The sequence below is a fragment of the Styela clava genome, chromosome 15 (genome assembly GCF_964204865.1).
Source record: "Styela clava chromosome 15, kaStyClav1.hap1.2, whole genome shotgun sequence".
Classification (NCBI taxonomy): Eukaryota; Metazoa; Chordata; class Ascidiacea; order Stolidobranchia; family Styelidae; genus Styela; species Styela clava.
This window is the reverse complement of record NC_135264.1, coordinates 13,288,678-13,517,047: the sequence shown is the minus strand read 5'-3', so window position 1 is coordinate 13,517,047 and position 228,370 is coordinate 13,288,678. Positions and strand designations below refer to the sequence as shown.

The 228,370-nt window shown below is 35.2% G+C and overlaps 17 protein-coding genes, 12 long non-coding RNA genes and 1 pseudogene across 45 annotated transcripts; 14 read left to right on the top strand and 16 right to left on the bottom strand.

The window, feature by feature from the left end:
* Window positions 1-957: 957 nt before the first annotated feature.
* On the top strand, window positions 958-2,497 carry LOC144432381 (uncharacterized). Its single transcript, XR_013480567.1, has 3 exons — window positions 958-1,060; window positions 1,321-1,441; window positions 1,825-2,497. It is a non-coding gene; the product is annotated as an uncharacterized LOC144432381 (long non-coding RNA).
* Window positions 2,498-2,720: 223 nt separating this feature from the next.
* Window positions 2,721-12,561, bottom strand: LOC144411878 (uncharacterized). 4 transcript variants are annotated; one of them, XR_013468946.1, is made up of 4 exons: window positions 11,331-11,553; window positions 10,347-10,569; window positions 9,653-9,839; window positions 2,721-2,810 (listed from the first exon to the last, which is right to left on the bottom strand). It is a non-coding gene; the product is annotated as an uncharacterized LOC144411878 (long non-coding RNA). The 4 variants fall into 4 exon arrangements; XR_013468947.1 differs by lacking the exon at window positions 2,721-2,810 and adding an exon at window positions 11,739-12,561 and having other exon boundaries at window positions 9,480-9,839; window positions 11,326-11,401; XR_013468944.1 differs by lacking the exon at window positions 2,721-2,810 and adding an exon at window positions 11,739-12,561 and having other exon boundaries at window positions 9,480-9,839; window positions 10,456-10,569; window positions 11,331-11,401.
* Window positions 6,555-9,460, top strand: LOC120334192 (uncharacterized). 3 transcript variants are annotated; one of them, XR_013468950.1, is made up of 7 exons: window positions 6,555-6,598; window positions 6,742-6,849; window positions 7,240-7,347; window positions 7,632-7,688; window positions 7,777-7,849; window positions 7,932-8,004; window positions 8,150-9,460. It is a non-coding gene; the product is annotated as an uncharacterized LOC120334192 (long non-coding RNA). The 3 variants fall into 3 exon arrangements; XR_013468949.1 differs by having other exon boundaries at window positions 7,632-7,692; XR_013468948.1 differs by lacking the exon at window positions 7,777-7,849 and having other exon boundaries at window positions 7,632-7,692.
* A 2,908-nt stretch (window positions 12,562-15,469) lies between the features above and the next one.
* On the top strand, window positions 15,470-19,163 carry LOC120334304 (uncharacterized). 2 transcript variants are annotated; one of them, XR_013480607.1, is made up of 6 exons: window positions 15,470-15,688; window positions 16,630-16,699; window positions 16,786-16,855; window positions 17,276-17,401; window positions 17,892-17,944; window positions 18,673-19,163. It is a non-coding gene; the product is annotated as an uncharacterized LOC120334304 (long non-coding RNA). The 2 variants fall into 2 exon arrangements; XR_013480606.1 differs by having other exon boundaries at window positions 15,470-16,206.
* A 1,289-nt stretch (window positions 19,164-20,452) lies between these two features.
* On the bottom strand, window positions 20,453-25,387 carry LOC120334666 (uncharacterized). 4 transcript variants are annotated; one of them, XR_013480625.1, is made up of 5 exons: window positions 23,428-25,387; window positions 23,075-23,140; window positions 22,566-22,636; window positions 22,013-22,090; window positions 20,453-21,002 (listed from the first exon to the last, which is right to left on the bottom strand). It is a non-coding gene; the product is annotated as an uncharacterized LOC120334666 (long non-coding RNA). The 4 variants fall into 4 exon arrangements; XR_013480626.1 differs by lacking the exons at window positions 20,453-21,002; window positions 22,013-22,090 and having other exon boundaries at window positions 22,150-22,636; window positions 23,428-23,522; window positions 24,700-25,387; XR_013480624.1 differs by lacking the exons at window positions 20,453-21,002; window positions 22,013-22,090 and having other exon boundaries at window positions 22,158-22,636; window positions 23,428-24,921; window positions 25,060-25,387.
* Window positions 25,388-27,508: 2,121 nt separating this feature from the next.
* On the bottom strand, window positions 27,509-30,912 carry LOC120334102 (arginine--tRNA ligase, cytoplasmic-like). Its single transcript, XM_039401554.2, has one exon. The coding sequence runs from the start codon at window positions 30,840-30,842 to the stop codon at window positions 28,833-28,835; it is 2,010 nt and encodes a 669-aa protein (XP_039257488.2). The 5' UTR covers window positions 30,843-30,912; the 3' UTR covers window positions 27,509-28,832.
* Window positions 30,913-36,363: 5,451 nt separating this feature from the next.
* On the top strand, window positions 36,364-40,263 carry LOC120334348 (dehydrogenase/reductase SDR family member 1-like). The gene is made up of 8 exons (XM_039401837.2): window positions 36,364-36,626; window positions 36,940-37,089; window positions 37,574-37,653; window positions 38,715-38,847; window positions 38,914-39,045; window positions 39,565-39,634; window positions 39,776-39,862; window positions 40,023-40,263. The coding sequence occupies exons 1-8, from the start codon at window positions 36,429-36,431 to the stop codon at window positions 40,160-40,162; spliced, it is 990 nt and encodes a 329-aa protein (XP_039257771.2). The 5' UTR covers window positions 36,364-36,428; the 3' UTR covers window positions 40,163-40,263.
* Window positions 40,264-41,557: 1,294 nt separating this feature from the next.
* Window positions 41,558-44,588, bottom strand: LOC120333620 (uncharacterized). Its single transcript, XR_013480545.1, has 3 exons — window positions 44,436-44,588; window positions 44,052-44,114; window positions 41,558-42,325 (listed from the first exon to the last, which is right to left on the bottom strand). It is a non-coding gene; the product is annotated as an uncharacterized LOC120333620 (long non-coding RNA).
* A 10,549-nt stretch (window positions 44,589-55,137) lies between these two features.
* On the bottom strand, window positions 55,138-56,812 carry LOC120334701 (uncharacterized). Its single transcript, XR_005568544.2, has 3 exons — window positions 56,318-56,812; window positions 55,956-56,018; window positions 55,138-55,254 (listed from the first exon to the last, which is right to left on the bottom strand). It is a non-coding gene; the product is annotated as an uncharacterized LOC120334701 (long non-coding RNA).
* A 9,122-nt stretch (window positions 56,813-65,934) lies between these two features.
* LOC144432469 (uncharacterized) lies at window positions 65,935-72,174 on the bottom strand. The gene is made up of 4 exons (XR_013480710.1): window positions 72,121-72,174; window positions 66,933-67,049; window positions 66,553-66,621; window positions 65,935-66,027 (listed from the first exon to the last, which is right to left on the bottom strand). It is a non-coding gene; the product is annotated as an uncharacterized LOC144432469 (long non-coding RNA).
* A 752-nt stretch (window positions 72,175-72,926) lies between these two features.
* Window positions 72,927-78,673, top strand: LOC120334009 (selenocysteine lyase-like). Its single transcript, XM_039401449.2, has 8 exons — window positions 72,927-72,946; window positions 73,778-73,928; window positions 74,502-74,768; window positions 75,410-75,537; window positions 76,397-76,546; window positions 76,867-77,097; window positions 77,549-77,645; window positions 77,767-78,673. Exons 2-8 carry the CDS (start codon window positions 73,790-73,792, stop codon window positions 77,994-77,996), a joined length of 1,242 nt encoding a protein of 413 aa, XP_039257383.2. The 5' UTR covers window positions 72,927-72,946; window positions 73,778-73,789; the 3' UTR covers window positions 77,997-78,673.
* A 6,602-nt stretch (window positions 78,674-85,275) lies between these two features.
* LOC120333666 (protein yippee-like 2) lies at window positions 85,276-98,228 on the bottom strand. The gene is made up of 4 exons (XM_039400999.2): window positions 97,941-98,228; window positions 96,678-96,721; window positions 95,039-95,147; window positions 85,276-88,823 (listed from the first exon to the last, which is right to left on the bottom strand). The coding sequence occupies exons 1-4, from the start codon at window positions 98,043-98,045 to the stop codon at window positions 88,734-88,736; spliced, it is 348 nt and encodes a 115-aa protein (XP_039256933.1). The 5' UTR covers window positions 98,046-98,228; the 3' UTR covers window positions 85,276-88,733.
* A 2,956-nt stretch (window positions 98,229-101,184) lies between these two features.
* Window positions 101,185-118,614, bottom strand: LOC120334504 (uncharacterized). 8 transcript variants are annotated; one of them, XM_078109564.1, is made up of 28 exons: window positions 118,491-118,614; window positions 117,726-117,851; window positions 117,116-117,394; window positions 116,664-116,780; window positions 116,453-116,519; window positions 115,891-115,977; window positions 115,153-115,287; window positions 115,002-115,073; window positions 114,609-114,745; window positions 114,462-114,540; window positions 111,749-111,913; window positions 111,603-111,671; window positions 111,305-111,439; window positions 111,155-111,226; window positions 110,718-110,855; window positions 110,568-110,645; window positions 109,857-109,934; window positions 107,081-107,158; window positions 106,451-106,597; window positions 106,274-106,375; window positions 104,593-104,667; window positions 104,321-104,407; window positions 104,150-104,221; window positions 103,549-103,626; window positions 103,134-103,184; window positions 102,858-102,971; window positions 102,603-102,737; window positions 101,185-102,274 (listed from the first exon to the last, which is right to left on the bottom strand). In XM_078109564.1, exons 1-28 carry the CDS (start codon window positions 118,545-118,547, stop codon window positions 102,168-102,170), a joined length of 2,937 nt encoding a protein of 978 aa, XP_077965690.1. In that variant the 5' UTR covers window positions 118,548-118,614; the 3' UTR covers window positions 101,185-102,167. The 8 variants fall into 8 exon arrangements, with proteins under 8 accessions (XP_077965690.1, XP_077965695.1, XP_077965696.1 ...); XM_078109563.1 differs by lacking the exons at window positions 106,274-106,375; window positions 106,451-106,597 and adding exons at window positions 105,147-105,248; window positions 105,325-105,477 and having other exon boundaries at window positions 101,189-102,274; XM_078109565.1 differs by lacking the exons at window positions 106,274-106,375; window positions 106,451-106,597; window positions 109,857-109,934 and adding exons at window positions 105,147-105,248; window positions 105,325-105,477 and having other exon boundaries at window positions 101,189-102,274.
* Window positions 118,615-118,769: 155 nt separating this feature from the next.
* Window positions 118,770-131,614, bottom strand: LOC144411841 (uncharacterized). Its single transcript, XM_078109460.1, has 30 exons — window positions 131,448-131,614; window positions 129,656-129,802; window positions 129,300-129,422; window positions 128,670-128,795; window positions 128,089-128,253; window positions 127,776-127,928; window positions 127,206-127,352; window positions 126,968-127,093; window positions 126,705-126,851; window positions 125,938-126,087; window positions 125,613-125,759; window positions 124,975-125,100; window positions 124,523-124,648; window positions 124,285-124,434; window positions 123,961-124,107; window positions 123,326-123,451; window positions 122,863-122,988; window positions 122,400-122,525; window positions 122,162-122,311; window positions 121,837-121,983; window positions 121,541-121,666; window positions 121,279-121,425; window positions 121,014-121,163; window positions 120,690-120,836; window positions 120,394-120,519; window positions 120,156-120,305; window positions 119,832-119,978; window positions 119,336-119,467; window positions 119,070-119,216; window positions 118,770-118,964 (listed from the first exon to the last, which is right to left on the bottom strand). The coding sequence occupies exons 1-30, from the start codon at window positions 131,553-131,555 to the stop codon at window positions 118,770-118,772; spliced, it is 4,230 nt and encodes a 1,409-aa protein (XP_077965586.1). The 5' UTR covers window positions 131,556-131,614.
* A 1,698-nt stretch (window positions 131,615-133,312) lies between these two features.
* Window positions 133,313-135,190, bottom strand: LOC120334506 (all-trans-retinol 13,14-reductase pseudogene; annotated as a pseudogene).
* Window positions 135,191-142,170: 6,980 nt separating this feature from the next.
* LOC120334317 (uncharacterized) lies at window positions 142,171-143,514 on the top strand. The gene is made up of 4 exons (XR_005568457.2): window positions 142,171-142,293; window positions 142,692-142,759; window positions 142,880-142,969; window positions 143,380-143,514. It is a non-coding gene; the product is annotated as an uncharacterized LOC120334317 (long non-coding RNA).
* An 801-nt stretch (window positions 143,515-144,315) lies between these two features.
* On the top strand, window positions 144,316-146,085 carry LOC120334295 (uncharacterized). The gene is made up of 4 exons (XR_005568452.2): window positions 144,316-144,455; window positions 144,717-144,797; window positions 145,293-145,382; window positions 145,908-146,085. It is a non-coding gene; the product is annotated as an uncharacterized LOC120334295 (long non-coding RNA).
* A 1,637-nt stretch (window positions 146,086-147,722) lies between these two features.
* LOC120334507 (peptidase inhibitor R3HDML-like) lies at window positions 147,723-157,157 on the bottom strand. Its single transcript, XM_039402015.2, has 9 exons — window positions 156,725-157,157; window positions 153,927-154,047; window positions 152,612-152,710; window positions 152,268-152,426; window positions 151,057-151,175; window positions 150,529-150,620; window positions 149,658-149,702; window positions 149,186-149,315; window positions 147,723-148,054 (listed from the first exon to the last, which is right to left on the bottom strand). Exons 1-9 carry the CDS (start codon window positions 157,003-157,005, stop codon window positions 147,964-147,966), a joined length of 1,137 nt encoding a protein of 378 aa, XP_039257949.2. The 5' UTR covers window positions 157,006-157,157; the 3' UTR covers window positions 147,723-147,963.
* Window positions 157,158-159,724: 2,567 nt separating this feature from the next.
* On the top strand, window positions 159,725-165,047 carry LOC120334294 (inositol monophosphatase 3-like). Its single transcript, XM_039401771.2, has 7 exons — window positions 159,725-159,882; window positions 160,644-160,822; window positions 161,225-161,371; window positions 162,164-162,329; window positions 162,735-162,830; window positions 163,108-163,272; window positions 163,605-165,047. The coding sequence occupies exons 1-7, from the start codon at window positions 159,792-159,794 to the stop codon at window positions 163,841-163,843; spliced, it is 1,083 nt and encodes a 360-aa protein (XP_039257705.2). The 5' UTR covers window positions 159,725-159,791; the 3' UTR covers window positions 163,844-165,047.
* Window positions 165,048-166,473: 1,426 nt separating this feature from the next.
* Window positions 166,474-167,188, bottom strand: LOC120334296 (uncharacterized). The gene is made up of 2 exons (XR_013480572.1): window positions 167,098-167,188; window positions 166,474-166,702 (listed from the first exon to the last, which is right to left on the bottom strand). It is a non-coding gene; the product is annotated as an uncharacterized LOC120334296 (long non-coding RNA).
* Window positions 167,189-179,930: 12,742 nt separating this feature from the next.
* Window positions 179,931-181,983, bottom strand: LOC144432378 (uncharacterized). Its single transcript, XR_013480564.1, has 3 exons — window positions 181,925-181,983; window positions 180,394-180,452; window positions 179,931-180,171 (listed from the first exon to the last, which is right to left on the bottom strand). It is a non-coding gene; the product is annotated as an uncharacterized LOC144432378 (long non-coding RNA).
* Window positions 181,984-187,305: 5,322 nt separating this feature from the next.
* On the top strand, window positions 187,306-189,797 carry LOC120334221 (uncharacterized). The gene is made up of 3 exons (XM_039401687.2): window positions 187,306-187,471; window positions 187,779-187,937; window positions 189,008-189,797. The coding sequence occupies exons 1-3, from the start codon at window positions 187,359-187,361 to the stop codon at window positions 189,183-189,185; spliced, it is 450 nt and encodes a 149-aa protein (XP_039257621.2). The 5' UTR covers window positions 187,306-187,358; the 3' UTR covers window positions 189,186-189,797.
* Window positions 189,798-192,761: 2,964 nt separating this feature from the next.
* Window positions 192,762-195,971, top strand: LOC120334223 (uncharacterized). The gene is made up of 3 exons (XM_039401688.2): window positions 192,762-193,345; window positions 194,029-194,170; window positions 194,469-195,971. The coding sequence occupies exons 1-3, from the start codon at window positions 193,055-193,057 to the stop codon at window positions 194,864-194,866; spliced, it is 831 nt and encodes a 276-aa protein (XP_039257622.2). The 5' UTR covers window positions 192,762-193,054; the 3' UTR covers window positions 194,867-195,971.
* Window positions 195,972-196,303: 332 nt separating this feature from the next.
* LOC120334106 (xaa-Pro aminopeptidase 1-like) lies at window positions 196,304-202,746 on the top strand. Its single transcript, XM_039401559.2, has 17 exons — window positions 196,304-196,504; window positions 196,655-196,797; window positions 197,112-197,228; window positions 197,296-197,464; window positions 197,540-197,632; window positions 197,939-198,096; window positions 198,317-198,398; window positions 198,621-198,764; window positions 199,220-199,353; window positions 199,430-199,516; window positions 199,930-200,117; window positions 200,183-200,315; window positions 200,499-200,673; window positions 200,767-200,835; window positions 201,561-201,637; window positions 201,923-202,021; window positions 202,498-202,746. Exons 1-17 carry the CDS (start codon window positions 196,471-196,473, stop codon window positions 202,699-202,701), a joined length of 2,106 nt encoding a protein of 701 aa, XP_039257493.2. The 5' UTR covers window positions 196,304-196,470; the 3' UTR covers window positions 202,702-202,746.
* Window positions 202,747-203,817: 1,071 nt separating this feature from the next.
* Window positions 203,818-204,697, top strand: LOC144432399 (myosin light chain 3, skeletal muscle isoform-like). Its single transcript, XM_078120477.1, has 2 exons — window positions 203,818-204,221; window positions 204,420-204,697. Exons 1-2 carry the CDS (start codon window positions 203,873-203,875, stop codon window positions 204,539-204,541), a joined length of 471 nt encoding a protein of 156 aa, XP_077976603.1. The 5' UTR covers window positions 203,818-203,872; the 3' UTR covers window positions 204,542-204,697.
* Window positions 204,698-206,499: 1,802 nt separating this feature from the next.
* Window positions 206,500-207,407, bottom strand: LOC120333867 (myosin light chain 3, skeletal muscle isoform-like). The gene is made up of 2 exons (XM_039401240.2): window positions 207,018-207,407; window positions 206,500-206,699 (listed from the first exon to the last, which is right to left on the bottom strand). Exons 1-2 carry the CDS (start codon window positions 207,364-207,366, stop codon window positions 206,578-206,580), a joined length of 471 nt encoding a protein of 156 aa, XP_039257174.2. The 5' UTR covers window positions 207,367-207,407; the 3' UTR covers window positions 206,500-206,577.
* A 1,347-nt stretch (window positions 207,408-208,754) lies between these two features.
* LOC144411749 (myosin light chain 3, skeletal muscle isoform-like) lies at window positions 208,755-209,712 on the top strand. Its single transcript, XM_078120509.1, has 2 exons — window positions 208,755-209,143; window positions 209,518-209,712. Exons 1-2 carry the CDS (start codon window positions 208,795-208,797, stop codon window positions 209,637-209,639), a joined length of 471 nt encoding a protein of 156 aa, XP_077976635.1. The 5' UTR covers window positions 208,755-208,794; the 3' UTR covers window positions 209,640-209,712.
* Window positions 209,713-209,865: 153 nt separating this feature from the next.
* Window positions 209,866-211,713, bottom strand: LOC144432407 (pyridine nucleotide-disulfide oxidoreductase domain-containing protein 2-like). Its single transcript, XM_078120510.1, has 4 exons — window positions 211,563-211,713; window positions 210,842-210,948; window positions 210,342-210,462; window positions 209,866-210,038 (listed from the first exon to the last, which is right to left on the bottom strand). Exons 1-4 carry the CDS (start codon window positions 211,711-211,713, stop codon window positions 209,947-209,949), a joined length of 471 nt encoding a protein of 156 aa, XP_077976636.1. The 3' UTR covers window positions 209,866-209,946.
* Window positions 211,714-213,167: 1,454 nt separating this feature from the next.
* Window positions 213,168-214,120, top strand: LOC120333868 (myosin light chain 3, skeletal muscle isoform-like). Its single transcript, XM_039401241.2, has 2 exons — window positions 213,168-213,560; window positions 213,929-214,120. Exons 1-2 carry the CDS (start codon window positions 213,212-213,214, stop codon window positions 214,048-214,050), a joined length of 471 nt encoding a protein of 156 aa, XP_039257175.2. The 5' UTR covers window positions 213,168-213,211; the 3' UTR covers window positions 214,051-214,120.
* A 142-nt stretch (window positions 214,121-214,262) lies between these two features.
* On the bottom strand, window positions 214,263-221,849 carry LOC120333866 (pyridine nucleotide-disulfide oxidoreductase domain-containing protein 2-like). Its single transcript, XM_039401239.2, has 14 exons — window positions 221,571-221,849; window positions 220,203-220,306; window positions 219,585-219,752; window positions 219,335-219,490; window positions 219,137-219,269; window positions 218,496-218,554; window positions 218,303-218,400; window positions 217,669-217,810; window positions 217,198-217,408; window positions 216,654-216,810; window positions 215,922-216,076; window positions 215,213-215,319; window positions 214,707-214,827; window positions 214,263-214,431 (listed from the first exon to the last, which is right to left on the bottom strand). Exons 1-14 carry the CDS (start codon window positions 221,626-221,628, stop codon window positions 214,340-214,342), a joined length of 1,761 nt encoding a protein of 586 aa, XP_039257173.2. The 5' UTR covers window positions 221,629-221,849; the 3' UTR covers window positions 214,263-214,339.
* Window positions 221,850-228,370: the final 6,521 nt, after the last annotated feature.

The following is a 228,370-nucleotide window of genomic DNA, read 5'->3' as shown; positions in this document are numbered from 1 at the left end:
CGAAAAGTGCACATACCACTCCCCATGTTTCTATGTATAGAGATTGCACTCTGAACATTACGAAAAGTGCACATACCACTCCCCATGTTTCTATGTATAGAGATTGCACTCTGAACATTACGAAAAGTGCACATACCACTCCCCATGTTTCTATGTATAGAGATTGAACTCTGAACTCTACGAAAAGTGAACATACCCCTCCCCATGTTTCTATGTATAGAGATTGAACTCTGAAGTCTATTAAAAGTGCACATACCCCTCCCCATGTTTCTATGTATAGAGATTGAACTCTGAACATTACGAAAAGTGCACATACCACTCCCCATGTTTCTATGTATAGAGATTGAACTCTGAACATTACGAAAAGTGAACATACCACTCCTCATGTTTCTATGTATAGAGATTGAACTCTGAACTCTACGAAAAGTGAACATACCACTCCCCATGTTTCTATGTATAGAGATTGAACTCTGAACTCTACGAAAAGTGAACATACCCCTCCCCATGTTTCTATGTATGGAGATTGAACTCTGACCTCTATTAAAAGTGCACATACCACTCCCCATGTTTCTATGTATAGAGATTGAACTCTGAACTCTGCGAAAAGTGCACATAACCCTGCCCATGTTTCTATGTATAGAGATTGAACTCTGAACTCTACGAAAAGTGCACATACTCTGCCCATGTTTCTATGTATAGAGATTGAACTCTGAACTCTACGAAAAGTGCACATACTCTGCCCATGTTTCTATGTATAGAGATTGTACTCTGAACTCTACGAAAAGTGCACATACTCTGCCCATGTTTCTATGTATAGAGATTGAACTCTGAATTCCTCAAAAAACTTTATGATAATATTTAATGTCAAAACACACAATTCTTAATATTCTACTAAAGAAACAGCCAGATTGCAGATAATAAATTTGCAAGCGACTGGTACGGGTGGGGAAAGTGTTTCTCTGGCTTCGCAGCATCAACCTTCGTCCCGATCAGACGCTGAATACCACAACTTGTCCATCGCCATGAAGACTGGGTGACCAATGCGATTACGAATGGAAAGGTGATATACCGTGTATTATTTCAAAAAATATTAAACGAAGTGTTTACGCGAACTATATTTGAGAGCCCGTAACTATAGTGCTTGTGACCTATATAATATATAAGGAACTATTGGTACGTTGCCAGCTCTATAATATAAATATGCTTCTGTTACTTTGATTGATCAAATGCGATGATTTATCAACTCATTTTATTGTTTCAGAATAATATATATAAAGCATGATTAATAATGGAAGTAATGTGCTCTTAAATGTTTCACAGGAGCCAAAAAGATTTACAATTTCGTACGACGAGTCGCAGAACTGCTTTGCAATTCCCGCTATGCACGTTCACGTTATTCATAGACTGACTGGATGTTCCAACGACCTCAAATACGTCATCGGTAATTATTGAAACCATGCATTGCTTACTGTTTTTGCTGATATTGTTTGATAAAAAAATCGATTAACAAAGTGGGGTATTCCCGTAGTGTGTGTACAAAGTTAGGGTTAGGCCATAATTTTATTCCGACTTTCCTTATTTTAGTTCTATTACGAGTTCGGGGACTGACTGTGTTAGCCGAGTGAAAATAACCCCTGCCCTTGGATTTCGGTCCCTTTACACAACTTCATGTAAAGTAGGCGAATATGATTAGTTACCTCCATATTGGTACACACACTTCTGGGGCGACGCAAAGTGTACCAAAAGCCGAGATAAATATTTTTTATTACATATGCAATGCTTTCAAACAAAATCATAAAATGATTGTTCTATTGGTATTTACAGGTAAAAAAAAATTTCATAATATTCGAGTTTCCGAAAGACAGGCCTCGACATCAATCAACTAAGGTGAGATACAAAATAACTACCCGTATCTAATAAACTTCGTAGAGTGGTTCACGTAATCGTTGGTTGGTTAGGGCTTCGACCACCATCAAGTCCATGCATCTGAAAACAAATAACTGGCTAACTAATCCGACATAGACTGGTAACTGGACGAGAGGCCGTGGTTCGCCGTGTGATTGAGCCGTCTAATCAACTTTCCTCTCCCCGAGATAACTATATAAATACAAATCCCAATACGCATCCAAAATACGCATGTAATATTAAATATGAGTCGCTTCAGTTCATATTTGGCCTTTTCCATGGCCTTATTTTAGAGTTTTTCTGCGCGGTGCCAAATTTTTTTCATACAGCAGTTGCCAGATTGACTTGGGTTTTCACCCTAATTCCGTATATCATACCCAGTGTGCTCATGTTTTTTTTTTAATTTTTGATCTGTGGGCATATAGGTCAAATTCCGTGGGTGCTAGTTATTTTGTCCTGTAGCATAGCTGATATGACCGCGTTGGTTTAGGTTTAGGCGAATGCAGTCGAATGCTCCAGCGAGCTCTGTAGTTTGGATTCCGATATGGGTCTCATTATTGGCTTCCCTGTTCTCGGGTGAAGTAAGAAAATCTTACAAAAATATATTAGCAAAGCTGTATTACAAAATACATAAATTAATTTGCAAACTTGAATTTTCTCCGAAAATGGTTTACGGTTCTTTGGCATCTGGCATCTTTGCACCCTAACAAAAAATATTTAATTATTCCATTATTGATAATTACAGTAATAATTGAGTGCTTAAATGTTTTACAGGAGCCGAAAAACATTCACATATTAGAACGACGACTTTTGTTCTCACGTTTTTTTTTTCATCTCAGGCCAACTGAACTTTTAATTTCGTTGTGTGTTCGTTGTACTAACACTCCTTCGCTTAGATTTTTTCCCTGAAAAGCAAATATAAGTTTACGAATATTATGCTATACTTAGTGTTCTCATGTTTTTATCCCAGACCAACTGAACGATTTCGATTGTTGTTTATGTTTGTGGTACGAACACTTCATGTAGAATCAGAGCCATCGGGCGAAAAGCAAAGGGCGCGAAGATGGAAGATGGGACTCTACGCTTCGCTAGAGGATTCTTCACTTGTGTGGTACTACAAATTTCGTCTGTCGATTTATTAGTTAGTCAGCAAGGAATGACTAGACAGGGTTTGACAGACGAATCTAGACTAGATGTTTCGATGGCTCTTATTAGGAATGGTTACCGAAGAACAACTCAGTCCGGCGGGTAATAGGAATTTAAGAATTCAAATGATTTTTATGATGATCTGCTCTTTATGGGCGTGTACATGATTTATACATTAATCAGTATAAATTGCTGATTGGACTTTTATTTAACATCATTCTAATGTATCGATCCACTCAGTAATAATTTCGTGGACGATTTTTTAATATTATTATTTGAAATAGGGAAACCTAACCATATTTTCTTTCAATAATGCCGAAACCTTTCGATAAGTATCATAACAATGTGATATATTTGAAATTAAACAAAATTTGCTCCTTTGACCGACTGAATTAAATAAAGAAGGGTTTCGGTTAGGCTTAACACTGCACTGATTTATGTGTTGTTAGTTAGATAGGGCGTTAGATTTTGTTTTTTATTTCTGGGATTAAGCTTCAAAGTCTCCTAAATTAAATCGGTCACATGGAGCACATATTTGGATGAGACTTGAACTTTTTTCCTTGTTAGGCCATAGTACAGGGTCTCACAAATTGTGAGACGAAGCAGACGAAAGACATCGGAAGGTACAATAGATCCTCTCGGGCGCAATAAATGGCAAAAACTTAAAATTCTTCAAATCATTTGTTTGAATTATTCCGATATTCGGATTTATTGGAAAACCATTGGCCACTATTGCACTTAAAGAGGTGAAGTCTTGGTTTAATATTGAACGGGTTTTCTAACCCAGATTCAATATTGCCAAGCCCAGTAGCACTAAGCTTCTGGTAAGGTAGTTAGGCTAGGACAAATAGTAGTTGATGACTTAAGCATTGGGGCACAAACAGTTGTAATATGCAGTTAAACCCATAAAACACGAGACAACAATGATCTAAAACTGAAATTTTCCTTATTACGATTAGGTCAACTGTTCGCCAATGCAAAGTTGTCTTCTATTCTTCGTAAATGTTGCCTCTAGGTATCTGGCAACTTAGGGTTTTTAGGCCGGTCAGCTTTCAGTTTATATATAGCGCTTCGATCTAGAGAGCCTAAACCCCTGGTGCTTGCACCATTTAGCCAGGATTCACTCAACGTAGCAGAGTGAAATCGCCCGCGCACATGATAAATACAGATTGGGTTAAAAAAGCTGACCTTAGGCAGGTTAGAATATGTAGGGAACGCTTCGTTCATTGCAATATTAGATCAGGTCGGCGTAAATAGACTTTGTCAAACTAGGGTTAAAAATCGTTCGCTGGGATGTTGAGATGGGTGGTTGGGACGGCCGGATAGATAGTTTTTAGTTAGGGATAGATAGGTATAAGGGTGAGAAGTGATTATCACTCGCACTGTTGTCCTCTCTTGTGACTTCAAGCTGGGTTTGATAATTTACTTTATCACGGTGATAGGCGAGCATTAGGAGAATGAATGATGCAACAGTTCCCAGGCATCTTTTCTGGGGATTAAAACTCTTTCTCTTCCAATCTAGTTCTAGGTTATATTTTTACACTTGTGCATATTTTCTTTTTCGTGGTTAATTGTCTTGGCGACAAAACCATGTTCATACACTGTGATATTCGACTTGGTGTTTCATCATATTTACATGCTTCTTATTGTCGTGCAATAAAATGCAAAACATCTTATGTCCAGTGCCATGCAAACAACTGTACACACTTTATTTATTGCATTTTTTTGTTTTGTTTTCTGTGTCATATTTTAGTGTTCCACTTTCCAGGAAATTAGCTTCTGTATAAACTATCATTTCGTCAACTAATACTGTTTTCATATTTTCAGATATCATCGTAAGAAGATGAACACTAGTTATTTTCAATCATTTCCCGAGACTTTTAACTTAATTCTGATGATCCAGCTTAATTTGTGAACTTTAATTGACTCGAAAGTTTCTAATAATATAAAACGTTTGGTTTGAATTTAACCACAAATACATTTGAGCAGCTAAGAGCATTCAGCATTTGAAGTTTTCAGTTATGCGTAATAGCCACCGTTCAAATTTAATAATTTTCTTATATTATATTCCGCCACCGTGTCCCATGTTTCTATACCAGGTTAGGGTTAGGCCATAATTTTATTCCAATTTTTCTTATTTTAGTTCTATCACGAGTTCGGGGACTAGCCAAGTGAAGTATAACTTTAAGCCATTTTTTACTATATATATATTCTAACTATTTTACGGGGACAACATTGTTCCAGCCAGCTCGATGTTGCAATTCCAAGAATTTCGGCGCGCGGTGGAAGAAAGAATGCACAAGAAAGCTTCCTTAATGGTTCAACAATCGCTGACGGAAGCATGATGCCGACAAAACGGATGTTGAACAGGAAGGTTAAGGAAGGATTGTTGTATGCTGTGTTAGTGACGGTGAACGATTCTAATCGTGGAGGATGAATAAACGCGATGGTGTAAGTGTTCGTTTCTACATTTAAACGTAATTTATATATTTCAGGGGCTTTTCTATATGTTGCATTTATGTGGAGAGTTGAAAACATGACATTGCAAGTTGAAACTGGACATCGTAGTTGTAAGGCTCTCTAAAATGCGTGGGATGATTTGTTGAGACTGATCTCCAATTATGCCGCAATAAACTACAGCATAAACTACGACTTTACTCGATTCTTTTTACAGATTCTACGTTAAGTTGATATTGTTGATGGATCTGATGTGTAATTTGTTGAACTTGGCAGCATAGCTTTTAAAATAAGAGGATTTTTATAAGCTAACAGAAACATGGACTAGTTCACCTCGTTTTAAAGCCTATATTTGCCTTTATTTACAGTTTTAACCATGTTTATTTTATTGCCTATCTCTATGTTCTTTTTGTCTTGAAGTCGGCGTTTTAACATTTTTCGCAGGCTGCATTTAACATTTTTTTGCTTGCTGCATCTATTTTCTTTGCTTGCTTTATCTAATCATTTTTTGCTGGCTGCATCTAATCATTTTTTTGCAGGCCATTTTATATGGGTCTAACCATTTTTAACATTTTTTGCAGGCTAGATCTAACCGCTTTTTTGCAAGCTGGGACTAACCACTTTTTTTGCAGGGTCTGCATCGAACCCTTTTTGCAATTGCTAGGTTTAACCATCTAACCATTTTACTTTTTTTTTGAAGGCCGCGTCTAACCATTTATTCTTGCAGGGACTAGGTCTAACCATTTTTGTTGACTGATGATTTTTCAATAGTTGAACATTTCTTTTTGAGTTGAATTGACGGTATATGATGAAACCGTTGATATATATATATATAGACAATAAAGGGATCGTTGACTTCGTTGGCCAAAACCCTAACCTGGTACACACACTACGGGAATACCTGAAACTGTGCTTGAATTGTTGATGAACACGACCATCATTGCTTGCCTTTTGTCCTTATTCAGAGTTGACATTTGCGTGACTGGGGTAAAATTATAGGCGTTGAAACTTTTAATTCATCTGTATGAAATGTTGATGGAGCCCAAGACTGGTTGCATAAGAGTGTAGAATACATCGAGTGTTTGAAAAGGTGATCTAATAAGGTAATTTTGACATGTTGTAGTCTCTGCGGTTTAAATCCAAACGCGGAAGTAATTTATAACCATTGAAGTAAATATTTTGTCTGCATACTTCGAATTGAAATAACTTTTGTCATTATTTTTCTTTGTGTAGATTTGCACTATGAAGGAATTTTTGACAACATTATGGGATGAGTGATTTCGATCATATCAAAATATAAATTATTGATAAAAGGGAACACTCCTTCACGGGAACACAATGGTAAGTAAATATTTAATACTTTAGTTAGACAACTTAACCAAGGCACATATGAAGTGAATCGGAAACTTTTTGTCTTAAATTCTTGAAGTCCTGTTAATGTATTATATCGATTAGAGCAGAGATGGGCAATTACTTTTCCTAGTGGGCCATTCATAGATATTAGACTTGGTCACTGGGCCGGAAGCTCAAAACTCAATATGAAAACTATGAATAAAAACAGTTTATTTACAGAGTTTTACGGGTTTTTGACAAGGTGAACTAATAGGTTGATTTTGACATGGTGTAGTCTCTGCAGTTTAATTTTAAATGCGGAAGTAATTTATAACCCCGGAAGTAAATATTTTGACTGCATACTTGGAATGGAAATGATTTTTTTATTTCTTTTCATAGATTTGCACTACGGAGGAATGATCAACAACGTAACTGGATGAGTGATTTCGATCATATCGAAATGTAAATTATTGATAAAGTAGAACACTATTTCATGGGAACACATTGGTAAGCAAATTTTTAATACCTTTTAGAAAACATAACCATGGCCCTTGTTCGCCTATTTTCCATCAAGTTGCATAAAGGGACTGAAACCTATGGGCAGAGGGATATTCACTTGGCTAACACAGATAGTCCCCGAACTTGTAATAGAACTAAAATGAGGAAAATCGGAATAAAATTATGGCAAGTCCTGTTAATATAATACATTTATATCGATTAGAGTACTTTAGTAGCTGTAAGCATTCGCCATAGGTAGTTCGTTAAAACTAAATTTTTCTTTTCCACTTTAGAGGGAAGAGGACTATGTGAAACTGGGGTTGACAAATTATCGTTTAGCAAAGACTAAAGTAGGTTAAATATTTAAATATATCCTTGATTAATTAAATAGTTCGTAACACATAGCTATGTTGAAACTGAATTTTTCTTATTCAACAGGGATAATAGAAGCGTTGTGAAACTGGGGTTGAGATCGAATCTACAAATTATCATCTAGCAAAGACTTCAGCAGGTAAAATATTTAAAACATTCATCTTGATTTACTAGTTCGTAACGCAATGCTATGTCGAAACTGAATTTTTCTTATTTAACAGGAATGACGGAAGCGTTGTAGACCTGGACATGACATCAGATCTTCGAATTATCGTTCAGCAAGGACCAAAGCAGGTGAAATATTTGAAACATTCGTCTTGTTTTTCTAGTTTGCAACACAAAGTATTAAAAATGAGTTGTTTTAATATTTATACAAACTATTTTCGGAAACTCAGGAAAAAATTAAGACACTTGTCACTTCTAAAATCTTATTCTGCAGGTCGATTGATTTGTAAATGGTCGTCACAATCTAGAGGCGATTCTTCACTACAGCACTAATTCCGATCTCCATCAAAGAACGTGGAACTAATGACTTGAAAACACTGATCGGAACTATTACCACAGTCGAACTCTGACACTATGAAACTCTGAAATGTGTGATCAGACCGATTCTGAGACCTTTGGGTCAGACTATCAAGACGTAATAACTCTGAAAATTGATATACGCAGACAATAATGCCGGTGCAATAAACTCGGTGAATTTAGACCAGGGGTGGTCCTGGTTTTTGGACCAGGGACCAAGTGTGACGTAAAAGTTACATTTTATGAACAATATTTACAATGTTACAAAAGCAAAAGTGGAAAACAATAAGCCTCGTGCCGAAACTAAATTTAGCCGCAACCTCAACAAATTTCTTGAGCTATTTTTTACGCTTTAATTTACCTTTACGCGTTTGAATAAGTTACGCTTTTACGTTTTAATTTGGTTGTGGAAGTATCAGGAGGGCCAGGTTATATTGCCCAACGGGCCGGATTTGGCCCGCGGGTTATAGTTTGCCTGTGTCTGATTTAAACCCTTAACAGTGATTCCACGAGTGTTAGGCCATGTTAAAATGCTTGAATGTGCATAACCGTAAAAAAAATACCAAAAAAGGAGATAAATCGTGATAAATAATGTGTGAACGTTAAAACGCTTTATTATCGGCTAAGGCCTGAAATGTATTAAAGCGAACATTTTTTTCTGAGACTCTATGATAGCATTTTTATTATATGAAATTTAATTCGTGTCATTTTTTAATTTTATTTCCAAACAAAATTATTCGTCTATTCTCTTTTTAAAATTGCTGTGGGATTGGGGTGGGATTTATACACAGAGCTGGATTCAATTCATTGAAATATCCAGCTCCGCGTATGGTTTACAGCAATTTTATTTGTGTATTAATTTGTGTTAACATTCGAAATAAAAAAGTGCAAAAACGACTGCTATATAATCTATATATAGTAATGTAATTTCTTCACTTCACTCTTGCAGCCGTACACTCCGATTTCTTGAAAAAATGTTAAACACTTTTGCATTACCGAACTTTTATATTTATTTTGTGCTGCTCTGTTTTTAGAAGATTCATGTTTTTATGCCCCAAGGGCTTCGTAACTTCTAATGGACGTAACAATTTAAGTAAGTCGATATATTTGTTGTCGCTGTCATTGGTTTTAAAAAATACTGGAACGAACCTGATTATGGGAATATTCTTAACGAAATTTCACGTTTTTGACGAACTGTGTAAGCTTCCTTGATTACCTTATTGATTTCAAATATATATTTTAAAAAGTATAAAAATATCCTTACTCACTTGCAGAGAAAATCAAAACAATTATATTACCAAAACGTCCTTGAGAATAACCGAGGAGATGTTAAACGCACATGGAAAACTATTAACGACATTATTAAGATCAAGTCCAGAGATGATATTTCCATCTTAGAATTAAAACTTGAAAATGGTACCTCAGTGTCAGATCCTGTCTTGGTGGCCAGTGAATTCAATAAATTCTTCTCAACAGTTGGTGAGAGACTTGCAAGAAAAATCTCTCAGAGCTCTAATACAATCACAGATTTCTTGGGTGTTCCCCTAGGAAACTCTTTCTATCTTGAGTCGACGTCAACCACAGAGATTCTTCAAATAATCTCGAATCTGAAAAAGGGTAAAGCAGTTGGTCCTGATGGTATTCCATCTCACTTCTTAAAAATAGTCGCAGACATCATATCCCCAGCGCTAAGCCATTTTTTCAACTCTTCATTTAGATTAGGTATTTTTCCCTCCTCACTTAAGATAGCTAGAGTGATCCCTATATTTAAAAATGGCAAAAGAAATGATCCATCTAATTACCGACCAATTTCCATTCTACCAGCAATCGGCATTATTCTAGAAAAATTATTGTATAAAAGAATGATTAATTTTTGTTCAAAATTTAACTTGATCGACAAGTGCCAATTTGGATTTCAGACCAAACACTCTACCAACCATGCTATTCTAGATTTAATTTCGTCCATTTATGACAAACTTGACAAGGGGGAATTTGTTTGTTGTACTTTTCTAGATTTAAAAAAAGCCTTTGATACTGTCGATCATCATATTCTTTCTCATAAACTAAGACATTATGGCTTTCGAGGTGTTTCAGGCAACTTATTAACTGATTACCTGTCTTGTCGGTACCAATATGTAGAGGTCAATTCTCATAAATCTCCAATGTTGCCCATCCAGTATGGAATTCCACAGGGTAGTGTATTAGGACCTCTTGGTTTCTTACTTTTTATAAACGATTTATCAAACAGCTCTAATTTCCTGACAAAATTGTTTGCCGATGATGCCTGCCTTCTCGATAGTGCGAAGGATTTGATCACACTCCAAGCCAAAGTGAACACTGGAATTAATAAAGTATATGAGTGGATGATATGCAATAAACTCACTGTAAATGTGGAAAAATCCAAAGTCATGTTATTCAGCCCTAAAAGCCGGACTAGAAATTCAAGTCTTTCAATTAAAATTAATGGTATTCCATTAGAAATCGTCCAGTCTTATAGATATCTTGGGCTTCATATTGACCATCAACTCAAATGGAACAGCCACATCACTGAAATGTACAAGAAACTCTCCAGATCAGTAGGGATTCTGGGAAAACTCAAGTATTATGTGCCGAGCCCAACTCTGCGGACTATTTACTTTGCTCTTTTTCAATCACATATCCAATACGCCTTAGCTGCATGGGGCTCCGCTACTCAAACTAGCTTGCGTAAATTAGAGATTTTACAAAATAGGGCTGTTAAAATTCTCTCCGGAGCACCAGTTCGTTCAAACATAAACACCCTATATCATAAAGCCAGGGTGCTAAAATTGTCTGACATCTATAAATTAGAAATTTCTAAGATTATGCACCAGTTCCACAACAACCAATTGCCTGCAGCTTTCGCTGATTATTTCACTGTTCTCAGTAATGTGCATGAGCATAACACACGCTCTTCGACAAAATCGAATTTTTTTGTTCCCAGATTTTCGCTAAGCAAGTCCCAAAACTCCTTGAAGTATAAGGGTGTTGTAATTTGGAATAGTATTCCCCAAATCTTACGTGACTCTTCTTATGAAACTTTCAAAACAAAATATAAAAAATTCTTGCTGTCACCTTACCAGTCTGCTGTGATTGCATCCAAATGATGTGGCCTCAGCACTCTTTCCCGCTTGCTCCGCTAGGCCTATACCTGTAATAATAATACTTTTTTTTTTTTTTTTCAATTTTTTCATGTCCTCATCTTATTGCATTCTTGCCAGTGATTTGAATTATGTAAAGTGTGCCATGCTAATTGCATGACCTGTATTTGTTCGTAACCTGCACAATATGGTAAACTACTTTTCTTATGTTTGAGATGGTTCATGAAGTTTTGTACGAATTTAACCACATTGAAATTCTAAGCCCATCTGCTCAAGATCTTGGTTAAGTAGCATAACATTGTGACTTGTTTTCTCTTGCAGTCAGTAAAGCCTAAATTGTTTATCTGATTGTCATTATACTCTTATATAACATTGTAAAAGTATTACCTGATAAATAATATTTTTTTATGTACTTTTAAACTTTGCTTCATTGGTTCACTCAACTATTAGACTACGGTACTTGACTCTTCTTAGTTTTGCTGTTTCATGTCTTGTAGTCTATCTAGTTTCCCACTGTGAATGTTGATACTAGGTTACATTCGTTTTGAATGACTGTTATGGAATATCTTTCACATTTTGATATTTCATGTCTTCCCTGATTTTATATTTCCTGTAACGTTATGTGAAGCCCTGACTCCAGCTGCCAATCACTAGATCCCATTAACAGGTATCTCAATTCCTTTCTAGCATAAAGGTATGGTTTATTCGTTGGTGATCCTGTTGTCGCCCTCAGCAAACCATGGGTTCCACTGTAACCAATAACCATGCGCCATCAGAATTTGACATTTATTGCCCATTGTTAGCTAATGGGCTTCACAATAGTATTGTTGTGATACAATCCACTAACGCCATCTCCATGGCTACCGAATCAGTGGTGTTCGGAGTTGTCTTTTCTTTTGTTGAAGCCTAAGTGACTATTATAGTCACTTTGGTTGAAGCGAGCGATTGCTGGTTACAGCAGATCGTCTCGAGATATTTTATGTATTTTTTTCCTCAAGTTATTTAAACTTAGTTCGTTTTTTTGTTTTTGTTTTTTATATTATAGTGTTAGACTTATTTTATAGGTGCCGCTGCTCGATAACCAGTATTGGTTTCTCGCGTCTCCTTCACCCTGAAATATGGCCAATTTATAATTTAATTTATTGCAATTTGTATGTTTGTGCCTATTTTAAGTATGGTGAGAAATAAACTACTGATTACTGATTACTGATTACTGAATTCTGTTATTAAAATTGCTGTGGGATCGGGGTGGGCTTTTTACACAGAGCGGGATGCTATGAAGTCTGAAATTAGCTTAATTCATCAAAATGTCCTGCTCCAGTTCAGTGTAAGGTTTACAGCAATTTTATTTCTGTAATAATTTGTATCAAACATCCGAAATATGAAGGTTTAAAATATCGGTTCAAAGACTCAATATAGTAATATAACTTCTTCAGTTTTCATCTGTACAACCTGATTTTTTGAAAGTTTGGTCATCTTCACATTACCGAACGTTTATATTTATTTTGTGTTTTTAAATTCTGTTAGCGCAGATGCTAACGTAAATGTTCTTAGAAATAAACTTTTTGTGGATGCAATATTCTTTTTTTGGCGAATTGTACAAGTTTGCTTGGGTACCCTTTTCATTTTAAATTGGTTTGACATCGAAATTACGATATCAAATAATAACTATGCAAGACCCCGGATCTTCTGTTTTGAGTAAAACCGTTCTGCGAGTCTGTATGGGTTGATTATTCTCTTTATTCATGTTAATTGCTGTAGGATTGGGGTGGGCTTTTTATAGAGCATCTGAATTTTGCCGATTTGATTATTTTTATTTTAAAATGCAGTTGTTTTTAACTTTTGATCTCTGTGTACCGACTATAAAACATTTATATCTGCTCCTTTATCTCGTGTTGTAATTTTTAATAAAACTACTGAAGATAAGATTATATTTTTGTCTAAAATTTGGGCTGGGCTCTTGAGACATTTTCGGACATTTTGCGCTTTATTTCCTACCTGGAACAAAGTATATAGTAGTGTGGAAGGAATGCTAGGAAGCAGTAATCGCCCTCCGAGCTATATATAATATGTGCAGTGTAATATGTATATAGTTTGGGTGCCAGGTTAGAGTTGCGACTGCCTGGAACTCTTAAAACAGTAGCACACGTATAATATAATTGCATTCGACTTGACCCGCATGACGACGCGATGGTTTTGGCTGTGTCCAACAGAAATATGTGGCAGGACTCTTAGGACATTCCTACGACATGATGAACATGAATTCCGATCGACAAATAAAATAATATGGCTTGCTTAGATTCAATGCAAATATGATTGACATATACAAGATGTATTACATTTAATATTAACGCTAGCATCTCAGCAAGGTGTAGGCATACGAAAATATGTGACTATTGAAAATTGAATTAACAACATTTTAAAACTTAATTTATTTTCGCACATGACATAATTATGACTATGAGTGCTCGTCACTTTTGTCACAACAAGAAAATTGTCCCTTCCGTTCTGTTATGTCCCGTTTGCGCTTGTCAGTCAGTCATTAGATTTTCGGTGATAAATATAGAAATGACATTAAACAGCACTGAAAATTGAAAGAGGTAAACTGCTTAGGCGGAATCAAGATACTCATTTTTACTTCAAAAGAGTCAGGCAACTTAATTGCTCGGACTGCTCAATAGAAGCAACATTTGTAGGAGAATTAACATTGCTGGGCTTGAACGACTAGGTCGTACAAACATTTAAGAAATTTTCAAGTTCACCCTTTTCCATTAAATAGTAAGCGAGATCCATGCATTTTAAAAATTTGCCTGAGACCATCATAATGCTCACCAATTCATCTATAGTAGTAAACATTTAAAAAATAATTAAATAAATGCAAACCATCGTAGTTACATGCTGTTCCTCAGGACAAATAATAATACACGCAAATACCCAAACAGATGAATATTAGTTGGCAGGTCAATAAGTAGAGTTTTTCACCATATATGATAATGAGATCAGTTAGTTGGGATTCGTCGCTTACTAAACGCCAGTAAAAGTTAGTGATAAACTCGACGTCGGACTCAAGACTTCACCCAATTCTCGGATGAGCTATGAGCTGTGACCCCGACTTAAATGGTTCGATGATTTATACACAACATTGAACTGCGCGGTATGGGTGAGATATCATGCTTTTTGAAACACTGATATACTTGGCGAAACACACGTCAGTGGCGTATGTGTACGGCGACATGAGGGTAGAGACTACCGGTGAAATTCCAAGGAGTTCGATGATGTTGTTATTCACGTGTAAATAATAATTTCAATACTGTATAAAGTGACCCAATATCAACAAGATATTAAATGGTGTTGGGTTAAAGGAAATATGGGGTGTCCATAAAGTCTTGGAATATTTTGAAATTGCAAAGGGAATTTATCAATTCGATCTATTGATTCTGCCCTCACACATGTATAAAATGAAGTAAAAATACTTGAACGATTATTGATTAGAAAACAACAAACCTGGTTAAGATATATTTTGAACTGACTTCATAACAAAATTGAAATTGCAATGAACACCCTGTATCGTTTCAATAGTTATGACTAACGCAAAAAATATTGTTGCGTTAAAGTATCATTTTTGTATATATATGTGTACCTACTCAATTACAAGGCTTTCTGGATCAAATCATTGAAGATATCACGTAGTTTGGACAACATGAAGTTCTATAGAGTGTGGACCAACAGACGTCGCATAAGATCAATTCCGAATAAAATTACCCAGAGCAGTAAAGCCCCGTAAAGGTCACTAATGCTCTATTATGAATCCAAAAACATTTTTCGTCGAGACTGGGCTTATAACAAAACACAAATAGAATAACAATAAACAAATAGTTGTCTTGATAAAGTTTCCATGGAATGTGGTTTAATCCGACAATCTTCTCAGTCACATCCCATATCTACGTTCTTTATTTCCAATAGTAAACAACAATCATTGATTACTGATCAGAGTGAGAATTAGATTACGTATCTTTGTTTCTTAATTAAAAGTGACAATTCCCTCTCCTTGTGTTTCTTTTTGATACTGCCTTTTTTTCTTCTCTTTTGACGTTTAAAAAATATTTGGCGCGCGTGCCACATTTCAGTTCAGGGTGTGGCAGCGTGAGGTCGTTTCTGCACTGGTGTGCTCCAGATATACGCACAGTTATTTAGCCAGCGAATGTCTGGATATAACAGTGTTTTACTTGTCAACAGTGTTTCTACAAGATTATTAATGTACTGTCGCCTAAAATGTAGCGCACATTCTGTTAGGAACAAAGCTGAAAATTATAAATTTATGAATAGTAATTTTATTAGTAAGTACGTAGAATTCAAAAACACAAAATGATTTTCTTTGGTCCCGAGTGTTTAAGTCATATTCAGAATTCTAGTTGTGATTTTGAGTGTTGTAAGATAATTATAGTTTCTGTAATCTTATATTTTCATGTTACGCAAATTTATTCAACGTGTGTTTTGTTTTCATTTTGCTTGAGCACCTCGTTTCTAATTGAGAGCAGAATACCGATCTGCAAAACTATTTACGTTTGTTAGGCCATTTTGCGCTTCCTGGAACCTAAATTCCTTGGCTGATTTTTCGGTGCTCACGAATTATTCGTACCAAGATGGCGCACAACCTGAACATAGAATGTGTACCAGGTTCGGGTTGTTCAGGTTGTGCGTCATCTTGGTACGAATACATCCGAAGCGCCGTTTTTCGACTGGGTTGTGCTTGTTCGATACGAAGATGCTGCTGTAAAAATAAAGTTTTGGTTCTCAAAGATAACAGAAGTGCTGGGAGGCTACATTTGCAAATGTTTTGATTCCAACGGGACCGGTATTTCCCCCACATTTTGCCGTATTTTTATAATCCCTTGACACAACTAATCTGTTCAATGCTTAAAATATTTAGCAGGATTTGCGATGGATGATCATTTTTGTCACGAACTTCGTGCTCACATTTATATATTTATATTCCTTTCAGCATTGTGTTCTAGTTTTTTTTTATTATATACCGCGTTTGCCTGTTTTTGCAACGTTATTCTTAATTGATCAAGTCTTGCTTTCTGGTCAAAGTGTTATTGTTTATAATTTTCCTACTAAGCTCAATAACTCTGTATCATCGTTCTTCGAGATTTTTAAATTACAGGCCCAAAAGGAAGAACCTATCGACAAATGGTATTGACACGGTTGATGGTGAAGTGACGACTGATGGATGTTTGATCATAAAGTCGTCTTATAATTTTTGATCTAATTACAGGGCTTTGCGATGAAGGAAGATATTGTTACTGCTAGTAGACTAGTGACGATTGGTCGATGTAAATGGAAAGGTAGGTTAGGTAGTTACAAAATCTAAAGTTTTTATCACAATTTGATTATAGAGCAAACGTCTTATAATTTTTTTTTCTGATTACAGGGCTTTGCGAAGGTAGAAGATATTGTTACTGCTGATGTTCGTATGACGATTGATCGGTGTAAGTGGACAGGTGGGAGTTGCGTATCTTTTCTATTTCATGGAAAATATACCCATTGGAAGAAATGACGTAAATTAACCTGAAGAATAATTACCTAAACTGTTAGATCGTGTTTGTACAATGTGTACTTTTTAAATAATGACAGCGCTTAACTAACAACAAAATTTGAAGTAAATTTCGCATTTTTCAATCATTGTTTAGCTTTAATTTGAACGATCGTGACCTTAATTTGTTCTACATAAACAAGCTTATGATTTTGTGATTATACCAATGTAATTGTGTAAAAATACAACATCAAATAATTCTTTCTACGAACTTATTACAGTTCTGTTAAAGTTTTACACCACCATATTGTTGCGTGTTACAATTGTAAACGCTGACAAACAATACTATACTGCTATTATATTTACACTAAATGCTTCTTTTATATAGAATGCATACGAATACAAGATGAGATTTTGAAGTAACAAGAGAGCAATGCACAACTATATGGAAACGCAATTTGCCCGTAGTTTCTCTGAAAATCATCATGTAAGAGTCTCGCGATATCTGCAGTTAGTGAGTTTTTTGGGTGTATCTATTCCACTGCGTGTTGGGTCGTGCCGAACCGACATTAACTACTAAAGATGGGCATTTTTGAATACTTCCCATTTCATCACTCAGTCAGTTCGTGCGGGGTTGTCACCCACAATAAGAATCAGTTTTATCAATAACTCACTAGTTACTTCGAAGAAAATAGTCAAAAGGGATGTGCGCCAAATTGGAGAACAACCTGATAATCCTAACCTGGTACACATACTATGTTCAGGTTGTGCGCCATCTTGGTGCACATAAGTCGGGAGCACCTGCTAAACTGGCATTAAATACTAAATCCGGGCATTTTTAGATACCCGATAACTTAATAATCGAATCTTGATTACTAAGAATATATTTAAATTCCTTATTTCAACGCCATGATTGTATGCGAACATACTGCAAACTATGGTAATAGGTCACCATTCTTGTAAAATATTTCTGCATTTTTTTAAACTCGTAGCTTATTGTTCAGATTTGCCCGGAACAGCGAATCAAGGAGAGATCAATCTTACAAGTCGGGATAAAGTAATTATTCAATGTCTTCTTATAAAGGCCTAAATGTAGTAAAATTATTCAATCAATATCTTTATCGATATATTTAATGTTCAATTTTAGCTGCAATTCTGGATTTCAAGTATATTCGCCAAGCTATAATTTGTTGGTACTCCTGAAGTATGCGTACCAAGATGGCGGACACCGGAACGTAGTATGTGTACCAGGTTGGGGTTAGGCCTTAATTTTATTCCAATTGTCCTTATTTTAGTTCTATTACGAGTTCGGGGACTAGCCAAGTGACTCCCGTAGTATTTGTGCCTGAAATTATGGCCCAACTCTAAACCTGGTACACATACTACGCTCCGGTGTCTGCCATCATGGTTCACATACTTCGGGAGTAACATATCTAAAATGCCAGTGGAGATATCACACGCTTTGGTCGGCTTGTATGACGGTTTGTATGAGAACGACAATATCGGTCAGAGACCGAAGACTTGAACACGCTTGTCCCATTTTTATTTAACTCACGACTGTCTGGTTTGGAGTCGAATGCTGTCAATTTTTGCTGTCCCAAGTGATCCTTCGTCAAAGTGTTATTCATTCCCAAGAATGTGGTGTTTTAGTCTCGTAATTGTTATTGCGGAATATGTTATCGGTGTCGCAATTTTAGTCAATAAGTTATAAATGTTAAAATCATTCTAAGCGGTCGTGTGAAATATTTTTTTAAATACATGTTGAGCCAGTTTTTTATATTTCAGGTACGTTCTGAAGTATTAGAAGAAATTCATCTCAAATCAAGCAGACGTAGAATAACAGTTTTTATCTTGATAGCGAGTGTTTTAGAATTGTACAATCTGTATTTTCATTTTTAATTGAATTGAGCAAACCAGTACCCATGGCCCACGTTGGTCTTCTGCCGTGGGGTGAATATCTGGATCGGCGAAGCAAGCGCTGATTTAACCCGGTTACAGAGTGATAGACTGCCATCTAAAAATACGAGTAACACTCTTTAATTGGGACCCGCAATTAGCATGCCTGATTTTTATTAATTGACTACTAATTGAACTGGGTATTTGAAACTTTCCAAATCCAAAGTAAATAAATCCAAATCTCTCTTTCTCTGTTTATGCCCCGTCACAAAGTTCGTTCTGTGCCGGTATCTTAGCAGATTGTGTTTAATTTAGGCAGTTGTGTTTAATTAAGGCAGTTTAATTCTTTTTATTTTTTATTAAAGAGTTTTTAATAAATATAACCCATGAGAAAATACTTTCATGCTGGCTCCGAGTCTGGGATTGGTTTGTCAGGGGTTTCGAATAGTTAAACTAGCGATCTATGTTGACAAAAATTCACAATTGAGATAATAAAGCAAAGATTTTCAGTCAGTTACGGATGTGTTCACCATGCGTATGACGTCACTAGTCGTATGACGTCACCCTAACGAGCAGCGGTATTTTGGGGCGCGCTGGCGCCGGATCCGGGCCCGGAACGACGCGTAATTTTTTTATCTTCGGTCGACCATCGGCCATAGATAAATCGAGTGTAATAAACGGAATTTATCTACGATCATGCTTGATCATACATGATTTGACTAAAACTTTCAAAATTCCTCTTTTTCCAAGGTCTGACCCTTCAATTTTCTCCATTTTCGTTTATTTTGGGATTTCCATCTTTTTACAAGTCGGAGCTTCCTTCATATTTTAGATATCTGCGTAATCCGATTAATGAAGACACGAAATTGATAGGGGACAGTAACTTCGCGGGATTCAAACTTTGGTCACCATGAACAAACTAAAGGTATATCAACCGCCTTAACCAACTCGGCCAAGGAGGAACGTGAGAGCAAGGCTCTAAGTTCTAGTATTTATCATCCATCTTGAATTTTTTTTTACAAGTCCTCTGAGATGATAAATAAATATTAGACCTTAGACCTATGTTTTCAAGTTCTGAATTGGCTTAGTTGGTAAAGGCGCTGGAGTAGACCATAAGTTTGTTTATGGTAACTAGAGTTTGAATCCCGCGAATGTAACATCCGCTTATGTCGTCACTGGAACGTTGCGCAAAGATCTATATAGCGAAGGAGAAACTCGAGCTGTAAGAATACAGAAATCCCAAAATAAAAGAAAATCGATGGGTCAGACCTCGGAAAATGGAGAATTTTGAAATTTTTACTCACATCATGTATGATCAAGCATGATCGTAGATAAATTTCGTTAATTATGCTCGATTTATCTATGGCCTATGGCCGGCAAGAGATAAAAATAATTCGCGTCGTTTCGGCCCGGATCCGGCGCCAGCGCGCCCCATAAAATCGCGGCTCATCGGCGTGACGTCATAACCTAGCGACGCCATACTGTAAAAAATGGAGACCCGTCAATATGACGTTTTTAATACCTACGCTCCTAAATGCCATTTCTTATTCGCCTCTAACAAAACCCAATTGCCGACAACCAATAAGCATAAACGAATATGGTTTCAATAAATAATTTTATTATATTCTTTAATTAAGCAAAAAGAATAAATACACAAATATATCGAAAGAGCTTTGGCTTACCTGGAACGCTTGTTAGCTTTCCAAACAAGCAGATTTCTAAGGGCGAATCTTCGAAATGAAGGACTAATAAAAAACCTAATCTGGAGAACTCACTCAAAAATTCACCGTTCATCGGACAGATTGTTTAAAAGAAAGTAACATCGAGATATTAAGCTTTTCTGCCATGATCAGACACGAAATGAAGAATCATATATAGGGCAAGAGGGCTACTGCCATGGGCGCCATTTGGACGAGGGCGCACAATGGGCGAAACCTCATTTTGACAAAACAACTTCTTTATAATAATAACGTACAAGTAAACCAAGGCAACAAACGGTAAAAATTTCAGTGAACCACCAAGAGGGCGCTTTTGCGCCATTTCACGCAGATAGGTCACTGCTGGGGCCAGCTTTGGTATCGGACAAGCTCTGGTATATGGATGGTTATAAAAAAATTTAAATACACGATTTATATAATCTAAATGGAACGACCATTTATTCCAATGTTCAACGGGTCTGGTTGCCGACTCTCCGTTAGACCTTCCAATCCAGAACGCAGCTGAAATATAAAAACAGATTCAACATGGTACAGGGCGATTATGGATTACATTTCACACTACCGATGAAAAACAGATTCTAAAAGATTTATACATCGACTTGCACAACTCAACTCAAAAATTCACGAGATTCGAAACTAAGCTTTTCAACTTGATACATCACGATAGCGATGCTCAAATATATAGACACGAAAGCCAAAACGAAATAGTACGAGTATGAAATTTGTCTCAGTCGACTATGCCAAAAGGTGGGCAATTTTTAATTTTGATAGTTTTAGTTAATAAAGAAAAGAGATTTCCATCACCGGAACAAGAAAAAGAATTTCGGTACTCCTGAAGTATGCGTATCAATATGTCGCACAACCTGATGCGCCATCTTGGTGCGCATACTTCAGGCGGTCCAGAATTTAAATATTAATCATATATAATCATATAAAAAAGGACAACAAAAAGAATGCCAAATAAAACCAAATGCCACAATGACTATGGAATATTATCTAAACATAAAAATACCAACAAAGTTTCAAAATAGAATACAGGATGACAGGATAGATATGGGATATTAGACATTTACCTAATTGAAGTCAGTCATGCAAAGTAAGAACATGAAATTCGAAATAAACCGCGAGATGCCACAATGATTATGACGTATTAATAACATGTTACAAAACGATTTGTATGTCCACTTCATGTCCAACAGTCTTTATCGTTATTTCTGTTAGTGTATTGAGGAAAAGTAGCAAATAATGAGGCAAAGAAGTGCGTTTTCGCAACTGGAATATTAGCTCACCAATATTACCAAAACTCTCTAAATGGAATAACTTAGGAACTCGTCATCAACTATTGGATTTTGAGATTTCGCCCAACACAGACAAATGTGCTTCAACACTTCCAAGTACACAAGACTGTGCCAAATGAATGAAACGACATTTCCGACTTCACAGCGGCAGGAGAAGACTATTTCATTACTCTAGTTGAAATTCTCTGTGTAATTACAAAAATATTAAAATACCTAATTCAAGATAGATTCAGATAGATTTGTGAGATCCGTTGTTGCTTCAATCAGCTTGTTCCGTAATCCGGACAGAACCTGAACGATTCAAAGAATAAAGTTTGATATCGGTTGAATAGGAATAGTAGCTGGTCGTGTAGAGATTTTTTGAAGAATATTATATGCTTGGGTAGCGAGTAGTTGATGAGCAATAAATCCTGCAGTCGAAAATTTACTTCAACCAACAAGAATAACAAGTTTACTTTAGAGCAGTGGTTCTCAAACAGGGCCGCTAATCAAAAATATTAAAATTTGTTAGATTTTATCTTGCCCGTTTTATTTTTGATATATATTTATTTCTTTATTTTGGATTATTACGTTTAAATAAAAAAATGCTTTCGTCTTACCATCTGTTATTTGTAGCTTTTTGTTAGCTATAGTTATTTTTGAAGTTGGGCACTAGACTTGACAAATTCTAAAAAGGGGGAGTGGATTAAAAAGTTTGTGAACCACTGATAGAATTTCGTTTGAAGACTATTATATGCTTGAGTAGGGAGTAATTACTGAAACACACTCATTTCGCTTCACAAATGAAAACTGTTTTTCTTTTCGCTTGAATGAATTCAATCCCCGATTTTTAAGTTTCTAAAATACAAAAAAGATCGTTATAATATCGTGGTGGACAACGGCGAAAAAGTTTTATATGGGAGACAGTAGTATGAACTAAGCGGCAGTATATTCCCCAAATAACAAAAGAGCGAAATCAAATATATGGACACGGACGCCAAAACGAAGTAGTCCGGTTATGAAATTTGCCATATACTCCACCAAGGTTTGCATTTACTAATTTTTGACACGTCATCGCGAAAAAATAAGCGAATCCCAAACTAGAAATATGATTTTTTATAACACGAAGGTATTAACAATAAAATGAACATGAACAAAAAAACAACAACATAATAGCATGACAGTCCATATGTACACATCGCGTCCAATAATCTTGAAACCAATAACAAGTAATTACCCCGTCTCTATCAGTCGTCACATGGGCTATATTTAATGACTGCGTTGATAAAAACTCACTTGTAGCTACCATGTCCAGTTACGCTGAAAATCCGTCTCCTATCCTTCTGTTGCACGTGAATATTACTGCAACAGAAAATTTCAGGATAATTTAGTTGAGGAAAACTTTCAATTGCTATAAGACCTAAAATCGGGTCTGGCCTCCTTCGCACGAAGCGTGAATTTAAAGACTTTTTTAATCTTACTTATTAGGTTTGTCAACAAAAATAATCCCAACGATTGATTGAAAACTTAAAAAGAGTATTGGTTTACAAAATATGAAAGTTGCAAAAGAATAAGATAACTTTAACCCGGATTTTAAATGCAAAGTCAAATCTAATACTGTACTTCATACTTTATAATGTCCACCTAACCTTGTTGCCTCCAGCAGATCCCGATGCCAACATTCCCAAACTTCGTGGTCCAATTCCAAACAGAGTCAATAATTTTAGGCCTAATATTAGTCTAACTGCATTAGTAAACATAACCGTAAAAACATAAAATCGCCTGCAAGTAAACGAAAATCATGCAAATGCAACCAGATCATTTGTTAATTGCCGTTAGAATATTGTGGAACAGCACAAACTGAGAATACATTGGAAATCTATTCAAAATATACATTCGAATGCATTTACAACAAATTTACGTTTCTCGACGCAAGAGCGAAGTAGTATGAAACCTCCATATCGTCACGCTAATAACCGAATTGCGTAAGTCATTTTTAGCAGTTTTGAGAAAAACGTAAAAACTTTCCAATAATATTGATATTCCATTGAGAGTCAATGATTTGCCATGGTTCAATTTTTTGATCGTAGCCGGATTTAAGGTAATTTGTATGACGCAGTTAAGTGACGTCATAATGGCGCACTGTGACTTAGGCAGAAATGTGTCTATGACTTGAGGACATACGCAATTTTGCAACTTTACTATATGCACCAGTCCTGAAAACTAAACATTCCAAAAACGAATGTAATTCTCAGTATCTACAGTGTCTAATTCCAAAAATAGCTAATCAGTTTCAATTACATTATTTTTTATGTTTAAAAATATATATTTCATCAATATAACACGTTCTGCACACCCACCGAAATAAGACTAAGATTAAATATAAAGAATAAAACAGCAATGCACCCAATATAAAAGCCAACCAAGGTGAATTGGACTCGGACAGTGAATATCACAAGTGCACGTCTTCCTATACTGTACTAAAAATTCAAATTAATTCGCGCTAAGCTAAAATCCGAGATGCAAAAACTCGAAAATACGTCGCCGAGGTTATTTTGCTTTTTGTGACGTCACAATAGTCCTGCGGTAACAATGATGATTCATTATGACGAAACAATTGTACAAATGTGCATGTCATACTAAATCTCCATTTTTATGGGTTTCGGAATTCTAAAAATAAAATCTGAGTTAACAGACAGGTGCGCAGCATTACATAAATACCTATTTTATAAAAAACTCAAAATCGCCAAAAATGACTTACGCAATTCGGTTATTAGCGTGACGATATGTAATCAGATTTATGTTAAGGGGAATATAAAAAGACAATACAATGACACTGACGGAATCCTAAAACTTGGTTTGGATAAAATTGTATACTATATTGTCATGCGGTTGTGCACTTTTAAATGTGAATAAATTACCTCTCTTCAACAAAACTTCCGTGAGTCTTCGATTCAGGAATTTGGCATCAATCATCGCTTCAATACTATGTTATGGCCTAACTGTATTGTTAATTAGTTTATCTTTAGCTATTCCTATTTGTCATGTATCTTTCGTTTTCGTTTCACCTCGACAGTTCCGATTGGTAGACAATTTGAATCAACAACTGTAGCTTAAACCTAGGTTCATCTGCATTGGTATAACTGTGAAAGATATGGAAAAAGAAAACGCTACTTGGGCCCACGTAAATTCTTGACATGACAAAAAGTTTAGATATAAACAAGGAACGAAAGAAGTGACCGTTGAAATAATTTGAAAAAAATTAAAGCAAATAATATCACCTGTACTATATCCGGAACATCCCAACACAACCGCATCTATGTTGAGCTTTTATTTCATTAATGATGTAGATCTTATTTATGAAATGGTCCAAACATCATTGCACAGGCATATCTTCCCAGGGGTCTTCGATCCAACACAAGTTTACTCTCATTATCAATCTAGTGCTATTATTATGGCTTAACTAAAATCCCTGAATTAATGCATATTTATTTAATCGCGCTTTACTTTCCGCTCAATCAGTTCCCGATGTCAACATTCGCAGCTTGTTCACATTCAGACAGTTTATATAAACACGATCTGAAATATATAATATAGATAAGATGCAATATATAGAGGCTGAATAAAAGCTTAACACAAGCTTAACACAGGGCAATTTCTATCCAAAGCATAAATTTGAATACAAAATTTCTTAATTGTTCTATCAATCAATCAATCAATTTTATTTTGATCACTCTATAGAAACAAAACAACAACAAACGGACAGACTAAATGCAGAGGAGCTGGAGGACGGGCATAATTTAATAAAAAAGTTAAGAACGTACAAGTACGTGCCCGTCCACCAAAACAGTCAAAAGAACACAATAAAACAAAAACACGATGTAATTCCGGCCGACGGGCTTTGATCATGTTGATATTACGCAATACGAATCCAACAGTTAATACCGAAACACACAACGCGTAGCATTCTCTAGTCTTTTCAAGTAGCCACGTCCGCACCCGACGATGGTAGGAATTCAACGATGAATATTTTCTTGTCGATCGCCTCCATTTGTTTACGCCGTCGTCTTTAATTCAATAATTACACATGAGGGAGAAGCATTTAGTACTATGCTATGGCCTAACTGATGGATAAAGTTCATCTCTAATAAGCATTGCATCTTCCGATTTGGATTTATCTCACCAACTTCAGATCTTGTAATCGCAATTCCACTTTGTGGACATTTAAAATTAATAATTGTAGGCCCAAGTTTATTGTAACTGCATTATTAAAGCTATAAAAGTATTAAAAATGTCTGTGAGGTAATACAAAGTTGGATTACAAGATGAACATAAACCACAGAACGCAAAAATAAAATCAGTGCTTACCTGACGGCGTCAAATTTGAAAAGACCGCCTGAGCGCAGACAAATTTTGACGTGGCAAGAAAAAAGTGTAGGTATAATAAAGAAACAAAGCGGGCGAAGGAGACCGCAAAATGAAGATGCTTTTTCATTGGTTATTAGAAATCACATGACCAGGCGACGCATTCTGATGATTTTTTTTTAAATGTTCACTTAATTTGTCACAGCCCGAGTCTGCATTTTTCGATATCCGGAATACACTCAATAAATTGACCGCTGAGTTGGAGTGACTGAAAGCCGAATCGAAATATCTATCAATCATTGTGATTTCAAACTACTCATTTTGATATGACTACAAATATTCGAATTCGAATGAAAATAATTTGTGTAATTACTTATAACGTCTTTCGTCGATGAACGCTTACTAACTTTCGCGTTTGTCTGACTGAACGCATAATTATGCAAGAAATGAAATAAAAACTATATACTTGAACAAAAGAATTGATAGAAAGGTAGTACCGACGTTATGTTGTCAACAGACGAAATAATCACACTGATCTCAACTCGATTGTAGATTAGAACTATTCCGTATTCTTCACAAATATTTAATAAAAATATATAATTTTGCCCGTCCCTAGCTTTTGTCCACAACAATGTATTATATCATACAAATTAACATTTTCCAACCAAGAGGCAGTGAAGTGAACCTTGACTCGATTTCATTTTCATCATATCCCTCTTCACCATTTCTATAAACCCAGTGATATCTTCTTTAAATGAAGCCATACGATTGGCTCAATCTATTGTTGAACAAAGAATACAATCCTGTTCCTAACTTTATGAACTGATGAACCATGGTCAAACCCAATGCCACAGATTAGACATTTACATTTTATTTTCTAATTCAAAAGATAGTTCATTAGCAAGCTGCATATCAAGCCTTCAAAAATGAATTATTCTATCTAGAGATATTCAGATTCAAGGCTGTGGTGTCGAAAGTCGTATTTCCAAAATTATAGAATCGGAGGAGAAATAGAAAATTCTAATTTTTTGGAGTTGGAATTAAGAGTTCTAAGGATGATAATTGAAGAAACTGGAAAAGCATGGTCGACAGTCGACTTTTAGAGACAATCGAACATACACCAAGTTTTTTTGTGGTTGACAATCATGATGGGTGTCAAAATTTACTGCTTTCTAAATGGCTCAAAAGTTTGGAATTTCAAGATGAGTGCCAACTGTCAACATTTTCTTCAACTAGTTAGTCATATTTTTTATCGACTCCTCACCACAGACCCAGTCAAAACAAACAGTAAATTTTTGTTATAAGTACTATTTTCATTCAATCTCAATCCATAATGTCAAAAAAACAACATATTAATACTAAGCTATTATAATCTGGCATTTAATTCGTTTGAAGAAAGAAAACTGGTTCGAAAAATACTGCACATTATAGTCTGTGGTTGGATATATTCAATATCCTGTATCTTTTTGAGTATATCCATCTTAAGACTATTTTAACCATCACTTTATACCTATAGAATAATAAACAAATTAGACGGGTTTGGCTGTTCTATGCTTTATACAAGGTGTCCGAAAAATTTGGCCCGATTTTTTAGATAACAATTGTGAGTTTAAAAAATTTTATAGTATGATAAATGAGAACTACAAGCAAAATAAGAGTACCGGTAATTGATAAACAAAGACCAAGGAATTTTAAATTGTTATTACTATAAAATCAGACAACATTTTTTGGACGCCCTGTATATAAAATTACGTTAGAAATCGAATTTAAATATTTTTCTAAACTGTGTCGATTATTGTGGTAGCCACAAAACATGATAACTCAGTTATGCATGTTTAAATTATTCAATTTTTTGCAAAATGAATCTCACCGATCCTAGATACACCAACTATACTACCACCTTAATTTTCAATTTACCGAAAGAATTCAAAAATCATGTTGGAACTGGTCCTTCTCTAAAAAGTTTAGTATTTTAGGATTGTGGTTTTTAAAAGTTAATATTGTTGTATATTTCAAGAAAAATGATGCCAAATTTTGAAAAGCCTATAAACCATGAATTTGATATGAAAATGTGAAGATTTATATAATAACAGTGAGTTGGACCATAATTTTACCAATAAAATTCCTATTAAATTCCTTGAAAAACACAATTGGAACTTGGGAAGTATTATTGAACATTTTTATAAGTTAGCACATTTTCACGCCAAACAAGGCCCAAATCAGTCCCATTTGGGAGGGACAAAAATATAAATATCATTGGTTTGAAACCGATATTGATCGCCAAATGTCATTGCCAAGAAACAATAAAATAAATTCATTTCAATAACTCAAAATATATGTACAGAAGAAATTTGGGGATTGCGCAAGATTTTTGGAACACGTGTATACATTGAAGAGATACGCAATGCCAAAATTTAAATTAAGCTTAGCATGGTCCACAGATAAAGTTAGTATGCGAATGGCAGATGCTTAATCCAACAATATTAATACACAATCTCTTTAGATCTAAACAGCAACAAATTTTGGCGAAAATACAAATTTTGCAAAGCAGATGAGCAGGAGCTACTTTGGTATGCAATCTCAGTGATTTTAGTTAGGAACTGAACTCCATAAGAATGTCTTTATGAGATCACATTAGGCGAGTGAAATAGAATACCAAAGTGGCAGCGATGAGAACACTGGAATTCAGTTACATCTTCTCAACTGGAGTCAAGCCCAATATATGAAAACATCTGTCCATTATTTCTGCAGTGGCTTCGCAGAGAAGCAAACGATTTTTGTTGATTTTAATGATTTCTCCTGTTTTTCTATCTTTCTCTATGCAATAGCATGAATCGTAAAATTCTGTGAAAGTTGTCGACAGCTCGTAGACGTAATCGCATAATGTGTGTGGTGCCAAATCTTCACTTACTCTCTGCAGAACTTCTGTGAATCTGCAGATGCATTTGGCAAGCTTGAATTCCTTCGGGTGATCCATATGCACTCCACCAGATTCTTTTGCTGTGGTTAACAAACTGTCTTTCGTCACATCAGCGTTCCTTCTGATTGATCTTATCCTTGTGTAAGCGTAAAGGAGATAAGCAGCAGTGTTGCCCCTGTCATCTAACATCTTGTCGAATGAAAACACGTAATCATTGACGTAATTGTGGCTCAAATCTGCATACTTGACGCAACCATAAGCGACCGCCTTTTCTGCTGCGAGAAGCTCTTCTTTAGAGAGTACAAGATGTCTTTCTTTGGCAACTAATTTATCTCTGGAACGTTTTAAACCTTCATCAAGCAGATCAATGAGTCGTACAGTTTCCCCAGAACGGGTTTTGAATTTTTTTCTATCTTCACCCAACACAACACCAAATCCAACATGTCGAACAACTTTTTCTTTCGGGTTATACCAACCAGCCATTTGTGCACCGGCGTAAATGGTTTGAAAATGTGTTCCTTGTCCAGAATCTGTGACATAAATAAGAATGTCACCTTTCTCATCGTTAATTCTTTGTCTGATTGCAGCCATGTCACTTGTGTCATAAGTGAACCCTCCATCAGATTTAACAATCGTTAAAGGAATTGAGCAGTTTGGTGGAAACATTAGCGTTCTGCCGTCTTCCACTTTCAAAAGACCTTTTTCGTTCAATTCTTTTACCACATCGAGCATCATATCCTGATAAAAAGATTCTCCTCGTTCCTTCAAATTTTGAATCTGCAGTCTGTCGTAAACTTTTTGAAACTCCTTCCTTGATTCGTCACAAATAAGATTCCAAGCTTGTATATAATCTTTTTCTTTTCCTTGTAATTTGACGACGGCTTTATACGCCCTTTTTTTAAACTCTTCATCTTCATCAAATCGTTTTTTCGACTCTTTATAAAAAGCTTGCAAGTCTCCAATAGGTGGCGACTCCGTTTTAAAATTCGGAAATTTGTCCGTCAAATGTGCAATTAACATTCCAAATTGCGTTCCCCAATCACCAACATGGTTCAGCCTCAAAACGTCATGTCCAAGAAATTCAAATAATCGACTGATACTGTCGCCAATGATTGTTGAACGTAGATGGCCAACATGCATTTCCTTCGCAATATTCGGAGATGAGTAATCAATAATAACTCTCTTCTGCTTTTGCAAAGGTGGAGGAGACGCTCCTACCAATACAACATTAGCAATTGCTTGCATCAAGAAATCTTCTTTAATGCGAATATTTATGAATCCAGGACCAGCAATATCGACAGATTTAATTAGATGATTTTCAGGAAGATTTTCGATAATTTTTGCCGCAATATCTCTTGGCGAAACCTTTTGTCCTTCAGCTTTTAATAAACCAACAATTCCCATTGCGCTATTGCATTGATAATCTCCAAACTTTTCATTCTGACTTGGAGTAATTGCTACAGGAGGATCAGATACATCAGGTACAGCTTTGAGAATTGCGATTTGGAACATAGCACCCAAACCAGCACTGATATTTGGCATACATTTATTGACATCACTGCGAGCTAATTCAGCATCCAAATTCATTTGAAGATGACCTTTTTGATATTGTAATTTTGTATTTGCTGTTGTTAATTCTTTTATTTTTTCACTATTGAGCTCATCGCCTTTGAAATCATAGGTTCCCTCCTCAAGTTGTTCCATTTCTTTCCTGAGAGAATCGACAACTTCTTCCTGAGATTTTATCACAGCCTCCATGTCGCCACAATTCTCAGCCATTACTAACGCTTTTGATAAGTATTATATATAGCTATACTACACCAAAATACTGAAATATTCAAATTATATTGAGACTCTTGTAAATGGATTTATGGCATTTTATTTTAAATAAGTATTTTTACAATGTTGGTGGTTACAGTCACATGACTGTCTGACTGTTATTACATCAATTGATAATTTTCCATTCCCAGTTAGGAATGATAACAAGTTTGTTACATCTTAAGAAATTAATACAGAGATTGTGTTTGCTATTCAGCTATTGGCCAGGACTTTTTAGGTGACTAGACGGTCTGCAGGAAGCTTTGATGGAGTAAAATTGAAAAAAACTATCATGCAATCAGAGGTATTTAAAATAAATTGAATATCTGAATTTGTTAGAAATCAATAGATGTTCCTCGGCCTTTGAACCAGGAAAAATTCGGGTCTCATGTAGTTTTGAGCCTAAAGTACTAGTGGGCGTAGCTTAACAATTTTTGCACAAGTCAATCCAGCAATCCTAGCCCCTACCTGACTGAACCATCCAAAAATTCCGACGTCACAAATACGTAATAAAGCTTGCTAAAGTATACATACAATCGCACGAAATGACATCTGCGCCGACAATAAAGAAATCACTAACGGCAGCGATCTCTCTCGTATCGGGATTGTTGCGACAAGAAAAATAGCTTGTTCCATTTCGGGTGATCGTCTATTCGTCTTGAATGACAGTTCGTACAGTTTGGCGGACCTTATTACGTCACTGTGACATAATTCTGTAATTTTTGGATGGCATAGTCAGATACGGTAGCGATTAGGATTGACATGTAGATACAAAACTACACTAACCCGTAAAATTCTCTCTTTACAGCTATACTTGAGCATGGCAAAATTTTGGATGCCAAAACCATCATTTTAATGGAAACAATCAATGATGGTTAATTTTAGCTTAAGTTTATCGCGAATTTTCCGGAACTAATTTTTGAATATCGCTGGCTAACTAAAGTTCCTCGAAAGACAACATGGCAATTAAAATATTTGATTTACAACTAATTTTAGAAAATACATTCGAAAACTCACAAAAAATAGGCAATGTTTACAGCCATCAGCTTAGATATCTTTCTGCACGCAAGTTATACAGTTATAAGTACAGTATAGGTTTATTTTGACTCCATAATCAATTGCGATTGTTACGTCATTGTTAAATCATTTATTATCGATACAGCAGTAGTACATTTTTAACCTAAGCTCATTCTGAACCTACCTAGTTCACTCGATAACATTCAATCAACGTAAGGAATACATCGAATCGGCGAGTAACGTTCATTGATGTTGACGATCTCTGTTCAGGAACAGCACTGGTGATATAGCACATGTTTTCATTTCAAAAGCATCGCTTGTAGCAGTAGAGACTCAAGATCGCGGAATTACGGAACTGTTATTCGATTACGCCTTGTTGCATCATCAAAAAAATATAATTCTTTATTTACCAAACTTCATGCTCGACAGGGACTGGTAATCGAACGAGAGGCCGTGGTTCGTCATATATGCCTGACCCCACAACACCCCAGGAATTCAAAAACATTATTATTACCGATATTAAAATTTTTATATTATGGAACCGTATGGGAAGTATGGTCAGGGGTATAGTAGACTCATTAAGAGGGCATTAGTCTTTAAATACCATTCAGCTTAATCCTTTTCTTGGTTTGTTAAATTTGTTAGCCACATCGGAGTAAAGCATCAATAGTAGGGCTGGGAATGATTAACCGCTTTAGATGGATAACGGTTACGATTTATTTTAACCATGCTTGCTAAAGTATACATACAATCGCACGAAATGACATCTGCGCCGACAATAAAGAAATCACTAACGGCAGCGATCTCTCTCGTATCGGGACTGTTGCGACAAGAAAAATAGCTTGTTCCATTTCGGGTGATCGTCTATTCGTCTTGAATGACAGTTCGTACAGTTTGGCGGACCTTATTACGTCACTGTGACATAATTCTGTAATTTTTGGATGGCATAGTCAGGTACGGTAGCGATTAGGATTGACATGTGCAAAAATCTTTATGCTACGCCCACTAGGTGCGAAGTAGGCTACTTTAGATACAAAACTACACTAACCCGTAAAATTCTCTCTATACAGCTATACTTGAGCATGGCAAAATTTTGGATGCCAAAACCATCATTTTAATGAAAACAATCAATGATGGTTAATTTTAGCTTAAGTTTATCGCGAATTTTCCGGAACTAATTTTTGAATATCGCTGGCTAACTAAAGTTCCTCGAAAGACAACATGGCAATTAAAATATTTGATTTACAACTAATTTTAGAAAATACATTCGAAAACTCACAAAAAATAGGCAATGTTTACAGCCATCAGCTTAAATATCTTTCTGCACGCAAGTTATCAGTTTTAAGTACAGTATAGGTTTATTTTGACTCCATAATCAGTTGCAATTGTTACGTCATTGTTGAATCCTTTATTATCGATACAGCAGTAGTACATTTTTAACTTAAGCTCATTCTGAACCTACCTAGTTCACTCGATAACATTCAATCAACGTAAGGCATAGGCTATGTCGAATCGGCGAGTAACGTTCATTGATGTTGACGATCTCTGTTCAGGAACAGCACTGGTGATATAGCACATGTTTTCATTTCAAAAGCATCGCTTGTAGCAGTAGAGACTCAAGATCGCGGGATTACGGAACTGTTATTCGATTACGCCTTGTTGCATCATCAAAAAAAATATATTTCTTTATTTACCTAACTTCATGCTCGACAGGGATTGGTAACCGAACGAGAGGCCGTGGTTCGTCATATCTGCCTGACCCCACAACACCCCAGGAATTCAAAAACATTATTATTACCAATATTATATTTTTATAATATGAAACCGTAGATGCCCATCATATGTATATGGGAAGTATGGTCTGGGGTATAGTCGACTCATTAAAAGGGCATTAGTCCTTAAATACCATTCAGGTTAATCCTTTTCTTGTTTTGGTAAATTTTTTAGCCCCATCGGAGTAAAGCATCAATAGTAGGGCTGGGAATGATTAACCGCTTTAGATGGTTAACGGTTACGATTTATTTTAACCGTTAACTGACATCTCAGGTTTAAATCATTTTCATAATGTACAATTTCTTCAAAAATGATTAGCCTACGTCATGGGTGGGCAACCTTTTTCGGCTCGCGTGCCCAAATCGGCTAAATTTAACGACAAAATTCTTCCGAGTGCCGACCAAAATTAAAAACAATGCTTTGTTACTTTTAAAGCAAAAATACACAATAATAAACCTCCTAAACATGTAAACTACAGACAGATTCACTATTCGGAAAAATATCAGACCGACAAATAGATTTGATTACTTTTCTTATTCTATATAAGTGAGACTTCTGCTACTGCATTACCGTTGATAGAGATTTACATTGAGAGAAAGTTACGAACTACTGGTTTCATCTTTCAGACTACTCCTGTTATGAGACTTAATAAAGTTCATAACTGAGAACAGAAAGTCACAAGCATATGTAGGTAAAAACATGCAGTTGCAAAATTTTTGAGACACGAAAAATTCTCGGGAATGGCTTCCCAATCACGCGATAGTTCGTTTTCTGCACTTCTCTCTTGTATTCCCTTCTATAATTGCTTATATTTCTTTCGAAATCAATTTATTTCAGTAAGTTAGCAAGTGACTCTAACCAACATGAGCTGTACAACTTCATAAATTAATCAGAAATGAAGAAAAATGGTGGCACAGACTATATATTACGTAACAATGAACCCCCAAAATGAATGCTGTGTTTCGTCACAATTCGTCTGAGAGAGCTGAGCTAACTCAGTTGTTACGTCATAATATATTTCTTTGTGGCCATATGTCATGAAAAGACAAAAAGAGTTTAAAATTTTAAATGAATAACAGATTGTTACCAAACGATAATGAATAAACAAACACCGAGCTTCATCAGATAAATCAGAGCCTCGAAACTTTTTATCTGAAAGAGAATGATCTCGTTTCTGAGGCCTCGCTCGCGTGCCGAATAAATGGGCTGGCCGAGGTCGAGAGGCCGTGGTTCGCCATATGCTTAAGATGTCTTATCGGCATTTCTCACCCCCGGGATAAATAGGTAAATCATATTCTATCCTATGATTGAACAGTTGAACAAATAACGGAAACAGAGTTCTTATACCTAGTAAGGGATGAATGAGAAGATCCGAAATACGCAAAGATAGGAATTCATCGGAAAAGATTGGAAACCACTGCACTAGTCCGAGGGGAGGCAGTGGGCATAAGACTTGATCTCGAGATTACAACCTGCTATGCTAACATAATTAAGATGTAACATAAAACCTCAAGCTAGCAACCGAATTTAGATTGATACATTATCTAACCATATTGAAGGACCAAACGATATGTTATAGACGTAGTTGAGAGTGCAATGTAATATGATAAATGAAATCAATACGACTTCAACTGATTTTTTTGTATTTATTTCCACGAATATCGGCTTCGCCCTCTTGCACGCGGTATTTCGAAATTACTGGTGATGGTATATATTTTTAGAAATAAAAGTACTAAACAGCTGAGTAAGCATTGGTCAGCAGAACATTCAATTTCCCGCCATGTTTTTACGATCGCACCTTACTGGTTCAGTCGTATACGTAAGTTTACCAAATATAATTTGAATCATTTAGATACCTAATACTCGAGATAAAAGTTAAAAAACGATTGCAATTGAATAGTTAAAATATTATACATTTAAGAATAGATGTCAGAAGTTGCTTAATTCAAGAGGATAACATCGACAAAATGCCGCGCTTCAATAAATAACGCACTTCTAGTATGATTGCAGCAATACGTTCTTAGTAGATGTGTAGTCAAGTGCAAGCAATACTTGAGTATGTTTCTATACTACACGACAGTAGGACCACTAAGATGGCAGAATCACTAACATTTAAAATCAATTCGACATCAGATTCAAATCCAGATTTGTTCATTCAATTATTAAATTTGGGAATGGAAGTTTGAATCATCTTGTAGGTAACGGAGATTAACAATGCACCCATGAGGCACAAATAGTGGTACTTCCGAGGTATGTGTACGAGTTCACGTGTACGAGTGTACACATACTTCTGAAGCGCCCAAATAATTGCCCAAAGATACGTTATATTATTCTTTTCCCGCATTCGGTAGTTACTGATATCGAGCTTGAATATATGTATATGACAAATGTTTACGAGAAAATATAATGTCATATTACTTTTAGCATTGTGCCGGCCCGAAGCTGATTTATTTAAATGTATTCGCTTTGGAAGCCCCGCATGGTATGGAATCATATCAAACATAACAAATGGCCTGAAATATATGTCATTTTCTGCTTGTGTGGTGGAACTGGAAATCAGTATAATGATGAACGGGAACATATCACAAAATATAAGTAGACTTTGAATGCAAAATCTGAAAATGCAAGTCAGTGTGTCGATAGGAACTGTGTCAATATGTACCAGTCGCACCAGAGTAAAGCAAATATTTGATCAACTTAAAGCCTTCGCCATAACGATAGAATCGATGTCATTTGGTTTATGGAATATTCAGTTTCATGTTTGAAAAATTAGTATTAACATTAAAAATGTATAGAAAACCTTCTGGAATAACTGATTTAAGGGGCAAAATATGTTTAGTAACCGGTGGCTCTCGGGGAATAGGAAAAGGCATTGCAATCCAGTTAGCATATCATGGTGCAACATGCTATGTTTCAGGACGAAATATGGAAACTTTGGAAAAACTCAATAAAGAGGTGAGCGATTCGAATGTTTTATTCGCATAATATATTTTTTCTTGGGGTGCCGAGGTTGGTTTTTTTTTACAAAATCCACGGAATTTTTTCATTTCCTAACCAAGAGGTAAATGTCTCTTCTTCTGTCATTTTGGTTCACCATCACTACCAAGAAATACAGCTATATATATGCAAATTTTAGAAGCTGTTAAGTGGAAATTAAGATTTTTTTAACTTTCCAATATATAATATTGAAGTAGCGTTGTCGAGCTTTCTAAATGTATGGTTTTCGAATAAAAGATATATCTATATATGACCTCATACCTTACTTCAGGTTGAGAGTATGGGAGGAAGTGGCAAGTGTATCCCAGTGCAATGCGATCATGAAAACGACTCAGAAGTAAAAAGTGTGTTCGAGAGAATTGATAGAGAAAACGATGGAAAACTCGATCTTCTCGTTAACAATGCTTATTCAGCAGTCAAGGTAGGCATGCGCTATTGAAGTCGTTTTTCAATTATTATATCCAATCTGTAATGAATAGGCTTCATCTCTTTTTATCTCTAAGCATTTTGGTCCAAGTCGTGCAGTAACTGTTTCTTGTGAACATAGCTTCGGTAACGAACGCTCTAATTTCAGTTGGAGGCTGAAAAATTATATTGAACTTTATATTTAGGGCCGGCTTTTAACATTAGGCAAAGCTTAAGCGCCTCGGCATTCAATTTCAAACTATTATTTCTCTATTATTGTACAAATATTTAGTATAAACTGTTCAAATAAGCACTTGTGAGGTGTTTGAAAATCAGCGAGGGCATTTTAATGCATTGATCTATAAACTTTGAGTGTGGATCTGAAGTCTATCCTCTGGTTTTGTGCGAAATGGGAGACATCCCCACTGGTGCCACGTTTCAAACCAATCCACGGATGTAGGCTACATTTGAGACATATTTGCAAATTTACTTTTTTGCAGTATATTTTTGAAAACCTTCAAAAGAAGTTTTGGGAACAATCACCCGACGCATGGGACAAAATCAATAATGTTGGACTCAGGTACAAATTTTCGAATCAATATTGACTCAGTTTCCGAGAAGCATTTAGAGATCAAAACTCGTTTCTGTACCACTGTGTTTGAAAGGGTAATGAGTACAGCCCCAAACATCAACTACTCGACCTAGTTTTCGAATTGTAATACTTTGAAACAGTTTCAAATTTTAAAGATTATATTCTACAGATTAAAGTTTGAAACAATTCAACCAATATCAAACGTAATTATTGTAAGATTTCTAGTAGTTTCAATTAGGACAGGGGTACACACAACACAGGACACGCGTGAAGTTCAACACGCGAAGGGTTTTGTACAAAGCAGTATCTTCCACAGCTTTTTATTTTTTTAGGAGGCGCAGGGGGGCGAGGGGTGCGGTGTTTCCAAATTTAGGCGGTGGTAGATATTTTGTTATTAGTGATAAAACTATTTGTGACTTATATAAATGTGGTATGTATTGACTGATCATCTTCAACGGCATATGAGCCATTTTCTGAATATTCAATACATTTTTATTTATGTTACAGATTTTTGGGTGGTGTAGGTAAATAATCACCGGTACAAAGTAATTATAGTATTTACAAAAATTCCTAATGCCCCACGTTTATGTCGAAATGAGAAAGTAGTTATCAGAAAGTAGCCGAGAATAAGAAATTAAGCTAGCCTACATTACTGAGCGTTTATGCCTGTTGTGCATTCTCAACCATGAAAATAAGCAAATCTTAGCTTCGGACTAGGTTAACAAATGAATATTTAGGTTCAGTGATGAACATCGCTATTTCTCATTTGAAGCCACCATTCCAAATTTGGTCGATCAAAAAAGTCATCAAAGCAGCGGTTTTTGGGAAATTAAATTGTTTCTGTAATTGTTGTTAGGAAATTATGCGTTTTACGGAAGTTCGTTTACATCACCAAGAATTATTCGGAAGTGTCGTTCCACGCGACAAGATTATTCTCAACACTTTATTTGAGTTGTGCACCCCTGAGTTCATGACTAAAGCCATTTTGGAATGTTCGTACTTGTAATCTGAATACATCAATTAAGCTGCTTTTTTTTTCACCGAAACAGGAATCATTATAGATGTGCGGTCTACGCATCGAAGATGATGATCGAAAAACGCCAAGGTTTGATCATCAATGTCTCATCCCCTGGAGGAATGCGATACTTCCTCTCTGTCCCGTATGGGGTGGGAAAATGTGCGGTAAGTATTCGATAATACTTGGAATATGAAGTATGAATTTGTGTTCATGAATTAAAACTTTTTCAGAAAGATAGGATGGCAAAAGATTGTGCCATTGAGCTGCGAAAATACAAAGTTGCTTTTATATCACTATGGCCGGGTCTCGTGAAAACCGAAGAATTAACTAGTATAAAAGAAGAGGGCCCGTTCTCCAGTAGAGTAAGTCTCTTTCTCTTTGTGTAATTTGCTACTTGCGTGATTTAAGCCAGAAATCTTTGCTATACAAATGGAAAATTTGATTGGAAAAAATAAAATTTCAAGACGCGTATCCATGACTTACCTATTCAGATTGTATGTAGAATTATTTTATTAATATAAAAGACGTCTAAAGGCGCTCCAGAAGTGTGTGTACCAATATGGAGGTAACTAATTTTGTTTTCCTATTTTACATAGAGTTGTGTAAAGGGACTGGAACCTATGGGCAGGGGGTATATTCACTTGGCTAACACAGACAGTCACCGAACTCGTAATAGAACTAAAATAAGGAAAATAGAAATAAAATTATGGGCTAACCCTAACCTGGTACATACTACGTGAGTACCTGTTTACATATATCGGCTATGCTGGCAATATATATTTGATGATAGATCTAGATTCTAGACAAATAGAGTTCAGTTTTGAATCATTGGATAAAATATTTCAAAATTCCTGTAAATATCTCTCTCTTATACTTTACAGTACGGGAGATTTTATGATTCCAGTGAATCCACGACGTATGTGGGAAAGACGGTTGCTGCACTATTGTCAGGTGAATCGAAAATACAAGCTATCTTCCATTCTACTTTGCATTGTCTGTATCCTCGTTTATGTTTCGCCACTTTTTATCACCCCGTTTTTGTCTTGTCCAATTTTTTACTTTTGTAAGTACTATTTGACATCAATATTTCAGAACCCCATGCAGAAGTCATGACGAGAAGCGGTAAAGTTGTTCTCACACGAGATGTTGGCACAAAGCACGGATTAACAGACGAGAGGGGTAAATGCTCAATTTCTAGATAAAAAAAAAACGGTTTTTATAGCCATTATCAACTGCAAAAGAAAACTGCCAACACATGGTTTTCAGGCGTAAGATATGCACTTTAGGAATCATCGAAGGCTCTTAAACATTGCTTCAACAGTTTTTTCTTTCCATTCAGGTATTGTTCCGAATAGTATGTTTCAGTTAAATCTCATGCTCTACCTATCCGGGTACAAGAAACTTGCAAATTTTATTCCGGATTTTGTTCAAATTCCGTCTTCAATTATCATGACGCTTCAAGCTTATAGGGATACATAAGTTTACTCGTGTTTACATCAATGTGTAATATATATTTGTTAATCGACGTACTTTTGAAAATTTATTAATTTCGTTGAAAGTGTTGAAAGTGTAATAAAATCGTTATTATGCAAACAAAAAAACTTGATTTTGTTCTCAACTAAAAGACCAATTGAGGGCGCAGTAATCATGTAAGTGGAAACAAGTACCCTTGTCAAAATGGGATATAAATTTCTTTTCTGCCATTTTTATCGCAGGGATATACATAATATGTATAGTTGTTGTATCGTAAACAAATATCATAACAGCGCTATTTTTATTTATTTGATATTAAAGACCCAGCTTGAAAAAGAAATTAAAAATCTACGAAGAGTAAAACTCGAGACATAACTTATTGAAAATTGAGTGTTTTCTTTACAAATGTAGTAAGAACTAGACGGTTCTCAATCGTAATGAAATAAATGAAAAAAAAAAGATTAGAAAACAATGATTTTGCAGTTATTATTCATACCACATCACTTTCTCGGAACGAACTTTCTCGATCAGCCTTTCTTAACCAGGGGTAAATTTCTTCATTCTTGGGGGTAAATTTCGTTTTTGTGAAAAAGATTTTGAACAAACAAAAACCACATCTATTTTCTTGTTTTGTGGCAAGAAATCAGTATCAGCCGAATCAGTATATTTCAACCGCAATTGAAAACCATCACATTTAAATAAGTCGAGTTCTTTGGTATTTGTACCATTAACAAACATATTACACTAGAATTTTTTGAAACAGAATGTCACGAAAAGAGAGAAAGTATCAGTACGCCTATTTAGATTTTGGGTTCACGTATCTTATTCGGGATGGTCATCATATGCCTCAGTGTGTTCTATGCATGAAAACCTTTTAAAACAGTACCACGAAATCTGCCCCACAAACAAAGCACCAAGCATAACAAGTTAAAATAGGTCTTTTTGGGTTCAGGTTGAGTTCAGGTTGTGCGCCATCTTAGTGCGCATACTTCAGGGGGTCCCTTTTTTGAGCTGACATTGTCAAAAAAGTCGAAAGCTGGACCAACCCGACACCCTTTGTCTGACTTAACAATACTGCTGTGGCCTACATGCATCTTTTGCCATTGCTTTATATGTGTCATAAGCTAATAAGGCACAACGATTGGCGAAACCATCCTGAAAGCTTTTTATGATCGAAATTCCCCTGCACTCATTCCCTCCAATATTCTGCCTCACTCTTTTTGCTCTCCTTCCCTCTCTTATTCACCCACTCCCCCACTCTTAACTCCTTTCGTCACTTTACCACCCCAACACTCTATCACTCTCCAGCACACTTTTTTCCTACCCCAAACACTCTTTTCCCACCAAACCCCACTCTCCTATTGTTGTAACAGTTTATTTATTGTAACCAAAACTATGGCTTTAAAAAAATAAAAACGCATCTTAACCTAAACACAAGAACATTCAACATAATTACATTGAGTCACTAAATATAGGCAAACTTAATCGGACCACCGTCTAAACTTGTAACTGCTAGTAACTAATGCAGTAAGGCGAATGCAGTCTGTTGTCGCTTGACGATAATCAGTGATCACAACACAAAGAACAATAATGTAATAATGACGGAATATAAACAAAGGATCACAAAGTGTAGCACACTGCAACATGAATAACTGAACTTAATTCTCATAAAAATTCTCCCCGTCTATATTTAAAAATCATAGCGTTTAGGTGGAACGCCAATGTTAGTTCGAGTTGAACGACGTGAGGCAATTCATTCATTATTGGCTTGGTCAGAGTTGCATGGACTTTCATTTTTGAATTCTTCATTTTGGTCAACGTTGCATCCATCATTTGATGGTGGCGTATTAATTACATTATCTTCGTCCATATTGAATTCGAGATTGTTTTGACACTCTCTATCGTGACTTGAAGGTATTTGGGAGTTTGGACAAGGGGACAAGCCTCTTAACGATACCGTACTCTCCCGCCATCAGGAAAACGAACTCGAGCATATGCGGGATCCACATTTTTCAGTTCCACTTCTTCAACTAAATCTTCATTTTTGTGTGAACGAACAAATTTCCGCAGAAAAGCATGTTTTGATTCGCACAACCAAGTAGGCAATTAATGGCCACTTCGAGAGCGATGTTGAAAGTTGAAAAATAGTTTATGCCGAACTGGAGCTCACTGGAGATGAGAAGATGGGGTAAGAGGAGAGGTAGAAGGAAGAAACCTTCTTCTAAAGCTAAAGCTCTTTGCCTGACGAATTTTTAATAAATGATCTTGATTGGCTGCACTGGGAGTAAATATTGTAATGTTGTTTGATGAAGGAGTAAAATATGCAAAAAAGGATTAACAACCACTGTTCTAGGTAAATTGTTTTCAATCAGAGAACAATAGGTTCATTCATTAGATCGTTTTGTGTTTAGAACAAAATCGAAAACACATCCGTTTGATTGACTAATACATAAACTTGTGGCGATGGTGTATATATAAGAATGACGAATAGACGTAGATGGTTGTAATGATTAGAAAATTGAACTTTTTATCATGATGTTCTTGCCATTAGAAATATATCAGAATTTTATAATCTCTTCAAATTTAGAACAAAATCGAAAACAAATCCGTTTGATTGACTAATACATAAACTTGTGGCGATGGTGTAAATATAAGAATGACGAATAAACGTAGATGGTTGTAATGATTAGAAAATTGAACTTTTTATCATGATGTTCTTGCCATTAGAAATATATCAGAATTTTATAATCTCTTCAAATTTAGAACAAAATCGAAAACACATCCGTTTGATTGACTAATACATAAACTTGTGGCGATGGTGTAAATATAAGAATGACGAATAAACGTAGATGGTTGTAATGATTAGAAAAGTGAACTTTTTATCATGATGTTCTTGCCATTAGAAATATATCAGAATTTTATAATCTATTCAAATTTAGAACAAAATAGAAAACACATCCGTTTGATTGACTAATACATAAACTTGTGGTGATGGTGTATATATAAAAATGTCGAATAAACGTAGATGGCTGTAATGATTAGAAAAACTTCTTTTCAAAATATCCCTGTAATTAAAAACACAATAGAATTTTACGATCTATTCAAGTACGACACTACAAACTGTCTTGTTACTTTAATAAAAGATATGATGTCTAATCTAGGTAAGGTATCTTTTATTTTATGATTTTTACAGTCATGCTAAATTGACAGCTTCAAGTCAAAACACATTTGATATTTTCGTGCTTTGAAGTTTAGTAGATGCATCACAAATGCCATGGCGAGGCATATTGTAGATGAAATCAGCCAATAAACAATAAATAAACACGCAGTGTGGTTAAAGCGGGGGTTTCCAACCGCTTCAGTACCGATTGAAGTTGCGTTTGTTTATTACGCAGTCATATTGCTGTTTGATAAGTGCGGTATTGATCTCCCGGGGACATTTTGGCGCCGAGTAATCACATTTTTCGCCTTTTCAGTCCCGATTCATCGCGAAAGCGCTCCGTCGAATCTCGCAAGATTCAGAAGCCTAAAAATCGGCACGCGTATTTTCCTGTTCTTTCCTGCTTAATATGATCATTCATATAAAAGGTTATAAATATTTCTTTCTTTAAACAAAAAAATAATTGAGAACAGTATGATTTCTCAGGGATTCGCTTTGATATTCAGTAAGATATGAACTTGTTGCCACCCCGCAGGTGGTCAGGAGACGCGCAACAAAAGCATGGCCATAGCATTTTGTAGTAGCTTGTAAGTTACCGGCCATCTAGCTGTTATAGCTTTACTTGGAAATTAGAAATTTCAGAACCCGCTTTCATCATTGCGAATTCCTGACTACAACCTTGACTGATGGTGTTTATAGAAATTGAGCCACTTGTTAATAATATTACAAATTTACCTTTAACACAATGCCCCGTTGATGTATCGCAGGTTAGGCCGGACCCACAGGTTCCTCCACATGCTGCATTAAATATAAATTTGAATTACATTAGAACTCAACCACAACAATAAGATAAATATCGGTAATGCAGAAAAAATAGTAATCTCTAAAGTCAGCTGATCTGTGATTAGTTGCTTTTTAATTTAAATAAGAGTATATCGTTTAGTAACTTCCTATAGTTTTATACAGATATGAATTTTGTTGATTTATTGAGTTTAGTTTATGAAGCCATTCTTTTGCATAGAAGTAATCTCCATGTTTTTATAAATTGCGTTGATGAAGAACTTCACAATTTTTGTCAAATAATTTAAGATTTTAGTAAATAAATAAAATTGAGCTAACGTATTTCTTGAATCCGTCCGTATGTAGCATGTCCGTATGTGGCACCAAGTAACATACACAATACAGCAACCAACAGCAGAATCGATGCAATAGATATCTTCATTGTGATTTAGAACCGTTCAGATATTTTATCTTAAAATTAGTTGAAACTAAAAATAAAAAACAGGATGGTAGTGTCGTTTCGAACTCTATGCATATCATCTCGCCCAGTTGATATCAAATTTGTATAGAAACAAGAGCGCGATGCTCAAATATATGAATAATACTTCTAATACTTCTGAGTTTTATTTTATGTCTACAAGAAGGGCGCGGTCTCCTAATCGTTAAAGTGTTAGAACTTCATGTATTAAAAACTCGCTATAGAAACAGACAGATTTATGAATACAAGAAATAAACTTGATGAATTGATGCCGAGATATGAAAAATGACATTGAAGTACTGATTTCGGTTCAGAAGATGCAATACGTTACTGTAATCAGTAATACAATGTCTAAGTAACCATGAAAATTACAGTGCGCGGGGTATCGCAATATTTCTTCCTATTCATCGAGCGTACTGATATTCCGTGCTCGATGTATCAAGAATTTATAGTCTCCTTCACTCGTTTGACTGGTTTCACTTGTTTTAAAACGAGAGAAATGTTGAAAAAACGATGATCAGTGATTCCCAACCTTTTTCGTTACATTCCTTCCTTCACCGTTTTTTGTTCCTCTCTCACTTTGCATAAAAACTACATCATTTATTCAATCTTTAATGTATCCTTATAGTATTATGCGCAAGATGCACTACCGTGTTTGTTCAACTTAAGTACAAGCAGTTGTACTACAGCAAATACTATTAAAAAATTCCTCCCTGTTTGCTTTACATAAAGAGAATTGAGATCAGTTATTGGAATCTTTTGTATCTTTTTATTCCTCCCTAACTGTACATAAAAAATATGTGTTTCTATTATATACATGATGATCAGACCAAGTGTAGACAAATGTTCATTGAAATATTGAAAAATTGGAGCATAAAATAATAACATATATTTGCGTAATAAAATGCAGTGCTTATTAAAGCGCTCAGAAAACATCTCATATAAAAACATGTACATGCCAAATCATTTATTCTATTCTCCTCGTTCTTGATAAAAACAACAAAATGCTTTGTTGGTTGACTGATCTCATAGTAATCCCTCTGCATTTGATCGACGCCTCGAACAAAATGAATTTTCTTTACAATGACAAAGTTGTCGGTAACTTGGCACCAGGCTCACAATACTGCTGTGCATCACCTGGAAAAGATCTCCATGGCCCATGCTTTTGTTGCGCGTCTCCTGACCACCTGCGGGATGGCAACAAGTTCATATCTTACTGAATATCAAAGCGAAGCCCTGGGAAATCATACTGTTCTTAACTATTTTTTTGTTTAAAGAAAGAAATATTTATAACCTTTTATATGAATGGTCATATTAAAGATACCTAACCGAGAATAAACTTTATAACTTTCATTGAAGTAGCAAGACAGTTTGTCCTAACACAACTCGTAATTGAATATATAAAATCTTATGTTTTCAATAACAATCAATCAATTCGTTTATTACTCCAGACCGCTGCGGTCCATATAAAAATAACACAAACAGCGACATCATGATAAGAAGTTGAATTTTCTAACCATTACCACCGTCTACATTTATTCGACATTCCTATGCATACACCATCACCGCAAGGTCATGTATTAGTCAAACACACGGATGTGTTTTAGATTTTGTTCTAAACACAAAACAATCCAATAAATAAACCTATTGTTCTCTATGTTTTCATCAATTTATACCCAATACAATAAGAAATTTACGTACACTCATATATCTCCCAAGTATTCGAGGTTCGATTCGAAAAAATATACGATTCGATTCTGAAATCATCAGATACTAAAAAATGCCTAGCCCTAGTCATATCATAACTTTTTTTTTACTTGTAGCTCTTTAACGGATGCTTTTAGCACTCGTGCGTTTGTCATTACAGTAGTATTTATAGTGTTCTATTTATTGGTAGATTTCGAATCCCATTAGGTTCAAACAATTCATGCTCAACAAAGCGTAAACACCATGGGAAATAATCTTATCAAGCAATCAAACTGAAAAGAACGGGTTATTTTCTTGTGAAAGGGAAATCAGTTTTGTGGTAGCACTGTGGCCTCCACCCACCCAATCCACCCACCTGCACCTTCTTTTCTACTTTTGTAAAGAAATCACTCAAATTTGAATATATATGTTATGTCTGTCTCGAGTTTTACTCTACGTAGATTTTTAATTTTATTTTTCAAGCTGGATCAGAGTCTTTGAAATAGGAGAAAATAGCGCTGTTATGATATCTGCTTACGATACAGCAACTATACATATGTTTCTCCTTGCGATAAAAATGCAGAAAAGGTATTTATATCCCATTTTGACTAGGGTACTTGTTTCCACTTACATGTTTACTGCACTCTCAATTGGTCCTTTAGTTGAGAACAAAATCAAGTTTTTCTGGCTGCGTAATATGTTTTTCTTTTATCACTTTCAGCGAAATTAAGAAATTTTTTGAAAATACGTCAATTAACAAATACTTATTACACTTTATTGTAAACATGGATAAACTAAATGACTTCCAATAAGCTTGAGGCATCATCATAATTGAAGACAGAACTTGAATAAAATCCGGAATGAAATTTGCAAGTTTCTTGAACCCGGATATGTTGAGCATGACATTCAACTGGAAAATACTATTCGGAACAATACCTGGATAAAAAGAAGATGTTAAAACAATATTTGAGAGGTCGATGATTAGATTAGAACCAGTCCAAAATTTTATCCCTAAATTGTATATCCCGTTCCTTCCAACCAAACATGTGTTGGCAGTTTTCTTTTGTAATGGCTACGAAGACCGTTTTGTTGTATATATTTGTTGTATATTTTTCTCTCTAATTACTGGACCAAACTACTTTTTTCATTCAATTTTTAATGTATCCTTAGGTAGTATTATGCGCAAGTTGCACTACTGTGTTTGTACAACTTAAGTACAAGCAATTGCACTGCAGTAAATAGTATTAAAAACTCTTCCCCGTCTGGGAAACCTTGTTTTACATAAAAAAAATTAGATTAGATATTGGAACCTTTCGATCTTTTTATTCCTTACTAAAAAATATGTGTTTCTATCATATGTTGAAGCTTTGGTAATCCATATTTAGTCAATATGTACCTGACAGTTGACAGTAAATTGACAGTTTTATTATCGAGTAAACACATTTGATATTTTCGTGTTTTGAAATTCAGTACTTGCGTCACAAATGATAGGCGAGACATATTGTAGATGAAATCAGTCAATAAACAACAAATAAACATGCAGTGTGGTTTAAAGAAATACTTCCTTCCCAGGGAGAAATTTCGTTCCTTCTGGAAAGAAGTACTGAGGCTTGACTGATATTGTTTCAGTTATTTAGCATTTTTCATACATATTCAAAATACTTAAAAGCTAGAGTGTGAGCTGCACGTTACACTAAATATGAATCCTTGGAGCTTCAACATATAATAGAAACACATATTTTTTATGTACAGTTAGGAAGAAATAAAAAGATCCAAAAGGTTCCAATATCTAATCTAAATTTTGAATTTCTTAATACTATTTGCTGCAGTGCAATTGCTTGTACTTGAGCTGTACAAACACGGTAGTGCAACTTGCGCGTAATACTAGCTAAGGATATATTTATTAAAGATTGACAAGGTTATTTATTTCACAGGGTGTTTTCACTTTGTTGAGCATGAATTGTTTGAACCTAATGGGATTCGAAATCTATCAATAAAAATTAGACTATGAATATACTACTGTAATGACAAACACACGAGTGCTAAAAGCATCCCGAAATGAGCCACGAGCCTTAAAAGGTTAGGACCCGGCTAGACGATGATTCAGAAGGCTTTTTTTAAAACGAAAAAAAAAAAATTAGTAAACAATGACTTTGTAGTTATTATCCACACCACATAGCTTTCTCGGAACGAACTTTCTAGATAAAAGGGTTTTAATCAGAAAACATGAGGATTATTTATTGGATTGTTTTGTGTTTAGAACAAAATCCAAAACACATCCGTGTGTTTGACTAATACATAAACTTGCGGCGATGGTGTATGTATAAGAATGTCGAATAAACGTAGATGGTTGTAATGATTACAGTTAATATTCACACCACATCGCTTTCTCGGAACAAACTTTCTAGATAAAATTGTTGTAATCAGAGAGTAATATGCTAATTTATTGGATTGTTTTGTGTTTAGAATAAAATCTGAAACACATCCGAATGTTTGACTAATACATAATTAGATCAGTAAACAAACAATGACTGACTTTTCGGACCAGACATTCCCCGCCACATTTCCTACCATAGGCATTAGGACCGCTCGAGTTATGATTGATATTGATTTTAAGTAACTAGGTAGTTGTATAATTATAACAATATACAAACACATTAAAATTTTTGTTTGAGGTTGACCTTTAAATTTGTGATATTGACTGCTGAGCTTATTCTGATAATGTCTACGTATATATATTGTATTCTTTCATTGTACTGATAGAAATGTGACAAATTAAACAATGTGTTTTGGAATTTTGAGAAATGCAGAAAATATTGCAATTCCTATTTTTCTCTAAAAATGCCACCTTCATCATGTACTTTGCGTTTCATTTATTCCCTGGAGTGTTTTTTTCAAGTATTCTTTTACTAGTTTGAGGTTTATTCATAATTAGGTCAAATTTGAAACAAAAAAAAATTTATTTATATCGATACTACTTTCAGTAAATTGTCGTTGTCTGTGTGAATAATCAATTTCACTTTAAAAAGTTTCAAAAAATGTATTACATTTAGATAAAAAAGAATATTACAATTATTGTTAGACGTTCCAGGGCCGCATTGGAAGTTCTCTGGGGCCACATGCGGCCCGCGACACCCCTGTTGTAGATGAAATCAGTCAATAAACATGCAGCATTGTAGTGTGGTTTAAAGCAGTGGTTCCCAACCGCTGGTCCGCGAGCTTTTGTACCGGATGAAGTTGCGTTTGTTCATCCTGCAATTTCTATTCTTCGCTTTGACATCCAGTAAGATATAAACTTGTTGCCACTCTGCAGGTGGTCACGAAACGCGCAACAAAAGTATGGACCATGTAGATCTTTTTTAGGTGATGCACAGCAGTATTGTGAGCCTGGTGCCAAGTTACTGACGACTTTGTAATTGAATTGTAAATCCATTTTGTTTGAGGCGTCGAGGGATAAATATGAAATCAATTAACCAACAAAGAATTTTGATGTTTTTTATCAAGAACTAGGAGAAGAGAATATATGCTTTGGCATGTACATGTTTTATATGAGATGTTTTCTGAGCGTTTTTTATGCATAATGGGCGCCCAGCACTGTTTGAACGGGACATTCTAATTGTTGCTTTGACGCGTCCCAAGTGCTGTATTAAATCTGTTCAATCCGTGAGTTGAGATGTTCTATCTGCAGTTCATGCACACATACTGATGTCAACTGACTAAATAGGAATCATGACAACTTTTCTCTCCGATATTATGATTTGATCAACGACTGGATTTGATGTAGAGCTGGGAAATCTGGACTGATCTTTGACTTCTGCAGCAATGAAAAAAGCAAGTGAGGCTTATCCCGCTGGATTATTTGAAGACACAAATCTATGGAAATTGGCAACAAAAATCAAAAAGTACCGTACTGGGATAGATTGGTCTACAACTACATATTGACTGTTTATGCAGAGCCATTATATAATGGCTCTTGTTCATGTACGAAGAAACATTTCACAAATTCAGGAATGCCATCATAGTCTGACCATGAAGTAGCAGCTGTGACAAAGCCCCTATGTGTTTTATTTACAGGACTAATTGGCATTAATCTGGACCGAAGCGTATATATCATACAAGCGAGGCAACGCTCCGACAATGGACGCCATCTTGTGTCTATTGTTCTCGGCCATCTAAAACGGCGTCTTATGTGAAGTTTGCACATAATTATTAAAATATACCTATTATTTTCACTAATATTTTAGGTAAAAAATTTTGAAGGTCGAGTTTTAAACATTTTACAGCGTCAAATTGGCTTAACACTATAAAATCTTCGAAAAAATGGTTCTATGTGTGTTTGTGGTCAAATTTAATGCATTAGATAGTTTTTATGCCTAATATCGTTATATATTTAGGTAGCATATAGCTTAAAGTTTAAAACCCACCCTTCGGCTTCATTCTAGCCCTTATAACAGCTGACTTATTCGATTCGGTATAACAACACGACGAAAATTTGCCATACTCCATTGTTTCTCGTTTCCCAAATATGGCACAAAATGGCGCCCATGAACTTGTTTAACATAGGCAAGTAGGTTGCCGGCCCTTGAGCTGGATCAACGACCCAAAACGGCAAGCTATGATATACAATCAACACTAGTTTATAGGGTCGTAAAGCCATTAAATTGGACAATTCCATACCATCGAGGCCGGAAATCTTATGTCTGTGTGTATATATAGCCCAGTTGCCATAGTATATAAACTTTGTGGACAGTTTAAGACGCCCGAAATTAATTTTTCGAGTCTACCATTTTTCTAAAAAGCGTTTTGGGCTACTATGTATGATACAGAAAGATGCTTTTTCACATTTCAAAAAGAGGCTTCCGTCCTATACCCCCTGGATAAGCCCCTGCTATTTGTCCAAACGCCATTTCGAGGCCATCGCAAATATCCATAGCCGAATGCAAATCACTTTTCCGCAACACAATTGGTTCATAAACTCTACCACAAGTTTATCATTGACTTTCAAATTTTTGTGTGTTTCCGTGTCCATTTAAAATCCAAGCACAGATTTCAAACTTTATTAGTTTTGTTGTTTTATTACAAACCTTTACCGATGATATATATTTCAGCAACAGAAACATTTACAAAACTTTTTATTTCTTTCCAGGAAGTCAGGGATAGGCAACCCATGAGTCAACAGAAAGAAAAATGACTTCGACAATAATTTGCTAAATATAAAGTAATAAAATATTCTGCAGCAATAACATTGGAGCATGTCAGCATCTTCATAGAACAGCATTAGAATATCCAAACATCCATACTGATACTTGTGCGTTTTTATAACTTTCGAACGTTATATATATATACGCACTTTGATTGACTTAGTATAAATTGTATGGGAAACAAAAACGGTCTGAAATTACCTTAATTTCATTCGTAGAACTCTAATACAGGGAGGAAACGCCAGACAAAAGTGATTCATAAGTTTATAAACACAAGCGCCATGCTGTATATGTGCCAATGTTTATAAATCCAAACATCCATGTTTTAGAAAAGGCTGGAATGATTTTGAGGCAGAATGCTTGGTTTGCAAATCAGGAATCTATATATCTGTCGTGCACAAAGGTAATGGTGATTTAAACACACATCTGCAATCGGAAATACATCGCAAAGCAGTAAGAGAGGCTGTTGGATCAACGAAAATGACAAATTATTTTGTTACAGCAGGAAGCAAATGCGAAGATGAAATCACTGCCGCAGAAGGCTGCGGCACTCTTGCATTCACGCTGTTAAGCATCATCATAGCTTTTTATCCATGGACTGTACATCTGTTTTACTTGAAAAGATTTCCCTGATTCTAATGTAGCGAAGTAATGTAATGTAAAGTTTTGAAGAAAAAGATACCGCGTATTTTGGCGTTGCAACAGATGGTAATCACAATGAACTGAAATTATTTCCTACAATTATTCAATATTTTGACTGAAGGAAAGGTGGTTTGCAATCAAAATTGATTGAGTTTACAAACAAGGCAAACGAGATTGCCGATACAATTGCCACTTAAGTAAAAGACGCCTTAGAAAAAATGTGTGGCATTTACAGAAGACAACTGTAAATGCCCCATTGAAGGGTATTAGATCTCCAGAAAAATATGCATGATCAGAAGAGTAAAGTTGTAGTGACTTGACTTACAAGCGTGTCTGTAATTTGTTTAGAGCATGTAATTGCTGTTCTTCCTTTTTGGCACAACCTAATTCTCATTATTATTTTCCACTCTGAAGTTGCGATTTATTTAGAGCTATATTTAGAGAGTGGTTACCCGCCTGGTGTGAGATTCTGCTTGTGACTGAAGACAATACTTTTCATTTCGGTAGCTGGCGCTTTAGAATGAGTATCGTATAGCGCAGGGGTCACCAACCTTTTCGAAGCCGAGGGCTACTTTTTGGGTACAAATTAAGCTGCGGGCTACCAGTTCAATGTACACTTCTCAAAAAGTCAGTTGCTGGACTAAGCTTCAATTATTGATATAATTACTGGCATTTAGTGAAGTATAGACACTAATAAACTTTCGGATTCTCCAGGAAATCAAACGCATATCACAACGTTGCAAATAAATTTCTATCAATAACACTTGTATTTCAAAACTGAGTGTTTTTAAATTGATTTTCAACACTCTGCACAAGTCTAAGATAAAATGGACTTAACAGTTGTTCTATCAAATGTTGCAGAGTATTATACTCCGACGTGTAACTTGACCCTGTAACTCTGAGCGAGCCTTGCAGATTTTCATCAGTGAGGCGTGTTCCATGTTTGTTCCTGGTAGAGTGAGTCGCGGCGCTGTGGGCCATCGTGTTAAGCGTTAGGTTCGCATCCCATGCGGGGATAGTTATGTGCGAAAGGATTGGTGGACTCCTCGCCGCCGTAGGGTGGTTCACTTAACCGCTGGTCGGCTAAGGCTTCCTTCGCCATCAAGTACAGGCTTCCGGAAACAAACAACTAACTAATCCCATACCCGACATGGTAACCGGCGAAAAGCCGTGGTTTGTCATATGGTTAAGCCGTCCTATCGGCTATCTTCTCCCCCGGGATAAATATGTAAATCTCCTCCTATCCTGAGTTTATGTCAAGAATGTTGATTCGAAAATATAGGTTGAAACAAACGATGGTCTCGTAAAATAGGATTGCACTATGATTTGAATCGCGAGCTTTTTCTGTCCGTACCGTGCTGAACAGCGGGTAGTTAGCGCGGAAGATTACGTGACAAGATGTGAAATATCCCTCCGCTTTGCCGTCGCTAAAATCGCCCCACTAATGAGACACACGAAGGCTGTTTTTATGGTGGTAAAAATATATCCACTTCCCATTCATCGTGAAAATGATGATTTTTCTTTGGAATCAATAATTGTATTATTACTGCTCCGCTAACCAACGGACAAGAAAAAGCGCGGGTTTGTGGAAAGTGATCTCAGTGTGATGTCATAATTGGAAGAGTGTTAATTGACCCGTCACATTACTGAGGTCAAATAGAAATAAGATTGATGGTTACAATAATTAATATAGTGTCATTTCTAGTTCCCATATAAGTGTGATTTATTCGAAAATTGCAGGACAAAATTTAATTGATGTAGCTTACTTATAATAGCCGTTATTAAGCTTAGTTTGGAACAGACCTGTGGGCGACTCATATGGTCTTCGCGGGCAACTTGATGCCCGCGGGCAACGCGTTGGTGATCCCTGGTATAGCGTTTGCAGGCTTAGCATTTCGGTAGCGCATACATATGGTCTCATGAAAATACGGAGCTCCTGAAGTATATGCACCAAGATGGCGCACAACCTGAACATATTATAGGTTGTGCGTCATCTTGGTGCACATACTTCGGGTGCGCCGAAAATACTCATGCACTGTCCGGAGTTTTGCTTTTTCAAATATGGTAACCATAGCTTAAACCTACCTAAAGACCGTCTTCTGTTAGTGAATATTATTCGGCTTTCCTTTTCTTATTGTAGGCTAGTATGACATGAAGTTAGACTCTTTTATGGGTGACTCTGCTCGATGACCATTTACTGGTTTACCATGGTACCTTCATACTGGTATACAGTTTTCTTCCATTTTACTGAATTCTGTTCGCTCATTTTGTATTTTCGTTATGTGAAAATAATCTACTGGCTCACTGACAAACATTTCGCTCCTATTGACATTTAGTTCATTATTCTCATGTACAACAACACCTATAATCTGTTTACCATCCCACCTGAATTATTTTGGAAGTATAATGGGCCATCATTATGAAACTCGCCCCAGGCAGCAGAAATGTTTGGCACGCCCCTGCATAGTGAGCACATAAAGTGACAATACGTATGTAAAGCAGGTTTTAATCGTCGTGTTCGGGGTATAAAATTGTCGGGTGAGCTTGGAAGCCTTGGATAGGAATAGGTGAGTAGCGTGGTGTAGGTTTTATATAGTTTTGTGACTGTGTGTTTAGATTGGTCATCACCGTCTCGGGTTCGGGGGGTTCTAAACAGGTGCTCGTCAACCGGGTGTATAGAGCACCCCAGGGCGTACCAAGTGTTATATGGTAATCACTAATATATATACTACATTATGCCATTTTTAAATGGATTTATAAAGCATGGCGCTCGTGTTTATAATCTTATGTACTACTTATGTCTGACGTTTCCTCTCTGTATTAGAATTCTACGAATGAAATTAAGGTAATCCCAGACCGTGTTTGTTTCCCATACATATTATACTAAATCAATCGAAGTACAAAAATCGCGTTTTACAAAAAAGGAGGACGCTTTCGTATATAACGTTCGAAATTTATACAAACGTACAAGTATCCGTATGGATGTTTGGATAATGTTGTTCTAATACCGTTCCCTGAAGATGCTGAAATGCTCCAAATACAAAACTTACAAAATGAATGAATGTTATTGCTGCAGAATATTTTATTAATTTGTATTTAGCAATTTATTGTCGAATTCATTTTTCTTTCTGTTAATTCATCCCCAATCACCCTGAAAAGAAAGAAAAAAGTTTTTGTGAATGTTTCTGTTGCTGTTATATCTGTAAAAGTTTAAAATCTGTGCTTGGTTTTTGAAAAGACACGAAAAAACACAAAAATTTGGATGACGATGATAAACTTGGTAGAGTTTATGAACCAATTGTGTTGCATAAAAGTGATGCTATGGATATTTGCAATGGCCTCGAAATGACGTTTGGACTGATAGCAGGGACGTAGCCAGGGGTAGAGGACGGAAGCCCCCTTTTGAAATGTGAAAAAGCATCTTTCTGTATCATACATGCAACTTTTAGTAGCTTAAAACGATTTTTAAACCCTCAGAGTTTTGATTCGAGACCATTGAATACCCACGTTTAACGGCCCTCTACCTGTTATGGCCTTACTTGGAAATTAGAAATTTTAAAACCACCATCATCATTGCAAATTCTTGGCTACAACCTTGACTGATGGTATTTATAGGTGACCGTACATTTGAACCCACGTACATTTGAACCCATGTGTATATCCGCGGGTTCAATCTATATGCGGGTGCTAAATCCCATGGGTTAGGGTTGGTATGGGTTCAACAAAAAAAAATTCCACATGTGCAATAGCATGCAGGTGCAATTGTCATGGGTTCAAATGTACGTGGGTTCAAATGTAACGGAACCGTATTTATAGAAATTCAGCCACTTTTTAATAATATTACAAATTTACCTCAAACGCATAGTCCCGTTAATAAATCGCAAATTCGATCGGGTTCACAGTCTTCTTCACATCCTGCATTATATATAAATTAGAATTGCATTAGAACTCAACCACAACAATGAGATAAATATCGGTAATGAAGAAAAATTAATAACCGATAATTTTAGCTGAGCTGTAATTAGTTGATTTTAAAATTTAAATAAGAGTATATCGTTTAATAACTTCCTATAGTTTTTTACAAATACAAATTTTGTTATCAAGTTTAGTTCATGAAGGCATCCTTCTGCATAGAAGTATAATCTCCATGTTAATATAAATCGATTTGATGTAGAACTTCACAATTTTTGTGAAATAATTTAATAAAAGGTAACCTATTGGTACGGTGATCCTTCCGTATGTGCCACCAAGTAACATACACAATACAGCAACCAACAGCAGAATCGATGCAAGAAATATCTTCATTGTGACTTAGAACTGATAAGATAGTTTATCTTAAAATTAGGTGAAAGAGGTGAGTTGATACATAATATAAATTTAGGAATAAAAAACAGGACGGTCGTTTATTAAGGAATCATGGTTTTGAACTATATGCATAACATCTCGCCCAGTTGTTATCAAATTTATATAGAAACAAGAGTGCGATGCTCAAATATATGGACACGGAGTAGCACGGAAATATAGCCTTCTATAAATAATATCCTTCTAACGAACTAACCATTGAAATTTCAAAGCAAAGTATCCAGTAGTTGAAGAAAAAAATAATAAGGAAACAACAAAATGACCCATATGTCCACTTCGTGTCTAATATAGTTCATTTACTAACTTTACTGTTAGCTGAATCTTGGAGCAGAAGAAAAAAAATTCAGACAGTTTCCAGAACCTCCGATTTGAGTTTTATTTTATTTCTACAAGAAGGGCGCGGTGTCTTAATTGTTAAAGTGTTAGAACCTCAAGTATTACTATAGAAACAGACAGATTTTTGAATACAAGAAATAAAATTGATAAATTCAAACACTCTACGTGAAAGAAAAGTTCTTGCTATTCATGCCGATATATAAAAATGACATTGCAGTACTAATTTCGGTTCAGAAAATGCAATAAATTACTGTAATCAGTAATACCGTGGAAACTACAGTGCGACGCAGTCTCACAATGTTTCTTTCAATCCACCGAGCAAACTGATATTCAGTGCTCGACGTATTAAGAATTTATAGTCTCCTTCACTCGTTTGACTGGTTTCACTTGTTTAAAAACGAGAGAAATGATGAAGAAGGGATGGTTACCAGTGATTCCCAAACTTTTTCGTTACATTTCTTTCTTCGCCTATTTTTATTCCAGTCCAGGGTTGCCATATTGGCTTTTCTAACGCCAAATTTGCCATTTTTGGCTTTTTTTAAAATGCGTTTGGCGTCAGAATTTCCGTTTGGCTTTTTGACGTTTTTTTGGCATTTTTCCAAGTCTATTCTAGTGTCTAATATTGAAATCATATGAAATACAATATTCAGTGTGTAACAACTGAACAATAGCCTATTATCTGTACTTATTAGCTATTTAGCATTAGGATTTTGTGGGGCATCGATTTCCTTGTTTGTTACATTAACTCTTAACCATACCAAATAAGAAATAATTGCAGTTTCTGCCGCTGCTCAGACAGATGTTCAAGCAGGGTTGTGAACATTGCCTCGTTTTTATAGTTTTGCGTGTTATTTGTCAGTTTTACGTTACGTTCCCAAAAAATAGTGGTATAACTTAATTTTCATAATGCCTGATATGGTTTATGTGAGCTTTAGTTTAATTCTGCAATTGCAGTAACGATGTGATTAACTACGCTAAAATTACTGAATTAGATATCAGTGGTCCACCTGTGAGCGGTAAGATAATTTTTCAATAAAATTGATGGTTTATTTATTGTTTATTGGTTGATTTCTCCTACAATATGCCCCGCCTAACATTCGTGACGCATGCACTAAACAAAACACGAAAATGTCAAATGTGATACGGCTTGAGATTTTACTTGTTAAAGAAACTGTCTGTTTACCACAACTGTAAATATTATAAAATTAAAAATACCTTACCAAGATTAAACTTCATAACTTTTATTGAAGTACTAAGACAGTTTGTACTAATACAAATACAACTCTAACTTGTATGGATTATAAGATTCTATTATGTTTTTAAATTTATTGACATCATAATAAGAATTTTCTAATCCTTACCACCATCTACATTCATTCGACATTCTTATAGATACACCATCACCACAAGTTTATGCATTAGTCAAACACACGGAAATGTTCTAGATTTTCTTCTAAACACAAAACGATCTAATAAATGAACGAACCTATTGTTATCTGCTTAAAACCATTTTTATCTAGAAAGTTCGTTTTCCGAGAAAGCGATGTGGATAATAACTGCAAAATCATTGTTTTCTAATGATTTTTATTTTTTTTTCAATTTAAATTAAAGCCTTTCAAATCATTGTCTAGTTCAGTGGATTCTAACCAAATTTCCCTTCGCCATTGCGCAGTGCCACCAGATCATTTGAGCAGTAAAATATCATTCCCGCTCACTTGCAACATTACGTTTTCATAGCGAAGGCTGTGACTCATATTTTTTAACGCCTATCTTAAATGCCTGTTCCATATTTCACATGTAATTTGCTTTCCCCTGTCCATTGTGATGTCACATACGTGTCTAATACGAACATTATGACGTCACACACGTGTCTGTTACGTCCAAGTACTTTTTTGAAATCATTTGGAACAGGCTATTTTTAAGGCTGAGCAGAGTCACAAATGATTTACAAACTATGTGAAACATTACAATAATATATTATTAGAATGCAAACAAAGTACACATTTAACTCCAATAGCTTCTTGAAATGCGACACCGGCCAGCGCTGGCATTGTAGAATCGGCTTAAAATAGTTCGTTCCAAATGATTCCAAGTCAAAGAACTTAGTAGTTAGCACATAAGTCAAAGGACGTAACAGACACGTGTGTGACATTACAATAAACAGGTTATTAACAGACACGTATGCGACATCACAATGAACATGGGCAAGCAAATTACATGTGATGGAACTGGCATTTAAGATAGGCGTTAAAAAATATGAGTCACAGCCTTCGCTACGAAAACGTAATGTTGCAAGTGCGCAAGAATGATATTCTACCGCGCAAATGGCCTGGTGGCACTGCGCAATGGCGCAGGGAAATTTGGTTAGAATCCACTGAACTAGACAATGATTTGGGGGGCTTTCATTTGAATTAAAAAAAATAAAAATCATTAGAAAACAATGATTTTACAGTTATTATGCACAGCACGTCGCTTTCTTGGAACAAAATGTCTGGATAAAATGGTTTTAACCAGAGAACAATATATTAGATTGTTTTGTGTTTAAACCAAAATCTAGAACACTTCTGTGTGTTTGACTAATGCATAAACTTGCGGCGATGGTGTATCTATAAGAATGTCGAATAAACGTAGATGGTTGTGATGATTAGAAAATTTAACTTCTTATCAAGATGTTTATGTAAATAAAAACATATTCGAATTTTACAATCTATTCAAGTATGAGTTCAAACTGTCTTGTTCATTTAATAAAAGATATGTTGTTTAATCTCGGCAAGGTATCTTTAATTTTATAATTGACAGTTTCTTTATCAAGTAAAATCTTAAGCCAAAACACATTTGACATTTTCGTGTTTTAAAGTTTAGTGCATGCGTCACAAATGCCATGGCGAAACATACTGAGGATGAAATCAGCCAATAAATAAACATGCAGTGTGGTTTAAACTTTAAAGCAATGCTTGAAGCTTCAACATATAGTGGAAACACGTAGTTTTTATGTACAGTTAGGAAGGAATAAAAAGATCCAAAAGGTTCCAATATCTAATCTAAATTTTCTTTGTGTAAAGCAAGGTTTTCCGAACGGGAACGAATTTTTTGATATTATTTGCTGCAGTGCAATTGCTTGTACTTAAGCTGTACAAATAGTGCATATTGCGCATAATACTAGCTAAGAGTACATTAAAGATTGAAAGTAACGAAAAGGGTTGGGAATCACTTATGTACCCATTGTTACTTCAACATCTCTCTCGTTTTAAAACAAGTGAAACCAGTCGAACGAGTGAAGGAGACTATAAATTCTTGATACATCGAGCACGGAATATCAGTTTGCTCGGTGGAAAGGAAGAAATATTGCGATACTGCGGCGCATTGTAATTTCCATGGTTACTTAGACATTGTATTACTGATTACAGTAACGTATTGCATTTTCTGATCCGAATTCAGTACTTCAATGTCATTTTTTATATATCGGCATAAATAGCAAAAAATTTTCCTTAACGTAGAGTGTTTGAATTTTTCAATTCATCAAATTTATTTCTTGTATTCATAAATCTGTCTGTTTCTTTATCAAGTTTTTAATACTTTAAGTTCTAACACTTTGACGATTAAAACACCGCGTCCTTCATTTGACATAAAATAAAACTCAAATTAGGAGTGTTAGAAACTGTCTGAATTTCATTTTCTTCTGCTCCAAGATTTAGCTAACAGTAAAGTTAGTAAATGAACTATATAAGACTTTATTGGACACGGAGTGGACATATGGGTCGTTTTGTTATCATGGTGTTACTTATCGATCTTGATCGGTAAGCAGGGTTACCATATCGTGCTTATTTCTAAGATTTGTGCTTATTTTCTAGCCCGCGTCTTATAAAGTAACGATGTGCTTATTTTTGAGTTGCGTGCTTATTTTGTCTTAAAAACATGGATGGCACGTTCATGTTTGCCTAAAAAGCTTCCGTGGAAACAAGGAATGCTGTTTATCATTATACGCAACTCGTATTCGCGTGACATATCGATTAATTACGTTCCCGCCGTCACCTCATGCCTCAGACTCGCTCACTCTCAGGCGCACTGTTTCTGTTAGCGGTAGGGTTTGCGGTATTTCCAGGCAAACTGTGACACAGTTACAATAGTTGATGTTAGTTTTTAAGGATACTGTTTTTAGGGATAAATGTTCGAAGCGACTTCTAATAAAAGAAAACTTAAGTGGATAAAAATTGGGAGAGCGGAAGAGACTCTTGGATGATTTCTTTCTCATTTTTATACGGTGTTTCTGCCGTTGTTAAGTACACCAAAAAATACCATTTTGACACCCGCGCTTATTTTTAGCTGTAGGTAGATGGTAACCCTGTCGGTAAGTGTGTTGATAGGTATTTGTCTGTCTGTTTGTCTGTTAGATACACGCGATATCTCACGGAAGCGAGGTTGAATCTGCTCCAAATTTTGCATGTGCACTCATCATATCTCGGACCAGAAGCCTATTGATTTTGGGTAAATTATGTAGTATAAGTGAGGTATTAATTAATTAGTGATGAAAAGATCTAGATTTTTGCAAAGCGAGAGAATGTGTATGATTAGTCCCAGATTTTTCAGGCAGGATCGCGCATGTGCTTAGTGTGTGTGCGATGCGCAAGTATCCATCAAAAAAGTTTTCACACTATTAGGTAAGAGCCAAAGTGACTATAATTATTATAGTCACTTTGGTCAGAGCGAAGGATACATGGCGCTATATCGATAAGCAGTGATCTCTGATCACTATCTCGTTGTTTCCTTATAGTTGTTTTTCTTTCGTAGTATCGAGTTGAAAAAAATCGCTTTTCCCTTTAACTACTGGATACTGCTTTGAAATTTCAATGGTTAATTCATTAGAAGGGTATATTTTTGTACTACTCCGTGTCCATATATTTGAGCATCGCGCTCTTGTTTCTATATAAATTTGATAACAACTGGACGAGATGTTATGCATAGAGTTCAAAACCATAATTCCTTAATAAACGACCGTCCTGTTTTTTTATTTTTAAATTAATATTATGTATCAACTTACCGCTTTCACCTAATTTTAAGATAAACTATCTGAACGGTTCTAAGTCACAATGAAGATATTTCTTGCATCGATTCTGCTGTTGGTTGCTGTATTGTGTATGTTACTTGGTGGCACATACGGACAGATGCAAGAAATACGTTAGTTCAATTTTATTTATTTACTAAAATCTTAAATTATTTGACAAAAATGGTGAAGTTCTACATCAACGCAATTTATAAAAACATGGAGATTACTTCTATGCAAAAGAATGGCTTCATGAACTAAACTCAATAAATCAACAAAATTTATATCTGTATAAAACTATAGGAAGTTACTAATCGATATACTCTTATTTAAATTAAAAATCAACTGATCACAGATCAGCTAAAACTATCGATTACTATTTTTTCTGCATTACGGATATTTATCTTATTGTTGTGACTTGGTTCTAATGCAATTCTAATTTATATTTAATGCAGCATGTGAAGAGGCCTGTGAATTTAACCAACATTGCGATACATCAACAGGGGATTGTGTTAAAGGTAAATTTGTAATATTATTACCAAGTGGCTCAATTTCTATAAACACCATCAGTCAGGGTTGTAGCGAGGAATTTGCAATGATGAAGGTGGTTCCGAAATTTCTAATTTCCAAGTAAAGCTATAACAGCTAGAGTCGGTAAACGTGGGGTTTCCAAGGGTCTCGAATCAAGACTTCGAGGATCTAAAATTCGTTTTAAGCTACTCAAAGTTGCTATGTATGATACAGAATATTGCTTTTTTACATTTCAAAAGTGGGCTTCCGTCCCTTACCCCCTGGCTACGCCCTGCTATCGGTCCAAACGCCGTTTCGAAGCCACCGCAAATATCCGTAGCCGAATGCACATCACTTCTATGCAACACAGTTGGTTCATAAACCCCACCACAAATTTATCATTGTCTTTCAAATTTTTGTGTTTTTCGGTGTTTTCTAAAAAGCCAAGCACAGATTTCAAACTTTATTACTTATTGATCTCGATCGGTAAGAATGTTGATAGATATTTGTCTGTTTGTTTGTCTGTTTCACTTTCGTATGTTACGCGATATCTCACGAGAGCGAGATATGTTCCAAATTTTGCATGTGCATTCATCATATCTCGGACCAGAATCGTATTGATTTTGGATGAAATATGTCGTATAATCAGCGAGTTATCAATTAATTAGTGATGGGACACGTGGTGTCGCTATGGAGTTAGAGCGAAGGAATCGAAACCGCAAGATCGATAAGTCGGCGGTTTCCGATCGCTATCTAGTTATTACTATTTTATTTCAAATTTTTACCGATATACCAGCAACAGAAACATTTATAAAAACTTTTTTTTTCTTTTCAGCGTCATTGGGGAAGCTTTTCTAGAAAGAAAAATAAATTCGACAATAATTTGCTAATTACGAATTAATAATATATTCTGCAGCAATAACATTCGATCATTTTGTAAGTTTTGGATTTGGAGCATGTCAGCATCTTCAGAGAACAGTATTAGAACAACATTATCCAAACATCCATACGGATACTTGTACGTCTGTATATAACTTTCGAACGTCATATATGAACGCGTCCTCCTTTTTTGGGAAAAGCGATTTTTGCACTTTGATTGATTTAGTATAATTTGTATGGGAAACAAACACGGTCTGGGATTACCTCCATTTCATTCGTAGAATTCTAATACAAAGAGGAAACGTCAGACATAAGTAGTACATAAGTTTATAAACACAAGCGCCATACTTTATATGTACCAATCTTTATAAATCCATTTAAAAGTGGCATACACTTGGTAACGGGCGAGTTTCATAATGATGGCCCACTATACTTGACTTCCAAAATAATTCAGGTGGGTAGAAAACAGATTATAGGCGTTGTTGTACATGAGTATGATAAACTGAAGGTCAATAAGAGTGAAATGTTTGTCAGTGAGCCAGTAGTTTATTTTCACATAACGAAAATACAAAATGTGCGAACAGAATTCAGTAAAATGGAAGAAAACTGTATATCAGTATGAAGGTACCATGGTAATCCAGTAAATGGTCATCGAGCAGCGTCACCCATAAAAGAGTCTAACATCGAGTCATACTACAATAGGAAAAGGAAAGCCGAATAATATTCACCAACAGAAGGCGGCCTTTAGGTAGGTTTAAGCGACCTGGGTATTATTGTATTATTACTATTTTTAAATCATCAATATAAGCAACAAACTCAATCTTATAACATGCTGACACTCCCCCGCCCGCCACATGTTATAGGATTTACATATTTATCCCAAGAAGAGGAAAGCCGATATGACGGCTTAACCGTATGGCGAACCACGGCCTCTCGCCCGATTACCATTCCATGTCGGCTAAGGGATTAGTTAGTAATTTGTTTTCGGAAACATGGACTTAATGGGGGAGGAAGTCGTAACTGACCAGCGGTTAGGTAATCCCTTTACGACATTCTGCTATCCGACATTCTTATACATACACCATCACCGCAAGTTTACGTATTAGTCAAACACACGGATGTGTTTTGGATTTTGTTCTAAACACAAAACAATCCAATAAGTAATTCTCATGTTTTCTGATTAAAACCCTTTTATCTAGAAAGTTCGTTCCAAGAAAGCGACGTGGTGTGAATAATAACCGCAAAATCCTTGTTTTCTTATCAGTTTTGTTTTTCATTTCAAGTAAAGCCTTCCAATTCATTGTCTAGTTCAGTGGGCCATAACTTAGGCTGGGCATTTCAAATTCAATATTTGAATCGAATAGTAATTATTAGAATCGATTCAGAGCCAAATTTCGAATCGCCGCCATTTTGTTTCTTTCTTTCCACCAATGGTCGAGGTGAATTTCTCAATTTCGCAACGGAAATCTGACATATAAATGAAGTATTGGAGAAAGCGTGGTTTTGATTGTGTGTGAACGCTGTATTCTGAATGATATATTCTATGTTTTCAGTAATTTATGTGTCTGGAAGACCCAATACAATGAGAAATTTACATATACTTAGATATCTCCCAAGTATTCAAGAATGGGGGCCAAAAATAATTATTCGATTCGATTCTGAAATCATCAGATATTTGAAAATGCCCAGCCCTAGTCATAACCTTTTTTGACTTGTGGCATTTCCGGATGCTTTTAGCACTCGTGTTTGTCATTACAGTAGTATTTATAATGTTATTTTTATTGGTTGATTTCAAATATCATTAGGTCCCAACGATTAATGCTCAAGAGAGTGAAAACACCGTGTGAAATACCCTTGTCAAGCAATCAAACTGAGAAGAACAAGGGAGTTTTCTTGCAAAAGAAAAATCAGTTTTGTGGCAGCATGGTGTCCTCCCCCCCCCCCCCCCCCACCCCACCCACTGCTCTGCTTCCCCTAGTAGGTACCGATTGGGAACCCTAGGTCTAGTTCTTTTCTACTTTTGTAAAAAAAAAACACTCAATTTTTAATATGTTATGTCGGCTTTCAACGTTGTTTCGATATCTCTGTCGTATATAAACGGGCGCGTTCCCGTGTCTGTCTGTGTGTGCGGGGTGTGTGTTTGGGGGGGGGGGGCTATCTAATTTTATGTATAACATCACCTATAATTTACCAAATTATTTTGGATGTCAAGTATAGTGGGCCATCATTATAAAATATTGATTGTCGGGTGAGCTTGGAAGCCTCGGATAGGAATACGTTGGTAGCGTGGAGTAGTTTTCATATAGTTTTGTGACTGTGAGTTTAGATTGGTCATCATCGTCTCGGGTTCGGGGGGTTCTAAACCAGTGCTCGTCAACCGGGTGTATAGAAAACCCCAGGGCGTACCAAGTGTTATATGTTAATCACTGATATATATACCACATCAGGCCATTTTAAATGGATTTATAAACATTGGCACATATATAGCATGGCGCTTGTGTTTAGACTTCTACGAATGAAATTAAGGTAATTCCAGATTCCGTTTTTGTTTTCCATACAATTTATACTAAATCAATCAAAGTGCGTTCATATATAACGTTCGAAAGTTATAAAAACGCACAAGTATCCGTATGGATGGATGTTTGGATATTCTAATGCTGTTCTATGAAGATGCTGACATGCTCCAAATACAAAACTTACGAATGCTGCAGAATATTTTATTACTTTATATTTAGCAAATGATTGTCGAATTCATTTTTCTTTCCGTTGACTCATGGGTTGCCTATCCCTGACTCCCTGGAAAGAAATAATAAGTTTTGTAAATGTTTCTGTTGCTGATATATATATCATCGGTAAAGGTTTGTAATAAAATAACAAAACTAATAAAGTTTGAAATCTGTGCTTGGATTTTAAATGGACACGGAAACACACAAAAATTTGAAAGACAATGATAAACTTGTGGTAGAGTTTATGAACCAATTGTGTTGTAGAAAAGTGATTTGCATTCGGCTATGGATATTTTCGATGGCCTCGAAATGGTGTTTGGACAAATAGCAGAGGATAAGGGACGGAAGCCTCCTTTTGAAATGTGAAAAAGCATCTTTCTGTATCATACATAGTAGCCCAAAACGCTTTCTAGACCTTCAAACTCTTGAGTCGAAACCCTTGAAAACCCGCGTTTTTAGTTTCTTTAGCTGATATGGCCTAACTTGAGAATAAGAATTTCAGATTCCCCTTTTATCTTTGAAAATTCCTGGCTACAACCCTGACTGATGGTGTTTATAGAAATTGAGCCACTTGGTAATAATATTACAAATTTACCTTCAACGCATAACCACGTTGATGGATTGCAATGATGGCCGAATACACATTGACCGTTTTCCCGACATGCTGCATTAAATATAAATTAGAATTACATTAGAACTCAACCACAACAATAAGATAAATATCGGTAATGCAGAAAAATTAGTAATCGATAGTTTTAGCTGATCTGATATCAGTTGATTTTTAATTTGAATAAGAGTATGTCGTTTAGTAACTTCCTATAGTTTTATACAGATTGAAATTTTGTTATCAAGTTTAGTTTATCATTTTGCATAGAAGTAATCTTCATGCTAATATAAATAGATTTGATGTAGAACTTTGCTGTAATTTTTGTCAAATAATTTAGGGTTTTGGTAAATAAATAAATTTAAACTAACGTATTCCATAGATCTTTCCGTATGTGGCACCAAGTAACACACAGATTACAGCAACCAACAGCAGAATCGATGCAAGAAATATCTTCATTGTGACTTAGAACTGTTCAGCTAGTTTATCTTAAATTTAGACGAAACAAGTAAGTTAATACATAATATAAATAAAAGAATATAAACAGGACGGTAATGTTTCTTATTAGAGAATTTTATGCACAACATCTCGCCCAGTTGATATCAAATTTACTTAGAAACAAGAGAACGATGCTCAAATATATGGGCACGGAGTAGTACGGAAATAAAAAATACCCTTTTTTGAATATAGTCTTCTATCGAAAAATACAGTCTGATCCAGTAGTAAAAAAGAAAAGCGATTTTTTTCAATACGATACGAAGAAGAAAAACAACATGATAACAAAACGACCCAAATATCCACTCCGTGTCCAATAAGTCTTATATAGTTCAGTTACTGACTTTACTGTTACCTAAATTCCGGAGCAGAAGGAAATGAAATTCAGACAGTTTCTAATACCTCCGATTTGAGTTTTATTTTATGTCAAAAGAAGGGCGCGGTGTCTTAATCGTTGAAGTGTTAGAACTCAAATTATTGAAAATTTGCCATAGAAACAGACAAATTTTATTTAATAAATTAAAAAAATTCTAAAACTCTACGTTATGAAATTTTTATTTTATTTATGTTGATATAAGAAAAATGACATTGAATTAAGATTTCGGTTAAAAAAAATCAATAACATACTGTAATCAGTAATACACTGTCTAAGTAACCATGGAAATTACAGTGCGACGCGGTATCGCAATATTTCTTCCTATCCACCGAGCAAACTAATATTCCGTGCTCGATGTATCAAGAATTTATAGTCTCCTTTACTCGTTTGAATGGTTTCACTGGTTTTCACATGGTTTTTAATAAAACGAGAGAAATGTTGAAGAAACGATGGTTACATAAGTGATTCCCAACCTTTTTCGTTACAATCCTCCCTTCGCCTATTTTTATTCTTCTCTCACTTTATTAAACTACTTTATTTATTCAATCTTTAATGTAAACTTAGTAGTGTTATGCGCAAGTTGCATTACCGCGTTTGTACAACTTAAGTACAAGCAGTTGTATTACATCAAATACTATGAAAAAGTTCCTCCACGTTTGGAAAAGCTTGCTTTACATAAAGAAAATTTGGTACTCCTGAAGTATGCGCACCAAGACGTCGCATAACCTGAACCCTAACCTGGTACACAACCTGTGTTCAGGTTGTGCGCCATCTTGGTGCGCATACTTCAGGAGGTCCGAAAATTTATATTAGATATTGACACCTTTTGAATCTTATCATGTACATAACTGTACATCAATCAATTAATTTTATTTCGGTCGCTCTGGTATAAAACAAAACAACAACAAACGAACAAACACAAAAGTGACAAAACGTAGAGGACCTGGAGGACGGGCATAACTTAAAGACAAAGTTAAAAACGTGAAAATACGCGTCCGTCCTCATAAAAAACAGTCAAATAACAAAAGTAAATAAAACAAAAATACACTATACAGAATCGGGCAATAACTTTAAATAAATCGAATTAATTACGCAAACACTGATCAGAGGAAAAACAAGACAACACTCTATAAAAAATAGAAAAATTGATAGATTTTTTGTTGGCACGGTTGTGATGTGGTGCAATATTAGTGGGAATAAAAAATGTTACATAAAAATTTTGTTGCAACTATATCGAGAAATATTGATGCATTGCCAAAAACACAAATACGACTAAATTTAAGATTACAAGGTTTAAAAAAACTTGATATAGCATGCGAGTGAGCTTCTATAGCAATGTCACACGAAAGAATATTGCAAAAATAATGTGTAATTGTGATAAGAATGTGTAACATCATGATAAGAAGTTGAATTTTCTAACCATTACCACCGTCTACATTTATTCGACATTCCTATACATACACCATCACCGCAAGTTAATGTATTAGTCAAACACACGGATGTGTTTTAGATTTTGTTCTAAACACAAAACAATTCAATAAATTAACTTATTGTTCTCTGATAAAAACCATTTTATCTAGAAAGTTCGTTGCGAGAAAGCGGTGTGGTGTGGATAATAACTGCAAAATCATTGTTCACTATTTTTTTTCGTTTTAATCAAAGTCTTCTGAATCATTGTCTAGCTGGGTCCTAACCTTTTAAGGCTCGTGGCTCATTTGCGGATGCTTTTAGCACTCGTGCGTTTGTCATTACAGTAGTATTCATAGTTTAATTTTTATTGGTAGATTTCGAATCCCATTAGGTTCAAACTCAATTCATGCTCAACTAAGTGAAAACACCCTGTGAAATAAATAACCATGTCGAGCAATCGAACTAAGAACAAAGGAGAGTTTTATAGACTATTATATGTTGAAGCTTCAAGGATTCATATTTAGTGTAACGCCACACGCTAGCTTTTAAGTATTTTGAATATGTATGAAATAATGCTAAATACCTGAAACAATATCAGTCAAGCCTCTGTACCTTCTTCCAAAAGGAACGAAATTTCTCCCTGGGAAGGAAGTATTTCTTTAAACCACACTGCATGTTTATTTATTGTTTATTGAATGATTTCATCTACAATATGTCTCGCCTATCATTTGTGACGCAAGTACTGAATTTCAAAACACGAAAATATCAAATGTGTTTACTCGATAAAGAAATTGTCAATTTACTTTCAACTGTCAGGCACAGCTTGACTAAATATGAATCCCTAAAGCATCAACATAATTATGATAGAAACACATATTTTTTATGCACAGTTAGGAGCAGTGGCGTAGCAAGACTCTCGTGGGCCCCCCCGCAAAAATATTTCGTGGAAATAATCCTAAAAACTCTCGGATATAAGCTAAAACAACGTTTTTTTTTTCGTCGAAAAGCATAACATGTCGTTATTAAAAGGCAATGGTAACCTAAAATTTGCCGTTTATATTGGTTACTTTAATTTTTTTTTATACGTGCTTCCCCTTCTGCCCATTTCCTGCGTTTCTGTGAGCCACTGAGAGGTTTTGCTTTCGACATCATTCTGACAACCTTCGTAATTTTGGCGGTGCGATCAAACCCAAAGACGCCGAAAATCGACGACTCCCTGGCATTGCTACGTAACAAAACGATTTGAGCAGAACTAACACCAACGTTATAAGATGTGCCTTACTGGTTTTTCAATTCAACTTTTGGTTTTGCGGCTTTAATTTCTAAATTCTAACCGCGTGGGCCCTTTTGCGCTGTGGGCCTCGCGACCGCGGGGGTTGCGGGGGTGGATGCTACGCCACTGGTTAGGAGGGAATAAAAAGATCCAAAAGGTTCCAATATTTAATCTAAATTTTCTTTATGTAAAACAAGGTTTACCAAACGGGGAGAATTTTTTAATAGTATTTACTGTAGTACAACTGCTTGTACTTAAGCTGTACAAACACGGTAGTGCAACTTGCGCATAATACTATAAGGATACATTAAAAATTGAATGAAAAAAGTCGTTTGGTCCAGTAATTAGAGAGAAAAATTCTAACAACAACAAGTATATACAACAAAACGGTCTTCGTAGCCATTACAAAAGAAAACTGCCAACACATGTTTGGTTGGAAGGAGCGGGATATGTGATTTAGGAATATAATTTTGGACGGATTCTAATCTAATCATCGACCTCAAAAATATTGCTTTTTAACACCTTCTTTTTATCCAGGTATTGTTCCGAATAGTATTTTCCAGTTGAATGTCATGCTCCACATATCCGGGTTCAAGAAACTTGCAAATTTCATTCCGGATTTTATTCGAGTTCCGTCTTCCATTATGATGATGTCTGAAGCTTGATGGAAGCCATAACTTTATCCATGTTTATAATAAAGTGTGATACGTATTTGTTAATTGACGTATTTTTGAAGGTTTATTATTTTCGCTGAAAGTGATAAAAGAAAAACATATTAGGCAGCCAGAAACACCTGATTTTGTTCTTAACTAAAGGACCAATTGAGGGTGCAGTAAACATATAAGTGGAAGCAAGTACCCTAGTCCAAATGGGATATAAATCCCTTTTCTGCATTTTTATCGCAAGGATATACAAAATATGTATAGTTGTTGTATCGTAAGCAAATATCATAACAGCGCTATTTTAATTTATTTGATATTATAGACTCTGATCCAGCTTGAAAAAGAAATTAAAAATCTACGAAGAGTAAAACTCGAGACAGACATAACACATTCAAATTTGAGTGATTTCTTTGCAAAAGTAGAAAAGAAGGTGTAGGTGGGTGGAGTGGGTGGGTGGAGGCCACAGTGCTACCACAAAACTGATTTCCCTTTCACAAGAAAATAACCCGTTCTTTTCAGTTTGATTGCTTGATAATATTATTTCCCATGGTGTTTTCACTTTGTTGAGCTTGAATTATTTGAACCTAATGGGAATCGAAATCTACCATTAAAAATAACATTATAAATACTGTAATAACAAACGCACGAGTGCTAAAAGCACCCGGAAAGGAGCCACAAGTCAAAAAAGGTTATGATATGACTAGGGCTAGGCAATAAAATAAAAATAATTAGTACCCAATGATTTTGCAGTTATTATCCACACCTCATCGCTTTCTCGGAACGAACTTTCTAGCTAAAATGGTTTTAATCAGAGAACAATAGGTTTATTTATTGGATTGTTTTGTGTTTAGAACAAAATCGAAAACACATCCGTGTGTTTGACTAATACATGATCTTGCGGGGATGGTGTATGCATAGGAATGTCGAATAAATGTAGATGGTTGTAATGGTTAGAAAATTCAACTTCTTATCATGATGTCGCTGTTTGTGTTATTTTTATATGGACCGCAGCGGTCTGGAGTAATAAACGAATTGATTTATTGTTATTGAAAACATATTAAGATCTTATCTATTCAATTACGAGTTGTATATTTGTATTAGTACAAACTGTCTTGCTACTTTAATGAAAGTTATGAAGTTTAATCTCGGTTAGGTATCTTTAAGTTTTACATTCGTGGTAAATTTCAAGTAAACACATTTGATATATTCGTGTTTTGAAGTTTAGTGCATGCGTCACAAATGATCGGCATATTGTAGATGAAAGCCATGCAGTGTGGTTTAATTAAGCGACCTGGGTGTTATTGTATTATTATTTAAATCATTAAACTAAGCAACAAACTCACCTTCACAACGTGCTGACGCCCCCGTGCCCCACATGGGAAGGAGCCCGTTTATAAACGGCAGAGTTATCGAAACAAGATAAGATAAGTTTATTTTGACTCCATAATCAGCATAAAAGACGATTACCGGTAAATGATTTATAAAAACAAAAAAATAAAAACCGATTATGAAATCAGTAGAGCAAACAAAACCTTGGTTAAGTTTTAAAACGTACAGTACAACAAAGTTGAAAGCGGCTCAACAGCGGAGAAACATTTACTCCAACTTGAATAAATTGGGGTCATTATTTTGGTTGAAGTAAAATATGATATATCGTTTCGATTGTATTGAAAACGTTGTGTGAAAATAGTGAATTCAAATTCCTATGTGATACAAGTTGTTAATGGTGTTAAAGACTAGGCTAGGGAATCACACCGCAAAAATAAGTACGAGTATGGAGCTTTTTCAATAAAACAAGAGAGCTACGCCCAAATATATGGACACGTCTGTTCGCAGTACAGTACGGTTTACCGTACCGTCAGATCACAGTCTACAAATATATTCACACCAAGCGAAGCAGTACAGTAGGACACAAAATGGCGTCCGCAGAACGTTTAATGACGTCATAGCAAACAAAAACAAATCTCACAGAGCTAACAGAAATATTTAAAATGAATAAAAGTAATAGCCTTCTACCACTTTAAATTTCAAAGCAATTGGTCCAGTATTCAAAACGAAAAGCGATTTCTTCAAAACGTGTCAAAGAACAAGGACATTAAGAACAACAACAACATAATATTGAAACGATCGCTATGTCCACTACGTGTCCAATAAGTTCATTGCGATCAGGTAAGGAACAAAACATTCGATAAAGGTAGTTCCTACCTAATAGCGTGCGGTGATCAAATTTTTTTGCTGTTGTCGTTCTGTAATTTTCATTTCATAAGTTTGATGGACCACCACTAATATCGTTTTAGTCAAAATGGCACACGAGCAGAAAAAGGTCGAAAACTCATGCACTGGGGTTATATGAGAAGGCCGCCAGATGGCACGTGGGGTATTCCCCGAATGATCAAGCTTATAAAATTTTAAGATATGTGTACAATAAATGCTGAAATGATGGTATTTATACGTGTATAACTCCTGTGATTAGTGATGATGTAACTGTGCCGATCAACTGTGTTTTATATATTAATAAGAAATATTGTTACTATACATTGCATACAAAAAATTTAAGATGTATGCACAATAATTGATTATCTTATATGATGAATTATGATTGTGTACCGTATTTTCTATGATTAGTGAATAATAATGTTGTAGATGTACTGATCAACTGTGTTTTATATATTAATAAATATATATAGAAAAAAAACAGGCTTATAAAATTCCGAAAATATTGAGCACGTCATACTGTCATATCCCAAGAAGAAATATAGAGAAATTGAGAATAAAATTGGGGTTTAGTGTAGTTTCTTACCACAAGTACTTCTAGTGGTCGTGGTGACGTAATTTTTTGATGGCGTAGTCAGGTGAGGGTTAGGATTGACATGTGAAAAAATTGTTATGCTACGCCCGCTAGAAGTACTTTAGGTACGAAATTACACCAGACCTAAAAATTGTTATATAGAAAAAAACTTGACATGATATGTATCGTTGATAGCTAGGATACATATTCAGACATAGGTAGCGATGAACGTCAAAAACAATATCAGTAACACAATTTACTTGGATTATAATGCAACTACTCCATTAGAAGATGAAGTATTAGAGACAATTACAGATGCACTGAAAAATACATGGGGGAATCCCAGCAGTTCATATCCTGAAGGTGAGAAAATATAGAAGTACTGAAGTATGGTTTTAAAATTTTGAATGGCCTTGCAGCCTTGCGTTTCAAAACAACAGTCAGGAGGCTGGAGTTTATATCTTTACATATATTCATGTGAGGGCTCATTTAGTTTTGTACCTACAGACCTAAAGTACTTTCAGTGGGCGTAGCATGACAACCCCCTGACTATGCCATACAAAAATTATGTCACTACGACGTCACAATCATGTCATAGAACTTGCCAAAGTATACCTACGATCGACCGAAATGGCAACTGCGCTGACGATGAAGAACTCAGTAACAACAGTGATCTCGCTCGTATCGCTGCGACGAGAAAACAAGAGAATATCTTGCTCGATTTCGGGTGATCGTCTTCGCGTCTTGGATGACAGTTCGAATGGCCTTATCACGTCACTGTGACATAGTCGTTCGTTTCGGATGGCGCAGGCAGGTGGGGGTTAGGAACGACATATTCAAAAATTGTTATGCTACGCCCACTAGAAGTACTTTAGGTACGAAACTACACGAGCCCCTAATTGTGTCTAAGCTTTCTTGTTGTTCCTAATCATGCAGGTGAAAAAGCAAAAGCCACGATTACAACAGCAAGAAAACAAGTTGCAAGATCAATCAATGCACAATCATCAGATATAGTTTTTACATCTGGAGGGACAGAAGCTAACAATTGGGTCATTGCTACAGCAATTGAACATTTTGAAAGAACTCAAGTGAAATCTCAACACCAAGGAGAACACAGGCTCAAACCTCACATCGTCACGACAACCATTGAACATGATGCTGTGACATTACCACTGATCAATCTAAAAGACAAAGGAGAAATAGGTATTCTGCAAAATGGGTTTCATCCAATTTTTATCGAGTTATTTTACATTCATCATGTATGTCAGCTGTTCCCAAAAGGTGCGCTGCAAAAATTAACAGAATTGTGTTAAACATAACTGACACAGACAAAAAATTTGGGAATCGCTGATGTATTTCATCTGCCTCGGTATTTGTTATTCATGAATTATTCTTATTTGAATAGCTTCACAATATTTACTCTATATAATCTATATAAAAAACCACTGATACTTAGCATATTTCTGATTTAACTTCTGAACTTGGCAATTGTTAACAAATTTAGAAGTACTATTTGGGATTTAATGTTGGTTTTGTCTAGTTTGTTTCATTGTAGATAATCATAGTTGGCTCATTCAATGCAAATTTTCAAAAATTTTTACTATATGAATCACCGCAAATCAGAAGGTTGGAGTTGTTTAGATGGGATCTCTGTTAATTCTATACAACGAGTAATGCTATATAATTCTCGTTTGTATTTTACTCGAGTTGTTATGCCATCATGTTAAATACATATATAAAACTGTGGAAGTGATAAATTGTTACATATATCTTTTTTTCTTTTTTTTAATCTTTCACTTTTATAATTTTATAATTATAAATTGAAATATTGTTATTTATTTCAGATGTTACGTTTGTGCCTGTTGATAAAGAATGTAGATGTGTAACAGTTGATGATATTGTTAATGCAATTCTTCCCAACACTTGCCTAGTGACTATTATGATGGCCAATAATGAAACTGGAGTCATTATGGTGGGTCCTAATATATATAAATATATAGGGTGTCCATAGTGTCTTAATTTTTTTTTAAATTGCAAAGGGAACTTATTGAAACCATATATTGTTTTGGTCCTCACAGATGTATTGAATGAAGTAAAAATACTTAAAAACATTTACTGAATAAAAAAACAACAATATTCAGAATTGACTTCATAATTGAAATTTGACTTTATGGACATCGCGTTCATTCTTGCTCTGCCAACTATGATCTTGGGAAGAAATCTTCATTTATGGGATGATTGGTTCAAATCGTATCTTAATATTTTTAAATTATTATTGGTCTACATTTATACACAAATTAATTTTCTCTCCCACTGCAGTTTCAATTATGATTTATAAAAATTGTTAGCCCATAATAATAATCTAAAATTTAGACGGCAAAAACTTCATTTAATCTGTCTACTTACACTTACATTATAAATATTGTAAAATGTTCTCTACATTAAACTCATTGGTCAAAAAGAGGGATGAAATTGCAGTATCAGTCAGCTTTTGGATGTATCCCTGTGCTGTGTTTTTTTTCTCAAGCGGCGCTTATCCATGCCTTTCATCCGAACAAGACACCATAGCAGCCATCTATTTCTAAGGATATGCTACTATTATTTGCAAGGACCAGAATCTTTCTAGTTTGGCATTGCTTAACCAATTTATCAACTCCAGGGTGAGGTGGAGTGCATGAGGTTTGAACTCGAGATGTGTAATATGCGATGCCAACACAGTAAAGTCTAACGCTTCAACCGCTAAGCCATCTTTTTTTCTATTTTTCAAATTTACTAACTAAACACATCTACTACCTATGAGTTATCAAGGACTATGTTTTTATAATTTCTAGCCAATCAAAGAAATAAGTGAAAAAATTTCAGCTATGGAGTCAGAATCATTGAGACCATTAATACATACAGACGCTGCGCAAGCTCTCGGAAAAATATTAGTCGACGTAGAAGACTTGGGTGTTGATTATTTAACACTGGTTGGACATAAGGTAGATTTAATTATATTGTTGTGTTGTGAATGTTTACAGATTTAACTAAACCCTGAAAACGAATGATTTATGTCTAAACAGTTCAAAGAAGATCTTATATGGCCGTGCTTGATGACGACAGCCACATTTATGGTCACATTATGGTATTTCTCATTTTGCTTTAGTAAGGAAGATAAGAAAATTAGTTGAAGGGCAATAACAGGCTCTATTCTAAATGCTTAATTTTGATTAATAATTAATTTAAATATGAAACTTTTAATTTTATTAAACATGATCTCAGCATCACAACATATATTGTAATGGGGATCATTTTTTTTTAGTTTTATGGGCCAAGAATTGGTGCTTTGTATGTACGTGGACTTGGTGAGGGTGGAGCCCCATTATACCCACTGTTTTTCGGTGGAGCTCAAGAAAGAAATTATCGCCCCGGCACAGAGAACACTCCAATGATTGCCGGACTTGGTAAAGCAGCCATGATAGCAAATGATGATCTGAAATCTATTTCTGAACACATGAGAGAAATCAGAGATTATTTGGAAAAACGATTATTGGTATATTGTTTTTTTTTAGTTATCAATATAACTGTTCTGTAGATTGTTAAAAGAATAACACCATGTCTGTAAATTGTGATGTTTGGACTAGAAATTACATTTTTGAATAAAGTGGAACTATTGATGTCTTGTACTTTATTATAGCTCCAAGGAGCATATCTTAACTATTACCTAACCTGAGATGGACCGGTAGCCAGATGAATACCATTGGTCTCCTGTATGATTATACCATGTTTTATCAGCTTCCCTCCCCCTTCCCCCAAGATAAATAAAAAAATCCTACCTTCATTTATTAAAGGGCAAATAATATCACAACTGTATTTGTGATGTTGCATACTCATCAGTATTTATCCGACCTTTTACATAATTTGTATCAGTATTTTTTATTCATAGGCGTAGCATGAATCATGTATTAAACATGTTTCATTTTATTATACAAACTTTTTTTCAGGCAGAGTTTGGTGATAGTAAAGTGAAATTGAATTGCTCTTTAGCACCAAGATTACCTAACACATCCAGTGTTTCATTTATAGGACAAAATATGGAAGGTAGGTGAAGTTCTTAACAAAGGCTGAAAAAGCATCCCATTATAAATTACCAATATATCAGTATGACACGAAGTGTATATATGGGCCGATACTATTCATTCTAATTGATTCTTTATTTCAGGATATAAAGTACTTCAAAATATCAAAGGATTCGTCTGCAGTACTGGTTCAGCGTGTCATTCAAATGAATGTAAACCGTCACAAGTACTTTTGAATTTCCATGTTCCATTTGATATTGCAACTAACACAATTAGGTTATCCACAGGACGTAGCACAACAAAGGAAGACATTGACGCTGTCGTGAAGGAGCTCAAAGATGTAATCTCAAGTTTATCTGAAATTGCAATATAGTCACAATTATAGATTATGACAATGCATTTCAGACATGCTGTCAGAAGCTATTGTGGTGGTCATGGCAGTTTATTGGACTTTTTGGTTTTGGACCATTTTTGGGTGGTTATCGTTGTTTTTTAAAAATTGCTTTTCTTCCAAATAATGGATGATTTGTTTAAATTTTTAGTACATAAAATGGAAAGAGTCGTCAGAAGGATATGATTTTTATTTTTTGTATAATTTCTCTGAAAATTATGGGCCCTATAGATTTTCTAATTGCTGCTTTGTATAATTAAGGGTGCACATTCATGGTGGATACAGTTCCTTTTGGCTTTCATTAAATTATTTTGCATTTGGCTGAAAATGTGCGTTCACTGTGGTGGCCATGTGTGTTTTATCATTGCTGTCTTGTCCGATTGGGTGTTCAGAAGATTTTCATGTGAATGCTGTAGTTGGGACAAACCTTTAAAGTTTGCATTTCATAGTAAATGGACCGTTTTGTTAAAAGTTCAAGAATTTTCATTACTTTTCAAATTCAAGTGAATGGTGCTTTAGAAATTTCGTGCAATGAATTTAAATGAATGCTCTTTGGTGAAAAGTTCATTCTTCCTATAACAGGAACAAAATCACAAGTTTTATTTTTATTAAGTGCAATATAGATTGTAATAAATATATATTACAATACCATAATAGAATTGTGTATAGCCATGCATTGGACGTGAATCTTCTACATACAGTTGTCGAGTCTGTGAATGTAACGTGATTAGGTTCTAGCAGACTTATGTTTAGTCAGTACCGGTATTGCTGTGAAAAGAAAGTTCTCATTTGAGTGAAATTAGGATTTTCACATTCATCCCAAGGAAGATGAAAGTTAATGAGGCTGTTTAATTATACTGTCCGGTTATCAGTTTGTTCGGTTTAGTCGTTTTTTGAGATACCTGGACTTGATGCCCAAGTGTTTTTGGACCACCTAGGTATCTACAAAACGCTGGATGCTGCTGCATAGAGCAAAGATAGCGGTTTATAGGCACTTTTCACAGCGATAATTTTATGGCCGTTTAGAGATTTCATTTTATAAATGCCTTTTTATATCAAAGCGCGTGAGAAACGATGTGCTGCAAAAGTATAATATGATGCTCGATTGGAACTTTTGAATGGCGCTGTATGCCGCATTCTCAACTAGACCTAATTAATAGACGAGTTGATCTGATGAGCGGCGGAATAGAACCAATTGTCAGCTATGACTTCAGCAAAGATAGTTCAACTAGTTTGCCAACGCGGCGCCCAATGCCATGTTGGAAAGAAAAAATGTAACTGTGGTGCGATTCAGGTTTGAGCGAATCCGTTCTTGTAAAGTCGTCATAATCATCGAGCCCGTTTTTATATTGTCGTCATAATTAGCGAGCCCGTTCTTGTAATGTCGTCATAATCAGCGAGTTCGTTCCTATAGGGTCGTCATACTAGCGAACTCGTTCTTGTAATGTCGTCATTATTAGCGAGCTCGTTCCTAAAATGTCGTCAACCAGTTCACTATATATCCTTCGGTACAGAAATTATATATTCATCTTCTTGAATCTAGTCAAAATGGAGTACGGAACTTATTTAGTAAATATATATATTATATTTCTGAATATTGTGAACAAATGTTGCCTTCTTCCTTTCACGCACGTTACAATGTGTGACGTTATTGAAAGACTCGTTGTGTGAAATTTGAATTTTCAGATCGATTAGATTTGACGCTAAAATGCAAATTTGCCAAAAATTAGATTTCGAAGAAAACAATTACTGCGCGATGATAAACGTATCATGCTTGAATATGTTATATACATCAAGTCAATGTAAGCCCATGCTTGGTTTTAAATAGCCTTTCAACCCCCAAAGCACGGTAATTTGCGAATGAGACGGCGCGACAAGTGAAAAAATTATATGGTTAAATTCGATTAAAACTGCATATAGACAATTTTAATAGCCTTCCATACGCCATTATGTCAATTAAAAATGTTTCTCCCAATTTAAACGAATAAGGTTTAGCCACAAAAAGGTACGCATGGTTTACCTTACCAAGATTATTAAATATTTCTACCAGGTCAAGTTCATATTTTCGACAGAGGTCACATTTTGATCGTAAAAATGGGTACTCCTGTAGTATGTGTACCAGGTTAGGGTTAGGCCATAATTTTATTGCGCTTTTCTCTATTTTAGTTTTATTACGAGTTCGGGGACGGTCTGTGTTAGCCAAGTGAATATCACTCAGCCCATAGGCCCAAATTGGAACACATACTTCTGGAGTGCCGGAAAATGTTTATGAATATATATTTTACCTTTTTTTTAATTGTACGTAATTTGTCACCTAAATGTGTCCCACTGACAAAATCAAGTATTTTGTGTCAAAATCTATCATTTCTGAAATTTGTTTCCAATGCGAACAAAAGCTGGCAATTTTAGGTTTTCGTAACTTTTAGAATAAATGATTCGAGTAAACTGAAAGCGTGAAAAGTCGAAAACTCATTATTTCCCGTTTAAAATAGGTGCAATTGACAAAATAGTTATATTCACTTGGCTAAAACAAACAGTCCCCGAACTCGTAATAGAACTAAAATAAGGAAAATCAGAATAAAATTATGGCTTAACTCAAACCTGGTACACATACCACGGGAGTACCCAAAGTTTTAATACAATGAAAATATTCTAACTCGAAAAAATGGCATCGGTGGAAAATAAACAGTCAAATCAGATCGTATTAAAATGTGAAAATCCACAGACAAAACCACATTAAACATTAAATGCAATTACTCGCGGCATGGAATTTCAAAGGCAATTCAACAAAAAATAGCTTTGCGTTTACCGACGAATGACGTGCGAAAATATCTGCCTAGTCATTGTTTATGATTACATTCAAAAGCGAATAGCAAATCTTTCCTGAAATAATGAGAAAAATTTGAGGTCATTGGACACATATTTAACTTTAATTTAAATATTTCTATAATATTAGCAACACCCGCCAATGCCCTGGTATTTCAGTTTCAAATCATTCCTGAAATAATGAGCAAAATTTAAGGTCATGGGACATGTACTGCACTTGATTTTAATCTCTTTATATAATATTAAAAAGTCACGGCCCGAGCTAATTCAGTTTTAATATTATATTGAATATGTGTTATCACGAAATCTTAGTCACAGACACTTATGCTGTGCCAACATGGAAATTTCACATAACGGTGCCAATGGTTATTTTCAGAATATTATTGTTCATGATGTCATCTCATTATGACGCAACATTGAAACAATAGGTTGAAGGAGCCGTGACCGGAACGGACGTTCACGACTTTGTATGAAAAATTAAAGCCAGGAATAGATGGCTAAATTTAGATTTAGTAGTAAATTTTGTAACACTTGAAGACGCCAAGAAACTTTCCCATTCGATATATTTTCACCGTGTTAAAATTTGACAACCTGTCACACAAACATACGGAAACTATCCTCCCATAATAGTTTGGTAGGTAGGTATACATGTGAATTTTGAAACATATATTGTACAAAAAAATCGCGTTTCCCCAAAAATAAGACAGTGTCTTATTTCCAAATTTTCTTTATTTGAAATAGGGCTTTTTTGGGGTATGTCTTTTATTTTCATTTATGAAAAACGAAATTACAAAGTAGGGAATTACGATATTTCATTTATACAAAACAGGAAAACGGATTTCCATTAACTTCTTGCTATCGACTAGGTTTTATTTTATGAGAAATGGCTTGTATTAAAATTGTTTTTAAAATTCAGGCTAGGTCTTATTTTCGAGGGACCACGGTATTAGATTCCAGAACATTTTACTCATGTCTAATATGTTCTTAATCCAAAACCAAATAGTAAAAATACACAGTAACAAATTTCGTTATGCATGCGACACGCAACATAAATTGAACTAATTAAAGCAGGGTGGGAGATTAATTTTAAGCAGAGCCACATGAAAAACACAAAATATTGTGAAGGGCCGGAACAAAAAGATGAATCCAATTCTGCATAAAATTAACCCTTTTTTTTTTATAAAAAAATCGGTCAATGGCATTATTTTGACAAGCTGGCTAGCAAATCTTCGGATGTCCGCGCTCTTCCACTAGTTATTTCTTCGCGTGAGTATTTTCAAGTTCGTTATTTTAGCTGGTATATCGATCTATCTACGATCTGTTATGAACAATTAAACACTCTTAAAATGAGCTGAGTTAATTCTAGTAAAAACAACCAAATTCAACAAAGCAGATTTTCATTTTTTATTAGGCAATTAAATCTGCGAATGGCCATACATAACCAACGTTTCTCTTGAACCGTAATACTATTGTTAGGACTAGGAGATAGATATAGCAGGGGAGAATATTTGTGGGTTCAAACGAGGGCGTGTACGAGTTAAACGTGCACTGTCCGTGGATAATAGGATGTTGTAATTCTGGGGTAAAGTGGGAACGGAAATTGCAAGTCATTTCTCACTGAATTCGGAAGCGACACCTCCCCATGTTCTCTTTCGCCCACACAAAATTTATATAAGATAGCTTTTTGAACTCTAAACAATAATCTTCCAACGGGCGTGGCCGATCTAAATTTGGAGCTTTCTACAGTGTGCGCCATATAATTGACACGGGGGTTTGACACACGGTAGGGGTCATCAGACCTATCCATGTGAATTATAGTGTTACATTACGAACGAAGTTTAACCCTTCTCCACATTTTGATTTAAGGTATGAAAATTTGAATTTCACTCAGCTTTTATAGTCAGTATACGAGTTCATTTTCACGATATCTATCAAAGCGCTTTAATATCTTCAAATGACGTAAAACAATCTCTTTAAAGTCTTAATTTTGACCTTGGTTGCAACCAACCAGAAAAGCCGATACGCATCGACGACAACTCATGAAGAAATTTCCGGTGCGGCTAAAAGGTAAGGAGAGCACCAAACCTTTATTTACAATGGGGAAAATAAATAAAGCTAATGTTAAAATTGCGCATATATAAAATAACCGAAATGTTCAACTTTATAAAATCGTGTTTTTTTTTCTGGCAAAATTGATGCCCTTTACATGACAGACGACAGTGACATATACCTGAAAGGTTGTCGTGGGAAAATCTTTTCGTTAATAGAAATACCCGAGAGGAAGTCTTTAAAATGTTTTGGGTTCAACTGATAACACCGTTTAACCTCGCGACCTTGAGTTTCAAGCAATTAGGCCTCAGGGTTCAAGTGTCTTATCTGCTGATATTAAATGTCTTTGAGTTGTTGTTTAATCGATGATTTTATTTTGGGCTCAATATTTCACTTGCCCTATTTTGTCATTCAAAATAAGACAAGTGTTCGGGGTACAGTTCCTTTTTAATTTTTGTAATATCAAAATAAGTATGAGGCAGTATATATAAAAATATTCTGATGAAAGTTCTACTGTATATATATATAATAACATTTTTTCACAAATTTTTATGGCATTCTAGTTGAAAGAAATCGTGTCGCGTCTGGCATATACAACGACAATTTACAACTAAAACGACAGCTCATGAAGTTTTGCCAACCAGTTCTCTGAGATATTTGAAGAACTGATAAAATTCACGCCCGGAAATAACGCACAAAATCAGAGACTAAAGTAAACTTAAGGAATACCTTGATACTATGTAACGCTCGTTCACCAAAACATATATTAGAGGGTTTTAACGTATTGAGCGTATTAATATTGAGCTGCAAAAGAGAGAGCGGATTGGATTTCAGGGCAGTCATTCACCGTGCACACTGCTAATCCTGAGAAACGTTTCAAGTAATATGGACCTGTTCTTTTAATTGTCCCAAATGTCTGTACACTTCTCCATAATCAAAGAAGTTCAAATTTCCCGAGCATGAGAGTAGAGTACCTCTCTTACATCTTCATTTTGTCCCCCTGGCTTGAGAATCAATTGTACAGAAAACAGATGTATATTACTCGCTGTCCTTCTCAGAATGGACTTTTATTAGAAGTTTCTATTTCCCTATAATCGGAAGCTCCCTTGTACTCGTCGCCATCGGTATTCGCGCGAAGCAGAGGCTTACTTCGCGAGTACAACGCTCATCGATCGAAAACGCAAATGTCCGTTCAAGAAGCTTTGTTTCTCAGACATTTTCGGCCTGCGATTGCACCTCCGCGATTCTGACCCCAACGCTCAACGAACTGAATTTGACCCCTCGCGATTCACATCGTGATTTTATTTCTGATGATAAGATACCTGCCTTTGCCTGGTGTAAGCTGGTATCGAAAGTAATATGATACGACAGCCCTTAGTATATACTTAGAACGCTTTTAAATCTTGATTAAAAGATTACATTTCGAAACTGACCGGATTACATCACTTAATAATGACTTGAAAAGGCTTATTATAATATTCAATCGCAATTATCTATATTATTATAGGAATATATAATATCCTGACTGTATATATACTTGTGAATATTCGAATATGAACAGTGGACGTGACGTAAAACCTACGTTGAAGTATATTATTCACAAAATAATTTCTCTTAAAATTAATAAACCCTATATTTGTGCTGTAGCGTAGGCACAGGTGTGAAAACTAAACTATTGCGTGAAAATTCGGTAAAACTTTATTCGAACTTAGAATAAGTTTTTCACTAATTTTTATTTGATCGACATTAAAGAACATGAAACACGACATATTCAGAGGTGATAATCTGTTCAACATTCAGTTTGAACAAGGGCTGGTCATTTTCGAATACCTGGTAGTTTCAGTATCGAATACTTGGAAGATGTGTAATTGTATGCTATTTTTTTATTGTAATGGTCCTCCAGACACATAAATTACTTAAAACTCGGAATACGTCACATTAAGAAACAATTCATACGACACATTCATCAATAACACAAAGGGAAGAAAGATTCATATGTAAAGCAATGGCTACAATAAAAAAATTCGGTGCTATTACATTTGCACCTATAGATTTTTTTGTTTTACGGATATTTGAACCCATACCAGCCCCAATCCATGGGTTTTAGCACCCGCATATAGATTGAGCCCGCGGATGTTTACATGGGTTCAAATGTACAGTCACCAAAAAATTCACTTCGACCGTTGGCGTACAAAAAAAAAAAAAAAAGATGGCGGTGATTCAAAATTTTCGTCTCAGCTGATTCGAATAATTCACTATTCAAATGTCCAGCCCCAACAGACCAACACAAGCATTCAAATTCTGTTTATCCTATAACTAATGATTGAGGCCTCGACTCATTATTCCTACTCTCAAAATCCTTACTTTTCAAGTAGGAATACACAAATTGCGTGGATATTATTTATTCAGAAATAGGCTGCACACAGAAAATATGAAAAGAAGGATTCGTCATACATAGCCAAGGGTAGGGACGACTTTGGTGTGTGAACGGCGCATCGGAGTTAAACATGCTCAGACGTGTTCTGGTTTTCGAAATTTACAACGAGCCGCAGGTAAAGCTAGTAAATCAGTTACACGAAGTATCGAAACTAAACACAAGAATCGAAAATTCCAGCCTGTATTTCGGTTTAAGGCTGTTTGTTGACAAGAGTATTATGTTGCCCTCGCTGTTCACTGGTCTTCGTCATAGAACTAGAAACGAGCACATTGCGAAATCTTGCAAGTATTTTTCAATTGTTGGGTTTAAATGTTCTATTATAAAGCTTTAATATATTATTTGGCTTGGTTAAACTGGTTAGCTATATAGCGAAACCAGACCTCGTCATCTTTTGATAAATTTCCAAAAACACAATAATAAAGGCTTCAAACGTCATGAATACCCAGCCATGTAATTTATCTACATAGCAACACACCATAAAATTTTGACGTGAACGTGGAGGAAATCAACTTTTGAAAGCTCATGGCAAACAGCCAAAACACTTCGAGCGAGACATCATTTTGCCATTAAGTTCAAGTTGCTAGCGCAGATAATTTTCCACCACGCCAGTAATATGAATTAAATCGGGTGCTATTCGCAAACTTGGACAGTTTCGATTTTTTTTTGTCACATAATGACGTTATGAAACGTTCGTGATATAAAATGAAAAAGCAAAGAGTTTTGTCTGGGATTTTAACCAAAAATAAAACCAGCAAAAACCCCGAATTTTGTAAACCAGAAAATCCCTGGTCACAATCGACACTCAAAGTGTTTGCAATTAAACGAGAATTTCGGTTCATTATATCATCAAGGTATATGAATATAATTTAACCGCCACACAAAAATGCGTACCGTTTTATCGTTAATTATAATTGAAAGAAGCGAAATTCGCAGTCTATCACATAATAAGCTGGCCTTTACGCTAGCTTATCGTACTTTATTTCTGTATATATCGATTTTTATCGTTACAGCGCAGTTGAATAAGAAAAGGGCCTAGCCAGCAGACCGTTTGTTTTAAAAACCGTTCGTCGCGTTGCTATGTCACCCGAACCGCCGTTCGGCTACGTCTTTTCTACTAGACAAAGAAAAAAAAACAGAAATTCATGATTACAGCCTGTATGACTACAGATAATAATAATAATAAAGAGCAATAGACCAGCTAGAAGAGCTCCTTGTCAAACTTTACACTCGATTTATCTACGACCAAGCATGAGAAAAATTTTCGTGCTTGATAATAGATAATTCAAAGAAGTTCGACCCTGGTGAAAAATGGAAGGAACATACAAAAAAGGAAATACCACACATAAAGGACAATAAATTGTGTGAAAGAGAGAATGGGTGAAAAGCTCAAAAAATTACATTTTTGGCAAAATTTTCTTGCTTTGTTTGAAAGCAATAAATAAAATATCTGGTGGGTATGGATAAAATGCGAAGGTTTCTTCAGTATTCACTCGAAAAGGTAACATTGTTTCCTAATTCAATATATGCTGATTTTGCGTGACTGTACCTGAATCATAAATTAAATTCTTTATAATTCAATATACAAATTGTGAAAGAGTAATATTTTGATTCGACCCTTTCCACGTATAGCTCATACAAAATCATGCATACATATAACAGTAACAATTTTCCATGTAAACTGAATTAAGGTGAATACATATATCCATAATATAATGATGGGATTGATTACGACTTTGTGGTGTTGTACTCCTATCCACATAAATTATTAAAATATGTTTGGTATTAATATAAGACCCGGAAACTAAGCTAAATCAATTGGTTGTTTATTGGAAGCATGGGACATATAAAAACTGCACCTTTGCAACACATTTCATTAATGTTTCATATTAAAATGTGTATAAATTGACAAATACTACTAATAGTAATAATACCAAAAAATTCCCACAAGCAAGAAAGAGAAGAGAAAAAACAGAAAAGGGCCTCCAAGGTTGCGTTGGGGAATGCTACAGTGCAAAATAACTAAGTAGAGAAATCGAGAGAAAAATAACAACAAAACAATCAACAATGCAGGGTAAGGTAAATTGGAAATAAATACATATTTCAGCAAAAAAGTGTTTTTCGCTGAACTGACTATAAGTACAATGAATATGCCCCAAGGGTCGAATACTGAATGAAATAAAATAAAAAATAGCAAGAGGGTTATTATTATTAAAATATGGTATGGTAGAAGCGCATCTTCAATTATCATGAAATAGGTCAAATTAGTCCTGTTTTTACACGAGCAGATCTTTAATTACATGTCTGTAATTGAACAGAACTGTAAAAATTCACCAAACAAATGGAATATTTTTTAACAAAATATTGGTAGGAATATGTCTAGGCAGGGGTGAATTAAAGTGCTAATGAGAACATGGTAGTTAATTAAAGAGAATAATCCATATATCTAACAATGTATTATCCAGAGGATTTATAACTCGGAAATAATTGCTCCTAATTAATGCAAAATCCTGCTAGACACGAGAAAACTAATTTCCCATGTCATTTTTTAGATCAAATTAGTATATGAGTTGCCAAGTGATTTTGAAATTTTATTGGCAAATGAGCATGAAATTGGATGTGTGGTCTCAATTATAATCTTGACAAGTTGGATTACAGACAAGGGTGTATATATATATAATATACCAAACAAATTTTGATATATTTCATTGATTATCCGCCTGGGAGAAAATATGTTCCTCATAAACCACTCAGATATAATGGAGCTACTATATATTGACCAAGTACAGTTTTACAATTGTTGCGGAAAAAGGAAAGATAGAAAGGACAGAGAAATGCTGGTATCTTCACAGTAACAGAGAAAAATGCACAACAGAAAATGAAAAAAAAAACAGTTCACAGAAAATCGGAATAAGAAAAAAAATCACAAAGCAGGACCTATATTTTAGGCTTTATCCTCGGACCCGACCACACCTATTAATAGATCAAGCACGAAAATGTTCAATGTACCGATTTATCGTCTTTGATCGGACACTATTTTTCATAAGTACATATTCAACCGAATTCACTGCTTTTATTAACAACAGTTTTAGGTCAATTCAGTAAGCGACATCAAATGATCAATAGCAGCGAGATGTGGACACTCCATCCATAGCACAAAATATCCTCAAGATAATCCATGACAACTCTGGCTACAATCATGCTAATCCGGATTACGACAAGTTGAACTGGAGTTCATCACAACTGGAGATAATCAGATGTGAAATGTGCATCCTAGGACGTTATAGATTAATGTTTTCAAAATGGAGGTCTTGAGTTCAACAAATTCCACTGAAAACTACCAAAAATACCCTACTTTAAGTTACACATTGTCAATTTAAAGTGAAGCAAAACTTTTACTTTCCCAAAGTCTAACTCCATCCATTATCTTTGATCATATGTATCAACTCAATGATGTACTTCCCTTCCTTGTACTTTTGGCTTGTTTCAAATGCGTGTTCCTGTGGCAAAAAAAACATGATTTTGATGTTTCGTGCTTTTACAAATATGGAATGTCATCAACTGTGTGATACCCAACCTTCAAAACTTAGATGTTCAATCGAAAAAATTGAAAAATTAACCTCATTAAAACTTATTTCGCATTTCGACAAAACATTTTTTCATAACAAATATACCATCTAATTGGTATATTCGAGGCCATTATAAACCAGTGTGGTCTCCAGAAACAAAAATTACTTATCATTGACTACAAATAGTATTTATAGGTAAAGTATAATTGACTTCATTATTACTTTGGCATGTATGGGGAATGGATAAAAAGCAAGTAAAGGAAATTTACATATTGTATAATGTTTGTTAAGTATAGTTAGTTATTAAAAAGCAATTTAAAGACATGACGAATGCTTTTTGTTGTGGGCAACCAACAATACATCGCGGAATAGGCCGTGACTTGTTTGACATCAATTTCCTGGCTGAGCAATTTACGGCGTCTGCTTTTCTCGCCCGCTATTTTGACAAATTCATGTCGGCAAAAATCTAACGCAAGTTTTCTATTCTTTGCTAAAGAAAGTTTTTGTCATCTGCTGGAGCATATCAGCTGACTGGTAATAACGATTGTAAGTGTAAACACAACTATTCAAAGCAATTACGATCTCCACGAGTGAACAAAATAACGCAATACCATTGAGAAGCGGACAACAATATGACGTTGTTTCATTGCTCTCAAAACGGTTACAAACATGAAAAAACGAATTGGCAGAAATATACATCGGATAGGCTTTATCATACAATTGTAGCACTCCCTTAAAAGTGGAAAATTCGATACAAAGTGGTCCCAATATTACACAAAATTTAAATTTTTAGAGACCGCAATTTCCGTTGAAAACCACTTGACAAATTACCGATATCGTTCATTTATTCAATCGATAAATACGCGATTTTAATATCCGGTAGCCGTAAATGACATTTTTTTCGAATTATACCAAAAACGGCATATTGCCGATAATGTACGCCTGTATATGGCGCCGAAATTTTAATTTCATAAAGTGCAACGGCGTAATTAGTAGTCAAATTGGCGGGTTTTAAGTCTTCAAAAAACGTGGTCTACTAACAGTCACGGTTTCTAGTTATAAGCTTGTCGGCGACGGTTTCACTTGAGTCAACAACCACTCAACTTCCTTTCTCACATCGCTGTTTGAAATCGCATCATATTCACTGGAATTTCTTGGTAATATTTGAAATCGTCACACTCTTATACTAAGTCAAGTGTGGGGTAAAGCATAGATTGCGACTTCGTGCTATGGCACATACAACGCCGCTGAAAAAATAGATTGTGCGTGTCATTATCCCACACAAAGAATCATTTCAATTCGTAACAGATTCCCCCTGATAAGAAAAGAGACGAACAGGGGAAACCTGTTTTTATCACAGTATATCACTCACTTTACTTTATCAAGATGATGTCGAAAACAATTGTAATTAATAGTGGTACATTTCAATCAATAATGTCCAAAAACAGAATAAAAAATTATTGATTAAATGTTTACAAATATAGAAAGTTATTTCTAAACCCACATCTCCTTTATAATTAATAAAAAAAATTGATGCATATTATTGAGATGTATAAATATAGAATAATGAAGAATAGACACTTCATTAGCATCATTGAACTGCCTACACAACAGGAACGTGTTCTTGTAGAGGTATCACATAAAATACATCATAAATCGATGGATCTGTCATATCAAGCCCAGAAAGGAAAATATGTGTTGTGTAAGCTTTATTGTAATTTAAATTTAACCTAATTACAGGCAGCGATTCAGCGGTTCATGTTATACTTAATCATAATTCCCAGAAAATTCCCTCTGATAAAGGAAATATATCATACAGTTAGAACACATGGACATGGCATAGGGATCAGATGGAAACATATGTGTGAAACAAGATGTAAAAAGTCATTCAATGAACTGTGAGGTCACTTCCAACAAAATGGAAAACACAGAGTTGAAGAAGTCATCATGCCACGATTGCTAAGTTGCAGTTTCATTCAAGTAGATATGTATAGCATGGTGCAATACTATCAACGATACTTCTGCATTTCAGCCCAATTGAATAAGAATATCATCTTAGGAAAATGCAGTAGCGCTATGTACAGATATAAATAAACAGTGATGTCTTAGGACCAATGCAGTAGCACTATGTACAGATATAAATAAACAGTGATGTCCGACCATGCAAGTCACTTGAAAATTTCTTACAAAACATGAATGTCCATTAGATTATGTTCAACATGAATGGCACAAAAATGAAAAGCTTCCATTTTCGAATGCCGATCACTCTATTATAATTGTTCCTGCTTTCATCAGGTGCTTTATGCCTTTGCTGTTGGCATGAAGTCACTGCTATGCAAGAAGCGTGCTACAAAGCTACATCATCCAATGTTTTAGGTCAACTCAATTTATTACCCGCTATATACTAATTCAAACCATTTGGGCCAGAATTCATGCATCAAATGAAGGTATCCATTTCCCTTGATAAATTGAATTGAATCTGATCAATGGAATGGTAAAATATATTTATACCAAGGCTGGGGCCCTCAGTTGTGATTCTGTTATTAATTAAATATTAATTACAAAAAATTAAAAATTACAATAAAGAAAATTTTTAACATAAACTAAATTGGATATTGAATATATAGGAACCATAACTACAGCCATATATGACAACTATCCAGCTATTAAATTCATGTTTAGCAATATATATATAGATATTTTAATGATATAATTAATATTTCCTTGTATATTATACTTCCGCCATAATTATTGAAAATATTAGAAACCATAAAATCTATCAGATGATATTTAAACAAATGTCAGTTCACTAAAAAACACATAACCACATAATATGCCCTGAAGACAAAAACCAAATGAGAAAGATATGATGACAAAGACATTTTGTATTGGTGAAAAAATTGCGGTCAATGGGAATCTATTTTCAATTGTATCCTGTCACGATGCGTAATAGAAGTTAAGATACTTTCAATAATATGTATTTGTAGTTGTGTCTGTTTTGAGTTTGATTCATTGCAAACTCGCCAACTTGGGATTAACAAAATTGCAAAGCACCATCACTCATTTGTCGCAGACTTACAAATAGACTCAAGGAAAAAACTTGAAATCAAGAATAATCCGTACTATAATTACCATATGTAAAACACATATCCGAAAAAATTCCTAAATTTTTTATCATATTTTGAAGACTAGCGGCATAACTTGATTGTGATGTCATATCAAACAATGGTATCAACAACCATTGAATCTAATAATACATTGTCCTTGCTGTAATGTTGATTTCGCATATTTAAATCCCCAAAGACTCCGATATGTGTTGAGAAAGTACTGATTCTGTGGCAACAGCATTTCAATGTTAATATCAATTTTTTGAGTTGTTCGATAAGCAACATAGGTATTTCACATTCACATAGGGAACACACTTTTCTCAATGTTGGTGTTTTTAACTCATTTCCGATGGATGATTTATGACATGTCAAGCTAAGGAAATGAGAAATTGTATGTATCATTCATAAAATTCCTACTAGCCACATATTTGCACTGTGCAGTATATGGCGTCATTGCATGGAGAAGTATGACTGCACAGCTGTTTGCGACCGATGCATTGAAATGTTTGCCATATCACAGCAGTGCAAACAATATACATAAGTGAACTACACAATTTCTAATAATGAGAATGACAAACGGCAATAATAATGGTCGTTTCTCAGAAAGCCTAAATTGATAATAACATTCATAGAAATGATTTTTCTTTAATTGGGAATCCTAATAAAAAAAGAATAGAATTTTTTACAACAAGTTTTCGATTTACAAAACGTCATTCTGAAACACAATAAATGAGAACCCAAACATTGGTTTGAGTAGAATTTGATAAGAAATTGTACCAAGCCTACTTGAACAGCAGCAAATCCAATATCATGGCTAAACTTTGAATAGCGAAGATCAATTCGAGAGAAAATCAATAGTCCTTCTAAACAACAAGGGCAAGGAAATGTCAATTATTCCAAGTTGATCATGATTTTCTACATAACGTGATGCAATAAGTTTTGTGAATGATATATTTTAATTAAATGTGTAGAACACAAAACGATACACAAATTTCATAGAAGTATGGCTAGACAGACATTAATAAATGGCTCGTCCACAATGTTTTCTTCTTATATAAAATGATTGAGGAAGACTGTTGGTATTTTTCAAAGAACATGACAGTTTGATACATAAAAAACATTCAAAACAAAACCGGAATTAAGAAAGCTGCTTATAATTGTGTCAATGATTACATAATCATAAAAAGAGATATACATTGCAGCTTTGAGTCTAACAAAACCTACCTAAATGTATTTATACCCTCTCAAACAGTTACCAGGGTTTAAACTTTATCTAACATAAACTTAGTTCATTTTAAATGCAGGAAATTCAGGTTCTATTTAGGTGAACTTTTATTATCAGATTCTTTTTAATGATAGCATGTTTAAAGATATGGGAAACAATATATGATTTTTCAAACAATAACCAGCCAATCATGGTATCATACACCAACAGGTTGCATAGTGCAATTCACATTATGATTAGTGATTCTGGCATATTCAAGAGGACTTATTATGTATGTAAGTTGAGCAAGCAATACCAGGACGTAGGACTCAAGTGTTCAATGAAATGAACGTGCCAGTATCAAAATCACACCGGTAAAGTCGACACAACACACTAAAGTGACACTTCATAGGATTTATATCCACAATGAAAGTCATATTCGTTAAGTCATGCTCCTTGAATCCATATATAATAGTATCAATCACAAAAGATACAATCCACTCATAGACGGCCTTACCCATGATTAAATAACGACATAAAGGTCTTGTTTTCATAGTCTATTTCCGTAAAATTTAAAAATAACATAGTTTGCTTAGATAGATGATTTCAACAACATGTCATGGCAGTGTATGGCACCTAGTATCACAGAGTACTGTACTGTATATTTGAATGAATTTTCACTTTTTGTTTAGTCCTAAATTCCTAATTGAGTAAATGAACTCAATTATTATGTTTTGCAACATGATATGACGCGATCGTACTGTATATTTAGATGAATTTTCATTTTTTGTTTGGTCCAAAATGTGAATGTAATTCTAATTCTGTTCTATTCTAAATTAGTAATTTCTATGCAATTTTTTATTGGATTAAATGTTGATCGGTGTAAAAATTTAAAGTTGATTGGAAATATAGAGATTAGATGCCTCATATTTACATCTAACATAATTTTATAATGCATTCGTAACATTAACATCACAAAGTTTGTGAAATCAGATCAATGATTTTATATGACTCAAATACCGGCGATTGAAACAGCTGTGATTTTTATCTGCCTTGTTTTATCAACTAACAGAATGAGTCATTACCAAAGCCATGTTACCAATACATGTTAAATTTGAATATACTTTGCCTGGAGGCTCAAACTGCATTCACTTTTTCCCTAAGATATTAATAGAATTATATTGTAACAGCTGAGTATTGATATTTAACAGCAGGCTAAGCTGATTCCATTGAAGTCAATTGGTATGATTATGTAAATATTGGCAACTGTTGCTAAAACATTTTAAAGAAAGAAAGAAAATTTCTTCGCTGGGCTATACGCCACAAACATTATGATAATTACATTCTTTTATTGGGCATTGTATAATATGAACTATTTAACTAGGTGTTGGTGGGATAAGCGAGGCATTATTGAACACCTGCCATAATTCAGGTAAAAAGATTAATTATCAAACAATTATACTTTACAATTCCAACTGAAGGTTTTGAGAAGAGCATTTATGATATCACAAAAAGGCCATTTATTCTTACAACCATAACTGAATTGAAAATTACCCAACCATTGCGAATGTGCTAAGGTGTGTGCAAATATACTCTTTATAAAGATACAGAAGAATTTTACCATAACCTGAAAAAATATTTCAAAACCCATATAATATGAAGAAAAAATTTCTCCTTTACAGTATATGAACTCAATTATTATGTTTTGCAACATGATATGACAGGATCTAAATTGCAGCACTGTTGTATTAAAAAAAAACCATGCAATATTCTCAGACTTCGAGGCTTCATTATGGAGCCAGATTTCTTTAAACTGAAGACAATATACCACTTACATATTTCCACCCTAGTGTTGTATTACAGCATTCACAGAAGATATCGGACACCGCATGTAATCCGGTCAATAGCACCCTTTCCTCAGCTGGTCCGCAGCCGATGTTTACTCTGTAAAAAACAATAGGAGGAAATCGGTGTTTTAGTATTGAGTGTCTCAAAGGAAGATATTAACAAAGCAGAAAATTCATTACTCCAGTAGTATGTGTACCAGGTCCTAGTTAGACCATAATTTTCCTTATTTTAGTTCTATTACGAGTTCGGGGACTGTCTGTGTTAACCAAATGAATATCCCCCTGCCCATAAGTTGCAGTCCTTTCACACAACTTTATGTAAAGTAGGCAAACAAATTTAGTTACCTCCATATTGGTACACATACTTCTGGAGCACCGACAATTCAATAAAACGTTATTTTAATATAATGCAAAATAAGATATACTGGATCTGAAATGTGATTTACACATTTATGACTGAAAACCTCAATTTCAGTGAAATATGTGCTTTCACAGTAATAACTGTCATCAACAAAGCACAGTGAAACCAATGTATTCCTGTACAAACATTCTTATACAAACATATAAATTTCATGGGTTCTCAGGCAAATTCCAAGCCATGGAAAGAAATTTTTTTATATTCCTAATAAAGATTGATGAAGACATTAAACAAAATCCATTATCCAACATATATCAATAATTGTACAGATTGTAAATTGGAATATCAAATAAGATCTCATACACAAATTAGGGCTTAACCTTATACATATATACTGGGCTTGAATTGAGTGCTAGCATTCAATTGGCAACAGTTAAATATTGGTAGCCAGAAACAGTGCCAACACTTACTATACGTAATGCCTTGTCTGCATGTATGTATAGGTCATATACATACATACGAATGACAATTTAAATTGTTAATGTAATATTGCACAATTTGCTGATAATATTTTCAACTTATATATATCTCAATAATTCCATTTTGAAACCAAATGCATGATATTCAATATGGTTGAACTGTAAGCATACTAGCAGACTTACTGCACACCAGAGTCTGGTAATATGATATGTAATAGCACATGAATATCCGGCTCTATAATAATGTTTGGGCATAATCACAAAGGGCCATTCAAATGTTGCTGATTATGCATCATTGCGGCAATGTGACAGGTAATTTCCTCGTTTTGCAAAAAATGGTTCTTGCTGAATATTTTAATATGAATGATAGCTTTTGGATCATTTGTGTATGGATTTATAATGATGAGTTACAAAATGATGAATAATTTTGATAATTTACCTTTATGATTCATATATTACCATATTTATTATGTAATATTACATGATAATAACATCAAAATGAAAATTTGACTAAAGCAATTTAGACTGTCAAAAAATTTTGATAAATACACAACCAAGAACCAACTCAAGTCAAGGTTTCAAAAAAATTGATGTAAGTAGAAGACTATAATACCCATAAATAAGTGTAAACATTTTACAAGTTTTACAAAATATCCAATCATTTCAGATAAAAATCATCTGTGTGGATAAAATTTTTGATATCTTTGCAAAAAAAAAACAGAATATTTTGATGCCATACTAAATACAATTCATGTATGTATATGTGGAAAGAAGGCTAAGAATTACTCACACAGAATTGAACAAATATGCTCTTCCTTGACTGCCTTGGAATGACTGCAAAAGTAAATAAGAAAATTCACAAGGGTGAAATATATCACAAAGATGTGAAACTACAATACTGTGTGCATTGTAAGTATTACTTGTAGACTTGGCCTATTTAAATTTAGCTAATTCAAGGTTATGGCTTAGGGAAAGGAATAGTTGTTTGATGAAATCAATAAAATATTCTTTTTCCAATTAATATACGGCACCCTTTCGTATTTTAAAACTCTATGTACGCAATGACGCAGATATAACATAGATTGTGATAGGTCAGTTGGTGTCATAAGGGTACCTGTGTACTGTCGCATAACAATGAAAATATTGACTTTTTCAACATATTGAGAGTAAATAGACACAATAATAAACTCTATTTTTTATATTTGTCAATCTTTAACCATTGAAATTCATATATATATTTATAAATTGCAACACATTATAGTAATTTAAAACTACCATTTATAAAAATTATTTCATCAAATGCTTTGTATTCAATTTATTTATTAAAATACAGGTTAAATCAAGGCGATAGAATGGCACTTCTAGCTTTAATTAAACAATAAATTGCTTTTCATAAAAGTACTGTAAGGAGAATTCACATTTTTACATGAGTATGCGTGAGCAAACAATTCTTAGGGGATTACACTTGCGAGGTCACAGTGAATCCTTGTAAACTTTATTTTATGCAGAAAAATTGACATAAATGATGAGTTTTTTACTTTACATTGGAACAGTGATTTTCATTGTCTGAGTTCTCGAATAAAGCTTTCATTTTCAAATAGAACAAATTTTGTACTAAATTTCTCATGCTCAATGCATAAATGTTGTAATTCCTCGGACTGGTTTCACATCGGCATCACGTACGCAATCAAAATAGATCAATAATTGATAATACTTGACGTGCTTTACAAAGAATTTAGTAGCGTATCCGTCATATTCAATCATAGATATAGCATAATACGAAGAAAATCAATTCAATTTGAAGCTGCACTTGACAGAACATACCACTAATTTTCAATGTCTCGTGCTGGGTAATATTTTCAATGTAACAACTCATAATAAAATAAGGATTATTTGAGAATGAGATATGAAACATCAATATAGTATGGTAAGATTTGGCTAATTAATTGCTATTTCAAGCAACATCACTCAAAGACAATTAGAAATACTAAAGAATCTCATACAGAGAATAGCAATATTTGTTTGAATGAAAAATTTTCTGTAATCAAGCTACCTTAGAAATAAGGTCATCATGCTTAGCTAGATGAGCTCTGCAATGCACACAACTGTAGGTTCGTTGGCATTCTGGCCCCAAATACGCTTGAAATGTCTTCACCATAATGGAATGTTGATTTCGAACACAAATTCAATAAATATCTTTCAACTATAATAAATTGATTTTCTTCTCAAAAGTTGAATATGTGGACTTTTATGAAACATATATTATTGCTTTTGAATGCAAGTTGTTATTATGCCAATGTACTAGGTTATTTTAGACGAATCTAAAAAAAATTAATGATCAATATGTTGGTAATCAATAGTCTGATAGTCTATATTGAATTTTATACTGGATTACTTTACGATCCTACATGGCTAGAGCATCTGCAACAATCCTAGATTTCAGTATTTTAATCTCTGGCCTACACATCAACTCAGAATTATGAACAAGAACAATAATAAACTGGCTGCATTCAAACAAAAAAACTATAAAACTTTGAATTCACAACCAATAAATTTTTTAAATCATCATGTTATCATAAAATTTATCTTCCCGTTTTTACCTTACGTCACTCTACTAACTGACTAAAAGGTAAGCAAATATTTGTAACACTGGTTAACACGATGCAAAACAGTAAACTTGGTAAACAGCCTGTTGTCGGCAGCTGAATTCTACGTACTGATGATGACACAAAAGCAGTTACACCAAATTATACAGATGTTTATCGTCTAGTAATAAAATCTTTCATTACTTTGGAAATCCCGTCATATTATTATTTCAAATCGGGAATGAGAATTCCACTCGTAATCTCAAATCGCTTCGGTCAAAATTAAATTATTATCGTATGGAAATATTAGCATATAAAGGAAATAATTAAAGCATTTTGTGAAAAATCGACAAAAAACGTGGAAAAATTCGCGATTGCAAATTCATCGCAATAACATTTTATACTGGTATATATATACTGATATAGGTCTACTTTTCTGCTCATAAACTGAATACAAGATAACTTTCCAGTTGTTTACATACAATCTGGGTTATTACAAAACGACCACAATACCTGTCGGAGTTCTAACACCGCTGCGATACACGAAAGCATGGAGCGATGTCAGTTCATAACAAACTTCCTCGCGTTCAAAACAAACGTGGTCAAACCAGCGAACCGACTACGTCACGTAGCCTAAGTTGCCATGTGAAACGACTGAACGTTTCTTTGTTCAGCGAGGACGAGCGACCGCGTTTTTCTTTACATTTTCTCTCCTGCAGACAACGAAAGCCTACACGAGCCCACGTTCCGCCCCCTTTTTTATAAAAAAAAAGAAACCTAATTGTCGTTCGAGTTTGCTGAAAAACTTTATTTATCGAGCAAACTCGTTCGATTAATACAAAGAGAAAACTGATATGCGACTGAACGAAGTCAGCTGTTTTCCGCCTCAGACGTAAACAAAAGGCAACCGACATTCGTATTCCATGTGTGACGGCGGATGTGAAGCGACGACCGAAAGTACGAGCTTTAACCTAAGCACAGATGTGAAACGCGTACCGTTATTTTGAATTTAAAAGACGTTTTTACTAAAAACCCATATAGATCCTAAGGTTACAAAACAGTTGTTTTTATCGACCTTATATGCTACGCAAATATTTCATTCGTACCATAAACTCGAGCCGCGGAAGAATATTAAACGAAAAATCAATAGAATTTCTGTTCCACGAACAATAACGACTGGTATAATACCAACATTTAAACATGTGCGCGCGTGTTTATTTGCGTAATTTCTGAATAAAACATCTGATTTTACAACAATTTATGCGTAAATACAGTTTTTAGATCTTTGACACGTCCCGTTGGCCCGATGTTCCTCGCATAGCGCTAACACGAAAATAACTCATCGCAAATAATATCCCCGAACTTTCGACCCGAACAAAATTAAAAGTGTAATTGCTTTATTACACATTCTTACAAAATAAAGTGCTCCGTGTAACGTTAGCTGCTGAAATCAGTGGAAATTAATAATTTTCCAACTTGCATTACAAACACCTATTGAACAATACTTGAGAAATGAGACGGAAGAGATGATTTCATTGCTGATGCCAGTCGTACACCAACCACAACACATTGCCTTTGCGAACAAGCTGTTGGATGTTGCTACTAATAAGTTCTACAACTAATAAACGTGGTATTGCTTTCCCACAGTAGCCTATAAGATTCGCAGTTCAATTTAGTATGAAGATACCAATGTATTAAAACCAGCAGTTTTCTTAAATCTAAAAAACACACAATCATATTCTATTTTTCAGAACCTCTTCGCTCGTGTAATTGACTTGGCCACATAAAGCTGTATTTATGAATTACGAACATCTTGTATTGCTGGTTATTCTAAAAACGGAAATTAAAATGAATTTATAATTTCGTAATAACTCCTCGGAACGGCGGTCAGCGAGTTAGAGCGTTTTGCAATAACTAGGTGAAACACTGCTTTCTCAGACTACCTTATTGCACTCGTAATATTTTGAATGTGTCAAATGGTGGAAATAAGCATTTCGCGCCTCGGAACTAATTTTCCCTTTTCCTGTGCGTTATCTGACTATTGCATAAAGCGCGAGTGTTTTGTGACCATCAAAAATTTAGGATTGCTTAAGCAAGTTTCAAAACAAGCTGCTAGGTGCAGGTGACAACTTGGCCTTGTTTGAAAAAAATCGATCGTGCGCCTAAAATACGGATCAGGTGGTGCTTTATTGCTGCACTCAAAACCATTAACAGTGGTGCATTATGTGCGAATAAAGATCCAATGTAAGCAATTTATTGATAGTCTGCCCATTGCTCGTAAAATTAAAATAGTCTGCTTTAGCCCACCTTGGTTTGTATGTAATTCACTCACATTTAAATGTTGACATACAGCGCTATCAATTTTATAGTATCAAACTTTCTTTATTTCGCTACCAAATCATGCAATTTATCGAGAATCGCCTATAAAAGTTTTCACGAGAGAAACTATATTGCACCTGAACAACCCAAATTGAAGAAATAATCCACTAGTCTTCTTCGCATTGTAACTCTCCGTAGAAAATCTCGCAATACTATTTTTTTCACTATATATTAAACTTTTTTATGTCGTTAATTATTCAGTGAGAATCCGACTATAATTGTTGTAGCCTATATATCTCATTTGAACTGGAATGAGATGATTGAGGATTAAACCTACTACCAATGCTATGCATACTTACTCATTATTTGTTGTATCGTGAAGGTGAAGTTCTCGACAATACACAGTAGAGCCTGAACTGCACCAATCCCCGAATCTCAATCGGATACTTACGATACAGTTTGAGAAACATACGTAATTTCTTTATTGGCAGTTGATCTACTCTTTCAACGTAATCAAATAGCGAATAAAGATTGGTTTATACCAGAAGTGTGCAACAGCCACGCGGGTCACAACCCGACCCACATGTCATTCAGTGTGGCCCTTGCCAACATTCAGATTTCCGGACATCCAGCATTAAATTCTAATCCGCAGTTTATGTTTGAAAAGCCGTATATTATGTGCGTTTCGATCGATTTTGACATTACTGTAACAAGAATCTGGATATTACAATCAACTAAAAAGAAGCGAGTATCACACACAAAACAAGCGAAATACATACATTTTTGGGACGACTACTTGATATTCGAAAAACAAACTTGTTGTTCTACGATAAGATTGTATTCTTCATATTATTCCCACGGTACAGGTAATCTGATATGATACGGATTAATCATACGGGACATCACGGCCCGATCACAGATTGGGAAAAAAGGCGTTGAGTTTTGCGCATATCCTGAAGAGATTGGTATGGAAAGCGACGAAGGTCTGTGAATATCCCGCCTACAGCGGTGAAGTCCGCCGCCATCTTCTCAAGCGAGCCCCAACCAGAGCGGACATTCGTACTGAAGGGCGATTTATGATGAGACGGCAGGGAAGGGGATGTTAGATTGTTCACTCTCGTTCCGGACTTCAAATCAGTAAGAAGTAACGAAATCAATTATATATAGCTGAAGGATGCCAAAAATAGACGTAACTAGCATATGTTAGCTAGATCAAATATCCGCTCGAGCGCTCGATCCCGTTCAAAGTAATTGGAAACCTATGTAAAAAAATATTGTATTGGAATATCGCTAAAATGCGAAATAAACCAAAACAATAGCACACAATTAAAATAAATCAAAAGACTTCGTTGAAATTTCGCTCAAATGCGAAACCATCAAAATCTTCCAATACGACGGAAGAATTTTTTTGCACGTGAAACTTTTTTCGAAGGTGGCTCGGTCAGAAATATGATGCTTTCGTCGCCAGAAGACGAATCCTTATCTGAAATAAATCAAAAAAATATTAAGTGTTTGAAACATTCACATTATGCAGTTAGGGATGGAATTTTCATATTTACATTGAGGTAGAGTAAAGTCGATAAAACAGCATAATCATATGGAAAACCGCGGCCTTTCGTCCATGGTTACCTGTCCAAGTTGGGTATGGGATTAGTTAGCCAGTTATTCATTTCAGATGCATGGACTTGATGGTAGATGAATTCGTGAATGCCAATTTGTTAACCTCACGTTGGCAAGGAGTTCAGCAATCTTCCCGAACATAATCATACACAACAAGTGTTAGACATTTTACTAGGATCATTTAAACTTACCATCCTTTCTGTCCATTTTTGCCATCTTGTCATTTTCAACAGGAATCCGCCTATCATAAAACTGCATTTCACCAGCACTTACGAATGGCACGATTCCCTCTTGTTTCACAGCATTCATTCCATCATATGATGAATCTAGAAATAGAAAAAAATGTCATTTGGATTTGTTTTGTAAAGAGACCATCGAATCATCCGATCCAACACATGAAAGATGAAACTATTTTGTAAAAGAGGAAATAAAAAAACAGATCATACTTTTTTCCATTTCCTGGTTGGAATTTTGTTGTTTCGTCCCACATTTTTTATTTATTTTCCCATTGCCTTGCAGAAGATTTCTGATCTTGGCATTTGGTTTATCCTCACTATGATCTGGAAAATAATACAGTAGTATATAATCATATCATATATTGTAAATTAAAAATATTCGACAAAATGCTAAATTGATTTGTGATTTTTGGGAAAATAATAATAATAATATACAATACAGAAACATCTTCTCTGTTTTCTTTTCAAGTCTTATGTTGGAATTACCTTGGTGTGGTATTATTCTGCTCAATGCCTTGAGTACACCTTTGAATTTTCCTGGAAATAATATTGTTTTAACAACGTTATTCATCATGTAACTTCAAAATAAGTATTTGATGACAGAAAAAAATTTCAATTTTGATCGCAAAAAATGGGTATTTAGATTTATTTAGACTCCATAACCAACAAAACAAGCGATAAAATGATTGATTAAAACAAATAAATAAAACTGATTTTAAAATCAGGTAAGAAAACAAAATCTTAAGTAAAATTTGTAGTACAAGTGTAGTACAACGTACAGAATATAAGATATAAGGTTTTCCCTAAACCAAGTGTTCACTCATCTTGAAGTCTAGTTCTTGTTTCATAAACATGGAATGAACAATGGCAGACTGCGATTTTGAAAAAAATTCAATTATACCTTTCCGTTTTTTGGGTGCCAGATTTGGTTGTTCTGTCGTCTTTTTCTTTGACGTGTCATCCAAATTTCCACTTTTTGCTAAAAAAAATTTTTTATCGTAACAAGATCAGCATTGTATCGTAAAATAATAAAACTGATGAAAGTTTATTAATATGTCAGTCTGTGACGATTTTCTAAATCAAAAAACAACAATTACGAGTTGTTTTCAGATTTCGTTAAAATACTGTACAATTTTTTATAGTCCAAAAGAATTATACAGTTGGCAGATTACACTTCGCATTAGAATTATGCTTGCCATTGCACATCTGATCATCCTGCATGGATTGGTTAACTGACATGAACTGGTAACCAAACGATATGCCATGGTTTGCAATATCATAAAGTTGTCTTAAAATTCCTTATCTTATCCTATAAAGTATAATCATAGTATTGCTGTTCCCTCTGTTCCTTCTACACTAGATTAAACAGGGTTGATGACATTAACATGATCCATTAATTTTTCTATATTTCCACTTCATATGTCTACTCTAATCATTTGCTTTAAGTGCTTTAAATTAGCTGGTTGTGTGACGTGTAATATTATATTTAAAAGCATACATACCGGTACCCTTTGGCTTTTTACCAGAGGATTTTCCAGTACTGCCTTTAGGTTGTTTTGTGGATTTTTCAGCGCCTTTGGAAAAAATAATTTATTTGTAAAATAAAGTAAAAAGCTTATTAGTTTTGTGAAATGTTAAAACACGTTTAAAACTCAACTTTGGCCCTTACGTACCCTTTTTTTTGTTGTCAGGTGGACAAGGCTTATTTGCAGTTGCAGATGGCATTGGTGCAATTTGCTTCTGATTTTTCTTCTTGCCACCTAAAATGTGAAAATATATCATACTGACAAATTAATGCAGAGTTAAGTTTATCATCACACTTTGACATTTCTAAAAACTTTTCCACTTCCATATTGCGAAAAATTAAATAGGATTAGCGAAACCATAATCCTAATTAAAGCAAACATTGCTGCAGCAAAATCAACTGCTTGAAAATAAAACTCACCCTTTTGCTTCCTATTCAAAAGTGATTTAATGGCTGATGAGTTTACTTTCTGATTCGAAGAAAGTTTGTTATCTCCTAAAAACAATGGTTCAACTTCATGTAACAGAGGTTCAGACTGAGTCATTGTATCGCGAATTCCAAATCATTGTCAGTTATTTTATTCATTAAAGCAGTGTTATTTGAACTGTTTTCATCACAACCCACTTGGCAGGGCAAAATTTTTTTGCTTGGCTAAAGAACGTAAACAACTAGAAGCAAAATTGTGACGTAACAATAAATCTGCCACACATGATGGCTCGTCTAAGTTTGGTTTCGTTCAGGCTGAAAATAACGTATGCTTTGATTTCCTTTAAATAAAATTTAGTAAGTAACATTCAGCTTCGTAACGTCAGGTCAGTCTATTTTTCTCATCAGTTCAGAATGTTTTCATGTCACAACTTTAATGTTCCTAACAGATACTGTAACCGCCATTGGGTCTTTTCGCAACCCACATGGGGGGTCGGGACTCACAGTTGGAAGCGACACGTATCAAAAAAAACTTATAATAAAGTTACCTTTATCAATTTTTTCTTCAATTTCTTCCAACAATTCATTTGAACTGAAGTTTTCACAATATTTATTTTCGCTTTCTTTTCTGATAGAAGAATCTGAATCACCTGACAATTTAATATTTTCTATTAAAAAATTGGATCGAAATAAATCAAAAAACACAGTGATTAGAAATATCGGTACCATTTATTATGAATTCCTCAATGCTTTCCATATCTTCATCATCTTTCTTATTTTCATTCAATTCAATTCCATAATTCATGTGTTTTCTGAAACCACCATAATGTGGAATTTCTCTGCTCAATACTTGCGTGTTGAGTGTGCTGTTGGAGTCTCCTGATAAAATAAAAGAAATATGTTCAACACAGTAGACTAAGAAAGTGGGTTGGTTGCGATAGGGGGAAGGGGTTCCCTGTAAAATGTTTTTCAACACTAACTTATCTTAATACAAAATATTAAACAAATTTGAGAAGATTTGGCATCAGTACTGAGACCCATCATCACCGAAAATGGAGACAAAATTCGATCTCTTGTGCAAGAATACACAAGCATGTCAGTTTCATTAAAGGTATCGTCAATTTATTTTTTTATTTTTTATTAAAATAATAAATAAATAATTTTCATTTTCATACATAAGGCGCATCAGGCTATAAGACACAACCGGTACTGGTACTGGTTTTGATTCTAGGCAATAAAGCACTACCCAGGCCATACATTAGGCGCTTGATAAATTTTTTGAGAAAAAGGGATTTAATGCGCACCTTTTGGTCTGTAAAATATGGTACAGAAAAATATTTGTGTCAGTGTGCAACATAGAAACTGTATTTAATTTGTAAGTAAAGATTATAAAAACCCATTCAATTTTTTATTTTAGAATTTGGTTATACCATTTTTAATACAATTCCAATAAAGAGCATGCATACCCATTTGTCTTCTTCTTGCTGTCTTTAGTCGTCTGTTGGTTTTCACTCTGCTTGGCTCAATGACATCTTCATCACAGCCTGAAAAAATGATTTGCAACCTAAATAGTTTTCGATTTAGCTTAATCAATTGAATGAACGAGAGTTACCGGCATCAATCTCTTCCATTATTTCTACCTAACCAAGAGCCCTGCAACCTATAATAAAGTTACCTTTATCAATTTTTTCTTCAATTTCTTCCAACAATTCATTTGAACTGATGTTTTCACAATATTTATTTTCGCTTTCTTTTCTGATAGAAGAATCCGATTCGCCTGACAATTCAATAATTTTATTAAAAAATGGATCAAACTAAATTTTTAAAAAACAGTGATTGGAAATATGGTTACCATTTATTATGAAATCCTCAATGCTTTCCTTATCTTCATCATCTTTCTTATTTTCATCCAATTCAATTCCATAATTGCTATATTTTCCGAAACCACCATAATGTGGAATTTCTCTGCTCAATACTTGGAGTTTGTTGTTAAAGTCTCCTTAGAAAATAAAAGAACAGAAATATGTTTCTTGCTGTAGATGAAGAAAGTGGGTCGCGAAAGGGGTTAATCAGGCACATTGGCCTGATTGAAGGTATCGTAAATTTTTTTTAAATTTTTGGTTTATTATTAAACTTCACTTCATTTTTGTTTTGGTTCCCGGAGGATGCGAAAAAATTTGGTCGTTGCAAGTGAGTTGTAATGAAAAAAAATCGCGTAACCGCCACAAGATGCGCAATTTTCAATTTCGATGACGCCACATGCACTAAAAACAAATCCCATATGGCCCACATCCATTTTCATTTGTTAAAAATATAAAGCACTACCTGGTCCATACATTAGCCGCACAATCATGTTATTGTGCTGCATAGAAACATTATTTAATTTGTAATGTAAATATTTCAAAAACACATTCGAATATTTATTTTAAAATTTGGGTATACCCATAATTATTTATCCAATTCCAATGAAAAACATGCATACCCATTGGTCTTCTTCTTGCTGTCTTTAGTCGTCTGTTGGTTTTCACTCGGCTTGGCTCAATGACATCTTCATCACAGCCTGAAAAAAAATGATTTGCAACCTAAACTGTTTTCGATTTAGTTTAATCAACGGAATGAACGTGAGTTATTACGTTTATACAAATCATTGTCAACTATTCTATTCATTAAAGAAGTGTTCTTCGATATTGGTTTTTTGTTCTGGTTGGGAAAGACGTACTTCTGGACTTTCTTTAAATGAAATTTTCTCAGCCCACTCAAGCGTGTAATGTTCATCTTCATCTTGTCAAGTCATAATCTGTTTTACTCATCAGTTTAGAACAGAATAGAGTAAAGTTTCGATCTTTTTTGCAACAATATGCACATCAGCCTCATTGAAGGTACTGTCGATTTTGTTAATTTATTTTTTATTTTTTTTAGGTTTAGGCTGTTGATGGGCGCCAGATGCTTCCAGCCTCTTCTTTGCTCCTGTTTTTGCATTGGCATTGGCCCAATATGGCCCACATCCATTTTCATTCGTAAAAAATAAAGCACTACCTGGTCCATACATTAGCCGCACAATCATGTTATTGTGCTGCATAGAAACATTATTTAATTTGTAATGTAAATATTTCAAAAACACATTAAATTATATTTTTAGAATTTGGTTATACCCCTAATTATTAATCCAGTTTCAATAAAGAGCATGCATACCCATTGGTCTTCTTCTTGCTGTCTTTAGTCGTCTGTTGGTTTTCACTCGACTTGGCTCAATGGTATCGTCATCACAGCCTGAAAAAATGATTTGCAACCTCAGTTGTTTTCGATTTAGTTTAATCAATTGAATGAACGAGAGTTACCGGCAACAATCTCTTCCATTATTTCTTCCACTTCTGGTGGAAGCTTCGGAGCAACCTTTGTGCCTTCGATACAAAAGCCTTTGAGCTGCAGCGAAAGATTTTCTTCCTTTTCGTTGCTAATGGGAGATCCTGCATCATCTTTTAAAATAAAAAATTGTCGTTTAATATAACTATACCAGATTTAATTGTACGATTTGATTCATTTCAATGTTTATAATCGAGTTATCTTAGTAAAATCATGAAAATTGGAAAAATATGGCTTTACTTATTCTATTGACATCGCGACAGATTGTGTTTACATTGGCTATATGATTAGGCTGTCTTGTTGCCTTTCCTTTCCCCCTAAATAAATATGAAACTCGAATCTGATCCTATTCCACTTCTTTGTACTTCAACGAGTATTTCCTTTGAGAAAATATTTTCAAAAACTGAGTTACCGTGATAATTTTCTTCCATTGATCCGTCTAACTTTTCTTTTTTTCTTTCATCATTTTGAGTGTCCGAATCATCTTATAAAACAAAAATTTATTATTTGTCAGATGAGGCGAAACTACAAATAATTCCAATAATTTAAAAAGTCCAATTACCACTGTCAACATCTTCATTTATGGCGAAATATTCTTCGCCTTCTTCGTCCGAATTTGATTCCTGAAACTTTACGCGCTTATCACCAAAGAATGGGATCTGTGTGCTTAAAGTCTTCAGTTCATTGTCAAATTTTACTAAAAATAAAACCAATATTTTTTACAATAATATAGAAAATATAAAATTAACGTCAGCTGACTGAGATAAAAAAGAACAATTTTAAATTGATTAGTTTATAAAAGAGTTGAGAAACAAATATTTATCTAACACAACAAAACTCAACAACCACAAAATGTTTATGTTTTATTTTACAGATTGTTATAAATAATATAATCCTATAAAAACCCAAACATTCTGGTTCAAATTAGCTGGTTTTGTGACGTTCAATACTATATTCGAAATCATACATACCCATTGGCTTTTTACTAGAGGTCGATTTTCCAGTACTGTCTTTGGGTTGTTTTGTAGATTTTCCAGCACGTTTGGGAAAAATAATTTATTTGTAAAATAAAGTAAAAAGCTTGAAATGTTAGGAACCTGTTTGTAACTCAACGTACCCTTCTTTTTGTTGTCAGGTGGACAAGACTTATTTGGAGTTGCAGATTGTATTTTTGCATCTTGCTTCTGATTTGTCTTCTTGCCACCTAAAACAATCTCCTTATCCAGAAGTGTTTTAATGGCTGAAGAGTTTACTTTCCGATTTGAAGCAAGTTTGTCATCTTCTAAAAACAATGATTCAACTTCAGGTAACAGGGCCAAGTCAATATGTGGTGTTATAGCCTGTTTCAACAAGTCATTGTCAATTATTATATTCATTAAAGAATTGTTCTTTAAATTATTTTCATCACGGCCGACGTAGCACGCGTAAAAACAGGTTTATGTTCCTTGCTGTAGATCAAAAAAGTGAGTCAAGAAAGGGGCCAATCAGGCACATTGGCCTGATTGAAGGTATCATCAATTTTTTTTAAACTTTTGGTGTGCTATTAAACTTCACTTTATTTTTGTTTTGGTTCCCGGTGGATGCGAAAAAATTTGGTCGTTGCAAGTGAGTTGTAATGAAAAAAAATCGCGTAACAGCCACAAGATGCGCAATTTTCAATTTCGATGACGCCACATGCACTAAAAACAAATCCCATATGGCCCACATCTATTTTCATTTGTTAAAAATAAAGCACTACCTGGTCCATACATTAGCCGCACAATCATGTTATTGTGCTGCATAGAAACATCATTTAATTTGTAATGTAAATATTTCAAAAACACATTCAATTATTTATTTTAGAAGTTGGGTATACCCATAATTATTTATCCAATTCCAATGAAAAACATGCATACCCATTGGTCTTCTTCTTGCTGTCTTTAGTCGTCTGTTGGTTTTCACTCGGCTTGGCTCAATGACATCTTCATCACAGCCTGAAAAAGAATGATTTGCAACCTAAATTGTTTTCGATTTAGTTTAATCAACGGAATGAACGTGAGTTATTACGTTTATACAAATCATTGTCAACTATTCTATTCATTAAAGAAGTGTTCTTCGATCTTGGTTTTTTGTTCTGGTTGGGAAAGACGTACTTCTGGACTTTCTTTAAATAAAATTTTCTCAGCCCACTCAAGCGTGTAATGTTCATCTTCATCACGTCAAGTCATAATCTGTTTTACTCATCAGTTTAGAACAGAATAGAGTAAAGTTTCGATCTTTTTTGCGACAATATGCACATCAGCCTCATTGAAGGTACTGTCGATTTTGTTAATTTATTTTTTATTTTTTTTAGGTTTAGGCTGTTGATGGGCGCCAGATGCTTCCAGCCTCTTCTTTGCTCCTGTTTTTTCATTGGCATTGGCCCAATATGGCCCACATCCATTTTCATTCGTAAAAAATAAAGCACTACCTGGTCCATACATTAGCCGCACAATCATGTTATTGTGCTGCATAGAAACATTATTTAATTTGTAATGTAAATATTTCAAAAACACATTCAATTATTTATTTCAGAATTTGGTTTTACCAATAATTATTATTCCAATTTCAATAAAGAGCATGCATACCCATTGGTCTTCTTCTTGCTGTCTTTATTCGTCTGTTGGTTTTCACTCGGCTTGGCTCAATGACATCTTCATCACAGCCTGAAAAAATGATTTGCAACCTAAATAGTCTTCGGTTTAATTGAATTAATCAATTGAATGAACAAGAGTTACCGGCAACGATCTCTTCCATTATTTCTTCCACTTTTGGAGGGAGCTTAGGAGCGACCTTTGTGCCTTCGATACAAAAGCCTTTGAGCTGCAGCGAAAGATTTTCTTCCTTTTCGTTGCTAATGGGAGATCCTGCATCATCTTTTAAAATAAAAAATTGTCGTTTAATATAACTATAACAGATTTAATTGTACGATTTGATTCATTTTAATGTTTATAATCGAGTTATCTTAGTAAAATAATGAAAATTGGAAAAATATGGCTTTACTTATTCTATTGACATCGCGACAGATTGTGTTTACATTGGCTATATGATTAGGCTGTCTTGTTGCCTTTCCTCTCCCCCTAAATAAATATGAAATTCGAATATGATCCCATTCCACTTCTTTGTCTTTCAACGAGTATTTCCTTTGAGAACATATTTTCAAAAACTGAGTTACCGTGATGATTTTCTTTCATTGATCCGTCAAACTTTTCCATTTTTCTTTTATTATTTTGAGTGTCCGAATCATCTTATAAAACAAAAATTTATTATTTGTCAGATGAGGCGAAACTACAAATAATTCCAATAATATAAAAAGACCAATTACCACTGTCAACATCTTCATTTATGGCGAAATATTCTTCGCCTTCTTCGTCCGAATTTGATTCCTGAAACTTTACGCGCTTATCACCAAAGAATGGGATCTGTCTGCTTAAAGTCTTCAGTTCATTGTCAAATTTTACTAAAAATAAAACCAATATTCTTTACGATAATGAAGAAAATGTAAAATTAACGTCAGCTGACTGAGATAAAAAAGAACAATTTTAAATTGATTAGTTTATAAAAGAATTGAGAAACAAATATTTATCTGACACAAATAAACTCAACAACTACAAAATGTTTACCCATTGGCTTTTTACCAGAGGTTGATTCTCCTGTACTGTCATTAGGTTGTTTTGTAGGTTTTCCAGCACCTTTGGGAAAAATAATTTATTTGTAAAATAAAGTAAAAAGCTTGAAATGTTAGGAACCTGTTTGTAACTCAACGTACCCTTCTTTTTGTTGTCAGGTGGACAAGACTTATTTGCAGTTGCAGATTGTATCGGTGCATCTTGCTTCTGATTTGTCTTCTTGCCACCTAAAACAATCTCCTTATCCAGAAGTGTATTAATGGCTGATGAGTTTACTTTCCGATTTGAAAAAAGTTTGTCATCTTCTAAAAACAATGGTTCAACTCCAGGTAACTAAGGCCAAGTCCATATTGGGTGTTATAGCTTGTTTTAACTAGTCATTGTCAATTATTATATTCATTGAAGCATTGTTCTTTCAATTATTTTCATCACGACCGACGTAGCACGCTCAAAAACAGGTTTATGTTCCTTGCTGTAGATCAAAAAAGTGAGTCGCGAAAGGGGTCAATCAGGCACATTAGCCTGATTGAAGGTATCATCAATTTTTTTTTAATTTTTGGTGTGTTATCAAACTTTACTTTATTTCTGTTTTGGTTCCCAGAGGATGCGAAAAAATTTGGTCGTCGCAAGTGAGTTGTAATGAAAAAAAATTGCGTAACCACCACAAGATGCACAATTTATAATTTTGATGATGACACACGAACTAAAAAACAAATCCGATATGGCCCACATCCTTTTTCATTTGTTAATAATATAAAGCACTACCTGGTCCATACATTAGCCGCAAAATCATGTTATTGTGCAGCATAAAAACATTATTTAACTTGTAATGTAACTATTTCAAAAACCCATTCAATTTTTTATTTTATAATCTGAACACAGACAAGGTCAACTGAAAGATCGGGAAAACAGGCAAAACCTATATAAAGGTTTATAACGAACGCTGTAACCAGCGATTGTGCCCATTCACCCACATTCACACACGTGAAACACACCAAGACAATCATACTAGAATAAATTAATGAACAGAGTACATGATCACGAGAAAATAAATTTCACGGGCAAAGCTTACTTGTAATGTTGTAAATAATTTTGATGAGTGAAAGTCGTGAAGAATACAAAAACATTTAGAAGTTATGTGACGGTGCCTGTGCCGAAATGCGAATACCAATAATAACAATTAATTGATTAGCTGCTGTTTTTTGTAAACAAACAAAACTAAAAAGTAAACAACAAACATAAAAACACGAAAACTAGTTTCGGGCGTTGCTTTGGTTCGAATTCGAGTAAATTGGAGTAAATGTATTTATTCTTTGCAACGTCCAACCTTCCGGAGCTTCCATCTTGTTGTGTTGAACATCGATTGTTCCTATGAATTGTTTCTCTCGCATGAATTTACTGACCAATCCAGTGTCGGCAGCTAAGTCGATTATTTCTGTTTCCTCGAAGTCCCTTAGATCCAATCACTTGTTACAAGTGATCAACGCAATTCTTATCAAAGCAGCTCCAATGTATAAAATATATAAAAGCTAGTCTGTATTCAATCCTGTTTGACGGTTTTCCAAGTTTTAGTCCAAATATTTTTTACTCCAGTACTCCACCGTGTAATACCACGTCCGCACCCGACGGCGGTCTATATAACAACTTCTGGACTTTCTTTAAATAAAATTTTCTCAGCCCACTCAAGCATGTAATGTTCATCTTCATCACGTCAAGTCATAATCTGTTTTTCTCATCAGTTTAGAAAGTTTTCTTGTCAATGCTTTAATTATGTTTTTGAAACATACCGTAACCCCTATTGGGTGCAATCCAAAGGAAGGGGGTCAGGGGTCAGGACACCCAGTTTCAAGAGCCCTGCAACTTATATTAAAGTTACCTTTATCAATCTTTTCTTCAATTTCTTCCAATAATTCATTTGAACTGATGTTTTCACAATATTTATTTTTGCTTCCGATAGAAGAATCCGAATCACCTGACAATTTAATATTTTTATGAAAAAATAGATCAAAATGAATATAAAAACACAGTAATTGGAACTATTGTTACCATTTATTATGAATTCTTCAATGCTTTCCATATCTTCATCATCCGTCTTATTTTCATCCAATTCAATTCCATAATTCATGTGTTTTCTGAAACCACCATAATGTGGAATTTCTCTGCTCAATACTTGGAGTGTGTTGTTAAAGTCTCCTTAGAAAATAAAAGAACAGAATAGAGTAAAGTTTCGATCTTTTTTGCGACAATATGCACATCAGCCTCATTGAAGGTACTGTCAATTTTGTAAATTTTTTTAGGTTTAGGCTTTTGATGGGCGCCAGATGCTTCCAGTCACTTCTTTGCTCCTGTTTTTTTATTGGCCTTGGCCCAAAATGGGCCACATCCAGTGTTCCCTCTAAGGTGTGCGCGTGTGCGCGCGCACACAGCTTTCAGAGGCTGCGCACACACGCATAGATTTACTGCGCACAGACGTATTTCGATGTAATGTAATAATGTTCTCGGTTGGCAGGTTGAGAAAGTTTGTTGTTGGCCCACTTATTACCCGGTTAGAACGCCAAAATTTCTTCATTGGTTATTGCACAAATATTAGTCATTTCCAAAAAAGTGCGCACACACCAAAATTTCTGCGCACACATACTGCAAAAAATTAGAGGGAACATTGGCCACATCCATTTTTATTTGTAAAAAATAAAGCACTAACTGGTCCATACATTAGCCGCAAAATCATGTTATTGTGCAGCATAAAAACATTATTTAACTTGTAATGTAACTATTTCAAAAACCCATTCAATTTTTTATTTTATAATCTGGCTATACCATTTTTGATACAATTCCAATAAAGAGCATGCATACCCATTGGTCTTCTTCTTGCTGTCTTTAGTCGTCTGTTGGTTTTCACTCCGCTTGGCTCAATGGCATCTTCATCACAGCCAGAAAAAATGATTTGCAACCTGAATTGTTTTCGATTTAGTTTAATCAATTGAATGAACGTGAGTTACCGGCATCAATCTCTTCCATTATTTCTTCCTCTTTTGGAGGAAGCTTTGGAGCGAACTTTGTGCCTTCGATACAAAAGCCTTTGAGCTGCAGAGAGAGATTTTCTTCCTTTCCGTTGCTGATACAAGATTCTGCATCATCTTATAAAATAAAAATTTGCTGTTCAATAAAAACAAAACATATTAAAATGTATTAATTTCGTTTGATTTATTCAATGTTTTAAATCAAGTTTTCTTAGTAAAATCATGAAAACATTTAGAAATTGAATATGAAATTCCTATTTCCTAATCCTATTCCACTTTTTACTTATCGATCTTAAGATCGGTAAGTATGTTGATAGTTTGTACTTTGACGAATATTTCCTTTGAGAAAATATTTCAAAAAACTCAGTGTTACCATGATGATTCTTTTCCATTGGTTCGTCCAGCTTTTCTTTTTTTCTGTCATTATTTTGAGTGTCCGAATCATCTTAAAAAAACAAAAATATATTTTTTGCCAGATAAAGCGAAACTACAAATAATTCCAATAATTTAAAAAGACCAATTACCACTGTCAACATCTTCATTTATGGCGAAATATTCTTCGCCGTCGTCATCCGAATTTGATTCCTGAAACTTTACGCGCTTATCACCAAAGAATGGGATCTGTCTGCTCAAAGTCTTCAGTTTATTGTCAAATTTTACTGAAAATTAAAACAATATTATTTGGCAATATTATAGAAAAAGCAGATAAAAAAGAACAATTTTTTTGATTAGTCTCTCAACTCAAGAACCACATAATTAGTTAATTTTGAATATTTTTTTGCATATATAAATAACTAAAGATGTTTAATACATGATTGCATATTGGTAGAGCATTGGAGCTAATGTCTCTTTGCTGAAGATAACCCGTTTAAACTCCACGCCCTTCAATTCACCGCAAGTGCAGTTGGTATGTGGACCAGAATGGTCATAATTACCTTTGCCATGTAAATATCAGAAACTGCTTATGCAAAGCCTCTTCTAGAGCAAATGCATGTAATGGGTATATTTATTCGATGACACTTTGGCATGCACTCCCAGCGTTTCGGTGTGATGTTAGTGATTTTACTATTAACCTGATCCTAACCTGTTGCTGAATTCTGAAACTGAATTCTGTGAAAATGTCTTTAAATGAGTTTAAACACATGACAAGTGGCACCAATTATGGTGTGATGTGTCTGTGATTGAGATTGCATACTAAAGTGGCCTTAACTACTGTATCTGTGTGTGTGTGTATAATATATATATATATATATAAGTGTTACCTTCACATCTTCGAATTGGAATAGGGAGAGTTCCCGTAACTTTCGGTAATAGGGTAACTTTCGGTTTTATTCTGTAGTCTCCATAAACTTGAATAAAAATAATATAATTTAACCAGCATATTTTAACAGATTATTGTCTATAATTTAAAATAAATCTGAAATCAAAATCATTCCTGATCATAAGAAAGACGTCATTTACATCTGTATTGATCAAACCCAATGCTCACCCCGCATGAGTGTAATAAACCCCATGTCACCCATCATGAGTGTAATAAACCCCTGTTCACCATCTATGTGTGTAATAAACCAATGCTTACCCACCTACCGAATTGCCCTGACCCAATTTTGGTTTTTCAACGCCACGCAACAGCAATTGTTACGATATACATCCATGAAGAGAAAATAATAATATCATGAATAATTCTTGTTTTATGCATTTAAGTGAGGTGGTTTGAGGGCCACAAAAAACATGTTAGCGGGCCGCTGTTTGCTGACTACTGCACTAATAAGTGACCTGTAATCAATAAACCAAAAGAAATAAATGTATTTCATACAGTCTTACTTTTTGGAAAGTTCTGGAAAGGATTTCCATTAACTTTTGCAAGTCTTCGATCTCGAAATATGATTTTCTGAAAAATATAAATTGTCTGTAGCTATCAGTGTATTTTTATACTAAAAAAGTCTTAAATTAGCAATCGTAACAAAAAATAAGTTGTAAAAATCGGGAATGCTTTAAATAAAAAATGTCCAATTGAGTGATTCTTACAACTAACCGAATCAATTCCAACTGTCTGGTCTTTCTTTGTATTAATAAACGATGAAGAATTTGTCTCGTAAACGGAAACTTTTTTCTTTGCATCATCTAATTTGCAATGTAGTTGGATATCGATCTAAATGAAAAATTATTGTTCATGAGTTTATATCCAAGAGTGCTTACAACATCTAATCTACATCAAAAATTGCATTTGAGTGGAGTTTTTGTTTTGAGTGCCCTGGACATAATTATAATCTACATCAAAATTTGCATCCGAGTGCCTTTTTCGCTTTTGAGTGCCCTGGACAAATAATCTATACCGAAATTCGCATTTGAGTGACTTTTTTGTTTTGAGTGTCTCACACATAAAATCTACATCAATATTTGGCTCGAGTTGAGAATGTTTTCTGCTTCTAAGTGCATTTTGTACCTCGATTTGAGGAATCATTACCAATGAAATTCAAATCCCACCTCTTCAACTTTTCTGCCTGATTCCTGTAGTTCTCTGTTCAGAGAGATGGAAGAGGAAGTTGAAGGTTTAGTCACAATGACCGAGGTCATTTCCTGAACATCAGCCAATCTGTGCTCAGGTTTATCTTCAATCTGAACTGGCAATTTCAGACCAAGCACTTGTTCTTCTGTGGAGTTTACGTTAGAGACAGAAATATCTGATGCGAGAGATTCAACTCTATCGCTCAAGATTTTCTCATGTCTCTCATCAGCTCCATTGCTTTCGCAAGTTGCTGAAACCTATTTATGAGTTGGAATGTTAAATTTCCATCACAAGGTAAATTGTACGTAAATTGAGAACAGTGGATTTACGGCACCCACAAGTGTGTGTAGCAATAAGGAGGTAGCTAATTTGTTCGCCTACTTTACATCAAGTTGTGTGGTAAAGGGACTGAAACCTATAGGGGGTATATTCACTTGGCTAACACGGACACTCCCCAAACTCGTAATAGAACTAAAGTAAGAAAAATCGGAATAAAGTTATGGCCTAACCCTAACCTGGTACACTACGATAATACCGAATTTACCATTGTAACATGTTTTTTCAAGTTAAATTTACTTGAAATTTTACCTGCGAAGATGTTTTCAAAGTGTCTTGCACTTTTTTCTCAGACTTGATGAATTTTGTCAAATCCGAATTGTTAACTTGAGATTGTTCATTCAAGTTATCACTGATTGTTTCATCCTGTCCTGGTAACTATATCAGAAAAATGGAAAAAATTTAAACAACCAGAAAAAATATTCATATCTCTACTTGAAAAAGCGGTATACTATTATGCGTTCACATCGTCGACAAATGTTAAAGACAGTAAGGAGTGATTTCAAAACCCAAACTGATTTCATTCTGTATTTAATGTTTTGCGTCGACTTTGATCTTACTTATCACCGATTGCAAATCAACCGTTGAGTTTTAAGCGAATAATATTATCCCTATCAACATCGGGAAGCAGATATTCAGTAAGACGATAATTGACTTTCTAATACTTTTCTATGGTGTCTCCGTGTCTGTGTTCTTTTCATAGTAAACCGTTAACTCTGCAAAGCTGTAATTGCATAAATCCTGAATGTTGATTTAAAATAGTCATTGAATAAATCGACAATGAAGGCATTTCTACGTGGACATTAGGCGATATGGCGATAAAGAGCATTTCTTGATTAATACTTATTAGGAAAAAAAAATTGAAATAATTTTAAACACCCCAAAAAAATATTCATATCTCTGCTTGCAGAAGAGTTATACAATTCAGTGAACATATATTATCATCACTAATTGCGTAATTCTCTCTCACTGTGTTTTTGATTCAGAAAGATCGGAAGCTAGAAAAAACAAACAAACCTTTAATGATATTTTATCGCCATTCCCAATTTCCTTGATCGCCGCATCCTGTTCCATTTTGAGAGAATCCAAAGTTCGAGGATCATTCGTAGAAACTGAAGTGTTTCCTTGCAAATTATCCAAAATCTTGTCCGATCTTGCTTGACTCTGAATAAAACAGACAAAAGAATATTTGGTTTGATTAAAAGGAAATAGAAATTGTTCATTGTGCATGCTAACAAAATATTCATTCCTGTTTCTTAATTTTAGAAAAATTGTCACCAAACACGATTTTCGAACTCAATTCTTTGTCGCAAGACCATCAAGTATGTTTATAAAACTCACCTCAGAATGTAACTTCTTGTCAGCGTCAATATCCTTGGATTCCTCATGTTTGTCATCGAAGAAAAGAGCATCGGATACTGGAGAATCAATCTCACATTCTGAGTTCTTTTCTTGCAAATCAGTCAATTTGCATTCAAGTGCAGATTCAGTCTAAATAAAATATTTTGGTAAAATTCCATAACACCTTATAATCTTCACATATTATGGAACTGAATGTTTAATTCTGTGTTTTGATTTTGTTATGAATTATGATACCTGAACTGGTAATTTCAGACCAAGCACTTGTTCTCCTGAGGAGTTTACGTTGGAGACGGAAATATCTGATGCGAGAGATTCAACTCTATCGCTCAAGATTTTCTCATGTCCCTCATTGACTCCGTTGTTTTCACAAATTGCTGAAACCTAGGTATATATGAATTAAAACGGTACTTTTTCATTACAAGGTAAATTGTACTGTATTTAGAACATTGAATTTACCATTGTAACATGTTGTTATATGTTAAATTTACTTGATATTTTACCTGGAAAGATGTTTTCAAAGTGTCTTGCACTTTTTCCTCAGACTTGATAAATTTTGTCAAATCGGAATTGTTAACTTGGGATTGTTCATTCAAGTTATCACTGATTGTTTCATCCTGTGTTGGTAACTGAATCTGAAAAATAAAAAAGATTTCAAACAATTAGAGAAAATAATTATACCTCTACTTGCAGACGAGGAAATGGTGCCCCAGAAGTGTGTACCAATATGGAGGTAACTAATTTTGTTTGCCTACTTTACATCAAGTTGTGTAAAGGAACTGAAACCTATTAACAGGGGGTATATTCACTTGGCTAACACAGACAGTCCCCGAACTCGTAATAGAACTGAAATAAGGAAAATCGGAATAAAATTATGGCCTAGCCCTAACCTGGTTCGCACACTATGGGAGTACCGAGGAAACATATTCTATCATCACTAGTTGCGTAATTCTGACTCACTGTGTTTTTGATTCAGAAAGCTAGAAAAAACAAACAAACCTTTAATGATATTTTATCGCCATTCCCAATTTCCTTGATCGCCGCATCCTGTTCCATTTTAAGAGAATCGAAAGTTTGAGGATCATTTGTAGAAACTGAAGAGTTTGCTTGCAAAATATCCAAAATCTTTTCCGATCTTGCTTGACTCTGAATAAAACAGACAGAAGAATATTTGGTTTGATTAAAAGGAAATACAAATTGTTCATTGTGCATGCTAACAAAATATTCATTCCTGTTTCTTAATTTTAGAAAAATTGTCTCCAAACACGATTTTCGAACTCAATTCTTGGTCGCAAGACCATCAAGTATGTTTATAAAACTCACCTCAGAATGTAACTTCTTGCCAGCGCCAATATCCTTGGATTCCTCATGTTTGCCATCAAAGAAAAGAGCATCGGATACTGAAGAATCAATCTCAGTTTCTGAGTTCTTTTCTTGCAAATCAGTTAATTTGCATTCAAGTACAGATCCAGTCTAAATAAAATATTATGGCAAAATGTCATAAAACATCATAATAACTTATAATTTCACATATCATTTTAAATTCACTTGGAATTTTTACCTGGGAAGATGTTTTCAAAGTGTCTTGTACTTTTTCCTCAGACTTGATGGATTTTGTCAAATCCGAATTGTTAACTCGAGATTGTTCATTCAAGTTATCACTGATTGTTTCATCCTGTGTTGGTAACTAAATCAGAAAAATGAAAAAAAATTTAACGACCAGAAAAAATAATCAAATCTATACTTTCAGAAAGTGTATACTATTTAGTAAACATATATTACCATCACTAGTTGCGTAATTCTCACTCAGTTTGTTTTTGATTCAGAAATATCGAAAGTTTGAAAAAATAAACAAACCTTCAATGGTATTTTATCCCCATTCCCAATTTCCTTGATCGCCGCATCCTGTTCCATTTTGAGAGAATCCAAAGTTCGAGGATCATTCGTAGAAACTGAAGTGTTTCCTTGCAAATTATCCAAAATCTTGTCCGATCTTGCTTGACTCTGAATAAAACAGACAGAAGAATATTTGGTTTAATTAAAAGGAAATACAAATTGTCCATTGTGCATGCTAACAAAATATTCATTCCTGTTTCTTAATTTTAGAAAAATTGTCACCAAACACGATTTTCAAACTCAATTCTTTGTCGCAAGACCATCAAGTATGTTTATGAAACTCACCTCAGAATGTAACTTCTTGCCAGCGTCAATATCCTTGGATTCCTCATGTTTGTCATCAAAGAAAAGAGCATCGGATATTGGAGAATCAATCTCAGTTTCTGAGTTCTTTTCTTGCAAATCAGTCAATTTGCATTCAAGTACAGATTCAGTCTAAATAAAATATTATGGTAAAATTTCATAATACCTTATAATAACTTATATTCTTCATATATCATGGAACTAAATGATAAATTCTGCGTTTTGACTTTGTTATGAATTATGATACCTGAACTGGTAATTTCAGACCAAGCACTTGTTCTCCTGAGGAGTTTACGTTAGAGACGGAAAGATCTGATGCAAGAGATTCAACTCTATCTCTCAAGATTTTCTCATGTCCCTCAACAGTCCCACTGCTTTCGCAAGTTGCTGAAACCTATATATGAATTGAAACGCAACTTTTTCATTACAAGGTAAATTGTACTGTATTTAGAACATTGAATTTACCATTGTAACATGTTGTTATATGTTAAATTTACTTGATATTTTACCTGGGAAGATGTTTTCAAAGTGTCTTGAACTTTTTCCTCAGACTTGATAAATTTTGTCAAATCGGAATTGTTAACCTGAGATTGTTCATTCAAGTTATCACTGATTGTTTCATCCTGTGTTGGTAACTAAATCAGAAAAATGAAAAAAAATTGAACGGCCAGAAAAAATAATCAAATCTATACTTTCAGAAAGTGTATACTATTTAGTAAACATATATTACCATCACTAGTTGCGTAATTCTCACTCAGTTTGTTTTTGATTCAGAAATATCGAAAGTTTGAAAAAATAAACAAACCTTCAATGGTATTTTATCCCCATTCCCAATTTCCTTGATCGCCGCATCCTGTTCCATTTTGAGAGAATCAAAAGTTTGAGGATCATTTGTAGAAACTGGAGTGTTTCCTTGCAAATTATCCAAAACCTTTTCAGATCTTGCTTGACTCTGAATAAAACAGACAAAAGTATAATTGGTTTGAAAAAAAGGAAATACAAATTGTTCATTGTGCATGCTAACAAAATAATCATTCCTGTTTATTAATTTTGGTGAAATGGTCACAAAACATGATTTTCGAACTCATTTCTTTGTCGCAAGATCATCAAGTATGTTCATAAAAACTCACCTCAGAATGTAACTTCTTGCCAGCGTCAATATCCTTTGATTCCCCAGGTTTGCCATCAAAGAAAAGAGCATCGGATATTGGAGAATCGATCTCGAATTCTGAGTTCTTTTCTTGCAAATCAGTTAATTTGCATTCAAGTACAGATCCAGTCTAAATAAAATATTATGGCAAAATGTCATAAAACATCATAATAACTTATAATTTCACATATCATTTTAAATTCACTTGGAATTTTTACCTGGGAAGATGTTTTCAAAGTGTCTTGCACTTTTTCCTCAGACTTGATGAATTTTGACAAATCCGAAATGTTAACTTGAGATTGTTCATTCAAGTTATAACTGATTGTTTCATCCTGTGTTGGTAACTAAATCAGAAAAATGAAAAAATTTTGAACAACCTGAAAAAAGATTCCTATTTCTACCTGCAGACGAGGAAACGGTGCTCCAGAAGTGTGTACCAATATGGAGGTAACTAATTTTGTTCTCCTATTTTACATCTAGTTGTGTGAATGGATTGAAACCTATGGGCAGGTGGTACATTCACTTGGCTAACACAGACAGTGCCCAAACTCGTAATAGAACTAAAATAAGAAAAATCGTAATGAAGTTATGACCTAACACTAACCTGGTACACACACTACGGGAGTACCAATTTTACCATAGAAACATGTTTTTTCAAGTTGAATTTACTCGGATTTTTACCTGGGAAGATGTTTTTAAAGTGTTTTGCACTTTTTCCTCAGACTTGATGAATTTTGTCAAATCCGAATTGTTAACTTGAGATTGTTCATTCAAGTTATCACTGATTGATTCATCCTGTGCTGGTAACTGAATCAGAAAAATGAAAAGATTTTGAACAACCTGAAAAAAGATTCCTATTTCTACCTGCAGACGAGGAAACGGTACCCAAGAAGTGTGTACCAATATGGAGGTAACTAATTTTGTTCGCCTACTTTACATCAAGTTGTGTGAATGAAACGTAAGCTTGTGGGCAGGGGTATATCCACTTGGATAACACAGACAGTCCCCATACTCGTAATAGAACTAAAATAAGGAAAATCGGAATAAAATAATGGCCTAACCCTAACCTTGTACACAAACTACGGTGTTACCAAATTTACCATTGTAACATGTTTTTGCAAGTTGAATTTACTTGAATTTTTACCTGGGAAGATGTTTTCAAAGTGTCTTGCACTTTTCCCTCAGACTTGATGAATTTTGTCAAATCCGAATTGTTAACTTGAGATTGTTCATTCAAGTTATCCCTGATTGTTTCATCCTGTGCTGGTAACTGAATCAGAAAAATGAAAAAAATATTAAACAACCAGAAAAAATAATCAAATCTCTACTCGCAGAAGAGATATACTATTCAGTAAAAATATCAGCTGGGCGGTGTGGCGCATCGTGCTAAGCGTTAGGAATGTGCTCGCCACAGCATCTCTGGTTACCCTGCATCCATTTGCAGGTTCAAATCCCATGAGGGGATGGTTATATGTGAGAGAATTGCCGAACTCCTCTCTGCGGTAGGGTGGTTCACGTAACCGACAATCGGTTACGGCTTCCTTCACCATCAAGTTGATGACTCCTAAAACAAATAATTGCTAACTAATCCCATAATTGACATGGACTGATAAACGGATGAGAAGCCGTGGTTCGCCATATGATTAAGTCGTCTTATCGACTTTCCTCTCTCCCATGATAAATACATGAAATCCTATCCTATTATCATCACTAGATGCATAATTCTCACTCACTGCTTTTTGACTCAGAAAGATTGAAACTTTGAAAAAACAAACAAACCTTTAATGGTATTTTATCGCCATTCCCAATTTCCTTGATTGCCGCATCCTGTTCCATTTTGAGAGAATCCAAAGTTCGAGGATCATTCGTAGAAACTGAAGTGTTTCCTTGCAAATTATCCAAAATCTTGTCCGATCTTGCTTGACTCTGAATAAAACAGACAAAAGAATATTTGGTTTGATCAAAAGGAAATACAAATTGTTCATTGTGCATGCTAACAAAATATTCATTCCTGTTTCTTAATTTTAGAAAAATTGTCACCAAACACAATTTTTGAACTCAATTCTTTGTCACAAGACCATCAAGTATGTTTATGAAACTCACTTCAGAATGTAACTTCTTGCCAGCGTCAATATCCTTGGATTCCTCATGTTTGTCATCAAAGAAAAGAGCATTGGATACTGAAGAATCAATCTCAGTTTCTGAGTTCTTTTCTTGCAAATCAGTTAATTTGCATTCAAGTACAGATTCAGTCTAAATAAAATATTATGGCAAAATGTCATAAAACATCATAATAACTTATAATTTCACATATCATTTTAAATTCACTTGGAATTTTTACCTGGGAAGATGTTTTTAAAGTGTTTTGCACTTTTTCCTCAGACTTGATGAATTTTGTCAAATCCGAATTGTTAACTTGAGATTGTTCATTCAAGTTATCACTGATTGTTTCATCCTGTGCTGGTAACTAAATCAGAAAAATGAAAAAGATTTTAAACAATTGGAAACTCTACTTGCAGACGAGGAAATGGTAACCCAGAAGTGTGTACCGATATGGAGGTAACTAATTTTGTTCGCCTACTTTACATCAAGTTGTGTGAATGAAACGTAAGCTTGTGGGCAGGGGTATATCCACTTGGATAACACAGACAGTCCCCATACTCGTAATAGAACTAAAATAAGGAAAATCGGAATAAAATAATGGCCTAACCCTAACCTTGTACACACACTACGGTGTTACCAAATTTACCATTGTAACATGTTTTTTCAAGTTAAATTTACTTGAATTTTTACCTGGGAAGATGTTTTCAAAGTGTCTTGCACTTTTCCCTCAGACTTGATGAATTTTGTCAAATCCGAATTGTTAACTTGAGATTGTTCATTCAAGTTATCACTGATTGATTCATCCTGTGCTGGTAACTGAATCAGAAAAATAAAAAATAAATATTAAACAACCAGAAAAAATAATCAAATCTCTACTCGCAGAAGAGATATACTATTCAGTAAAAATATCAGCTCGGCGTTGTGGCGCATCGTGCTAAGCGTTAGGAATGCGCTCGCCACAGCATCTCTGGTTACCCTGCATCCATTTGCAGGTTCAAATCCCATGCGGGGATGGTTATATGTGAGAGGATTGCCGAACTCCTCTCTGCGGTAGGGTGGTTCACGTAACCGACAATCGGTTACGGCTTCCTCCACCATCAAGTCGATGACTCCTAAAACAAATAACTGGCTAACTAATCTCATAATTGACATGGACTGATAAACGGACGAGAGGCTGTGGTTCGCCATATGATTAAGTCGTCTTATCGACTTTCCTCTCTCCCATGATAAATACGTGAAATCCTATCCTATTATCATCACTAGATGCGTAATTCTCACTCACTGCTTTTTGATTCAGAAAGATTGAAACTTTGAAAAAACAAACAAACCTTTAATGGTATTTTATCGCCATTCCCAATTTCCTTGATCACCGCATCCTGTTCCATTTTAAGAGAATCAAAAGTTTGAGGATCATTTGTAGAAACTGAAGTGTTTCCTTGCAAATTATCCAATACCTTTTCAGATCTTGCTTGACTCTGAATGAAACAGACCAAAAAATATATAGTTTGATTAAATGGAAATAGAAAATGTTCATTGTGCATGCTGACAAAATAATCATTCCTGTTTCTTAATTTCAGAAAAATTGTCACCAAACACGATTTTCGAACTCAATTCTTTGTCACATGACTATCAAGTATGTTCATAAAAACTCACCTCAGAATATAACTTCTTGCCAGCGTCAATATCCTTTGATTCCTCAGGTTTGCCATCAAAGAAAAGAGCATCGGATAATGGAGAATCGATCTCGAATTCTGAGTTCTTTTCTTGCAAATCGGTCAATTTGCATTCAAATGCAGATTCAGTCTAAAAAACATATTATGGTAGAATTTCAGAACACCTTATAGTTAAATTACCATCCCAACTAACTTTTCTACAAAAAGATGAAATGCTGGATCGTCTTTTTTGGTATGATCATACATAATTCATTTCAGCATCTAGCGATGACCGACAATCATCACATGCCAGTAAGCGCCTAGGAATTTTTCTGATACACATTTGTATCCTTGAGTGAGCGGTATACTGGAGATAATGATTAATAATTTTCAATAAAATGCTTCAGGCTTCCCCAGTTATGAATTATTAAAATGGAAAATCGCTTGTTAAAAGAGTATTTCCTTCCCGGAGAGCAGCGTTTTCGAAATTTTCATTTTTGAATTAGTTAACTAGAAAATTATGAAAACATGAAAGAAAATAGGATACTTTCCAACGAATGGTGCGTTTTTTCATTGCTACCATGGAAACAAAACAGCAATCCAGATTTTCGGTGAAAGCCCAAGGACTAGAGTGTCAGGTTACTCCACGTAAAATTTTTTATCCAGATCTGTCAGTCGCAGCCGTTTAGATGCTAAAGCTCGACAGACAAACAGACAAATAGAACGACTGCGAATAAGGGTCTCTCGAAGCGGTGATCTAATAGATACCTGAACTGGCACTTTCAGACCGAGCACTTGTTCTCCTGAGGAGTTAACGTCAGAGACAGAAACATCTGATGCGAGAGATTCAACTCTATTGATCAAGATTTTCTCATGTCCCTCATTGACTCCGTTGTTCTCGCAAGTTGCTGAAACCTATATATTAATTAAAGCGGTAAATTTTCATTGCAAGGTGAATTGTACTGTAATTTAGAACACTAAATTTACAATTGTTACATGTTGTGTCAAGATAAATTTGCTTGGAATTTTACCTGGGAAAATGTTTTCAAAGTGTTTTGCACTTTTTCCTCAGACTTGATGAATTTTGTCAAATCCGAGTTGTTAACTTGAGATTGTCCATTCAAGTTATCACTGATTGTTTCCTCTTGTGCTGGCAACTACATCAAAAAATTTTTTTTTTCATAATGATTTTTATTCCAAGACAAGCATGAAAAGTAAGAAAAAGAATCAGAAAAGTATTCCAGAATTTAAGAAAAAAACTATAAAAACCTTTGAAAGTATTTTTCCACTATCCATACTCTGCTCAACCATTGCGGACAGTTTGATTTTCAAGGAATCCGAAGTCAGAAGATCTTTCACAAACACTGAAGCCTTTTCTTGCAAATCATCCAAAATCTTTTCAGGTTTTGCTTGATGCTAAATCAATATAAAAATGGATCAAACAGTCCCGAACTCGTGATAGAACTAAAATATAGAAAATTGGGTTAAAATTATGGCCCAACCATAACCTGGTACACACACTACGGCAGTACCAAAAAATGCAGTATCTCAATTGACAATGTTAGATGAATAGTTGTTAAACGTCACTCCATTGCATCACCAAGTAAGGTTAAATTTAATATCACTCACACATAAGTGTACAAAACTACAGCAAAAGTGGTCGATGGTGGACCTAAACAGTTAGATATAATCTAATGGAAAAACAACAGCGCAGTAACATATAATCACAGAATTGTGCTAGAGGTTGTGTGCCATTAAAATACACAACAATGTTCGATAAGATCTCCATACTATTCATCATTAATTTTCGATCAATGTACAGTGTATATCAAAACTTACTTCCAAAGACAATTTGTTGTCGTTCCCATCCTCCTTGACTGGCTCATCTTGTTCACTATCCAGTGAAAGTGGCTCAGAAGCTGAAGAACCAATCACAGAGCTGGATGTCTTTCCTTGTGAATCCTCTGAATTGTTTCCGGTTTTGACTGGAATCTGGTACAAATATGCGATAAAAAAAAATTAAATTTTTATATCTGATAGTAATTTTTCTTGAGCAAGCTGACAATTCAGTGACGAATATAAATTTCTATTGTCACCATATTGTTGTGTTATCACTGTAACCAATCTTATATAAAATGATACTAAAACATACCTTGGAAAATATTTGTTCGCCATCTTCTGCTTTTTTTGATGTCTCACTCTGACCATTATTTTTAATGGTGGAGGCAGAAGCAGAATGTGGAGATGGAGATTCAACCACACTAATCGAGCTCTTTTCTTTCAGGTCAGTGCAATCTGTCTGAGGTTTTGCTTGAACCTGAAAAAATAATGTAAGTAGGGATTGTTTAAGTTAGGAAAAATTTAGATCAATATGCGAACACAATATAGGATAGGGTTTCTATATTTATCCTGAGGGGGAGGAAAGTCGATAAGACGGTTTTAACATATGACAAACCAAACCTCTCGTCTGGTTACCAGTCAGGTATGGCATAAGTTAGCCAGTTACCAGTTTCAGATGCAAGAACTTAATAGTGGAAGTAACCATCATGAACCAGCGTTAACGTAAACCACCCTACCAGGACAAGGAATCTAACAGCATCTCCTACATAATTATCATCCAAAGATAAACACAATTCACCATACCCCCGAGCCTGGAATCCTGACTGTCGACAAAATTCTGAACATTTTGGTCAAAGCAAAATGTACCTTATATGGTAATTTGAGACCAACTACCTGCTTTTCTTTCTTCTGGATTGATTTTGATCTCTCAGAAGTAAGGGATTTCTCATCATCACAGGTTGGACTTTCTATGTTGATCTTAACCTTCTCAATGTTTCCTTGCCCAGATTTTGCTGGTGACTAAATTAAGACATGATAGGTTGAACTCTTTAAAAATATACTTTACGAAACTTTCACTAGTTAAGATCACATACATTTGATGTTCGATTCAGAACATTTTCTGGCATGAAAGATCGGTTCAATGAAGAAGGTTGTGAATTCCCAGAATCCACTTTAGGAATGGAATTTTGCTTCTTCCACTCACAACCATTTCTATACATTGCGGGCTTCGCTTGAAAAAATTTACAAGTTGCCAAAAATTTTCCAGAGATTGGGTTAATTTTGATAGCATAGGAAACAGCAATATACCTCAGGTCGTGATAAAAGATTATGAGTTTTCCTCTAAACAAGGCTGTACACCAGTGGCCATTTACATACCTAAGTAACAGAGCTATTGGGACATACATTGCCAACATTTTGAGATAAAGTATCATTGCACCATGCCTATAAAAATAAAATTTAACTCGCACTGATGTTGAAAGTTTCCATCGAGGAGATGAATAAGGATGAAGTTATGCAACATACCTCCAAGACATCATCCTGTGAAGATGACTTTCCAACAGACGGAATTGGTTTATTTTCTGCTGTTGGTTCCACTTTAATTAGTTTCGGAGCAGAATTTGGAATTACATCATATTCTGTCGAAACCTAAATTAGGTTTCAATGTGAGCGATATAAAATCAATATTTAATGATATATAAATGATATTTCACTCTATTTTAATATTTGGTCTGATTTCGAACTGGATTATGCCAATCTAACATTTGTCGGATAATGGCCTGATAGACAATTTATGACCAAGAGGATATTATTAAATCTTAAGTTATCCTACGCCAAGTTATAGTCATCACTAAGAAATGCCTATTAATAAATTATCTTACTTTATTTTTCTTGTTGAAGTGAAGAACTGCAAAGATCCATGCTAGACCTGCCAGGAAGCAGTGGAACGCTGAGGAGCTCTCAGAGGTGGCAGACCCCTCAGAGTCTGCACACCTCTGAGAGTCAGATGTTTTCTTCTTCTCTAACTCCTGAAAAATTGTTCACAAGTCTAGGATATGAGAGAGAGAAAGCGTCGCTGAAAACAGCGGTTAATCATATTCTGGCTATTGCCTGTTGCCAAACACAACTCAGACCACTGGACCATACTACCATGTCTCTGGAGCTGTAACAGAGATGGCCATAACCGAATACTGGACTATTCCGAATACATTCTGAAAAAAATTTTAAATCTTGAATTTCAAATACATTATAAAATCCCACAAAGCATATTTCCAATTCACATTTCAAAAATCTAAGGACATAGGGATTTTACTTGAGTAATATTATCATAATGAAACAGATATAAATAAAACAAATGGCATTGTGGCATGATTGCAACTTTTTTTTTTTGTTTCTTCTAATAAATATTGTAGTATTAATGCCTATTGATTCAATCAACCAATCAATCAATCAATTTTATTTCGATTATGGTGTAACGTGTAACATGTAAGTTCATTTAGAAAAATGCAGATGTTGTTACCCAATCATTGTCAACATGAAAATAAAACTTAAGGGAGTGAACCCTATTCCAAAATAAAATCTGACAATGAGAACAGAAAATCCTGTTTTATTTTTCAAGTCGCCCCTGATTCAAATAAGTTAAATATTTCTTGTCAGTTTGTGATGCTATTATCTTTTATCATAAATTAATCCCGTCAACTTCATCAACGATACCGGGATAACGATAAAATCCGTTATAGATACTAATTAATATTTAAGCGCTATTTCAGACGATGTAAATTGCAAGAAATGCAAAAATTTTCTGTAATGCACGGTCACGATAGAAATCGGCGATAGGGCGATAAGAAACAAATGACCATAATGAAAGAAATGTATGATAATAATTGTAAAATATTTTTAATCAAAAACGTCATCATCGTGTTATAAGTACTCGAAGTAGGCGGTGATTTGAATCCCTCCATGTCGGCTAAGATTTATTGCCACGACTATTTTCAATTACCGCACGATAAAATATAAGACAACTGGAAAATATTTTCCATCAAAACGGAGGACAGCCGTGTGTCCCCGTGAAAAATTTTGCGTACGATCTTCGATATGCTTATAAACACTAAAACGCAATTCGGAGGTCGTCATATTCGAATATTAAATTCGAACATCCCTGTCTGTAAACCTCATTTACAGTGCCGATATGCTGCAAATCAAGTACCGGTACCAGCGCACCATACTCATGTATTCAGATACGTATTTCTAATTTCTAGCCTTTCACATAACTGTAACACATTACTACATTAACAGTATTCACCAACAACTGACCCCTCCCCCTCCCTCCCCCACAACGCTCTCGTACGTTGATCAACTGTGCATGCATGATACAATGTCAATCTGCATCATGATTCACATTCAAGCATAAGGTGTAACCCATAAGTATTCCAATCCCACGCGGAGAAATAAAGATCTGCAGACAATCCTTACAAAACATCAACCCCCTTCACCCTTCACAGCCCTCCCCCCTCTTCACAATCACGAAGAATGCTAACCCGACAGCATTGCTTAACACCACGTAGTAAAAACTGCTTTCCGGAAGTCTTTTCTTAAATTGTTGTTGTTTTTTCTACATGATCACTAAATGTAATTTCAAGAGTCGAAAGTTTTTTTAGGAACATATAATCTCACCTGCTGTTTGTTTTTTCTGCTTCTTTTCTTCCTTCCACAAGAAATTCTTTTGATTGAGTTGCTCACAACTCGCTCGGAATCCCCGATTCCGACTTTATTTCGCCTCATTTATGGCTGATTTACACAGCATATTACAGAACGGGAAATTAAACGTTGCCGCATCATAACCCATTTTGACTAATGTCGATTTGAAATGAATTTCAGAATTAATACCGAACATTATGACGTCATAGAAAGAAATCGCTACGAGCTTGAAACAAGTACTCTGGGAGATTTTATGTCTACGGGTTGAGGTAATTATGAGTTTGGGATCGTTGCAGAATATATTTAGAATGTTCTTGAATTTGAATTTTTACATCGAACAATATTCACGACGTTATGAAAAGTTTATCAATGTTTTATATAATATTTATTTGGTTCAATTACAAAACTTTTGAATTGTAACATGAACTCTCAAATTCCGAATAGTTTAAAGTTCTGTTACATTATTATGTAGGATATATAAATATTTATTTGTTATGCTCCATAGTGATAATAAGTGAAATACAAATCGATATCTATTTGCTTCTACTTAAGCATACCGAAGTCTAAATCTCACGTAGCCCATGTACGAGTATAGCCTAATCACTATCGTACCTACATTATCTCATGGACTCTGTCACGACCAGAAAATAATATATTGATGTCACGTTTCTAATACTATGGCATTATATTGATACCTTAACCTTCTTAGGTTCAAATTTACGTTATCACCAAAAATACGTGACTGTGAGCAATGAGATTACTGTATAAAGTTGGCAAATGTCAACCATATAACAAAATACAGCATCAGCTTGTGGACCTGTTACTTACAAATTTTAGTTGGGAAGCATTTCCTCAGCGCACAAAGTCATGATAAAGCGTACTGACTGCCTTAATCTATTATTATTCCCATCAAAAAGCCATGTGGTCAACTAATCTGGGAATCTTTGAGCAAGGCACTGTACTATTGTCAAAATGGCGTAGCCTACTTCGATGACGTCGTTTTTCAAATTTGTGAATGAATAAAATGTTAAAACTTCTGGAGGATGACTTGGTTTAATTTTAAAAATAAATTAAATTGTAGAAGCAATTTCATTCTGATTTTAAAGTTAAAAATGAAAGGTATCTTATATAACATTTTGAAAACAATAAATTTTAGATCCTGAACATGGTCCGTATTTGCCGTTCCTTTAATTTTTCAAATTGCAATGAAACAAATTAATATTTTGAACTTGTGTGCCAGACCCCGGGAAGATTTCGTAAAACTACTGTTCGGAGAGTTTCTAATAACCTATCCCTGTGAAAGAAGTGCCAATAGACAGGGAACTTTTTTTCAGTGATATATTTGATAAAATGAGTTAGCGAGGCTACAATTTGTGGATGAGACTTTTACAAGCCCGATGTTAGCAATAGACTAATCATATTTATAACTGGTTATCTATCCAAATTTGGTTGGAGATTGCAAGTGTAGTCGCGAAGAAAATGGACTAGTATACTCCATCACAGGAGTTCAAACTGCTGTTCGTATTGTTTCCTTTATCACATATAACCAAATCACGTCCATAAATGGTTTTATTTGGATGTATCAATCATCATTTTTTGTTCAATAAATAAAAAATAAACATTGAATAACACACAAAACATTGAAGTTCATAAAATTTTTTAAAATCAGAAGACTAACACCTGTAATGCATAAAACATAAAACAAATCTCAGAAAGTATAGTTTCTATTTGCATGAACCGTGACTTGAGGGTACATGGTTTGTATTTGGTCTATGTTCATCAAAAAAATAGTTCTAAATAATTATAGACTTTAATTAAAATGGTATTAATCTCCCATAATTCTAAATGCCTTTGAACGCGTGATTAAATTTTCTTTTTGCCATCAATGCAAACAAGTCAATGAAATGATTTCGTCCTAATATAGCTCCCGATGTCATCATCCCCGCTGCTGAAGCCGCTATAACTCCACAAGAAAATATATCTTGGCCAGAGAGATAAAGTCCGGGAATTTTTGTCTCCGGCCTCAACTCCATACCCAACTCAGGCTTAAATCGTTTTCTTGTGTGATCAATGCCATAAATATCTCCTGTCGGTGATCCAATATAATATTTATGACTGAGCGGAGTACCGCTGTCAATGTATTCTATTTTATCTTCGAGGTGGGGATGGATGTTTAGCATGAGTTTCAGCATTTTGTCTTGGAATGACTTTTTCAAATTTTCATATACTGGTCCTCTTTTCTTAACCCTTTCATGTTCCCATTCTTCAAACCACTCCCAGTTTAGCAAGGTTACAATAACACAAACCGATTTTCCGGGGTGCCTGGAGTCCCAAGTGGAATCTTTTGAGGATGGAAAAGATACGAATGCTGCGGGTATATCGGTATTGACAGCTTCTTCTCTGGGCAAAGACAAATATTCCACCATGTGCTTTTCACCGTCAAGTTTTCCGTATGTCCAATAGTTGCAACTTTTTAATCCCAAATCCGCTGTAGTGCCGTTCAGGCCAACTAATGTCTGGAAACATGCTAAGCCTCTGTCTACCTTCTCACATATATTGGTAAGGCCGAACTGAGCTATGATCGATTTTCCTAAAAGACTTTGGTATGTGTTGTAAAAACCAGCAGTTGAAACTACCACTGGAGCACGAATTTCGTGTTCGATTCCATTTTTAAAAACTTTCACTCCTGTTGCTTTTCCCTCTTCGACGATGATTTGATTAACTGGCGCCCTCACTAAGACGGCTCCACCATTCCTAACAATTCCTGGGATCATTTGATAAGCTATTTCACTGGATCCACCTCTTGGATAATAAGCTCCATCGTAGAAGTGTTTGGTTAGAACTCCTTGCAGTAGGAAAGGCGCTTTTGAAGGGAACGTGCCGTAATCACCAAACGCATATCCAAGTACAAACTTCAATTCCTCATTCTCAGTGATTTCATCTAGAACTTCTTTGACACTAGTTTCAACCATCTCATTATACCCACTGAAAAGAATGTCAAACACGCCAATCTTCATCAGAAATTTGACCAGTCCTATTGGGAGCATCTTCATAATAGAATATCCGAGTATGGACTTCTTGCACCTTTCAGCTAGAGAAATAAACTTTTTAATCGCCTTCTCCTCTTTAGGAAAATACTTCATAAGTCGCTTTTCGTAGTCACCTGCACCAGCACAATAGCTGTACATCTTATGTAATTTGTCATTTTTGCGTAAAACAACAGCGTCGAATTCTTTATTCATTTCTTCCCAGACGAGTTGTCCATCAGTAAGTACATCAAAAATGATATGATTCATCGATCCAGGTTCTAGTTCCCCAACATAATGAATTCCTACATCGAATTCAAAACCTTTTTCTTCGTACGTGTGGGAACTTCCTCCAGCTCTGTCATGTTGTTCAAGGACAAGGACCTTCTTTCCCGATCTCGATAAACATCCGGCACAAGTTAAACCTCCAATTCCGCTCCCAATCACAATGGCGTCTAGATCTTCGGGTATTCTCTCTTTTTTGAATCCAACTTTCAAAACCTTGTCTCGTTTGGTTTGATCAAGTTCCACCGGCTCTGGTTTTCGTACAAATTCATCTCGAAATGGATTGCGAGGATAATTTTTCCATTTTTTCCACAAAAGTTTGCAAAGAATTAGAGGTATTGCAACGGCTAACATAATTGCTTTATTGCTATGCAATTTGCTGATAATGTCGTAGTTTTCAACAGCCATGATGTTAAAATTTTAACCAAGTATGTTTACAAATTTGTCTGCAAATATACAACAAAAATAATTAGGTATTTTCATACTTGGAAGTAATACTAACATGAAAGATTTGAGTTTTACTTTTGAAAGATGCGCCATCGGCATTTTGAGATAAAATAGAACCGAAAAAGTTAGACTAATATGCCAGTTCGCTGCTTCGTCTTGTACTCGTGAGGATCACATTCTAGCGCAGGGGTTTCAATGCGCTGTAACTCTATATTACGCAATGAAATACCCAAGTCTGCCTCTAGTAATGTTATCTAGCCGTGGTTTCTCAAAGAAGTTATCGGGATTAATCTTATTTTTGTCCCATGTTCTTATACATTGCATAAAAGAAACTAAGGTCTCAAACCAGATAATAATTGACGTTTTAGGGGCCAAATTGACTGCGTGAATTGCGAAATCTTATACTGTATTGAACTCGTATTTTTAATACCGGTCTCTTCCACTTTAGTAAAGATTGCTCTCATCCTAACCTAGCGGTCACTGAATCATAAAATAACGGTATTGGTATCTCGCCATCAGGATCAGGCCTAGACCGACAATAAACGTTTCATCGATATTTGGTAAGCGGAGGAATAGAGTAACTTCCGAAAGAAAGTTTCAAAAATACACGGAGTTAGCGAATGCTGAGTTAGCGAATACCGTCGTAACATGATCTTTCTCTGCGAAAGGAGCCAACAAGACAACATAAGACTATAAAACGTTACCGGTAGTCAAGAAAACATAAAACAGTTTTCCTTTTTTAAATCTCTCCTACTGCTATACACAAAACTACAACATTCATCAATTTTATCATACTGTAGGTTTTACTGTATTAATATCCCGAATCAACGAAGGGGATGTTTAGGGGGAAACTGGCTGGACAAAGCAATAGCAGAAGCCTACACTAACTTCTGGAGACTGAATTATAATTTTATAATTATGACGTGAAAATGCATAGTTGCTGGGCTTTATTTTAGTGACTCCAATTTTCATGTTTATCACATTGAAGGCATTTCAGCTCTCTGTCCCTTTCTGTTTTTCGATAAACGCCGTCCAGTAGGGTACAGTCTTTCAGCAGCATACATAAAATATAATGGCTACCGAATTCACACTCCTTCTTCGATTTAATCGCATTTTTTAGAAGTTTCCGGTAGATTGTAATTTTACGTTTTGTTCTGAGTAAAGTTATAGATAACTAGAGATATTTTGATTCTATATTGTGGTTAGGATTCGAAAAACCCAGAAATCAAACGAAAACCGCGACAGTAGTTTGATTTTTAAAATGCCGTTATCAAATTAAATACTATGTTGAATAATACGAGTAAACATAATAACTCGATCAACAAAAGGCCAAGTAATAATGAAATTTTGAACAATGTAATGACAAAGCCAAGTATCCAATACGATTATAGATATCAGGTGTAAAAGTAACATCAAGAATTCGGACATTTGAAAATACAGACACTTTACGTATGCCACTAAAAATGTTAGTGGTCATCCTATAGGTTGAAAAGGACGCAATAATTCTATCGAATCCTTTTCACGAAACTCATGAATTTTCAAGCCGAGAAAATAACCAGACAAGTTTTGAGGAAACTTTTGGTTTGAATTAAATGAAAATAGCACCACCAGTTTCGACACAAAGAAAAAAATTTCACTGAGAGAGCTCACTGCAGATGAAGAAGTAGATTCTCACAAGAATAAAGAAAAAGAAAGGATTTTTCTTGCACGATTGCTAAAAGATTTCTGTATATAATTTGAAATGAATAAAATAAAAATTGAAAATACATTTGAACTTTTTATTTACGCAGATCCTTAGTATATAAATGATTTATTTCATCAGTAAATTGAACTAAGTAACCGCGGTGGTGCGTTATTCTAAATCTATATTTGTCTAATATTTTATATATACTTAGTGAAATCTGCCCAGTCTGAAGTAAATTTTATAAAAGTATGTTCCTATATGCCTAGTATTACATTCTGACGATAAGACAACCTTAACTGACTGCAATGCCGGACGAAAACTGCGCTTAAATCTTATCGATTTAAAAGTCACACGGAAATCCTTCGTTTCCTGAGAAGATGTATCCGGGTACACATATGGTACAAAACTTATCCTTACAGATTATACTGTAAAATCGAAAAGATTTAAAATACAATAAGATTTTAACCTAACGGGACATTATGGAATGGTGCATATACATCGATTAAAATGACGAATGAGTTTTTCAATTGTAACGAACGCGATGACAATAAAAATAATCGACTTACATTAATGAATTCTTTTGTTTTCTCTCTGAAAATCACCTACAAACAGGATTGAACAACCTGCGGCCATAGATTATGCCATTCGTAATTAATTAGTCAGGTTTAGATAATTGGAGGAAGGGGGTATTTAGGTCCGAGGGCGTTGACGTTTCCCTGATACGGCAAATCAAAGCAGTTGGTCTGTTTTTAAATTACGAATGGAAAATAGAATATCATATCCGTATAAACATTGTGAACAATACTGTATAAGCACAAAACTGGCCACCTCTCAAAAAGAAATCTCTAATTTTCAACTTTTTATTATATATACATCTTATAGCTACACAAAGCATTAGTTTTTCTTAATACAACAATTGGCGGGATAGTTTCGTAACTAAATTCGACCAATATTATTAATCTTTGTAGAAATCTGCTCAGGCCAAATTAAAAACATGTTTCTATATACAAATTCTGATGAAAACACGATCTAGGGACGAATGCCTTGCCTGGCGAGTGGCACTGACGCTGTTCGAGTGAAATCTTATCCATTTAAAGATGACAGACACGATTGACTAGGGCCTAGGCTAATCGATTAATTTTAAAGGCACAGAAAACGTTGCAATTGTTTCCTGCGCAGGAGGCAGAACAACTATGAGACAAGTTGTCTGCAGTTTAATATCGGCAAATGACAAATGTGACGATAATTAAAATAATCGATTTTGTTGATGAATTCCTTTGTTTTCTGTCTGGGAATATTGACTTTTCCAACTGGAGTACAGATTAAACTTGTTTTTATCAATAACAGAATTCTAATTGCTTAGATTTATATAGACAATGGTTCAATGGAGAATGACTCTTTAAAACTGCCATATACAAACGTCATTAGGCCTCGTTCGCAATCCAAACGAACCATTGGTAAAAGTCGATGGATTGAAATTTTATTTTTCGAAAATAAATACAAGAAATATATGTATATTGCGGGAAGAAAATTTCTTGTCAGTTCTTGTAAAGCCCGTCAAGCAAAACAACACGCTCACACAGTGTATCCCTATAGTTCCTATTTTGATCATCGGGGAAAGTTCTATTCTACATACTTCAAGTACATATTTGCAAAAAAACTATCATTAACTTGTAATGCCAAACAAAAAAGATTAAAATTATACTATTTCTAGACGTAATCCAAGTAATTCAGGACAGCAGATATGAAAACAATAAACAACGAAAAAAGTTCAATCTGAACGCAAAGTGAACATATTTTAATCGAAAACATAAACATTGTGACTTGAAGGGTTTACCACGGTTCTGTCGAGTGTTCCGATTGTGAGTTTTACTCCAAGGATACTACGAAATAGCCGAGACCTTTCTTATGCAAAGCAGTCAATAAAAATGAAACACGCTAACATTGAATCTAGAGGCTTAAACTGATCACATTACCACTTATCCTGCTAAGCTGTAAATGTCAAATTGTCTCACTGCAAAATCATATGCGTTGACTGCGAAATATACCACCCGCCTCTTTCCAAATTAGCTACTAGATATTGGCATATTTGAAAATCGTTTTCACATCTTCTAACTCAGGGGACACCAAACTACGGCCCGCGGGCCAGATCCGGCTCGTGGCGTCCTCTCATCTGACCCGCAATAACATGAAAAAATGGCGAATTTCATTCCAAGGGATGTTTCCACGAGCATCGACATCCTTGTTCATTTCGTAACATTGGCCAATCAGCAAGATGCAAAGAGTGACGTAGCATTAGACCCTTTTGCATCCGCTCAGACACTTTTGTCACTCTGACGGATTTTCAGTCGTGGTTTCAAAAAATACATTGCTTTCGCGATTTTGAATGCTACTCGTTATTTTTTGGTCGTGATTCCAAAATTTAGGTATGCATTAAATAGTTCGATCATTATTTTTTTAGAGTTGTAGTTTGATTGCAGTAATCTAAAATTCTAGATTTAGTCTAGAAATAGCTGTGATAAATTCGGCTAAAATTCTTTACATCTAACGTTTCCTGCAAAGGATGCATTCGTGGCGTTTGCTTTCGTCGAAACCGTTGCTGTGTACGTTTCTCGTGCCATAATGAACATCGAACGTGCATTTTGCGCTAATAGTACAAGTCACGTCAACTTTTGTACTGCTTACATGCGGATATTCATGACAGCAATTGTTTTACTAACAGCTAAACTCAGAATAGTTGTCTGGAAATCTTGTATATTCTGCGATATAGAATTTAATATTCAGAAATATAGAATTTATATTGTTGAATAATTCTAATGAATTTCCCAACTTTTGGGAATTTATTGTATTGCATTGATAAAAACATTTGTCCGGCCCATTTCAACACAGTTCGAGTCATACCTGGCCCGCGGTCAAAAAGTTTGGTGACCCCTGTTCTAACTGGATGACCTCGATACAAACGACCCCTGATGCGTAAGGAGTTTCTTATTTTGCAACGAACGAACTTTAATGAATGCTACCCAAAAAAAGTTGGTGGCTCTCTCGTCATTAATAAGAAGATACCACCTCATTGAGATAGCTGACTGAAAGTAAAGCAATGAATTTTCTCAAGCTTCAGGAAGAACCAAAGAAACCAAACGGATTTTTCTGCAAAATTACTACAATGTTTTCTGAAAAAAAATAGATCACCTAAAACAAAAATGGTTTTTGGAATAATATTATTTTTTAGGCATCTATATCTTGAGTATGTTTTATGGATTCAGCAATATATTTCACCGACTGCGCCGTGCCTGCGACCTCCTCAAGAAGCTGCGTAATTCAATGCAAATTTTCCTACTTTCCTCAATAATATTTTATGTTATTAGTAGGTAGAAGTCTGTTTGCGAGATAAAAAAAAACTTATACTGAATATACACAGTGGTAAATGTACTTCATAATTACCTAATTCGCTGTCTTGCTTTATGCCTACTCGCATTCCGTTGAGATATGAGCATTTAAATAAAATTGCATTTAAACTCCCAAGCTTATTGATTCCCCTCGATGCGGAAGACGTTGAAGGTACTTCCGATTAAAGGAAACAACGTGAATATACCAAAAGTTGTTCGCAGACATACATGCACATCAATCAAATTAAACTACAGATCATACTTGAACTCACCGAGAAAGTTTGAGGTCTTATATTTCTGACTATACACGAGAGGAGTGGGAAATTATATATAAGTATATATATGTGTGAAAATACAAAATATTAACAGCCAATATTATCAAAGAAATATTTCAGATCTGAATTGATAATGAAAATAAATAATTTATATAAAGGAACAGTATTGTTCAGGATTTGAGTATTTATTGACACGTGAATCACGAATATACAAGTATAAATATTATTCAGTTCGCGAGCTGACAACGAGTATTTGTTGGTTTCCGTCACCGCTTAGTGACGACAAAGCGCGCAAATATTGGAACCGACCATCGAGTTGCTCGACTTTTTAACATCGTTTGATTACGTTTGTAGATTGGTTTTAGAGTGATTCGGTGAGTCGCCAAAGTTTGGCGCTAATGCGCAAGTTCCATTATTTTTAACAGTCCGATCCTTCAGGTGACCGAACTTGAGATATCTTTGTCCCTTGCGCTTAAGATTGACTTCAAGTTTAATTTCAGACTTTAATATTTTTCCACTGCATAATACATATAGTAATGAAGATTGAGAATTTTACAAAAAGATATAAAAGTGCCACAACGTCACACGATGGCTCTCGGTTTATTTTCGGTCAAGTCATAGCCGCAAGAAAAATAAGCCGGGCCGCAGATATTTATGTTGGATATTTTGTGTATGTTAGTTTAAATTGATTATTTGACCCGCAATAGATAGATTCATCTCGTCTGTCAATAGATTCAGATATATTAAATTGATGTGATAAAAATAAAAATGGAGATTGAATATCATGATGCGCTAATTGTTTTTATTCACCCGTTTAGACTTTAGAGCAGAGGTGGGCAAGGTTTTTGGATCAGGGGCCAAAAATTTTGCCCATCTGAACTGGCGGCCCATGTGATTATGACGTAAAAAGATACATTTTATGAACAATATTTACAGTGTTACAAAATCAAAAGTGGAAAACAATAAGCCTCGTGCCAAAACTAAATTTAATCCCAATCTCAACAAATTATTAAGCTATTTATTAGCTAAAACATTAAAACTTGGTTTTAGTTTGGTTGTGGCAGCGTCAGGCGGGCCAGATTAAATTACTCAACAGGCCAGATTAGGCCCGCGGGCCGTAGTTTGCGCATGTCAGCTTCAGGGCAATAAGAATAAACTAAATGAAAGCATGATAAAACAAGATTTTGTTGTCTTTCAAAACGATAATGTTGTGACAAGCCTTTTATCAAACTTGGTAGGGAATACGGAAAGACCTAGGATGTATTGTTGGTAACTACTAACATCAGGAAACTTGCATTTATTTTTGTCGTTCAACTACAATTAGTTATTTTAATTACAATCCTACTTTCTGACAATCATAAAATATTCAAAACTTTCCATGACGTATTCTGGTTTGTTTGAACTATTTGTGCACATGTCGAAAACGAATTTATTCATAATGGTATAAGATGATGAAATTTTATTGCGCACGTAATTATTTTTATTTGTATTTGCACACCTGATACCACCTCGCCGAAGATGACACAAATGCGGTATATTTCACCACGGGTTTAATTATTAAGTTTGTAACGATTGTCTCAATTTAGGTTTTCTCCCTAAATTTAAACTAATTTCTCGGTATAATGGGGGTATATATCAAAGAATCTTACTGCCTGATCACATTTGAGGGGAGACAAGTTGCTGATTATAATCGAAGAGTGAAATCGAAGACTGACAAAGGTGGGTCATGGCTAAGTTAAAATCCGATTCAGAAAAGCAGATCGCTCTAATGGACAGACTGACGAGTCCTTGTGATTCAGTCATCTAATTTCAGCAATTATACATCTTAATTACAAAAATGCCGGTGAATGTTTTGAATGCCAACAATACATCCGAATACTCGTTTGTATTTCATAATTCCTGTTTCTTTTTATGAAGACATCGTATTGTCAAAAAGTCATTTTGATTGTGAACATTTTGGGAGTTATTAATCCCTAACGCTTGATAGTATCGCCGTGACTTTCATTAATGTTAGCAGTAGTATCGTATTTTTGTTAACAGTAAATGAGTCTTTCGCATTGTAAATGAAATACTTTAAGAGATTTATAAATTTATTCTGTATATTTTTGTTTTTGTAGATAATGGATCAACAACAAAAAGCCAACAACGATAATCGTTCGAATCAGTGTAATCCGAACAACACACGGTAATAAAATTATTTGTAAAAATCTACCGTAATGCATGAGTATTGGGGACCAGAGACCAAATATAGGCCAGTATGCAACCAGCGCTCCTGTTATTATTTGTTGTATGTTGTTCCTTTTAGACACCAAGGATATGAACCAGGATTCGGCGGAAATAAAACAGGATCGGACCTGAATAATCACTCGAATCAGATGAATCCGAATAACCCGAGGTAACCTGAACATATTTATTCATGCCATCATATGTCAGCGTCCAAATTTTATTTGCCTTCGAGTTATTAATATTGTGAATTCGTGATTGTATGATCGTCTCAACAACCTTATTCCGTGTTTGACTGTAGTTTGGTACTGACTTCGATAGACTGAAAACTGAAAATTTGATTTATCAGACAAAATGGCCGATACGCATGCAGTTAAATCATTGCTATTTTTGCTAATATTACAAATATTAACAAAAAAGTTGATTATCGGGAAAAATTCATAGCGAGTCAGCCGTGAAACTGGCTCTTCACACTAGAGTGACTAGATGTATATATATGAAACAGTCTGTTTCTGTTCAGATTACGTATTCTTGGCCATCATTGCTACTTATTTCACTCAGCATATTGTCATTTTTTTACAGATACCCGCAAGGAAAGAAGTGAACTTGTAACAAAAGATGAATGAATGGAAATTGAAGAAACATTAATTTGATTTTTATAATAATTATCAGCTTATAAAATGATCAATTTTTGAGAATACAATTGAGTAAAATTGTTTATATATTTGTGTTTACTTCTTTATGGGCACAGGATATCAGATTTCATTGTTATATCAATCAATCTTCTATACATATATTCATACAGCTAAAATTGATTTTATCGCCCGCGGCGTTTCTATTCAAAAGGGAAAATATGAATAATGTGACTTAGATGATTTCAATGTAACAAATTGAAATCTACGGATGCCTAGAAAACATATTCCAATATTCCTAAAGTATGCGCACCAAGATGTCGCACAACCTGAACCCTAACCTTGTACACAACCTGAGTTCAGGTTGTGCGCCATCTTGGTGCGCATCCCTCAGGAGGTCCCATATTCCATATTTTTATCAGGGGGTGGCGTTATACAATGGATTCCTACTGAGCCAATTAGGAATGGAAAGCTAAAAATAAGAACACTGAAATCTAAATATTACAAACAATTTTTAACGAGGTTGGAATAGTGGTGAGAAAGACACTGGCCCTCCTAATTACAAATATTGAAAATTGGGAAGTGACAGACAAGACGTCAAACTTACATCTCTAATACGGTACTGATTCGCATTGATATATGGACAAGTACAAGCTGCTTAGATCGTGATGATTTCGTGATCGTATGGATTTTATTTTTTTAAATGAGGGAACATTGATGAACAGATTTATGTTTCTGAGTTGGCTGTGGCCACTGAACTAGACATATACATATATCTGTGCAGTCTGTGGTTGTAGCATTGTCGTAGCGAAAATCGCGTTATACTTACTATTTCCCTTTTCTCTTGGCATTACCTCTTGTTTTGTGAGCATTGTATCTGTTGCGGTTATTTCCCTGAAGAGAAAATTTCGTTTTCGATTCTATAAACCTTGGCCGCGTGCATATTGCGTCCCACTTCGAGAACTACACTGTCGAATAAGGAAGCTGCTTCACACGCTCAAGAAAAAGATTCACTGTTAATTATCGGTAAGAGCGATGTATTTTCAATGTTTAATTATTAAATTGGTCTGATATTTGAAAGATTTATGGCGTAATTTGTAGCGGATAATTGTTATAGTACTGTATATATCGCAGTAAAAGTTATGACAACCGTTACGAGGTAACTCTGCTGTTTTCTGCGCTGAAGGTCTTTTGTAGTTTAAAATTCTTGAAATGTATACTGCGCCGTTGTATTGAATATCGTGGAGCATCTACAAAATTATGTATTTATGCAAATATTTATTTCAGAAAAAAAAAATAGAAAATGGATCCACAACAACAAGCCGACAATGACAATCATGCGGATCAGTGCAACCCAAACAACGCAGAGTAAGATTAATTACAAATTTCATTATTCATCTTAAATCAAGCTCTCCAGTGTAAAACTTGAGGAGGCCATGGCTGCACATGGAAACTCAGCAAACGTACTCAAATGCGTCACCTTTTTTTCACATTCAAAATCGCTCGACAACATTTCATCCTACCCAGTTTGTTTCCCAGCTTCTCATTTTAAGGGGGTGTTTTCAAATTTAGAAGGTGGTTGATATTTTGTTATTAGTGATAAAACTATTTGTTACTTATTAAAATGTGTTATGTATTTGACTGAGCATTTTCAACGGAATATGAGCCACTTTTTAAATATTCAAACATTTTTATTTACGATAAGAATTAAAGTATTGTGCCACACTTGAAAATAAGGGGGGCGTTCAAAATTTTAGTGGGGGGGGGGGGGGGGGGGGTACCCTCTATACGGGGGTCTCGATCACTGATCCCACCCTATCGAGTCCAGATATAGCTAAAGTACTTTACCTTAATTTTTTTCAGGTATCAAGGGCATGAGTCTGGGTACACTGGAACTGGGGATAAAGCTGACTTGGATAACCATTCAAATCAGTTAAACCCGAATAACGATAGGTATTAGAATAAAAATGTAAACCATATCATAAACTGTTTGTCGAGTGGTTGGTTTTTGTAGCGTTCTACACGTCTCGACGTGATTTTATTCCACTGTTCTCAAGCGAATAAGTATATAATTTGGTGTATATATACAACTTGCGGCACTTGACAGCTGCGCTAAAAATATATCCGTGTTTATTCTACCACCCACTGACTTTTTCTTTTGCTACATAACCTGGACAAAACGTGGTTGTGGCCATCGGGATTGACTTGGGGCAAATGAAATGGTTTCATTTCTTATGACTTTGTTTATTATGGATAAATATTTAATGTAAACAAAGTTGGTATAATTTTGTTAAAAAGGTATAATCTTTTCGTTGTAATATACCAAGGAGCATTAACTATAAATCAAGGGGGATGAAGGAATACCCTTGTAGTTCTTATTTTGACAACACGACTTTTGTTGAGTCCAATAAAGATAATGTGAACACAGTGTTTTTTTCCGTCTTGGGGTTATTTCATAAATTTTCATTTTTGCTTCAGTTACCAGGGAAAGAAGTAGTTTTCTACTGAAAAAGGATGATTACGTTTTGGAAGAATGAGAAAACTCTTTAATTTCGTTTTCATTCTGATTGCTTTTGTCTGTATATTTTGGTAACTAAATTTTGATTTCACTGTCATTTGGATAAATTGAATAAAACTCAGACAATAGTAAACTGTATTCAATGTTGAAGAAACTACAGTAGGGCATATGCCAGGAAGGTTCAGAGTATTTAGTGGGATTTCGACGGTATCGTTAGTCAACGTTATCGGTATCGCTTGGTTACAAAACTCTATATTCTGTGCTTGTTTTGCTTTGATGGTGGTACGATGTCAGTGGAAAACTACTTGGCTTGCTTTTATTTATTTATTCTTTATTTATTTATATTTACCGTTAGTCAACGTTATCGGTACTGTTAGTCAAATAAAAACAAGTCAAGTAGTTTTCCATTGACATCGTACCGCCATCAAAGCAAAACAAGCACAGAATATAGAGTTTCGTAACCAAGCGAGCGCACGGTTGCCGTCTTCTCTATTTTAAATAATACAAAGTCGTTGATCAAAACAATCGAAACGTTTATCTCAGTTTACTGACACGCCTCCACAAAATATTTATCTGTTGTGGTTTTACGTTAAATAAACTAATATCATCTTTAACGTTATGCGTTTTATGAAATCCACAAATTCAACGTCGTGTGTTGTCAGCGACTGTTTGATATTTAATAACTCGATTGGCAATTTGTACTTGTCTTGAACATAGTATAGAAACCAATGAGAATAAACTAAATACCTATAGATCACTCCATATTTGCCAATGAATCTTCCATATTGTTCATAAGTGTGAAATTTTACCTGATTTCAAACCTATCATTATTACGCCACAATTTTCTCTGTTTCGGTTCTCCCCCCAAATAGAATCTAGATGTGTGAATAATAGTGACTCACGGAATTATTTATTGCGTCACAAGGTTTGTATGAACGAGAGAAAACTAAATGATTTTATTAAAAGAAGACACAGATTATAAGCCCATGTAGGGATTTACAACAGATCAATGTTTGCCGATCCCTAACGTTGCGGACCAATGAAATAGAATAATAGATCATTTCAAAATATTGTAGAAAATCCGTTCATTCAATTTATTGGTATATACTTGGACGCACGTAGATTTATTTATGTAAAAGTTTATTACATTTAAAATGTAGTGAAGGGCTGAACAGCCAGCCCAATTGAATAAAATAAACTTGCTGAGGCTAAAACTGAACTTAGAATCCAATCAAAATATATGTTCGTAACAGTTATCATCTGTTTTGTTTTGAATTTTTTTCTCTCTCAAATAAGCATCGCAATATGATCACATGTGCGAGAATGTTCTTCCTCTGGTTGATAATATACGACGGACACAGACATACCTAAGTACGCCACCTTCGCAGTTGTGAAATTTGATAGACGTTGTCCCGCATTGTTGCCGAGAGGGTGGGCGGATTTTATAGTTGCGTGCGTGAATGTGCTAAAAACTAAGCATTACCTAAAGAGACTTGTATCAAATATCGCCCGTGTTTGTTAGACCTGTTTAATTAAGCGGCAAAATAGCACAACGTAACATTACACCCAACTTTAAACTTGGTCCCTATGCGTTTAAATTGAAGTGCTTTTTCAGACACGGTTGCCTTCAGAGTCACATCATAGAATAGAAGTTAATTCTAGCGGAATATTCTAACTCATGGTTACTATATCACATCGCGGTACACATCTTGTGTAGCTGACCTATACTGATCAAACTTCCTGTATATATTACAATTGTTTACAGTCCTGTGCTGTGGAGTTGAAAATATTTATTCAATATGGTACATTTAATAAATTTCATACACATTGTTTAACTAACGCATAGGCAGTAGATGGAACTTAATTTCATACAAAAGCGAAGCGAGATAAAATAATACTGAAAAATATATCATAAACGTTCTTTGAAAGTTGGTTCACTTGTTATTTTACAAGTTTTCATCGCCGTTTATGTAGCCAAGTAAAGAGTTCAAATACTTATACTTCATGTTTGGTTTGCTACGGCATACCAGGCAACGCAGTGCAGTTTCCGTTAGAATCCGGATTTTCAACCGGAGCTGGTGGCGGCGGCGGTGATTTGTTTTCTGGCCTGTAAAAGAATATGTGTGTTATGTAGTGACGATCCGCGCTTTTTGGGCATCGCATCTCTACCGCCCCGTTTAATCGGCCAGTATATATCAGGGGTGGCTAACACGTCGATCGCGATCGACCGGTCGATCTCCACGTCTACAAGCAAAATACGATATAAACATGCAGTAATTGGGTATGGACAAACCCGATAGAGCATATTATCACGTAACAAATGCAAGTTTCCCTACTGCCAAGTTTTAGAAATGAACTTGCAGAATATCGTGTGTCTTGACTGGCAAACGATCCTCCAACAATTTCTGGGCTGTGCGAAAGTTATTGTCTCACTCCAAGAGTAGTGTGATAAATTTTATTCACGACGGTAGCAGTGACATCAGCCTAGTAGCTCAGTGGTAGACGTGTGTGTGATCCTGACCTGTTTTAACACTGAGTAACCGACATAAACTCTATTTTAACTTCATTTCAATTCATTGCAATTCAAATTATCATCACCCTTAGTTTTTATCAAAACGAAGCAAAGAAATGTTTTGACGCCGATGCAGAGCTATGTTTGAATTTAGCTGCTGTTTCCTTTCCAATATAAGATGCAAACGAGGCATCAAAGAAGTTTCTGAAAACGTAGTTCTGCATCGGCGTCCAGCCATTTTTTTGTTAGGGATGAAAAAGTTTTTACAATTATATAATCAAACTAACAAATTGAATAAAGTATATAAAAAGCTAATTTTTGTGGCAATTTCATTGAGAATGCGCCCGCAGAGCCGAGCTTATTGGCAGCGGTGGAATTTTTGTATGCGTGTGTGAGGTTATCTGCGTATTCAGTATTGATACATTTTTGTTCATGACCTAGTTATCACCGATCAGTCAATCGCGAGCTATTTTGAAGATTTTAGTCGATCGCGGTCGAAAGCAGGTTGGCCACCCCTGAGTCATATCAACAGTATTTATATCTGATGTTAGATATACGCAAAAGGACAGCATAATATTGTATCTTAAGGGCCTAGTGCGATGTTTTGGTATTATATGTTACTTTTTTTTAAACAAAATTAAGTTAAGATTAGTCGGTTACATAAACATAGACTATTAGAAAACGCTTTGAAGGCTCTAGGTCACTAACACGACTGCTAATTCATACTTATGCCCAATTTTCCGCCTTTTTCTCCACGTCGCAAGGAAATCTTTCTTGTGTGTGTACGCATAGTACCCTCCAGCTCCAACTAGCAGTACAATCACCAGTACAGCAAGCAGAAGTGAGAAAATATGGCCTAGCAAATACAAAACAATGCTTTGAGAAAAAGGTAACGACGAAAATGGCACTTCGTTATAAAATTTAAAAAAATCGGCGTATTATCACACTTCTTGTGTCAAAAATCAAATTACTCCAACCTATATATCTGGGGATCGTCAAAGTCTGTTGCACAAAATATCGTTTGACAATCATCAATTTACATTTGAAAAAGCGGTTGTTATAGCAATTCAGAAATAATTTTTATTTAACCATTGAGGTCATCGAATTCAATTAATTTTTTTCGAAATAAAACCTAAAATATACAAATTCTTGCCATTTACCGTTATATAAAATATAGAACGAATTTGGATATACAAACCTCCATCGGATGGCGCCGGCAGAATCTCATCCCGGATAGGATTTCCTGAAATATACAGAGTCGACGATTAGGCGCTTCGGAAGTAGTCGTACCAAGATGACGCACAGCCTGAACAACCCTAACCCGGTAGCCTACCAATAGTATGTTCAGGTTGTGCGCCATCTTGGTATGAATACTTCGGGCGCACCGACAATTCAATGTCATTGTCTTTAACTTTTTTTAACCAGTCCTTCATATAGAGATGTGTAAAAAATTATTGTTCTTTTTGCAACAAAATTCAGAATTACGAAATTGTATACTCGTTCGTTTTTGATTAAATATGAATATGTTGGCTATACATTAGTTGCGCCAAACAGTATTTTAAATGACAAGCTGGGTGTAGCGTTTTTTCAAATCAGAAATTTGGACAAGCTTTACGCGGAGTATAATATATATATAATATTATGTGGTTTCAATAATGCGTTTTAAACACTCTGAAATAGGATTTGGCTGAATTTAACATAGCACCTTTGAAACGGTTGTAAGAAAATTCGCCGCAGAAAATCTCGCCGTAGCAAATTTTGCCGCATAGGAAAAATTGTCGTTTGAAAAATCGTCTTATTTTAAAAAGATTCGTTATTTAAGAGCATATCCTAACCCTATAAACCTAACTGTTTTATTCACAAATACTTGTTCTACAGCAAAATGCTCTTGTGATTTTTCCTATGCGGCGAAATTTTCTGCGGCGAATTTTCCAGACACGCTTTGAAACATAGCAAAGCACTAAAAAGAATAAATATTTATATATATATATTCGAATCTCAGTGTATTCACATTAAAATGTATTGTAGCCGAATATTTATAAAACAGATAAAGTGATTACAAATCTTACTGCAGAGCCTTCCATCCGGACACGTGTCATTAACTGGACACTCGGAACACCTTGGCCCAACTTTATAAAGTTTTTCCCCTTCTGTGTTACCTCTGTAAATATAAACAAGATAGTAATGCTCAAATATATGGACACGAATGCTAAACAAAGCAGGATGGTTATGCAATATTCCATATAGACTACCAGCGCCGCAGTCTTCCCGACTTTGCTTGACCACTATAAAGCAACAAAAGCGAACGCGGAATTCAGTCCGATAGTCGAAGCAAAGCGATAACTAAAATGCTTATTCATCATGAATTTAATTTCATCATGAATTGAGTAATGTTTGGTATAATATTTGACGAAATCTTTCGATTCGATCATGTTATCGACTTAGGCGACCTTCTCGCAACTAACGCCTCATATTCAAAGTGACAGGACCGTATGAGTATTACTCATGAGTGATTAATTAACCAAATAGCAATTGGAAAAAACTGCTATTTCTAAAGAATCCTGGAGCTAGCAATGGGTTAAAAACAGTGTACTCACCCAGGAGCGTAATGACAAACCATGTAGGCCGTATCCTGCCATATTTCACCCATCGCCGTGTCAAATGTACTGCAATTCAACCACGCACATCCAACTTTGTAGGTCTCTGCCCACACAATCTGTAATGTAGATGCAACTTCGAGTTTAGATGCTCAACTTTAGTACATAATATAGTAACAACATGAAGGAGCTAACTCTGATGATCGTATGGTTGTATCGCTCCCCCAAGTTTATACCGAATCGTGTCCGGAAAATTCGCCGCATTGGAAAATTCGCCGCACGAAAAATCGACGCAAGAGCATTTTGCTGTAAAACAAGTATTTGTGATAAAAACAGTTAGGTTTATAGGGTTAAGGTATACTCTTGAACAACGTTAATTTTTAGAAAAAGGTACTTCAAAAACCCAACTGTTTTTAACACAAATAATTGTTTTACATCAAAGTGCTCTTGCGGCGATTTTTCATGCGACGAGATTTCTTACGCCGAATTTCCCTGGAACCATACCGAATATCTTTGTATGTTTTGTATATTTTTTATTGTTGCAATGCTTGTTACTTATCGATTTAATCGTTAATTACTTATCGATTTTAATCGGTAAGTATGTTGATAGGTATTTGTCTGTCTGTATGTCTGCTGGATGCACGCGATATCTCACGAAAGCGAATCTGCTCCAGATTTTGCATGTGCATTCATCTTATCTCGGACCAGAAGCCTATTGATTTTGGGCAAATTATGTCGTATAATTAGCGAGTTATTAATTAATTAGTGATGGGACGCAAGGTGTTACTATGGAGTAAGAGCGCTGTTTTGGGATCCCCTAACTTTCGATCGATAAGTCTTTAGTCTCTGACCGATATTCTCGTTTTCTGTTTGACGAAACAATAAATCTCTCTCAGCAAAAAATGTATCTAGCTAATCTATTATATTACCGTAATAATCCGATCAAACATTACAAGCAAGTGAAGCAATTACATTGTGACTTGAATGTGTGTAAACTAATGTCATAATTTAGGTGAGTAAACACGTACTTCTTCTTGGCAAATTTTCATTTATATTCTGTACGTTTTAAACCTTATCTGAGGTTTTAATTTCTTAAATCAGTTTTTATTTATTTGTTTTTATCAATCAATTTGTTGCCTGTTATGCGGATTATTGAGTCGAAATAAACTTACAACACTTTACAGTTCAAAACAACATTAATATTAAGGAACCTGTGTGTAGTGTCCGCATAACTTCCCAGGTTCACAGAAAAGGGTGTCAAAATCCCAGTCCTTATATTCCATAAACCACGAGTTAATTCCATAAGCAGGATTGAAATAAGGTCCAGCAAACTTTCCTTTCCCTGCCCACAAGTTTTCTCCATTCCACCCCTACAAATAAAATCGTAATATATTTGATACTGATTTAGTTTTGGCACGAGTCTTTTGTAACACTGTAAATGTTGTTCATTTTAAATTTATCACGACACACTTGCAAGGACCGCCAGTCCAGATGGGCAGAATGTTTGGTCCGTCGTCCAAGAACCTTGCACACCCCTGTTCTATAGGCTACTTACTGGAAAATGAGACGTCGATCTTTCAGATTCAACGCTATGTTCGAATATACATTTTCTGGCATAAATCATCGCTGTAATAGCAAGAGTTGGATCCCAAGTCTGAAAAATGAAGATTTGTTACATATTCGATATTGCAAGATTATAAAATTGGAAAATGGATGACGTAACATCTTGTAATCCCAATAGTGACTCGTCGGCATGGTGCATGTATCGTGCTAAGCGTTGAGAATACGCTAGCCACCGCACCTCTGATCACCCTGCGTGGGTACGAATCCCGTGGGGATAATTATGTGCGAATTGAGGATTGCTGGACTCCTCGCCGCGGTAGGGTGGTTCACGTAACCGCTGGTCGGTTGGGCTTTTCTCCACCACTAAGTCCATGCTTCTGAAACAATTAACTGGCTAACTCATCCCACATCCGACATGGACTGGTAATTGGACGCGAGTCCGTCGGCCGCCATATAATTAAGTCGTTTTATCGGCTTTTCTTACCCCAGGACAAATATGTAATTCCGAACATATTCATAATTATTCTTATATATATAGCGCAAATTGGCTCGGGTAAATCAAAAGTAATTTCCCTCTTTTTTTTTAAATATGATTTAATGACCATTGCAAACCCGTTAAAATTGAAGCTATAACAAAATCTATATATTTGGGAATTCAACAAGAAATCAACGAAGCAAGCATAGCCCTAAAAACTTTTTAAATTATGTTCAAAAAACATCAATCCAAAATTTGCGTTCAAAGTTAGTGCTGTGGACGTCATGACTTTAAATTATACAGTATAACAGTAGTATATAGTGGCATAATAATATAGTATTATCGAACTACAAACCGAATATCATGATCGCATGTCTATGTATACAATTCAATTCTGACCTTTTCTATCGAGCGACCCAAGTTTTTTAAATAATGATGTTTGTAGAATCTGGCTATCGAAGGATATTTTCGAATACTGAACGTCATAGTCACTTTATGGTGGAAAATTAAACTACCCGTGCAAAACAATTACTTTTGTTGAAAAAACACGCGACCAATACTATGGGAAACACTGTATTAGTTATTCTCAAACTAGCTATCAAACTTGCTAAGTGTCTGATAGGTATTATGGAAAATGGAGTTTGTATTATGGAGTTTTTTTTGCTAGAACAAGGATAACCTTTTCTAATCACTACTGGTCGACAGTATAACGGTTTTCTTATATATATGCGGATTTCTCTTTGTTTTTATTTTTATTTTACAATTTGCATACTGCATCATTTATAAGTACTAAAAGCATCTGTCTATAAATACTAATTTCAATCCTATTTACCATGTACAACATATTCGATGGTATGGGCTCCTCTCCTTCGTCGCCGATTGTAGCTCTGTGACCATTGTGTGCATCAACTGCCAATTTTGAGTCTTCCAAATTCGGTAAAGATCTTTTTCGTCTAAACGCAGTATTTTTCATCAGATAAATATCGTGAATTACTAACAAAAATGGTTAAAGATGAGGTCCTTGGCTATTTAAGGAACCTCTAATGAAATGCCGTATAACAATTCTATTCGCGAAGTGCGTCTAAACTTAGGTTCAATCTTGAAGAATTGTCTTTGCTGCAAAAAAAAAAAACAATTCCCAAATAGACTCTTCCTTAAACGTGTGGAATTTAGTCATAGATAGTCAAGTTTATTATTTCCAACCAGCAAAATAATAAACAGATATATACAATGCAAAAAAAAAAATATTGTTCCTGGGAGAAGGAAACCAAAGCTGGTTATCTAGCAGCGGCACTCAAGGTACTGCTGTCTAATTAAAATTCAGAAGATCGACTTATTACTATTATTTAATATTATTCTTGGCAAGCAATCGTGGCAACATTAGGTTATATAATTATATATAGGACAGGGGTCGGCAACCCCTGGCACGCGAGAAGATTTCTCATGGCACGCCAAGTGATTTGAGGCAGAATCAGATATTTATTTTAGTAGTTCGATAAACATTCTACATTTGAACAAAAATTAAGAATTCGACAAATTCATTGAAAAACATGCAATATTTAACTGCAATCGACGAGAGGTCGAAATCTGTACGAGAAGTTCTGTACGGTGCCAGATTTATCTATTTTCGGACACGCTTCTCTACTTAAAACTACTCGTTCAACTACTTGCGACTTTTCATACTACTGTTGGGTTACTTTTTGCCCTTTAAAAATCGTGAAATATTGAATATTATTTTATCAATTTATACTTTTGGGCAACTTTTCGTACAGCTTTTTGCTAAAATCGCGATTGTGTTTGTCAGCGTGACGTGTTAGGCTGTAAACACTTTTAAGTTGGTGTTTATTCTCCCTGATTCAAAAAAATTATTTAACGACAACGATAATAATTACTTTATTTTTCTACTCGCCCAGAATTTATTGATAGTTATATGATACAATAATCGGCGGCGTAAACAATTTGTTGTAGTTGACCCGCGACAGCTCAAAAACGCTTCTTTAGGCATTGGAAATTACAAAATTTCGGAAATTACAAAATTGCCTATAGCACACATACAGTAAGTTTGAGCGGCGTTGAGAATCATAACGTCACTAGAATCGAAACACAGTTAATTGTGCGCGGATTTTTCTATTTTACTTGCCGTCGGAAATGTTCGTGTTAATGTTATACGAATACGATTCATATTATAAGGTTAGAAACGCGACTTTTTCCCGAGTCGTGGTGATATATAAGATAAGTAATTAGTATATTCAATCAATTTTTATTGTACTGAAATAAATTTTATTTAGGAATTTTTCTAACGGTTTCATTTTAATTAAAAATAAGCCGAGTGGCAGCATTGCGATAGAGCGGAGTCATTGTTGCAAGTACATCTCAGATTTGTCGAATTCGCAAAATGGCAACAATACGGATCTAAATTGTCGATGCAAACGCGGGTTAAATTGAAGACAATTAAATTATATTAAATCAAGACATTTCAAATATGGTCACAAAAAAGTATCCACACTAAATACAATCACGCATGTCTATCTCATATTTTTATACGCAACAGATTGAGCGGTATTTTAGACAAGTAGTGTTTATATTTTGACACAAGAAGACGGAACCGTGAGTTACGTTGGACATAATTATATCAATATAGGAGAAAATTTTATAGATTCTCGTAGCTGTCATGAATTGAATATTTCATGGTATACCTAAAAGTCGGCTCTTTTTATGAGCGCGTAATCGCGGCGACTGTTTCAGAATGAAATGAAAATTTCCGATTTTGAACCCCCCTTTTGAAAATCCTAGCTGCGCGCTTGGCTGGCTGGGTACCTCGCGGAAGTCGAAATTTTTATCATTTCAGCGTGAGCTACATGTAGCCCTAATCAAGATGATGGAATAAATTTCATCCTTTTTAGTATTGTCGCGTTCACATTGTTTCTGGCTACAAAACTAATCGTGATTGACCTTCATACGAATCATACCTATGTCTTAAGTCGTGCAAAGACAGGTCGAATGTAGCTAATTTCCATGCACGTTATCTTATGAAATAAATTTGTATTTCATCCGTTTACTATTCAAATCAGGTAGTTGACTATGCAAACCAAAACATAAACGTTTGGCACGCGAAGGTGCTCATTATTCATAAAATGGCACGCTGAGTTCAAAAGGTTGCCGACCCCTGATATAGGATGTCCCAAAATAAATGAAACCCACAAAATTGGTAATCGTATTAATGGGTATCATTTATTCGGGATTCGGGGACTAGCCAAGTGACTCCCGTAGTATTTGTACCTTAAATTATGGCCTAACCCTAACCTGATACATATTCTACATTCCGATGTCCATTCTTATATCTTGTTGCATATACTACGGGAGTATCCCATGTTTTATATATTGTGCTCATGTTGATGTTTTGCTCAATAAATCGTTGCAAAATTGAAATTGCACATATACCAATTAGTATTTAGTGTTTCGTTGCTGAAGGAGCACTTGTTATTAGGAATAATTAAATAAAATGGCACATCGGACTTGTATAGATGATACCGTATTGGGGTAAAATTTAAAATTTCTAGGAAGCTTTTTCGTTCTATGCTGGAGAACTGAATCATATACGTTTGAAAAAGGCAATAAGAAATGTCTTACCTTGACCGTGCTACATTTACATTGTTTGGTGGAAGCGTGGTAGCGTTCTTCGATTCCCATTTAAATCTATCTGGACGTTTAAGGGCAAACATATTTGAACTTGAGAGAAAAGCATCTGGGCACGAAGAAGATACGTGGTGTCCACAAAACATCACAAAAACCCATTGTAGACACATGAACTTGAACATACAAGTATAAACTCCCATTTTTGGCTGTAAGTATCTCACGCCTCCACTGCTTCTCACTTGTGTTGGGCTAGTGTTCTTGACTGCAATCGCCATTTTGAGTCCAAAGTCTTAAGCATTGATGTGGATTCGTCCTAACTACTAAGTTTAGTTAAACGTCGGATTATCTTGTCTCCATGACACTTGACAAGCTTTGAGATGTATATTCATTTTGGCAATCGGTTTCCCTGATGCCGTCACCAAAATAAAAATCGATCGCGCTAGTGGTGCGGTTTTATGTTGGGATGAAGTTTTGATTTTATTAGATTTTTTGTCAACTACGGAATATGGATGAATCTCGTATAAAAACCGTGCTTTATATGTGCGCCGTGCTTGCTAATAGTAAAGTAATTAAGAATTATAAGCTCTTATAAAACAATAGATACCGTATGCTTTACATTTTCATTTGAAGGACGATTTTTTCTTCCGTTGAGGGCGTGTCGATAGCCCTTGTTGTACAGCAAGGCGAGTGGCATGACACAAATACTAGTTCGCATAATCGATATTTTAAGGCCACGAAATACAACTAAAATCTATGTTTTTGGATTTTCAATGCCACGACAGACACCACTTGAGTACCTCTCGGCAAAATTTAGCTTTGACTTCAATAGCGGAGCTATTTTAATTAACGGCACTCAAGTAGTCAGTAATTAATATTCAGCGAAGAGCATTCCTATTGCCGAGCAAATAGTGTAATAGCTCCACTTTGAAAGACACTTGTCACTGCTATGTTCACCGTGGCGCGACATCCCTGACACAGTTTTTGCTTCTATATAAAATTGAGATACAGATCGGTCATGTCAATTCATGAAACATAACTACACTGCACGAAGCCAATTACACTTTTTCAAAAAGTTGAAAAAAACAAGAAGTTTTTTTCGACTAAGTCGTCAAAACAAAGCGCTGTCTATGAGCAAAAAAACAATACATTTGTTCACGCAGGCTGACTTAACCGAACGCCATTCAAAGTCAAATAAATCGTTGAATACATAGTCCCTAACTCGGTAAAATTTGGTGTTTTTCCGTAAATATTATTCATGCCCTTTGTGAAAAAATAGGGCACATTTTTGTCGACAACCCAGATCTCTCTCGCATCAATGTGTTCAAACAGTATTTACAAAAATATAATAAAATACGGTAATGGGACATTAGTATCAAAACCAAGACCAAGACACACATAAAAAATTAACTCATATATATAAAGCAGTTGCAATGGGGTTGTCAACTCGGCGGTGGTTCACGAACATGTGGAATACATAATTGAATATTATCAGCCAGTGAGAAAGTCTAGGTTATAAGTTATATTAGATGAATATTGTAAAAAACATTATTAATTGAGCAGTAAAGTTATTCAATCAAATAATGTTATATTGTGATAAAATTGATAAAAGACTGCAAATCAAATTGGGATATTGTAGGCGAATGGCATGGAACTATTATATATATAAATTTGGCCTTCAAGTCCCTCGCTGAGCGTCAATTTGTGAAGATAACTGGAGACCGCCGCAGCAGTCGTATCGAACACGCCCAAATCACGAAGAGGCATAGATAGCCATGGAACCAACACAATAGTGGAATTTCACCTCCTCCGCCCGGAGCCACGAAACATAACTGTCCGTACTTCGAGTGCTTACGACAGTCTCACTTTTTCAAAGATTTTGTATGTATAGAAAATAGTAATAAGGAAACTGGTAGTGTTTAATCTGTAATTGAATAAGTAATTTTCAGTATTCATTGCTAATTGAGGGCCAAGTTACGATTAATTTGCATGATTTTTTTGGAAACAGCTCTCATACTTGATCATATATGATTGATAGAGAAGTTTAAGATAACACTTAAGAACTTTACTTCAACCGGGCCAATGCTGAGGTTTGTTTCGTCTGATCACTGGTGATTCAGACTTTTCACTCGTCTAGATGGCTTTATATAGAAAAGTTACTGACTGACTATGTGGAATTTACATGATGAGTTTTGAAATAAAATTTTTAACCTTTCACTTCAACTTGTTATCTTTGCAGCATATCTTATTGATATTTTTTGCAGAGACTCACTCAAAAATGCTATTGCTAAACCACAAGAAAAAACTCAGGAAACGAATGTGAAACGAAAGAAATTGCGGAAGCAATGAGAAGAGTCAGAGAAGCACAATCGCTCATTTTGAAAAGCTCTTGAGTCAGAAATAAAAGGTGAATAATTTGGCAAATTAGGATATAATTTCCATATTATCACAAGGGAGAGGAAAGTTGCTCCACTGGTGCCCCTTTTCTCTTGGTGCCCCAAGCACAGGCTCATTCTGCCTAGGGCCCTGGAGGGTGAATCCAGCACTGGCTCGCAGTTTACGATCATGTAAATGCCAATCGCTACTTACGTACAATGATTGAATACCTCTCAAAATCTCCCAGTCGGTCGGGAGAAGATAATTTTAAATTGGTTATGTCGGAAATAAGAGTATAGGTAAACTTCAACACGATTAAATAAATGATAATATTTTATATTTATATAGCAGTTATTTTTCATTTTCCGTAACCTTCTTTACGACATCAAATCTTTTTGATTTTGTAATATCGTTGCGCATACTCTCTCCACATATTTTCTGATTTTGAGTATGAGAGACATTTTCTGGTCCTATGTACACAATAAAATCAAAATGTCTATCGGAGTTTTCCCTGTAGCCGATTGAATATGTAATGCCCACCATACCCAAGTGTATCAACAAATTAACAAACCGTATTTCTGAAAATTGCAGCCAGCTGCAGATAACATGATTATCCACACGCAAATTGACGTTGTAAAATGGAAAACCTGTTTGGTCACGCGTGAGTAAACTATCCACGTTCGAGAAAATGGTTGTCGCTCAACGTCAAACTTTCGTCAAGTCCGTAATTTCAGAGGGAGGAGTTTTAGTTTTGAAGCAGGAAAAAATGTCACCCAGCGGTAAGTTGCAATTACTGGTATATTTATATTGCTATTATATTGAATTTTAACCGGAGGGTCACAATACAATACCGGTACAGTGGCAAATTCATGGTGTTTTTTATGTTTCCCCTATTTCGAGGTAGGAAATTTATGTGATATTTTCAAGTCAGAAGGTGGTTGCATATGAAAAAAATACCTGGTTACGGTACTGGGTTAAATATTATCATACCAGCACACCGTCTGACATTGACTGGTAACCGAATAACTCTCATCAGTTTTTCTCTCGTTGGGAATAAATACAGAAATACTGGAAATATGCAAAGTCCTGAATTATATTTTGTCGATTTCGGTGCTTGTTTGGTTATGGTATCGGTACAGTGTTACCGTATCACTATAAAAAGGTACCTATAAACCTCTTACGTGATATTTTAGTTTGGTTTTAAGGAAAATCTAACCTTGAATGACCGGGATAATATGTGCCCACATTAATATATTTATCTTGTTATCTATTGTATGCATTTCCAATTCGCCTGAGTACAGTATGTCATCGTCATGTATTATCACAAAAATCAAAGTCCATTTAGAGAGTTGACTATCTTGTCACTTTTGTTTGGTGTATTGTAATTTGTTTATGTCTTGAGTTCAAAATTAATTGTCCCGTATTGAATTTGACTAATATAAATTGCCTGGATTTAGGGGTTTTATATTCAATTGAGAAGCTTTCAAAGTAAACTATGTCTAGCGAGTCTATTTGGCGTAAAATATGTCATAATTTTCAGGTGTCAAAGTTTCTCCAGTTGGCATTGGATTTTTTGTCTTCATTGTTGTTGTCGTGTTTTATTTAACATTCAATCATTTTGGAAAAAATGATGTTTCAATTTCTGTACAAGACAACCATGTCAGCATGAAAGCCTTGCTTATAGCAAGCATCGACGTTGCTATAAGAGGAGGAAAAATGGTTAGTTCTTATTTAAAGTCAAAATGTTGTGCATCGTACTAAGCATTAGAAATACGCTTGCAATCGCCTCATGGGCAAAGAATTGCTGGACTTCTCGATAACGTAGGTGGTTGACATTGCCACTATTCGGTTGCGTCTTTCGCCATCTTCAAGTCCATGCATCTGAAACAAATAACTGGCTAACTAATCTCATACTCAACAAGGACCAGTTACTGGGCGAGAGGCCATGGTATAGGCTTTCTTCCCCTCAGAGAGAAATATGAAAATCCTATATTGCAGTTTGTTTCTTTAGACTGTTGTTAACGCCAGCCTATAGCACCATATACTACAAAGTCTCTCCAAATCTTAAACTTGAAATATTGTTATCACCTTCAAAAAGAAAAACTGTTGTTATCATAAAAGGTGAAGGAAGTAAAAGAATCAGCGGATCTTGGCGAAGAAAGTAAAGGAGAAACAAAGGAAGGAGTGAATGATCCACTGACAATGGGAGATAAATTATCTCATCAGGCTATGTCAACATCATTTGCAAGAGGATTCCCAAATGTTCCGGTATTACATGATTTTTATTGCAAACTTAGGATATAATCATGTTTGCGATATAATTGGACTATAGTAGAATCAAATATCACTGTCATATAGGTACTCCTGTAGTGTGTGTAATAGTTATTTTAGTTCTCTTACAAGTTCGAGACTGTGTTAGCCAAGTGAATATACCCTCTGCCCATAGGTTTCGGTCCCTTCACACAACTTGATGTGAAGTAGGCAAACAAAATTAGTTACCTCCATATTGGCACACACACTTATGGAGCGTCGACGTATATTCTGCAGGCTGAATGCCTGCAAAATAATGTATGCCAGATCTTCAAAGGAAAAAATAAAATTACAATTATTTGTGTGTTTTTTTGTAAACCAACTTCAACAATGACGTCAATCTTGAATTTCAAACAAATACATTTCTGGTTTCATGTGAATAAGTGTAATGAAATAAAAACTTGAGTGCCTTGATATAGGGCTTTATTCAACTTGAAATTGAAGCATATTAAGATAAAACACAGCGATTCATGTAGCGTTTTAGCGAATGGTGTCAGCGATTATAGGACCCTGTCAACAGTAAAATGAGTAATGTTGAGTGAATCAACAACACACAATAGTTCAGCATATATTGCCGTCTGTTTTTAGACACTTTACACAACAATAATCGCTGACTGCAACTGTGTAAACAAAAAATTACATTCAATTGCAAGTTATATGACAAGTCTATATCTGAGGCCTGATGCATTTTCGTGCCCTGTCTCGTCAAGAAAAAGATGCATTACTTTATAAATCATTGTCTTTTATTAGCTCATCTCTGAAGAAAATGACGGCAAGCCTTTTGCTATGAATCTGCCACCACTTCCAACGACAAATTCAGAAGTCGATAAAATAGTTGGCTCAAGTGATGAAGTAGTGCAAGCAGAAGACATTACAATTTGGATCGATCCTCTGGATGCCACAAAGGAGTATACTGGTAGGGCTGACATTATTTGCTGAATTTTGTTAATCCTGATTGGTATTGGTTTTATTTTTTATTCGTGGTTTTTCATTTTGCTGAAAACGTTGGGGTGTGGGGTACTGTTCTAGCTTTGATAAAGCCAAATTTTTAGAGTCAATTTGCTGGGACCAGTTTTTAAAAGTCTGTTGGGAATACGCTCGGCACCTCACCTTAGATTACCCTACGTGGGTTCGCAGGTTTATAGTTATGGCTTCTTCCAAGTCCATGCACCTGAAATAAATAACTGCCTAACTAATCCCACACCCTTCCGTGACCGACTCATTGTCTTTACCCACTCCCGGGATAAAGATGTAAATCCTATCCTATATTTTGATGCAACTTCACTGCCTCGGTTTTGTTTAATCATATTTATTTTTACAGAGGATTTGCTTCAGTATGTAACAACAATGGTGTGCATTGCCGTAAAAGGCCAACCAATTATCGGAGTTATACATAAACCGTTTTCTAATGAGACTTGTAAGTATATAGACAAACAGGCACTTCCGTAGTGTGTGTACCAGTTTAGGGTTATTCCGATTTTCCTTATTTTAGTTCTATTACGAGTTCAGGGACTGTCTGTGTTAGCCAAGTGAATATACGCCCATAGGTTTCGGTCCCTTTACACAACCTGATGTAAAGTAGGCGAACAAAATTAGTTACCTCCTTATTGGTACACACACTTTTGGAGCGCCGCCAAACATTCATTATTCTTATGGCGAATAGAATATTTTTCATAAATTGCTTTTTTGTTAAGATTGGGCCTGGTTTGATCACGGTACAAACGTCAAAGAGAAGAAAGATGTTGGGAATGAAGGAGAACATAGAATCATTGTTTCTCGATCACATGCAGGCACAGTAAAAGAAACTGCACAAAAAGCATTTGGAGAGGATGTGGTCGTTGTACCTGCAGGTGGCGCTGGTAAGCATTATTTTGAATTTTTATTCATATTTGTTATGTCAAATTCAGCCATTCTGGTGGCAGCTATATAATTATTTAGGTGAAAACGAATTGCCGTATGGTAAGATTATTTTCAACCAAGTGAATGTTTCTGCTTCGTGGAACATTTTAAAAATTAACCAAGTTGAAGTAACTCGTTGTCATGAATATGACTTATTGTTCAGTACTCTAGTTATATACTCGAAATAGAATTCAAACTTTACCTCTAATATTGTTCATATACATTTTCCCTTTGTAATATTGCACATGAAATTATTGCCCGATTTCTAATATCATATATAAACCTTTTTCAGGATACAAGAGTTTAGCGTTATATAATGGTCAAGCATCAGTGTATCTTCATACCACTTTAATAAAGAAGTGGGACATTTGTGCTGGCAATGCTATTCTAAATACATCAGGTGGTAAAATGACAACTTTATCTGGGTCTCGGATAGACTATTCTAGATCTGGCGACCCTAAAAATGATGGCGGCCTCCTCGCCGCACTACATAATCATGAACAATATTTGCAAAAATTAGGTTATGCATAAAAATAATTTTTTTACATACATTACACATCCATGCATTGAATTAAAACTTACAATAACACAAAATCTATCAGATTTTTGAACAAACTTTCTAAAATCCTAAATTATGTTTAGTTTATCAAATTTGCCCCATTTTCCTTTAGAAACTTAGAGAACAAACATTATTTTATGATAAATCGATTTTGCTAAATTTTGTTCGTCTCAAAAAAACTTAAAATGGTTGTCTTATTTGAAACGTTGCAAGAATTTGGTTCTGATCTTCAGTTTATATTCCAACCCCTAGTGTTATAGTCATTGTTTGATTTATTTCCCCTGTCTGACAGGGCAATTGTTTGTTTTTTGGGTGTGTATAAATATAGCAATATTATAAAATGCCAAATAGTACATGTGGTAAATTGCAGTAGACTTTTCTCTTTATCAGCAATAGCTGATTAATTATCTATTTATTATTTTAAATGAATTGTTAAATAGTCTGCAATGCGACCATGACTTGGTAAAAGAATTTTGCTGTCTTTTTTTTTGTGCATAAAATTACAAGTTTATCAATGTCTAATGGTTAGTTTTCGACAACAATTAATGCTAACCATATTTCTGTATGTTTGCGACGAAACAACCTCACTTTGAGTTATTCTTTGTTACCTAACTGGCTAACTAATCCCATACCTGACATGGACTGGTAAACGGACGAGAAGCAGTGGTTCGAATTAAGCCGTCTTATAACTTTCCTCTCCACCGGGAGTGAATATTTGAATCCTATCCTGCCTTCTTATATTATTCCAATTTTGTCATCAAACAAGCATAAAAACATTTTGGTGCTTCTCTAACATCAGCTTGAGTGTCTATAAACTCATTACCGTGTATATTTTAGATAAATCTCTATTTTTTTTTCTGTCTTATGGTGGAAATGCAATGCAATATAATGGGAGGCGGACAACTCAGCTACCGCAAATACAACAGTACGGACAACTTGTCAGTCCTCTTGGTAGTCGAGTTGTTCGTCAGCCGATATAATGCTTTTCCAAGCAATATGGCTAATTTTTCTTTACTGCTATAGTATTTAGATATTTTCTAGTTTAATACTTTGAAATATAACATTATGTCATTACTGGCATAATATTAACTATATATTCTGAAGCATATTTAACTATCTTGCACTTTTAGTCAGTAGTTACGTACTTGGTACTTCCAAATATACTGTTTTCATACATTCGAATTCTCATCTTCTGGAAGCTGGAATTGAACAAAATCCAACCTAGCTGGAGAAGTTTTCCGTCCGATGTAAAATTGTGTTGTCGTGGTGGCAACTTGTATTTAGCTGTTCACTTTTAGTTTTTTGCTACTTCGCAAAAACGCTATCGGTGTTCGGACGTCTTCGGACCACGAATTCGATTAGGATGGGACTGTTCAAGTTTCGGCCACTTCTTTCGCTCAGACAGATTTTAAGCACGGTTTCAAAAATTGCCTCGTCCTCGTGATTTTGAGTGTTATTTATCACTTTTCAGTTGTTTACCCCAAAATAGGTTGCAAATCAAATAACTTAGTTCGTATTATGTCTTCCTAGAAGCTTTAGTTAGTCGCAATATTCGAAAAATAATCCTGGAAAAGCTGCGATAGACTAGGCTAAAACTAGCTAACAGGACTAAAACTAGTAACAGTGGTTGGATATTTTTATCAAAAAATCACGATGGTTTCGTGTATGTAAACCCGATTCTAAGCACCAACTGTCCAAAACACTCAAAATATACGTTAAAAAATTTATGATTTTTTTGAGGTCGAGGAAACATTCACTGAGCGGTAGATGTTTCAACTAATTTCATTGAATATCTTCGAATCGATGGCCAATCAGCAATAATACAATTGCGACGTAACAATTGATATTTAACATCCGATCAGACATTTAACTAGTCCGACAGTTTCAAGTGCGGAAATAAACTTTGCGTCGTTTTCGTAGTTCTGAACGTTGTTGTCAGTTTTAGCTAATGTGTCGAAATTGAGGTACAAAGCGGTCATTTTGTTTCTGAAGAAAATTTTGATTTTGTTGCCGTGATCAATAAATTGGCTTGATCACTGTTGAGCAGCTTCTCTGCCGTTTGCATGGAGCTACGACAGAGTGAGTTTTTTTTTCGTGCTTACGTCTTTGCTTAGACCAATAGCCATACGCTCAACTCTATTCTAACTAAAAATGCTCGAACGATTCAATGGAGCCCGAGCACTTTGTGACATCACCACATTCGTACAGTGGTCTCTAGGTCTTGAACTATGGCGAACTATTGCTTCACTCATACAATGTCTGAAGTCGTGGTCGAATTTTTAACTACTTTTGTACTAATTGTTAAGTCTAACTAAACAAAGTCGATATATTGTTTTTGTTGATGACATCATAAAACATAATATGTAAAACACATACATATATAATGCATGATTGCCACCAGGTAAACTGTTGTGTTGATAATACACATATATATTATGCGAAATATAAGTGTTGGAACAACCTCATGACGGCGATGAACGTTTTCCTCTATTCTTTTTTCATAGACCCCAATTGTTAACTTCCGCCTACTACTCCACCCCTTTAAAAAAAATAAAAACTACAACATTTCTGCGATATATGGTATTATCGATTCTTCGAAATTTTAATTTGATCCGTGATCTGATTGACTCCTGGAACTTCGATCAGATTCAGAACTTGCCGCTTGACGGCGTCTTCTACCGCTCCTTTTCTCAGTGCTGTAGGTTTTGAACAAATGCGAATCCAGCATTTCCTTTTGTTCTTCGTTGATTTCTGGCAATAAAGCTAGCAAAGTACCCTCTTGTAGTTTGCTTGTCGGGCAGGCTTCACTCTTTTTACTTACCAGAGCAAATCTGCATAGCAGAAAGAAGTATTAGTTTCCGACACGCATTCATCAGCTTGCGATTTTTCGCAACTTGGTCTATTAATATTTGGAAACTCAATATAATTTTTTGTTGTTGAGCCATATGTTTTTTTTTAGTTGGGCATTGAAATTACTCCTTGCAACTGATTTCGTTAATATCGTACCAGAAATAACTAGGACTTTTGCAGAAGAGAATTTCTAATATAGATGGGAAACAGCGTTTTATTTATTGACGTTTATTCACTTGGAATATAAGGGGTTGCAAAAACACTGAACGTTATACTGATATTCGTTTCATTTTTCATCTCCAACTCAAAATAAAGTACCAAGTGGTTATTGAGATATGATAAATATTTGTGATTTATTTTATGGCATTATACTTACGCAAGAAGGTATGTGAATACGGCGAATCTTATCATTGTGTTCTTCTGATTGCTTGGGACTTCTGTACATAAAGATATAAGTTTATTCACCAAGAAAGATGAAGTTTGTTTTCGCTTTACAATAAACACAGAAAGCTTTCGGTCAAAACGGCGCAAAAAGGCTCAAGGCTTGACAGAGTTGATGTTTTTACTGGGTAGGAAAAACTAGTTTCTCCCTAGTTTCAGTTCACAGCACCACATTAAGTTCAAATACGGATGATTTATTGTTTCAATCACCATTTGAAACCATTTGCCTGTTTTGCGAACAGTTTTTATTCCCTACCTGTAGACGCGTTACTCGCTATGTCTTGACTATATCCACCGAATAAGTCTTTATATAAAGTTTATGTAAATTAAACATCATTGTAAAAAGATATGACAAATATACTTGAGTTATTAGATAAACGTTACCAAATCAAGTTTATCATTAATGTTTCCACAAACATTAAAATTCTAATAAGTTATTTAAGGAAAATAATAGAGAACTGATTCCATCAAGATTATTAATTGTTCACAATCAAGCTCACAATTTAAAAAAAATGACTATTCTGTCCTGAAATATTCCTCCATCTTTGTTTAGACGGTATTGAAAACTACTTTAATACTTGTCTACCCTATCTTTGCTGTTAAACCGAAACTCCTTCGAAAACAAAATGACTGAGCTATTTCATTTATACCAGAACTATTTGAAAACTATGGGTACCGAAGCTAAATTATAATACTGTTAATTTTTTTTGTTGCGCTCTAAATATTTTTATTTGACCGATACGTATGGATACTTAAAAACCCTATGGATGAGTGTGCTTGCCAACTCTGTAGTGATGTCCAGAGACTGTCAGTGTGCACTTGAACACTGTACAATACAGAAATCAATAAAACAATGTACTTGAGTACTATCGCCTTGCTTTGTTTATTGTCCATTCGTAGTTACTTCACAATGAGGTTACTATGGTTTCTTCAGTGCCGTTGCCACGACTATTTCTCTTGTCGATTCTCATTTGGTGAAGTGAGCAATTCTAGGAATCGCAGGTCTCTACAATGGATTTCTTTCAAACTTTTTCACTACACTGTTCGACTTTGTTTCTTTTATTATTGTATGACTTACTGTTTCAACAAGAGTGTTGCCTCTATTTACCCAGTATTGATTTTTTCGTGTCTCACTTGACCCTGAAAAAGTTTTTTGAGATCATTTCCACAATCTCCATATACAGTGTCTGTTTTCAGTATGGTAAAAATGAAATACTGATTACTAAATATTCAAAAGCGTAGCCAGGGTGACAGCTCATTTGGTGAAGTGAGCAATTCTAGGAATCGCAGGTCTCTACAATGGATTTCTTTCAAACTTTTTCACTACACTGTTCGACTTTGTTTCTTTTATTATTGTATGACTTACTGTTTCAACAAGAGTGTTGCCTCTATTTACCCAGTATTGATTTTTTCGTGTCTCACTTGACCCTGAAAAAGTTTTTTGAGATCATTTCCACAATCTCCATATACAGTGTCTGTTTTCAGTATGGTAAAAATGAAATACTGATTACTAAATATTCAAAAGCGTAGCCAGGGTGACAGCTCATTTGGTGAAGTGAGCAATTCTAGGAATCGCAGGTCTCTACAATGGATTTCTTTCAAACTTTTTCACTACACTGTTCGACTTTGTTTCTTTTATTATTGTATGACTTACTGTTTCAACAAGAGTGTTGCCTCTATTTACCCAGTATTGATTTTTTCGTGTCTCACTTGACCCTGAAAAAGTTTTTTGAGATCATTTCCACAATCTCCATATACAGTGTTTGTTTTCAGTATGGTAAAAATGAAATACTGATTACTAAATATTCAAAGACGTAGCCAGGGGTGAGAGTCGGACCCCCCCCCCCCTCCTTTTAAAATGTAAAAATAGGCATTTTTTGTAGCTTGAAACACTTTGCAGACACTCAAGACAACTGAAGGCCCTCGATTTCCGTCCTCGCTAGCCTTGCGGTCGAACTAGGCAATTAGAAATTTCAGAACCCCCCTCTTCAAACGTTTCTGACTATGTTCGACAGGCCGGGTGTTGGTTTTTAGGTGTACTCGAGCAATATCATAAAATGCCAAATATTATATATACCGTATTTCCCGGCGAATAAGTCTATTCGGTAAATATTTTTAAGGATGAAAAAGTTTTTTTTTTAATATAACCTACCAATAAATCGGGGTAGTAAAATCGTGTAAACATCGGAATCCCAAATAACCATGCAATTCCTTTTGAGCGTTCTCCGCGTTTGCGCGTTGGTTAAAATAACCTATAATGACGTTTTCTTGTAGCATAATACTCAATCCATAATAACTACGGGAATTCAAACTGTCTTTAAATTTCAATCTAATTGTGTTCAACTCGCGATTGCGTCTACCATAAAAGAACATTACCTAATACATAATAAGGCGACACCAAAAAAAATGAAAATTACCATACTCGCCTAGTAAGAAGACCCCCCCCCCCAAAAAAAAAAAATCAGGCCAAAATTTTGGGTCTAGAAAAGCGACTTACTCGCCGGAAAATACGGTATATTGAATTACAGTGCCTTTTTCGCTTTAATAGCTGATGCATCCATATTTATTATTTTAAGTTTCTTGAATTCTTCAACACACGAATTTCTGAACCACAACATCAAGTGAAAAAATGTTTGCTTGTTCTTATTGACATATTGTGTCACTTCACAACATTAATGTTATCACTTCGAACAACAGAAAAGATCGTTTTTCTCTTTATCATTTCCAGGTATATTTCTGTATGTGACATTTTTGTATGTTGCTAACTATTGTAAGATTTCATGTGGTAATGGTAACCCTCTGTTTACTGAAATGTAGAAACATTTATCATTAATTCTATTAACCAAGTATACACAGTTTGGTGCTTTTCTGACAATATGTCAAATTAAACCCCGGTCAAATTACATTTCATATATTTTTAGTTAATCCTCATTTTCTTATCTACCTTTCTATGCAAAGCACAATGCGATATACTACATTTTGAACAATGGAGGGGAGGTACTTAAGTATTTTCCACAATTTAATGTAAAAAGACATATTTTCTGTCCCGTGGCGTTTAAAATTGGCGCATCTCCAGAATCAGTCGAATTCGCATGCGGATTTTGGAAAAGCATTAACTAATTGAAATTCTCTCCAAGATCGTTGAGATCTTTAAGAGTTGACATAAAGTTTAAATTATGTTGCTTCATGCCAGACCCGATACTTCCTAACTCCCATCCTCGCACTCGAAACTCTGTAGAGCAAACAAACCGAATGTAATAAAAACCTATATATATAATAAAAAGTTATGACCAAGTTTTTACAAGCCATCAGTGGAAAGCTTGTCCCAGGGTTAAGAAGGTGACGACAGCATCACTGGGACCTCTTGACCCCAGTCGTGGCATTTGTGAGTCTTTGGTCATCTTTTCGACATTTGGCCGTTTAATATTCTCGTCCTGGGTTCGCTAGTTGTGGGCTAGGGTTGCAGTTTAAACCAGGTTTACTAAAACTGCCTTTGCTAGTGTTATAGTTCTTCTTGTTGATGGCAACTTATAATTATCATTATTGAGGCACCTTACTTCCCAACCATCCACACCAACAATCAGCTTATATATTCAAGTATTCACATTTACTTCTTAACACAGCACAGCATCAAATTCACGTGTTACTCCTAGAACAGCGAAAACGAAGACCATTGTAAAATTGTAGTTGTGTTTGGGTTAGGGGCATAATATGATAAAATTCTCACTGTACAAAATTCAGCTTTTATTCTATCTAAAGAATTTTGATGTTCAGACTCCCAAACGTATTGTACATTTTTCTTTATCAATCTTCTCAGCGGTGCTGATAATTCTGCAATTTTCGTTGAATATCTGTTGAGATATGTTATCATTCAATTTATCCTCAGATGGTTGTACTACTTTATCTGACAAGGAATGTCCATAGAACTCAACTTTTCTTTGTTTGAACTGCAATTTCTCACTGTTCAGTCCAATTTTATTTTTTCTGCATTCATTCAACATTTTTATGAATGATTTGTTATGTTCGTCTGGTGTTTCACCATACACAATTTTATCGTCGGCTATACCAGTCCCATTGGGGATATTTTGAAATATATCGTCCAGCTTCTTCTGGAATATATCCTGGGAAACACATGTGCCAAATGCGAGTCGCTTAAATCTATGACTTCCAAAAGGTGTATTAAATGTGCATAGTAGACTTGACTCGTCGTCTAGCTCTACATGCCAAAATCCCTTTTTTGTATCGACAACAGAGAAATATTTCTTCGCATGCAATTTTGGCAAGATTTCATCGATTGTTCGACTATAATAATGTCTGACTGTATTAATAATCTTTATATATTTATTTAGATCCTTTGGGTCTAAGCATAGGCGTACCTTTTGTTTTCCATCACTTGTCTTTGTGACGTTGCACACAATTGAGTTTACCCAGTCAGTAGGCTGTGTAACTGGTTCTACCACATCATTTGCAATCATATTTTCCAACTCCTTTTTGTACAAAGGTAAAATGTGTACAGGCACTGTTCGAGGTGGGTGTACAACTGGTTGTGCATTATCTTTTAACTGAATGTGGTATCTATCATGTGGAAAACGACCAATCTTGTCAAAACAATCCTTATATTCATCAAGCAATTGACTTTTCGTGAGAATTCCTTTCTCAGCAGCTTCTTGACAAGAATTTTCTGTATTACTCGGATTCACAATTTTCTCCTTTCCGCTCTCAATATCATGGATATTTACTGTTATTACACCCAATTCTTGCGACTGTTTGCATCCAAAAACTGATGGGCTTCCATTACCTTCAACTATAATGAAATTAATCAACATTGATTTTCCATTGAAAGTGACTTTTATCTTTGCTTGTCCAAATGATTTTATTCTTCCACCGCCATATTTATGTAGTATGCAGCTATTGTCTTTTACACGGAGCTTCATACCCAAGCGTCGTAAATCATCTCTTGTGATTGTACATATATCTGCTCCTGTATCAATTTTTAGGTTTACATTGAATTTGTCATTCAACTTTACTTGGACAAATATTTTCTCTCTGACAGGGAATGATCCGCTTCGTGAACTCATACCATTCACTATACTGTGTTGACTATGCAACTTATTTGAGCTTATGCACCAAATATTTCCTGTTTCATCTTCAGTTGATCCACCATCATCAATGTAATGGCTATCAAATTTATCCACTACCTCGTGTAACTTATGTCTTTCTCTTTGCATTATGCGGCAAACTCTTTTAAAGTGTCCGATTCACCCACAGTGATTACATCGTACTCCTACTGCAGGGCAATCATCATATCTGTTGTGTCTTCCACCGCATTTTTGACATCTATTTGCACTGGACTTATTTTCATCCTTCATGCTTGGCTTACTGTGTCTTTGTCTTTGAAACACTGACTTGTTGTTGGATTTTCTATATGCTGGTTGTCTCTTCATTGCATGTAAATCATTGGTTGTGTTATTTGTTGTCATAATCTCCATTTGTGCTTTGGTACTTTGCAAGATCATAAGTTTGTTTGAATGTCAACATATTACCCAAAGCAATTGCATCTTTACGCACTTTGTCAGATTTTAAACCAAAAACCAATGTATTTCGTAGTGTTTCATCTACTGCAGTTGCAGCTTAACCACTTTCATCAATGAGAGATCGTGCCTTTGTGACAAACTCTTCTAGAGATGTGTCACCCTGTTTCAAACTTCGCAATTGAAAGCGAGCTAGTATCTGGTTACTTTGCGGTCTAGTATAGGCTTCAAGCTTTTCCAATACTCTTGCCAACTTCATGTTATCACCCTCCTCTGTCCACACAGATGTATTCTAAATTTCAAAACCTATATCATTGATCCAAAGTAATAACATTCTCACCTTGTAGGCTTCCGGTTTATCAGGAAGTGGCCCGTCAAAGATAAGATCGCACTTCTGTTTGAATAACCTAAACTGGTTATGCATATTGCCTGCACTCGTCCAGTCCATTTCCGGTGTTTTAAATTTATCCGCCATTATGCTTTGTTAAGGCAAAATAGGCTTACCGGTACGAAGTTTTAATCCAGCGTTGGCTTTCACGGAAGTAAACTATAATCCCACTTCTGACAACATGTTATAGTTCTCCGTATTGATAGCAACTATAATTATTATTATTGTGGCACCTTACTTCTCAACCATCCACACCAATAATCAGCTCATATATTCAAGTATTCACATTTACTTCTTAACACAGCACAGCATCAAATTCACGTGTCACTCTTAGAACAGCAAAACGAAGACATTGTAAGCAAGGTATTCATGGGCCACAACGTACATAAAGGAAATAGGGCACGCATGAAAAGTCATTTGAGCATAACAATATTATACCTATTGTATGACAGCTAGACAACCCTAAATCTCCGCTTAGGATTTCTCGATAACGTGGAGAACTCCCAAATCTGCATCTTGAGCGTTGTCTTTGTTGATCCTTGGATTGAGATCATACTAGCACTGGTATATTCAATAGCCGCCTACCTGTGGGAGAAACTGTTAAAATGGCCATATGCCCAACTTTATTCTGACTAAAAAAAATTGCGCGAACAATTGCCCTTTGGCTTTTGTGACATCACCACATTCGTACAGTTTTGTGGTCTTTTGGTCGTAAACTATGGCGACTTTTTTGCGTGGTGGCTTGTTAATTATTGTATACCTGACTATGACTGATAACCGACATCGGTTTCTCCATGTGCCGATTTCTCCATGTGTATCTTCGCTCATACAGGGCCGGAAGTCGTGGTCAAATTTTCACCTTGCTATTTGTATTAATTATTGAGTCTAACTACCGTGTTTCCCCGAAAATAAGACTGGGTCTTATTTCAATTTTCTCCCGAAAAATAACACTAGGGCTTATTTGCGAGGAATGCCTTATATTTTCAGTTACCAAAAATAAAATTACAAAGCAGAGAATTACGAGATTTTCAAATATACGAAAACCGATATCTATTTACTTATAAATAACACGTTTTTATTCAAAATAACTGCAAAACATAGATTAATTATCAATCAAATAAAACGCGTAGGAGATATTTCTTGCTATCGACAAAGTCAAAAAGAAATTCGCGTTATTGACTAGGTCTTATTTTAGGGGGAGGGCTTATTGGACACGTGAGTGGACCTAAGGATCGTTTTCATATTTTTGGTAATCTTGTTCTTGTTGGTCTACTTCTTCGTATCGTTTTGAAAAAAATCGCTTTTCTCTTCGATTACTGGACCAAATGCTTTGAAATTTTCAGGGGTTAAAGATTGATTTTTTTTAAAGCTATTACATTTTTATTTTTTGTTATTGTGCACGGAGTGGACATATGAATCGTTTTTCTTCTGTTTTGAACACCTAGTGGAAAACCTAAAAAGACGCTTTTATGCTGCACTCTTCTTCTTGTTATTTTGATCACATGCTCATCAAACGTCGGTGGTGTGTAACAAAATTCTTGCTTTCTTAACGGGGAATGGCGATCAGCGCCGTAGGAACCGGTAGCGTCAAAGGTGAGGACTGCGTCTCTCTGATTAAAGTGTCCATATATTTGAGCATAGCTCTCTTGTATTAAAATCATATTTAAAATTCAGGCTAGGTCTTATTTTCGGGGAAACACGGTAAACAAAGTCGATATATTATTTTTGTTGGTGGCGTCTTAAAACATAATATGTGAAACACACACACATATATTATGCAAAATATAAGTCTTGGAACAAACAACCTCACGACAGCGATGAGCGTTTTTCTCTTTAAAACGCGTTTTTTAATCTTTTTTTTATAGACACCAATTGGTAACTTCCACTTTCTACTCCAACCCTTTGAAAAAATAAAAGTTACAACATTCCTGCGTTATATATAGCATTTATGATTCTTCAAAATTTTTTTAATCTGAATTTAATCCGTGATCTGATTGATTCCTGGAACTTTGTTCAGAATCAGAACGGCGACTTCTACCACTCCTTTTTCCGGTGCTGTGGGTTTCAAACAAATGCGAATCCAGCATTTCCTCTTGTTCCTCGTTGATTTCTGGCAGTAAAGCTAGCAAAGTAGCCTCTTGTAGTTTGCTTGTCGGGCAGGCTTCAGTCTTTTTACTTACCAGAGCAAATCTGCATAGCAGAAGGAAGTATTAGTTTCCGACACGCATTTCTCAGCTTGCGATTTTACGCAACTTGGTCTATTTGGAAACCTAATATAATATTTTGTTGTTGAGCCATATGTTTTTTTTTTGGTTGGGCTTTAAAATTACTCCTTGTAACTGATTTCGTTAATATCCTACCAGAAATAACTAGGAATTTTGCAGAAGAGAGTTTCTAATATAGATGTGAAACAGTGTTTTATTTATTAAGGTTTATTCACTTGGAATATAAGGTGTTGCAAAAACACTGAACGTTATACTGATATTCGTTTCCTTTTTCATCTCCCACTCAAAATAAAGTACCAAGTGGTTATTAAGATATGAGAAATGTTTGTGATATGATTGAGATATGATAAATATTTGTGATTTTTTATATATATGGCATTATACTTACGCAAGAAGGTATGTGAATACGGCGAATCTTATCATTGTGTTCTTCTGATTGCTTCGGACTTCTGTAAATAGAGATATAAATTTATTCACCAAGAAAGATAAAGTTTATGTTTTCGTTTTACAATAAACACAGAAAGCTTCCGGTCAAAACGGCGCAAAAAGACTTAAGGCTTGACACAGTTGATATTTTCTCTGGGTAGGAAAAATGAATTTTCTTTAGTTTCAGCTCACAGCACTACATCAAGTTCAAATACGGATGATTTATTGTCCCAATCAACATTTGAAACCATTTGCCAGTTTTTGAACAGTTTTTATTTCTTACCTGTAGACGCGTTACTCGCTATGTCTTGACTATATCCACTGAATAAGTCTTTATATAAAGTTTATGTAAATTAAACATCATTACGAAAAGATATGACAAATATACTTGAGTTATCAGATAAACGTTACCAAATCAAGTTTATCATTAATGTTTCCACAAACATTTAACTTCTAATAAATAATTTACGGAAAACAATAGAGAACCGATGCCATCAAGATTGTTAATTGTTCACAATCAAGCTCACAATTTAAAAAAAAATTTACTATTCTGTCCTGAAATATTCCTCCATCTTTTTTTAGACGGTATTGAAAACTAATTTGGTACTGGTCTACCCTATCTTTTGAGATCGTTTTTGCTTTCACTTTGCTGTTAAACCGAAACTCCTTTGAAAACAAAATGACTGATATATTTTTTATTTATATCAGAACTATTTAAAAACTATGAGTACCGAAGCTGAATTATTATACTGTTCATTTTTTTTTGTTGCGCTGTAAATATTTTTCATTGGCCGATACGCGTGGATACTTAAAAACTCTTTGGATGAGTGTGCTTGCCAACTCTGTAGTGATATCCAGAGACTGTCAGTGTGCACTTGAACACTGTACAATACAGAAATCAATAAAACAATGTACTTGAGTATCTATCGCCTTGCTTTGTTTATTGTCCATTCGTAGTTACTTCACAATGAGGTTACTATGGTTTCTTCATTGCCGTTGCCACGACTATTTCTCTTGTCGATTCTCATTTGGTGAAGTGAGCAATTCTAGGAATCACAGGTCTCTTCAACAGATTCCTTTTAAATTTTTTCTACTATATTGTTTGACTTTGTTTTTTTTTATTATTGTATGACTTACTGCTTCAACAAAAGTGTTGCCTCTACTTACCCAGTATTGATTTTTTCGTGTCTCACTTGACCATGAAAGGGCGTTTCAGGCCATTTTCACAATACTCATATACAGTGTCTGTTTTCAGTATGGTAAAAACAAGAGAGCAGTGCTCAAATACATGACTCAAATAAGTTTCCGAATTTCGCGTAGCAAGAATTTGCAGAATTAAAGCGGATTAAAAACCGTGTTCTCACGAATAATAATAATACAGCAAAGTTTCGGATGAAATATCAGATCTCATAGAATTCATACGGATTTTAGAAATAAATAAAAGTAATATCGTTCTAAAGAAAAATTCAATCTTTAACTACTGAAAATTTCATAGCAATTGGTCCAGTAGTCAAAGAGTAAAGTGACTTTATAACGATGAAATTCTGTGTCGAAGAACAACAATAAGCACAACATACTAATAACAAGAGAACTATGCTCAAATATAAGAACACGTAGCGCCGCCTAGTGGCATATTCGGATGACGTCATAGAACAACAAAAACAACGATTCGCATGCATCTCATCGGTATATTTGAAATAAATAAAAGTAATAGACTTCTGGCAAAAAAATCAATCAATCTTCAACCACTGAAAATTTCGAAGCAATTGGTCCAGTATTCGAAGAGAAAAGCGTTTTTTTCTGTGACAAAGAACAACAAGAAGAAGAACAACAACAACATAATATGCACCAAAATGGCGCACAACCTTAACCCCAACCTGGTACACATACTTCTGCCCGGCCCAATAAAGTACTAATTACTATGTCGATTGTTTAATTTAATTTCTCTGACAGGCTAGGCGTCGGTTTAGATTGTGACTTGAGCAATATTATAAAACGCCAAATATTAATATATATTAAATTACAGTGGTCCCATCATTTTATTCCTGCTTGATCCTATGGTATATTGTTTTCCTCTTTATTATTTCCTGTCGTATTGATGTATGTGGAATTTCTGTAGGCAGAGTGAAAGTATTCAAGTATTTTCTATAGTTTAATGCAAGCAGAAGTTTTCATATCTTGCGGCATTTAATAACTGGCACTTCTTAGAATCAGTCGTACTCGCTTGGAAATTTCGGAAAAGCATTTCTAACTGAAATTTTCTCAAATCTCGTTGAAATCTTCAAGAGTTCCTGACGTATTGTAAAATCGTGTTTCTATATTAGGACGTTGCTTATTCCCAAAGACCTGTGGAGACGAGACAATGGCGTCGCGATTCGGTGCAGATTTTTTAAAGTCTTGAGGGAACGAATAGGGTCAAAGTACTGATGTGATGCGCCCATTCGACAAGGACAAGAAACACTCGATGTATGAAGAGTTATGTTGGTCTATAAGTGACACAGTTGTTGTCAGATATCTTTCTGGCTGTGATCAAAAATGCCAATTATCTGAACTCAGAAGCATGCGTGACGAACTAAGGGGCCAACCTTGTATTAAGACTCAAAAACTTGATCTGACAATAGGAGCCAAATAGCCTGGTTGATAGAATCGGCTACCGACACTCGGTATCTATATGTTTCTGTTTGGAAACTAATATTATATATAGCTTAGCAATATTATATATAGCTCAGGGGTGGTCAAAATTTTTGCCCGCTTGGACTGGCGGGCCATTGATTTCATTGATTGATTTTGATTTCAGTTTAGTTGTGGCATCATCAGACGGGCCAGATTGAATTACCCAGCGGGCCGGATTTACCCCGCGGGCCGTACTTTGCCCATGTCTGGTATAGCTGATAAGTTTATTATTAGTCTCTACTCACTTCACTACTATTGTAAATAAAAATAAATGCTTTAAAGATTTTTGAATCAAAATAAGATTAATATCGTTCAGCAGCCATTTCTTTGAAATTTTACAGTTTTACACCGAGAGAAGTCTGAGAACGCCTCCTTCGCTTTGCAAAGGATATTATTCCATTACATTTGTCGGGTTTTTGTGTCATCAATTCGAATTATAACGTCTATATTTGTGTTTTGGCATTAGGTTTGTAATTCAATGTAACGGCAACTCGCTAAAGAATCTCGCAGAAAATCAGAATGTCTTGTTAGTTAGGGTTACCATATTTTTGTGACTCCAAAGCGGGACGCAAAAAGACAAATGACCCATTGGCTGTGATTTTGTAACTTTACATTATCCGATTTTACTACATAGGCCTACATTTAAAGCCATCCGGACTGTCTTCGTTGATCATAGTGTCATCGAGAGTTCATGCGCATATTCTCTGTCCAAATATCAGGTTCAGTTCGAAAACAAGAAAAGACTTGCCGTTACGGATACAAATATTTCTGATACAGATTTTTCATGTACAGCAAAATAAATAAAGAATAATGAAATAGCCTGTCGTTTTCAAGGATCGGGATTTTTATCTACGCCCAAGCATGCTTTTCTGTAGATAACACCTTTTTTTTAAAAAATACTTGTTCAATGTCACATTCACGTAAACCTCAGAACAGGACCAATTAGTATTGATTTTACATGTTTATACGCTGGCTAACAATGTTAGCGGGAAACAACGAAACAAACAAAATAAAGTAAATAGACTAGCCTGCGCTACACAGCGACAACAATAACATGCTAATTTGTAATATGCTGAATGGCTGAACGCAAAAGCGTGACTTTTGGCTGACTTGTCGGGACGGCGGGACAAAACGCTAAAAAGCGGGACTGTCCCGCCTAAAGCGCGACGTATGGTAAGCCTATTGTTAGTTGTTAGTTTAATAGTATAAAAATGTCTAACTATCAATCACAAATACCTGATCTTCACTATAGTAACAGCCGGGATTCACGGCCATATATTAAAACCTATTATACGATTTTACTACTGACTTTCGAATAGCGAAACGTCGTTAATATATGTGTATAAATTGTCTCTCTCTGGTCTATGCTAAAGTTGTCTCATTTATATCGGGGTCCTGGACTGGCAATCTTTCGGCCGCGGCCTCAACTTCAGGTCTACACCTCTACGATCTGAAGTCGGCGTTTGTTCGAGATCGACCCACTTTTCCCTAATTTAAAAAACACAAAATTTCTGCGTGATAGCATTTTTCAACACTTTTATTCAGAACCGGAGGATTTTGCAGAGCTCGCTGAAGAGCTTAAAATAGTACTTCTCCGCAGACGGGATCTCCCAGCACTCCTCTTCTTGATACTACGAGCTTGCATGAAATGCGACATCAACCTTTCCTTTTGCTCCTCATTGCTTGCCGACAGTAAAGAAAGCAAAGGACTTTCTTGTAGTTCGCTTGACAGAGAAGCTCCACTCTTTTTACTTGCCAGAGCAAACCTGCGTATAAAGTCTGCTATTGGTTTCTGATAAGCAGTTAAATTATTTTATTGGAGCTGGGAAAAGTTCTGAAATGACCGCGAAAATACCTCTTTATGCAATGGTTATTTTCCTTCAAATTTCGAGAGCCAATATTTTATAGTGTTGCGTGTACATATCTTCATAATTGTGCATAACTTAAAAATACAAATGCATGAAGATGCCTTTTGCAATATTACTTACGCTAGCAGATATGCCAATACAGCGAGTTTTATCATTGTGTTCAGCGACTTCTTTGACTTCTGAATGTAAAAGTATTAAATTAACAAAGATAAAATTAGAATTACGGTAATTCGTTGCAAGAACTCCAGAGACTCCTATCCGCTTAGTTTCAATAATATGTGACAACAAAGGCATCGGTGTATGCAAGTCTTTATTGAAAGCTTTTTGTTGAAGTTTGGGAGTTACAAAATAGGATTTTTGGTTTCGCATGTCTAGAGCGTAACCAAACAACACCTGTGCTAAAATATATTTGTATTCGGTGGTTATCGCCTTTCAAAAACGGTTACCGTGATTTACTGTGTTTACTCCCAACTCCCGTGTCAATATTTACTTTATTTTATATAGATTTTTACTAATCAATAGGCAAATTTGTTTTAGTGAAAGGACAACTGCATACCGGATGATGTATCAAATAACGCCATATTTTTCACCCGTTATACCCCTCGTGCCGTGACAACAGCCCATCAAAAATGGATTACATGGATCCATACTCATGCTACATCGCGCTTGTTTCGTTGTTTGATTTCAACAAAAATCGAACTAAAATACGTTTTTTTCTTGTGTCAGTGTCCATATGTTACGTAAAACGCCCGTCAACAGTCTCTACTGCTACAATGTTTAATTATAAGAAACCCGTTATTAGGATTTAAATTGATTTGCGATTACTCAAAAGATGTCATTTTTATTTGATTTATGGGTTTGTCATTTTTGAAAAGATTTGAATTTTGCAATTTTCATGCGGTCTTCATTTCAGAGTGGGGTTTCATGCAATCTATTCATTGTTATATGGAACTTATAAGCGTGTAACTTTCCTCGTCGTTTTGTTTTGTAAAACCTCAAGTCCAGCGTCTCCCGAGCAGAGAGGGATTGCTTCCGTATTCGGAGAAAAATTTTGCTTTGTATTTACTGTAGCATTATTAATATATTTTAGTTTTTATATCATTACTACGATACTTACTCATGAACACATAATACTTGAACTACTTGAACTGTCCAAAAGCGTGATGCAACTTGCGCATAACACTGTTAAAGAATCCATTGAAAACTGAACGAATAAAGTAGTTTTGCGTATAGTGAGAAGGAATAATCCAAAATCGGCAGGAAGGATTTTATCAAAAAATGGTTGGGAACCACTGCGTAGCCATTCAAGTTTATAGCAATTCAAATATAGTAATGTGACACGCATACGATATCGTTTGAATATCACGGGATTGCGAATCTGAGGTATCACAAGAAGACCACAATTAAAATATTATGAAGTGTGAACTGGACTGCAAGTCCCTTCTCCTTGTTTACTCTTTATTGCGGATCCGTATGTGTCAGTTGCCACAAGGATGCTGCGAATTCGAATGCGATAATATACTTACTATTTCGTGGAAAGAGATTAATATGTTGATTCCAAAATATTTTGCATAAACCACATAGCAAGAATTGAAAAGATATCCAAGATTGACGCTGAAATAGAACATAACAAAAAATTGTCATCTCTTACCTTTAGCGGCGCTATTCGCGTTGTAATTTGACCATCCAATGAATAACCCAATATATAGAGTTGACAGACAACATCTAAATATCAGTCTAAAGGTTACAAAAAAAATTTAACGTGACAAAAAACTTTGGCATGGCAATTGTCTGAAAACTATCATGCATGTGCGGGTCATGGTCGGAAGAGGATCAATTGCACTCATTGGTGTCTGCAATCAGTCGAAATGGCAGTGACGGTTTTCCTGCTGCACGATTTGAAATGGTATGTAAAAATGAACCCGTATGCAAAAACAACTAAATACCAAAGCAACGATTCACATATATATGACCTTGAAATTAAGTATTAAACTTCAATATGTTTTACATATTTCCAAAAAATGTATTACCATTGAAGTACAAAGTTTACATTCGTGTTTTATCAAATGCTTATACTTAGGTGGAATAAAGTTGAATAAGTATGCGATTGCGGTTACCGAACGTGAAATTTAAGTATTAGCATTTAATATGCTAATTCAATTTTTCGGAATGATAAGATTCTAGAAGTTCACATTCATGTTTTATCAAGAGCTATTATAGATGGTCAACATTTCAGTTTAGGCTAGGATTCACATATTTATCTCCCTGGTGGGAGAAAAATTCCTGGTGTTCTGAGAAAGTCATGATGTGATATTTCTATATAAATCATTTAATATTATCGCTGATAATATTAAACTACTGATAACATAAACTACTGATAATATTATCGCCACCCCGTCAACCATTTGGCCAAATTCGTAGGGCCTGAATGCAGCTGCCCCCAATATATTCCTACAACAGTAAGGTACTGTTATGCAGATGACTTCGTCCCAACGGAATTGACAAATTGTGTAATTTGTACAAACTAAGCAAATACGCAGATTTACCAGCATATGGAAACCAGTAGTGAAGTAGCTGTTTATATTTTTGTGTGAACCGTTGAAATATTTTTATAATCAGATTTATGTGAGTGCAATTAAAGTAATGAAAAAAACGTTTTTATGGGACGGCAAAATAAATATTTTTAACACGTGTTTGCAAAAACAAACAGCTACAAGAATAATCAAATAATAGTATTTTCGATTTCGGACATTTTTCTTAATAATATCTTTCGAACCGTATATTTTGAAAATATTCAACGAATTTTCTAGTATATTTCTGTAGTTATCGCTTCATAGTATTAGAGCTCGCAAATACTATTTTGCCGACTAATTTTGGTACTCCCGTAATATGTATACTAGGTTGGGGTCAGGCCATAATTTTATTCCGATTTTCCTCATTTTAGTTTTATTACGAGTTCGGGGACTGTCTGTGTTAGCCAAGTGAATATACCCCCTGCCCATAGGCTTCAAGTTCCTTCATAGAACTTGGTGTAAAGCAGGCGAATAAAATTAGTTACCTCCATGTTGATACACACACTTCAGGAGCGCCCTAATTTTTTCAATGTTTAGTTCCCTATTCAAAGAAATATTGCTTCTTTGGTCGTCAATTGAGTACATGCGGTACCGCCCACAAACAGCATTTTACGGGATTGTGTGAAAATGTCTGTATACATTCATAAAGATGTTATTTCGAGATTTTTATTGTTTATTCATGAAGTGACCCTTCCGCTTCTAGTAAATTTAATAATATCGTGAAATTTATAAACGGAAATATCGATTATATCTCAAAATATGGTCATATTGGTCAATGACCTATCCGGTCAGTATAAAGAATTGCTCTCATATAAATAACAATCAATTAGTGACGGGAAAGTGAATATCGCATATGTGATGTTTCATTTCAGATCATTTCAAATGAAAGTTTCAAAATTCAATGAAGTACATTTTACATAAATCCTCATATCTTTAGTTTAAAGTCCCAAACCGGCACACCGGTTTGATGCCGGCAACCGGTTGATATCTAATTGTTACATTCGAATACTATTTTTCGAATGCGCTGAATATCTCGTCAAACATTCTCATATGACATAGCGGTTAATAGGTTTTACTGATATTAAATAAAATAGCACTTTGGCTGAAACCTTCTTATGTCAAATAAAGGGAAGTTCCATTTTACGGTCTCATTTGCCAGGCGCCGTTGACCAGATGGAGTTGGGTATTTGTTTCATTTCTTATTAGTTTATCTGGAAAAATCCCTAAAGTTGACAAAATGTAATACATTGGTGGTTTCTGAGAATATACAAAAATCTAATCTTTAATCCAGTCGAAAAATAAAATGAATGTAAAAAATTAAAAAATACGTAAATAGTCGTGCAGTTTACGTGGTCAAAAATAGCAGATGATCGGCCAATCCCGCACGTTTTCAGAAATGAATATTGAAAATCAAAATATTGAATGAGTATCGTACAAGATTAAAAAACAAAAACATAGATTGCGCCATAAGAAGAAATCATGGGATGATGCTGATTCACTTTAACTCACCAATAAAATTAATGAAATACTTGAAAACACCAACATATTTTATTTCGTGGAATTATTCAACATAATTTCAAGAAAATTAGTTACAACAATTTTTTATCTGGATTACATTAAAACAATGAATAATAGTGATTCCATGAAAAATATATAAAACAACATGTAAATATGGGAGAAACGAAGCCGATAGAATTATGTTCGTTTGGATCGTGACTCAGTGCGAGTTTGTCAACATGTTCCAGAATTTTACAATTTTTCTGTGCCTTTCAAAGTACTTTTTTTAAACTTTTATCGCAGTACAGTGGTCTCCCCGGGGCTCAGATATAGATGAAGCAATTAGTTGAAGCAATATCTATATATTGTAGTTATGCAGCTTGTTTCACATAGCTTGCCAGTCTAGGCTTGCACGTAATTTACGGATTTACGGAATTACGGAATTATTTCGAGTTACGGAAGCGAAGTTGCGAATTACGTAAAGTCGTAATTATTGGTCGAGCGCTTTCGCGATTGAAACGAGCTCTCTTCAGAGCAGTCAATTCCGTCGATTGTAAAAAATTAAAGTTTAAGTAAAATAAGTTAGAGTTCCGGTATTCGCAGCCGTTTTCTCTCTCTTGTTAGGCAGATGGGGAAGGCATAACGCGTCATTTACTAACCTATTATCAACTTATCTAGGATGGCCAATGTACATATTAACCGTAGATAAGGAATAGAACTGTGTTGAGACCGATGGACGTCAACACACCTGGTTTCAACTTCTTCGGGTGAAATGACTAAAGAATGTAAGAGATCAACTTATAAAACATGGTCTATTTGTAAATGCCGTGATAATTAATGTCTCGCTTATCAAACAGCAATATAAAGACGGAAAAGAAATTGCATAATGAACCAACGCAACTTAGTCATTTCGGCATCGGTAAAGCGATTGAGACGGCAGAGAAACAACAATACGACGGGATTTCCCCAGTTTATTCTGCGCGAGATCCATTTTCTATTACAAAATCTTGATGTTCTGTTACCGATTTTATCGTTACATATCTGTCCGGACTTGGCATTGCTCAATATGTTTTTCACAATGCATCGCAATATTTTCGGCCAAATATGATTACCTGTCTTTACCAAATGCGCAACTTATTTTGATTCATCGTCGACTCGAATACCACCGGCACTCGACCAAACTTGTGTCAATCTTGGCAAATAGGATTGTCGACTTGAATTAGAAAAATAAATGCCACAAAATGCATTGTTTTGCGATATAACTTTGTATTTTCGGAGAAGGCATGTCATATAAGTACCGTATTTTAAATAATGCGCAAATAATTAATATTTGATCTAAATTTATCGCAAATAATGTTATAACTTTTAGGCCGCGAAATGATTTAATGTAAAATGAAGCATGGAATTCGGAATATCGTCAATAAGTCGGCATCAATAATTAATATAAAATGCTAACTAAGTAGTAAAATCGGATATTGTAAAAAACGGTGAAATAACAAGTCTTCGTCGCGAGGCAAGCGAAAGTATAATCAAACGAGAGAATACGCTTGTAGTTGATTAATAAATTAGCAACCCGGAATTTTTATTTAATACGAAGGTCGTATTAATACGTTAATACGATTTTAAAAAAGCGAACTATCGTTTCTTAAATATATTACCAGTGTTGGTAATGATAAAATTGATCGCATAAAATTTGGTGATAAAGTGGGTAAAAAAAAATCAAAACTAATACAAAAGATAAAAATCAGAATAAAATTATTTTGAATTCACTCCTTGATATTTTTCTTTAACATCTGTCGCCGGCGTGTAGTCCTACTGCCGGGAATATGAAAACCAAACTTCGATGTCCCATTCGGAATAGAAGTAGATTAAATTGATTGTTATGATAGGTTTAAATGTGTGAAAAAAATATCGCAATTACGGGGTCATTACGTAATCGATTTGGCCGTAATTACGGAATTGATTTTTGTCAATTACGTGCAAGTCTACTTGCCACCAATTAATTGTATGATAATTATCTCGATGACGTGATTAAAATGAACCGTCGTGAACGAGGTCAAGCACGCGATTGGATCAAAATTTCCTGTGTTGCTAAGTAATGCAGGGTGTGACAACCGAACAGGTGACAAGAAAAATTCAATCTTCCGATTATGACGATTTGCAAACAATTGTTGAGCTATTTGATTTCTTCAGAATGCGTAACTTTGTTTTAATATTTCGAAAGAGTCCTCTTAGATATTGTGAAAAATCCGACTCCATATGGTGTCAGTTTACATAGTGGTCATTTATAGCATATAGCCATCTTGTCCACTCAGAAAATTAGCACGAAGATTTCCGTTTGCGTCAAAAAATGACGCACGACACGCACATTTTTTTCTGTTGCCCCAGCAACCAGTGAATACACAGCGATAAGAAAAATTCAACCCTCCATCTTCTGGCGGGTATAAATACAGGGGCGCATCTTGTCATTGTCATTCAAGCGTCTGGACAAGCCAAGAAGCAACATCTAGACTAGCTAAGGACTGAATTTTATAGATTAAATGCTTTTATTCAGATTGTACTTGGATGAGTTGTCTGTTTACAGGATTACCACAACTTTAATATGATACTGAATCGATTCTTTTGCTATCTGGAATCGGTATTGTTGATTAGCTCGTTTGTCGATCAACAAAACTAAACTCGTCTGGGTTATTTCAATACTCCGTGCATTTTCCAATTTACAAATGCTTTTCTCGACGGCAAAATGATTTTATAGTTGGATCATTACGTGATTATTGAGATTTGATCTTCTGAAAAAACCTACTGACTTTTATGGCAATGAAGCTTCACCAAGGGAAATGGTTCATATTTTGTTTTCTTTACGTTTATCAGTTGGTATGCCACACTAACAACTGTAATGTAGTAAACACCTCTACCCTCGAGAGCACGATATTCTGCTGATTTTTGACTCAATGTTTTATTTTTAGTATAGATAAGTATAATTTAACAGTATTTCAAAGTCTACTAACTATAAACATGAATTCGATTTCTTCTACTCTCTGCATCACTGCGTTACTTATGATATCAACGTACATCAAATTGTCAGAATCAGCTAGCATTGTACCAATTGAACAGGAACGAATTATGAGGTAAATTCTGTTTGTATTATTACGACATAATTTATATTTGTGAACTGAACAAATAAGCATTTAATGCAGAAGAAGCTCTCCCATTTAGGGGAATACAAGTCTTACATTCAGCGTGGTATTTCATCTCTGGAGATGCGTGCTAAAGATGAATCGTTAGCCCGAAGTTTCTAATATTTGAAACAAACATGGCTGGATACAGCGCAAGCTGTTAAATATCCCCATGAACTCAGCATTTTGTCATTAATGTGACGTGTTAAGATTTCTCCCTTAAAGCCTGGTGTCAATTTAAAATCCAACTTTAATTCAGACAACTGGCATCACTCGAAGAATCCGAAGCAAAACGATCAGGTCAAGAACATGAAATCGCCGAAAAAAGATATTCACATGCAATGTACACTTCTGAAAGAGGACGAGGAGAAGACCGTGCTGCTGTCAGACGCCTCTTGAGCATGCTTGTCGGCAAAAGGTATAGATTTCTATATTAAGAAACAGCGCTCCAGAAGTTTTTGTACCAATATAGAGGTAACTAATTTTGTCAGCCTACTTTATGTCAAGTTGAGTAAAGGGACGGAAGCCTATGGGCAGGGGGTGTATTCACCTGGCTGACACAAACAGTCCGCAAACTCTTAATAGAATTAAAAAAAAGGAAAATCTGAATAAAATTATGGCTCAACCTTAACCTGGTACACATATTACGGGAGTACACTGGAAATTCAAATTTTCAAGTCATTCGTAACTCTAACCCTGGATACTCCATAATTTTTTATCTCACAAAGTGGCAGGGATGTTTTCCCAAAATCTCATATTTTTGCATTGGTGATGGTGGCTTTGAAAAAGACTATAAGTGAGAATACTGACATTGCATTTGCAAATTTAGGTCAACAATATTAGAATTAAGTTTAAAACAAAATCTATTCAAATCATTCAAAGACTACAGACATTTGCCTTGCAAATGTGTTTCGCAGAAACGTGATGAGAATATCATAATCCACTGTAATTATTAATATAAACACAAAGCTAAACCAATGCCCACAAACGGGTACAGACGTCTTTTGCTCATGCCTAACTTTATATCTTGAATTAAGAATTAATCCGCTGACAAAAGATCGGTAATTTTCAAAGTGAGCCAAGTTGTTATTCTTAACACAGACAAGAAAATAATACCTTGTTTTTTTTCACATAAATAATTCAAATGTATTGACAAAATTAATATATTTGTTATTGTGTGCTTTCTATTAATACGGAGGGTCGGAAATTGAATAGAGATCTTTTATTATATACATTTATTTTAATGCGATATATATGAAACATTATATGACTCTGTTAATACACAACAGGGTAGCTTACTTATCTAATATTCATAGTACCTATACCGATAGTTATGAGATAACATGTACTATGCCGTCTACCCACAATTTCACGCACGCGGATAATTTACGTTTTCAAATTATTCTATTTATGTACGTAAAAAGATAACGAAAATAACTTGATTCAAAGTAGGATACATTCACGTTTTTACGTTCTATTTTTACGCAGAAGTGCTGAAATGACGCAAGAAAAACGCTCTGGAGAAAACCTTAACGCACTACCATCTACTGCTTTCGGTGACGTGCATGGTTACTTACTTCTTGTTGGAAAAATCACAGATGACATTATGGATGATGTTATGAATGGAGAGGTCGTAATGGCGGAAGTTGGAGGCGGAAGCCGATAGAAGGTCAAACGGATGCAATACGTCACTAAATATTAAGACCCACAATGGCTCATAGAAAATGAATCAAATTTCACAAGATTTGCTTAATATAACCCATTGTTGGCCACACGGGCAAATTTTTCTTATGAATTATACATGTCATTATTTTGTTATTTTTCTTAATTCTTAGAATGTTTCACTATTTACTGTAATTAAACTGTAGAAATTTTACCTGAGCTTTATATTAATTGAAATTATATCGTCCAATTATAATTTAAATCCCACTTGACTGCCTATTTTCTCGGCCATGGACCATTTTATGATTAGTTACATTAAATAATATATAGCTAAAAAAGGAGCAAACAGATACGCCAATGATGATAATTCGTTGTTATGATGTCATATTTACTTACATAATCGTAAACATAATTTTTCAATGTACAATTACATAATTCACTGAAATATTATATACGTAATACTGTTTATTCGGCATATTTTCATTAATCGAAATAATTTGAGTATTTTTCTCAATATATATATGGTTTAAATCGACTATTATGGAAATTTGAATCCGTAAATTTTAATTGCACATTTTAATTATACGCACTGTAATTATTTATTATATTAAAAGAGTTTTACGCATAGTACTGACTCTGTTTCATTTGTACGGGGAAGTTGTTTGCAGTCACCTTCTTTCCAGACGCGTTGATTGTCAGACATTGTCAATTTAGTTATCTACGATTTGTTTTGTGTGTATTCGCGGTTTTTCGCAGCTGAAGAAGACGAACGCAAAATTTTTACGCGTCGGAATAGAATAAATGGTCCTAAGAATGTAATTTAAACGTATGAAGTCAGATATATATATATATATATATATATATATGAATTGACAAAAATAAGCGGCAGACGTAGACTAAAGTTATCTCCTATCAACCGAATTTCCCACCATCTACAGGTTAACTAAATCTCACTCCCTATACTTTAGCGTCATCAAACAATTTTTTTTTTATTTGAAAATAATTCGGCACTAAGTGTTCATGTGGATAGTTTTGGTATTAGGCCCAATTTCTTTGAAATTAACAGTGTGGTTAAAAATCGTTGATGTCGCTAGAGGGCTATTATTATTATTTTTTTTTCAAATTTTCTGTGGGCGCTATATGGGATTCGTTTTTTGTGTGTGATGACGTTACCAAAATAGTCAGTCGAAGTCGCGACGAATACGCGTCCGTACCGGTCGTCAACTGTGAAAAATTAGATACCAGTACTACTTCGTTTTGTTCCTCGTGTCCATATATTTGAGTATTGCTTTCTTGTTTCATTTGAAAATAATTCAAACTCACGACTTTCCATGTTTGTAGACCAACTTAACACAAGAAAGTCAAATTCTTTACACCGGATTAAAATATTTGCTCCGGATTTGATATCAACAAAAACGTGAGAATATCGACTCTGCAGTTGTGCTAACTAAGATACGAATAAAGGTCGTACAAGACCACTAGCGACAATTTTTTTCCAATAGATTCGCTTACCTCTGTATACCTCTGTATATACCAAATAGATGGAATATCTAGTTCAATGTTTCAAGTATTACTAGATATCAGAGTGATCTGTTTATATAGAAGCCTAGAGAAGTATAACGAGAAAAACACTGAATCAGGTGATTGAGTCAATGAAATCGGAATCATCCATCAATCCAATTTATCAGACCCCGATACTTACCCTTACACCTAGGTAAAACGACGTAAAAAAATCACGATCATAAAAGCCAAATGATGACAAGATTTTGTTTGATGTAGGGTGGATTTGTCTCGGCATAAATGAGAAATCCCCATAAATTTTCATAAATTTGTGTTTAAAAGTCAGCAAAAGAATCGCCAACACGACCGAAGGCAAAAATGGATTCATTTATAAGTCTTGGCCTCGGTTTAGCAAGCTTCGAAAGATTAATCATTATAAATTTTAGTCAACTGTGAGAGGCAATCTATGTACGCTCACGTAGCCTCAGTTATCACTGTCAGTACGCACCCTTGAATGATGAATGGTCTCCATTATTCGCTGTTCGCTTGTCGCCCAAGTATCGATGATGTGCCGCCATATAGATTAGACGAAATATTCGACGCAAGCTATTCACACTTCAATGAATTGTATTACTTTTATTGTTATCGTATTGAGAACTATTAAGAGTCGAACTACTATTTGTGCATAATACCAAGAAAAAGAAGCGATTTTTTTCAACAACGCGATCCATACGTCCACTTCATGTCCCACAACTGTATATACATTTGCATGGTGACATTGGAATAAATCAGTTACATATAGAGGTATACATATCGGCGAGTGGCGAGGTAGCTAAATTATTCACCATATTTTCTCAAACGTGAACTTTTATCCGCTCTTCCATCATACAACGATTTCTACTGTTCGGCGTTTTATTTGATTCATTAGTTTGTTAGGAAGGTAAATATTCTGCGTCAAACACAATGACATCGCGTTAGGTCTACATGGCACTTTTTGTCAATCTTTTGTGAAACGAACTTTGTCAATAGAATAATGAGACCGCAGGCACGCATGGGAATTTTTTTGAAATTTTCATTAAGATTTATAAACAGTTTCAGCGAAATTGCAATGAAATATTGAATTCATTGGTTAAAAACGCGTCAAAATATATGCTGTCACACAAGCGTGCTAAAGTTACTATTACTATAACGATCGCTTTCCGCTAGGCAAAACTAATAAATATACAGGGTGTCCATAGAGTCGCTTTACAATTTCAATTTTGTCATGAAATCAGTTCTCAATATATCTCAATCAGGTTTGTTTTTTAATCAGTAATTGTTCAAGTATTTTTACCTCATTTAATACATCTGTGAGGGCCACAACAATATATGGTATCGGTAAATTCCCTTTGCAATTTTTTAAATTTTTTCAGGACTTTATGGACATCCTATATTGTCTGTGATAAATGCCAACTAACATTCTAAGACTTTATTGTTGATGAATTTTATTCATTGCTATTATTAACTTGAAACAAATGATTAGATAAATTTCTAACGACTTTTGTTTAGAATGGTGTAGAAAGAATTTAAATTATTATGAGAGCTGCAGAAGTGTGTGTACCAATATGGAGGTAACTAATTTTGTCCGCCTTACCCTCAAGTTGCGTAAAGGGATTGAAACCTATAGACAGGGGTTGTATTCACTTGGCTTACACAGACAATTCCCGAACTCGTAATAGAACTAAAATAGGGGAAGATCGGAATAAAATTATACCCTAACCCTAACCTGGTACACACATTACGGGAGTATCTTATTAAGAAATTTACCTTATTAAGAATACTACTATAATGTCATAAATGAAAATAGTAATTGGTGAATCAGTGTAACCTGCTTTACTACATTTATATGTGATGTTTATGAGAGATTCGTGATGTCGATTACCACAAGTGGTGTTTTATAACGAGGGCGATCCTAACGTTACCGCTGAGCTAACAAGTTATAAGCGGTTACGAGGGGTGTATGCCTTTGTGTTCAAATTATGTTCGACAACCCTTTGTTTGCTGTATAGTGTGTACCGCACATTAGTATATTTTCTTTTTATATAATTATAGATTAATTCTCTAGTTCCATTATTGACAAAGTCAACACATGTTTTCACAGTTCGAATAAAAACATGATTTACCTTCCACGCCGATGATTACAATTCGATTTAATGGACTTTCCCGGAAGGAACATAAATTTACGGGCAGCGTTTATATACTAACCATAAAATTGTATGACCATTGCGTGCATTTAATTTGAAGGGTATTCGACGATCTAAGTAAACGTCTTGACACAATAGGGTAAAATAGCTTTATAGGCTTTCAGTCGTACACATAGGATACGCCCAACTGATGTCAAAAGGGATCATGACTGATGAAAACGAGAAAAGATATTCGAGGCTACCCGAGACAGCTGGGAAGAGGGCAGCTTCTTTAAACCAGCACTTGGGAAGACGGCTCAGTAACCAAATGAAAAAACTTGACGACGAGCAAAGAACATCTCGCAGGATTTTGTCGTCCGAAATTTACCAAATCCGAGCAGAATTAATGTCCCAACAGATGGAAAAGTTGGCGATGATGCAACGTAAAACGTCCGAAATGGATATATTGAATGGAAGTGATTCACAGTCAGAATCCGAGGAGGTAATTTATAATTTTCTACCCGTACCCCCACGCTGTGCCACATTTGGTTAAATCTCATACATGTCATAAAAAAACAAACCGTTACCTCCAAACATTGCAGATAAACAAACAACGGTAGGAGTACCTCAGTGCATATATGTTAATATATTAAACGTTCGTTGCCAGCTTTCTTGCAGCGGAGTGCAATCAATTAACTTTGGTTGTATGAATTTATAAAAGATAGTTTTTCCCACTTTTATAACTTAATCAATCTTGGCGAGCGTTTCTCTGGAGTTTTCATTTACCCACGTACAAGCTGAGTGAAGGATATATAATATATATGAGATCAGAAATATATAAATAGAAATTATGTATGGGTTTGAGTACCTCACACAATATGACATAACTAATGAAACTCTTCGTACTACCGAAGTATGTGAATCAAGATGGCGGACACCGGAACGTAGTATGTGTACCATGTTAGGGTTAGGCCATAATTTTATTCCCAATTTTCCTTATTTTAGTTATATCACGAGTTTTGGAACTAGCCAAGTGACACCCTTAGTATTTGTACTTGAAATTATGGCCTAACTCTAACCTGGTACACATACTACGTTCAGGACCAACTTTTTAGGTATGTAGTCAATCGCACGTTCTTACAATTCGATCCAAAACTGAATCAAAACTTGTCGGTGTTATTTTAGAACCATTTACCAGAAAGACCTCAAACAAGTCCAGTTTACAGCAATCGAAACAGGAGAGGCAGCGCACTTTTATCATGGGCCGGAAAGACTGATAATACATTTTCGGACGATTTTAATCGCTTTAAATATCGTCCTAAAACAGGTGATTTTTAGTTTTTCAGTAAATGTGATATTATTGACATATTTCTAAAACTATATAATTTGAAACTTTAGCGCTGCTAAGGTCATCTATAACTTTGAACCTAATTATAATCTTGTATCAAATATCGATTCTTTTGACTTTGTTATTTTGATACCCATAATCGGACTAAGAACCGTTATTATGATAAGCTACTCACTTCATTCACTCCACCATATTAGTAAACTTCCCCAATCATCAACAATAAAAGTATTTATCTTCGAACGATACAATTACACGTTCGTAAATATTACCCTTTCAGCTCATCCAGACTTGACTACAAGCAACAATCAAAGTGATGTAAGACGTACGGGACGATCGTCAAATATTGCTGAACAATGGCAAAACAAGGAAAGATCGAAATCACTCAGTAGTTACAGAAGACCAACCACAAGTTCAATGCGAAGGCATTCAGATGTACCGTGCTTAAGATCGGCAAGAGTTTGGGAAAATAGGACAAATGAAAGTGTGAACATTCAAACTAACGGAAAAACCACAACAAAAAAGGATACTATATCATTGAATAGAAGGGCAACGATAATTTCTTTTGGTTTCCCAACAATACCAGAAGAATTTCACACCAACAAGCGTTCAAAAATGTCATCTTCCCCGACAAGGAGAGTATCATCCGCTTGTGTGAAAACTAAATGGTCAATGTAAAGTTTAGTAGGATAAAACAAGTTTCGAAATTCTCGTTTTTTTTTTTCGGGTGCGTTAGAATAAAATGAACGTCCCGCCACATATAACATAGTTGTCTGATTACGGCGAACCATTTCTATAAATTTACATTACTCTTCGACATTTCGACTTCAAAATTTTCGAATTTCTCCGGTACAAATGTCCATAAGCCATAAGGTACCAAACTGCTCACAAAAACTGAAAAGTGCAACCAAAATCAAAGTTTAGAAAATGATATCCATAGTGTTTTTCTTGTACCGGTATATGCTTTATCAATTCATCGATTCAAATCAATATCCATGTACCTGAATATCTAATATTAGTTTAAACCAGGCCCAAAACTGGACTTCGGTATGTTATTTTGTACGACGAAATACGGATATTTATCTTATTCTATCGGATGAACATATTGTAGATAAGTTCGTCTTTGTTTTGTAGCCATTTAATTTTAATACATTAGATACACTGTGAAATCAGTTTTTGGAGTATTAACTTCCTGTGTTTTTTCTTTTTCAATTATTTTTTTTACGAACACGAGATCACTTATTGAAGTTTTAAGATAAAGTTCGATATACCCGAATTTAAATTGGTATATATTGTCTTTTGTTTGTGTCCAAAATAAAGTGCAGTGCATGGTCGTTATGGTCTGACTGATTCGTATATTTGTTCTTATCGTTGATGCCCCACTTTTTCCGTCAGTTCAAAACAACGGGCGTTCATTATCTCAAAATCAAACTTGCGCAGGAGTAATTGCAATTATCCAGAACGAATTACCTTGAAAACTGATCTTTAACCAGCTACAATTCAAACAAATTTTGCTCACCTACTCTGACGGGTCATGTAAGTGTGACGTAAAAAGTTACATTTTATGAACAATTTTTACAGTGTCACAAAAGCGAAACTGAAAACAATAAGCCTCGTTCCCCAACTAAATTTATTCACAATCTAAACAAATGCCTTGAGATATTTTTTAGCTAAAACATCAAAATATGGTTTTAGTTTGGTTGTGGCAGCATCAGGCGGGCCAGACTAAATCACCCAACGGGCCGGATTTGGCCCGCGGGCCGTAGTTCGCCCATGTCAGTTCTATACCCTTATTTAGAAATGTGACTTTACGACTTCATCAATCTAAGTAAGCATTAGTCTTTAGTCGTTAAACATTAACTTCCAGTATAATGTACCCTGCATGCTGATCTGCATGGTGTCTGTTTGCACAAATTGTCGCTGATTGCATAGGTGCCGAATGCTTATCATTGTCGGTTGTGCGAGAGGCTGAAAGGACAGTGCGAAGCTATGACTAAGCGAAGATAGATATTTGTATAAAAAGAAGGTCTATTATAAATTCATTTTTGAGTAGAATAATTAAATCAGACGATTTTCACATTTCCACATTTCAAGACCACATTTCTATAATTCACTGAGAGGCAGTCATATTACGTGATTAAAGTGATAGGCTTGACGTGACTAAATTATTAGCGAGCACAGAATATGTGCAGCTTCAAATGAACAAAACCGATGATCTTGTTTTGCTTTAGGATAGGTTAGTTTGATATTCATTAACATTTAAAAGAAAGCTTGATGAACCTATGATGGCATTGCGTTTGATCTTACTAGTGTACGGTAAGTGCCGTTTTATACAGAGGTATATAATCAAGATTAAGGCATGGTAGTTTAAGTTCTCCTATTGTAAATTTGAAGTTAATTTTATTCTACAAATCTTGATAACTCATTTTACTTTGTGATACTTTAATCATATTTACTTTTTTCCAGTTTCCATTTTGGCAGTATGTTGCGTGCCAATTTCACCGAGCCATATGGATTCGCTAATATGGGATGAGACCACTTCACACCACCATGTTAAACGCAGTTTACGGGAGAACGATAATTCTATTAGAGATTGCAGCGATCCAAACGTAAGAAAGATAATATGTATGTTGAAAATAAAAAGGTACTCCCGTAGTATGTGGACCAATATGGCGGACACCGAACGTATTTTGTGTACCAAGTTAGGGTTGCGACATAATTTCAGGTACAAATACTACGGGAGTCACTTGGCTAGTCCCCGAACTCGTAATAGAACTAAAATACGGAAAATCGGCATATAATTATAGCCTAATCCTAACCTGGTACACATACTACGTTCCGGTGTCCGCCATCTTGGTTCACATACTACGGGAGTACCAATAAAAATATGTAACTTCAGACTCGGTTAAATTGTTGATTTCAGAATATATATCTACCCCCAACTACGGTAATTACATCAGCAAGATTATCTTCTCTACGACAAGAAATGAGAAGTTCTGAATATAACGCATACATGGTACCATCAGAAGATGAGCATTTGGTATGATTCGTCTTGTCGATTCATGGAATTTTTATATTCAATACTAAAAAATCTTGTCTTTTTCTAGTCAGAATACATCGCACCGAAATACAAACGAAGAGAATGGATTTCGGGATTTTCTGGATCGCAAGGTATAGCCGTGATCACAGAAACAGACGCAGCCTTGTGGGCTGATGGGCGATATTATATACAAGCTGAAAGAGAAATGGATTGCAACTGGAAATTAATGCGAACAGGTCATCAAATTTGTCAATATTTTATCAGCTGTAACAAATCTGTTTTTTGTTTGTTAAATGTGCGATCATTTCCAGGCGATCCAGAAACTCCAACTATACAAGCATGGTTAGAACAATCCCTTGAGAATTCTTCAATAGTCGCCGCAAATCCGTTTGTACTTTCAATAGGTAAGAAGTGTATATTTTTCGGTACTCCCGTAGTATGTGTACCAGGTTAGGGCATAATGTTATTCCGATTTTCTATATTTTAGTTTTATTACGAGTTCGGGGACTGTCTGTGTTGGCCAAGTGATTATACCCCATGCCCTTAGGTTTTATTTCCATCACACAACTTGATGTAAAGTAGGTAAACAAAATTAGTTACCTCCATATTGGTACACATACTCCTGAAGCGCCTATTTTTCAAGTGCATCATTTCTAAAAACGGCAGTTAATACAATTTTCCCACTTCAATTTCACCATGTCTATATTTAGGTCGGTGGCAGTTCTACGAACGCGAGTTCAGTAAGGCGGGAATTGCCTTTAACCAAAGTATACCGGATCTTATCGATCGTATATGGACAGATCGACCAGGACCAATGGGATCGGAAATCATTGTTTTTCCAATTGCATATGCCGGTAAAGAGTGGAAGGTAATGTTGTACTTTGTATTTTCACTTCCAACTGATAAAGATCGTAATCACTGTAAGAGACTTGCATAATAAACTAGCTAACTAATCCCACACTTGACGTGGACTGGTACCCGAGCGAGAGGCCGTGGTTCGCCATAAAATATATATAGCCGTTTTACCGATTTTCCTCGCCTCAGGGGCTAAATATGTAAACCCTATCCTATTATATAATCAAATTTAGGAAAAAGTTACCGACGCAAGAAAAGCAATGGAAGAAAAGAGCGCCGATTACCTGTTACTAACACTCCTTGATGAAATAGCATGTGAGTTGCACCATAGGTCCCGCGCAACTTCTAGGTGTAAATTTTTAAAGTTAACCATTATAACCCTGTGTATATAGGCAAGCATGTGTATTCTGCACACGCGAGGATTGTCAAGCAAAGTCTTTGCTTAGTTGGCCCTAGGTTGAGAACAAGTCAGCATCTGAGATAAAGAAATCAGCATGATATTGTGAATCTTTAAGATATATTTAACATATATTTTAGGGTTATTCAATTTACGAGGAACAGATATTCCATACACACCTGTATTTGAATCATATGCACTAGTTGGACGAACTGATGTGCGTTTATACGTTAACCTATCACTCGCAGAGACATCAGAAGTTACTGCCCACTTACAACCGACAGGTATGTCAAAATGAGAGCAATGCTCAAATATATAGACACGAAAGCTAAAACGAAGTAGTTCCAAATCTTTCACAGTACCGGTAGTCTGACCGACATATCACTGAGATGTGATCAAGGAACCATGGCACGCAATTTTTTCAATTTGATGACGTCATCAGTGACATCACACAAAACTTCAAAGTGGAAAACGAATATCATATATATAGCTCATAGATATTTTTCAAATCAATAAAATTAATAGCCTTCTATCGAAAACAATAACCTTTAACCACTGAAATTGGTCCAGTAGTTGAAGAGAAAGGCGATTTTTTTTCACAGCAACAAGAAGAAGAAAAATATATGAATGACAAACGATTTATAGGTCCATCTCGTGTCCAATAAAAGAGGCTAATTTGATGCTGTACTGAACAGCCTGTACACGTTCACATTTATAATATATACAAGATATGTTTCAGGTTGCGGGAATCTCTGTGTCCAATTGATTGATTATGCACAGGCGCGGAATGACTTGCTCTCGTTACCAACACAAAGTACAGTATGGATGAGCACAGCAAGCACAACGTATGGAATGTTTAGCGCTGTACCTGAGGTAAGATTAGATATTTATCTTGAACTAATTTTAAAAAATGCGTAATTTAACTTCATACCATCCTCATTTAATTAAGGACAAACAAATACAAGACGAATCTCCAATCAAAGTACCAAAAACAATCAAAAACGAGATAGAAAGACAGGGGATGAAGCAAGCTCAGGTATGCTTCTATGAAAAACTATCAATGGATCCGCTTTTTAACATATATATGTATATATGCTGCTGTCGTCATTGCCCATGCAGAAGAAATAGAGTATGCAGTCTATTTACAAAAATATGATAAATTAAGTTCAACACTGCCCCTGAAGACCAAATGTACATTTACTACGAATATCCGAAACGCCTTATCAAGTCGGTGCAAATTTAAGACTCCACCATCTGTGGACATGGTGCATACTGAAAAGCAAGTAACCAAACGCACAGAAATGTGAAATAGATATTTCTGGAATCGAGAAAACTTTTACGATTTCAATCTACTACGCAAATACATGCCTCGTTTAGTTTATTCCGATTCTGTTAATATAAATCTCGATATATATATGACAGTTTAATAAAGTTCTTCCAAATGTTCAGATATTTGATGCCATTGCTCTTTGCGAATATTTCATCTGGCTGGAGGAAAATGTTCCTAAAGGTGTCGTGGATGAAATTACTGGAGCTAATAAAATTGCCAATTTAAGGCGGAGCCAACAAGCTAATAAAGGACTAAGCTTTGGTGCAATCTCAGCAAGTGGCCCGAACGCTGCCTTGCCACATTATTCGTGAGTGTCTACCTGTCTTCTGCTAATCTTCTATTTAAAATGTCACAATGCTAGTCTATGTTTAGGACCTCTGGAGACACGAATCGAAATCTTACACTGGATGAAATATATCTGTTAGATTCAGGTGGACATTATTTTGAGGGTACAACAGATATAACACGAACCTTGCATTTCGGTACACCATCAGATTTTCAGAAGGTATGCATTGTAACACAAAATAACTACCGCGTTTCCCCGAAAATGGGACGAGATCGACGACTAGGTCTTATTTGAAAGGGAAGGCTATTGAAATCATTTTTAAAATTCAGGCTAGGTCTTATTTTCGGGGAAAGACGGTAAACAACGTAGGAACTACTGCACTGATTTTTTAAACTTTGACAGGAAACATTTACACGAGTTTTGATGGGAGTAATCGATATTGAAACTGCTGTCTTTCCTGAATATTTGGATGGCAACGATATCGGTATTTTGGCAAGACAGCCCCTTTATGACGTGGGATTGGATTTCAACCATGGTAGCGGCCATGGTATTGGACACTATTTGGGTATACATGAGTGTAAGTCGCCCTTAAAATAAACCATTTCAGTATTGTGCTGCAACGTGAACCAGATTGAATAAGCACTGTAGCATATTAAATATATTTTTGCAGACCCGCCCGGAATTGGAACGTCAGGAGCCGCCGGATATCCTTTGCAAGTTGGTATGTTCACAAGCATAGGTGAGCCTTTTCCCTTTTATTTATATGAAACCGTTAAAAGATTTCATCAATCTGACACTTTATCACGAGTCTCATGTTTAAACAATTTTGAAATGGACACACGGCGCTTCCAATGTTTAACTGATAATCTGTCGTTACCGGTACTCAGTAACATCCCCACCAAGAAAGCGTAAAATGGCGGCAGACAAGAACTAAGTCACGCGATTAAAAATCATCGAGTATCGTGACAACTTACCGTATTTTATAGGGTTCTCCCGAAGTAAGGAACCAGGATGGCGAACACCGGAACGTAGTATGTGTACCAGGTTAGGCCATAATTCCAGGTACAAATACTATGGGAGTGACTTGGCTAGTCCCCGAACTTGTAATAGAACTAAAATAAGAAAAATTGGAATAAAATTATGGTCTGACCCTAACCTGGTACACATATTACGTTCCGGTGTCCGCCATCTTGGTTCACATACTTCGGGAGTACCTTTTTTCTTCTCAAAAATCGATCATGCGCCTTGTAAGCCGGTGCGCCTGTTTTATGCTTTGCCTACACTCAAACCCAGTACCGGTATTGTTTTAAAAGCCGTTGCCCCTTGTGTTTGAATAAAAACCCAATCTAAGCAATTTATTGACAGTTCGCTCGCCGTATAATACGGTGCTTACTTGTATTGCATGTTTTCTCGTTAATGTGATTCTTGAAAGACGTATCAATTATTTTACTATTCAAATTACAGAACCAGGTTATTATCACGATGGTGAATTTGGAATACGACACGAGAATAACATAATGGTTACTTATGCAAACACGGAGGTACTGTTCAAATATTAATACTATTCGATACTTTTGACACAAAATATTCACAATGGTTCGAGATCGGCGCTCCAGAAGTATGTGTATCTATATGGAAGCCTATGGGCAGGCGGGTATATTCACTTGGCTAACACAAACAGTCCCCGACCTCGTAAGAGAACTAAAATAAGAAAAGTGAAATATAATTATGACCTAACCCTAACCTGGTACACATACTACGTGCGTACCTCGAAATCAATGTTACACATGATACAGATTATGCAAATTCACAAATTATATTTACAGTATCAATTTGGAGAATATCAGTATTTAACATTTGAATCGGCAACCCTGGTTCCTTTTCAAGCTAAAATGATTGATTCGGACCTACTTAGTGACAAACAGGTAGGTTATTATAAAAATTATTATTATCGAATCTCCGCTCTAGGAGACTCGTATTCTCAGTCGTTCTGTATGTCTGTCGAAGCTGTAGCGTCTAAACGGCTGGGCCGATCTGTACGAAATTTTTCTTGTGGGTTATCCTGTTACACTAGTAATGTTCGTTTCATCGAAAATCCGAATTGAAGTCTCGTTTCCACGACAACAGCAAAGAAAACGCGTCATTTTTTCATCAACCAAGTCGAAAATTGAAATTTCAACAACGCTTCCGTCCTTGTAATTGCCATAATTTGTGCACCAAAACTATGATATGTCCTGTTAGATATTAAAATTCTAGCGAATTGATAATATTTACGTAGGATACGATTAATTAGAAATGAAAATTTTTTAATTAGATATTTGAACCTTGGGTTTCGCAGCTCGATCACCGTCTTATTACACACCATTTTATAGCCGTAAAATCATTTTGATATATATTACAGTTAAACTACTTGAATGATTACCACGCCAAAGTCCTAGAAAAGGTTGGCGCCGAAGCAAAGAAGCAAGGAAAACAAGAAGTTTATGATTGGTTAACAAAAGCCACTAAACCAATATCACGTAACGGGGCTGGGAAACTTACAAGTTCATTGTATTACACATCCAGTTTTTTTGTGTTATTGATGCTTAAATATTTATCTTATTGAGTATTTTAAGTTTACTAATTTTCAAATTATATGGAAATTTGTTGATTTATTGTCGTTTTGTTCAGCGCAGTGGTTCATTATTGCATGTTACTCTATAGCTCTGTGGCCGCAAACTTTATGCAATAATGGGCCAAATATACACATTTCCGGTAGTGTGCGGGCCGCATTGACTTTTCGACGTTTTCCATCCATTTTCAAATTTTAAATATCAAGCTGAACTTAACTGATGATAACAAATAAGACAGTAGAAAGCACGTTCGGAGAGCGAACTACATACAACTAACATGTGCTTTCGCTTACTTACTACAAAGGAAATGCCGTACAGAAGCCATCGTTACGACATAAATCAGAGTGCAGCTAATAATTAGGCACGCGGGACGCAGTTTGCCGACCCTTGCCTAGCTCATACCACCCAATTGGAGCTAAGATCTGAAGACCCGAGCCTGAAATGTCAACCATTACGTTCGGGTCGGGTTGGGCCCCTCTATCTCGGACTTTTTTTTAAATAAATATATATTTAAAAAAATATATATATACTAAAATTATGTGTGGAATTCAAAATACTCTTAAGTAAAATATGAAATTTCGTGTTTGCTTCGGACTCGAGCCTGCAAATCCAGTTAATTAATCGGGCTCGAGTCGGGTTTATTACCCACAGGCCTGAGTCGGGCCGGGTTTGAATTTTTTTGGGGCTCGATCTTACCTCTACACCCAATGCTTATAGCAAATGCGGAAACGCTCAATCAGTCCAGTATCCCTGTTTATCGGGAATTCCATTCAGGACAATTCTTCAATTTAAAATTGCAGTAGCGATGTATCTGTAGGATCATATGTGATATCTATTAATAAAATAGCTCAAACTGAATGTAGTGAGATGACACATAAAATCGTGGGTTTCAAATTTAGGTTACATTAAAAGTTCTTTTTCGCAGCAGCAATCTCACCAGTATAGCCATTTTCACACGTGGAATTACCTTTCGACTTTCACGCCTTTATCAATTTCTAACAATGTGGCGCCGGATATTCCGACACCTTTTGCTTGAAGCTGTTTTCGGGGGTGTTAATGAACACTACAATTCTGTATAAATACCTTGTAGTTCAGTAGATAGCATCACTCACAACTAAGAGATCTCACTTGTCTAGTCAGCAAATAGAACAGCGAAAAAAAAACATGGCCGTCGAATTCAGCGATCAACAAATGGAAGACATCAAGGAAGCCATTGAGCTTTTCGATAAAGACGGCGACAACATGATCGCTCTCAACCAAGTCGGTGACATCGTGAGAGCTTTGGGAGAATGTCCAACGAACGAAGATGTTGATAAAATGCTGGGAAATCCGTGTAAAGAAGACTTGGCAAAAAAGATAGGAGTTGAAGAATTTTTGCCTATCTACACTAAAGTTATGCAAGAATCTGTTAAAGGAACTTATGAAGATTTCATGGAAGGATTGAGAGTTTTCGACAAAGACGGCAACGGCACTGTCATGGGAGCTGAAATCAGACACGTTTTGACAACTCTAGGTAAACTTATTTAATTTTACTTCGCTTTATTTCTTTTTTAAATACAGTTTGATTCTACGAACGCTTACAAAATGGGTATTGTTTACACTTACAGCAAACAATATGCTGCAGTTCGCGAGGAATCTTTATTAGCAATGAAGAGCTTCTTCTACTGCAAAGAATACAATTTGTTTATCAATATTCATTTATATATTTCAGGAGAAAAGTTGACATCAGCCCAAGTTTCAGCAATGATGCAAGGCCAGGAAGAAACAAACGGAATTCTTAACTACGACAAATTCTCCAAATTCTTATTGGAGAACCCACAATCGGCAATATAACTTTAAAAACGTTGAGAACGAACTAGCTTGACTTTTTATGTTAGTGTATGGATTTTTACTTGTTTGGGTTATACTGAACAAAATGAATTCTTACACTATATACTTCTGTTATTGTATGTTATTTATTATTATTTCTAATTAAAGCTTAAAAATGAACTTGATGAATCGAAATTTATTACATGGTTGGGTATATAAATCCAGTATATATGAAGCATCTGGTGTATGAAACACCAGGCTCGTCCAAAGGACATATTTTTGTCTCATTCCATCCAAGGGATGTTTCCCAGAACAAGCCTGGAGATTTCCATGCGAACCCCAGTCTCATAGACATAGACAACCCTGTCTGTGCCTCATCACAAAATAAATAATAGATATATACAAGTATATCAAGAAAGAGGAGAGTGAAAACACTTGAAAGGTGAAAAAGTATAAAGACAGAAGTTAGCTTCGACGTAATCAAATTGCTCTATCATGTCTATTGTGCCATGGGAAATACAAATGTTTGCTGTCCCATTCCATCACATAGGACGTTTCTCATAGGAAATTTCATTCTCGTGGACAAGCCTGTAAAACACTGTTGGTGAATAAAAAAAGGAAAAGAGTTTGGTCCCAAAAAAGTATCTTTTAAGCGGAATTTTTTTATTGTGACGTTAGTGGTAGATTAGTCTTACTTTGCATCCATTAGTCGATAAATCGTACCAATCGGTGCAAAACTATGAATTTGTCAAAGGTGGTAAATATCGCAACTCACCAACAGCTGCATGGAGTAGCAAGTTGAGCGCTGAATAAAAGACGATTTGGACTTGAAAAATTGCACAGCCAACTAATGGGCATTGTGCCAACTGACGGAAAATACTTCATCAGTGAACCTCAAGGCGGACAGTTCTCACCCCCGTCACCACTCTAAATAAAAAATGTAATTAACCAGTTACAATTTTCTATTCATTGATCGAAATCAGCAGTGTCAGGGTTTGGAAAAGCGAACACACGATTAATTAAAACGGTTCGAACGCAATTTTCAGTACTTATAACATGACGTGTTTTTCTGATATCTCACCTTTTTTGCCTTGGGCTTCCTACTAAAGATATCAACGCTTATGGTAGTTATGTTCATGAATTGGTCTTGTTGAATAGGAATAATATGCATACTATGGATCGATATTGTTAACACGGTGGGGATTGTGTTTCCCAGTGGCGTTTTATTCAATACCGGTAAAGAAGTGATAAAAGTGTCACCCTAGAAAACGGCCCCAATTGGATGTGCGCGCGTCGAGATTAGCTTCATAGAAAACGTTTGTAAAAAATCGCCTTTTTCGTAACTAGTCGACCTCAATTGATTTTAAATTAAATCAGTGCCCAAAGATGATTGAAGCAGCTGAAAAGCTATTATTTTTATTTTATTTTTCAAATTTTCCGAGTTTTAAAAATCCGACATATCAACCAAAAAAATTGCTGTTTCATTTTAAATCATTGCCACCTTTTTATGAAATCTGGCAACGCATTATACTCTGTCACGTGTGTTTGGCTCCATCACGCTTTACAACCGCATTCCTGCAATCTACATTCGAGGCGCACGTTGGATCTCTGGTTCTCGCATTTGGTTATTTCAATGTTGTTTTGTTTACGGGAGTCAAATTTTCCTGACTTGTTTAGGAGTTTTTAATCTGCTAAATGTTTATTAATAATTTTTAATTTTTTTTATAGTAGCCGTCATTCTACTTGCTTTTCCGTCGTGTTTATCAGAGTATTAACTTGACCTGAGTAAATTCACTGCTATTGCTTCTTTGATTTAACTACTCAAATTTAATTTTAACGTTGCAATTATGTGTACCTAGTACATTTCCAATATCAGATTCAAATCAATTGAACTGAGTCTTTCGAAGTCCAGCTTACTGATTAAGCAAAGCAGCCTGTCCGGATTCTACACTCGCCAAAACTTAAAACTTCTAGTCCAAATATCCAATAGCAGAATATTATATTGTTCTACAGAATCATATCATTTCACAAAGTCAAACACGAAAAATCGTTTCTCTTTTCTATATGGCAGTTTGTGGTGTTTCTAGAAGGTATTTACTAAATTTGTCATAGTTGAGACTTCCATTCGTTTCTTCCTGTCCTTGCATCATTGCTGATACTTGAGCAGATGTCAACTTTTCTCCTGCAAAAAAAAAATTTTTTCATTCTACTTGACAGTGGCAATAATTAGAGAGTTAACCATGTCAATTCACAGAGTTATTAGGTCTGGTATGAGAATAGCTGAACAATCAAGAATTTAATATTGAATTCATTGCTCAGTATTAAAGGTTCAGTCGAGTAATAGCTTACAACTGTGGTAAATTTTCGTTCGTAGTTTTCAGTGAAATAGTAGAGATGGTGTTTTATTTAAATCAAGACTCGTTGTTGCAAAATAATATTCATCATTTGAAATTTAACACGTTTGTTTGGTTAAAGGAATAAATCAATTAACGCAAATTACCTAGAGTTGTCAAAACGTGTCGGATTTCAGCTCCCATGACAGTGCCGTTACCGTCTTTGTCGAAAACTCTCAATCCCTCCATGAAATCTTCATAAGTTCCTTTGACAGATTCTTGAATAATTTTAGTGAAGATAGGCAAAAATTCTTCAATTCCTATCTTTTTTGCCAGGTCTTCTTTACACGGATTTCCCAACATTTTATCAACATCTTCGTTCGTTGGACATTCCCCCAAAGCTCTCACGATGTCACCGACTTGATTGAGAGCGATCTTGTTGTCGCCGTCTTTGTCGAAAAGCTCAATGGCTTCCTTGATGTCTTCCATTTGCTGTTCGTTGAATTCGATTGCCATTGTTCTGTTGTGATGGTTACTTCTTGATGGGATATCCAAAGTTAGAATGATAACTTTTTGGAGAACTGAGCATTATTTATACTTAATCGCATACCGTTCATTAACACCCCAGCACCGTTTGCTGTCTTGAAAAGGTGTTGGCACTTCCGACCTGAACTTTTCTTTATCCTAAAAGGTGATAAATAGCTTAAGACTATGTACGACCTTTGCCCTTTAATAAAGTGCAATAGGGAAATAATAACTTGAAAATATTCGCTGGTTTTGGATATGATGAAGGATGGTGATATTTGTATCGAGTGTTTCGACTTTTGTGGATGCTGTCCACAACACCGACTTTTCAATAAACGACATAAGCTCTATGACCCTCGTCATAAAGTTCCATTAATTTTGTTAATTTTAACTAGAGTTTCAACAATATTCTAAAACAGTTGATATATATTAGGAGATGAGTGAGTACCATTCATTTTCAAGTTAGGTCTGAAATGAATTACGCGGACTTTCATAGCTTGAATGGTCGAGATAAGTAATTCAATATTTAAACTAGTTTTAATGCTACTAAAACGCATTTTAGGAATTTACTTAGCATTGCAGGTTGAAACATAAATCCGTTTACTTGAATCATATAAAAACATTTTCGATTTTAGTTTAATATCAAATTGACAATTCCTTTTTGTTGAGGTTGAAATGAGTATTATCGATTGTCTGTAAAGAATGTACATTGCAACCCATGTTAAACGACGAACTATATCTATTCAAACATGTATGTGTGTTTTGTCGCGTAGGATGTTTGTGAAAAAAGATTAAAATATTTGACGCAAATTCACATGTGCCTCCCCCCCCCCCCCTCTAAAAAGCGAGGGAAATTCTGTGGTGGTCAGCGTTACGACGCGGTCATTGATTTTACTGAAAAAAATACCCACAATGAAACAAAACAAACGGGCAAGCGTTACGAAGTTCTAAGGATCTAATTTTCTAAGAAGTTATGAAGAGAATCGTGATCAATCTGCTATTACTTGAACATCTTTAACTTTCAATTCAAATAATACCCGACTAAGTCGAATGAATAAAAAATTGATAAATTCTCTGTAGGCATTAAAAGGCTTATGGCCTTTCTAGTGGAATTGTCTCTATTCCGGCTATATCTCTGCGATTTTGCACTTCTTTATTTTATTCGTAAATATTTACCGGGCATGTTGACGAATTCTTTTAACTCAATATACTTTATTATAAAACAACGGTCATAGTCTTAAATGATTTTACCCCTTTTGGGGTGGATAAAAGTTCGCGGTGGAAGTACTATTTAGCACAAATTGGTGTTGGGGTGTTAATGAATGGTGTACGATTAGGTATAAATACCGCTCAGGGCTTCCTGAAATTATCATTCTAACTTTGGATATCCTAGCAAGAAGTAACCATCACATCATAACAATGGCAATCGAATTCAACGAACAACAAATGGAAGACATCAAGGAAGCCATTGAGCTTTTCGATAAAGACGGCGACAACAAGATCGCTCTCAATCAAGTCGGTGACATCGTGAGAGCTTTGGGAGAATGTCCAACGAACGAAGATGTCGATAAAATGCTGGGAAATCCGTGTAAAGACGACTTGGCAAAGAAAATAGGACTTGAAGAATTTTTGCCTATCTACACTAAAATTATTCAAGAATCTGTCAAAGGAACTTATGAAGATTTCATGGAAGGATTGAGAGTTTTTGACAAAGACGGCAACGGCACTGTCATGGGAGCTGAAATCAGACACGTTCTGACAACTCTGGGTAATTTGTTTTAATTGATTTATTTCTTTAAACAAACAAACGCATGAAATTTTATTATAACAACATGTTTTGATTATATTAAAACACCATTTCTACTATTTCACTGAAAACTATACAAACTCAAAATTCACCACAGTTGAAAGCGGCTACTAAAATAAACCTTTAATATTAAATCCTTATTCCAATACTTTTGATAATGCAATAATTAATTTCGTATTTAGTGAAACATTTTGACTTTTCTAAGCTATTCTCATACCATACCTGACAACCCGATGAAACATCTCATTATGTCGTCTTATCGGTTCATCATTTGGAATTAATTTAGAATCGTTTGGAAGAACAAATCTTATCTTGTAATATGATTTCTCTTTCAGGAGAAAAGTTGACATCTGCTCAAGTGTCAGCAATGATGCAAGGACAGGAGGAAACAAATGGAATTCTTAACTACGACAAATTCAGTAAATTCTTACTGGAGACACCACAAACCGCCATATAAAAGAATGATCTTCCGTGTTTGAATTTTTCCAATGATTTTATCTTTCCATCACAATATATTTCTAAGTGAAGCATTCTCCGTCTTTTGTGTTATCAAAAAACTTTAAATTATTAGACTCAAACATAAGGGAAAAGTGCAGCTGTGAAGGAAATCACAATTACATATGAAACGTTTTGCGCAAAGATAGATCTTAGATTTAGTTGGGTGTAAATATATTCAGTGTGTTCACCATATAATCAATTTTTGCTATACTGATCGCCTGAAATGCTACTAGAATCGAAAAGCTGAATTTCCCAGTTCAGTTATTTTACGATAAATTCTTTGATATTTTTTTCGATTTGAGATCAGATAAAACCGCCATTGCTCCCAGTCTTCCACATGCGCCCATGACTCCTCCGCCTATAAATAACAAGAAAACTGATTTTTAGGATTTTGTTTTGTTGGTACAAGAATTTATATAAATTGGTAAAAAATACCAGATTAAAGAGTTTTCTAATTTTACAGTCGTAGATATATTACATTGAATAGTTTTTAAGTATTTGAGAAAAACTAGAGACTTTTCAAGTATACGCATAATAACATTATTGAAAATACATAGCACTGAAAGATGTACGTTAAGATGTAGCACTGAAAGATGTACGTACGTTAAAGTATAAAGTTAGATTAAACTTTTAAGAGTGTAAGACAAATGTAAAAACATACCGGGATGTGTTCCACTTCCACATATGTATAATCCTTGTAAGGGCGTTCTCTGCGATGCCATGAACGAGGTTGGTCGAGATAGAAAAAGCTGATCCAAACCAATTGCACCGTGGAAAATATTCTAAATATGTATTCAAACAGTGCTATGTTTCATTGAAATTTCTATTCATTGTGTTTTAAGAGTCTAAAACTATCAAAACACGCCTTTTGCACGTTTTAGCGTGTTTTGGACGGTTTATACACGTACTAGCGTGTCTAATACGTGCAAAAGCCGTCTAAAACCACCAAAAATACGCTTTTTTGTACGTTTTAGCGTGTTTTGGACGGTTTATACCCATTTTAGCGTGTCCAAAACGTGCAAAAGCCGTCTAAAACCACAAAAACACACTTTTTGCACGTTTTAGCGTGTTTTTTTGCAGTTTTTGCCCACTCAACATATTCAATTAACCAACCAAATGTCCGTCAGCTCAAAACTTCCAAATAACTTAATTATTGCTTACCCCTCCTGTTAATCCAAAAGTATTTTCTAAATCCATCGGCGTCAGAACTTCGTAACCAACAACGCTATCAATGAAACCAGGTGCATAATCTTCAATACTTTTGAACACTGACAAACAGATAGTTAGTGTTAAAAGAAAACAAGTCAACATTTTGTATGGACACTTTTAAAAATAAATGGAAAGTATGTAAGTTTAAAATACTGCAATAGGTTAGATCTGTACAATCTATCAAATACATCATCGCAGTGTCCCGCTGTTAATTGATTATACAATCACCGACTCTAGTGATTCGTCAAATTGCTTAACTCCCATTGGTATGACATTGTTATGTTGCTATGACACCCATTGTTTAAATGTGCATGTAATTTCTCTACTTGTTGTAGTTGAATAATAATATATGTCGAAGGAAGTCAGACTTTGGTTTGGTACAGAAAATATTTGTGTTAGTGTGCAGCAGGACGCTCCGTTGCAGATTCGGCGCTTCAAAAGTGTGTGCACCAATATGGAGGTAACTAATTTTGTTCGCCTATTCTACATCAAGTTGTGTGAAGTGACTGAAGCCTGTGGGCAGGGGGTATATTCACTTGGATAACACAGACAGTCCCCAAACTCGTAATAGAACTAAAACAAGGAAAATTGGAATATCCAAACCTGGTACACACACTACGGTAGTACCGCAGATTCGTTAGAGGAAAAGTGAAACTTTATCTATCACGGTCACCTATTTTACGATAATTGTCGCGATCAGAGTCTGTCCATTCTTGTGTTCCATTCAAGTAATAAGGTGTATATTGAGTAAATACAGATAGAACGTGATGGCCTTTCGGTGCAAGTGTGGTGTCCACAGTTGATGGTATACATAGTTCAATCATAGGCCTGAATGTGGGATTAGTAAATAAATACATATGTGTACGACACAAGTGCAGAACTAGTACCCTTCCTGTTTGTAGGGCTAAGCATTTTCGAATACCTGATGATTTCAGAACTGAATCTTTCTGAACTTTTCTTTATTGAACCTGAACTTTTCTTTATCCTAAAAGGTGATAAATAGCCTAAGACTATGTACGACCTTTGCCCTTTAATAAAGTGCAATAGGGAAATAATGACTTGAAAATATTCGCTGGTTTTGGATATGATGGAGGATGGTGATATTTTTATCGAGTATTTCGACTTTTGTGAATGCTGTCCGAAGCTTTTCAATAAAAGACATAATCTCTATGAACCTCGTCATAAAGTTCCATTAATTTTGTGAATTTTAACAAGGGTTTCAACAATATTTCAAAACGGTTGATATATATTAGGAGATGAGTGAGTACTTATTATTGCCAGGTTTTCATCCATTTTCAAGTTAGGTTTGAAATGAATTACGCGGACTTTCATAGCTTGAATGGTCGAGATAAGTAATTCAATATTTAAAACTAGTTTTAATGCTACTAAAACGCATTTTAGGAATTTACTTAGCATTGCAGGTTGAAACATAAATCCGTTTACTTGAATCATATAAAAAAAAATTTAATATCAGATTGACAATTCCTTTTTGTTGAAGTTGAAATGAGTATTACCTATTGTCTGTAAAGAATGTACATTGCAACCCATGTTAAACGACGAACTATCTCTATTCGAACATGTATGTGTGTTTTTTCGCGTAGGATGTTTGTGATAAAAGATAAATATTTGATGAAATATTTGACGCAAATTCACATGTGCCCCCCTCCCCCCCCCCCCCCCCCCCCCCTCTAAAAAGCGAGGGAAATTCTGTGGAGGTCAGCGTTACGACGTGGTCATTGATTTTACTGAAAAAAATACACACAATGAAACAAACAAACGGGCAAGCGTTACGAAGTTCTACGGATCTAATCTTTATTAAAGATTCATGGAGTATTATAAAAATTACTCTCCCCTGTGAGAAGTTATGAAGAGAATCGTGATCAATCTGCTATTACTTAAACATCTTTAACTTTCAATTTAAATAATACCCGAATACGGCGAATGAATAAATATTTGATCAATTGTCTGCAGGCATTAACAAGCTGGAGACACTATTGTTGATTTAACTCTATTTTGTCTAAATTTCTGAGATATCGCACTTCTTCATTTTATTCGTAAATATTTACCGAGCATGTTGACGAATTCTTTTAAGTCAATATACTTTATTATAAAACAACGGTCATGGTCTTAAATGATTTTCCCCTTTTGGGGTGAATGGAAGTTCGCGGTGGAAGTACTATTTAACACTGTTTAGCACAAATTGGTGTTGGTTGGGGTGTTAATGAATGGTGTACGATTAGGTATAAATACCGCTCAGGGCTTCCTGAAATTATCATTCTAACTTTGGATATCCTAGCAAGAAGTAACCATCACAACTAAACAATGGCAATCGAATTCAACGAACAACAAATGGAAGACATCAAGGAAGCCATTGAGCTTTTCGATAAAGACGGCGACAACAAGATCGCTCTCAATCAAGTCGGTGACATCGTGAGAGCTTTGGGAGAATGTCCAACGAACGAAGATGTTGATAAAATGCTGGGAAATCCGTGTAAAGACGACTTGGCAAAGAAAATAGGACTTGAAGAATTTTTGCCTATCTACACTAAAATTATTCAAGAATCTGTCAAAGGAACTTATGAAGATTTCATGGAAGGATTGAGAGTTTTTGACAAAGACGGCAACGGCACTGTCATGGGTGCTGAAATCAGACACGTTCTGACAACTCTGGGTAATTTTTTCAATTGATTTTTTTCTTTAAACAAACAAACGCATGAAATATTATTGTAACAACATGTTTTGATTATATTAAAACACCATTTCTACAATTTCACTGAATACTACAAACTCAAAATTCCCCAGAGTTAAAAGCGGCTACTAAAATAAACCTTTAATATTAAATCCTTAATCCAATACTTTTGATAATGCAATAATTAATTTCGTGTTTAGTGAAACATTTTGACTTTTCTAAGCTATTCTCATGCCATACCTGACAGCCCCATGAAACAACTTATATCGTCTTATCGGTTCATCATTTGGAATTAATTTAGAATCGTTTGGAAGAACAAATCTTATCTTGTTATATGATTTCTCTTTCAGGAGAAAAGTTGACATCTGCTCAAGTATCAGCAATGATGCAAGGACAGGAGGAAACAAATGGAATTCTTAACTACGACAAGTTCAGTAAATTCTTACTAGAAACACCACAAACCGCAATATAAAAGAATGATCTTTCGTGTTTGAATTTTTCCAATTTTATTTTTTCATCACAATATATTTCTAAGTGAAGCATTCTCCGTCTTATTTGTTATCAAAAAACTTTAAATTATTAGACCCAAACATAGGGGAAAAGTGCAGCTGTGAAGGATATCACAATTACAGATGAGACGTTTTGCGAAAAAATAGATCTTATGTTTAGTTGGTTGTAAATATCAATATATCAATTTCAACTGTACGATTTGCCTGAAATGCTACTAGAATTGAAAAGCTGAATTTTTCAAGTCAATCGTTTTACGATGAATTCTTGGATATTTTTTTCGATTTGAGATCAGATAAAACAGCCATTGCTCCCAGTCTTCCACATGCGCCCATGACTCCTCCGCCTATAAATAACAAGAAAACTGATTTTTAGGATTTTGTTTTGTTGGTACGAGAATTTATATAAATTGATTAAAAATATCAGTTTAAACAATTTTCTAATTTTACAGTCGTAGATATATTACATTGAATATTTTTTTAGTATTTGAGAAAAACTAGAGACTTTTAAAGTATACGCATGATAACATTATTGAAAATACATAGCACTGAAAGATGTACGTTAGAAAAGTATAAAGTTATATTCAACTTTTAAGAGTGTAAGACAAATGTAAAAACATACCGGGATGTGTTCCACTTCCACATATGTATAATCCTTGTAAGGGCGTTCTCTGAGATGCCATGAACGAGGTTGGTCGAGATAGAAAAAGCTGATCCAAACCAATTGCACCGTGGAAAATATTCTAGATATGTAATCAAACAGTGCTATGTTTCATTGAAATTTCTTTTTAGTGTGTTTTAAATAGTCTAAAACTACCAAAACACGCCTTTTGCACGTTTTAGCGTGTTTTGGACGGTTTATACACGTATGAGCGTGTCTAAAACGTGCAAAAGCCGTCTAAAACCACCAAAAATACGCTTTTTTTTGTACGTTTTAGCGTGTTTTGGACGGTTTATACCCATTTAACGTGTCCAAAACGTGCAAAAGCCGTCTAAAACCAAAAAAACACAATTTTTGCACGTTTTAGCGTGTTTTTTGCAGCTTTTGCCCACTTAACTTATTCAGTTAACCAAGCCAACCAAATGTCCGTCAGGCCAAAACTTCCAAATAACCAAATTATTGCTTACCCCTCCTGTTAATCCAAATGTATTTTCTAAATCCATCGGCGTCAGAACCTCGTAACCAACAACACTATCAATGAAGCCAGGTGCATAATCTTCAATACTTTTGAACACTGACAAACAGATAGTTAAAAACAAGCAAGTCAACATTTTGTGTGGAAACTTTTAAAAATAAATGGAAAGTATGTAAGTTTGAAATACTGCAATAGGTTAGATCTGTACAATCTATCAAATACATCATCGCAGTGTCCCGCTGTTAATTAATTATACAATCACCGACTCTAGTGATTCGTCAAATTGCTTAACTCCCATTGGTATGACATTGTTATGTTGCTATGACACCTATTGTTTAAATGTGCATGTAATTTCTCTACATGTTGTAGTTGAATAATAATCTATGTCGAAGGAAGTCAGACTTTGGTTTGGTACAGAAAATATTTGTGTTAGTGTGCAGCAGGACGCTCCGTTGCAGATTCGGCGCTTCAAAAGTGTGTGCACCAATATGGAGGTAACTAATTTTGTTCGCCTATTCTACATCAAGTTGTGTGAAGTGACTGAAGCCTGTGGGCAGGGGGTATATTCACTTGGATAACACAGACAGTCCCCAAACTCGTAATAGAACTAAAACAAGGAAAATTGGAATATCCAAACCTGGTACACACACTACGGTAGTACCGCAGATTCGTTAGAGGAATAGAGAAACTTTATCTATTACCTATTTTACGATAATCGTCGCGATCAGAGTCCGTCCATTCTTGTGTTCCATTCAAGTAATAAGGTGTATATTGAGTAAATACAGATAGAACGTGATGGCCTTTCGGTGCAAGTGTGGTGTCCACAGTTGATGGTATACATAGTTCAATCATAGGCCTGAATGTGGGATTAGTAAATAAATACATATGTGTACGACACAAGTGCAGAACTAGTACCCTTCCTGTTTGTAGGGCTAAGCATTTTCGAATACCTGATGATTTCAGAACTGAATCAAATATTTTTTTTTCAAATCGAATAATTTTGAAATAATCGAAATTTTTCGAATCTCGAATACTGATAAGATATGTAATTGAATGTGACTATTTTATTGTAATGGGTTCCTCCACACACATAAATTACCTAGGGCATAGAATCCGTTCACACACAATGAGAAAAATGTGTTTCATCAATAACCCACTAGGACGGAAGAGTCATATGTCAGAATTACATTGTTAAAATAGGGCTTCAATAAAAATAAATTAGGAATTCAATTCAATCTTTGGCGGACAAAAAAAAAGATTGCAACGATTCGAAATTTTGTCTAAACCTATTCAAATTTGCTATTCGATTCAAAATGCCCAGCATTACCTGTTAGGCATGTTGTCCGGAATATCTGGAATAAAAGGGGATGCAACCTTTTTTTCTTTGAAATTTACTTGAATTCTATTAATTAAAACTAATGTTCGAATCTAACCTCCTAGAAAACCTGCCCTGCATGGCATCCAAATAAGCATCGTTAATGCATCCAATGTCTTCGCAGTTTAAATGTATCGTTCCTTTTAACTGATTTGGCACCTCAGTTGGCTTGCTGCTTTGTAGAGCTAAAAATTTTGGAATTCGGTCCACAGCGACTGTTAAAAAGTAAGAGCGCTTTTTGGACACGAAGTTGACTTATAGATCTGTACTATGTTGTTGTTGTTGTTATAGAATGTTCTTAGAATAGGATTTACATAGTTATCCCGGATGAGAGCCGATAGAGCCGAGACGGCTTACTGATACTACTATGATGGCCTTTCTTTCGGATACCAGTCCATGTCGGTTATGGGAATAGTAAGACAGGTATTAGTTTTCAGAAGCATGGACTCTTTTTCTTGCTGTTATAAAATAATCGCTTTTCTTTAATAACTGGACCACTTGCTTTGAAGTTTTCAGTGGTTGAAAATTGTATTTGTCACCAGAAAACTAATACTTTTATTTATTTCAATGAGAAAGACCAATACGAATAACCCATATCTCACTATTTAATTTTGTCACCGGAGAAGTATAGTCAAAACTTGTTATTTGTTTCCTGTATTTTTCTGGTAAAACATCAAAATCTTCTGCTAGTAATTTTTGAAAGGTGACATGAGGGGTGGCGTTGGATAGAACAATGTTGCTCTTCACGTTATTTCCATTAGATAAAGTGATTCCGCCACAATTTCCGCCGATGATGTCAATTTTTTGAACTTCCTGAATAGGGTAAATATTAAAAGTTTGGATACTCCCGAAGTATGTGAACCAAGATGGCGGACACCGGATGTGTACCAGGTTAGGGTTAGGCCATAAGTTTATTCCAATTTTCCCTTATTTTAGTTTACTACGAGTTCGGAGACTAGCCAAGTGACTCCCGTAATATTTGTACCTGAAGTTATAGCCTAACCGAATCTAGAGTTGATTATCTCAAGAAATTTTCGAAGTTGTTTTGATAATCAAGCCTTAATGACACTTACATGATCGACAAATATATCCACTCCGTGTTCTTTTGCCGAAGCTGCGATTGCGTTTGAAACAGCCCCCATGCCCCCTTCAACAAACCCCCATGCTCCTTTTATTCCTTCCGCTTCCCCAATCATATGATGAAGTAGAACATAACTGGTAAAAGATTTACGAATAAATTTTGTTATAAATGTATTCCCATCAGTTTGGTGAATGGCCGCAAGCAGTGGCGTATCTACGAAAAAGGGCGCCCATGGCAAAGTTTGAAAATGCGCCCAATTTTCAACCAATTGTTGAATTGAGATATTCTACGTTATTATTCAAGAAAAAATACAAGTTTTAATTATTTTTAATTTGAAATTATTTTATTGAAACATTTTACAATTAAAACTTTTTACCTATTTTGCGCCCAATTCAATTCGGCGTCCTGAATGACATACCCTGGATGCGCCACTCTGCGCAAGCAAAGTAAAAGAATAATAACCTATTAATACAGTATATGAATTCCTCGAGTTTGCTATCCTCTATTGGAAAATAGGCCTGAAATATGAGCCCGATATATCAACCTAGAAATGACCAATCGCGTTTTTATTGTGAATTTGAATATAACGTAATTGTGGTTTTAATTTCGTAGAATGAATGTCCCACCTGCTTCCTGGTGTATGGGGACTTACCATGGCCCCAATTACGCCGTCAGTAGCCAGGGTTGCTTTCAGTACATCAGTCTCAAACCATCTATCGAGAGTCTACAAAAAAGATCGGTAGGTATATAGTATTCAATCACAATACTTTTTGTCAAAGAATAAGTTGCACCATGATGATGTAAAATTTCAAACTTTACCTTTGTAATGGGAGATGTAATAAAATCATAAAATGAGGAAACATCGTCAAGTTTTCTTACTAAAAAAGCAAAAAATTGGGTTATTTAATAGTGGTATAGTGCTGCAGTTTTATAACAATTTTTCTTTTTATGATGTACCAAAAATGTAACAGCAAGATGGTACACAAATTATGGCGCTCCATAAGTGTGTGTACCAATATGGAGGAAACTAATTTTGTTCGCTTACTTTACATCAAATTGTGTAAAGAGACGGATTACTATGAACAGGGAGTATATTCACTTGACTAACACAGACAGTCTCCGAACTCGTAATAGAACTAAAATAAAAATAAAATCGGAATAAAATTATGGCCCAACCCTAACCTGGTACACAAACTACGGGAGTACCGCAGTTTGTTAACAATTCTTAATGATATGATGCAACATAAATGTAACAGCACGGTTGTAAACAAATTATTGCCAACCATTTGAATTGAAAAAGACGTCTAATTTAGGTATCTGATACCGCATTACACTCATTTTCATTAAATACGGCTCTTTGTAAAAAAAAAACATCGATACAAAATCTGCGTGAGTGATGGGAAATTCACTGTCGGCGTCGGCGAACAATATTCCGTACAATCAGGTTTAGTAAAAAATACCTGTATCCAGAAGAGGTTTAGACGTTTTCAGTGCTTTCCAAAATCCTTCCTTCAAGTTTGGAGGAGGCGTTTCTAGGAGAGGCGACACTGCTGATGCGATGTCCAGTATATATTTGTCATAGGCAGCTAAAGACTGAAAAGTTACTTGTAAAATGAGTTTACAAAAGGGGATGACAATGGGAAGAAATTGACAAGCACCTTTGCATCTTTCATTGAAAATTTCTTCAACTCTTCTTCATTCATTTTTTCATCTGGATAAAGGCAAAGTGATCTCGGTGGTTTGCCGTTTACTCCATCCTCCAATATTGGAGTAAAGGCGACCGTTTGTCTTAAATGAACTTTTAGTCCATGTTTCTGATGAATAAAGTTCGTAATTTATAAAATAAATGTTTGAAAGTGAGACATTAGAAAACAGGAGTAGCAAAATATAAGTAACTGCTTTACCTACTTCTAAATTCAATTCTTTTATTATTCGAGGTCGTAGTAAGCTTAATACATACGAAGCTCTTGAAAATTTGTAGCCAGGAACTATTTCTTCGGTGACCGCTGCCCCTCCTACTACATGTCTTCTTTCAAAAACACCTACTTTAAGACCTTTCATTGCTAAGTATGTTGCCTGTAATAAGAAAAGGTAGATTCGTATTCTAAGAACAACATGAGAAATTAGCGTCTGATGCTGCAGCAAAACCACAGCGGGATTTCCAAATCATGGCCGCTATGGTCAAACCATGGCGGGTGACATTTTATTTTAGCTGCCACAAACCAATGGCGTGAGGCGGGGTACCACGGCAGTAAATTGAAAACCATTGTGGTTAGAACTGTGCTTCCACAAACCAAGGCATGAAGGCTGTAATGGCGGTGCTCCTGAAGTATGTGCACCAAGATATCGCATAACCTGAACCCTAACCTGGTACACATACTATGCTCAGGTTGTGCGGCATCTTGGCCTTGGGAGTCACAATATCTGGATTTCGGTACACAGCTATACTGTTGAGATTATTTCATGACATTCGTTTCTACCGTTTTCATCAATAAAATACAGAGTTATATTACTAATTTATTTTACCGATATTAGACCGTTGTGTCCGGCTCCGATAACAATGGCATCGTATCTGCTCTTTAGGGAAGACGAATCCAAGATGACAGAAGACAAACATCTTTGCTGGAAAACTGAATAAATTCGTAAGTAAATAATAGACAGTGCCCGTTTCATCAAGTTCAATAATTCAATAAGTTTTATTTCCTTGTTTTGTACATTGCTTTAAATGAGTGGTTCTCAAACTTTTATGGCTCGTGACCCCCTTCTGAAAGCTTTTTTTGCATTTATAGCCCCTCGGTTTATCATACCAGTGGTATTTATAGTGTTATTTAACTTGGTAGATTCCAAGTTCATTATGTGCAAACAATTCATGCGCAACAAAGTGAAAAACACCCTGTGAAATAAACTTATCAAGCAATGAAACTAAGATGAACGGAAAGTTTGTTTTGTAAAAAGAAAGGTAAAATCAGTTTTGCGCCTAGCATTATGGCCCCTCCGGTTTTTCTGTGACCCGCTTGAAGACCACGGGCCCTCGGTGGGAACAGATGTTTTAAATGCCTGTACTAATTTGCAAATATTTTACTTTAAATTTCTCAATATCGGTATTCGAAATTTTAAAACTTCCAAATCAACAAACAATAACTACAACGCTGAACGGTTACCAACAAATTCTCCAGAAAGCGATTCTGAAATTTTATTCAACTAAACTAATATGACCACGATGTTTTCTATCATTTACACAAGCTCTGTCGCATTGTACAAGCCTCCAATGGTTTCTATCCGTGACGCTTAAGCATATTTGTAACACAGATAATGATATATAAGAAAACATTTGGAGGATGCTTCAACCATTTTCTTCCGGGGAAATGCACACAAGCACGTCGCAGACAGACTATTTTGTGCATGTATAAAACACTCATTATAGTAATAAACTATGCTTAGGTACAACACGAACATTGCCTCAATGGAGAAGATGGGTCCCTGCTGCGTGTTCTTATTCCCTGTATCATACGGAAATACGTCATCAAATTTTTCGCCGCATAAAACGCTGCATGAAATTATCATATAGGAAATGACATTGCGAGACAAGTTTATTTCCGACAAACAACATGCGCTCTTATCAATATGTGGTTATAGTATTGAAGTATATAATAGCAACTATCCGTATGCGACATCACAAGAAAGTAATTCTAAAATCTGGTGAATAAAAAGCGTCTGAACAGCTTTGGATATTTGGGAATTTGATTCGTCATTTTCCATTAAAAATATTTCTGAAATTGCGCCTTCTTTTTTACCAAACCACGTTCAATTCGATTGCATCTGGTAGCGCATTTTTGCCTGCTGTATAATGGGCATAATCTGCTTATTTTTATCAAACAATAAAACACACTTTACCTTCAAATGGAAGTCTGCTACACACTGCCTTGCTCTTGACAATACGACTTGCAATCATCCTTGTCTGCTTCTCAAAACAACAAGCGTGCCTTTACAACGATATTACTGTCTTACATTGTTGAAGTTAACCACAGTGTCAGCGTATTCACCGACAACAAAATAAACTTTGCTGGCACAGTTATTGCGTAACGACTCAGACTTGAATAAATATTGATTATACTCCTTCATTTTATTACAGAGATTGCATGCATGATAAATTTTCTGAATCATGTGTACTGTCGCCACAGAATATATCTGTGAAATAGCCATCAAATGTGTATTCAATGTGATGTGATTATGACGTCACTTTCATGTTTATAGATTCTACGATGTTGCATATATTTATTCGACAGAAAATTTATATATGAATCGTTTTGTTATTAAGTTGTTGTTGCTCTTGTTGGTATTTTCTTCTTATCGTTATGAAAAAATCGTTTTTTGGACACGTCAATGGACATAACGATCGTTTTGGTATTTTTGTTGTTGTTCTTGTTGATATTCTTCTCCTTCGTCATGATAAAATGATCTCTTTTCTCTCCGAATAATGGACCAAATGCTTTCAAATTTTCAGTGGTTGAAGATTGATTTTTTTTTTGTCAGAGGGCTATTACTTTTACTCATATTAAAAATTTCTGTGAACTTCAAGAGAATTGAATTGTGTAAAGTGATGTGATGCGAGTATGGCAAAAAGATGGTTGACTTATATTTCAATCTCAATATAAATGGAGCAATGTAGAATCTTTTTCGGGCATAGGAGAAAAATATGTAAGGAGCCAAGTACAATTACAATTTCTTGTGCTTTCCAATGGGTTATTGCATTTTTTCAATCCACTATGCGAAACTCATAATTCTTTCATTCACACGACAGAGTATCTATCATACATCCATATTAGTTTTAAGATAGTTTGGTGAATCTTGCTTGGAACACTGCCTTGGCTGATGACGTAGTATGTTTGGGACAATTGTCACATTGTATTGGAATTAGTTGTGATGGCAATTATCAGTTTTGACAAAAAAAAAATAAATTCCACAGTAATAAAAATATACAGCAAAATATATCTAACGTTAAAATCCAATAATTTGTGAAATTGGTTACTCTATGGAAAGCAAGAATCAAACGTCAAAAGATATAACAATTGGGGTCGATTCAATTATACTGAATAATCCGCAGGTAAAATAAACTTCGCTAAAATGAAGTTATCATTGCCGTCTGGAAAAAACCGTAATTATGTCTGAGGTTAGCCAAACCCGGAAAAAAGGATTAAAATTATATCCAGCCCACAGAGATTGTATCAAGATGAATACCGTTTATTTCGTAGAGTGCGTCCAATTTACAAAGATTTTACCATTTCTTTAAGTACCATTTTCATAAATTTTGAAATGAAAATGACGGATTTTTGATGTCTAGACATATTATTTGATGGCAAGCACAGTTTTGATTAAGAATCTTCTTTTACGCCACTTCGCTTTGACAAAATCCAGGCTTGCATATAATTAATATGCGAGATGGGAAATTAGTTTTCGGATCGCTGTTTTCCCTCTGCAATGGTGGTCGACTGATTCTTGCAATGCTTCCTAAGTTGACGAATCCGTATTCCCTGTGTATTCGATAAATTTGATTTGAACACCGCAGAAATGTGAAAAATATTCACACTATACTTGACTTCCTTTTCCTTCGTGCTGAAGGGAAAGAAACGTTTTCTCCAGTCGCCGAAAGAGCATACAACAAAAACAATGTTCATGTTGAGATTCACAAAGTACACGAAAAAGGATAATTCCACCTCGTCTCTTGTCATTATAAATGAAATCAAAGCACATGACGCGTCCGTGACAATGCAGACTACTGCTGCTATGACGACACGCTTGATTAGATTTCGCACATAATTTATTCCCATGTTGTTATTATTCTTCACCAGTGGATAGATAAAAAGGCCAAGCAAACTGCCTTGATAAAGTATCGTTGTGAAAACCAGAAAGACGTACTCATATGGATAGGTGGGAGGCACTACAATGCACCCATACATAGAAGCTTTGTACTCATGGACGATCAGTGCGGAGCATATTATTGAAAGACAGGATGTTGTCATACAAAGTAAAATAAACCAACTAATCATTTTTGTCCATTTTGAAGCCAATTTTCCTAGCGACGGGTTGGCATAAAACGACAATTGTCTCATCCATAGTACAGCGTATGCAAGAAACATTGACATATCGTAAAGGACAAAGGTAACTGAGGTCCATAGCTCGCATTGCGCGTCTATCAGTAAAGGATACTGGAACGCCATTGCTCCTCTGATAGATGCAAATACGCAAGATGAAGCAATGGCTAAATTCATCAAAAATTTTAGACGTAGTGCAGAATTACCGTTGCGGTTTTTCTTCCTGGCGCGTAAAAAATCTTTCCTTTTTTGCTTAACAGAATACATAGTTTGTGTCACGGACATATAAACTGAAAATAATGTTGCAACTGGTCGCAATATCTTAAGAGCAAAATATTCAGTTTCCCAGTCGTAATTTTGAGAGGTAATTGATGATTGATTGATTAGTATATGGTGGGACGTTCTTGCATCATTATTGACACCATTGATGTCCAACTCTGAAGACGACATTTGTATTTCAACGAAAATACTAGTAACTGTTTCAAAACCCAACCGTTTGCCGGCCAAATACCAACGTACGTGTCCCTATTGGCTGTCAGAAAAAAGTCAGTTTTAATCAAATAATAAGAATATATACATAACTAGTAATATTTGTTGCTCAAATATTCGATTTGAGGCTATTCGATAAAAATTTAAAAATATTGAATGATTTGTTTTTAAATCAAGTATAGAGCACAAGCTCTTTAATTAATGCATGATCACCAAAAAATAAAAATTAAACAGAACATGACTCAAAGTGAAAATAAGTTTTAAAATATACCAAACGTTTGATATGAGATAACGAACATCACTTAACTTAGAACAAACTAAAACTATGAGGCCTAATATATTTCTCATTCGCCGTAATGAAATGTTGAACAACCAGAAAAAATACGAAATTCAAAGTGAGGTTTTTTATTGAAATATTTAATGCAGCTTAAAAACAAAACTTGGACAAAATTGAAATATATCCATACTACTGCACATTGAATATTCTTACGCTTACATGACACGAGCTTGCTTACGAAAATGTGTGACAACATTCAACTCCACAATTGATTATTATAAGAATTTTTTTTTTCATAATTTTTTGTGATGATGTTCTTCGATTTAAGTTCAGGGCACTAACGTCTTCAATGCATTTTCGTAACAAGCTATTTTTTGGGGTAAGTGCGCCATTGTCTCTTAATCGCGCCATTGTCTCTTAATCAGTTGTTATTCCTGGAATTTTAGTCCCTTTATTACAAGTTGGAGCAACGCGACGTATTCGCATTCCACTCATTGTTGATTTATTTGGATTATACACAAAAGAAATCTTGAATATTCGCCCATTTTTCGTCCTTTTTGACTTCCTCCTGAATGGTAAAAGTCGTTTTCTCCAGTCAGAAAAGGAGAAAATTACGCAGGCAACATTGGCATTCAGATTCACGAAATACATAAAGAAAGCTAATTCAATTTCTCTCTCTGGTTTTACAACAGAAAACACTGCACATGAGGCATCCGTAACAACGCAAATCACTGCAGCTACAGCGACACGTCTGATCAAATCCCGAATGTAGTTCACTCCAGCGTTCTTATTGTGTTTAATTAATGGATAGATGAAGAGTCCAAGCAGGCTGCCTTGATACAGCACAGTGAAACCTATAAGAAGACCATATTCGTAAGCAAACGTAGTTGGCACCGCTATACATCCATATTCAGATGATTGGTATTCGTGTAAAATAAGTCCAGAGCATATAACAGACATCGACGATGCCACCATGGATATTATAATACACCAGCTTATGAATCTGGTGAATTTAGATTCCAATTGCTTGAGAGAAGGGTTGGCATAGAAGGAGAGTTGTCGCAACCACAACACCGCGTATGCCAGAAGCATCGCAACATCATAAAAGACAAACGTTGCCGATGTCCATTGTTTGCATTCGAGGTTGGTCAGCAAGGGATATTGAAATGTAAGAGCACCTCGAAGCGTAGTGAATATACAGGACGCTGCCAAAAATGCATTCATGAGGAATTTGAGTCGTAAACCAAATCTTCTAGCTTCGGGTACTTTGCAATTTCTTGATTTATCCTTCTTCCTTTGGATGAAGCAGTATATTGTTTGTGTTACTGCCATGTACAGAGAGAATGAAGTTGCAATAGGACGCAATATTTTTAGAGATAAATATTCAGCCTCCCAATTGTATCCCTGAGCGTATCCGCTGGTTTGATTTTGTATATTTTCATGTTCCGACAGCTGTTCTATATCATCTCCAGAATACATTAGGAATTACTTCAACGTTTTTGACGTGGATTTCTTCTAGAAAAAAATACCACCGAATGAATTTAGACAAAGTCTACCTAATGCTAAATAAATGACCAACTTAAACTATGTAAATGTAAACCAAGTTGTGAATAAGAATCCTGACGCATCCCAATATTGATAATGCATGAAATTGAAAAACCACAATGTATATATATGGAAAAATTGAAATTGTATTCAAAAATTGATCATTTATCAACGGCGAAAATACGAACTGAAAGTTCGAATTGACATATAATAAGTAAAAACAATAAACATATGAAATCGAAGATTTAGAAGATGTTATCTGTTACTGTTTGATTTCATTGCGGATATCGAAATTGGCATCAGTTAAATCGGATTCAAATATTTAAAATTTGACGTATTTAACCGTTTTGATACAAACAGCATTGACTTTACTCTACATAACGTAATAATCAAAACGATGCTTATTCGGTATCTATAGAATCGAAATATGCAATGTTATAAAACAATACTCAATTCGATTGTGAACAATTTTTTTCGCGTTCATGAGTGCGCCAATTACTTTTACACCAATATTAACAATATTTTTACACCATTAGCCTGTTTATACTTTCAATCATACATATGTGTGCGATGATTCATTTTTGAAATGCTGTAATAGGGTGAGAACGCTGTAATATAAATGTGTTTGAAACTTTTATTTTATTTTTTGGCAGTATTGGGATAACCATAATCCGAAGCCAGCGTTTTACGCAGTTGGTAAACCCATCATGAAGTTAATTAGTTATATGTTATATTAATATTAACATAGATAGATAGAATTTTAATCATCATTCAGTCATCAGCCAATAGATCAAACAAGAAACACAAATAATAGCACTCAATATATAAAAGAAAAAAATCGACTAACAACGGGATGGACAGGAGGTCGGAAGGATCATACGGTCACTAAATCAAAACAACACTCCTAGTATAAATAAGGTTGACAGTTTACATTTTATATTATTACAATCATAAATCATGATAATTTGTTGTAACTAATAATCATGTAACAAGAGTAATGTGACACCTTTGGCACATAATCTAAAACAGCAGCGGTAAGAAAAAGCGTTTAATTTTATATCACACAGATAAAAATATAAACGTACAAGTTGAAAAGTTATGAATCAGTAATTATTCAGAAAAGACTTGAAATACTTCTTGAAAAATTATTTAAAAAACTTAAAATTGTTTTTAGGTTTGCGTTAATATCATTTCAAATTCTCACACTCTGGTTGAAAAAGAACAAAAAAGAGGGTCCGGTAATCTGAACTCCGTTCCCCAGTTCCTTTCTCAATTTGTCACATTTGCAACTAGCCTTTTCGGATATTTTTATTCTCGATTTTTTGTTTCGTTATATGATTTCGACTTCCTTTCCACATTTTTTACACAACTCCTCACTGTAATTCTGACCAGGTTTACTGCATGACATGTCATCGTTTCACCGAACCCGTGCGAACTCGTTGAATCCAGTCATTTATTTTCGTTTTTCAGTCGATTTTACGATTCACAGATAGTCTTGAGAGTCACATGGGCCGTACCAACTAAAGCCACATTTTACGCTTTTGTATTTGCGATGTTAGCGGGACATAATAGATCCTTCCATTGCTATCGGCAGGTGACCGTACATTTGAACCCATGTACATTTGAACCCATGCGTATATCCACGGGTTCAATCTATATGCTGGTGCTAAAACCCATGGGTTAGGGTTAGTATGGGTTTAACTATCCGTGAAACAAAAAAAATTTCATAGGTGCAATAGCATACAGGTGCAATTGTCATGGGTTCAAATGTACGTGGGTTCAAATGTAATGGAACCCTATCGGCACAATACATCTACTGAAAACAAACAATCATTCCTGGAGTCAAGGCACAAATGCAGAAAAATACTAAATACTACGGAAAAAGACTAAAAAAGAAGTATGCAAATTCAACAAATCCAAGAAATTGTTTGCCAAATTATTTCGAAATAACTCCAGCCTTGATTCAAATCGCCATATTCGTCTTGAATTTTCGAGACGTCATTACTGATTTAATTAACACACTAAAAACGACGTATTGCAAACTTGACTGAACAATCTACTTTATTCAGCATGATTGTCGATACTTTTTTTATGGTCATGCGTTATAATTGGTGTCATAAATGACCGTACATAATAATTTCATTTTTTCCGCAAAGGTAGTTGAGTGGTGGAGGTGTTGCGAGAAAAGTCTCAAACAATCACGCAGAAAGGTTCGGTATGTCGACCTGTCCCTAAACTGCTTCTATTTTGCTCTCTAGTCATTGTTTTCTGGCTTCCGCTTGCTTCGTCTC

Bases quoted from the DNA above. Each gene is read 5' to 3' on its own strand.
- LOC120334102 (XM_039401554.2), bottom strand. From the start codon at position 30,842: ATGGCTGAGAATTGTGGCGACATGGAGGCTGTGATAAAATCTCAGGAA.
- LOC120334348 (XM_039401837.2), top strand. From the start codon at position 36,429: ATGTTTGAAAAATTAGTATTAACATTAAAAATGTATAGAAAACCTTCT. The intron at 38,848-38,913 runs GTAAGTATTCGA...AAACTTTTTCAG, and splicing joins ATGGGGTGGGAAAATGTGCG to AAAGATAGGATGGCAAAAGA. The intron at 39,046-39,564 runs GTAAGTCTCTTT...TATACTTTACAG, and splicing joins AGGGCCCGTTCTCCAGTAGA to TACGGGAGATTTTATGATTC.
- LOC120334009 (XM_039401449.2), top strand. From the start codon at position 73,790: ATGAACGTCAAAAACAATATCAGTAACACAATTTACTTGGATTATAAT. The intron at 75,538-76,396 runs GTGGGTCCTAAT...TATAATTTCTAG, and splicing joins ATGAAACTGGAGTCATTATG to CCAATCAAAGAAATAAGTGA. The intron at 76,547-76,866 runs GTAGATTTAATT...ATTTTTTTTTAG, and splicing joins TAACACTGGTTGGACATAAG to TTTTATGGGCCAAGAATTGG.
- LOC120333666 (XM_039400999.2), bottom strand. From the start codon at position 98,045: ATGGTGAAGACATTTCAAGCGTATTTGGGGCCAGAATGCCAACGAACC. The intron at 95,148-96,677 runs GTGAGTAATTCT...TGTTTTTTACAG, and splicing joins GCATATTTGTTCAATTCTGT to AGTAAACATCGGCTGCGGAC. The intron at 88,824-95,038 runs GTAAGTGGTATA...TTTTTGCCACAG, and splicing joins CAACACTAGGGTGGAAATAT to GAACACGCATTTGAAACAAG.
- LOC120334504 (XM_078109563.1), bottom strand. From the start codon at position 118,547: ATGGAACAGGATGCGGCGATCAAGGAAATTGGGAATGGCGATAAAATA. The intron at 110,856-111,154 runs GTAACTCAGTTT...TTATTTTAAAAG, and splicing joins AATGAAAGAAAATCATCACG to ATGATGCAGGATCTCCCATT. The intron at 107,159-109,856 runs GTATGCATGTTT...ATTTTTTTTCAG, and splicing joins AGCAAGAAGAAGACCAATGG to GCTGTGATGAAGATGTCATT.
- LOC144411841 (XM_078109460.1), bottom strand. From the start codon at position 131,555: ATGAGGCGAAATAAAGTCGGAATCGGGGATTCCGAGCGAGTTGTGAGC. The intron at 129,803-131,447 runs GTGAGATTATAT...ACAATTTTTCAG, and splicing joins GCAGAAAAAACAAACAGCAG to GAGTTAGAGAAGAAGAAAAC. The intron at 119,979-120,155 runs GTGAGTTTTATA...TGTTTTATTCAG, and splicing joins GCAAGAAGTTACATTCTGAG to AGTCAAGCAAGATCGGAAAA.
- LOC120334507 (XM_039402015.2), bottom strand. From the start codon at position 157,005: ATGGCGATTGCAGTCAAGAACACTAGCCCAACACAAGTGAGAAGCAGT. The intron at 152,427-152,611 runs GTAAGTAGCCTA...TTTTATTTGTAG, and splicing joins GATCGACGTCTCATTTTCCA to GGGTGGAATGGAGAAAACTT. The intron at 149,316-149,657 runs GTTTGTATATCC...TGTATTTGCTAG, and splicing joins GCCGGCGCCATCCGATGGAG to GCCATATTTTCTCACTTCTG.
- LOC120334294 (XM_039401771.2), top strand. From the start codon at position 159,792: ATGGTTGTCGCTCAACGTCAAACTTTCGTCAAGTCCGTAATTTCAGAG. The intron at 160,823-161,224 runs GTTAGTTCTTAT...TTATCATAAAAG, and splicing joins CTATAAGAGGAGGAAAAATG to GTGAAGGAAGTAAAAGAATC. The intron at 163,273-163,604 runs GTAAGCATTATT...AACCTTTTTCAG, and splicing joins TGTACCTGCAGGTGGCGCTG to GATACAAGAGTTTAGCGTTA.
- LOC120334221 (XM_039401687.2), top strand. From the start codon at position 187,359: ATGAATTCGATTTCTTCTACTCTCTGCATCACTGCGTTACTTATGATA. The intron at 187,472-187,778 runs GTAAATTCTGTT...ACTTTAATTCAG, and splicing joins GAACAGGAACGAATTATGAG to ACAACTGGCATCACTCGAAG. The intron at 187,938-189,007 runs GTATAGATTTCT...ATTTTTACGCAG, and splicing joins AGCATGCTTGTCGGCAAAAG to AAGTGCTGAAATGACGCAAG.
- LOC120334223 (XM_039401688.2), top strand. From the start codon at position 193,055: ATGTCAAAAGGGATCATGACTGATGAAAACGAGAAAAGATATTCGAGG. The intron at 193,346-194,028 runs GTAATTTATAAT...GTGTTATTTTAG, and splicing joins CACAGTCAGAATCCGAGGAG to AACCATTTACCAGAAAGACC. The intron at 194,171-194,468 runs GTGATTTTTAGT...TTACCCTTTCAG, and splicing joins TAAATATCGTCCTAAAACAG to CTCATCCAGACTTGACTACA.
- LOC120334106 (XM_039401559.2), top strand. From the start codon at position 196,471: ATGATGGCATTGCGTTTGATCTTACTAGTGTACG. The intron at 198,765-199,219 runs GTATGTCAAAAT...GATATGTTTCAG, and splicing joins TGCCCACTTACAACCGACAG to GTTGCGGGAATCTCTGTGTC. The intron at 202,022-202,497 runs GTAGGTTATTAT...TATATATTACAG, and splicing joins ACCTACTTAGTGACAAACAG to TTAAACTACTTGAATGATTA.
- LOC144432399 (XM_078120477.1), top strand. From the start codon at position 203,873: ATGGCCGTCGAATTCAGCGATCAACAAATGGAAGACATCAAGGAAGCC. The intron at 204,222-204,419 runs GTAAACTTATTT...TATATATTTCAG, and splicing joins ACACGTTTTGACAACTCTAG to GAGAAAAGTTGACATCAGCC.
- LOC120333867 (XM_039401240.2), bottom strand. From the start codon at position 207,366: ATGGCAATCGAATTCAACGAACAGCAAATGGAAGACATCAAGGAAGCC. The intron at 206,700-207,017 runs GTAATTTGCGTT...TTTTTTTTGCAG, and splicing joins ACACGTTTTGACAACTCTAG to GAGAAAAGTTGACATCTGCT.
- LOC144411749 (XM_078120509.1), top strand. From the start codon at position 208,795: ATGGCAATCGAATTCAACGAACAACAAATGGAAGACATCAAGGAAGCC. The intron at 209,144-209,517 runs GTAATTTGTTTT...TTTCTCTTTCAG, and splicing joins ACACGTTCTGACAACTCTGG to GAGAAAAGTTGACATCTGCT.
- LOC144432407 (XM_078120510.1), bottom strand. From the start codon at position 211,713: ATGATTGAACTATGTATACCATCAACTGTGGACACCACACTTGCACCG. The intron at 210,463-210,841 runs GTAAGCAATAAT...ATACATATTTAG, and splicing joins CTTTTGGATTAACAGGAGGG to AATATTTTCCACGGTGCAAT. The intron at 210,039-210,341 runs GTATGTTTTTAC...TGTTATTTATAG, and splicing joins TGGAAGTGGAACACATCCCG to GCGGAGGAGTCATGGGCGCA.
- LOC120333868 (XM_039401241.2), top strand. From the start codon at position 213,212: ATGGCAATCGAATTCAACGAACAACAAATGGAAGACATCAAGGAAGCC. The intron at 213,561-213,928 runs GTAATTTTTTCA...TTTCTCTTTCAG, and splicing joins ACACGTTCTGACAACTCTGG to GAGAAAAGTTGACATCTGCT.
- LOC120333866 (XM_039401239.2), bottom strand. From the start codon at position 221,628: ATGATTGCAAGTCGTATTGTCAAGAGCAAGGCAGTGTGTAGCAGACTT. The intron at 219,270-219,334 runs GTGCTTGTCAAT...GTAACTTTTCAG, and splicing joins TTTCAATGAAAGATGCAAAG to TCTTTAGCTGCCTATGACAA. The intron at 218,401-218,495 runs GTAAAGTTTGAA...TCTTTTTTGTAG, and splicing joins TTACATCTCCCATTACAAAG to ACTCTCGATAGATGGTTTGA.